The sequence below is a fragment of the Vipera berus genome (genome assembly GCF_964194415.1).
Source record: "Vipera berus genome assembly, chromosome: 1".
Classification (NCBI taxonomy): domain Eukaryota; kingdom Metazoa; phylum Chordata; class Lepidosauria; order Squamata; family Viperidae; genus Vipera; species Vipera berus.
In genome coordinates, this window is record NC_138202.1 from 48,497,405 (window position 1) to 48,785,762 (window position 288,358).

The 288,358-nt window shown below is 38.9% G+C and overlaps 2 protein-coding genes across 8 annotated transcripts in view; one reads left to right on the top strand and one right to left on the bottom strand.

Moving 5' to 3' along the window:
- Positions 1–11,993, bottom strand: part of TSHR (thyroid stimulating hormone receptor) — a 43,999-nt gene extending 32,006 nt beyond the window's left edge. For 2 of the 3 annotated variants that reach the window (XM_081320418.1, XM_081320417.1), the window contains exon 1: positions 9,337–9,986. In XM_081320418.1, coding sequence (XP_081176544.1) covers positions 9,337–9,515 — 179 coding nt within the window. In that variant the 5' untranslated portion in view covers positions 9,516–9,986. Of the gene's footprint in view, positions 1–9,336; positions 9,987–11,922 lie in introns of those variants that run through there. The other variant, XM_081320416.1, reaches the window with a different exon arrangement.
- A 4,084-nt stretch (positions 11,994–16,077) lies between these two features.
- CEP128 (centrosomal protein 128) lies at positions 16,078–239,253 on the top strand. Of its 5 annotated transcripts, none has more exons than XM_081316238.1 (24): positions 16,078–16,208; positions 21,891–22,034; positions 24,160–24,246; positions 24,376–24,499; positions 24,807–24,925; positions 29,002–29,093; positions 30,483–30,555; positions 37,481–37,597; positions 41,833–41,919; positions 44,301–44,375; positions 48,061–48,193; positions 51,251–51,411; positions 72,009–72,359; positions 84,959–85,609; positions 88,958–89,122; positions 106,421–106,597; positions 111,888–111,947; positions 115,904–116,096; positions 182,262–182,311; positions 192,554–192,577; positions 204,425–204,502; positions 208,453–208,566; positions 209,969–210,071; positions 228,975–229,502. In XM_081316238.1, the coding sequence occupies exons 2-24, from the start codon at positions 21,897–21,899 to the stop codon at positions 229,079–229,081; spliced, it is 3,279 nt and encodes a 1,092-aa protein (XP_081172364.1). In that variant the 5' UTR covers positions 16,078–16,208; positions 21,891–21,896; the 3' UTR covers positions 229,082–229,502. The 5 variants fall into 5 exon arrangements, with proteins under 5 accessions (XP_081172364.1, XP_081172366.1, XP_081172367.1 ...); XM_081316240.1 differs by having other exon boundaries at positions 30,486–30,555; XM_081316239.1 differs by having other exon boundaries at positions 16,122–16,194.
- The last annotated feature ends 49,105 nt before the right edge of the window (positions 239,254–288,358 follow it).

A 288,358-nucleotide genomic window follows, 5' to 3' on the forward strand; every position in this document is an offset into this window, starting at 1 on the left:
GGAAATCAATCAAATCACAAAGCATTAGAACTGAAGGGTCAGGGTTAGACTATATCCAGCCTGCAGTAATCAGTGGGTAATTTATTTTTTTTAAGTAGAAATGCCAGTGGACCTAAGTACCCAATTCAAGAAGTAGGTGGAGGATAGGAATCGTCATGCTTTGAAGAATAGCTAAAATTTAGTTTAACAGATTTGTGCACCAATATGACACAAAGTATCCATTATCCATTCCATCACAGAATCCTTTTTTCTGTTACATCTGACCCTGACATGTTATCCTTACATGAGCCACATGAGCATGTGGAAAGATAAAGGGAAAGTTCACAGCTCCCTAGATTTTATCACAGTATTAATCAGATGATCCATTAAAACAGAATGAAGGAGATAAAAAGAGAATCAAGTCTTCTATAATATCAACCCACTGAATATATACCGAATATAAGCATTAGAAAAATAAGAAACATTGCAGTTTGTTTCTTTCGCTTGATAACAACCAAATAGACTAATTAGTTCATACATCACTTCTTTTGATTCACTGAAGTATTTCATGGTTTCCAGAACCCCAAGATGGTTACAATGTATACTTCATTAAAAAGAGAACAAAAATCTATATGTTGATGTTTATGTCAAAATATAGAGTCAGATTCAGGACCTTATTATAATAAAGGCAGAACAGAAGCACATTTAACTTTAAATATATTTTTAACTTTAAATATATTTTTTCCAACAACCTGTATACTTCACTCTTCACATCATTTATAATTTGATTTGCTGTACAATTTAGTTTTAGTTTAGTTTTATTTAATTTATATACCGCCCTTCTCCCTAGGGACTCAGGGCGGTTCACAGGGCATATATAAATTACGATACAAAAGTTAAAATAAGATTAAACCAATGCCCAAATAAAAACAATAATACAATAATAAAAACAACAATTTTAAAAGCCCATATTCCCCCTTCAGGCCAGACCAGCTAATTCGAATAAGTGGGTCTTCAGGCCGCGACGGAAGGTTCGGAGGTCTAATGTCATCCGGAGCTCCACCGGCAGTTGATTCCATAGTGCCGGAGCGCCCACAGAGAAGGCTCTCCCCCTGGGGGCCACCAGTCGGCATTCCCTTACCGGAGGCACCCTGAGGAGGCCCTCTCTGTGGGAACGCACAGGGCGGAGGGGAGTTGACGCCGGCAGCAGGTGGTCCCTGAGGTAACCCGGACCCATGCCATGTAAGGACTTAAAGATCATAACCAAGACCTTGAACCTCACCCGGAAGACAACTGGTAACCAATGCAGCTCGCGGAGCAAAGGTGTAACATGGGAGTACCGGGAAACTCCCAAGACAACTCTCGCGGCCGCATTCTGTACCAGTTGGAGCCTCCGAGTGGTCTTCAAGGGAAGCCCCATGTAGAGAGCATTACAGTAGTCAAGACGAGAGGTCACGAGCGCATGAGTGACCGTGCACAGGGCATCCCGGTCCAGATAGGGCCGCAGCTGGCGCACCAGGCGAACCTGGGCGAAAGCCCCCCTAGTCACGGCCACTATATGGTCTTCCAGGGTAAGCCGTGAATCTAGGAGGACTCCCAAGTTGCGAGCCCTATCCACGGGGGGTAAGAGCTCACCCCCCATAGAAAGAGATGGAACATTTTGAATGTCCCGGGATGCCGGAATGCACAGCCACTCAGTCTTGTCAGGGTTGAGTTGAAGTCTGTTCCTCCCCATCCAGACCCGAACCGCCTCCAGGCAACGGGACATCACAGCGAGGGCATCACTGGGGTGGTTTGGGGTCGAAAAGAAAAGTTGGGTATCATCGGCATATTGATGATACCCAACTCCAAAACCACGAATGATCTCACCCAGCGGTTTCATGTAGATGTTGAACAGGAGAGGCGAGAGAACCGACCCCTGAGGAACTCCACAAACGAGAGACCTAGGGGCCGATCTCTGCCCCCCTGCCAACACCGACTGCGAGCGTCCCAGGAGATAGGAGGAGAACCACTGAAGAACTGTGCCTCCCACTCCCAATCCCCTGAGACGCCGCAGCAAGATACCATGGTCGATGGTATCGAAAGCCGCCGAGAGGTCTAATAGGACTAGGACAGAGGAATATCCCCTGTCCCGCGCCCTCCAGAGATCATTCACCAGAGCGACCAATGCCGTCTCCGTGCTGTACCCGGGCCTGAAACCCGATTGGTAGGGGTCCAGAAAATCCGCTTCATCCAGGACCAGAGGGAGCTGATGCGCCACCACACTCTCAACAACCTTCGCAAGAAAGCGAAGGTTGGAGACTGGACGAAAGTTGTTCAATACAGCTGGGTCCAAGGCAGGCTTCTTGAGGAGAGGTCTCACCACCGCCTCCTTCAAGACGGTGGGGAAATAACCCTCACTCAAGGAAGCAGATATAACCGCCTGGAGCCAGCCTCGTGTCCTCTCCCTGGCTGCATAAACCAGCCAGGAAGGGCACGGGTCCAACAAACATGTGGAGGAGCTCAGCCTCCCCATAATCCTGTCTACTTCATCAGGGGTCACAGAATCAAACTCTTCCCAGGTAACATTGACAAGACCGCCCGTGTCCTGATCGCCTGACTCTGCCCAGTTGGAGTCCAAACCGGTCCGAATCCGAGCGATTTTATCCGACAGATGTTGACCAAATTCCTCGGCACGACCCTGCAAGGGATCCTCCCTCACCTCCTGATTAAGAAGTGAGCGAGTCACCCTAAACAGGGCGGCCGGGCGATTATCTGCGGACGCGATGAGGGTGGAGAAGTAATTACACCTCGCCACCCTCATCGCTGCGAGATAAGACCTAATATAGGTTCTTAACCGCAACCGGTCGGGTTCGGATCGGCTAGACCTCCAACGACTCTCTAGGCCCCGTTTCCGACGCTTCATCTCCCGGAGCTCCGTGGAGAACCATGGAGCTCGCTGGGATCTGCACCGGGTCAGGGGCCGCAAGGGTACAACCCGGTCAAGTGCCTCAGTGGCTGCCCTTTCCCAGGCTTCCACTAAGGCATCCGCCGAGCTGTGAGCAATGGAGTCAGGTGGGGACCCCAGCGCCGCTTGGAATCTATCAGGATCCATTAGGCGTCTGGGGCGGTACCATCTAATCGGCTCCGTACCCCCACGGCGGGGGGTGGCAAAGCGGAAGACCAGCCGCAGGAGATGATGATCGGTCCATGACAGGGGCATAATAAATGGAGAGCCCCCACCAAGATCATCCAACCACCGTCTAGATAAAAAAATCAGGTCAAGGGTGTGGCCTCCCTCATGAGTTGGTTCAGAAATTACTTGCGTCAGGTCCATGGCCGTCATGGAAGCCATGAACTCCCGAGCTAGCTCAGATGAACCTCCCAGGGATGGTAGATTGAAGTCTCCCAAAACTATAAGTTTGGGAAACTCAACCACCAACCCCGAGAGGATATCGAGCAGCTCGGGCAGGGCTGCCGCTGCGCGACTAGGTGAAATGTACACCAGCAGCAAGCCCAACTGCACCCCAGAACCAAATCTCACAAAGAGAGACTCACACCCGACTATCTGAGAAACGGTGGTCTCCCGCGGACATAAGGTCTCCCTAATAGTGACCGCCACTCCCCCACCCCTACCATGAGCTCGTGGCCGGTGTAGCACCCGGAAGCCTGGTGGGCAGAGGTCAACCAAAGGGACCCCACCTTCTGGGCCCAACCAAGTCTCCGTGATGCAAGCCAGGTCCGCATGCTCACCCTCAACTAAATCCCTGACGAGGGGAGCTTTAGTTAACCACGGACCTGGCATTCAGGTACACCAGCCGGAGCTCAGGAGGCTGCACATCCTCGCTCCCAGGACCTCGGGGAAGAAGCAGAGGGTCGGAGCGCCTCACCGCTTGCAAGTAGCGGAGACGGCCCTCCCGGTAGCGATACGGCCCCCTGTCTATCCGCCTGCTGCCATTCCCCGTCGTGGGAATTGATAGATACAATGATGTATAATGTATAATGTATTATGTATAATGATACATAAAGAAGACTAGATATGAATATTCAGCAGTTCAATTTGTTTTGACTGTGGTATAATAGTTTTTTTGTCTTTCTGTTCAGATTTTAACCTTTATAATATTGGCATATTATTACACTATTTTTAGCACTGTCTATGGCTGGGCTTAACACTGTATCTGCAGTAGCACTTTCTATAAATCCAATTGAAAACAAAAAAAATTGCTTACAATGGCATATGACGACATGTAAATGTTAAGAGATTATATATATATATATATATATATATATATATATATATATATATATATATATATATGTATGTATGTATGTATGTATATATATATATATATATATATATATATATATGTATGTATGTATGTATGTGTATATATATATATATATATATATATATATATATATATATATATATATATATATATATATATATATATATATATATATATATATATATATATATATATATATATATATATATATATATATATATATATATATATATATATATATATATATATATATATATATATATATATATATATATATATATATATATACCTTTTAAAGATTCTGCTGAGTATAATAACATCCTTAGTTGCATCCAGTGCTTTTTTTGTAAAAGAAAAAGGTGCCGGAACTCACACATGTCATACAACCCGCCTTGCCTATCCTACAAGGTTCCATCCAAAAAAAGGTGCCAGAACTCCGTTCTGAGCGTTCTATGAGAAAAAAAGCCCTGGTTGCATCTATAATGTAGTTTTAATATTAGTCTTCTAGCACCAATGGACTGCAAGCTTCAAAAGAAAACCATTCCTACAACCTACATTTCTGTGATTCAGTCTCTGACAACAACCTGTCCCACAGAGATTCTTATTATCCAATTTATTTTTATAAATATAGATATACAGAGATAGAAAATGAAGGCATCTATTTTTAAAGCCATAGCACAGATCACTCCAGGGACCTGAGACATGATATGACTGGAGCAGTGGGAGCAGTGAAACTTCAGAAATCCTATTCTTGCACTGCACACACAGCAATAAAACTGAGAAAATTGGTAAGCGATAAAACAGAGCTTTCAGTTCTGTAGATTTTGGCAAATCACTCCAACGTCACCTCCCTATCTTGTGATCCTTGACTAATTTTGAAACTTGAAAAAAACAGTTGAAAGAGATTTATTCCACTTGCTCGATCCAACCAAGTATCAGTAGTTTACATCTGATTAATTTGCTCAGCCAGAGTCAAGTCTTGGATATTATCTTATTATTCATTTTGCAGATACTAGCCAGCAAAGCCTTCAAATTCAAGGAGTAATTACCAAGTAGTCAATTAATAACAATAGTAACTTACTAATTGACTTTTACTACTACTAATTGACTATCAGTCACTTACTAATTGACTACTAAGTCTGGCAACACAGATGACTAGAGTCTGCTACACTGTTGACATACAGAACAGGACGGTTAATTGCAGGCGGAATTAGTGATTCCAATCAATGGAGCCAATCAAAGTGAAGCCAATAGTCACAAGAGGGTAAAGCAAAGGTGTGTGATCTCTAATTGATACAGAAAAACAAAGCACACCTACAACCTGCATTTCTGTGATTAAGTCTCCTGCAACAACCTGTCCCCATAGGGATGGTAAACCAAATACTAATCCTCTACTTTCAACAGTTCATTTAGTGACTGTTCAAAGTTACAACGGCACTGAAAAAGTGATTTATGACTGTTTTTCACACTTATGACCATTGCAGCATCCCTATGGTCAAGTGACCAAAATCCAGATGCTTGGCAAATGACTCATATTTATGATGGTTACAGGGTCAGTCATGTGATCACTTTTTGCGACCTTCTGACAAGCAAAGTCAATGAAGGAAGTCAGGTTCACTTAACAACCATGTTACTAACTTGACAACTGCAATGATTCACTTAGCGACCATAGCAAGAAAGGTCATAAAATGGGACAAAATTCACTTAACAGTTGCCTCGCTTAGCAACAGAAATTTTGGGCTCAATTGTGGTCGTAAATCAAGGACTATCCGTAACTGTAAAAAGTGCTGTTCTTCCCCCAAGGTTGATATTTACAGTTATATCCCTTCTTAATTTAGTCTATAGAACAATGAAAGGACATCTTAAATCTTTACCTATGTTGAGACCACTATTATCAGAAATTACAAAAGATCAGCACTTTTTTTAAAAAAAAAATGTATGCTTAAACATACATAACCATAAAGGGTAAAAAAAATCAGTAGTATTGAAATGAAATCAAAATCCATAGGGAAAGAAGTAAACCATCCATATAAATCAATTGAAATAAAAAAATCCTAATTTCCAAGCTTCCATTTTTCAGTAAGTCTGAGTCTTGGCAGGCGGCTTCTCAGATCATTCACATTCCAGCCAGCATTTGAGCCTGAGCACATGGTCACATGGATAAAACCAAGGGGGTTGAGCACTGGTGGGATTCAGCCAGTTCAGACTGGTTTGCAAGAACCGGTACCTAATTTATTTTGAGTTTGGAGAACTGGCCCAGAACTGGCCAGAGTAGCATGCATTCATGTGCCTCCAATCCCTTCCTTGCTGCAATCTGGCTTTGCAGCAAGCAAGGCAGTTGGATGCACGTGAATGCATGCTAGTCTGGCGCCTCAAAATAAAAAATCGGATTTTTCCCCCTGCTCCTGACAGTGAAAATCCTCCACCTTACGTGAGACCGCCAAACTTTTTAAACTTCCTTTAACGTTTACTTGCTGCAGAATCCAAATCCTTCCCATTCTGCTACATCAAATAAAACAGTCTGGCAAGAAGCGATATGGAAATATCTTAAATAACAGTTTTATGGTTTTTTTTGTCAAGTATTATTTACCGGTAATATTTTTTCATTAATATTTTAAAACTTTCTTATAACAACCTAGTTCTGTGTACCTCTTTTTATTGTTCTTATTTAAGTATTAAAATGCATTAAATAATAAACTACCTTCTGGCATATCATTTTTTTATACTTAAAACGGTCATTAGGGCAGAGAACTGGTTGTTAAATTATTTGAATCCCACCACTGGTTTTGACCTATAAGCATAGATAGGTCCTCCTCCACCCTTCCTCCCTCCCTTGGAAGGAAAAAGACTGCTTTCTTTAAGTTAGAGACAGATGCTGCTGGATTGAGGCAGGAAAGGAGTGCCACAGCCTCAGCACTAACCGGTTGGAATTTCCAGGGAGAAAGGAAAATTTAGACAGAAATTAGTTTCCAAAAGCCTTGTTTATTTCTGTAGAAAGAGGTAAATGTGTTTAGTCAGGCATCTGTGCTAGACTTTTGATTTATTTTGCTGTGTACGTTAAAAGCCACCTTCTCTCAGGTTCCTGTTTCTCTGGATACTTAAGCTTGGAGGAAGGTTGCACCGAGTTCAAGTTTTACTTTTTCTCAATGAAGTTCTTGACAGCTGATGTATTTTGAAAGTGTGTATTTAACTGTACAGTGCAATTGGTGTTTTTAATAATAGAATGTTTCTTAAATTTTAGGCTTTTGTGAAGTGTTTTGTATTGTTATGCCACCCACAATCATGTTTTGTCAGACGGGCAGCTATATGGTAATTAAATAAAGCCAGATCCTGAATGAAGTTTCTAATTATAATGATCAGTCAGGAGATATTTTTTATAAATCTTTTTTTTAAAATTCACTTTTAAAAAAATAAAATTTGATTTTATTCATTCTTGCGAGACTGATTTATTTCCCAATAGGGAAAGAAAAGGTTAAAATCAGTAGTCACATGCTTTAATGTTATGCCAGGTGGTTTCGTTACAGGTCTTGAAACTTTATTTCCATTTTCCTTTTTTATTAGCCAGATTATGGTGGTCCACTCTCTCCCATACATCAGAGTGAAAAGGCATCTCCAGGAACATAACTGAGAGGAATAATTGTGAAGCAGCTGAAGCCAGGGAGGAAGTCAAGGCCGGTAAAAGTCTTCCAGGAGGGCTTCAGGAAGATAAGATTTCAGACTTCTAGAAGCCATGTTCTTCTAGGTAAAGGTAAAGGTTCCCCGGCACATGTGTGCTAGTCGTTTCCAACTCTAGGGTCCAATGCTCATCTCCGTTTCAAAGCCGAAGAGCCAGCGCTTGTCCGAGGACGTCTCCGTGGTCATGTGGCCGGCATGACTAGACGCCAAAGGCGCACAGAACGCTGTTACCTTCCCACCGTAGTGGTCCCTATTTTTCTACTTGCATTTTTACGTGCTTTTGAACTGCTAGGTTGGCAGAAGCTGGGACGAGTAACAGGCGCTCACTCTGTTACACGGCACTCGGGATTTGACCCGCCAAACTGCCGACCTTCAGATCGACAAGCTCAGCGTACTAACCCACTGAGCCACCGCGTCCCTGTGTTCTTCTACCAACACATAAAGAGCTCATATATTTCATGTTTTGTTTTGTTTTGCATATATGAACAATATTTATAGATTGACTGAGATTGATATTGGTCAATTTTATCTGAATTTGAATTCATAGTTTTGAGCTGTGAAATAATCTTCTTTTAGTGCAAATTTTTCAAGCTGGAACCTTAGTAAAAAAAAATCTCTTATCCCTATCGGGGGCGTATGTCTTCCTCAGTCTTGGGTTCTCTACCAGAGGCCTTGGAGTTGAAGGTTCTGTGTGATATCTCAGCTATTCCTGGTACTGCACTTTTATGAACAGAGAGCTTTGATGTTGTTCCTGGGATCTGTTGGGAGCCACTTTCTCAGTTTACAAGTCACAGCCCCAAGTTTTCCCACCACCACCACGAACACTTTGACCTTTACTTTCCATGTCCTCTCTTCTGCCCTGATGCTTCTCCAGCTTCTCATACTCCTTCCTGGGCTTCCAAAGTTAATTTGAAATTGCAATCAAAACTCTCAATAGATAGGGACCAGTGAGCCCAATGAGCATTCTCGTATTTTCATTAGGGCTAAGAGCTTAGACTCTCTTGGAAAATATGAAGCATTGTCTGTAACCCATGAAAGCAGCAGCATTTATGGAGGTGCATACAAGTTCTAGGTTCTTATTCCCACATTTCACTGTCTGCTTCAAGCTGGCAACTTGCACTGGCTTTAAAATTGAGATGGTGGAGAAGGGATCAATCAGAAAACAAAACAAAGAAGAAAAGATTAACTTCAATGGGATCAAGATCTGGATTGGGAACACTGACATAACTGTTGGTAGACAAAAAGCATGACCGGTTACATGCAACTGATTAAAATTATGCTAAAATTCATAGGTAGCTTAACTTGATGCCTGCTGAAAATTGCAGCAGCCTTAAAATATGGGTCAACAAATCTTGTTTAATACATTCATTAGGCTGGCTTCATACTATGCCGAGTATTGCAATCATGTACTCACAATGTCTGTGTGCTCTGTGGGAATGTAGGGATGAAACTGATCTCCATACAAGTTATTTTATAGTGTCCCCAGTCAGAACAATCACACAAGGATGAAGGGCACACTTCTGTGCCTTGACTTCTCTGGCCCATTTCCAGCAGAAGCAGCAGCAGCTGAAGGAACTTGAGTGGCCACAGCATTTTCTTCTTTCTACTGCTGCAGCAGCTTCATTATCTTATGTAATCTTTTGCAACTGAAAGAAGAGAGGGGCTAATTAAGTTCCTTTTCCTGAAAACAGAAGAAAGCTGGAATAGTAGAGAAATATCCCCTTCACCTAATTATTTCCCACTTTCCCTAAAAACAAAAATAGAAAAAAGCAAAAAAGCTATGTACAAAAATACAGTATGTTATACAATGAGCCGTCAAAACCATGCTGTTTCTTTATTAATTTCAATATGTCTTCATATCAAATGGATATAAAAATAATAAAAAAATATGCCCAAACATTCCAGAGTAAGGTCTGGGTCACCCAAAATAGCACAGTAAGTTTCAACTAGTGGCTTTTGGGAAGCATGTTCCACTTTAATCAATTAAGGACCAGAATGCTGAACAAATCTTCTGTATGTTGTATTAAAAATACTCATACTGCCCAACTATGACTTGAACATTTTCTTTTTTAAACAGTGTGTCTCTTTTGGCACATCTCCCACAAATCTGATCTGAAAGACTTGTTTTTTCAAGAATAAAAAGGGGACGTCAGAATTACAGTATTACATTGTCCATACCTGTATTGATTTGAGATATTATGACATCAGCCATTGAAAACTTATCATATACATAATCAAACAGTTAGAAACTATATAAAGAATACTTGGGATTGTGGATTAAATCCTTTGCTTTGGAAGAAGAAAGCTGATTGACAAATCAATCTGATTGCAAATTAAACAATGCAATAATTTATTTTCAAATATTTTGCAAAACTGAAGCAAGCATTATTTATTTTCAAATTCAAGGCTTTCAGTATTTGATAATCTAAGAAATTCTGAACATTTGAAAATGGCATGGATTGTACCATTTTGAGGAAAAGTGATATATGAAAGGATAATGAAATATAAAACAGAGATCTAAGCTGGTTTGAATATGTGCAGATAAAACATCTAACAACATTGTTAGCAGCATTAGAATAGAACAAAAAAACTATATTCAAAGATGCAGTTGTTTAGAATAAAGCATAAATTTCCAAAATATATAAATAACTATAAACAATTTAAAATTTTATTTGCAAGTTAAAGAAATAAATTATTGAGCGACCTAATTAGTTGTTTAAGCACTTCTGAAAACCAGAAATATTTCTGGAAAGAAAGTCAATTATCAATTTTCTGTATGAAAATTACTATATAGATATTGAATAAATAAATAATATAGGAATGAATACTAAGAGATGAGAGATGTGGGATTTCCAATGAAATAAAAACAATGAATATAAATTATCAATCTACTGAAGATATAAATCTCAGATGGACTTTCCAATTCACTTATAGTGGACATTTCCAAAAATAAAGAATATATTTTGTGATAAATATAAAATTGGATTTTATCATTTTTGAACTAATACTAGATCATGAAACTTCAACATATGGAAACAATTTCTTATATGCCTCTTGTATCTAGAATGACCTTAAAAAGGGAGAATATAACATTTTGAAAATTGCTCAGCTTTTTTAATTTATTCATTATTTGTAAAAACAATCACATTTGTTGGCAATAAAAAGAGAAAAAAAACTGAACATTTTTAATTAGAAACACTATCTTAAATTTTAAAAAAAGGATATGAGTGTAACTTTTTACATTTATAGAGCAGTCCCAAACAATTTCATTTAACTCGTATTACTGAACTGTAAGATTTAAACATAGGTTTGCCACCAAAAGTTATTATTGCATATATAATTTGCATTTCAATGTTAGCAATAATCGGGGGGGGGGAATTCTATATTTTTTCCAAACACAGTTGAGAATGTCAACATTCTTCCCCAATGTATAATACCATCTATCCTATTTTGGCTAGAAATTTTGAAAATGGCATCTTGTATTTGAACAGACCTCATCAAAAATTAAGTTCAATCAGACATATCGCAGCAAGAAATACTCAGAGGCACCTTTTTCTTTCTCCTTATTAAGACTTGCAAACAGCATTCATGCTTACATAACTGTTGGGACGGTCATTAGATGAAACTTCCTGCCCTTGGGGAGATGAAATTGTGAGGACACCTGCCAGGCTGAACTTCCTCTTGCTGCATCTGGGCCCTCTGAAACCACCCTGCTGAAACCACACACACACACACACACACACACAAACTTGCCAGCCTTCAGGAGCTCTACTTTTAAGGGGCAAGAACCTCCCCCAATTTCTCCATCCCTTTAGATCAATGTTTCTCAGTCTTGGTAACTATAAGATGTGTGGACTTCAACTCCCAAAATTCCCCAGTAAGTACAGTGGAGGAGGAATTCTGGGAGTTGAAGTCCACACAACTTAAAGTTGCCAAAGTTGAGAAACCCTGGGTGCACCATCCTGAACACAGCAATTACCAGAAGTTTATTGATTCTCACCGTGACTCGCAACTCAGTGAAGTTGGTCGCTGTCAAGGAGGATGAAGTCCTTTCTCGTCCTCTTCTCCCGCCCAGCGCCTTCTGAACACCCGGCGAGAAGCTGCGGAGAACCCTCCAAAGTCCCATCAGGAATGGACAGCAACGCGCAACTTGCCCGAGCGGCAGGTAGAGAAGGCTCTCCGCTCCGCACTCCGTAGCAACATCAGTGCCAGCAGCGTCTTCAAGGCTGGCGGTCGGTTGCCATCTAGTGGCGACCTGGCCAGATCGCACCGAGTCGAAAGCTTTCCGCCAAGAAATATGTGTTAAAATATAGGCTTACCGGTTTGCATTAGTTCAAAATTAATTATTGCTCAAACCCACTTGTTTATATTCCACTTTTAAACTTCTTCTTAGTGCTGAAGGTGGCCAATAATACTAGGGGGGAAAAAGCCTGTGTTAAACCCAAGACCTCCGCTAAATGTAATTAGTGATTCATTGGAAGCATTTGCATGATGTACTTACAGTGATTTATCCAACTAGTCCATTTTCGGGGCTGTCCCAACCCATTAACCATAATCTAACTATATAGGCTGAATCTGACAAGCTAGCTTGAAGTGAAGTTCAGTTCAATCTCCAGAGTTATAAACTAGCCAACCATATGAACTGTGCTGACCCAGTCCAGGTAATCAGTCTGTGTTTCTCAGGAGCCCAATAAATTGAATGAAGCTCAATTAGTGTAGTGAGTCCACAGCCATTGCCATGCTCTCTGAATCATATGTGATCCTTGTAAGCTGTCTGACAATGCCCCAGTAGCAGCCTCCTGTAAACAGCAAAGATTTTTCACCTATGTTCCCATGGTTCTCTCCTGATCCATCCAAGTTACAATTTAAGTTACAGCAATGATGCCTACAGGTGAAACTTGAAAAATTAGAATTTATTTTTATTTTATTTTATTTTAATTCCATTTATATCCCGCCCTTCTCCGAAGACTCAGGGCGGCTTACAAGCTTAGCAGTAGCCTTCATTCTATGTATATGCCTGCTTATTAGGGCTTTCTCACACACCCCAAGCGGCATTATTACAAAGTCAGCTTAATTGCCCCCAACAATCTGGGTCCTCATTTTACCTACCTCGGAAGGATGGAAGGCTGAGTCAACCTCGTGCAAAAGCTCATTTATTTCAGTAATGCAACTTAAAAGGGGAAACTAATATATGAGATAGACTCATTACATGCAAAGCAAGATAGTTCAATCCATGATTTGTCATAATTGTGATGATTATGGCGTACAGCTCATGAAAACCCCAAATCCACAATCTCAGAAAATTAGAATATTACATGCAATCAATAAAACAAGGAGTGTACATAGAACAATGTCAGACCTCTGAAAAGTATAAGCATGCATATGTACTCAGTACTTGGTTTGGGCCCCTTTTGCAGCAATTACTGCCTCAATGTGGCGTGGCATGGAAGCTATCAGCCTGTGGCACTGCTGAGGTGTTATGGAAGACCAGGATTTATTTATTTATTTATTTAATTCCATTTATATCCCGCCCTTCTCCGAAGACTCAGGGCGGCTTACAAGCTTAGCAGTAGCCTTCATTCTATGTATATGCCTCCTTATTAGGGCTTTCAATAGCTTTCAATATGCTTCAATAGCGGCCTTCAGCTCTTCTGCATTGTTCCGTCTCATGTCTCTCATCTTTCTCTTGGCAATGCTCCATAGATTCTCTATGGGGTTCAGGTCAGGCGAGTTTGCTGGCCAATCAAGCACAGTAATCCCAGAGTCATTAAACCAGGTTTTGGTGCTTTTGGCAGTGTGGGCAGGTGCCAAGTCCTGCTGGAAAATGAAGTCAGCATCCACATAAAGCTCGTCTGTGGAAGGAAGTATGAAGTGCTCCAAAATCTACTGGTAGACAGCTGCATTGACCCTGGACTTAATGAAGCACAGTGGACCAACACCAGCAGATGACATGGCTCCCCAAATCAACACAGACTGTGGAAACTTCACACTGGACTTCAAGCATCTTGCAGTGTGTGCCTCTCCATTCTTCCTCCAGACTCTGGGTCCTTGGTTTCCAAATGAGATGCAAAAGTTGCTTTCATCAGAAAAGAGGACTTTGGACCACTGAGCAACAGACCAGGTCTGTTTTTCTTTAGCCCAGGTAAGATGCTTCTGACGTTGTTTGTTGTTCAGGAGCGGCTTGACAAGAGGAATACGACATTTGAAGCCCATGTCCAGGATCCGTCTGTGTGTGGTGGCTCTTGATGTACTGACTCCAGCCTCAGTCCACTCCTTGTGAAAGTCCCCAACACTTTTGAATGGCCTTTTCCTGACAATCCTCTCCAGGCTGTGGTCATCCCTGCTGCTTGTGCACCTTTTTCTTCCACACTTTTCCCTTCCACATAACTTTCTATTAATGTGCTTTGATACAGCACTTTGGGAACATCCAACTTCTTTTGCAATTACCTTTTGAGGCTTTCCCTCCCTATGGAGGGTGTCAATGATGGTTTTCTGCACAACTGTCAGGTCAGCAGTTTTCCCCATGATTGTGATTCCTACTGAACCAGACTGAGAGACCATTTAAAGGCTCAGGAACCCTTTGCAGGTGTTATGGCTTAATTAGCTGATTAGAGTGGGACACTTTGAGCCTAGAATATTGCACCTTTTCACAATATTCTAATTTTCTGAGATTGTGGATTTGGGGTTTTTATGAGCTGTATGCCATAATCATCACAATTATGACAAATCATGGCTTGAACTATCTTGCTTTGCATGTAATGAGCATGTAATGAGCAGTGGGCTAATGCCTCCTGAAGTAACACCAGCTGCCTGCAATTAGTGCAGGTTCGCATCCCACCAGGCTCAAGGTTGACTCAGCCTTCCATCCTTCCGAGGTAGGTAAAATGAGGACCCAGATTGTTGGGGGCAATTAAGCTGACTTTGTAATAATGCCGCTTGGGGTGTGTGAGAAAGCCCTAATAAGCAGGCATATACATAGAATGAAGGCTACTGCTAAGCTTGTAAGCCGCCCTGAGTCTTCGGAGAAGGGCGGGATATAAATGTAATAAAAATAAAAATAAAATAAATAAATAAATATTAGTTTCCCCTTTTAAGTTGCATTACTGAAATGAACTTTTGCACGATATTCTAATTTTTTGAGTTTCACCTGTAATCTGGGTATCCATTTTTAGAAAAATTTAGAGAAATTAAACAGATTCGAAGAAATCAACAGAGGATTGAAAATTAAAAAATAACTGAAGGAGACTGAAGCAACTGTGCAGGCCTGGACCTAATGGATTCTAGTTACAGGATGGCACATTTCCTCTGAATATCAGGGGGGTGGGGAAAGGCCTTTGTTCCTTTTTTGGTCTCCAGTGGGAGTTTATGCCCATTTATTTCATCTGTTTTGGTCTCACAGCCAAATAAGGTTACGGTTAGTGGTTGATAAATAGAAATTTATGTGCCCGTGCTGTAGTTACAACAACATCACACCAATTGTGTCCACTTCAACAATTATGTAAGACAAGGTGTTCTGGTCTTCACTGAGTGCATTTAAGGAAGGCTGGCCAGCCAATTGTCTGGGATGCTTTAGGAATTTGGATTCCCAGACTTCATTACTCAAATTATCTGCTTGTAAGATTCTAAGTTTCCTTCTTTGTCTTATTGAAATGCTAGCAATTGCTGAAAAAGTCTAAGAGTTACAAACATTCCAGCATCATCCATCGCCCGTCCCACCCATTTTCCAGGTAAAGTTTTAAAACAAAAACATCATCTTTTATGATGCGGTTGTGTATTTCAGTCTTCTCCTACCCAGTGTGTTCCAAGCAGGCCGAGATAAAATCCCGGTCATCCCTTTTCAGCTTTTGGGACAGCTCATTGTAATCCAACATAAGCGGAAGGAATCTGACTGGGAAATACCGCGCAGAGCTGAAATTAAGCGCCTACGCCTTTAAGAAACAGGCGCAGCCTGTCTCTCCCTATTACCGCTTGATGTACTGGTTCTTCGGCAACGAGGAACGGCGCTTCTGACTGTTCCTTAGACTGCTGGTCGCGGGGCATTCTGGTAGCTGTAGTTTTCTTTCGATTCTAAACAATGGGTGCCTCGGGACATTCGAACTACGATTCCTAGGATCCTAGGCGCCCGAGGGGGCACTGGCGCCTTGCGAGGCCGCTCTCGCTCGGTGGCAGGGCGGCTAGTTCAAGTTGCCATAGCGGCAGTCGGGCGGGTGTTGGGACAGTTGAAGCCGGAGGCGTCTGGGAGTCATGCTTCTTTCCTGACAACGATTCTCACGTGAGAAGGCGCGGGTTAGTCCTGGGATCAGAGAAGTGTCTGGGGCCCAGTGTGGAAATAAGCGTGGGGATGTATGACAGCGAGTGTGAATGAGAGAATCAGAGAGGGTACATCCGCCCGTGTCTTCGTCGCAGGCGTGGGGTGGAGAGATCCATTGCCTTGGATCGTGCGACCGCGATTGATCGTGATCTTATATTGTTTCGGGTGATTGAGATTCGGCCAGGAAAGCGTCTTTATAATATCCGGCCAAAAGAAACTTTGCAACACTTTAAAAAGAGAACAATTATGCAGCCCGATTGCGTGCATCAGAAGTAAAGGTGATTCATGTTTTACCCAGCCTCTTCCTTCTGTCATCCTTTTTAATGTTATCTTAATTGTGGGCTGTATTAATTTAATTTAATTTTATTCTCTCTTTTGTATTGTTTTTAACTTGCCCTGTGAACCGCCCTGAGTCCTTCAGGAATAGGGCGGTATATAAATTCAACTAATAAATAAATAAATAAATAAATCCTTATCTGGTAGGGCTCAAGAGGTGATCCATAATTTGACCACGATGACTCGTAACAAATCCTGTTGATTTCAGCAACCTTACCCTGGGGAAGGCGGCAATGCTGTACAGTATCTGTCGAGTTAGGAGGAAGAGCCATTGAGCAAAATGGGGTGCCCAGATTGGGGTGCATTTAGAATAAACACACAGCTCTCTTGGTATTTACTTGAGCTTCAGGCAATGTAGGACCGATTCCAAGTGAAATGAAAATGAAAAGTGTCTCCAGATTATGTATGTGCACATGAACTTCATACAGGATGTATTTTTGGAATAACTGGCTTATAAACTAAAGCTTTTTTTAATTGCCTGATTTGGAAGAGGTTTGGCACTTGCTCTTATTCATTTTATTTAAGACTACGCATATGATGTGATTCTATATTAGCTCTTTGTGACAGTTCCTAAGCGTGTCTGCTTTCAGTTGTATATTCCATCCATGTGGTTATATGAGCCTGCAAACTGATTTATGTTAAAGAGGTGATACTGTTGAAACCTATGTGTTCTTGATTTTGAAAAGAGGTAATTTTTTGTATTATTTAACAGTATGCTGGGTGAGACGGGTTAATCCTGCTTTCTGGAAAAATTGTACTCTAGCACAGGGGTCCCCAACCCCCAGTCCGTGGACCAGTATCGGGCCGCGGCATGCCAGCAACCGGTCCGCACAAACAAGCAAAGCCTCATCCATGAGATGCAGGCAGCACATAAAACCACGCACTCTTCGGTCCTCAGAAAAACCTCTCTTCATGGAGCCGGTCCCTGGTGCCCAAAAGGTTGGGGACCTCTGCTCTAGCCGTACCTTAAAGTATATGTTCATATTTGTCTAAGGCATATCACCACTGAATTAAATATATTTTAAATTCCTTCCTTCCCTCCCTTCCTCCCCCTCCTCCCTCCCGAGGCAGATGAGACAGTTTGATAACCTTTATAGTACTTGGTGTTGTACTGGGATGGAAATGGGAACTATGCCTATAGGCTGATGATATTCTACATTTAATAGGTAAAAATGGGTGTGATCCATTCCTCCTGAATCACAATATAGTATGGTCCTAGTTACTGTAACAAAGCTTTCCCTTGCTCCCTTTCAACCTACTTTTTCAACAATTGTATTCTGTTTAATTTTATACTGACTGAAATAAAAGTGGTTCAGCACATATAAATATTCCCCTAAGTTCCTAGTTTGACTCAACTTCCTTTTTCCTGTTGACTGAAGTTTGAAGAAGTTGTACTTGAAGTTTCCTAAGTGTCTTTTTGCTAATAGTCTGCTAGGGTGTGGCTTTTTTCCTATGATTGTGTCTATATTTTATTTGTAATTGTGACATTCTGTGCTTAAGTAGGGGGGGTAAACTGTGTTCTGGAGGATTGTGAAGTTCATTAACAGCTTACTTGAGCTTCTTCACCCTGAAAATTTGTAATGGTGCATGTATTTTTTTTATACTATCCTTTTCGCTAATTTGTTTTACTAATTTATCAAAGGTAGGGGTTATTGTATTGAACAATAGATTTAAGAAACAGGAAAGGAAATTTCTGGCTGGATGTTAATGAAAATTTTATTAACAGAAGGAGCATTCTGGCTTTGACAGATTGGTGAGAGAGCTGCTAAACTCTCCTTTACTGGGTACTCAAATAGAGACTAGCAACCATCTTTCAGAGAGGCTTTAATTTGAATTTCTACATGGAGAAGGAATTGAGTGAGGGGCCAAAATGATCCCTTCTATCTCTGTGAATCTATAAACTAATGTAAACTGTAGAATAATGTTGTATTAAATGGAAGAATCAGTCCAATTCTGTTTCAGAAAAAAAAAGATACTGTAAACACTCTTAACCGGGTTGCCTTGTTTTTGGATGAATGAGATCGATTCAGGCAACTTTCCTTTTTTCTTTTAATACTGCTCCTGGCAGTGAAGTAATGAGACTTTATTTTGCTGTTTAGTAATGTGGGTTCTGAATGAAGCTTTTGTTTTTGGAGTTGTTGTACTAAAAATAGTAGTTTTTAGAAATTACCCTTCTTGGTTAGTGTCGTGATTATCAGGCATTTAGGACAAGTTGCTATTTGCTATACCATAATAATATGTGAATATAAGCTTTTCATGTATGTGCATAATGATATTAAATGTCTGGACAATTGCAGATGTTTACATATGTAAGATTCTTCAAAACTGCTGTAAGAGGAAGTATAGTATGTCTTTGAAAACTTGAGAGTCATAACGATAACAGTCTGGAAACAATCGGTTACTACGATATTTCTTTAAAACATTCCCACCCCCAACAAGATCAGGCAAAAAGAACACAGGTGACCACAACTGAGCCTAAACTTTCTGTTGTTAAATGAGACAGCTACAGTGAGTGAATTTTGCCCCATTTTACAATATTTCTTGCCACAGCTGTTTAAGTGAATCACTGTAGCTGTTAAGGTAGTAACACGGTTGTTAAGGGAAACTGGATTCCCTATTGACTTTGCTCGTCAGAAGGTCACAAAAGGTGATCACATGAATCCCTGCAGCCATCTTAAATATGAACCACTTGCTAAGCATCCAAATTTTGATCAAGTGACCATGGGGGATGCTGCAGTGGTTGGAAATGTGAAAAATGGCCATAAGTCACTTTTTTCTGTAACATTGTATATAAAATAAATCCCTTGTACTTCTTATTCATTTATTCTGTGTAACGTCTTTGCGTTACTTACAGGTATTGCTCAACTTAACAATGACAATTGGAATAGGAATTTTTGTTACTAAGGGATGTGGTCATAAAGCCCAGCCATATTGCTTAGTGATACCTGCAGTTCTGGTTGTTGTTGTTAATTGAATCCCAGGGTTTGTTGGCTTCCCACACCATGAATTGGAGAGGGTGCATGGGATTGGATAAGGGTGCAAGGGGGTATGTGAGAGGCACTTCCTAGGTTGGATGGGTGAGTGAGAATGCTCAAGAGGTGTTGCATGGGTTGGGGAAAGTGTGTGCTAAGGAGCAATGGGTTAGGGAGTGTGCAGAGTATACAAGAGGTTGAGGAGGGTCAAGGAGGTTGAGGGGTACCCAGGAGGTGCTGTGCAGGGAGGGTGTGGTTGCAAAGGGGTTGGGAGAGGGTACACATGTGGAGGAGAATTATTTCAGCAACGTGTGATCTTCCCTGCTAGCTTCTTCTTTGCATACTGGAGAAGTGGAATGGAAGTTGCAAATGGTGATCATGTGACTGCGAGAAGCTTGGCAACTGGTTGTAACTGTAAATGGATTGCCAAGCACCCAGATTGTGATCATATAACTGGGAAGGTTTGGGCCAGCCAGAACTCAAAGGACTGGTCCCCCATTCATTTAGTATCCTTGCATCTTTAAGTGGTTGCTGAATGAATGGTCGAACCTTCATTTATATACAGGGGCAATTTGGAAATAAACCTCCGTTTGGTTTATTTATCAATGACAGACACTCGCAGATAAATAACTTGTATTATACACATTAGAAAACCACAACATTACATTACTTTTCAACATAATCGCTATTCAGATTGAGGGACTTGTCATAACATCTTACAAGGTTTGAAATTCCTTCTGCAAAAAAATCTACCCGGGAATGAAGCCACCCTGTAACAGCACTGTGAAGCGCATTGTCATCATCGAAGCGGTGCGACACAAGCCACTGTTTCATTTAAAAAACTGGTTCATTTTCAGTTGATCTAGTGGACAACAGCAACACAACCTTCTTTCACTCCTCACTGCCTACTGAACTACTGCTCATGGCGCCCATAGGAAGGGCATCACTATCCCTGCCTATTTCTTGCACATGCTCTAACAGAGATTTATTTCTGAATTGCCCTCGTATAACTGAAGGCAATTCAGTTATACCTTGTCTTTGTATTTGACAACTTTCCCCCTTCATTTTTTTTACTTTCTGCTTTTTTCAGATATATTTTTTTTACTTAATTTGGGTGGGGGTTTTTTGTATATTGAGATATTTTTCTTGCTTCATCTTTAATGACGTCTGTTTCAGTACCATTCTGATGCCAGAGTACAAACTTAATGAATTCAAATTTTAAGAGTCCAATACTGAAGTGGCAAATTTGCAGGAAAGAAAAGCAATGCCAGGGCTGTGTTATTTTTTAAGGCAAAAGTTTGATTTGAGGAAGTCAGAAAAATACTAGTAACAGAATAGCTTGATAGGGATTTTAAAAAAAGAGAGAAACAAACTTACAAAAAATTCTTCTATAGTATCTTCTATAACCTTGCTACAGTATAGAGCTTTGAAGATGATTGTTCTAGAATCCTGTGAACATGAAGAATAATGGTCAAAATTCAGACATTTCAGTGTAAATATTCAGTCAGTTTGTTCAGCGGCGTAGTGGTCTAGTGGTGAAGATGCTTGCCTCCCACTCCAATGATTGAGAGTTCAATCCTAGGTAGCAGCAGATGTTTCTTACTTAGTGCACAAAGAAAAAAAAATCTACTGCGAACTCAACGCTGGTGTCAGGAAGGGCATCTGGTCAGTAAATGCTCAGCTTCATCCAGTCACCCTGACTTTATTCTGAATTAAGGGCCTATAGCAGGTGTGTCAAACTGCTGGCCCATGGGCCGGACGCGTCATCCGGAAGCCGCACCCACCCCATTGCCGGCAATGGCAAAACCATCCCGATATGTTGCACGACGTCACATGACGTTGCGAGTTTGACATGTCTGGCCTATTGGGTCATAAAAAGAAGAAAAATTCAGTTTGTTAGAAAACCTTGCACTTTCAAACACAAGACAAAACAAATACCGGTATAACTTTTCATTCTGAGTTATACAATGTACAGGCTTTATAGTGTTGAGCCTTGTGATTGATCACCATCTTTTCAACATTGAGGCATGCCTCAGATCTGTGCTTTTTAGTACTTTACAAATTTTGGGTAGGGTTTGTCATCATTATTAATGCAAGCCCAGATTAGTGAGATTGTGATATATTAAGGAAATGGCAAAGTCTAGGCTATGCATAAACAGTAGATCTGTACATATTGTTTGCTGAATCTACCTGTCCTTCAAAATCTTTTTCAAGTGTCCTCGTTGTCAAAGTGAGAAGGTTGCTAATTGGGAATGTGTGTAAGTATGTATGTTTGTTTCGTGGTGATATGATACTGCAATTGGTAAAATGTAATAAAATTTACTAATATGAGTCTTTTTCACCCTTAAGATTCCAATGGCAGATTCATCCAGCGACTCTGATAATATCCGTCGTAGAATTGGAAGAAGGGGTCCTATAAGAGCAACCAGAATCCGAAATCATGAAACCGAAGATGTTGCAGAGAAGATTCACACTTTAGCAAATACTTTGCAGGTTGCTATGAACTGTCTACTTTATAGAACAATTTTGTAGAATTACAAAGAAGTGCTCTAATTCTATATGGTCAGATAATTGTCTTGATTTGTAACATTGAGCCCGGGAAAAGTTTGTTTGTTTAGTCAGATTCTTAGTAATTTACTTAATAGTAGTTGAGCACTCCTTCCCAGACCTTAGCCTTTATCCATCCATAAAACAGTGGCTATAAATCCAGGAAGATCATCAGGTTTTGGCTCTGCTCTTTCAGAAGCAGTGGCATGCCATGAAAAGACTAGTCTGGAACAGAGTGACTTAATGAGTATTTAGAAACTCTATTTTGTTTGGCTTTAATCTAGCCTTTGTTTCAATGTTCTTCTCAGAAGGGCTAAGTTGGAGACAAAACACTAGTTATCAAGGATGGCTGAGTTTATGGAGGGCCTCTTAAGGAAGGGGTGCACTACCAATGGCAATCCCATGACTGAGGGACACTGCGATGGTTGAAATGCCTGCTGGTTGCAAAATGCCCATTTCACAATCGTGAGTGTGGGGAATGTTGTGATGGTCATAAGTGTGAGCACCAATTATAAAATTACGTTTTCAGTGCTGTCACAACTTTGAACAGTCATTAAACAGGGCAGTTGTTAAATGAGAATTATTTATTTAGTCAAACTATAAATAACTACATAGCTTGTCTATTAAAATGGCCAAGATGATTTATAATGTACTAAAACCCACATTTTGTTTTTTTAAAAAAAGACAGTTTGAATATAAAATGGAAAGTCTGACTGATTATATGCTTTATATCCCTCCATATTTAGATATAGTTCAATATCTGTTTGTAAGTAAAGAAAGAAAATAGGTCATAACACGGAACAAAGTGCTGAGAAGTCATCAGTTTTTATGCTTGGATTTAACATAGTCATAGTGCCTATACTTTACATGCAAAACATTCCAGGTGCAGTCATTGGTAAATCTGAGAAATTTTGAGACAGGATTTTATTTATTTATTTATTTATTTATTTATTTATTTATTTATGTATTTATTTATTTATTTATGTATTTATGTATTTATTTATTTATTTAATTTTTATACCGCCCTATTCCCGTAGGACTCAGGGCGGTTTACAGGGCAGTTAAAACCATAAAATACAAAAATTAAAATAAATTAAAACAATTAACTTGAAGAGCCAAGTTTTCAGGTCCTGCCGAAATGAGCAAAGGTCGGGGGCAGTCCTAAGTTCCGTACGTAGTTGGTTCCATAAGGCCAGCGCACCCACAGAGAATGCCCTTCCCCTCGGAATAACCCGTCGGCATTCATTAACTGGCGGTACCCTGAGGAGGCCCTCTCTGTGGGAGTGCACAGGACGATGGGAAGATGATGCCGGCAGCAGGTGTTCCCTTATAGTCCGGACCCAAACCATTTAGGGCTTTATAGGTCATTACCAGCACCTTGAATCTCACCCGGAGGGCAACCGGAAGCTCTAATAGTTTAGTTAATTGTCTTAATAGTTTCTGTTAAATAGTTTCTTCTAGATAGTTTCTACTGATACACAGGTAAGTGGTTTAACTCCATACAAGTTCACTCCCTATAGTCTTTTTGGTTCATTATGTTTTAATATTCCTAAATTACCTACGATCAAGGAAACAGTAAGATATGCAGGTTTCTGAATACTGCCACATTATTCAACACGATGATAGCTTTAGGCAGACTATGAGGTTAATTGATTGGAGCAGCATTTCTCAATAGTGACAAGTTTATGTGTGGACTTCAACTCCCAGAATTCTCTAGCCATTGCTGACTGAGGAATTCTGGGAACTACCCCACACATTATAAAGTTGCCAAGGTCAAGAAACATTAGAGCAAATACAAATTTAATACACTTTTGACAGCTGTATTGAAGTGGATCTCTTAGAATTCCAGGAGGAGGCATTGCATTAATAATTGTAAGAAAGTTTAATAAATAAGTACAACACAAATATCAGAGGGCACTAAACTGGTTGTGACTTAAGGATACACATTTGGTAAGAAAAGCACACAAACTACGTATTTTGAATATTGACCTCCCCCACTTAACTCTCATTTCATATTCAGTATTTATAGGTTGGATTATAGTTTAATTATGTTTTCCTCTCATATTTAAAGGATGCAAATTGGAATTTAAGACATGTGGATCAGATGTTGGGCCAATATCGAGAGTATAACAATGAGCAGGCAGAAACAATTGCAAATGTAAGCAGCTATTGATTGAATTTAATAATTAGAATCTGTAAAAGTATAAAATTCCTGTTTCTGTTCTATTCTTTAGTGCTTTTGGAAGGAAAATTGTTTTCTACCTAACAAGTTGCCATTTTCATATAGCTTAAAGAAACTCTGGAAGAGTCCCTGGGCCAATTAAAGAACCAACGACTATTGAGAAATTCTGGAGTAAGAAGCGCATCTCTTTCAAGCTTGTATGCAAGTGACCTGGATGGTGGAACTCCAGGTATTATTTAATGAACCTCATGCTGAAATCATACACTCATTTATCTGTGGGTGAATAGACATTTTAAATAGAATGTTTGAATAGACCTTTGTAGTTTCATGAATATAGCAAAATCTCTATTGATTAGTTTTGCTATGATGTAGCTATGTGTGAATAATGTATACCTGTAAGTATGGTGGAAAATATAATGTTTGAGCAGATTAATACTAGTATCTTGGCAGACTCATAGAAGAATAGACAGCCCTTCAGATATGAATTATATTTCAGGAGAAATTTGTGCTGATTTTCCTATCTTTTTTCTGTGAAGAAGGTCATCATTTCAAGCCTACCTCTCCTCTCAGAGATTACAGTGCAACACTAGGTACCAGGCAACGACGGTCTAGGTCTGCTGTTCGATTTGTTGATCAGCGAGGTAACTTGAACCAGGTGAGTAGGTATTCTTAAGAGCATATTTATTTATTTATTTATTATTTAAACTTATATACCGCCCTTCTCCCGTAGGACCCAGGGCAGTTCACAAGGCAATTAAAACAATATGACAATACAAAAGTTAATAACAAATTAAAATAAATTAAATTATCCTTAATTAAAATCAACTTCCGTCCTGTCTCCAACCTTCGCTTCCTTGCGAAGGTCGTTGAGAGCGTGGTGGCACGACAGCTCCCTTTGAACCTGGAGGAAGCTAAATATCTAGATCCGTACCAATCGGGTTTCAGACCCGGGCATAGCACGGAGACGGCATTGGTCGCACTGGTGAATGATCTCTGGCGGGCCTGAGATAGAGGTTATTCCTCTGTCCTGGTCCTATTAGATTTCTCAGCGGCTTTTGATACCATCGACCACGGTATCTTACTGCGTCGTCTTGAGGGGCTGGGAGTGGGAGGCACCGTTCTGCGGTGGTTCTCCTCCTACCTCTCGGACCGTTCGCAGACAGTGTTGGCAGGAGGGCAGAGGTCAAGCCCTAGGCTTCTTAGTTGTGGAGTGCCTCAGGGATCGGTGCTCTCGCCCCTCCTGTTCAACATCTATATGAAGCCGCTGGGAGAGATCACTCGTGGCTTCGGGGTGAAATATCAATATGCTGATGATACCCAGCTATTCATCTCCACCCCGAACCAACCCAGTGATGCCCTCGATGTGATGTCCCGTTGCCTGGAAGCGGTACGGATTTGGATGTGAGAAAACAGGCTTCGACTCAACCCGGCCAAGACTGAGTGGCTGTACATATCGTCATCTCGTTTAGTCCAAGAGGTTCCATCTTTGACTATAGGAGGAGAGATGTTACCTCCCATTGATAAAGCACGCAATCTGGGCGTCCTCCTAGATTCACGACTCAGTTTTGAAGATCATATTGGAGTCGTGGCTAGGGGGGCATTTGCCCAGATTCGCCTTATATACCAATTGCGCCCCTTTTTGGACCGAGATGCCCTACGTACAGTCACCCACGCACTCGTTACCTCCCGTATAGATTACTGTAATGCTCTCTACATGGGGCTGCCCTTGAAGACCACCCGGAGGCTTCAGCTGGTGCAGAATGCAGCTGCACGGGTTGTGATGGGAGCACCCCGATACTCCCATATTACACCCCTCCTGCCAGTTGCCCTCCGGGTGAGATTTAAGGTGCTGGTACTTGCCTTTAAAGCCCTACATGGCTTAGGCCCGGGATACTTGCAGGACCATCTGCTGCCGGGAACAAATTCCCATCGTCCAGTACGCTCACACAGGGAAGGCCTCCTCTGGGTACCGTCAGCTAGGCAATGTCGGCTGGCGACCCCCAGGGGGAGGGCCTTCTCTGTGGGAGCGCCAGCCCTATGGAATCAGCTCCCCCCTGAGCTTCGGACGGCCCAAAATCTCCAATCCTTTCGCCGCGGCCTCAAAACACTCCTGTTCCACCAGGCTGACCTGGACTGACAGGCATTTTAATTAATTATATTTAGAATTTTTAATTTATTTTTAATTTTAATTTATTGAACAGATGATTTTAATTTCATTTTTATCTTGATTTCTGTACTATTATATGTTTTGTTGTTAGCCGCCCTGAGTCCTTCGGGAGATAGGGCGGGATATAAATCCCATCAATAAATAAATAAATAAATAAATAAATAAATAAATAAATAAATAAAACCCTTAACTAATTAAAAACCCAATTGCAATAGGTTAAAAATTAAAAGTTCTCAGTCCTGGCCGGAAAGCTCAAAGAGCCAGGTCTTCAGGTCCCGGCGGAACGAACGAAAATCTGGGGCAGTCCTGAGCTCTACGGGTAACTGGTTCCAAAGGGCAGGCGCACCCACAGAGAAGGCCCTCCCCCTGAGTGTCGCCCTCCGGCAATCCTTTGCCGGCGGCACCCTGAGAAGGCCCTCCCTGTGGGAGCACACAGGACGAAGGGAACTTGATGCCGGCAGCAGGTGTTCCCTCAGATATAGGTTCATGTTTTTCTGTAACCACTTCTTCCAAATCCTTTTACTTAGTGAAGTTATAATTCAGCTATTAAGTTGTTGATGTAGACTTTGAGAATTATTGTATATCTGTGAAGTTCTTGGTTGTTTGCTTGCAGATGTTTCATTACCCAACTAGGTAACATCCGTGTGAGTTATGTAGCTTGCCTCAGCAGTTTTGGTGGGGAAGTGGTGTCCTCTTTGGTGGTTCTTTGATTGGATCATTGTTTTCTGCATGACGTTTATCTGATGTTAATCCTTGCTTATCTGAGTGTTGCTTGCTGAAGGGGATATGCTCTAGTTGATTTGTTTCATTCCTAATTTTATATTATCTCATTTCAATGGTATATAAAACTATTTATCTAAATTTGTCTGTTGATGGCTGACTTGTCTGAGTGCCAGGCTTCTAGGAATTCCCTAGCGTTTTGAATTTGGCTAGATTTAAGATGGTAATATTAACTCGGTTGACACTATGGCTGAGTCTATTCATGTGTTGAGAAATGAAGGTTTTTTTCTCTCTCATCTAACTGCTATTTGCTGTTTGTGTTGCACTCTGTTAATCTTTTGACTGTCTCTCCTATATGGTAACTGTTAGAAGGTTTCAATTGTATGTTGTAGATCAGGGCTCCTCAACCTTGTCAACTTTAAGACTTGTGGATTTCAACTCCCAGAATTCCTCAGCCAGCTTTGCTGCCTGAAGAATTCTGGGAGTTGAAGGCCACAAATCTTAAAGTTGACAAGGCTGAGGAGCCCTGTTGTAGATGACTCCTGTTTGCTTTTTTCTTCCTGGGCTAGTGGGACTTTGTATATGTTTTTCAGGACAATTGCTCCGTGTTACTAATCACAATCATATGAAGAAAAGAAAGCAAACTTAAACTGCACTAAAGCATCAACATTTTAAAATTTGTCCTTTTGCATTTCAAAATAAAACAGCTTATGCCAATTAGTACTTTTAAGCTTATGTGGAATTGATGCAGTATTTTCTAATATGTTGCTATTATTACTGTGTTTTAAAAATGTACCATCTTCCTTTGAGGAGAGAACACAAATTCTTCTCAGAGATGAACCATTAAAACAGTTTTTCTATGTTGTGTAATACTACACATACCCAATAACACATTTGTACCCAGTATGTTTTTAATTTTAGTGCTTTGTCCTAAGCTTATTAAAAATAATTGCTTAAGTGTAGTTTTTCAGAATGCAAGTGGTGAAATGTTTAGATAATAACTAAGCAAACCACAATTAATAGTAATTTTAAAGCTTTTAAATGTGACACTACATTTTATCAGTGCAATCCAATACATTTATTATGTAGTATATAGAAATAATTGTGTATAAAACTACTATAATCTAAGAATTACTTGTGCTACTATTTTGAGTAATGTTTACTGCTGTTACTATTTGCAAGTTCTTTTGTTAGAGAGTAAAACAGATTTTGGCTAATGGCTTTTCATTAATTGAGCTGTGGAATAGCTAGTGTATTTTAAAATGTTTAAAACAATGCTAATATGATAAGATTCTTTTGAGATTTATCAATCTAAGAATAAGATAACAAGACAGTTGGACAGAGATGAGAGAAATGTACAACAGTAAGCAACAAAAATATAATAAAATATGGTTTAAGAAGAGTGTTTTAAGACACTCTTGAGTGAATAATATTTACTACGTTAAATCTCAGCTAGCAGATATTCAAAAGGTAGTGCCAGTAATTGGAAAAAGAATAACATGTTTAAAAAAAATAATGCATTTTTTTAGAGTAAAGGAAAAACTTGAGTGTAAAAAATCTGTAGGATATTAAGTAATTCCAAAAGAAAACTAAATACTAAAATATTTCAATAAATTTTGCCCTGAAATAGTTACATAGGATTGACCCAGGTCCTTTGGTCTAATTTGAATGGATCTTAATTTATAAAGTTGCAAAAAATCTAATAATTATGTCCTTTCTATTGATTGTTATTATAGCTGTTTTGTAGCTTTCAGTATTTTGAAAGTGTACTGGAAAATATACTGAATATATCTATACCAAATGATGGAACAGCTAATTATGTACTGTATGTGTTCATACTGCAGCTGCATTCTTTACATCAGTCACTTAGAGATCTCAGCAGTGAACAAATTCGCTTAGGGGAAGACCTCACCAGAGAACTTTCAAGAAGAAATCGGTATGAAATGAAAGCTTGTCTCTGGTTGGTGGAGAATCTTGAATATTTAACACTGAGAACAAATATTTGATGTTTGAAGGTTCTGTTAAGTCACTGCATTGTATTACATTATGTGTTAATTTTATTGCATCTGTCTAATAACAGAGGTTCTCTGGCACATTACAAAAGTTATGGAAATATTTAAAAATCCAATAAAAGCAATAAAATGATATACATCAAAGCCATTTTCCCAATGTAATGTGGGCACTTTTTATTAAAATAAAGCATACAAAAGTTGTTGAAGAGGAATAATGTAGCAAGGTATGGAAAAATACTAAGTGGCTGCAAAGTTACCTTCCTTGGGAAGGCATTTTTTAAATTGGAACTATACAGCTTGAAAACCCTTTCCCTTGTCCTTTATAAAACTCCTCCATAACTTCACTTGACAGTTTGGGGAAGAGCCATTAATATAGTGCATGGATAGATGCATATGAGAGATATTCCTTGCTATACTCTGATCCCAAAATTTTGAGAGTTTTATTTATTTATTAGATTTCTATACCGCCCTATTCCCGAAGGCCTCAGGGCGGTTTACAGGGCAAAGTAAACAGTCATCACAGCTCTCTTGAATATAGAGTCTATAAACAAATTGTAGAAATCAATCACTAAAAAAACTAGTCTTGCTTCAGTACTGGTGCCATGACTATAAATACCATTTTCTGGCCTTAGTCACTTTAGTTCATGAAAATGGGACACTACTAGTAATTTCTCCCAGGTGGACTTTGCTTGGAAAAGGCAGTCTTGTGTGTATCCAAGCACCAAGCCATAAAATGGGTATCCAGGCGCCAAGCCATAAAGAACTTGGAAGTTAAAACTAAGACTTTGTACTGTACCCAAACCTATTAGCAATTAATACAGGGCACATATTACAAGTGTAATATACAAATGATGATTAGCACCTTCTAACACAGGGGTCCCCAACCCTCGGTCCGTGGACCAGTACTGGGCTGTGGCATGCCAGCAGCTGGTCTGCACAAACAAGCAAAGCCCCATCCGTGGCAGCACACAAAATCATGCACCCTCTGGTCCATGGAAAAACCTCTCTCCACGGAACTGGTCCCTGGTGCCCAACTGTTAGACCTCTGTTCTAACAGTTCTAGGTAGTTCAAAACAGAGTTAAGCCACCTATCTGCTTCTTCACCTAGTTTATACTATAAACTTCAATTGTTTGTTGTACTATTGTTTGTTGAACTCTACTAGAGTTCCTTCTCATTAGAGGAAAGAAAAAACAACCCTGTTCTAAAACAATAACATATTCTGAAAATAAGAAGTTACTACAATTTTGTAATAAAAATAGAAACTAGTTTGCTTAATGTAGTACATGGTATAATTTCTTTGTTTTATTCTAAGAAGTGATGCTGAAATGAAAAAAAGATTAGAAGACATATCTGGCAGACTTGATGAATCACAAAGACAGGAATTGGTGAGTATATTGAAAAACCAAAAATATTTGTTAAATAGGTTTTGGATTTGGATTTTTACAATCTATCTGCCTGCCTGCCTGCCTGCCTGCCTGCCTGCCTGCCTGCCTGCCTGCCTATCTATCTATCTATCTATCTATCTATCTATCTATCTATCTATCTATCTATCTATCTATCTATCTATCTATCTATCATCTATTATGGATTGCTAGGAAAAAAATTCAGGGACTACTGTATTTCTGAGCTGAAACCTCTTAGACTTTAGGAAGAATTTAATGTGGTTGTATATTTTCCTATATAAAAATACTACCTCCTTTTCTACTTGTTACTTTGAATTTCTTGAATTTTATCTAAATTAAATTTGGGAGCTATTTTCTAATGTTTGCATTAACTCTTTAAATATCTGAGGAGGAGTCAAGTCCCATATAAATATAGATGCTTAAATCTTTAGATGTCTTCTGTTTTCAGAAGGTTCGTATTATACAGTAGCTGTCCTTCAGATTCCTATCTGAAATTAAATTCCAAAGCAGATTAGAATATTTCAGAATAGAAATCTACCCTGTTTTGAATCTGGATTCCATCTGACAGTGGTGGCACTGTAACAGTCATAGCAAAAGACAAAGTTTTTTTTAAACTTTTATAAATCAATAGGGCAAGGGAATATGAGATTTAGGTTGAGAAGTTCCAGTGACACTGGAATCAGACAACTTTTATGATCCTGATACTTCAGTTACTTTGTTGTGGAAGTTGGTAGAGAGATATTGAAAGAAACATAATTACATTTACTGTATATTGCAATTGTCATTATCTATTTTCTTCTCTGGAGTTGTTGGATGCTAATGTACTAGATTTATTATTGAATAAACATTTATTATTTTAGGATATTATTAGAAGATAATACTGTTAATAATCATTTGTATATCATTTTGTATTAATCTATATGAAGTCCAAGAATCAATTCTACAGGAAAGGAGGTACACTTCTTATGACCATACCTTTCCTTGCACAATATTTTCTGAGCCTGAGTTTTTGATTGTGTTCTCATTATATGAGCTATTACCATTTCAACATTTATACTAGTCTGTCCCCATGTACAAATAATGTAGGCATTTAAAAATAACTAGACAACCCATGACTTTTTGGGTCATCCTTTCATATTTCCTTACTAGATTCTTCAGTGCTTTCAACAGGGATTGAACTTTTAATGTGCTGCCTTCAAAAGAAAAGCTGGGACAAATTCAGATGTATCTACCTTGAAAAGCCTATATTGAACTGTATAGCACAATCAGATGTATCTACCTTGAAAAGCCTATATTGAACTGTATAGCACAATCAAACATCAGTACAGGAAATGTTTTATGGCATCTTGTATTATGTCACAACATATTATGTTTTAATTTTTGTCTCATAAAAAGTTTGTAAAATTTGCCAAATTTCAATTCATGGGTCCCAGATTTTGAACACATTCTCTAAGTCCATTTAAAGTGCCTTGGTTCAAAAATTATTGCCCCATGATGCACATTGTTGCCCAGTGAAAGGTCACAGAAACAGGAGTTTTAGTAATAAACAGATTTTTTTAAAGCTCGACATTTATTGCACTATGTGAAGTTCAGCACATGTTGTCCCTTCATTACAATCAAATTTTCATCTGTTTCTGGTCAAATATAGCCATCTACACTTTTCCCTATTGTACTTATGGAGTTATATAAGTTTCTTTTTCTGAGTGGGGGATTTAGTCAGATGAGTAGATCAAGTAGATCAAGATATTGTAGTGCTACATCCAGCCCTTGGAGAAAGCAAACCCATTCTGTTAGTGGGCATCACTTGTGGCAAGGGAAGGCTGACTCTTATTGCTAGTTTTACTATGGCTGGAATCCTATCGACCCATTATTAGTTATCAGTAATTGTTTTTTGTTCTTATAGTAGTTGAAGAGCATTGTGAACACACAAGAACCAGCTTCATTTTTTCCCTGTTATTTGTAATTTAGGAAAGGGACTAGTTTCTTTTTCATCCATGCAAGACTAATTATGCAAGTGTCATTCAGCTAAAGCATACAAACTGATCCCTCTCCCTTTTTGCTGATTTCAGAAGAAAGTGGAATACAGTCCATTGATATACAGCCAGGTTGCTTTATTATTCAGTTACTATTACTGTTGACTCTTTTTCCTGCAGTATTAATATTTCTATTCTTCAACTATTCCTAAGAGTGTAGTTAAGGGACGCGGTGGCTCAGTGGCTTAGGACGCTGAGCTTGTCGATCAGAAGGTCGGCAGTTTGGCGGGTCGAATCCCGAGTGCCGCGTAACAGAGTGAGCGCCTGTTACTCATCCCAGCTTCTGCCAACCTAGCAGTTCGAAAGCATGTAAAAAAAATACAAGTAGAAAAATAGGGACCACTACGGTGGGAAGGTAACAGCGTTCCGTGCGCCTTTGGTGTCTAGTCATGCCAGCCACATGACCATGGAGACGTCCTCGGACAAGCGCTGGCTCTTCGGCTTTGAAACGGAGATGAGCACCGGCCCCTACAGTCAGAAAACGACTAGCACGCATGTGCGGGGGAACCTTTACCTTTACCTAAGAGTGTAGTTACTATTAAATTCCCCATAGGGTTAATCAAGAGCTTCAGTTAGAATGTGGCTGTCAGTCTTTGACAATTTTCATGGACCTTATGGTCCTCTTCTCTATCTTTGGGCACCTGTGCTTGGTGGATTGATCTCACTCTTTGATGATTTTAAATCACCAAGGAACTAATATTTTGTCAGGTGTCTGCAACCGTATAATTCCTCCTCCTGCCAGTCCGACAACTCTTTTCCTGCCAGCTTCTTAGTCCATTTCAATTTCCTTTCCTTTCTCATTAGAAATATTGCATACTGTATGTGGGGGGAAAAAAACCCACCTTCTGTTTCGTCTCACCTCTTTTCCATCCTCAGGTTGACAACTGCAAGTATACAGTATATATATATATATATGACAGAATGGCAGACAGAGTTTAACATCTTCTTCATGAGTATCTTAGTTTAATTTATTTTAACAATTTATTGGGCTGCTATCTTGCAAATGAGCATGTGAGAGACTAACAGCAAGTTAAAACCTTTCACAAGTAACAACCCGAAATAGTTTGAACAATGCTAGCAACACAATATGCCTAAGATTCAAGCAACCCGTTCCCTCTTGCAAATCAATAGCAGTCAGAACAACAAACCAACCAACTGACTTTGCCTCACGTCCAGGCTCCAATTTTTAAAGGAAAGGCCAAGTCTTTAAAGAGTTATAAAAGGTTATAACAGGGTTGGGATCGCTTGGATCTTTGGGGGAGGGGGAGAGAGATGCTTTTTCAGAAGGCAGGTGTTTCAAGCAGGTGTTTCGACCTGCTTTCTAGGTCCTGTTAAATAATATTACTTTATAGAAGGGACTCAGAGCATACCTACCTTGTTAGATCTCATACGGTGAGCAGAAAGAATTGGAACAAGCGGACCTGCAAATAATTGGCCTTGGGCCAAACAGGGCTTTGATTTGCCCCCAACTGGAAGCCTGTGGAATTCACAGGCCACTGATGCTATAGAAGCATATTATGGTATATCCTAAATTGCCTATGTCCCAGCATTCTAGATCAGTTGCAGCTTTTGAATGCTCTTCAAAGGCAGCCTCAATGCATTAATGTAATCAGGAGGTGACTACAGTGCGTTCATGAACAAGGCTTCTCAATTGAGAAATGAGTGCAATTGGCACACAAGATAGATTTGTGCAAAGGCCCTCTAGCGTTGGATCAGGAGCTTGAGACCAAGAGGGTACTCCAGCTTGAGTGCCAACTCTGCCAGGGAATGTGCAACTCTATTCAGAGTTATAAACAGAAAATTTCCAGCACCAGGAGGCCTCAAAAGTCACAGCTGTTTGGTTTTACCAAGGTTGAGCTATAATCTGTTTTTCCCCATTCAAATCCCCCAAGCCTATTTGGTTATCACAGGGTGGAGATATAAATTGGATATCGTCACTATACTGATGACGCATCACTCTTTGTCAATGAATGACCTCATTAACTTCATATAGATGTTGAATATTGAATAGAATAAAGCCCTGAAGCATCTTGAAAAGTAGGAATTGGAAGCTAGATTTTTCTTCCCATCACCAGCCCTGAAGAATAAATGTAATAAATAAATGTAAATTGTTCCTCCTTTCCTAATATGGTCTAGAAGTATCCATGTTGGGAGTCATGGAGGTCAAAATAACTGTGTTTCCCCCACATTTCAGATCTGAAAGCCATCATCTGTAAGTGTGACTAATGCAGTGCTATAACAAGTCCAAAACATGAGTGAAAAGGATCCAGATAATACATTAACTTGAAGGCCTTCTGGAGCTAGAAGTCAATCATCTATCTTCTCAATAACCTATTCTAAAATGAGAAGGTGAAGACTAGACAAAAATTGTTCAATTTCATGGGATCCAGTGATGATTTCTTAAGGGAAGAGCAGACCAACTTCCTTTTTCAGAACAGGTGAACTATCCCCTCCCTCAAAGTTTGAAAAGTAATACTTTTCAGTACATTGGAAATTAAGTTTTAGTAACCATGGATTAATTATCCACCCCTTGATATGATTTAAATGACTTTTCCCACAAAAAAGAAAAAAATACTTTCTTATTTGAATGAATTTATATGGGAAACAGGGTAGACTAGGCAGCAGAGTATCATTTTTAGACATGCTAAACATGTAAATGTTATTTGACACTAGAGGGTAGTGTCTGCAAATAAATAAAGGAAAGAATTCAGCTTTATCAAACATGAGTGCTCCCTCTATCTTGCAAAGTTAGAAAATTGAAGCAAGCAATTGCAATTAAAATAAAATTCCTGATTCATTCCATCACATTTTATTATTTAAAAATTAGAAGTTATTCTAATTCAGTTCTTCATTTGTTGTTCAGGAAAGTTTTAATAACAATTTAAAAAACCTGGCACCGATATATGGAAATATACTGGCATTGATATATGGAAATACAACCTTTTCACATTACTGGCCTGATCTAATTCTACATGTGCACAGCTAGCATCCCTGGGAGGAGATGTACGTTCCTGCCAATATCAAAAGGCTTTTCCTGCTAATTTAACAGGATCCAGATGTGAATGTTGGAATACAGATTCAGCCTTGTGTCTGAAGTAGCTACATAACCCAGCTTTAGCATGGGAATCTCCTTTGCTGGATTGGTTGCAGCAGTGTTTTGACTGATGAGTATTACTTTCCAAACTCCATGCTATATACTGATGCGATGCAGAGGAAAACAATAGCCAGTTTTTATGTCTCAGGATATAACGTGGAAGCCAATGGTTGTAATAAACTTGCTGAATTTAAGCTGATCAGGATCTCATCAATGCCTTAACAGTAGAGAACATCTGAAGTTTCAGAGGATATAGATGTAATTTTCCAAGGGGAGAATGAGTGGAGATTAAAAATAAATGAAGTGGACAACGAATACAAACTTACATATCTGGATTCATTTTATTTTACATAATTTGTTTTGATTTTATTATATGGGAAATGACAAAGTATTAGGCAGGATGTAAAGCTCCACCAGTGAACATAATTCTTATGCTTGATTTGTTTTCTAAGATTTCTTCTGGCTTAAAATAATTTTCACAGTCTTAGGTCATCAAATAAACAAATGCAGAACTTGGTATAAACAATTAGAATAGCCCAATCCATCTATTCTTAGCTTTCATATCCACTGTGTTATTAATGCAAATAGTGATAGGGAGGAAAGTTAATTGGTAGCAGTGGACAAGAGATATTTTCTCAGTAAAAACTTTTGCTTAAGCAGCTGCAGCTTAATTGTAAGATTGCAAGTTATTTCTAAATTGTGTTCTTCCACTGATGGACATCTAGTTAGCAGTATAAAAGCTGTCTCATATAAATATGACTTATTAGTGGTTTATGGATCTTTTTGATGACTTTAGATTTTAAAACAGGCTAAATCATGGTAGTATGGGATATTCATTGCTTGTAGAACATTGCAGATTCAAACTCCTGTGTTTCTAAATAGAGATGGAGAAGTCTTGTTTCATAATGTTAAGATCTTCTGCTGTCTGGTACCAAAACTAGCTGAACGAATGGTCTTATTCAAGGTAAGGAGGTTTCTATCGTCCAGTAGAGGATTCTATCAGCACGATGCAAAAGAATAATTCGCAGCAATTTCCTTATACCTGAAGCCTCTCCGTGCTAGTTCCCTTTTTGTGCTGAAAGATAGTAGACCAACTGTGGCAAAGGGAATAAACCAAGGCAAAGGGAATAAATGCTGATAGTCTCTTTCCCCATTCTGCTGGTGAAAAAAAATGCATCTGATAATAAACAGATTCCAATCAGATATAACTCTATTGGTTTCATTTTGCTCCGCTTATTATTTGGTTCATATTTCTACAATAAGCACATCTTATAATAGTATTAGGGACACGGTGGCTCAGTGGGTTAGGATGCTGAGCTTGTCGATCAGAAGGTCGGCAGTTTGGCGGGTCGAATCCCGAGTGCCGCGTAACAGAGTGAGCGCCTGTTACTTGTCCCAGCTTCTGCCAACCTAGCAGTTCGAAAGCACATAAAAATGCAAGTAGAAAAATAGGGACCACTACGGTGGGAAGGTAACAGCGTTCCATGCGCCTTTGGCGTCTAGTCATGCCGGCCACATGACCACGGAGACGTCCTCGGACAAGCGCTGGCTCTGGCTTTGAAACGGAGATGAGCACCGGCCCCCAGAGTCGGAAACGACTAGCACACATGTGCGGGGGAACCTTTACCTTTACCTTTTATAATAGTATTAATGTTTGGAATAAATTAAATAGGCCATTATGTTTTGGTACTTTCCTTCTGTTATAAATTTGGAACATTTCTGTTTGCTTTCTTAACATCTTAACAAAAGTTTCTTCTCTGAAATCTGCATGCTTATATAGGTATCAGAGCGGGTAGAGAGAAGACTTCAAGAGATCGAACGAGAAATCCGATCAGAAAGGCAGTTGGTAGAAAGACGCCAAGACCAACTGGGACACATGTCTGTGCACCTGCAGGAAGTATGCATAAAGGCCTTGGTATACGTTTAAAACTACAAAAGTGCTTCATGCTGGCAATCTAGCCTGTGTTAATTATTTAAAGGGATGAATTCCTCCCCCCCCTCCATGATAGAGGTCATGCACACTGACAAGATAGTGGTGAAGTGTGGCTCCCAGATTTCAGCTACAAAATCCAAATAATTGCCAGTTGACAGCACAGCAGTAGAGGAAATCTCACTGCTGCTATCTAGTGTAATTTCAAATCCAGATCTGGTAACTTTTCTTCTATAAAAAAAAAGACTTCTCATGCTGGAAGCAGGCAGTATTGGTTCCCATTATACAATAGTTGAAAGGATGCTGCCTTAAAACAATTTCAGGTACATTTAAGATTTAAACTATGGAAGGTATTATTAACAGCCACCAGCACATACTTTTCTTTTGAAGAGAAAATGTAATGTAATGGGTAGCCAGTTTCCTGGTGCCGTATAATCAGCTGTGTTTGAATGAAAATGCATCCAGGAGAACAAGAGTCTGTGCTGTGAAGGCAAACTGAGCTATTGTTTGCTTCAGAACAAATAAAGCCTTTCCCACCTTTTCTTTGAAAAGAATGCATAAAGTGCATATGGGAGAGGTAGTTAATTTCCTCCACCCCTGTACTTGAGAGGCCAGGGTTCTTAAATATATAGCTTATAATTTTGGAATTAATGTAAATGTCTGGGCAATTAGTGGCAGTCGTTTTTCAATTGACTTTACTCTGGTGTCTCGCCGAGTCTATGAAAAGTTTAATATCATATTTGGTTGCTTTAATAAATGTAGTGACCTGGGTGCATTTTTCTGAAAAGCAATTGTAGATTATATAGAGAAGTATAAATCACTAGGGATTAATTTAGATTGATGCTTTCAGTTTTGAAAAAAGTGGCTTTCTCTTTAGAGGGGGGGAAAAAAAGCTACCACACAAGTTTAGTAAAAGTAATAGCTTTTCAACTTCACGTGCTCTTATTAGGTCAGGGATTTTTTTTTCTGGTGTTCTCCTTCGTTTTTAAATTACCTTGAATGATTGTGAAAGATTGTGATTGATTAGAGCAAAGAGGAAATGAAAGCGGTTAAGTTCCACAGTGAAGATTCTCATGATGTCTAGCATTTTCTTTCCATTGCTTTTGGGCTTCTGCTTATTTTGGATTTAGGAAGTTGATGTATAATTTAATATCATACTATACCTTGCAAACCCAAATATGCACGTTTACAAGGGTTTTTTTAAAAAAACACATTTATTTATTATCAAATATATATGCTCGGTAGTGAATATTTTGTTAACGTTCTTCATGCAAATTTTACCTTTACCTTTTACTATAGTGGGAAGTGGTCTCACTTGACATGCTTCCCTAATTGATGGGATACCTTGCCTTCCAATCTTGGTGGGCCAGATGGGTGTAATGGGCAGCCTTCAAATAGCCTGGCCCTAGGCCATGTAGGACTTTAAAGATGTTAACTAGCACCTTAAATTGTATCCGTGAGCAAATTTTGCACAATTTATAAATTTTCTCAACATCAAGGAACCCAAGCAGCATATCGGAACAATGGAGTTACAGGGACTGCAGTACAATAGTATTGCTCTGACCAGAACATGATCATAAATGATGATAACCATAATCAATTCAAAAAATCTTCCGGTATAACCATATATTTATAAGCTTCCATAAAGTCATAAGAGTGAGGGGCTACAGTAGTACAAACTCAGCTGTTTGTTGAGTTCAACCTGTGTATATGAAAATTAAAGGTTTGGCAGGGCGGGGTTATACATGAAGACCTTATATTAGTATGTTGCAAGTCACCAAGATCTGAGCATTAAGGTTTAATACATTATTGTAAGAACTTGTGTAGCTCTTCCAGTTGGATATGGTTTTTCTTGTCTCCCAAAATTTTAAGATTTTTGACTAAACAACTGAAAAAGCTATGAAGTAGAACCATAAATTATGTGGCAATTTTGTAGTTCTTCTCTCCTGTGGCATATGTAGCAATGGTAAGTGGCTTAAACCTGAATGTCAGGGTTGGACACCTTTTGCACAATTGGCAAGATTATCTCTCTCTCTCTGCTATTTTCTTCAGGAATATCAGCTATATAGGGATCTATCACTTGTGTGTTTTGGAAAGAAGAACAATGGATTAAAAGGATGATTTTGAATGTACAAATAGCTGAGAAAGAAAGAGTTAGTGCCTTATCTTCTCTATCTGCCTTGGGTCTGAAATTGAAAAGGGTTTCTGTTGAAGTTAAAGCTTCTACCTGCAGAAAGGCTCATGAGAAAACTAGAGCCACGAGGGATCTCCTTATGATAGGCATTGAGTTACACTTCCTCATTGCCTGATTTAAGTTTACCTATTATCCTCTGATGGAAACAATATCTGTGCAATCCCTTGCAGTTCATACCCCTTTACAAAGAAGTGTAGTTCCGTGCATGAAGCATATATATATATATATATATATATATATATATATATATATATATATATATATATATATATATATATATATATATATATATATATATATATATATATATATATATATATATATATATATATATATATATATATATATATATATATATATATATATATATATATATTTGTTTACATTTATATACCGCCCTTTTCCCGAGGGACTCAGGGCGGTTTACAGGGCAAATTAAAACAGTGCAATGTACAAATTAAAATAAAATAAAATTAATAGCCCCCAAAGAGTTTAAAATTTAAAATTTAAAACCTTAAAATCCCTCAGTCCAGGCTAACTCAAATAGCCAGGTTTTTAGGTCCTGGCGAAACGAGCGAAGGTCAGGGGTGATCCGGAGTTCCACAGGCAGTTGATTCCATAGGGCAGGCGCGCCCACCGAGAACGCTCTCCCCCTGGGGATTGACCGCCGGTACTCCCTGACTGGCGGGACCCTGAGGAGGCCCTCCCTGTGGGAGCGCACAGGACGATGGGAAGTTGATGCTGGCAGCAGGTGCTCCCTAAGATAATCTAAGATATACTGTACTTCCAGCAAGCAATCTGGAAATCTTACTTTCTGACAAGACTTTTTGTGTCTGTCCATTAGAGTTGTGCAATGTGTGTGTGTGTGTGTGTGTGTGTGCATGTGTATATGTATATGTATGGGACGCGGTGGCTCAGTGGGTTAGGACGCTGAGCTTGTCGATCAGATGGTCGGCAGTTTGGCAGGTCAAATCCCGAGTGCCGTGTAACAGAGTGAGCGCCTGTTACTTGTCCCAGCTTCTGCCAACCTAGTGGTTTGAAAGCACGTAAAAATGCAAGTAGAAAAATAGGGACCACTATGGTGGGAAGGTAACAGCGTTCCGTGCCCCTTTGGCATCTAGTCATGCCAGCCACATGACCATGGAGATGTCCTCAGACAAGCGCTGGCTCTGGCTTTGAAACGGAGATGAGCACCGGCCCCTAGAGTTGGAAACGACTAGCACTCATGTGCGGGGGAACCTTTACCTTTTATGTATATGTATATGTGTGTATATGTGTGTGTGTATATATGTATGTGTGTATGTATACACACACACACACACACACACACACTACTGATAGTCCTCATTTAACAGTGCTAATAGAGACTGGAAGCTCCATCAATAAGTAACAGTTGTAAATTTGAAAACCATGTGACTGTGTTACTTAACAGTGGCAGTCCTGGTTGCCATTGTTAAATGAGGACCATGCCAGATGTTAAGCAGGGATGTCATATGACTACCACTTCTAACTATCTGCTGACTTCCCTATTGAGTTTTCTTGTGGGAAACTGGCAGGGAAGATCACAAATCATGATCAGGTGATTGCAATGGCCATAAATACAAAGTCCCATAGTAATTACAATTCATTCAATATTTTCATAAGCTTGAATGGTTGCTGAACGAGTGGTTGCTAAATGAGGACTTCCTGCATATGGAAAATCAGTGACTTCTGAATTCTTTTAATATACAACCTTTCTTGCTTTGTCTGTACCGTACAATATGGTGGGTGGTACTCTCTGATTAAAAAAAACAGGTCTTCAGTGAAATTTAGTTCAATGTTTGGACCAGAGATATTCACAGATTAGGATATGTCAGTGTCAGCTTTTATTTTTGAACAGTATGCACCTATAATATGTACATATAGTTTATATGGTATCATCAGACAAAAGACACCAAAGTCAATATTGTTTAGCATATTTATACATTAATTATTCCCTTGAACCCCACATCTCTCTTTTTCTTTCAAGGCTTTAAAGCAACAAGATTCTAAAGCCAATGGAGCAGAAATTATCTTGAAAAATAAAATTGCAAAAGTGGAAGATGAAAAAAGCAAAGTAAGATTTAAAAATTCTATTGTAGTGATGTGGTGTCTTGTACTGGCTTTTCCCTATGTGATTAAGGAAAAAGGTGCTTGAACTTTTTCCCAGCTATCAGATGGCATAGTTGTGGTTTATTTTTTCATGTTAAGATTGCAAAATATAGAAAAGAAAGGGGAGGGAAGCTGATCTGAACCATTCCTCATCATATGCTGGTTTTCTGTATGGAAGGCATTTTTGCACATGTTGGAATGTTAAGCCAAGTGTTCAGCCTGATGAGGATAGTATGCATGGAGCATCTGTTCTACTAATGTAAGCTCCCCATAGAACTCTGGACGATCATAATTTTAAATTACATGGGGAGATCTCTCCAAGTAGAATAATTATCCCCTGGCAAGCATTCACCAATCAGCTAATGAAGTGTAGTCAGAATTATGGCGGATCTTGCTGTTTGTTGCCCCATCTTCCTCATGTAATTCTGCTTCTAAAGGGGATTTGAACTGAGAAATTGGGCTTCAAACTGAAATTGTCTCTGAAGTCTAGTTCACAATATTTTCATGAAAAGCACCCTAAACAGGACAAAATATACTTCTTTTCTCATTAGTTTTCAATCCTAAATATTGGATTTTTTTTAAAGAAAATGCTCTGTTTATTGTCTATACCAGGGGTAGGCAACCTCGGCTCTTTTATGACTCATGGACTTCAACTCCCAGAATTCCTGAGCCAGCCAAGCTGGCTCAGGAATTCTGGGAGTTGAAGTCCATGAGTCATAAAAGAGCCGAGGTTGCCTACCCCTGGTCTATACTAATAGGCTCTGAATGTGGCACAAGGGAAACAACATTAATAATTATCTGTACCTTCAAATAAAGGAGGTTCCACAGTTTTTGGCCCCATACAAAGAAATTTAAGTTGTGGTGGGTAGGCTGTAAACGGGATATGACTTGAACATCAGTGGAACTTAAGTCTGGTTTAAACCAGTTACATCTCATTAAAACCAAGAGAACTTGAATAATTGAAATTTTTGTATAGACATGCAAGAATTAAAGTTGGTGGAAGAAAGTAGACCAAATATCCTTGTTGGAGAAAACTACAAAGTGCCGTCACCAAAAATACTATTCTTCATCTTTCTGCTATACTCTTTGGGCAATGGTATATAGCAGGGGTCCTCAACCCCCAGTCTGTGGACCAGTACCGGGCCGCGGCATGCCAGAAACCAGTCCGCACAAACAAGCAAAGCCCCATCCGCGGGATGCAGGCAGTACATGAAACGATGCCCCCTCCGGTCCGCAGAAAAACCTTTCTCCATGGAACTGGTTCCTGGTGGCCAAAAGGTTGGGGACCTCTGGTATATAGAATAGTGCCTCTGAAGATGAATGCAGTTGATGGTCAGGTTTATGTATGACGATATCCTGGTTGATAATATATAGTATTTTGCACTTGATCTGTAAATGAACTGCCAGGCAAAGCAGTTTAAATGTGAAGTGATATAATTAGAAAAAAATAAGTGGTATTATTTTGGCTGCCACATGTTTGCACCAATTATTATTTCCAGATACTCTTCAAAGGGAATATTGGAAGAGGACATTTTGTTCTTAGTGGTTACAATAAGATCCAAGCTATTCAAAGTTTTGGTTTAAGCATCTTGAATTGTACCTTGAAAATCATAGAAGACGAATCCTGAGGCACTGATACTTTTTTAAAAATATCAGTCATTTTATAAGAGCATTGCACTTTCTTTCTGTTTTGTATTGCTGGTAGATATATTTTTATTTATTTATTTATTAGTTGAATTTATATACCGCCCTATTCCCGAAGGACTGCAGTGTTCTTTTCTATTTTACGTTCTGGGTTGAAATTTAGGCTGTTCGTATCCTACACTCCTATCCGGCAGCCCAAGAGATTTCTAGGAACTAAATCACCTTTAAAAATGCATTGGACTCAGTAGCAGGGGAAGCTCTAAAGCACGGGTGTCAAACTTGCCACGTCACATGACGTGCTGCGACATACCGCAACTCTTTTTGCATTGCTGGCAATGGGGTGGGCGCGGCTTCAGTATGATGAAACCGGCCCGCGGGCCGGCAGTTTGACACCCCTGCTCTAAAGCTTAATTGTAACAGAATGTTAAAGAAAATTCAATGCTCCTCAGAATTTCCCATACCACAAGATAGGCAGCAAATAGATAGATAGATAGATACTTAGACATATAGATACTAGATAGATAGATAGATTTGTCTGTAAACAGATCATTTGCTTTAAGATACCACTGAGATGAAAAGCATTTTTGAATTTACATATAGCATTGCTTAATAAATAGCACTTTCAAAATACTTTGAATTATTTAGGTATGGTACTTAATATAACCCAAACCCAAAAGTGAAATTGTTTCTTATTCTAATAAGCTTGAACAGGTTTTGGAGGATTCCCAGAGGAAACTTGATCATTCAGAAAGTAGTAGAGAAATTCTTCTCCACCAGGTAATTTCTTTAACATTTAATATTTGGGTTTAACATTTAATATTTGGGTTTCATAAAGTTTGTACCGGCTATCTCAGCAGACAATTGGGAGAAGATGTGCTGAGGATGTTCTCAGAAGTCTGTGTCCTATGTTAGATTACAAAATTAAATATGCCAAAAAAGCCTAGAAATATATAACAGAAGACAGTAGTCTTGTTTTGCCTTATGAGATGGTACCAACCTACCAAAGATGTTCTCCAGGTTTTTTAAGAAAGGGATTGAGTTTATTGTTTTACATTTTGTATCTTTGTCCTTCAGCATGGGACACTTTAAAAGGAGATTTGATTTGAGATCAGTAAATTGGTTTCATGACTACATGGAGATTTGAACCAGCTCTCTGTATTCCATTTTCAATAGTTTTCTGTTGTTACATTTTTGGACTAGAATGGAGTGCAGAGGGAACCCTTTCCTACATAATGCAGAAAACTATCATACAGAATACCAATGCATGTTTCATTTACATATTTAATTTCTTATATTTTAGTTTGCTGCAATTCAAAGCATTTGTTTCCTGGCGTTATTGTACATTTCAATTCTTCTTTGCTGTAACCGATACTGTTAATACAAGCTGTGTTTTTAGGAAGGTGGGCTGTCTCTGGTCATATAAAAGCTTTCATAATCTTAATTGGTTTGAGTTTTCGATTTGGTTTTGTTTGTTCACTTGTTTTTTGCATTTTCTCAAACCAATTCACAGTATCTATTATATAAGTGGTAGATTAATGTGTTTGAAAATAAAGTAGCATAATAAATAGTACAGGTTGAAATGTTCTATTTATTGCTCAAGATGCATTAATGTGATGTGCTAATTCAAAACTTCAGGCTTCCTAATATAGACATTCTGATATGTTTTAAAAGAATGCAAAAGGTCATGATTAAATAAATTAACACATTGGACATTTTTGCCATGTGTGGTGAAGTTGTAATACTTTGCTGCATTTTTCATAAAGAAATGATAGTTTGAAAATGAATTCCTTATAATATCTAATTTCTTTCTGATATGTTTTTGTTTTTCCAGCAACACAATTAAACCTCTGCCTCCATTTTCCATTCAAAATCTTGTGTATTTTGCTTATAATAATTTGATATGTATTTTCCACCTTCAAGGAAAACAGTAGCTAGATGAGAATTATTTATCTAATGAGAATTAGGAAAATGGCTTAGGCAGGAAGAGTCAATCCCAATCAGCAACTCTGTGGCTGATTTATTTTAGTATAATATACAAACCCAAAAGATCCAGTCAAGATCTTCCATATGTATGGTTTTGAACATGCCTTTCTGTATCTGAGGTATGCCTGCATGACAAGTGTATATTCATATATACCCATCACACTATTCCCTTTTTAGGTCAAACAACATTTCAAAGCATCCATTCTTTCTTCACATGCTTGTTTTGCAATTTGATCTTCATCCATTTTGTCTGTATAACTGAGCCATCTCAATAGTCTTCTTTCATACAGGTAGTCCTCAACTTACATCAGTTCATTTAGAGACTGTTGAAAGTACACAACGGCACTGAAAAAAGTTACCATTTTTCATGGTTACAACCTTTGTACCATCCCCATGATCATGTGATCAAAATTCAGATGCTTGGCAAATGGTTCATATTTATGACCACTGCTGTGTTCCAGTGTCATGTGGTCCACCTTTGCTACCTTTTGACAAGCAAAGTCAATGGAGAAGACAAATTAACTTAACAACTAGGGTTACTAACTTATTAACTGCAGTGATTCACTTAACAACTGTAGTAAGATAGGCAAATGAGGCAAAAATCACTTAACAAATGTCTCACTTAACAATGGAAATGTTCGGCTCAATTGTGATTGTAAGGTGAGGACTACCTGTAGTGTATTTTTCCCACATTTTTTATTATTCACTCATCCATTCTTGATTCTGACTCTTCTTGGTTTACCATATATAGTGACCGATTTCCATTGTGTTCAGATGTTTAATTTTCTCCTGTGATATCCCACAGTTATTTCTGTATATATTTAAATTTTGTCATCTTAACATTTCATTTAAAATATTCCTTTCAACAAGAATCTGAATATTCTTCCATGTCCACATTTTCCCCAACTTCCATTCTTGCACTCTGAACCCTGGAACTTTTTCTTTACTCTTTCATCTTGTCCCCACCATGCATTCATGTAATGTGGAACAAATTTGTTCTCTGGATTGCATTCATTCAGACTGTGGTGTAATTTTTCCCCCAAACTCATCAATTTTTCCGTAATTACTGTTAATGGCAGCATAATATATACAAATATTACTAATGTATGCGTTTTTACTTTCATATGTACCAGAACAATCTGGATGATATGAAATCATACTTTCTGACATACATAGTATTTTAGTCCTTTCAATGATAATTAAACCTACACCTTCATGTCTATGGAGATTCTCAATCATTCAGGTCATGGTTGTCCCAAAGGTGCTTTTTCCAAAAGGAAGTTGGACATGGTTTTTTCTTTGAAAATGTTTTCAAGGGAAAAACCAAATCCAGTTGCCTTTTGGAAAAAGCAGCTTTAGGATACCTACACCTTCAGTTTCTCCACTCTGTAACATTATACCATTGTCTTTCAAATCTATTATATCCATCCCCTTTTTCTTAGGTGCACAAACATACAGAAATATTACTTTCATTTGAGTTCATTCATTAATTTAATTCAAAATCAGATGCTATAGCTACAGCAGAGTTCAATTTCTAATGAGATCGTGACGTATTATTATCGTATTGAAGTATTCTGATTGTGTTCTTTTTTATTGTTTATTTTATGGTTCTATTATTTTACTTCTGTTTACATTCCTTTCATTTTCTTCCTTTTTATTATTGTAAGCTGCCTACAGTACAGTGGCGTAGCGTGGGGGGTGCAGGGGGGGCCGGCCGCACTGGGCGCAACATCTGTGGGGGCGCGCTCGCACTGAGCTGCTCAGGGAGCCCCAAGGGCTGCACAGAGTCGGCTTGGCTCCGCTCTCGAGCTGCTCTTTCTTGCAAAGCGAAACGAGTCCGGCAGGTGAGATGGGCGGCCACATAAACTGAATAAAATAAATAGAAGCGCCCAACTCTCCGCCCAGGCTCAGGCCAACCGCAAGCGCCCCGCAGGCGCCCCGGCAGGCTTGGCCAAGCGAAGATGGACCCGCCGGCCGGCTGGCCTAGCTTCGTGCGCATGCGTGGCTTTATTTAGCGGGGCTCACGTGCGAGCTTGAATGCAGCGGCTCTTGCAGGTCGGAGCCCTACCCAGCCGCCCTCGAGAGGGACTCGGAAGCATCCCGCATGCGCGCGACTCTTCTTGGAAAGTCTACGCCGCTGCGGGGCGCGTCTTTTCGGCGGTGCCATGACGTCACCGGGTTAGGGGGCGCAAATTGCCCCGGGTGCTGACAACCCACGCTACGCCACTGCTACAGTAGCCCCACAGCAAGATAGGTGGCAAATAAATATAATGGCAGATATCAATATTTCATGTTATTTGATTTATTACTAATTATACTTCATGGATAATAGACAAGAATCTCATTTTGCTTGTGCTTTTGTGTTCTTTAAAGATTTAATAACATCCATGAAGATACAATTCCAGATTTGATTGACATCATTTTCTAGCTTGTTTAAAAAGCTGGCACTTGTCTGTGTATATGTATGTGTGTGTGTTAGATTGAAGATCTTCGTTCCCAACTTCTTAGAGCAGAAGAGGACCGTTTGACTATGCAACATCAAATAACTCAGGTTGCTAAGCATCACCAAAGCCATCTAGATGAGCAAAAGGATGACAGGAGGAAGCAAAGAGGTAGGACTTTTCCTTCTACTTTTGGTATCCATTACTGTGAAAAGAACTTAGTATTTGGATTGGTAAGCCATATTTTGCCAAGGGGCAGAGATAAATAAGGCTAAGGTCATATCACATAGACAAAAGCATTTTTTATAAACAAGCATGTAAATGCTCACCATCTCAACTTATTTTACATATTACTCCATAGGGGTGTTGTGGAATTATGACACTGATGTAAAAATAGTTACTGGGAGTTAAAGAAAACACAATTTTAAGTTATGGAAAATGTATTGCATAACGTTTTGAGATTAAAAAATGAGTGGAAAGTGCTAATTTCATATAGACTGTTGAAGGATTATGGGACCTGCTAGTGTCTCATAATCTATTCTCCACTCTGCATCTCCTGTTGTATGAATAGAATAAAAGCTGAGAGGCAAGCAAAAGTGTATGTGTGAGCTACGGAAGAGACTCTAGCAACTTTCTGTTTGCTATTCATGTCAGGAATTGTTGTATGGTTACATTCTAAGATCTCATACAGCAGTAGATGGAAGTAATAAATCATCTATGCTTGGTAGATTTTAGCCTTTGTTTCATTTGGCATTGAACAGATCAGTATGGTTAGATTTCCTAAATTTTCAGGGTTGCTGTGAGGATATATTCTAGGCCTCTGAAGTCACTTAGATCTGCTGAAACTGTGACTATCCAATTCAGGTGGGAGAGTTTAATTCCAGCTGCTAAGCTTAAAAACCATGCTTGGTTCTGGCACTTAGTTAACAGCTACAAGAGAGGCATGGAAATACTATTACCAGAATATTTTCACAGTGGAATCACTAGATGATCCTTTTATGGCTGACTCTTGAAGTGGTCTTCCTGATTAGCTTGCTGAGGTCAAGATCCTTATACAGCTAAAATCTGAAAGAGCTCTGGCAGAAAACTTTACCCCGAGAATTACTAAAGGGAAAACAAGGTTGGTGGCTCCTGTGCTGGCTGTCTTATTTACCCATCTTAGCAGTTTAGCACATTTTTATATTGATTAGAACCATTATAAAAACAAAGAAATAGGCCAGATCGTGCCAACCATAGACCCATTTGTTTGCTTAATACAATCAGCAAGTTATGTGTTGCGTGTACTTTTCTGAACTGCAGACGATCAGATTGACCAAGACTCATCACAAAAGGACTAGAAACTGGTACAGTTGGTTTGTTTTTGTATCTCCCTTCATGGCTAGGGTAGACTTTCTTTCTTTTCTTTTCTTTTTTTAAAAAAAAACAAGAATAGTGAACAAAAAGGGAATTGTAAATTACAAATGCCTTCAGCTAATACCTTACTACTAGTATTCTATCTACATTGATGCTTTATTTATATTCTTATCTTATATGAATTCCTTATTCGTACATCAGTATTCCTGGTGCTAAAGCTATGTTGTAATTCTACCATCTATTTTCTGTAGGCTGTCTCTCTGTCTCTATCTCTATCTCTATCTCTATCTCTATCTCTATCATCTCTATCTCTATCTCTATCTCTATCTCTATCTCTATCTCTATCTCTATCTCTATCTCTATCTACGTAGCTGTCTATGTCTATGTCTGTCTGTCTGTCTATCTATCTATATATCATCTATCTATCTCTGTCTCTGTCTCTGTCTGTCTCTATCTCTATCTATCTATCTATCTCTATCTACACACACACACACACACACACAGAGAGAGAGAGAGACAATATAAAGAGACTGGACAGCCATTTGTCTGAAATGGTCTAGGGTCTCCTGCTTGAGCAGGGGGTTGAACTAGAAGACCTTCAAGGTCCCTTCCAACTCCGTTATTCAGTTATTCCTGTATTGCTGATCTCTCTCCATATATAATTATATATGTACTGGCACTCCTTCTAGATCTATATTCCGTTTTTACAGAGTTCATTTGGTTCTTTATCTTTTGGTTCCTTTTTCTATTTCTGCTTCTTTGCCTTTTCTGCTGAGTTGTTCCTTTTCTCCTCCTTCAAGGGAGGGTTACAGCTGAGGGAAAAAGAGATCTCAGATCAGGTCTGAGGAAAGAAAGAAAGATGCCCCGCGCAGCCCAGTTTTTGCAGCTACTGTCTCCTTTCCTGCGGCCTTCTTTGCAGCAGGGCTTTGGAGCTTCTGTTTCTTCTGTTGGCTCCTCGTGAGGCCTCTGGCTGCAGGGCTCTCGCCTTCTGCCCGGCTTCCCCACTGTCCAACATTGTAGTTTTGGCAGCTATGCCTTCCTGGCATTGAGAAGGGAGGAGCGTGGAGATATTTTGATAAAAAAACTACTGGTTTATCAAAAAATTATCTGCGCTATATCTTAAAATCCTATTTCTTTATCTTACTCTGTTCTATATCTGTACTGTATATTTTTTATAAATGAAAATGAAAACATCCTCATTGAGAAATGGAGCAGCTTTAGAGGGGCTAATCAGCTCTGGACCCTTATTTGTCCTTTGCTATTGAGCTGAAAAGGATTCTCACAGCCCAAAAGCTCCCTTCTTGCATCCTTTGAAGATTTCAGTTCAGTTGTTGATTTAATCTCAAGCAGAAACTGTGGAAAAAACCTAAAATTATCCTTAATTAATAAAAGCTTGATCTTTCTCATCCAATCTTCGATGCCTCTTTCATATTTGATTTAAAAATATCCTTCCTTGGGAATATCTCTCTGGTGCTGTCTCCACCTAGGGAAAAATAAAGCAGAGACGTGTTTTAGCTCTCTGCTTTTGCTAATGTTTTACCTCTTTCTCTTTTTTTCTCACTTAGAAATAGGTGAATGTGAATATTTAAAAAGCTAATTGTTATCCTGGAGTTAGAGATGGTTTCTGAGGAAGGCAGCTCCCCCATCTGCAGTGTCCCAAATCAGTTTTTCCATTACTCTTCAACATGTCATTCAAAGGAGGCAATAGCATGGAACTAAAAGGAAATCAAGTTGATGGAGTATAGACATGCATATGTTGAAACATATGTTTGAATGTTCCATTAACTATATTGCTCCATAAAAAAATCCTGCTTAGAAGGAACCTTGATTTCCCTTTTGGTTTGGTCTTATCCTAAATTGTATCATGTGTTCCAGTTGTTGACAGGTCTGATCCAGAGAAGCAAGAGATGGAGAAACAGATCTGGGAATTAAGAGCACAATTAAACCACAGTGCTGTATTGTCAGAGAAAGAGGAGTTGCAGCGATGTGTTGAACGCAAAGAAAAAGAGAAATTGCAGCTTGTGATGCATATGGAGGTAAACTTTTTCTTACATTATAATTTTAGGGGCTTTTACTTTGCAAATGGGAGGTATGTGTGCTAAAGTTTGCCTCACAAACATTGTCAGGTGAGAGGTGCTGCTGAAGTTCAAATGTACCTTTGTTTCCCTTGTAAAGAAACAAACAGAAAAAAAAATTTTGTAGATGATACCAGTATATTGTCTTTTTTTCTTTTCCATGTTATTTATTTTAATATCTCTAGGGAATTTGGACGGTAGTACAAGAAGTAATATTGAGCAACATTCATTCATACAGGTCCTGGTTTGTAGTCTTGTCACAGTCTTGAGTTGCATAGTGCATTGTTCTTATGCAAAACTGTCTTTTCCACCTGTACTGAAAGCAGTGGTTCCCATCAGTACCAAATATGAAGGCTTTTATTTGTGAAAAATACAGCTGACATAGCATCAACCTGATCCTGAAAAAGAAGAGTAAGGTCAGATCTAGTTGGTACTTGAATGGGAGGCTACTTGGGGTTATAGACTAGGCTAGAAGATTAAAAAAGCAATCATGGAAAAAGACAGTGGGAAACCAGTTCTATATTATTGTTTTTTAAAAAAGCAATCATGGGAAAAAGATGGATGTGTCCAAGTAGTAACTATTTGAACATGACTTAATGGAAATTTTATTTTCAATTTAAGCATTTCCAGTAACTCCAAGTATAACCTATCTCTTGTTGGGTATAATTTCTGGAATTACAAAACTATTAACCATAAAGACATAATTCTTCCATTATCTGATCAATACAGTTTAAGACATATGTTTAGCCAGTTGATATCTATGACAGATATAGTTTTGACCCAGTATTGGTCAAGCCTCTGACTAGCAGTGACCTAAAGTCAAAATTAAAAAAATGTCCAATGCAATTCTGTAGAAAATACATAGTGACAGAACAGTTTTCTGTTTGTCAAGCCACATGTGCAGAAAATTAACTTTCTTTTCCTGGCAACTGTGAGCAATTTCTTTTGAATCTGAGCAAGATTAACTAAAACTAACTGGAGAATCAGCTGAAAGTGACAACATCATCTGTTACAATGGAATTGACCAACAAAAATAAATTATAAGATTTTCTCATCAACTCCCTCTTTTTTGCCCAGACTGTGTCCCTTTCTTGAGATTTGAAAGGGAAGGTTGCCTAATTTAAATACTTGGTATAACATGATGATCAGTGAGATAATGTTGGCTAACATCATTTGGGTAAACCAGAGGTTAGTGCCACAATATTTTATAAAAATAAAAAATTTTATAAATAAAAATTGGGAGAGGAGCAGTGGACTGTGGACATTATAATTTCAGGCAAATGGATACGGTCAGATTGGAAAAGTTGTTTTAAAATTATTTTATGACCATAAGGCCAATTGGAATATTTATAAGCTGCTTTGCCAGAATATAGAAAAATAGGGAATTGTTACTTCATAAGGTAACTCTTGTTGCTCACTGAGAGAGGCCAGTATGGTTTCAGAAAAGATTTCAGGGTCTGCAGATGGCTTTGAATTCCCAGCCACAGAATGGATGTTAACCTAAGTGCAGAATATGACAATAGACTGGTAGATAGTTGAGTCAATATTAAATGATAAGTGCATATTATTGTTTGGCACTAAATTTGCATTAAGCAATAACATGTTATAGCAGTCTGCCACCATTGAATGGGTTATTCTTTTTGCATTGTATGTAGTCCTCTTGTCAGTTTTGTTCTAGAAAACAAAACTATTTAAATGGTCTTAGTTTTTTTGTAAAGCATTACTTCTAGCAATTATCGAGTGGGTAACTCTTTGGCCACTCATGTATTTTAAAAGAATGCTTCAAATTCCAAAATAGATTTATATTTTTATTCAGTTGACATAGAGCATATATGGGCTTTACATGGCCCATGGACCACATCTGGTTCTTTGACTGTCCCTGTTTGGCCTATGGTGGGAGGGGCAGCAGGGGGAATGGCAGCCCTCTACAACAGTCCTAGTTTCTCATGGGGCCCCTTGGGAAAATTAATTGCCCAGCCCTGACATAGAGAATACATTATTTTAGAATACATGCCTGAAATAATAGATAAATTGAAATGATTGCTGTTTTGATTTCTTACTATGATTGTCAATTAGTATAAATCTCATATAATATTCATGTCATACTTATAAAATTATTAAATTTGATTATAATTTTAAGCACATATTTGGTCATAGCTATTATTTCATGAGGGATTTAAGTTGAACACATTTGAAGAGGATATAGAAATAGAATATGAAGATAATATCTCATTTCCTTGATACCAGTTTGGTCTAATGGTTAAGGCAACAGACTAGCAACCAGGAGACTGGGAGTTCTACTCCCATCTTAGGCACAAACACTTGGTGGATGACTGTAGGCCAGTCACTCTCTCTCAACCCAACTCACCTTGCATAGTTGCTGTTGTGGGCAATAACAGCAGGAGGAAGGAATATTAGGTATTTTGCTACCTTAAGTTATATATAAAAACAATAAAGGCAGAATTAAAATAAAATAAAATACTCTTATAATCACAATTGTATCAGTAGCTATGAATACTTCAGAAGACAAATTTAATAGTAATTTTTATTGAATACAATTGTAATAAAGACAACTGTGAAATAAGTATGTAGGAAAGCAGTTAAGATATAACATATCAGGTGCTTAAAATCTTACTTCCCATTAAAGGAATAAAATTGAATATGATGAAATGTTTATTTTCTCTCAAACATTTGAAGATTTAACAAGAAATTTGAAGATACAACAACTATCTGAAACAACTTGTCTCATTTTCTATTGCATCCTATTTAACAAGAGTGTCAAGCTATAGTGGTATCTAGGTATCATTGTTAATTGGTCCAGATTTTTCCCATAAGGAATAATGTAGTGACCCACAATGCGGCCAACATGACAAGTTCTAGCTTGTGTGTTGAGTACCAAGCAAACAATGAGTATTGGGGCAAAATGTTTGTGTCAAAATGTGTTGAGTACCAAATTCCATGAGTTTCAAAGCAGTTGAATATCAAGATACCACTGTATTTTATGAGAGGAAAACAAATTTTATTTTTAGGAATATAATTTGGGCACTGATCATTTTTTACATTTGCAACCCTAAAGAATTTCTGGGAATTTGACTTTACGATTTGATGATAAAAATATTCATAGCAGGTAGCCTTTTGTAAATTTTAATTCATAGGCCTAGTTCCTTGTACCCATTATGCAATTCACATTTTGCTTCCTGCTGTTATCCTTTGAGGATAATTTCATTCTTGATGCAACATTAAGCCATAAAAGACTGCAAATTTGAAAACTACAACAGTAAAACAGCATCCCATCAAATCTGTTTCCCTATGCAAATGTAATATGTTCTTTGCTTTTTCCAGATGGAGTTGATGAGCAAGATGAGCAAACATGCTCTATGGATGATTGGGAAAGTTTAGGATTTGCCTCAGAATGGCTTGATCAGTTTATTTTATATGATACTCAAAGTAATCAAGCTGATCAGATTCTGTAGACTGGATCTCTCAGCTTGCTCCAGGCAAAAGCAGCCATCATTGATTGTGTATTTGCAGTTTGTACAAAACCTCCAATGGGAATTGGGCTGATCTTGTTAGAGACTTTTTAATTAGATAGGATTGTTCAGCCCATTTCATTTGTAGTTTTGTAGTTTATGCAATTCTGAATTATAATAGGAATGGGCAGACTTAATTCATCTTAGCCATCTATACTCTAAAATATAAATGGGGCAAATTCCTGGAGGAAAAGATGTAATAACAGTAGTAAAATCAGAATGCATGCACAGGCTAGATTGGATGCAAACTTTCTTAAAGCCCTGTAGAAAAATTGTATATTTTGGTTAAAGTCTTTATTTTTCTTTATAAAAAGCAAAGACTGATATTTCTGATGAGGTAGTCACTTTTGTCTACTTTATTGAGTGAACTTTTCTTGAATGGAACTAAGGATATGTGATAGTTAATTGGGGAAGAAAGAGAAATTTTATAATTGACAATAAAAAAAGTCAATTTAGCTTACACTAATGTACCTTTGAAAAGTTATCTGAACAAATTGGAGAATGTTCTGTACATACCAAATATATTCATTCTATTCTTTTAAACTCATGTTGAAACTCATTAACCTTCGTGAGTCATTTGTATTCATCTGGATTCCAAGTATTCCCTCATCAATGGTTGTTACTGATTTAATCTGTTTCTTTTTCATCATCTGAAAGTGTTCAGAGCTGACTTTTACATAATTCAAGGCAACATTAAGAGTGAATTAACAACATTTCTATTTTTAAATAAAATAGAGATTGTAACCTCTCTTAATTGTGCTTCATCAAAAAATCCTTGACTGTCTTGCTGAGCTACCATGTACAGTATATGGGCCCTATCAACAGTTAGTTTATAGTATGAGTGAATAAATTAGCTGTTAGTAATTACACTGTATAGTAACATATGATGGGAGCTTAACATTAGTTTTAATAAGTGATATATATCATCAAAGTAAATAATTGAAACCCACATAGCGCAGATGTCATCTGATTACAAACTCAACTGTATATGATATAGTGCCTAACCCCATCAGAAAAGACCATGCTGAAAAACTGTATTTTGAAGCAAAGCCTAGTTTTGAACATGTTTCAGTTTAAAAATGCTATAATAATTATATTAAATACATTAAACAGATAATAAAAGCTGGTACAAAACTGTTAAATGCCTAAGTGCACAGTCTACAACTGCATAGAGATGTTACCCTCACAATGATTGCAGCTTTGTGCAAAGAAAGGTTATTATGTGTCTTTGTACGTTTCTATGCAATGATAGGATTCTGCACATCTGCAAAGCATATCCAGAAGTATTTCTCTGGACATGTGCTAAGCATGCCTTGCAAGAAGAAATTGGTTATATATCCCGACACATTTTGATTAATTTGCCTATGCAGAAGCAAGCATGTACAAGGATTCACTTAATAAAAGGGGTGCTGGATATGTGTCCAGGCATGTCTGAACAGAAGCCAAATTTCAGTTTGACTTTTTTTTTTAGAAATGCTCTGTATGCTTTTAAAAAAATAAAGCCCTATGGTTTGAAAATGGTAACTTCTGACATCAAAGAGAAGCTTAAATATTCTGCAAATAGTTTTATATCATTGGAGTTACTCTTCAGCAACCAATAACTAAGGGTTATGTTTTTCAGGGCTTCTCAAGGAGTACAGAATGGTTGAGCCTCCTGGGAGAGGGTGGTTTAATAAGTTTCATTTTATCTGGTCAGGAACCTCTGCAGCATATATTGTAGACTTCAATCTTGTTTTCATATGTGCTCAAAGAATGGTATTCATCTCATTGTCCATTTGATTGGTGGCCATAGTCTCAGTAGTAAGCGTCCTGTTTCACAGAACTATCTGATAAAATACGGATGCAGAAATGCTTTAAATTTGACATTATTTATTTCTGTGAATTTGATTAACTTTATAGACTTTCAGACATTGTGAGTCTGATGCTTCATTCTGCTAAAGGAAAGAATAGAGAGTTCATAAATATTATTTTGCCTCTAAAGTCATAAAATCCATTTACATTAAATCTATTCTCGAAAAGGTCTTAGCTGGGGAAACAGTACAAACAGTTGGATAATTTATAAAAGTTATAAAACCTCATACTGAAACAGTCACATATGCTTCTGACTTTATGCCTATCACCTCATTTTGATATCAAAAACTAATGGCATTAGTTCTAAATTCTTAACACTCTTAACACAAACCGGTCAGACTCAGGACAACTGATTTGGATAATACTTTTGTTATATATATATAGAGAGAGATCATAAGTAAACTAAACTTACAGCCCTGTGACCTACTTGTGAGCTTCGATGTCATATCCCTCTTCACCCAAGTGCCAATCAAAGAAGCCTTGACAGCTATCCTAAAGAAATACAACCCCCCCAAAACACATCCTAGATCTGACCAACCACTGCCTATCAAACACATACTTCATCTACAATGGACAAATATACAAACAAATGGAAGGAGCACCCATGGGATCACCCCTTTCACCTGTCATCACAAACCTCTACATGGAACACTTTGAAACCCTCGCTCTAGAAAAATCCAACCACAAACCCAAACTCTGGCTCAGATACGTAGATGACACCTTCGTAATCTGGCCACATGGCAAAGAAAAACTGGATGACTTCCTCACACACCTCAATAGCCTACACCCCAAAATACAATTCACCATGGAAACAGAAGCTAACAATCAACTTCCCTTCCTTGATGTCTTAGTCTACAAGAAATCCAACGGCTCCCTAGGACACACTATCTACCATAAAAAAACACACACAAACCGCTATCTGAACGCACTCTCACACCACCACCCAGCACAGATCAACTCCGTAGCCAAGACACTCATCTCCAGAACAAAACACCTAGCCGACGAACAACACCTAAAAACCGAACTACACACTCTCACTAATATACTAACAGCCAATGGATTCCAAAGAAACATGATTACCAATTTAATCCGAAGAGAGACACCCACAAAAACCCAAGACAGAGAACAAGAAAATGGCAAAGCCCTCCTCCCATACTTAAAAGGGACCACAGACAGAATCAGCAAGAGCCTCCAAAAACACAACATCAAAACAGCATTCTACACAGAAAGAAAAATATCCACCATCCTAAGAAACCCCAAGGACATAATTGGGTTAGAAAACCAAGGAGTATACGAAATCCCATGCACCACCTGCCCCACCACATACATCGGACAGACCAACAGAAGAATAAGTGCACGCATTGAAGAGCACAGGAACTCACTCAGAAAGGGAGAACAAACTTCATCCCTGTTCCAACACTTTAAAGCAGGGGTGTCAAACTCAATTTCATTGAGGGCCGCATCAGCATTGCGGTTGCCCTCAGGGGGCAGGGGTGGGTGTGGCCGGGGTGGGTGTGGCCTACTGGGTGGGCATGGCTAAAGTGTGTATGGCCTACTGGGTGGGCATGGCCAGCTCTACATCGTTCGCATCAAGGGTGCCTATGGGGGCCCGGGCAGGAGTGGGACAGATCTGGGGGTTTCTGGCAGAAGGAGGGTCTCTGGGCCAGGGCCAAGGCAGCGGGGGCCGTGCACTCACTGTTTCCAGGATGGCTTCGCGGGCCACATGAAACCACTTTGCAGGCCGGATCCGGCCCCCGGGCCTTGTGTTTGACATGTCTGCTTTAAAGCCACGGGACATGAAATTGATTTTAAAAAAACCAAAACTATCGCCAAAATTGAACATTTTAACAACAGAATAATCAGAGAAGCCATTGAGATAGAAAAACGCCCCCACAGCATGAACAAATGAGATGATACCTCTCGCCTACCAGCCATTTGGAAACCCGCCTTGATTGACAGACGAGTCCCAACCACCAAGAATGATACCAGACCCAAACTCATGATAACATCACATGACATCACCACCACACAACCATTCAAAAAGCAAATCTGAACCCACAACGATAACGACACACAACCACAAAACAGAAACCTAACCACAGCTGCAACATCAGCCACTTTAAACCCCTCCAAACCACACAATAAGCAAACTGACACCCACTATAAAAACATGGCACCACCACAAACATGGAGCCGAACAAAAGCAGCACAACTCACCAGTTCAGGCTGGCAGCTGAGACCAGCCCATCCACTCAAAACACACCCCCACCCAATCAGAACACATCCCCCATTCAAAACACACCCCCACCCAATCAGAACACAGCTAAACCCCCACCCAATCAGAGCACACCTCCACCCACAGAACACACCCCCTCTGGCAGTTTAAAAAAGAGGAACAAACAGCCACTACCACACACTTCTCCCAGAAGAACGAAGCTGAAGCCACCAGCCTGAGGATGACGGATGAGATTTCGTCGAAACGTTGCTCTTATACCTTCAATTCTACATGGGGAAAAACCCGAATGACCAAAGATCTACATACAAACACCCGTGAAAACCTCAGAAAACATATATATGATGGAGCTATCACAACTCCTGGAAACAAGCTGTTCCATTGATTAATTGTTTGTAGTGTTAGGAAATTTATCCTTAGTTCCAGATTGGACATTTCTTAAATGCACTTCCACCCATTGCTTTTTGTTCTGCCCTCAGGTGCTTTGGACCCCCTCTTCTTTGCGACAGTCCCTCAACTACTGGAAGATAGCTATCATGTCATCCTTATTATTTCTTTTCATTAGGCTACACTTGAGGTAGTTCACTACATACTTCCCTCCATATAATGTACTTCCATTGAAGACTACATGCTGAGTGTGGTTGGTCAGCCAACTGTGAATCCATCTGATGGTGATACTGTCTATCCTACGTTGTTCTATCTTGCCAAGAAATAGGCTGTGGTCTACTTTCTCAAATGCCTAAAGTCCAAGTAGACTATATCTACAGTATTTCTCTAATTCACTAATTTAGTCACTTTATCAAAGAAGATATTAGAGTTTGTGATTTTTTTAATCCATTACTTAAGAGTGAGTTTACCATCTGTTCTTGGTTTTTGACATAACAATTATTATGTTGAAGTAAGGACACATCCATGCATCATTTTATTTTGTAAATTTTTTGACATATTCTGTCATGTTCTTAAGTTTGTCCTGAATTTCTTTCTCTTTGTAATTGCAATGATATGGAAAATAGTGGCTGTGCAAAACAATTAGGGATGGTTGCAATTAGTTGATTTGTTTCAGATTTAACTTTCATTTTATAAATTGGATACATTGGATATTGCTTAACAAAATGCTTTGATTTTCCTTAGATTCCTGGGAATTCTGTGTGTGGTCCTATATTATGTAATTCTGTGTTTGCACACTATGTTTAATGTTCTGCATGTTAAAAATAGAGTCTTAATGTCTGTAGGTTTGCGTCAAAACAAGATTTTTATGTTTAGTTTTAGATTGCTGCATTTTCGGTATATAGTTACTGAGCAATACTGAAATTTGTTTATAATTTTTAACATTTGAAAGTACAATATTTTATGTTGTTGTTGCAAAAGCTGAAGGTTTTTCTAGATTTCTTTATTGTGAAAGAAATTACAAGAAACAAACTGGTGGTAGTGAGGCAGCTTATCTGCGCAGACAGTTCTAAAATAAGCCAACTAGGTTCTGTCTGATTTTATGAAAGATTCATATTGTAGCAATGACTTCTTTGAGGATTGCTAGGCAATCTTAGCCTCATCCTAAAACCATCAAACTGTTCAAATAGATGGTAGTCTGAACATCTTCAGTCTAAGCAATTTGAACATCTTCAGTCCATATAGCATTAGCTGCTTTTCATTTCTCTTGCTTTGCCATTGTCCTGCTTTTTTTTTATTTAAAAAGTTTTACAGTACATTTTAACTTTAATCCCCCCTCCCCCACCCCTATCTAACCCTCCCTATCCCTCTCCCCCATTCCCTCCTCCCCCCCCCGACTTCCCAGAGCTAAATACAGGGTATAAAAAAGAAAAACAAACATAAGCATCCATATGCTATCACGATAAACTATTAATTCTATCACCCTCTAGCTCATGTAAAATGATTACAAACAATATTACTATTACAGATAAGAAAAAAAAGGAAAAAAAAACAGAAAAGGAACTTTACTCAAATACTAAATAAAATTTCTTAATCCCAATCCTTATTCATATTAATTTCAAAAAAGAAAAAAAAAATTCCATCTACGATTTACATTCTCCCACATTTCTCTAAATTCTAAACAAATTCTCAATTACGCGCCAAAAGCGCCTATCTCTATTAACCTTGTTAATCTCCAACCAAACTGAACTATGATCAAAAATAGTTCTTGCATATATCACACCAAATGTCTCACAGTTCCAGATCATCCATCTATACGTCTAGGACATCATTCCAATCTCCAATGAAAATAAAATAAAAAATTTAAAAAATTAATGTCTCACAGTTCCAGATCATCCATCTATACGTCTAGGACATCATTTCAATCTCCAATGAAAATAAAATAAAAAATTTAAAAAATTTATAATCCAATTAAGTAACCTTTATATATAGTAAGTTAAGAAAAATCAACTTGTTATTGATTAGGAGCTTGCATACCCAATCTTAAATTCAATAAATACTTTTAGTCCATAACCCTAATATACGTTTCTTGCAAACAAATAGCATCAGTCTTAAATTATTTTAAATATTGAAAAACTTTCTTTCTCCTCTATGATGAATTTAATCCATTGAGATTCTAAATTAGAGATTTAGTCACCAATCTTGACGCTCCAAAGCTTTTGGAGCATGTCTGAAATGACCCCTGTATCTTCTTTGGACCGCGCCCTTCCCACAGCTTCACTATAAGTACGCTTTGGAGGTTCCATAGCTTTCTGCTTGTCTTGCTCTTGCTCTCGTCTCGCTCGTCTTAGGGCGGCACGCGTCATCCTCTGCTCTCCAGCAGCAACCGATGAGGCTGTAACTTGATCCCCTCCAGCACCGTTCTCCTCTGTCTGTCTATCTGCAACATCTTGAGGCTTTCCCTCGCCATGTCCCTTTGCAGCTTCCAGAAGTAATAGGGGGGTTGCTTTTAACACATTACTATAAAAATCACGTGCCTGGGCCACAGTAACCAAACGATGTCTTTTACCTTCGTGCATCACCACCAGTCCAACTGGAATCTCCCATCTAAACTTGACATCACATTTCTTAAGTTCCTGTACAAGAAATGCAAAATCTTTCCTTCTCCTTAAAATCTTTGGAGGAATCTCTTTTAAAACCAAAACTTCTTGCTCAGCAACTACCAATTTAGTATCATAAGCAGCTTGAATGACTTCATCTCTAATTACTCTCTTTGTAAAATAGACCACCACATCTCTGGGTAACTTCCTCTGTCTTGCAATCCATGAATTTACACGAAAAATTTTATCCATACTTCCCTCAATTTCAGATGCTGGCTGGCCCAATACCGGTTCCAAAGCCTCAGAGATCAGCTGCTTTAAATCTTCTTTAGAATTCTCCTTTAAACCCCTAATTCTAATAGCATACTGCATCTGTTGGTACTGAACAAGGCTCAATTCTCCGTCCATTTTGTCCCTTATATTTTCATTCTCTAATACCTTTGCTTCTAATATAGAGTTCTTTTGACTGAGATCCTCCACTTTTTCACCCAGCTGTTGCACACATTCAGCTACACTTTCAATCATAGACAACATGTCTACCCTCATTGCTCTAAACTTCTCTTCCATCTTCTTCTCCAATTTCTCCTCCAGCTTTTTCAACTTTTCATCCATCATATCAGACATTAACTGTGAATGCTTTTCAAGGGCATCTTGTAAATCCTTAAGCGTCAGTGCCGGAGGAAATGCAGGAGGAAGCAGAGCTTGCAACGAGGTCTGTTGCACCGGGGAAGACCCCGCACTCCGAAGAGCTTTAGAAGTCTTGGCCGCCATCTTTCCCCACTTTCACTTATTGCGCACTTTCACTTTAAAGCTATAAAATCCATTGAGCTAGAGAGTAAAGCTAAAAGTCCACATCACCTTGACCTCCTGTACCGCTCTGCCTGCATCTTGATACTCAAAAGTATTTCCTTTTGGCAGGGGTGGTTGCTAACGCCTGGCTCTGCTCCAAAAATCACGGAGCAGAGACGCTGCGCAGCTCGGAGCAACCCAGGCTTCGGGGGGGCTCAATCCTTCAGCCGCCCAAACTCTCAGCTCAGGCGACCACGGAGAGCTCAACCCCTACCTGGGGCCTCACCCCCTCCTCTTCTCCCGAGGAGGGGGCTTCAAATCCATCTAAACAGCTGATCGGCGCTGTTTACGATGGAAAAAACACAGCTGCGGAGCGGGCAGCCCGGAGGCGACTGTCTTCGGCGTCGCGTCGCCACTGGAAGTCCCGTCCTGCTTTTTGTACTGATGCATAACTGAGCAATCACAGCTATTTATTTATTTGATTTATATAACTACCTCACATAAGTTGTTTGAGGAGTCTTACAAGACTAAAATATACAAATCCACCAAACATAATTGCTGAGCACCCAAAGATAAACAACAATCTCATTCCCCATCAGCAGTAACAGAGTTTATCTACCTGTCTGATCCAAAGGCCTAGCAAAACAGCCAAGTCTTTAATGCCTCGCAAAAGACTAAAAGAGATGCGACATCAAAATCTTTTTCAAAATCCATCAGAATCTAACGCCTTGCCATAACTTCTACCCAGCCAAGCCACAGCTGAGAATAAGATCTGACAATCATAACTTTAGTAGTTTGTGCATGTCTGCAAGATGGATGTAACACTCTTGCCTAAGTGATTGCTGGAAAGGAAACATTCATCTGGTTGGAGAGAAAAAAAAGAAAAAAATTCCCTTCAAAAAAATATGGATCAGCTGATAGAACAGCTGAAGTATAGCAGTTGTACTCTAATGTCACAGAATTTATAGCATCTGCTTAGGACTGAGAACATTGAAAAGGTATCTGCAAGGTATTAGCCGTGGTGTGACATCTTACAGTTTACAAGGCCATCCACACAAATTAAGCTTTTAATAATAGAAATATAAAGCTATCTGATGATATTAAAAAGTCACGTAGTTTACCTCTTTTTAAAATTAGTCTATGCCATGGTTGTTTCTAGTTGGACCCACAGAGTGATCTTTGATGCCTTTCATTGCTTTGATTAATGGCATAACTCTTTTACTAATATTGAAAAGAAGAAAACTGGTTGCCACCCTTTGTCATATCTGTGGTACAGATAATATCAGTATTCCCTGATAATATTAAAGATAGTTCCAGTTACTTTGGCAGATTTGGGTCATTACGTCACTTGTGCAGGCAAAGCTCACAATATTTTATGCACCCAAAGTTGTCTAATCTAAACCTTCCTTCCAATCCAACATACTGTTTCTTATATGACATCAGCTAGTGAACTATGTAATATACAGGATGCTATATTAAAGATGTCTATAAAGAATAAAAGACAATGTGTTGGGTATGGACATAGTAGAATAAGTATAGAAATGTATGAGTTCTTGATGTAAATGTTTAGTAAATATAAATTAGTGTGATAAAGATATTGTTCTAATATGGATTGTGGAATATTTCATAACTAATACAGATACCATTCCATAATAGCTTCAAAGTCAGCAAAAAATACTTTTTAAAAATTGCATTGAAACAGGTATCCATCTCAAAAAGGAGGAGGCAGGTAGAGCTCCTCATCCTCATGTTCATTTTTCATATCTTTCTTTTCAAAATAGTCACTGCATTACAGCTGCATTACAGATAATGAGAAAAAAGTTGTAGGTTTCTCAGGGAAAACTTTCTGTTGAATAGGGTTGTTCCCAATCCTGAGGTATAACTTTTTCTGGGCAGTCAGTGGCTTGTACAGAAAGAAAGTTATAGGAAAATTTGTTTTTGTTTCTTTTCTTCTTTAGTATGCCATCTACACTCAGCCTCTCAAAACAATACGGAATAGAACAAGACTATAGTATTAAAACATGTAGTTGTTAAGCTGTTGGAATAGGAGAGATAAGATCCATATTCTAGTTTACTCTTGTTGTTTGAAGCACACTGGGTATCTTTGGACCTGTCAGTTTCTCTCAGTCCAACCTATTTCACACAATGGTTGTTACAGGGGAAAAAAATGGAGGGCAGAGCACTATTTGCTGAATGAAAGACAGAATATCCCTCAATATACATGCATGCATACAAACATACATACATACATTGAGTCAGTCAATCAATTAAATCATTAGTTAGTCATAGACCAGCAAATAAAACACAAAAGTCATAATTAATTAAGATAAAAGGAAAAATATAATTTTAAAATATCTAAAAAGGGTTTGTGTTAATAGGGGTGACATGATAGCAGTATTCCAGTATTTGAGGAGCTGCCACAAAGAAGAGGGGGCCAAATTATTCTCCAAAGCACCAGAGGGCAGGACAAAAAACAATGGTTGGAAACTGACCAAAGAGAGAAGCAACCTGGAATTAAGGAGAAACTTCCTAACAGTGAGGACAATTAACTAGTGAAACAGCTTGCCTTCAGAAATTGTGGACGCTCCATCACTGGAGTTTTTTTTAAAGAAGACTAGACAGAAATGGCATAGGTTCTCCTGCTTGAGCAGGGGGTTGGACTAGAAGATCTCCAAGCTCCCTTCCAACTCTATTCTAATACTGTGGCATACTGTGCAGATTATAGAAGAGTACTTGGCTGTGGTCAAGGAAATAAAATCAGATTGATGTGATAGATTGTTGGGGGCAATTAAGCTGACTTTGTAATAATGCCGCTTGGGGGTGTGTGTGAAAGCCCTAATAAGCAGGCATATACATAGAATGAAGGCTACTGCTAAGCTTGTAAGCCGCCCTGAGTCTTTGGAGAAGGGCGGGATATAAATGGAATTAAAATAAATAAAAATAAATAAATAATCATCTCTTGGGTTAAAACAGATTGGAATGACCAGGATATTTAGTAAACAATAATTCCTGTAATCCCCTTCATGGATTACTGCCTTGTCGTGGCGAAGGGGCTTGCGTAATTCAATGAAGCTATGAGCTATGCCGTGCAGGGCCACCCAAGACGGAAAGGTCATAGCAGAGAGTTCTGACAAAACGTGATCCACTGGAGAAGGAAATGGCAACCCACTCCAGTATCTTTGCCATGAAAACCCTATGGACAGTACCAAAAGGCAAAACGATATGACGCTGGAAGATGAGCCCCTCAGGTCGGAAGGCGTCCAATATGCTACTGGGGAAGAGCAGAGGGCTAGTACTAGTAGCGCCAGAAAGAATGAAGCGACTGGGCCAAAGCCGAAAGGACGCTCAGCTGTGGATGTGTCTGGTGGTGAAAGGAAAGTCCGATGCTGTAAAGATTTTTTCTCCATAGGAACCTGGAATGTAAGATCCATGAATCAAGGAAAGCTGGACGTGGTCAAACAAGAGATGACAAGACTGAACATCGACATCTTAGGTATCAGCGAACTAAAATGGACAGGAATGGGTGAATTTAATTCAGATGACCATCAGGTATACTACTGCGGGCAAGAATCCCTCAGAAGAAATGGAGTAGCCTTCATAGTCAATAAAAGAGTAGGAAAAGCAATACTGGGATACAATCCTCAAAATGACAGAATGATCTCAGTTCGAATCCAAGGCAAACCATTCAATATCACAGTAGTCCAAGTCTATGCCCCAACCACCAGTGCTGAAGAGGATGAAATTGACCGGTTCTATGAAGCCCTACAGCACCTTATAGAACTAACACCAAAAAACGATGTCCTTATCATCATGGGGGATTGGAATGCTAAAGTAGGAAGCCAAAAGATAACTGGAATAACAGGCAAGTTTGGCCTTGGAGTACAAAATGAAGCAGGGCACAGGCTGATAGAATTTTGTCAAGAGAATACGATGGTCATAGCAAACACTCTTTTCCAACAACCCAAGAGACGGCTCTACACATGGACATCACCAGACGGTCAACACAGAAATCAGATTGACTATATGCTCTGCAGCCAAAGATGGAGAAGCTCTATACAGTCAGTAAAAACAAGACCAGGAGCTGACTGTGGCTCAGACCATGAGCTTCTCCTTGCAAAGTTTAGGCTTAAACTGAAGAAAGTAGGGAAAAGCACTAGGCCACTCAGGTATGAATTAAATCATATCCCTGTCGAATATACAGTAGAGGTGACAAATAGATTTAAGGAATTAGATCTGATAGAGTGCCTGAAGAACTATGGACAGAGGTTCGCGACATTGTACAACAGGTAGCAACCAAAACCATCCCAAAGAAAAAGAAATGCAAGAAAGCAAAATGGCTGTCTGAGGAAGCTTTGCAAATAGCTGAGAAAAGGAGGGAAGCGAAAGGCAAGGGAGAAAAAGAAAGATACGCCCAATTGAATGCAGAATTCCAGAGAATAGCTAGAAGAGATAAGAATGCCTTCTTAAATGAACAGTGCAAAGAAATAGAAGAAAACAATAGAATAGGGAGGACCAGAGATCTTTTCAAGAAAATTGGAGAGATGAAGGGAACGTTTAATGCAAAAATGGGCATGATAAAGGACCAAAATGGCAGGGACCTAACAGAGGCAGAAGAGATTAAGAAGAGGTGGCAAAATTACACAGAAGAACTATACAAGAATGAGCTTAACGTCCCTGATAATCACAATGAGGTGGTCACTGACCTCGAGCCAGACATCCTAGAATGTGAAGTGAAGTGGGCCTTAGAAAAGCTGAGCAACAACAAAGCTAGTGGAGGTGACAGTATTCCAGCTGAGCTATTCAAAATCTTAAAAGACAATGCAGTAAAAGTGCTACACTCAATTTGCCAGCAAATTTGGAAAACTCAACAGTGGCCACAGGATTGGAAAAGATCAGTTTACATTCCAATTCCAAAAAAAGGCAATGCCAAAGAATGTTCAAACTATCGCACCATTGCACTCATTTCTCATGCTAACAAAGTCATGCTTAAAATCCTACAAGCTAGACTTCAGCAGTATGTGGATCGAGAACTACCAGAAGTACAGGCAGGATTTCGAAGAGGCAGAGGAACTAGAGATCAAATTGCCAACATACGCTGGATCATGGAGAAAGCTAGAGAGTTCCAGAAAAACATCTACTTCTGCTTCATTGACTATGCTAAAGCCTTTGATTGTGTGGATCATAACAAACTGTGGCAAGTTCTTAAAGAGATGGGAGTACCAGACCATCTTATTTGTCTCTTGAGAAACCTATATGCGGGTCAAGAAGCAACAGTGAGAACTGGACACGGAACCACTGATTGGTTCAAAATTGGGAAAGGAGTCCGGCAAGGCTGTATACTGTCGCCCTGCCTATTTAACTTATATGCAGAGCACATCATGAGAAAGGCAGGGCTAGATGAATCAAAAGTTGGAATTAAGATTGCCGGAAGAAATATCAACAACCTAAGATACGCAGATGATACCACTCTAATGGCAGAAAGTGAAGAAGAACTAAAGAGCCTCTTGTTGCAGGTGAAGAAGGAGAGTGCAAAACTTGGGTTGAAACTTAACATTAAGAAAACCAAGATCATGGCATCTGGCCCTCTCAATTCCTGGCAAATAGATGGGGAAGAAATGGAGGTAGTGACAGATTTTATTTTCCTGGGCTCCAAGATCACTGCAGATGGGGACTGTAGCCAAGAAATTAAAAGACGCTTGCTCCTTGGGAGGAAAGCCATGGCAAATCTAGACAGCACACTAAAAAGCAGAGACATCACCCTGTCAACAAAAGTGCGTATAGTCAAGGCTATGGTCTTCCCAGTTGCAATGTATGGCTGTGAAAGCTGGACCATAAGAAAGGCTGAGCGCCAAAGAATTGAGGCCTTTGAACTATGGTGCTGGAGAAGACTCCTGCGAGTCCCTTGGACTGCAAGGCGATCAAACCGGTCAGTCCTAGAGGAGATCAATCCTGACTGCTCTTTAGAAGGCCAGATCCTGAAGCTAAAACTCAAATACTTTGGCCACCTAATGAGAAGGAAGGACTCACTGGAGAAGAGCCTAATGCTGGGAAAGATCGAGGGCAATAGAAGAAGGGGACGACAGAGAATGAGGTGGCTGGATGGAGTCACTGAAGCAGTAGGCGTGAGCTTAAATGGACTCCAGAAGATGGTAGAGGACAGGAGGGCCTGGAGGAATGTTGTCCATAGGGTCGCGATGGGTCGGACACGACTTCGCAGCTAACAACAACAACAACAATTCCTGTTGAGCACCTGCATGGAAAGGGCAATAGAGAATAACATGTTCCATGAATTCAGTAATTTCTCCATGGCATGGACACAATTTCTGTTCAAAGGGGATTTTTTGGTATCTCCCTTCAATAACAGCTGTTAGGAGGGCATTGAATCTGACAAAGGAAAAGACCCTTCTGATTCTGGGGATCATTATGTCTCTGAGATATCTAGCTGATTGGGAAAGATGTAAAAAGAGGTTCAAGAAGGTGCTTCTGGGTAGAGCTAGAAAGTCTAATTGCAGCTCTAAATCAATGAGCTGCTGTTTGAGATCAGCTACTGAGCATTCATAGCGCATCACGGTAATGGCTGATCATGAATAGCCATAAAATTGCAATTTGGCATGTATTGTCTGTTGTGTACCTTGTTGACCAGGGAGATGGCTGATTTGGTATAGGTTTCCTTTTGTTTTGTTTTCTTACCAGATAGGTTGGTGGATAATGGTAAAATGTATGACTTGTACATTTTGCATAAATATAACAAGAAGAAGGAGGAGGAGGAGGACGATGATGATGATGTTGGAAGGGACCTTGGAGGTCTTCCAGTCCAACCCTTTGCTCAGGCAGGAAACCCTTATACCATTTCAGACAAATGGCTGTCCAGTCTCTTCTTTAAACTTCCAGTGTTGGAACATTCATAGCTTCTGGAGGCAGGTTGTTTCACTGATTAATTGTTTTAACTGTCAGGAAATTTCTCCTTAGTTTTAGGTTGCTTCTCTCCTTGATTAGTTTCCATCCGTTGCTTCTTGTATCATTGGAAGATAACAGAATCATGTATCCTTGTGCTTTAAAGAAAATAATCTCAGTTAAAAAAAAGTTTGCCTTGTTTATGAAAAATGTGAATTGCTAATAAAATACAGTAGAAGTCACTTTTTCAGATAAGATAAAGGTTTCCAATTAATTTAACAATATTTTCTGTACATTGCTTAAAGGTTGAATCTTGTTTTATTAAATACTGCATAGAAACTATAGTTGTATATACAAAATCTTTTCCCTAAGGCTTTGTGCAGAAATAATTATTTTTAATGACTCAGAAAAGTTGAAGATGCCATTATTTAGGACTGTGTCTTTTAATACTATCACCAGATGGGAAGCAATTACAACTGTTGAAAGGGAAAAAATTAGCACAAAGGTGAGAGACTTTATAACATTATTGAAGTTTAAATGTAACCATTTCAGTGTTTTTAAGTATCTCTTCACATCTGTCAGTGAATTTGAATCCATGGATCTCACAGGTTATGTTTAACTAATACAAACCTTCCTTTGTTACTGAATTCAGCTGAGCATATAAAACACCACTTTAAAGGTATATGAATAAGGTTTTCTAGTGTGCTTGATGGTCTAAAAACATCCACATGTATTAGAGTATGAAAGTCTTTTGCATTGTAGAGAAATGCTCAATTACAAAGTCTACTTTAATTTCAGTTATAATGATCACAGTGTCCAAAATCATTTATTTAGAATAATGATATTTAATGGTTGACATTAAATCTTTCTAGGTCTCTTGTTTGATGACAAGCTTTGAGATGTCTTCTTATCGTATTGTCTCTCTCTCTGTATGTGTGTGTGTGTGTGTGTGTGTGTGTGTGTGTGTATATATATATGTATATATGTGTATATATATATATATATATATATATATATATATATATATATATATATATATATACATATACATATACATATACATATACATATACATATACATATACATATACATATATATATATATATATATTTTCTTTGAGGTTTTCGCGGGTGTTTGTATGTGGATCTTTGGTCATTCGGGTTTTTTCCCGAGAGAGAGAGAGAGAGAGAGAGAGAGAGAGAGAGAGAGAGAGAGAGAGAGAGAGAGAGAGGTTTTCGCGGGTGTTTGTATGTAGATCTTTGGTCATTCGGGTTTTTTCCCACGTAGAATTGAAGGTATAAGAGCAACGTTTCGACGAAATCTCATCCGTCATCCTCAGGCTGGTGGCTTCAGCTTCGTTCTTCTGGGAGAAGTGTGTGGTAGTGGCTGTTTGTTCCTCTTTTTTAAACTGCCAGAGGGGGTGTGTTCTGTGGGTGGAGGTGTGCTCTGATTGGGTGGGGGTTTAGCTGTGTTCTGATTGGGTGAGGGTGTGTTTTGAGTGGATGGGCTGGTCTCAGCTGCCAGCCTTAGACCTGAGCTGGTGAGTTGTGCTGCTTTTGTTCGGCTTCGTGTTTGTGGTGGTGCCATGTATATATATATATACACACTTCTGTTTTATTCCTAGTCTGTAGTGATCCAGCTAATTTTTGTAAATAAATTGTCTAGTATAGGTAGAACTTTGTATATTTGAACATGGTCCAGCTACAAATTGCCCTTTTTGGGAATAGGATTTTTATTTTTACATTCTTAGAGGATAGCCAAGTTATAAGAATTTGTTGGCAGATGTCATTTTAAGTTGGATGTATGTATAGTGTAAGATTCTTTTTGTTTGCCATTTCCTGGTAGCAAATAGATGCATTCTAGAGATACATTCCAGGTATGTCAATGTATGTGAGTGGAAAGTATTTTGTTCATTGCAAACAATAAAGAATAAACAATATTTATTCTTTTGGCCTTTAATTAGTGCAGCTTAATGGGACCTAAGAGACACATATTAGGCTTTTGGTTGCTTATAAATAATTGTAATGGATTTAACTGCTTTGTGTTTTTGACCTTGCTGTACCTTGCCAAGAATCTTTTTGGTTTGGAACGGGCTGTAAATATTGTAAATGAACAAATAATAGTGTCATGAATAGGCATAATTGCAGAAAACTGAATAATTGCTATGATGCTTTTCATGTATTGAAAGAAATTTGCTTTCTTTATATGTAAAAGTTATGTTTATATGTGCCTGTCTGTAAGCATAGTCCTTAATATGTTGTGCTGGCTTTTAGGCGTTAACAGCTGACTTGGAAAAGAGGGACAACCAGCAGCAAAGGATGATGAGCCAACTGAAAGAGATACAGAACAACTACAAAATCTGTGAAAATGAGTGCAGAGCTGCTGAATTACAGGTTACAGAGCTTGGTCAGCAATTAGAAGAATCGATCAAGGAAGCAGAGAAATACCTAGCTGAATTCAAACAATCTGAAGTACTAAGGCTAGAGACTGAGAAGAAAAAGGAAGAATTAAAACTCAAAGCTCAGGAATCAATTCGATACTGGAAGCTAAGGTGTAAAAAACTAGAACATGAAAAAGAAAAACAAACTGAACTTCATAGCCAGTTGATGGAGAAGAACAATTTGGTATGGTATATACATATATATATATTTCATTTCCTTCAAACAATAATTTTGCATCATGTAAATATTTGTAGTTCTTCCAATACAGTTTACAACAGTGCTTTCTAAACCTGGATAAATTACCAAAATTGAGTAAAACTGCTTTTTCGTTGGGTAATGTCACACAAACCCATTACCCAATCAAACAGTGTCACTTAAATAGGACTTTTGGATAAGCTGTAAAAACGATTTTCTGATAAGCGGTTTTGGGTAATGACGGAAAAAGTTTGAAAAGGACTGGTTTAAAACTGTTGAAATTAATTTGTGTGACAGTTATGAACTGTTACTAAAACACATTACACTAGTAGTGAGGAGGAGTGATGAGATAGGACTTTCAGTAGAAAATACTGAAATAAAAAAGTATAATTTAATCAAAACAAGGTAATTTTTTAACATTTAAAACTGATCACAGATGGAAACTGGGTGAAGTCCAAATCTAGTCCATCTTAGATTATACTTACTTAAATCACTAAAATCAATTAGTCATGACTAATTTATCTTGAGTTAATATCAGTGGGCTTATGCTCATTAGACTCACATTTTTCAGTCTTTGATTAGCACAGCTATTCTCACATTTCTCTTATAAGAAATGTTATAAATTAAGAAGGTAATGATATAGAATTGTTGTCTCTCCCCCCTCCCCCCCGCCTTGCCTCACCAAATTTGGAATCTTTGTAATGTACTTTAAAACCTTTACGGAAGAATTTTAAAAAAAATAATTTCTAGGATTGAAGTCTTAAAACATGATGATTGTCAAGTATATTTTTTAGAAATCTGGTTTTGATCATCCAATTAAATAAAACACATTCTGAGCACTTTGTTTTAGGGATAACTGTATTCTGTCTGTGATACTGTCTTCTGTCAAAGCTCGTCCTGCAGCAAGCAGGGCAGAATGCCGAAAACAGGAACGAGAGACTTCCGATGCGATCTGCAAGCACTTTAATTTTCAAGGCAACAGCCGCAACAAGAAACAAAGCCAGCGTTGGCCGCTATCTGCAGCCAACGCTATTATATACACACTCAAAACCCCCACCCATACTCCACCCAAACACGCCCACGCCCTCCCATTCCCTATAACTGCCCCACCCCACCCCTATAAGTCCCTTTGCTCGCCGCCCAACCAGGTAAGCCTCCTCCCGTGCGTTGCCCTCACCGTGCTCCACCCCCTCACCAACTCCCTGCCGCGCCCAACCCCGCAACCCCCTGTGGTCGTTCACACCCGAAGCTCCTAGCCACCCAGGCACCGCGGCGGGAAGGAGCTTGTCTCCAAACGAATCCCCCGTAGGTCCCGCACCCCCCCCGGCCGCCGTGAGTGGACCCGAACCTCCGCCGATCAGCCGGGCGGAGGCAGATGACCGGGGCGGCGGCGCGGCCTCCCGGGCCCTCCGAGCCGCCGACGCGCCGCCAGTCAAAGTCAGCTGTTGCGCGGCGGAGAAGGAGGACAGCTGGAGCGACGGCGCAGCCTCCCGAACCTTCCGAGCTGCCGCCGCGCCGCCAAGCCCAGTCAGCTGTCGTGCGGCGGGGGAGGAGGACGGCTGAAGCGGCGGCGCGGCCTCCCGAGCCTCCCGGGCCGCCGACGCGCCGCCAGGCGTTGTCAGCTGGTGCGCGGCGTCGGGCGAGGGCGGCGGAAACGGCGACGCGGCCCCTAGAGTCTCCCAGGCCGCTACGGAGCCGCGGTTCCCGGAGGAGGCAGGCTGGTCCAGCGGGCGGTAGGCGGAGGTCGCCGGGGAGGCGGAGGGACCCCCCCTCGAGTGTCGGGCTCCCGAGGCCCGACATGCTGCCCCCTCTACCAGGGGCCCACCTGGAATGCAAGAGGAGAGAGGTGAGTGCTCCGTTATGTGGCCTGCTGTCCCCCCCTGGATCCCTCTCGGCTTCCCTGGATGTTTTTGGTGGAATGCGCGGAGTAGGCGTGGTGCGCACACATCCCCATCCCGCACCCAGGTGGCCTCCTCCATGGGGTATCCCTTCCAGAGCACTAAATACTGCACCCGTCCCCTCCGTTTCCGGGAGTCCAGGATCTCCTGTACCTCGTAGTGGTCGCCGTATACAGGCCCAGGGCCGCCCTCCCCCACTGCCACAGAGGCGGTTGTAGCAGGTTTCAGCAGGCTACTGTGGAAGACGGGGTGTATCTTCCCAAGGAGGGGGGGTAGCCGCAACCTGACGGTGACAGGGTTCACCACTTGTATAACTCGGAATGGGCCGAGATATTTGGGGCCTAACTTTTTGCTGGGCACCTGTAGCCGCAGGTACTTCGTGGAGAGGTACACAAGATCACCTACTTTAGGGAGTGCAAATGGCCGTCTCTTTTTGTCTGCCTGCTCTTTATACGTTTCTGTAACCCGCTCTAACGCCTTCTTTGTCACCCCCCACACTTCTCCCAACTGGTGCATCCATTCCCCAGGTGTGCAGGATGCCGGGGCACCCTGTTCACAACCGGCAATGGGGACGAATTCATAACCTGAGACTACTTTAAAGGGGGAGAAGCCAGTGCTGCTATGCACTGCGTTGTTGTAGGCTACTTCCGCAAAGGCCAGCAGATTCGCCCATTCAGACTGCTGATATGAGACGTAGCAACGCAGGTATCGCTCCACCGCCGCGTTTGCACGTTCTGCAGCTCCATTTGTGCTTGGGTGATACGCCGAGCTCAGGCCCTGTGTTGCTCCAATATAACGCACGAAGTCCCTCCAGAACCGGGCCGTGAACTGTACTCCACGGTCGGAGATGATACGTCGTGGCACCCCGTGGAGACGATATATATGTTGGACAAACAGCCAGGCCAGTCGACGGGCTGAAGGCAACCCCTTGCAGGGGATAAAGTGGGCTTGCTTCGAGAACAAGTCTATTACCGTCCACAAAACGTTATATCCCCTGCTTTCCGGCAGCTCGACCACAAAGTCCATGGCAATGTCCTGCCAGGGTCGTATGGGGTCTGCCACCTGTTGCAGAAGCCCCGCCGGTTTGCTAGTAGAGGACTTCGTGGTTGCACAAATGCGGCACCTTCGCACGTAACTTTCAATATCTCGTCTCATGGTCGGCCACCAAAACTGGCGGCGGGCCAGATGCAGGGTCTTCACGAACCCGTAATGACCTGCCTGCCTGGCGTCATGGCATTGATAGAGCGCTTGGTCCCGTGCCGCTGCAGGCACATACAGCCTGGCCCCGTGCCAAGCTAAGCCATCCCGCAACGAGAGGGTGTCGGGGTGCGCCTGTGCCCATTCATCAGTCGCCAAAGCCCCCTTGCAGGTCCGCAGGAAACCGTCTGTCACAACATTGGCCTTGTGCTCCGTCTCCTCTACCCGGCGGGGCGGTGGTACCAGTGCCTGTACTACCTCCTCTTTCCGACATTCGTACTGTGGTAGCCGAGATAAGGCATCCGCCAGGAAATTTCTACCCCCGGGCACATACTTGAGGCGAAACCGGAAGCGTTGGAAATATTGGGCCCACCGTACGTGTTTCGGAGACAGACGGCGGGGTGTCTGCAGGGCTTCCAAGTTTTTATGGTCCGTCCAAACCTCGAACTCCTGGCTAGCCCCTTCCAGAAGATGTCTCCAAGTCCCCAAGGCCCAGCGGACCGCGAAGGCCTCTTTCTCCCAGATAGCCCAAGCCCTCTCCGCGGTTGTTAGCTTCTTGGAGGCGTAAGCGCAGGGCCGTAACCCTCCCATTGCATGCCGTTGCAGAAGGACAGCTCCAACAGCCACATCGCTTGCGTCAGCCTGTACTACGTAGGGCAGGTCAGGGTTCGGGTGTTGTAGGACGGGCTCCTTAGCAAATTGCGCCTTGAGCGCCTCAAAAGCCCGCTGGCATGTGGTGGTCCACGCAAGCTTCTGCCCTGGCCGCGGCAATGTTGCCAACTGTTTAGTCCGCAGTAGATCCGTGAGCGGCAGGGCGATGGAAGCGAAGTGTGGAATAAATTGTCGATAAAAGTTAGCAAAGCCTAGAAAGCTCTGCAATTGTTTCCGGGTCCGTGGGGCCTGCCACTGTTGGATAGCCTCCACCTTCCCCGGGTCCATCTCCACCCCGTTGGAGGACACCCGATATCCCAAATAGTCCAGCCGGGGCTTGTGAAACTCACATTTAGAGAGCTTCACATATAACTGGGCGTCCCTCAGCTTGGTCAGCACACTCCGGACTAAGGCGACATGCTCCTCCAACGTTGACGAATATATGAGGATGTCATCAAGATAGACTAAGACCCCCCGGTACAAATGGTCATGCAGGACTTGGTTGATCAACTGCATGAAGACCGCGGGGGCTCCTTGCAGTCCAAACGGCATTACCCTAAACTGAAAGCTCCCCAACGGGCAGTTGAAAGCTGTCTTCCATTCATCACCGGCTTTAATCCGGACACGGTAGTACGCCTCTCTGAGATCTAACTTGGTGAACACCCGGCCCGTAGCCAAATGAGCCAAAAGGTCCTTCACCAAAGGGAGGGGGTACAAGTGCTCTACGCATACCGCGTTGACCCCCCGATAATCAACGCACAGTCTTAGGGTGCCGTCTTTCTTCTCCCTGAACAAGACAGGAGCCGCCATCTTAGACCGGGCGGGTTGGATGAACCCCCTCCGCAGGTTCTTGTCTATGTATTGACGAAGCTCCTGCATCTCCCGGGGTGCCATTGCGTACATGCGGGGTTTCGGCAGTTTCGCCCCCGGCTCCAGTTCAATAGCGCAGTCCGTCGGGCGGTGGGGTGGCAAGACATCACACTCCTTCTCATCGAAGACATCTGCGAGATCGCTGTACTCCCGTGGCACCTGCGACTCGAACTCAGTTCCCACCCCAGCGGCCCCCTCTGGCCCACCAATCCCCTCCGGACCCATGAAGGAATGCTTTGCAGGAGGCTGGGGCCCTGTCCCGAGACGGAGGTGTCGGCATCCCCCCTCCCACCAAACCGTGGGGCCCCACCTGTCCAACCACGTAAGCCCCAGGATAACCGCCTCCGTCATAGACGGCACCACGACAAACCGGAGAGTCTCCCAGTGTGTACCCAATTCCATTCTCACCGGTGCCGTTACATGCGTAATAGGTGCTCCACCCAAAAGGGACCCGTCTACCTGCTGAAACCGGATAGGTTTGGGGAGCCGTTGAAGGGGGATACCGGCCTCCCTTGCCATCACCAGGCTAATGAGGCAGCGCGTGCTGCCTGTATCAACCAAAGCCTTACACTCCCTCCTCTCACCCGTTCGTGGGCTTATCAACACCACAGGCAGCACAAAAGGGCACACCGGAGCGCTTACCATCGGGTCCTCTTCGTACTCGTGATCCTCAGACCCATCGGATGTGTCAGTCCGTCCATCCGCCGGGCCCACTGGACGCACCGGTGTTGATGTTCGGGGTGTCTTGTCGGCCACCTGGTACGCTGTTCTGGAGCGTTCCGCAGCTCTCCTGGGGGTCGGGACCCGCGCCACCGGAGGGTTGGACCCTGGTCGTAGCGGAGGTAACGGGCAGTCCGCTGCCCGATGGCCCGGTTGGTCGCAGCGGAAACAGCGGATCGTTGGACGGGGTGCGGGTAGGGGGCCGGGTTGTGTCGCCGCCGGCTCGGGCTTCCGGCTCCCGGTCTTCGGCCCCTCCGGGGCCCTCCAGGCTCCAGGACCCACTACTGGCCTGCCCCGGGTGTCCTGCAACCCAATATCTAGCTCCACCGCCACCCGGAACCAATCCTGAAGCCGTGCAGGAACCCCCCGCACCACACATGCCCGTCGGAGAGCCCCATCCAGACCGGCCCGGAAGTGGTGCACCAACAAGCGCTCGGGCCACGAGCGTAACCTGCCCGCAACCCTTCGGAACTCGAGCACATACTCCTCTGCCGGTCGTCCTCGCTGCCTGATGGCTAACACTTCAGCCTCCGCGCGATGTAAGCGGGACACATCTTCGAAGCGGACACGCAGGGCTTCCAAGAACAGTCCCACGTCCCCGAGTTCGCGGGCGTGGTCAGTGTAAAGGTCCGCTGCCCAGGTTGCAGCCTCTCCCTGAAGGCACGCGGTGACCGCCACCACCATCGCCCACTGTGATGGATAGGCATGGGCATACCCATCCAGATGGTTAATCACCTGCCCTAGGAACATGGCCAGGCGGTCGGGATGCCCATCATATGTCGTGGTAAGCGGTGGGGGTCCCCACACCACACCCGGACCCCAATGTCCAACAGGTGGACGGGTCTGAGCCTGGGACACCCCCACCGATCTGGGTGCCGGACGGCCAGGGCCTCGATCAGGCGTTGGCCAGGCATCACGCCCTCCTTGTGCTCGTGTGGGTGGGGCCCGGACGCCACCCTCCCCAGGCACCTTGAACTTTGGGCTGGCCAGTCGGAAACGGGACGTTGCTGGCTGACTGGGAGCCCCCCCAAGAGACCACTGTCCCGTGTCTTCGTCAGGGCCCATGGCCACCCAGGAACCGCCGTCACGTGCCCCGACTTCTCCGAACCTATCGCGCAGCACGTCCATAGTCTGGCTCCCGGGTGCGGTTGAATAACTGTATTCCTCGCCGTCATCATCAGTCAGCCGACGCTCCCTCCAACTCAGTGGAGCCCCACTGGGCCGGCCCGTTCGTCCTTGCTCGACCCCAGTGCGCCCCAGGATCGAGCTCAGCCACCACTCCCCCCCCTGGGTCTGGCTACTAGCACCCTGGGACTCCACCGCAGGGTCTGCTGGTGGTACTTCCCGCACTTTTGGCCTCACAGCAGGCTGGACGTCCTCCACGTCCCTCTCCGCAGGGGCTGTCGCCTCCGCCCCGACCACGCCAGCCTCCTCCGATGCAGTCTCCAAAGCAGCCCCTTGCGAGCCCTCTGCCATGGCGCACAAACGGAACACAGCAGAAAGGCAGTCAGGCCGCAATGCTAAGGGGAAAACGCTGGCTTTCTGTCAAAGCTCGTCCTGCAGCAAGCAGGGCAGAATGCCGAAAACAGGAACGAGAGACTTCCGATGCGATCTGCAAGCACTTTAATTTTCAAGGCAACAGCCGCAACAAGAAACAAAGCCAGCGTTGGCCGCTATCTGCAGCCAACGCTATTATATACACACTCAAAACCCCCACCCATACTCCACCCAAACACGCCCACGCCCTCCCATTCCCTATAACTGCCCCACCCCACCCCTATAAGTCCCTTTGCTCGCCGCCCAACCAGGTAAGCCTCCTCCCGTGCGTTGCCCTCACCGTGCTCCACCCCCTCACCAACTCCCTGCCGCGCCCAACCCCGCAACCCCCTGTGGTCGTTCACACCCGAAGCTCCTAGCCACCCAGGCACCGCGGCGGGAAGGAGCTTGTCTCCAAACGAATCCCCCGTAGGTCCCGCACCCCCCCCGGCCGCCGTGAGTGGACCCGAACCTCCGCCGATCAGCCGGGCGGAGGCAGATGACCGGGGCGGCGGCGCGGCCTCCCGGGCCCTCCGAGCCGCCGACGCGCCGCCAGTCAAAGTCAGCTGTTGCGCGGCGGAGAAGGAGGACAGCTGGAGCGACGGCGCAGCCTCCCGAACCTTCCGAGCTGCCGCCGCGCCGCCAAGCCCAGTCAGCTGTCGTGCGGCGGGGGAGGAGGACGGCTGAAGCGGCGGCGCGGCCTCCCGAGCCTCCCGGGCCGCCGACGCGCCGCCAGGCGTTGTCAGCTGGTGCGCGGCGTCGGGCGAGGGCGGCGGAAACGGCGACGCGGCCCCTAGAGTCTCCCAGGCCGCTACGGAGCCGCGGTTCCCGGAGGAGGCAGGCTGGTCCAGCGGGCGGTAGGCGGAGGTCGCCGGGGAGGCGGAGGGACCCCCCCTCGAGTGTCGGGCTCCCGAGGCCCGACATCTTCGTTCTCCTGCTGTTTTATGCGGCAAAGATAGAAGGCATCTTTTCCTGTTAGGTTGTCTTTTGTCTCTGCTGGGAATACAACTTTGAGACTTTTCAGTCAACATTAATGGCTGAGATTTTATTTATTTGAAGAAATGTGCCTGCCTTTCTTACACAGTGATCCTAGGCAGATAATAGCAACCAATAAAAACTACAACATAAAAACACATTGTACCCTTCTCACCAAGACATCAGAACTATACATACTGTTGATTCCTTGACCTTTCCAACACAAATACTTAGGGTCTTCATGGTCTTTTAAAGGCTAAAAGTGTAGTCCCCCCCTCCCTCAAAATCTCAGTTGGAAGCTATTTTAAAGGGCCTGGCTTTCAAGAACTGTAGGGACAATACATCTGTGAAGGCAGTATATTGAAGGTACAGAGTATGTTATACCTTTGGAATTTGGAGTGGCACATAAGCCCTACTTAATAAATAAATAAAGGATGCAAAACAAATGTAAACTATTTGTTTTTCTCTACTCTATAGCTGATTAAAGATAGGGATTGTACATGTCTACTTGGATTTCTTTTAAATCTTTTCCAGCAGGCTTCTTCCTGAGCTTTATAAAGCTAAGCCTCTTGTTTCCAATAATGGAAAAACCAGACACCTCCAAGAAGCACACAATCCTCTTTATGGATTTGCTTTTGGAGGTGCAAAATATGTTTTGTCAGATTGGGAGTCAGACTGTCCTGATGGCCAGAATGACTCTGCATTGGTAGATAAAGGTTTATTTGCAGGTTTGACTAGTTCAGGGGTCGGCAACCTAAAAAAGCAAAAGAGCCACCGGGAACCGGTTCCATCACAAATTAAAAAAACTGGGAGCCGCGTGCGCGTGTCCATGCACGCGCATGCGCAGACGCACGCGGTTGCCATTTTTTTAAAAAGTGAGATGGAACCGGTTCCCGGTTGCCCGACGGCGACGGCCCGTCTGCAAAGCTGCCGCTTTCGGCAGCTTTGCAGACGGGCCGCGGCAGCTTCCTCAAAGAGCGACGCCGCGGCCCGTTCGCACGGAGGTACACGCGCACCTCCGCCCATTTGGGGAGGTGCGCGCGCACCTCTCGGAACGGGCCGCGTCGTCGCTCTTTCAGGAAGCTGCCTTGGCCCATCTCGGCAGCTTTGCAGACGGGCCGCGGCAGCGTCCTCAAAGAACGACGCCGCGGCCTGTTCGCTCGGAGGTACGCGCGCACCTCTCCAAAGGTTTGGGGAGGTGCGCGCGCAGCTCCGCCCATTCGGGGAGGTGCGTGCGCACCTCTCGGAACGGGCCGCGGCGTCGCTCTTTCAGGAAGCTGCCTTGGCCCATCTGCAAAGCTGCCGCTTTCGGCAGCTTTGCAGATGGGCCGCGGCAGCGTCCTCAAAGAACGACGCCGCGGCCCGTTCGCTCGGAGGTACGCGCGCACCTCTCCAAAGGTTTGGGGAGGTGCGCGCGCAGCTCCGCCCATTCGGGGAGGTGCGTGCGCACCTCTCGGAATGGGCCGCGGCGTCGCTCTTTCAGGAAGCTGCCTTGGCCCATCTGCAAAGCTGCCGCTTTCGGCAGCTTTGCAGACGGGCCGCGGCAGCTTCCTCAAAGAACGACGCCGCGGCCCGTTCGCGCGGAGGTACGCGCGCACCTCTCCAAAGGTTTGGGGAGGTGCACGCGCACCTCCGCCCATTCGGGGAGGTGCGCGCGCACCTCTCCAAACGGGCGGTGCCACTCTCCATTTGGAGAGGTGCGCGCGCACCACTGCCCGTTCGAAGAGGTGCGCGCGCACCGGGCGGCTGGGAGCCGCAGGAGACGGCTCAAAGAGCCGCATGCGGCTCCGGAGCCGCGGGTTGCCGACCTGTGGACTAGTTGATAGGCTCAATGGACTTTCATTTGCATTCTTTCTAGAAATAGCAATTCAGTTAGGAAAATAGGTCGCCATGGATTCTACAAGGATACTCCAGTGAGAAGTTTGGGACTCTTTGGGAAGCCTTTGTCTTGTTTCATTCTCTATTTGCCCAGAAGGAAGGAACTAACAGTTATGAGTTTAGAGCTCAGTGATGCAGTTTAATTTTTAATTTTGGTAATCAGCTGAAAAATTAACATTTAAAATACCAATTGATATTGAAATTAAATGTTCCTGAATAATATCTAGAAACAGAAGAAAATCCTTTAAATACTTAAAGGAGAAGTATATTTGATGTGATAATAAATATGGGAGAAAAATGACTTGTGTGAAAATAGTAAATTAGCCCTTCTACCCTAGAGGTAAAAACATGTAAAGAGGACAGTTTTGGCAGATTGCCATCAGCAACCTGAAAGCAATAATTAAGCTTATGATCACAGTTTCAAAATAATCAACCAACATAGGAAGCAGATTTAATACTGAAAAGCTTTTTTTTAGGTCCTCAGAAGGATTCAGTACGATATACGCCACATTGACAAGTTGGTGGATTTTCTTCCTTGCTTTATAATTAATCATTCATTTACTTTACATTCTGTCAATGCAGATTATACTTCGCAGAATTTAAAAGTTTGCCATCTAAGATAAAAAAACCAGATCAACCCTTTAATTCACAATAGGTCAGGAATTCTTAAAATCTTTGAAAGGGCAGAATAAAAAGGAATATCGGTAAGACGTTTTGGAGGAGGAAGAGAATGTTAATAGAAATGTTCTAAGCATCCAAGATTTTGCTGCATGGCCCAATAGTAGACAACTGCTTAGCAAGAAAAGAGGATAATTTGAATTTAGTCTAAATTTAAATAGGAATGTTTAATGCAGATTGTTTGGAGTAGTTTGACAACTTAGGATAGGAGATGTATTTAAATATTGTTACTTTTTAATATATATCAGTTTACATGTATATTTTGTCCTTTGTCTTTGATGATTTTATATTATTACTTAATATAGTGGGGAGGGCTCAGTAATTCCATTTTCTTTAAGATTAATGCTGGTGGTAGAATTATATTTCTTGGCAAAGATAAAAGAGAATGGATAAATAAGAATAATTCAGAAAGGGGATATAAGCAGTTAGGGCTGGGCAGGTGAAAAGGCTTTGATTGGGTGGATAATGCCAGAATGTGGAACATATTAAGACTCATGAACATGCCGGAACATCTAATTACTCTTTTGAATAGCCTGTACAATGAGCAAGAAACTATTATAAGAACTAACTTTGAAGAGACTTGTTCAGGAAAAAGAAGAGAGACAACAATGGATCTGTTTAACTCATATTGTTAAATCTATTATGTAATTAAGTTAAATATTAGAAGAATAGGCTATTGGAAGAAAAAAATAACAGGTATCTAATCACTTGAAATAATGCAGATAATGCCAACTTGTTAAATGAAGATAAATAGTTAATTAGGAAGAGAATGTTAGGTACTTAAGAGAACCCCTGAGCTGCTTTTATGCTATGATTTTTTTTAAAAAAAAATTATAAACTGCCTAGAGTCACTAAAATGAGATGGATGGTATGTGATAGATAAATAAGTAACAGAAAGTAAAAAAAAAATCTGGATTCATGTTAAATATTAAAATGACAAAGTTAAACTCAACCAGCATATTTGGTAAACTCACAGTTAACATTGAAGAAAGAAGTGAAGACTATAAATAGTTTATAGTTTACAGTTTATAAGTTTTTTCGTATCAAGCATAAAGATAGATAGTTTGTTGGGAAAGTAAATTTATTCTAGGGAGGAAGGTAGTGATAAACAATATCTGGAAGTATGGGCTATTTCTATGGCAACAGAGATCAGCATAGTTAAATCAATCATTTTCTTCAGTAAAGTTGTGAAAGCTGGGTATTGAGTAAGAACAAAGGAAAAAAAGATGTCATTAGATTATGGATTTGGAGACAGCTGCTCAGAAAACTGGACTGCAAGAAGAACTAATCAGTCCATCATGAAAAAAATAAACGCAACCTATTGTTTAGAGTTAAAGAGCAGCAAGCATAAATTCATATATTTGAACTATGTGATACTAGAGAGAAACTTGAAAAACTTTCTGTCCTTGGCAGAGTTGAGGCAAGTTAAAAAAGTGGGAAGGCAACGAAGGATCCAGAATCAGGGATATTACTTGAATGAACAGTTGCAAATTATTGCTAGGGAGACATTGAAGTTGAAAGGCTTTTATCTGTACAGTTGCCAGGATTTGAGTTTAACTCACTGGCCTGTATGTTTGGTTAGTTTCAACAGCAAGCCAAATGATTGTAAGGAGTGATGGAATTCAACCAGTTCTCTTATTCGATGCAGACCTGGGCCTCCGAGACCTAGAATGGATTTCCGGAAGTGGCATCCATGCACTTCTGGTGGGCCGTTCTAGGCCTGGGAGGCCTCCTCCAGGCCTCTGGGGCCTAGACTGAATTTCTGGAAGCCAGCTGGTTCTCTGAATGCAGCAAAAGTTTGCTACCGGTTCTACCAAAACAGTGCGAACCGGCTGAATCCCACCACTTATTGTAAGGGAGATATATATTTACTTTGAAAAAAGAAGTATTGGGAAGAATCTAATTAACCTTTCTATTAACAGAACAGAATGGGGCAGGGGGGGAGTTGGCTTTCCTATCAGCTTATCACCTTCTGTATACCTTCAAACTCTATTCTGAAACAAATACATATATACTGTAGGCAATTCAGAAGTTAGCAAAGTTAGCAAAGTTTATGCAGTAATGCATTGACGCTCTTCTTTTTGATCAGTTGCCTTTCATTTTGAACAGTGGTATTTTGTGCCGTTTCTTCCTATAGCAGATTCTTAGACCACTCACCTCTGCTCTATTTCATTCGAACTGTAGGTTCATAAAGAAAAGGATGAATTGAAGAGCCAGCTCCTTTCAACTATGCACCAGATGGAAAATCTTCAAAAGGAACTGACAGATGTTCTTGAGAAAAGGGCCAGACAAGAAGAGGAGCTACACTGTAAAGAAATGAAACTCAGTGAAGCTAGATCCTTGCAGATGGCTCTTGAACAAGAAACCAGAGATGTTGGAAAAACTGTGGATAACCTTGAGAAGAAACTGCAAAAGGAGAGCCTAATACAGACTCAAATAAGAACTGAAAAACAGCAGTTGGAGGAAGAACTTGCAAATATCAATACGATCCATGAAAAGGATCAAGCAAGATTGTCAGAGATGCAAGAAGTTATAAAAAACCTGAGTGCTGTTCGGGCTGACTTAGCCAATCAACTAGCAGAAGAGAAGAAATCCAAAAAAGAAATGGCGAAATCAGTGATGGAACTTCAGAAACAAATAGAGTCTGTTCAGGAGGAGATGACTACAATCAATAAGCAACTGAAACTGGAAAGAGATGTCCACAAACAGGAGCTGGGAGAACTTCAGTCAGAATTGCAGAAGATGAAAACCAAACATGATCAACGTGTCCAAGAGATGATGAAGCTATTTAACCAAGAAAAAGAGGAGGCAACTAATCACATTGGAATGTTGAAGGTATCTCTGAGATGATCAACATATAGTCATGATTATTGCATAGTATGGTATAGATGGGATTTAATGAAATCAGATTCTGGTGAATTGCTATCTAAATACTGTGATACTTTGCGTAATATTTTATGTGGCTGTTATTTTACTCTGACCTTTACCAAAATTACTATTTTTTACATAAGATAAGATAAAGTAACCTTTATTGTCATTTTTTTTCATTGTGGGCACAACGGCACAGATCAAAAATGAAATTTAGTTGCCCGCTCTCAAAGTGAACACATACATGACACATAGGTAACATACTATATACAACATATGTATAGACTCACACCCCTACATATACATAACAAATAAATATTAAACACTGTCCATCTTGAAAACATTAACAGAAGGAGGAAGCTTATTGTCTAACTTGTTTTTTGTTTTAAAGAAAGAGCTGTATAGGCTAGACTGGATGAATGGTTATCATAATCTGAAAATTTTATGCAAGGCAGATGCAGTATTGGGAACAGAGAAGAGTTTTGTAGGATCAGGCCATAAGCCCATCTAATTCAATATTCTGTATCACACAGTAACCAGTTGAATACATTAGGAAACACATAGATTGGGACTCTAAAAGATAACCTCGAGTAATCAACATTTAAGGCAAGAAAATAGTAAACAACCATCAATATTAGTAGCCACAGTATATTAATTCTCCATGAATCTTTTTATATCTTTTTAAAAATATCCAAATTAGTTACCATTATTATAGTTGCTAGCAGCAAATTCTAATTTAACTATGTACTGTTTGGAAAAAAACCAGTCCTCTGTCAGTTCTGAATCTCCTTACATTTAGTTCCAACTAGACAATCCATGCCCCATTGGGTTGTCATTTCAGAGATATGTCTTACCTAAACCTAGAAGCAGAATGACCATGCGTGGGTAAAAAAGCAGTAGGAATGGGAGCAACTTCAGACTTCTTGCTGACTTCCTCATTGAGTTTCCTTCTGGGAAGCTGGCAGGAAGCATGAGAAGCATCCCTCCCCTTCCTTCCTTCCCTCTCTTTTCTCTCTATCAGTCATTATCTCCTTCCCTCAAACAGCTGCTGGCTTCCCCATTTACTTTGTTTGTGGAAAGCTTCCAGGGAGAAAGTCAGTGGGGAATCCAGTAGAAAACTGCTGGATGGGGGATGAAGGAAGGAGATGCGCAGAGGTGTAAGTCAGGAATGGTATGGTGTGTGTGCAAGAGGTTCCATGTGGTTTGGGGAGAGCATGTGCATAGATGGTGTGCATCAAAAAGGGTGTGAGGGGTCACATGAATATGTAAGAGATGCTGTGCGGGTCAGGTAAGGATGTGGGGGAATGCAGGTCAAAAATAATGCACGGAGGTCTCAGTGTTATATGACAGCTGCTGTGCCAGCTGGGGATTGTGTGAGATGTGTGTGTGCCTGTGTGTGTTCATATGCTGAGAAGGGTGCCTGGGATTGCTTGTGAGTACACAAGAGATACCATGCAGGTCAGCTACATATGTCGGGAGACACCTGAGGGGGTGGCATAGTTCATGGGAAAGAGCAAGGGGTTGGCTTGAGCTTCAAACAGTTCACAAGCATTCCTTCCACCTTGTTCCCTCTCCCTTGCCTTTCTACGAGGCACAAAAGTGGTTACTGGTGGGTGGGCAAGGGAACAAGGGATTGTGAGACTCGCTGGAAAACTGTCATGGAATATTAAAAATGAAGATCACGTGACCATAGCACCAATAGCAGAGTAGCAGCCAGTAACACTGAAATAGTAACAACTTTCATATCCTATGGAGCCATGACTCCTATATTTTGAGCACATTTTGTAAGTTAGCCCATTTGAGGTACCCTAGCTCAAAAATTGTTTTCCTATAATGCAGTGAAAAGTCATGACAAGAGTTTTAGTTGTATGTAGATGTCTACCTTTGGCTTAAAATATGTGATAAAGGGAGGAAAAAAATGTTTCCATGTTAGATGCACCATGGAGCTGTGGTGGCACCGTGGTTAAATCTGACTCTGCTCACCTCCAGGAGTTTGATCCTGACCGGTTCAAGGTTGATTCAGCCCATTCATCCTTCTGAGGGCAGTAAAATGGAGACCCAGATTATTGGGAGCAGTAGGCTCACTCTATAAAGCACTTAGAGAGGGCTGTAAAGCACTATGAAGCAGTATATAACATTAAGTGCTATTGCTATTATGTGTCCCTTTCCCCTCCTTTATGCCAAGTAATATGTTAATAATAAACTTTTATTGTCAAAGTACAACATGTGTACATTGAGATTAGCTGAGCCTATAATTTCTGCATAGAGGAGGTGCTTCAGCTACTGTATATCATCAATACTCTAAGTATAATCTCTCCATAGGCTTTACTGCATAAAATGTTGGTAGTTGTATTGGTATTTCTGTTGGAATTCTCCTTCTAATAATCCTAAGCACAGAATTTGCCCTTTTTCTTCACATTGGCTTTCATTGTGCTGTCTGTTGTGGTTCCAAGCTGTCTTTCCTGACCCATCATTGTCTCTTCTGGTCCCATTCAAATATGGGAAATGTTGGGGAAAAGCATCTGGTCAGATTAATACTAACTGTATAAACTGTTCATTATCACATAACATCTCAAATTGAAGTTATTCCTATAAATAGGTAAAGGTTCCCCCGCACACGCATGCTAGTCGTTTCCGACTCTAGGGGCCGGTGCTCATCTCCATTTCAAAGCCGAAGAGCCAGTGCTTGTCCGAGGACGTCTCTGTGGTCATGTGGCCGGCATGACTAGACGCCAGAGGCGCACGGAACGCTGTTACCTTCCCACCGTAGTGGTCCCTATTTTTCTACTTGCATTTTTACGTGCTTTCGAACTGCTAGGTTGGCAGAAGCTGGGACGAGTAACAGGCACTCACTCTGCTACACGGCACTCGGGATTCGACCCGCCAAACTGCCGACCATCTGATCGACAAGCTCAGCTTCCTAACCCACTGAGCCACCACGTCCCTTATTCCTATAAATACTTGATGTTTAATAAATCAGAATGAATGGAGTTACAATACATTTTTACCACATAAATATTGTATTGACAATCAATAAACCAGCTGGGGATTTAGTTTGCAAAAAATAAGCTATAGGTTGATTTCGGATTTGCTTTTCTTTTTATATTATATTTTCTCTTTATCACAGTTGCATTTTCCTCTTATTTGTCTGTGTAAACCTGTTTCTTCCCTTAATAAAATTGGATATCTATTGGGTATTAAGAAACATGAAATTACTACAAAAGAAATTTTTGAACAAATATTTTCCTCTAAATTTCTGTGCTATTAATATGAAATACTGAATACTTCATTTCTTGTCTGGCTTCCTTCCAATAGTCAGAACTTGTAGAAGAAAGAAATTTTGTAAAAGCTCATCGTCGGCAGGTAGAAAAAATGAAAATCGAATGTGATAAGCTAACATCGGAGCTGACCCACAAGGAAGAAGAAAATGTAAAAATTAAGCGAAAATGCAACATAATAAAACAGGAATTAGACGAAAAGGTAAAAGAAAAATATGAACCTGTGTAATAGAACAGTATCTGTTCAAAGGGAAAACCACATTTATGACTTAAGAAACATTTATTTTTTTAATGATGTAAATTTCGATCTTTGTACTCTTTTCAGTTTTGTATTTTACTCTTCCATTTTCTCCAGGTGCAAAAAGAAAACATGGCACAAAGAAAGTTTTCTTATATTTGATATTTATTTATCTAGTTGTATACCGCTGCATAATAAAGTTGGTGATAACAGACTATTAAATGAAACACTCTGATAGTGTAGTTCTGAGTATTGAGGTCCTACAGTTGAGAAAACTGCTTATGAAAGTCTGCCCGACAAGCTTCAAGTCTGCCTCACACTAAATTCCAAACTTGTGCTCTGCCAAATCAAATACACACTGATAAGAACAAAATATTTTTTTCTAAAAATAAAATATTATTAGGAATGATTTGAGTTTATAAATAGACATTCCCTGAATTGCTGGCAGCATTTAAATGTCCAAAAATTATCTGATATGCTATTGTTTATTATTATATTTATATCCCAATCCTATTTTTTATAACTTAAGGCCGCAAACACAATGCTCCTACCACTATTTTCCCCACAACAACATTCCTTTGGGATAGGTTGGGCTAATACAGAGGGAAGACTGGAATTTGTGGTCTCCTGGGTTCTATCCTAGATCTTAGCCACTGCACCAAACTAGCTATCAAACTACAGCCACCCAAATGTGGGACTTGAACCCACAACCTTGCGATTGTGTGCCATGCTCTATCGGGTGAGCTAAGCAGGTTTTTTTTAAAAAATCAGATTATTTATTCTTAACTGATATTGTTAAATTACATTTTGTCATCACTGCACATAGCATGCTGTCATGGGAGTTGAAAGGATAGAAATGTAAAGTGTCTTGAGTTGCAAGAGGTAGATTAGTATAAACATGTAATTTATGAATTAAAAAAAATCAAAACTGATTCCATCAGACCTATAGAAAAAGAAATAAATGCCATCAATTACTGATTAATAATTTAGTCTAGAAAATAAATGATCTGCTTTAGATCAGTGCATTTGAATTTTCATAGCTACAAAGGATTTAACATCTGCCAATGTTCCTAACTTGTTTTGAAAGTATTAATTTCTCCTGCTAAATAAACTGAAATGTTTTTTAATAGTAACAATAACATAGTTCTAATGGTTTTATGTGTGCTGCTTGGTTTAAAACAATTCAATAATTCCAAATCAGTTTTTTTAAGTTGTACTTTTAAAGTTCTTGTTAATAATTGAGATTAATAATTCAGTACATCTTTTCTCATCTTTTCACTATTTGTTTAGAACATTTTCGATTCAACAATTTAATATATATATATTTTGAGAGAGAGAGGTGTTTCCTGCCAGTGCGCATAGTTAATATATTTGAATGATAATTGCACTGATGTAAATTTAGGTAGGGTATGGGTAGGTAAGGCAGAGAAAGGCTATATACTGATATTTTTATTAAGAGGCAATGTTTTACGTTTGTGTGTGAGAATATGTATGTATGTTGACAAATGTGTCAACATTTTCTTTAGACTGAAGAAGCTACTTGGATAAGTAGCAAAACATTTGGAACTGACAAGGAAAGTTCAGTTGTCCTGTGTCCATAGTCAGATACAAACATGGCCTAATTACATTATGAAAAATATTGATCTACTCCAACGCCCTTAACTTCACTGCTAAACAAATAATAATAAAAAGTTTATCTGGTTTGCTTTTGTCTAGCTCCACCGCATAGCAACATTTTCCTTTCCAGGATTTTGTTTCTCATTAGAGCTTCCTTTGTAAACTACAAGTTTGGATAGTTTCTCTGTTGTTCATTAGCATATTCTTAAGGTTTTTTTTAACCTTCTGAGTCGTTTTCTTTTAGTATGTTTTTAATGTGTTCCAAGAGGGCTCAACTTACAAGACTGAACATCTTTGTTCTACACTAGCCTTTTATAGTTTTAATACTTCTGGTGACACCATGAAATTCTTTATTTTTACTAAGTATCCTGTAGAAAGTGATAGAACTAGGCAATGGGATTTAACAAGCTTCAAGAATATTACCAGGACGTGACAAATTTATAATGTGATGTTCCAATGAAACCTTTGAACAAAAACATTCTGCTTTTTTTAAAAAAATAAAAATAAAAATGTAGGTTCATCCTGTAATTTGAAGAACTCACGAGATAGCATCCCATAGGAAATTGCTAATGGTTTTCCATGTTCTGGGCGGTTACACAACTACAACGTTGCTTAAACATTTGGCTCATAAACAAAAGTACTAGTGCATTCCAGCAATTTCCAAAGGCTGTTCAGGCCAAGCTGTGTTTGGATTTGCACTTTCTGCTGACAGGTTTTCTAATGACTCTTCTTCCTGCATGGATATAATTAAAGAGAGAATAAGAGAGCACAGAGTCCACTTTTACCAAATCAGAATATTCCCAGAATATTCTTACTATTGTGTTCTTTGGATCAGAGCAGAGCAGCTGCTCAAAGCTAACTCTTTATAATGTCAAAAGAAAAAAATGATCAAATGAGAAAATGTCAAACAAGGATTCATTTTTGAAAACATGATCAGAGGACTGCATTCTGGTTTTCATTTCCTTGGGAGCTTGTTTGTGAGTTATTTATTAAATATGTTTTCTTTGTATCCTTAGGAGGTGGTGAGAAAGTGGGGAGGGGGAGGGAAATGAATCTTTGACGTAATCTAAAGCTATGTAAATGAACATCTTTGGAGTTTATCCTCCTACTTCCCATCCCATCATGACCTTCTTTTATAAAATAAAGGCAATGCACAAGCAAAATCATTGCATACTGTTATATGATGAACATTAAATAGTTAACAGTGATCTTTTTTCTTTTGTAATTCTAGAGGACAGTTATCCTTAATATGGGCAGATTTCAGTGTTACAGAATGAACTCATGATCTCCAATGTACAGTATGTGGGGGATCTCAATAGGAGCAATGATCTACCTTTTCTTGGATTTCATGGTATTCTCTGAGTTTCATTGTTTGCAAATTACCATGTGTGAGTTGGGCAACTATATAAATTTATTTCATAAATAAATTTTATTGCTTAACTAGGTAGCATTAACCAATTAGGATGTTACCTTGATGGGTAATGAAATGTCTGCAAGCAAACAAACTCAAAAGGCATCAAGAACTTCACAGTTCAATCCTGAATTGTGTATATTCTCTGTTATTTATTGTCTTTTTCTGCATTTGTTGTGAAATGTGTTGAGATAATCAACAATTGCTTATTACATATAACTTCAACTTATTTATACTCTATCCATCAGAAAATTGTTAAACCAGCCACAGATGGATATGCCATCATCAAAATTGCATTTCCTTCTAGAACATATTTCACATGTTGTATGTATGTATGTACCTTTATTTTAATCCCACAATTTGCAACATTTTGTGAGAAGTTTGATCTAAGCAATGGTGCAAGCTGATAAAATTTAAAATTTAGGAACAAGGTCGTCTTGACACTCAAATAACTGAAAATATATTTGGAATGGACAAAAAAAAATATTTCCCAGAAAGTGTGGGCATTCATATTGTATGTCTAATTGCATAGATAATTCTTTTATTAAGATTTCTGATTATAATAGTGAAATATAATACAAATTAAACTATAAAAAGAGGATAAAAAGTGCAAGGAAAAAGAAAGAAAAAGGGAGAAAAGTAAGAATATAATAAAGAAATAAAGAAAAAGTAATATATAAAGAAGGGACTTGCAGCCTTTATGACAAACACAAACTCTTTACAACAGGACAAATGGTTTTCCTACTGTAAAGACCCATTAGCTGTTAAAGCTACTAAGTCTCGAAAATCTCACTTTTCGTTATTTTTATAACAGTATTGGTGAATCTCATTTTTTTAAAATTAGTACTTGAAAATATAGTAATTTTTCAGCAGATAGAATTGAATTCTTTATTGGCCAAGTGTGATTGGACACAAGGAATTTGTCTCCAATGCATAGCTCTCAGTGTATATACAAGCAATAAGTGATAAATCATGACCATAGTCATCGTAAATATACAGGTGAAACTTGAAAAATTAGAATATCATGCAAAAGTTCATTTATTTCAGTAATGCAACTTAAAAGGGGAAACTAATATATGAGATAGACTTATTACATGCAAATCAAGATAGTTCAAGCCATGATTTGTCATAATTGTGATGATTATGGCTTACAGCTCATGAAAACCCCAAATCCACAATCTCAGTAAATTAGAATATTGTGAAAAGGTGCAATATTCTAGGCTCAAAGTGTCCCACTCTAATCAGCTAATTAAGCCATAACACCTGCAAAGGGTTCCTGAGCCTTTAAATGGTCTCTCAGTCTGGTTCAGTAGGAATCACAATCATGGGGAAGACTGCTGACCTGACAGTTGTGCAGAAAACCATCATTGACACCCTCCATAAGGAGGGAAAGCCTCAAAAGGTAATTGCAAAAGAAGTTGGATGTTCCCAAAGTGCTGTATCAAAGCACATTAATAGAAAGTTATATGGAAGGGAAAAGTGTGGAAGAAAAAGGTGCACAAGCAGCAGAGATGACCACAGCCTGGAGAGGATTGTCAGGAAAAGGCCATTCAAAAGTGTTGGGGACTTTCACAAGGAGTGGAGTGAGGCTGGAGTCAGTGCATGAAGAGCCACCACACACAGACGGATCCTGGACATGGGCTTCAAATGTCGTATTCCTCTTGTCAAGCCGCTCCTGAACAACAAACAACGTTAGAAGCGTCTTACCTGGGCTAAAGAAAAACAGACCTGGTCTGTTGGTCAGTGGTCCAAAGTCCTCTTGTCTGATGAGAGCAACTTTTGCATCTCATTTGGAAACCAAGGACCCAGAGTCTGGAACAAGAATGGAGAGGCACACATTGCAAGATGCTTGAAGTCCAGTGTGAAGTTTCCACAGTCTGTGTTGATTTGGGGAGCCATGTCATCTGCTGGTGTTGGTCCACTGTGCTTCATTAAGTCCAGGGTCAATGCAGCCGTCTACCAGGAGATTTTGGAGCACTTCATGCTTCCTTCTGCAGACGAGCTTTATGGGGATGCTGACTTCATTTTCCAGCAGGACTTGGCACCTGCCCACACTGCCAAAAGCATCAAAACCTGGTTCAATGACCATGGGATTACTGTGCTTGATTGGCCAGCAAACTCGCCTGACCTGAACCCCATAGAGAATCTATGGGGCATTGCCAATAGAAAGATGAGAGACATGAGACCGAACAATGCAGAAGAGCTGAAGGCCGCTATTGAAGCATCCTGGTCTTCCATAACACCTCAGCAGTGCCACAGGCTGATAGCTTCCATGCCACGCCGCATTGAGGCAGTAATTGCTGCAAAAGGGGCCCAAACCAAGTACTGAGTACATATGCATGCTTATACTTTTCAGAGGTCCGATATTGTTCTATGTACACTCCTTGTTTTATCGATTGCATGTAATATTCTAATTTTCTGAGATTGTGGATTTGGGGTTTTCATGAGCTGTACGCTATGATCATCACAATTATGACAAATCATGGCTTGAACTATCTTGCTTTGCATGTAAGGAGTCTATCTCATATATTAGTTTCCCCTTTAAAGTTGCATTACTGAAATAAATGAACTTTTGCACGATATTCTAATTTTTAGAGTTTCACCTGTACATTAATCATAAATCATAAGATACAACACTTAATGATAGTCATAGGATACTAAAATAAGCAATCAACATAAATCATACTAGGATACTAAATAAAACAATATAAATTGTAAGATACAAACAACAAAGTTATAGTCATAAGTATATTAAGAGATAGGTTATAGGAAAGATGAGAAGAAGAATAGTAATACAGCCTTACTAGATAGTTTGACAGTGTTGTGGGAGTTAGTTGTTTAGCAGAGTGAAGGCATGGGGAAAAACTTCTTGTGTCTAGCTGTTTTGGTGTACAATGCCCTATAGTGTTGTTTTGAAGCTGAAGTTGAAAACGTTTATGTCAAGGATGTGAGAATTCTAGATATTTTCACAGCCTTCTTTCTGGCTCGTGCAGTATACAGGTCCTCAATGGAAGGCAGGTTGATAGCAAGTGTTTTTTCTGCATTTCTAATTATCTGCTGGTTGCAGTGCCAAACCAGACAGTTACAGAGGTGCAGATGACAGACTCAATAATTCCTCTGTAGAACTGTATCAGCAATGAGTTTTCTGCGTTGGTGCAGGAAGAACATTCTTTGTTGTGCTTTTTTTGATGTTTTTGATGTTAGGTGTCCATTTGAAATCTTGAGATATTATAGAAACCAGAAACTTAAAGATCTCTACTGTTGATACTGTGTTGTCTAGTATTGTAAGAGGTGGTAGTATAGGAGGGTTTTTCCTAAAATCTGCTATCATTTCTAGAGTTTTAACTTTGCTTAGTTCCGGCTATACCATAAGGCTAGTGTCATGGTTCCGACAGATGAAACCCTTCAAAAGAGGCATTGTTTACCTTAAAGAATCTTTTATTCAGGAAACAAAGTATCGGCACTACACACTTGAACCCAAAAACTAAATTCACCTCCCCTGGATACAAAGTAACAAAGTATAATTTCCACCTCCAATAAACAGTCATAAATCACATTCCCCAATTAGCTTGAAGTGTGGGCTTCCTCCCTAGCTCTCCAGCCCACCTGGAGAGGCCAGAGATCCCTCTGTGCTAATTGTATAGGTATCTGATGTGATTTTGCCTAGCTTCACCTACTGCTTCCTATCTGTTAGAAAGCTTATCATCCATTTACAAAGGTGGTCAGGCACAGCTAGCTGATTTAGTTTAGTTAGAAGAATACCTGGACTGATGGTAGTGAATGCTGAGCTGAAGTCTACAAAAATGACCCTTTCATAGGTCTTTGGAGATTCAAGATGTTGTAGGAGGTAGTGCAGAGCCATATTAACAGCATCATCTGCCTATCATTTGCTCTGTAGGCAAATTGCAAGGGGTCTAACAGTGGATCCATGATGCTTTTCAGGTGGGCCAGCACTAATCTTTCAAAGGTTTTCATAAGTACAGATATCAGAACAACTGGTCTGTAGTCATTCAGTTCCTTGATGGAGGGTTTCTTCAGCACTGGCATGGTAATAGAGTGTTTGAAGCAAGAAGGAACATAGCACATCTCTAGTGATTTATTAAAGATGTGGGTGAAGATGGGGGCCAGTTGGTCAGCACAAGCTTTCAAACAAGAGGCTATCTTGTCTGCACCTGATACTTTTCCAGGCTTTTGTCTGTGAAATAGACCTTGCATATTGTTTTCACCAGAGTTGGGGGCCCCCAAAGGGATGGGGTCAGTTGTAGGAGGCTTGGGTGTTGGTGTATCTAAGATGGGGATGGGGGAGATAGGTGACAGTGGTTTCCTCTCAAACCTACAGTAAAACACATTCAGGTCATCTGCCAGTTGTCGATTTCCTTCAGCATGGAAAGGAGGTTTGCTGTAACGGTGATATTTTTAAGAGTTTCCCACATATTTTCTGGTTCATTTGTTGAGAACTGATTCCTTAACTTTTTAGAGTAGTTTCTTTTTGCTGCGCTGATCTCCCTTGTTAATACATTTCTGGCCTGGCTGTACAGCATTCTTTTTAATTTTTATTGGGTTTTAGTTTAAATTTTGGGGACTTGATTTAATTAATTTTTAATCTGATTTTAATTTTTGTATGTTTGTTTTTAACCCTCCCTGTAAACCGCCCTGAGTCCTACGGGAATAGGGCGGTATATAAATTTAATGAAATAAAAATAAAATAAATTCTGTCTCTTTTCCTGTAGGCTTTCTCTTTAGCATGATGTAGCTGCTTGAGTTTAGCTGTGAACCAAGGCTTCTTGTTACTGTATACTCACAGGTTTCTGATTCGCACACATAGATCTTCACAAAAACTAACATATGATGTTACAGTATCTGTAAATTCATCTAAGTCTGCAGAGGTATCTTTGAGAACTTTCCAATCAGTGCAGTCAAGGCAAGCCTATAGCCTTAGCTTTGCCTCCTCAGTCCAAGACATAATTGCTGTAACTGATTTAAGAGTTGGTTTTATTGTTTTAAGCTTTTTTCTATAAACAGGTACAAGGTGAATCATACAATGATCAGAGTGTCCCACAGCTGCTCATAGTAAAGACCGATAAGCATCCTTTAATGTTGTGTAGCAGTGGTCTAAAGTATTCTTGCCTCTAATAATATTAATAGTAGTAGTAGTAAAGTTGGAAGGGACCTTGGAGGTCATCTAGTCCAACCCCCTGCTCAGACAGGAAACCTTATACCATTTCAGACAAATGGCTGTCCAGTCTCTTCTTAAAAACTTCCAGGGTTGGAGCTTTCACAGCTTCTGGAGGCAGGTTGTTCCACTGGTTAATTGTTCTAACTGTCAGGAAGTTTCTTCTTAGTTCTAGGTTGCTTCTCTCCTTGATTAGTTTCCATCCGTAGCTTCCTGTCCTGCCTTCAGGTGCTTTGGAGAATAGCTTGCCTCCCTCTTCTTTGTGGCGGCCCCTGAGATATTGGAACACTGCTATCATGTCACCCCTCACCCTTCTCTTCGTTAAACTACACATACCCAATTCCAGCAACCGTTCCCTATATGTTTTAGCCTCCAGCCCCCTAATTCATCTTGGTTGCTCTTTTCTGTACTCTTTCCAGAGTCTCAACATCTTTTTTACATTGTGGTGACCATACAGTATTCCAAGTGTGGCCTTACCAAGGCATTGTAAAGTGGTATTAGTACTTCACATGATCTTGATTCTATTCCTCTGTTAATGCAGCCTAGCACTGTGTTGGCTTTTTTGGCAGCTGCAGTACACTGCTGGCTCATATTTAAGTGATTGTCCACTAGGACTCCGAGATTTCTCTCACAGTTACTACTATTGAGCAAGGTACCCCCTATACTATACCTGTGCATTTGGTTTTTCTTGCCTAAATGTAGAACCTTACTTTTTTCACCATTTAATTTCATTTTGTTATCTAGCGCCCAGTGTTCAGGTCTGTCCAGATGCTCCTGTATCTTAAGCCTATCTTCTGGAGTGTTGGGTATTCCTGCCAGCTTGGTGTCATCTGCAAATTTGATGAGTTCCCCATCTATCCCTTCGTCCAAATCGTTGATGAAGATGTTGAAGAGCACTGGGCCCAGAACAGAGCCCTGGGGCACCCCACTACACACTTCCTTCCATATAGATGCATTTCCATTGAGGACCACACACTGACAAGGGCCGGTCAGCCAGCTACGAATCCATCTGGTGGTGATGCTGTCTAACCCACATTTTTCTATCTTATCAAGTAGTAGTTTGTGATCTAGTTTATCAAATGCCTTACTGAAGTCCAAGTAAATTATATGCACAGCATTCCTCTGATCCACTAATTTTGTCACTTGGTCAAAGAATGCAATAAGATTTGTCTGGCTTGATCTGTTTTTGACAAACCCATGTTGATTTTTAGTAATGACTTTGTTTGCTTATAGGTGCTTGCTGATTCGTTGTTTGATTATCTTTTCCAGAATCTTCCCAGGTATTGAGGTCAGGCTGATAGGTCTGTAATTTCCTGGATCCATTTCTTTTCCTTTTTTGAAGATGGGAACTACATCAGCTCTTTTCCAGTCCTGGTAGTTCCCCAGTGCTCCAGGATATTTTAAAAATATAGTTGAGTGGTTCTGAGATCACATCTGCCATTTCCTTCAGAACCTTGGGGTGTAATCCATCTGGTCCTGGTGATTTGAACTCGTCTAGGCTGGACAAGGTGCTCACTTACCATTTTCTTGCCTATCTTAACTTGTGTTTCTATTCTGTTTTTATGGCACTATTTTTGATAGGTTGGTCTGTTTTTTCCCTTTGTGTAAAGACAGATGCAAAAAATGAGAAATAGTTCTGCTTTCTCCCAAGTATTTTGCTAGCTCTTCGCTTAAGTTAGCACTGTTGAAATCTCTTAACACAGTGAGGAGTGAATCTGGGTATTTTGCTTTGTAATGCAGTTGTAATGTATTGTTTATGCAAGCTTATGGAGGAATATACACTGCAAAGAGAAGAAATGAGGAAATGTGGAGAATAAAATGGTTTGCAATTGATAATTATTATCTCTAGGTCCACATCACAGAGTTTCTTTAGTGTAGTTACATTTTTGTACCATTGGTTTTTGATATAAAAGCAGAGACCCCTTCACTTCATGTTCCCAGATGTTTTTGCAGTTCTGTCATCCCTCTCTCTGTATCTGAAGCCCTGGGATATGCAAGCTGCTATCATCAATTGATTCATTTAGCCAGGTTTCAGTGAAGCAGAGAGCTGCTGAGTTGTAAAAATCAGAGTTGCATCTGTTTAAAAGAAGTATTTCATCCATCTTATTAGTGAGTGAACATAAATTAGTCAGAAAGAGTGAAGGAAGAGGAATTTTTCCTTAGTCTATTCAAAATCCCTTCTCCGCTTCCATCATCTCCTCCCTTTGTTTTTATTTTTCCATTGTTCAGAGAGAGCTGCTTTTTCCTGGATGAGAATCTTTTTTGCATTTGTAAAGATGGCGGGGTGGGGGTGGGGGTGGAAGGTTAGTCACAGAAAGCTGCCCATTTAAAAAAATGCTTGATGCTTAACAGTTGGTCTCTTGAGTATGAAATCTGAAGTGAATCACAGAGAATAATAAAAAACAACAACATTATCAGAGAGCATTTCACTGAGGCTGCCATTGTCAGTGCCATCTTGAGGTGATAGATTGTGATCCTGTGTCTTACAGGGCTAGATACAGTTTAGAACAATAAGGAAGTTAGCATGTGGATGCTACAAAGAAGAGATACATTTAAAATAAAACCCTCTGCCATTTCTGTGGATGTAAGTCACGTAACGTGTTTTCTACTAGCTGAGGGATGTCTTTAGAGATTCATATAATTATAGAAATTCATTTCTGTTTGAATACAAAAGAAAACTCTCTGGCTATTTGTTATGATCATAACAAATATTGTTATGGTCATAACAAATGAAATGTCAAGACATATGAAATATCAAGACTCCAAGATAGTATGGTTTTAGATATCGGTACTGAGAGGTATGGTGGAAGAATGCAGTCTTGTTTTAGCTTGCTGGGAACAACTGACTATTATGGGAAACAAGGTGTAGGCCAACTGGAGCTTGAGAATGATTCAGCAGGAGATACTGGGTTTGTTCTTATCCTTGGAACTGATCCATTCTGAAATGATTCTATTTCTTATCTCTGCTTGGGTTTTAACATGCTCTCCCCATAGATATGAGGCCAAAGGTATTATATGAGAGGCTCTGAGTTGGAACTTGATGCGCCTCATGGTGTACTGTGATAAGCTGCTGAGTTACCTGGATTGATAACAATTGTAGTTATTTGAACCTCTCTCTGCACAGCTTTATTAGTGGCAGCAACAAGTTGCAGAATTTTCTAGGAGGTGATTTTTCTTAGTGCCGCAATCCCAGTTAACTTCCCTAGTGCAATATCTAAGTGATGTATTAAGCAGTATATTATGAGACTTTAAAATGGTGGCAACTTGCTGTCAAAGTTTAAACTTCAGCAGATATTTTGCTCTGAAATACTCTGAAACTCAGGTAGATTGCCATTGGAAAGATGTGCTTGTTTCAATACCTTTGTAATCTCTTAATTAGGATCTTACTGAGTCTTGAGCTAATACTAGCCCCTTACGAGCCAAGGATTTTGGCTAAATGTAGATCTTTCTTTCCAGTTTATCCTCATTATTCTCCTTATATTGATTGGCTGCAGAAATTCTGTTTTCCTGATGGACAAAATTCAGGGATAGGAATGCTCTGCATATAATTCTTCAATCTCTTCTGCACAACATATATATTGATGCTTTAAACTAAGCTGTCATGAGTGAGATGTTTGTGTCAGGCAAAAGCTGTCAGCTGAGAAAGAACTGTAGCACTGAAGTGTAAAATTAAACAATTTTTCTTTGGAATAAATATTGGATATGAGCTGTTCTCTAGGTTCTGCTTATTTGCTGGATGGAAGAATTTACAGAGAGCTTCAGTGACTGTATATTTTTTTTTGCCAGTTCTGAAAGCTAGAAGTGCAAACTACAGTAAATGGCAATAAAAATTATTTCCACCTTGTCTTCTGTGGAATAGCTGCTACTTTTGCTGACTAAAGACTGTCTAGATCAGGGGTATTAAACTGCTAGCCCACAGGCCAGACGCGTCATCAGGAAACCATGCCCACCCCATTGCCGGCAATGGCAAAAAAGCTCTGATACGTTGCGTGATGTCATGTGACGTCGCGAGTTTGACATGTCTTGTCCAGATTATGTTGGCTTTTTGCTAACTTAGTTATTCTATGATGTCAACTATGTCCACTCTGGCTCAAGTTTCTTTTCTACTGAAATGCCAGCTTAACTCTGAACCACTAGTACACTAAATGCTGTATATAATAGTAGCTGAAATGAAAGAGAGCCTAGTGGGAATTTATTTATTTATCAATCAAATTTTAATACCAGCCACGTCACCGAAATGACTCTCTCTCTTTGTACCTCTGTCTTTTCTTATTACCTAATTTAATTTCATTTGAAATTAGTATCTTCTAGAAATCTTCAAGATTATGGCCTGTAGCAGAATGTCTCAATTTTAGCCTTCTCACCATGTTTTCATTCATTTTTGGAATTCAGCTTTGATTCTGTTCACATCTGTATGCCCTTCATGCTACTCATATTTAATTTATGTATTAACTTTAAGTTTTTGGTTATGATGGAAGAAAATCTTTGAGTTTGAGAAGAAAATCCCTAAGTTTGAAATATTTACTAAGCTATTCAAAAAATAACTTGATTGAATCCAAGCCAATCAGGGTTAAGGATGATTTAGAGTTCATTATAAGTACAATGCTGCTGCATCCTATATGTTTCTATTTACTTCCTGGAATATTGCTGCTTCAGAAAGGGAAATCTGTCCCAAACAGTATTGCATAAGAAATAATTAATATAAGCTATGGAAAAATTGTAGATATCTTGATAACAGTCATAACCTGCCATTGTTTCTCAGCTGGGAAAAGCACAGTGGAAGCTAGTGGCTTCTAGATCTGCATCGGCATTGTGTCTTCTTGCCATAGATAGCTAAGTAAATGCTTTATTGCAACCCTGGCTTACTTAGATGCACAAGCATGCTCTACTAGCTGTTTGTTCGATTTGCCAAATTCATGAAGGCTGATCAACTCTATATGATATAGAGATATATTTTGTAGCATCAATTTTTCCCTTGATTTCTTAACCATGGGAAATCAATTTATTTGAAAAGTGATTTTTGAAAATGATTTAGATATAAACATGTGGAAATTGTAACTGCAGTGCCGGGGTTATAAGGAGTTTCTGTAATTAGTATTGTAGAGTTTTTGCAGACTTGTAAAGCGGTTTTCAACAACCTATGCTAATAATGTTTCTAGCACTTATAAAATAACAGCTTGCTACTATTGAAACTTGAAGGCATTTTAGTTCAGGAATTGCTATCAGTCATGTGGAAAACAATGAAGCTAAATGTATAATCTGATTGTATTGTGCTTAAAATGTTGTGCACTATCTTTCATGTATTATATATCTGTTAGGTTACACTTTGGCTTTCCAAAATGTATGGAAAAATAGCAATTGCATTCACGCACACATTCACATAAACATATACGCATTTGGACTTAGACCATAAAATAAAATGTTATCTTAGCAGGCCTTTGATAATTTCCATGTGATAAATATGGAAGGAAAAATCCTTCTTTAGTCTGTGGCAGCCATTCTCCACCACAGACTTCATAGTGCAGAGCTAGTTGACATAGGAATAAGAAGTGATAGTATGTCCAAACCGCAAAGAAAGCATCAACCATTATCCTGCTATTGTTTCTTTTATACTGCTCTTCTCTCCCTCCTGCTTCTCCCTTTTTTTCATCATCCCTGGAGACCTGATCCATAAAACCAAATCTGAAATCCAGGATTTTAGTGTTTCTGTACCAAGAGATTTAATTTAATTTAATTTAATTTATTAATATTTCTATACCGCCCTTCTCCCGAAGGACTCAGGGCGGTGGAATTTGCTGGAACTATATTGAAACTATATATTATAGTTTATGCTTCTTATTCCATTTCTCCTTGCTTTAAAAAGGGGAAATGAGATAAGAGTTCCACTGTATACTTAAAAAAGACAAGGTGTATTTAATTTTCTTATCTTTGTTTGCCATGTTCCAAATGTCAGGAACTCTCTAACTGCTATCAGATGAGCAGCTACTACTGCTGCTTAATTTCCATGATGAGAGTAACAAGAGTTACAAGTCCTGTATGGCACTGCCTGAAGCTCTTAAAAACCTGGGCACATGCCCCCTATAATTGAGTAGACAGACATATTGCCGTAAGTAGATTAGGATATTTCTTTTGCTCTACTAATCTGATGTTTGCTTTTTTGCATTCATATTTATTTTTTATTTTATTTTTTTAATTTTAATTCCATTTATATCCCGCCCTTCTCCGAAGACTCAAGGCGGCTTATTAAAATCTCAGAGGCATTTAAACAGTGTCTGTCGTCGCAGCAGCAATCCTGTGAGATAGTTTTGGCTTAGATAAAATGATTAACTCAAAATTAGACAGTTCCAGGCTGAGTGGGTAACTGTCAGGCGCAGTCCAGAACTGAAAATACTATATTAAATTTTGTGTGAAACATGTAACAACATTTTTCATAATGTCTCCACCTCCATAAAGTTTATCTTACACACACACACACACACACACACACACACACACACACACACACACAATCAAGTGCTGTTTGAAAGAGGTTGGATTATTATTGTTATTGTTATAGAAAAATGTGAAATCACAGCTGTCAGCCTTCATATATACTACATTAAGTTCTTCCTAAGAGACTAGGATATTGTAATGTATGTATCAATGTATGGCCAATGTGTGGCTTTTTGCAACTGATAGATGGAAACTTTGTCAATGTACAGATTTTCTAAGTGTTGCCCAAGATTTTTTGGTATATGGCATTCAGTTTGCCAGTAATCACTGGGATCAGCACAGCTTGTTTATGCCATAATGTTTCATTTTTTTAATTTTTTAGATTGTCATACTTTGATTTTTTCCAATTCCTGATATTGTCTATTTTCTGATGGAATTGTCACATCAATTATCCATAGTTTTTTTTTCATTTCAACCAGTTAAATCTGATCTGTTATGAACCATATCTTTTATCAGTTTGTATTTGGAAATCCCACAATATTTTAACCCGCTCATGTTCATCTACTTCTTCAACTCTCTTTTCCTATGAATTTTTCATTAATGGCACATGATATTTTTTACAAATGTTCCAGTAAATCATATAATAACAAAATATAATTGATAATGAAAAATCCTACAAAAGGGGAAGCACCAAATAACTAAAGACCAATTACCTGCACCATTGCCTGGAAGTGGCCAGCACATGGCCCTGCCTACTTTGGGCAGGCTAGGGCTGGGCAGCGTTGCGCTTCTCTTCAGATTCGTGCCACCCGGCTCAGCCTCTCGGCACTGTGAGGAGAGCACCCCACTGCTTGCCAAAACCTGGCAGGCTGGGGTCTGGGCAGCATTGCGCAGGTAACATCTGTTCTGTACCAGCCTGCTACCGGCCCTGCAGAAAAGGCAGGGACAACCCCTTTAGCAAGAAGGCAAGAGGCTGGAATTACGGCTGCCAAATTTATTGCTACAAAAACAAATAGAACAAGACACGAACCAAGAAACAGGAGCTTTTCAAGCGGTTGCCTTCAGCAAACCAGCCCTCCCACGCATTCCCCATTAAATACAGTTCAGGGCGTGGCTTCTCTCTGCCTCCTTCCGAGGAGCCCCATTGCCTTCCTCTGTTTACTCCTGATTGACTGCCTCCTGCGTCGAGCGTCCTTGAACAGGGCCAGCTGTGGGTCATCTTCATCCACGCTGTCAGGCTCACACAGCTGGGTCTGTGTCGTGACCAGATGAGAGGGGCCTGGCTGAGGGCTCTCATCAAGCTGTCCAACCCCCTCAGCAAGCTCTTCAACACCCCCCTCCTCCTCCTCTTCTGAGTCCAACCCAACAGCCGAACCCACAGGCTGACCCTGAATCACAACAACATTGACTGTCCCACTCTTGCCCAGGCCCCCATAGGCACCCTTGACGCAAATGATGTAGAGCTGGCCATGCCCACCCAGTAGGACATATGCACTGCAGCCACGCCCACCCAGTAGACTGCCCCCCCGGCCACACACACACCCGAGGGTAACCGCAATGCTGATGTGGCCCTCAATGAAATTGAGGGGTTTTTTTTAATCCTATTTATAGCCCGCCCTTCTCCGAAGACTCAGGGCGGCTTACAATCTAAAGCACAAATCAATGTGCTTAGCAATAGCCTTCATTCTATGTATATGCCTGCTTATTAGGGCTTTTGGGCCCCCCCAAGCGGCAATTTTACAAAGTCAGCTTATTGCCCCCAACAATCTGGGTCCTCATTTTACCTACCTCGGAAGGATGGAAGGCTGACACCTGTGCTCTATGGAAATTACATCAAGAGTCTGGATGAAGAAAATAACTACAAATTCCTGGGCATCCATCAAGCTGACAATATCAAGCATACTAAAGTCAGGAAGAAGTTAGAACTGAATATGCATTAGAGTGAAGCAGAACTTAAAATCCCAATTCAGTGGAGAACATACCATCAAAGCAATGAACACCTGTGCAATTCCAGTCATGAGATACACAGCTAGAATAGTGAACTTGACCCAAAGAGGGTTTTTTGATTTTTTTTTTATTAAAACAATTTTCAGTGAAGTCAAATAGTAGTATTCGGACGTTTTTAACTGTCCACTCGTTCTTCATCAAACAATATAATTTAAAGAAAAAGTACTAGCTCTGGAAGAGGTTTGGTTGATGTGAGGATCATGTTGTTAAAAGTTATATTTGAAATACGAAAGAGTCTCCGGACATATAATTAATATTATCAGAGTCACAGAATGACTAAAAAGCATCTACATATTTCTGGAGGTTTTTCCCCCAATATTGAATATATAGAGAAGATAATGTTTTCAGCGCACAAATCAATAATAAATCAATAAATAAATTATATGTCATGGGCCCTTTAGATAAAATGTTTCTTATTTTATTTTGTGGTTTTCCAATTATTTTTATTTTGTAATGGTATTGGTGTTTTTACTTATTATTTATTTATTTATTTGTTAAATTTATTTGCCGTCTATCTAGCCATGGGCCTACTCTAGTATTTTTTCCTGTGACTGTGCTGCACTTAGTTATAAATACATAATAAATAAAGTTATTGTTTCTACTTTGTTATTGTTTGCTTTAGAATAAAATAATAAATAGTGAAGATGATAATCTAAGGAGGTTGGATGAAGAAAGGCTTCAACTTCATGATCAACTGCAAAGTGTGAAAACTGAACAGGAATCCATCTACTCTATGATAGGAAGTGAAGTTGATGCAGCTTGTCAAGTCTTTTCAAGAGATTCTATGGAGAAAATCACAGTAATTATCTCTCAATTGTTGTTTTAATTTATTTATGCATGGAATTTTATTATTATTTCTGTATTCCCAAGTTCTACAGGTGGGTCACAAAACAAAAATGAGGGCATAAAATGTGAGAACAGTAAAGTATGACATGAAACACACCACAACTTAAAACAGAAGCAAAGTAAATTCAATAGAGAGGACAGCAGCTATTGAAGAAGCATTAAATGTATATTTATAATTGAGTAAGTAACGAAGTCAGAAAAGAAAAATATCTTCAGCTTTCATTGACAAGGTTAAACTCTCTGGGGACCATATTTTGTAATTGTAGTGCCAGCATTACAAATACCCTCTTCACTACAGTAATTACCAGTCTTATTTCTTTGGCAAGAAGAGCCAATCTCCATAGTTACATATGGAAGTCCTTTTAAACATAATTGGTTCCTTCTCATTACTAATGTAGATTTTTCTTCAAAGTGAATACTACACTTGATATTCTTCCATGTTTCTAAGAAATAGTGTATTATTCTTAGCTATAATTCACTGTTAATGCTATCTGCTTATGGCATAATCTAACACCAAGTCTGTGAAGCCCACACATAGTAGGTAATTTGATTTTAAGAGAACATCTTAGCTGTTGCATGATGGTTTCACTCTGCAAATATTTTCTCCAGTTACCAATTAGAATTTCAAGAAGCAGTCAATAAGATCATTTTTCCAATCACCTATTTTTCTGTATTTATCTCCAGTAAACAGGATAAATTTTATCTTCATATGTGCAGTTTGCTATTTATATGCTATTTTCTAAGATTGCCAGAAGTTGTTTTAATAATTGTGTGACTTTGGAACAAATGACATTCTATTAGTCCTGGATAGTTATGTGACCTCTCCAGTTGCAAGCGGTATCATTTTGGCCTGGGAGAAAAACATAATTCTTTACCACGCATGAATCCATTATGGTTTTTTGTAATATAGTATTAGAATCATATATTTATAATTTGGAATAGAATCTTACGTGCTGTGTTTGTAATGCACATGCTGTGTCTGTAGTCTTCATGTGACAAGTTCTTAGTAAACTTGTGCCAGGGTTTCTAATCTGGGACACGTACTAAATCATGAAGATTACATTTTAATTTCTTTTTTATATTTTGTTCTAATGGTTTTATCTAAATGTGTATTTACATTGCAAGCCTCTCAAAATGGTAGTTCTTAATACATAGAAAACTTGGAAAAATAATTTGAACAATTTTTCAGTTGCTATTAGCCTCTTTCTCTAATAATTCAGAAATAATTTAAAAACATCTCTTTATATTTTGAATAATCTAAGTTTGAAATGGTTAAAAAGAAAATAATTTTTGTTTTTATGTTTTTTGTTTACTGTTTTATATAACTATTTTAATTTCATGAATTACTGGACCGAGCAGTTGCCAAACATTTTAATTTAATTTAATTTAATTTATTGAGATTTCTATACCGCCCTTCTCCCTAAGGGACTCAGGGCGGTTTTGCTAAGAGGATTGGCTTCAAATCTTTTCTGAAAACCTGAGTATATTGAACCTGGGTATCCAGAATTACCCCTTCATGGATTACTGCCTTGTCGTGGCGAAGGGGCTTGTGTAATTCAATAAAGCTATGAGCTATGCCGTGCAGGGCCACCCAAGACGGAAAGGTCATAGCAGAGAGTTCTGACAACGTGATCCACTGGAGAAGGAAATGGCAACCCACCCCAGTATCTTTGCCATGAAAACCCTATGGACAGTACTAAAAGGTAAAACGATATGACGCTGGAAGATGAGCCCCTCAGGTCGGAAGGTATCCAATATGCTACTGAGGAAGAGCAGAGGGCTAGTACTAGTAGCGCCAGAAAGAATGAAGCGTCTGGGCCAAAGCTGAAAGGACGCTCAGCTGTGGATGTGTCTGGTGGTGAAAGGAAAGTCCGATGCTGTAAAGATTTTTTCTCCATAGGAACCTGGAATGTAAGATCCATGAATCAAGGAAAGCTGGACGTGGTCAAACAAGAGATGACAAGACTGAACATTGACATCTTAGGTATCAGTGAATTAAAATGGACAGGAATGGGTGAATTTAATTCAGATGACTGCAGGCAAGAATCCCTCAGAAGAAATGGAGTAGCCTTCATAGTCAATAAAAGAGTAGGAAAAGCAATACTGGGATACAATCCTCAAAATGACAGAATGATCTCAGTTCGAATCCAAGGAAAACCATTCAATATTATAGTAGTCCAAGTCTATGCCCCAACCTCCGGTGCTGAAGAGGATGAAATTGACTGGTTCTATGAAGCCCTACAGCACCTTATAGAACTAACACCAAAAATGATGTCCTTATCATCATGGGGGATTGGAATGCTAAAGTAGGAAGCCAAAAGATAACTGGAATAACAGGCAAGTTTGGCCTTGGAGTACAAAATTAAGCAGGGCACAGGCTGATAGAATTTTGTCAAGAGAATACGATGGTCATAGCAAACACTCTTTTCCAACAACCCAAGAGACGGCTCTACACATGGACATCACCAGACGGTCAACACAGAAATCAGATTGACTATATTATCTGCAGCCAAAGATGGAGAAGCTCTATACAGTCAGTAAAAACAAGACCAGGAGCTGACTGTGGCTCAGACCATGAGCTTCTTGTTGCAAAGTTTAGGCTTAAACTGAAGAAAGTAGGGAAAAGCACTAGGCCACTCAGGTATGAATTAAATCATATCCATGTTGAATATACAGTAGAGATGACAAATAGATTTAAGGAATTAGATCTGATAGACAGAGTGCCTGAAGAACTATGAACAGAGGTTCGCAACATTGTACAAGATGTAGCAACTAAAACCATCCCAAAGAAAAAGAAATACAAGAAAGCAAAATGGCTGTCTGAGGAAGCTTTGCAAATAACTGAGGAAAGGAGGGAAGCGAAAGGCAAGGGAGAAAAAGAAAGATACGCCCAATTGAATGCAGAATCCCAGAGAATAGCTAGAAGAGATAAGATTGCCTTCTTAAATGAACAGTGCAAAGAAATAGAAGAAAACAATAGAATAGGGAGGACCAGAGATCTTTTCAAAAAAATTGGAGAGATGAAGGGAACGTTTAATTCAAAAATGGGCATGATAAAGGACCATAATGGCAGGGACCTAACAGAGGCAGAAGAGATTAAGAAGAGGTGGCAAAATTATACAGAAGAACTATACAAGAATGAGCTTAACGTCCCTGATAATCACAATGAGGTGGTCACTGACCTCGAGCCAGACATCCTAGAATGTGAAGTGAAGTGGTCCTTAGAAAAGTTGAGCAACAACAAAGCTAGTGGAGGTGACAGTATTCCAGCTGAGCTATTCAAAATCTTAAAAGACGATGCAGTAAAAGTGCTACACTCAATTTGCCAGCAAATTTGGAAAACTCAACAGTGGCCACAGGATTGGAAAAGATCAGTTTACATTCCAATTCCAAAGAAAGACAACACCATTGCACTCATTTCACATGCTAGTAAAGTTATGCTTTAAATCCTACAAGCTAGACTCCAGCAGTATGTGGATCGAGAACTACCAGAAGTACAGGCAGGATTTTGAAGAGGCAGAGGAACTAGAGATCAAATTGCCAACATACGCTGGATCATGGAGAAAGCTATAGAGTTCCAGAAAAACATCTACTTTTGCTTCATTAACTATGCTAAAGCCTTTGATTGTGTGGATCATAACAAACTGTGGCAAGTTCTTAAAGAGATGGGCGTATCAGACCATCTTATTTGTCTCTTGAGAAACCTATATGTGGGCCAAGAAGCAACAGTGAGAACTGGACACGGAACCACTGATTGGTTCAAAATTGGGAAAGGAGTCCGGCAAGGCTGTATACTGTCGCCCTGCCTATTTAACTTATATGCAGAGCATATCATGAGAAAGGCAGGGCTAGATGAATCAAAAGTTGCAATTAAGATTGCCGGAAGAAATATCAACAGCCTAAGATATGCAGATGATACCACTCTAATGGCAGAAAGTGAAGAAGAATTAAAGAGCCTCGTGTTGCAGGTGAAGAAGGAGAGTGCAAAACCTGGGTTGAAACTTAACATTAAGAAAACCAAGATCATGGCATCCGGCCCTCTCAGTTCCTGGCAAATAGATGGGGAAGAAATGGAGGTAGTGACAGATTTTATTTTCCTGGGCTCCAAAATCACTGCAGATGGGGACTGTAGCCAAGAAATTAAAAGACGCTTGCTCCTTGGGAGGAAAGCCATGGGAAATCTAGACAGCACACTAAAAAGCAGAGACATCACCCTGTCAACAAAAGTGCGTATAGTCAAGGTTATGGTCTTCCCATTTGCAATGTATGTCAGTGAAAGTTGGCCCATAAGAAAGGCTGAGCGCAAAAGAATTGAGGCCTTTGAACTATGGTGCTGGAGAAGACTCCTGCGAGTCCCTTGGACTGCAAGGCGATCAAACCAGTCAGTCCTAGAGGAGATCAACCCTGACTGCTCTTTAGAAGACCAGATCCTGAAGCTAAAACTCAAATACTTTGGCCACCTAATGAGAAGGAAGGACTCACTGGAGAAGAGCCTAATGCTGGGAAAGATTGAGGGCAATAGAAGAAGGGGATGACAGAGAATGAGGTGGCTGGATGGAGTCTCTGAAGCAGTAGGCGTGAGCTTAAATGGACTCCAGAAGATGGTAGAGGACAGGAAGGCCTGGAGGAACGTTATCCATAGGGTCGCGATGGGTCGGACACGACTTCGCAGCTAACAACAACAACATCCAATATTAATTACAGGAAAAAGGAACTGCACAATTTCTCATTATCGATGACTTGTTTCAGGGTGGACTTCTGAGTAGTAGCATCTTCACCATACATCCCATAATATCCATCCTTTTATATTCACTGTAAATTGCTGATCTGTTTTACTTACTGTTTTTTGATACCATAGCTGACTGAAGATTTAGCATAATTTCCATGTTCAAATTATTCTTCATCCTCACAGTACTGAGATTATTGTATAACTGATGTCACTTAGGATAAATGAGACTTGTTCATTCCTCATTGCTATCTCAATATGCACAGTTCTCATTCTGGAGTGGTATTGTCTGTCCTTAGAGATAGAATTAAAACTGGATATTGTTACATTAGAAAGTTTCAGTGTTTCAAATATTCCTCCCAAATATACCTACTCTTGTGTTAAAAATATATAGAATATATTGTGCAGTTATAAATATAAATGAACGAATCTTTTATATTAAAATGTTTATGCCTAAGTAATACAACTGGCTCGTATATAATATGTGTCCATATTTTCATTTTTATTTTTAATTTAGGCAACATCACTTATATCTGGTATACCGAATGATCCTCATCGCTGGTTAGCAGAGACAAAAGTAAGTGCAGATCTTTTAAAACGTAAATTAAAATTTAGCTACAGTAGTTAATCTGAATTAATTCCTTAGTAATTCAGAGGAAATGTACAGTTCTTGTGTCTCATATTGGGTTCTACTATAACCCAGTTATACTTTCATATATTTAAATATTTGGCCCTTCCATATACATATTTAATATTTACAGTATATAAATCTGCCACATCCCTAACTTTGTAGAAAGCTAGAAGCACACTAGAGGTTTCTCCAGTAAAGTACTAGTTTTCTCTTTCATTTTTGAAGCTGACTAATGCATAGTATTATATCTCCATCTGTATTTTTAAACAGTGCATATCCACTACATTCTGTGGATGCAGTTTGTAACATTGTTGTAGAGTGTCTGTCTGTCTGTCTGTCTGTCTGTCTGTCTGTCTGTCTGTCTGTCTGTCTGTCTATCTATCTATCTATCTATCTATCTATCTATCTATCTATCTATCTATCTATCTATCTATCTATCTATCTATCTATCTTATCTATCTATCTATCTATTTTTCATATTTCTGAACCACCCATCTCCCTCAAAGAGGAATTCTGGTCAGTGTGCAATAAAATGTTAAAATATAAAACAGTATGTATAATAGTTAAAAATTTTAAGAGGAGGCAAGGAATTAAATGAGTAAAAAGGTGAAAAGAGGTCTTTCAGGAGATTAACCAACTCCACAGTTGTGTGCTCCTTTGGGGTGCCTACCTGAAGCTGTAGAGCCATCTTTTAACTTCTTTTTCAGAAAGCCAGGAGAGTGGAAGTCTGCCTCGCTTCTGGGGGGGGGGAAAGAATATTTTATAGAGGGGTCAACAGCAGAGAAGGCTCTCTTTCCAGACCCCACCAGTCAGAGTTCTTTAAATGACCGAGTTTGTAAACATACCTTTCCTGCCTGACCTGAGAGGATGAACCAATGTAATGGGACAGACTGCTCCATAGGTAGCCTAGCCCCATGCCATGTAGGGCTTTATAGTCACAACCAACACCTTCAATTGGACCCAGAAGCAAACTCCTAACCAATGCAGCAGAAGCAGAGATGTTAAATGTACCCTCATTTGGGCATCTAAAATTGGCTGCATTTTGTAACAGCTGGCTTCTGATTGCTTTTCAAGGGTAGTCCTATGTAGAGTGCATTGCAATAGTCTGAAACGGAGATGACCAAGGGATGAATGACCAAGCGGACAGCCTCCTTATCCTAGAAATGGTGTAACTGGTGCACAACACAAAGCTGAGCAAAGGTCCTCTTAGCCATGGAACATGAATCTAGCAGGATGCCCAGATTACCCACCGAGTCTCTCTGGGATAGTGCAACCCTATCCAAGACTAGAGATGATAAATTCCTGGATATAGGAATTTGGGGCTCACCTACAGCCACTCCATCTTACCAGGGTTCAGCTGAACTCTGTCCCTCTAGGCCCCCACAGCCTTCAGGCATGGCGAAAGGACATCCACTGTGGTCTCCTCAAGTCCAGCAGAATGAAACTGTTCCCAGATAACTAACTGGGTAGCTCCAAATAACTAGGCAGGTAATTGTAATGCTGTAATGCAGCTAGCTATTCATTCCAAAAGAAAATTATTGAGGATAAATTGTATTTGCTGATAGCATATTTCAGTTATATTCTACATGTGTATGAAAGGGCACAGTCCCTTTCATTTCTCATTTTCAAATGCTAGTCTTAATTGTCTTGAATTCACATATTTTTCAAAAGCTTTTTTGAGACATTGAAATCTGATTCCTTTTTCCTATAATCTTTGGTTCCTTTTTTAGCTTATTAGATCAAGATGTTGCCCGTTAAGATCTAACCATTATTTTTTTAGTCCAGTGACGTTGTAAGCAACTTCATCTTGTATCTTTTAATAATGTTAAACTCCTCACAATTAGAAATGCTTTTTCTACTTCATGAGACAAGGCTTGTCTTCATAGTATATTAGGGTCACAATGAAAGGAGAACTGTTGACCAACTGACTTGGATGAAATTGCATTTGTTTGCTAGCAAGATTGCCTGAAGTTATTGATGGGTTTGTTTGTAATGCCTATGGACCAAGAATGAATATCACCATAAATAGTGGAGATAAGAGTTTGAACTGGAGGACAAGGGCAGTAGAGGAAACAGACTCACTATTCAGATTGTTCATGCTGAAACTCCAGGCACTAAGTATCAAGAAGGGTATGTGGTAATTGATTCATAAATCTGCCAGTTGAGTCCTCTTTAGTTATTAGTATGTTAGTCATGAAATAAAAGGGCCTTTGAAAAATGGTATATTTTGCACCTGAAAAACAAATTGACTTAATAATTGTTTTGTTAAGAAATACTGCTTTATCCATCAACTCTTTCACTGTCTGGGTTCCTGCCTTTGCAATTGAACACTCTGGAGATTAAATACAATGCCTACTTTTAGAGGGACAAACCAATGAACTTTGTATATACAATAATTTTTTTAAGAATGACCTTTTCTAAAGCAACCCTCTTTATCCTCTTGGAATTTCAAGGAGATTTGGAAGGGAGCCTTTAATTCAGAATATGGAATTGCAGCTGATTTGGAGGAAGGGCAAGGAAAGAAAGAAGTTGGCATTGTTTATACTGCTTATAATTTTATGTGAGGAACATAGTAATGGTAAATAGAAAAAATGTCAGAAGTATCATGGCGTGAAGAATCATAAGATGTGTTGCACTGTTTATGCAGTGTTCGTTTTACAGTGTTTATTATTTAACTGAAGAAATTAAAAATGCATGTGTTCTGTCCCATTTATCTGGTTTCCTTTTCCAATTTGTTAATGGATTCATAGAAGTGAGTTGTACATTTTATACTGTTGATAAAAAAAAGTGGACAAGAAAATCAAGCAAGCTGGATGTTTTGGACACAAGAGACTGGGCAAAGATGTCATTTTTCAGTTAAATGTGGAAGTGATATGATTCTGCCCCGTTATTAAGGGTACTATATAAATTGGCCCTATTTTCTGGGTTCCCAATGAAGAACTGAAGAAATGTATGGGATTTACATTCCCACAGGAAGTACAGGGCAGATGCCCTATTTCTGAAACTAATGACTGTAGGATATGATTTGAACAGCTGAGATTACTTAAACACATTGAAATATTTGTGGATCCTTTATTATTAGAAACATTTGGAACTGCTGTGATGAGGACCATATGTCAATTTTATTCCTTGGAAAAGTAAACACTTTTTCTTAGCTACTTATAAGTAACTTAGAAAAAGAATTATTGTGTCCTCATTTTACTGTTGTCATAGTCATTCGTAACTTACACTATTATAAGCTCAATATTTTGGTTGTAATGGAATCTGTGGATGACACTGGGAAGAGGTGTTGCTTAGGAAACGATCAGACGAGAGAGGCAGGAGGATCAGTGACTTAATGGTCAGAGAAAGAAACTTAGGAAGGAACTGCCATAATGGATCAAGCACTTAAAAATACTGGCAAGAGGTTTGTACTTTCAGACTTGCAAAGTTGTTACCAGCTTTCCCAGGTAAACCAGACAGGAAACAGAACAAAATGAACTAGTTCTGCTTCATTGTAAGACTATATTAACAATCTTACATATCTGAAAGGTTTTTTTTTGGTCTGATTGTTTCCCAGTCTTATTTGTAAACTGGTCACAGTAGCCCTTTGACAATTCTACTGTTGTATACTTGAGCTATGCCAAGACCCTTAATCACACAAGAAACTACCACTGTTGGAGCGGCTTGAGTAATTACTGAAAACTACTATAACACCCAACTGTGAGGCATGCTATATTTATGGTTATTGATGTTGTCTACCTTCCATCTAAAATCTTCACAAATAAAGACTTTGAAAAAGTCCTTGTTTTGGGTTACAGGACCTTATTTTATTTTGAATTTGGTAGACGTATTTGATAGAACTGTATCTGACGAATGATAAAGTTTTCCATCCAATTTAATAGGAATACATTTTCTTCTAGGCTAAACTTAGATGGCTTTGTGAAGAAGTGAAGGAGAGACAGACCAAGGAAAAGAAGCTTCGTCATCAATTGCTACAGAGCCGGGAGCAATTAAAGCAGCTGACCTTGAGCAAGGAAACTGAGCACCAAAACCTCATAGCTCAAATAGAAAAGCAGGAACAACTACTGGAAGAAGTTTATCAAGATAAAAAATGTGAGTTTATAAGATCATGTTAATGAAGAACAAATCTTTTTGAATTTCCCATGTCAGCCATATCTCTGATTGGTCTAGTAATCTCCCTCCCTCCCTCCCTCCCTCTCTCTCTCTCTCTCTCTCTCCTTTCTCTCTATAATAAAATAGTAGAAATCTTGAATTAGTTTAAAATTGAGGTTTCTGTTAGAAATGGTAGTTCTCTGTCATCTTCTTTGCCTTATGTAACAGTTATATGACCTGAAAAGAAACTAGTATTGCCAGTGAATCTGACAGGTAATCTGCTTCACCATGACATAGTTAACCAAACTTGAAGTAACCTAGTCACTGGAGAGCCTGGCATGATGTCATGCCCTCCCCTTGGCTGCACTTGAAGGCTGGAGAGGCAATGTCCTGGAGAGGCAATTTCCCCGCACATACAGAAACAACAGAACATGTGCTCCTCTAGTGTCTGTATGACAGAGATATCTGTACTAACCTCATCTCATCAATACTCCATATAAATACCCAGATCGCACAGGACAATTTTATATCTCCCTGCTTGCAGACACTAATCCTGCTATAAGATATAATATTCCCAGGTTCTCTGCAGCAGCTATTAAGATTTCTCAGATGATGACCTATGCCTCAAACTTGCCTGAATAAGTATTTAACTTGTCAGTTAAGAGTGCTTAGTACTGTGATAGATTTAGTTAGTCATATTAGCCACTCTTTAAGTTTCCCTATATTTAATTAACATGTTTACCCCTTTTTATATATTTCTTTTTATATATAGATGTTTTTACATATACATACAAGTTAGCTTTTTAAAACATTGTTTTACCCTTGTGTATTTTATATTTTGTATCTTTTAAAGTATCCCACCCTTCTTATGCTGGTCTACGATTATAATAACGATTTGATTGGATTAACTTAAGAAAATTGTCACCAGAAATGCGACATTTTCCCAGTGCTAGTCAATGTGTTGAAAGTGAGGTGGAAAAAGATGAATTATTTGCTTTGAAAGAATTGGAAAGTGCTGTTTTCAGGATCATCCCTACTGTTGTGATAGGAGTAATTCTGCTTCTCTGCTTTGAGCTGTGCTTCCTTATATTAAAGTATCTGCAAAAATAAGATATTTAAGAAAGGTAAAATGTAGTAACTTATTTTCCTATTGAAAGAATAGAAGCATGCTGTGAGTTGTAAGAAACAGGATTTAAGACAACATTTTGAAGCTGTGTTCTTTTTGAATTCATTCTGTCTACCTAAGAAAAACTGTAGTATTGCTCCAGGTTTTACTAACAACTTTCTTCCTCTTGCATCACCTAAAGTAATGTTGGGTTATCTTATTTGTGTCTCAGAAATCTTGCAGAATGAAAGCAGTAAAAATAGTTAATATTGTAAAACAGCCCCAAATATTTTATCTATTGATATCTATTTTATCTATCTATTCTCCAGCATGATAGATGGAGAATCCACGAATGGGTTAACTCTGTCTTCCTGCCCAATTAGACTATGTCTGTCAAACTTGCCACACCTCTCCTGGGCCAGGATACCTCCCAGTCACGACTTAGTCTCTGCCCAGAATAGACGTGATAATTTTGGCTCCCAGTTTGCAGACTGATTGCATTGAGCAGGTTGTATGGTTCTTTACTTTCCATTTGTGAATTCTCCATTTCCCTCTCTGCGCTGGGATCAGCGCAGCTCCTAACCGCTCAGCAGATTTTCCTCTCCCTTTGGAGCTTCAAACTCCAGGAAGCATTTGGCTTCCCAGCCACTGCAGAAGGCCCTCTCCACAGGCCTCGGCCTACATTCCTTCTTCATCTCTCTAGCTGCGCTGGGATCAGTGCAGCGCCGTACTGGGTAAAGGTGCCCTTCTTACTCTGCAGTCTCCAGGAAGCCCCAGGCCTCCGTCCCTTATTGCGGCACGCTCATTGCAGGTGCCATTTTGGAAGCCGCATGGGGAGGTTTTCTTTGGAAATCCTCTGCTGCCTTTCAAGCGTGCCTGTAACAGCTTTCCTTACCAGCTCTCTCTATCGTCAGCCTAACCCTCCTGAGAGTTTTCCTCAGTAGTGGCTGCCATTTTAGATGTCGCTATCACTTCTATCACGGGGTGGTGGTGGAGTGCACGCTTCTTTGACCTAGAGGAATTCGAGCATATTGCCACCCACTGCTTGATTTCATAGGTAAAGCAGGTGCAGGGGTTCTTTTATACTTCTTTTCTTCCAGCCACTGCAGAAGGCTCTGGGACCAGAGCTCTTCTTTTGAACATGGCATCAAGGCCATAGAGCGATAATATCGCAGGCCACACATTTGAGATTACAGTGGCCATCAGTTCCAGCTGTTCCTACAACATCAGGTCCAATCATCTTTACCTCGCCTCCCTACTTACATTCTCTGGACAAGCCTCTCAGAAGTGGATGGTCAATTACAGGAGGCAACAGTTATAGCCCTAGGACCCAGGCTAGGTGTTTCCTCGTCCACTCCAACAGACGATGTGTGCTGGCCGTGCCATTCTTGGCCTTGCCGCCACCAACTAGAACTAGTGAGCTGGCCGTTATCACTGAAGTGATCTTGCCGCCACTAAGTGAGCTATGTGTGAGCTGGCTGTTATCACTGAGGTGATCCTGCCGCCACAGTAGACCTGTCCACTGCACCAAAGGTGCTTTCAACTGGTATTACGGCCATCAGGAGCATTGCAGGTATGCCAGTGTCCATTAAGTTGGTTCTGCAGCCACCATTTCCCTAGAGTACTTGTTGATCCCTGTGAGGTGGCATACAGCCACAGGTCAGTACTCTTCTCCTCTACTTGAGATCCTTCTCAGCATACCACTGAGATATCTCCCATTGTGATGGCAGACAACATGGCACCTCAGTCTTCGCACAGTGCCCTCATCACTTCTGGGCAGACAAAGCACAAGTCCTCCAAGCTGGAGGCCGCTGGGAAACTCAAGGCCAAGGCCAAGGCCATTTCTGGCAAAAGGCCCTCCAAAGAGGCAGAGAAAGAGGCCAGCAGGAGACACCAGGCCTTAGAGAAACAGTTTTCTAAAGCCCAGAAACAAGGCACGATCTCTCCTCTCGCAGAGGACTCAGTATTTGGCCCACAACTCGCTCCTCCCACCTTGTCTACCCAAAGGGCCTGGTCTCCAGAAGGGGACGCTGGCCAATCCTACTTTCCCAGGGCTGAACAGGAGGAGATGATTCCCTTCACCCAGAGACCCAACCTTCAACTGGCTCCTCCTATCCCCAGAGTGACACAGTCAAGACCTGAGGCCACCTTTATGCCCACAGCTGCCGGTCTTCAACCCTCAGAAGCGCAGAGAGCATGGTCACCAGAGCAATTGCAGGCCCTGATCTCCCAGGCGGTCGCCCAGTGGTTGGCCTCGACACGCCAACAAAGGTCTGGACCCGATTTGGTGGCCTCAATGACCCCATCTTATCTCTCCCAGTCGGGAGCTCCAGACCTTTCCAATCTTATTTCTCCTGTCCGGTCTCCTTGCAGCAGAGTATCATTCTCTGAGGAGTACGACCCAATGGACCTGCTGCTCTCGGAGGATGAGGATCTTGCTCCAGACCATCCTTCCTTTGTGGGCCTATTCAATCCAGCGCTCTTCAAATCATTGCTTCATAAGGCCAGCGCTACTGCTAAGATTGGTCCTGACCAAGTTCCCCAACCTGATCCATCCACCAGCCAAGACACAAGTCCAATATTTTCTGAGCCTATTGTCACTGAACACCGCTGTCCCCCTCTCTTTTTCAACACAGTGCAGAAACAATGGGGAATGCCTGGCAAATTTCCCTCACTGGAGGGGGGGGAAGAACAAGAACTGTTTAACGTAGCCCCGGCCTTGTCGGAGGTGCTAGAGGTTCCTACTGTGGATGAAACTCTAACCCCACTTTCTCTTCGTCCACGGTGTCGGGATATGGCTGAAACCTTGAAGGTGGAGGACAGAAAATCTGAACCCTCCTTCCGCAGGACACACCAACCCTCAGCATGGGCGGTAAGGACAGCCACAACCACTTTCTTCTTTGCCAGAACCTCCCTTCTCTGGCTCCGCCAACGTCAGGCCAGAGTACCCCTGGAGGAAGTCCGAATGCACCAAGACTTAGGCAAGTTAGTGGCTGCTTCGGCTCCTGTGGCTCAAACATTGGTGAGCGGATGTTAAATCCAAGTGGTACTTGGCTGCCCCGTACTGTGCTGCTCAGCTATTTGGAGAGGACTTGACACATTTGGTGGAAAACAAGGACAAACATAAGGTGATGTCTCACCTCCTTAGACGGGAAGATAGACGGCCTACCACGTACGCCTGTAGACACTTTCTGATCAGGGTCAGGATCAGAGTTTGCTCTGCCCTCCCACTCCTTCCCTCCCAGGTCAGACCGTCAGGTTGACCGATCTGGGACCAGAGAGACCCAGGCCACAATTTGAGGCCAAACGGCCCTTTTGAGGCACGGGGGGCCATCCCTTCAGAAGATCCAAATGACTTCAGGGAGCCCCCCCAATTGGTGGCAGATTGACTCTCTTTGCTCAGAAATGGGAGACCACCACCACAGACTCCTGGGTCCTCAACACAATCAGGTGCAGCCTGTCTCTAGAATTTATATCCAACCCCCCCAGAGCACTTCATTTCTTGTCCACTGTCAAAAAATCCGGTTAGGAGGGCTCTCATGACAGGCTATTCGGCACCTCTTGGAAATAAGGGCCATAAAACCAGTACTGGCTGGACAGCTAGGAAGGGGGTTCTATTCCATCCTCTTCGTTGTTCCGCTCGCCTTGGGAGGATGGAGAGCTGAACTCTTATCTTGCATACAAGAAATTCAAGATGCAAATGCTACAGTCCATCTTGGCCAGCATCAGGAGGGGAGAGTTCCTGACGTCTGTCAACCTCACGGAAGCATACCTCCACATCCCCATCCTTCCCGACCACCGGAAGTTCCTCAGGTTCTGTTACACAAACCACCATTATCAATATAGAGCCTTACATTTGGCCTCTCGTCTGCTCCAAGAGTATTTACAAAAATATTGGCGGCACTGGCCGTGCATTTGAGGTCAGTTCCAGTACGCATTCAGTGCTACCTAGACAACAACCTCATCCAGTCTCTTTCTGTTCAGATGGCTCAATTGGACCTGGCCTTGTCTATCAAGACCCTCCAAGACCACGGGTTCTCGGTGAACTTTCAAAAGAGCCAGACAGTTCCCTCAACCCGCCTTCTTCACCTGGGCGCAGTCATGGACACAAAACTATGCAGAGTCTATCTCAGGAACGTCAGGACAGCAGCCAAGCCCTGGTCCTCCAGGTCAAAAGGGAGCGTGTAGTTACACTGGCCATTCTCTACCAATTGTTAGGGAAGATGGTTTCCTGCATGGCGATAGTGCCATGGGCCAGACTACACTCCAGGAAAGGTGCAATGGTTTTTGCTCCCATTTCAGAGACTAGGCACCAGCTCATCCAACCAAAGGGTAAGGGTTCCGTCTCAGACCCTAAGATCCCTCCAGTGGTGGACCTCCCCAGCGGTAGCCAGAGGCTCATTATTCAAGGAGCCCGTTCGGCTCACCCTAACTACGGACACCAGTTTGTTCAGCTGGGGGGTGCACCTAAGGTCACAGTTGGCTCAGGGCCGGTGGTCCCAGTCAGACCTGAAGCATAACATAAACTGGTTGGAGCTCAGAGCCATACATTTGGCCCTACGCCACTTCCGCAACAGGGTGGCGAGACAACATGTCCTGGTCCTCATGGACAATGTGGCGGCGAAAGCCCATGTGAACTGGCATGGGGGTACCCGTTCCAGGTCCCTTATGGCCAAGGCCCAGTTGTTGGGATCCTGGGCAGAGACCAACCTCTCCTCCCACAGGGCTGAGCACATCTCGGGAGAGGCAAATCAGCAGGTGGATTTTCTGAGCAGGTCAACAGTAGATCACTCCAAATGGTGCCTGCATCCTGATCTCTTCGGGGAGATATTGGAGAGGTTTGGTCATCCAGTACTGGATTTGTTCACTTCTCTGGCGAACTCCCAGCTTCCAAGATTTTTCTCCCGGTTCCCCTATCCAGGGGCAGAGAGAACGGATGCCCTCCGCAGTCCATAGCCTGGGGGCTTGCTATATGCATTCCTGCCTCTCCCTCTGATCCCGGCGGTCATCCGCAAGATACTGCACGAACGGGCAGAGGTGATATTTGTTGCATCACACTGGCCAAGATGGCCGTGGTTTGCTGACCTCGTGAACTTTTCCATCTCTGCCCCATGGGGGATTCCTCCAGGTCGCATTACACTTAGCCAGGGAGCTCTGCAAGATCCAGAACCCCAGTGGCTCCAGTTAACCGCCTGGCACTTGAACGGTGGCTCCTGATGCATGAGTCCTATTTGCCAGGTGTAATTGCGATGATTCAGGCCTCCAGATGGCCTACAACAAACACAATCTATGATTCCACTTGGAGAAGTTTCTGTCACTGGTGTGCAAAGAACCAGTTAGATCTTTTGGCTATTACCATTCCAAGGATTTTGGACTATTTATTGGAGGGGCTCAAGAAGGGTTTGGCACCCAATACTATCCGCAGACAAGTGGTGGCTCTATCCATAGTACTTACATGGGGCAATTCAGAGCCATTGGCTCAACATCCTATGGTACGCTCATTTCTCAAGAGAGCAACCAACACCAAACCGCCCGTGCTTCACTAGTATCCCTCTTGGGATTTTTTTAAAAAAATCCCATTTATAGCCCACCCTTCTCCGAAGACTCAGCGTGGCTTACAATCTAAAGCACAAATCAATGTGCTTAGCAATAGTCTTCATTCTATGTATATGCCTGCTTATTAGGGCTTTTGGGCCCCGCCAGTGACATTATTACAAAGTCAGCTTATTGCCCCCAACAATCTGGGTCCTCATTTTACCTACCTCGGAAGGATGGAAGGCTGAGTCAACCTTGAGTCTGGTGGGACTCGAACCTGCACTAAATGCAGGCAGCTGGTGTAACTTAAGGAGGCATTAGCCCACTGTTCCACCAAGGGATTTGCCGCGGGTCTTGCAGGCCCTTACCTCACCTCCATTTGAACCCATGAGAACCTGTACACTGCGGTTCTTGACAATCAAGGTAGCCTTCTTGATAGCCGTCATGTCGGCTAGATGCATTTCTGAACTGGCAGCTCTCTCTATCAGAGAGGACTTACGGGACTTTAATGATGACAGGGTGGTCCTTCGATTGGATCCCTCCTTTATTCCAAAGGTCAGTACCTTGTTTCACAGGATGCAGGAGGTAATTCTGCCAGATTTTTGTCCTCATCCATCTCATGACTTGGAGCATCAATAGCATGCCCTGGGTGTCCGCAGGGCCTTATGCCACTACTTTAAGTGGACAGCGTCCTTTCGCAAATCGGAAGCCCTCTTCATTTCCTTTCAACCTTCTACTATGGGGCAGAAGGTTTCTGCCTCCACTATAGGCAAGTGGATCAGGGCTTGTATTGCAGGGGCATACCAATCACATTCACTGTCAGTTCCAAGTCATATCACTGCTCAGTCCACTCACAGCGCTGCAACTTCCGTGGTGTGGGCGACACAGGCATCCATTGGGGACATTTGTAGGGCGGTGACATGGTCTTCGCCTTCCCCCTTCGTGAGGCATTATAAACTGGATAGGTTTGCCTCCGCGGACGCCTCATTAGGTCGGAGAGTGCTACAACAAGTAGTACCACAGGGTGGGACACAGGCCCAGACTGATTCCCTCCCATAGGGACAGAGCGGCTTTGGTATGTCCCATTCGTGGATTCTCCATCTATCATGCTGGAGAAGGGGTGTTGTCTTACCTGAATGCCTTTTCTTAGCATGATGGTGGAGAATCCACACCCACCCCTTAGTGTCTGTCAGGTGCTGTGTCAGGGGTATGAGAGCCAACACGTCAGACTGTCACTAGCTTCGCCTTTGTCGTGACTGGGAGGTGTCCTGGTCCAGGAGAGGCGTGGCAAGTTTGACAGACTTAGTCTAATTGGGCAGGAAGACAGAGTTAACCCATTCATGGATTCTCCATCATCATGCTGAGAAAAGGCATTCAGGTAAGACAACACCCCTTCTATTGGGGAATGATATCTCTTTCCCAAAGCAAATAAAAATCTGAATTTGTGCTATTATAATGAACTGTGATAATTTGCCCAGTTATATAAGGTAGAAACATCATAATCTATTTTAAGCTATTTTGTTGTCATTAGTTCTAAAATACAAATTTTAGAGCTAAGATAGAGCTAAGTATCTTGTAAATAACTTGATTATATAACAGTATATAATCCAAGATACATTCTACTTTTTTCTATAGACTTAAAAAGAAAAATTTTAATTTATATGCTCAGTATTGTAATTTTCTGTATTTGGATACAGTGATGCAGAAATGCCAAAAGCTTTTTATTATTTCTTTCATCTCTAACCCCTTTCTGCATATTTCTAGTTTTTGTTTTGTACTCCATAACCATATCTTTCATAAACATACAAATTTCTCCTTGTTTTGAAAGAAAATAATTTATTGTGTAAAGGAGTTATATATTTTTGATACATTGGAAAGGTGCTTTATTTACTGAATGCAGTTATTATAAACCAGCAATTGATTGAGTGAAAAGAAATTGTACCATAACATTAGATTTTTAAGTCTACAATCCAGTCAATTATACATTTCTTCATATTAAGCAGCTAGTATTATGGTAAAAGCAGAACTTGCTACCTCAAAGAACTGCAGTCATCATGCATTTCATTTTGACTTGTAAGCCTGAATTTGCAGTTGTGTTTGTGGTTAGTCAAAGAAATGTTGATTGAAATAAAAATGTATCCTTCCTCAAAAACAAAGCAATTGCTTTGAGACTGAGAAATGTGCCTTGTGTGTAATAGCATCTGCCTCTGGAATGAGGTTTCCCCCTAAGATTTGAATGGCCACCATCCTACTGGTGTTTTGAAGGGCCCTGAACAGATGTGTTTCCCACTTATATCCAGTTCACACAGTAAAACATAACCAATATCGGCCAATTCTGAATTTTGCTGTATCTAATCACTAAATTTTATATTTTCCTTTGCTTTTAAAAGTGTAAAAGAGGAATGCAGCACTGAAAATACATCAATACATGCCTAACCTGTGCAAGGCAATAAAACCAGAATGTTCATTCTGCTAAAGTGAATAATAGTTGAGATAATTAATCCAGAATATTAAATTAATTTTGGGGAAAAATGGTGAGCTCTGTAATCAAATTGATATTTCAGGAGAATTGTAATTTATTCTGCAATCATGCATTTTAAACCAGCAGAGAGAAATTTAGGAAAAGAAATATACTGGAGAAGAACATGGAGATTTAGGTTCAAGCATTATTCAGTGTTTTATTTTTATCCTTTTCTTTTTGCAGTTACCAACATCGTTGAACTGTTTCATTTTAAAGCTGTTAATAAGATGCTTGGGTATTCTTTTTCTGCTTCTTAAATCTTGTGCTATTAGAATAAAAAGGTAATCCAGTTACCAGTATTCAGAGCACATCTCTGTAAATCTTTTAAGACTTAGTGAAATCCTGATGTCACTGATTTTTTTAGACTGGCTATAGTTTATATTCTAAGGCAGATAGTAATGTGTTTTATTTGCTTTGATGGGTGTGCATTATATTTGTTCAACTGTCGGTTCGATCAGACAAACATTGTAGATTAGAATACAAGATTTTAGAAGACAGTGGAATGAGCGTCCACACTGCAAACATCAGTAGCTCTCTAAAGGTTATGATTATTCCTGATTTTCCATCTCTGCCAGTCTTCAGTGTTTTCACTTAAGTAATTATGACCCCAAACAATCAAGCAAAAATGTTATACACTTGTGTTTACTACTGTTGTCACCCATAGTCTTTTCTGTAATTACTGTTTTTAGAATCTTTGTCTTACTGAAGTAATTAGCAAAATATATTTAACACTTTAATAAACAAAGATCCGATTCTGGAACCAAATCTGAGTTCAGATTTTTGTTTTATATTAAACTGATTTGAAGTCATGGATAGTCCACTGAGAAGATCAATGATACATTTTATGTATTGTGAAAAACTGAAGCCATTATATATGGCCTATCATAAAACAAAGTTTTTAAGAATTGACAGCCCAGGTTCAAGATCCAAACATTGCGTGATGGGGTGACCGCCCATCTTTGCCTAGCTCCTGCCCATCTAGCAGTTCAAAAGCATGCATATGTGAGTACATATATAGGTACCACTTCAGTGGGCAGAAAACAGCACTCCGCGATGTCATGCTGGCCACATGACTGCATCTTTGGACAACACTGGCTCATGGCCTCGAAACAGAAATGAGCTCCACCCCATATAGTTGACAATGACTGGCGGAGTAAAATCCACCTTTTCTTTCCTTCCTTATTTAATAATATATAAGCTTAGTAACATATAGATAAATACTTCCAGATATACAAATAAATGTGATAGTTTAGAAGTTCCAGTTTTCATTTCCAGATTCTCATCAATAAGATCTTTCTTGATGCAATATTATTACATTTTAGTCAAAATGTAGGGTATGCAGTGCCATTTTTGTTCACTTACAAAATTAACTGTGTCATTCATAATTTATGCAACTGTCTAGTTTAAAAATTACATTTATGAAAAGATTCAAAATTATATTTTATTTACAGCAGAACCTTGTGTGCAATAAATACAAATATTTTTGCAAATTTCATGGTTTTTCTGAGTTTTACATAGTTTTTCTGAGTTTTATAAGGAGCAGCATATTAATGTAATATATGTATCTGTAAATTAATATATGGCTCTGCAAAACATATTCTTTAAATGTTAAATCTTCCATAACAATACTAAATATCTTTGAAGTATAATAGTAATTTTTTTATTAAATTAATTTAAAAAAATTTAAAGCAACTTAATTTCTCAAGTTAAGCAACATTTTATAACAAGTGTAAAATGCATAACTTTAAGGAAATGAAATAAAAATAGAAAATATTCCCTTGATAATGGCAATAAAATCCTTCTGGCTTTTGATTTGCATTAATTCACTAACTGGATTATTGTATGGAGTCATTCCTATAAATGTCCTTATATATTTATGGTACTGTATAAATTTACTGTAATCCATATGTATTAAAGCATGAAATCATTTGCAATCATTGTTATATCTGTCATGAAGATATTTGTTTTCTTGTATATATAAAAATTTGATGCCAACATCAACAGAGAATTCATAGAAGTATTATTAGTAATTTTTCCCCTGCTTTGCTCTCTGCAACTTTTTAAAAACCTATTAAGAGTGCATTGGGTTGTAATTGGTCTTTGAAGGGGTTTTAATCAATATGAACATTGGCTTAACATTCTGATGATAACTTCAAATCTTTATAGGTCTAATTGTTGATACTGATGTAACAGTAGATTATAGTGCATGGTGCAGTAAACTATGGACAAGGTTCTTAAATGTTATTTAGATCAGAAATGTGGTTTTATACTAGTCTAGACCCCATGCATATGCCTTTCCTTCTCTATTTAGTAATGCTGATAAAAAATTCTTGCATTATTAAAAAATAGGCAAGATTTTTTTTTTAAAAAAGTAACCATTAGTTTTTTGTGCAAACAGTCACATATGCCTGCTGTTGATCTTCTTGCAATGTCAGCTAAATTATTACCATGGAGGGGAGGATACTGCAAAATACTTATAAAGAAGAAGCAGGTTTTTTTATTCTATGGTTTGTATTTTTTGACTATAGTTACAAGTTTCCTTAGGCTATAATACTGCTGTTTAAATTTTCAGTCAAAGTATAAAAAGGTAGCAGTCCAGAATATAGCTTATATGTGGTTGGCAATATTAAGGAATTCAGGATTAAATCCAAAGTATATCTGAAAAACAATTGCATGCATTATTCTTCACCTCTAGTTACCTAAAGGCAGAATTCTGAACAGTGATGAATGATGTTCAATTAAACATCAAATAGAGGAACAACACATTTCCTAATTATAGATCATATTATAATCAATAATATATGCACTGGAATTTTGAGGGAAATTTCTCAGAAAGCAAACAAAAAAATGGTATATTAAAGAATGAAAGTATAAAAACTTTATGGATACTAATTCATGATAACTTATCTAAAATGATAGGATAACTGTGGAAAATGTATTTGTGTGCTTGTATTCTTTCTAAAAGTTCCATCTTGGTTTCTATATTTGTGGGGTTCCTTCTTGAACTTACAGATCCTGCTCAAGAAATTGGCAAATACGCCCTTTACAAAAGTTCTTGTGTTCCTATTGTACTCTTATCTGGACCAAGGGTTCTTCAGTCATTTATACTTTGGACATCCCATGCATAGACTATTCCAATATGCTGTCTATTGTCTGCTCTTGAAAATTAGTCAGAAGCTACAACTGATCCAGAATGCGGCAGCACAGGTGATAATGGGCATGTAACACCTTTGTTCCATGAGTTTTATAACTTACCAGTAAGCTTCCATGTGCAAGTCAAAGTACTGGTTATTACCTATGAAGATATTCATGGCATAGAGCTGACTATCTAATGTTGTGTATGTGTTCTATAGCTTCTAATCACAATGTATAATTGGTTCCAGATCCCCTCAATTAAGCTATATCATATGATGGGGTTTAGGAAGTGTACCTTATGTGTCCTAGCACCTGTCCTCTGGAACAACAACCTCCTGAGATCTCTCTGGGCCCAACTCTGTCACGTTTAAAAGAGCCCTGAAAACTTGCTCTTCCTCTACCCTTGAATTATAGTGAGTTGTGGATCCTGTGCACCGGACGGTTTGTGTCTCCCCGGCCCTCCCCCCCACATTACTCCTTGAATTTCTCTCTTAATAATAATTTTTATTGTATGCCCCTATAGAATTAAACGGCCTTATGATAGTAATAGTAATATCTACAGGTGGTATTGTAGGAAATAATCTTTAGCACAGCAGGATGAATTTACTGTGAGATAAAATATGATCTTAAGTGTTGCTCTTTATGCAAAGCCAAAAATTCTGGTGGTGCCTCTCAAAGAAAAGGTTGAAAAAGATATTTAAAAATGTTCAACCAGTATGATGGAAAGCTAGAACAGTTCCTCTGCAAGAAAAGACCACATGTGTTTTCTTTGGAACAAAAGCATGAAAATCAGATAAGATGGAAATGTACCGGTATATACTTATGTGTCATATGGAAAATGTAGATAAAACTTTAAAAGGCTCTTTCATACCATTAGAAACAATAATAATAGTTCCCTGGCAAGATTCTTTATTCTTAACTGATTTGTACTGTTTAACATATCCATGCAGTTCCTGTGTTTAATAGGCATACAGATTTTTGGTTTATAAGTTTGGATGCTTTCAGCTAGTTACTGCCACAGCCTCTCTACTTTTTCTCCCAGTTTTTCAAGAACATGAGATATTGTTTCTTCCCTTCATCTTCAAAGACATGCAAAGGGGAAAATGTTTTATGTCAATTATTTGTGCTATTGTTCCAAATATATATTTTTTCATCTTATCTTACTGAAAATATTCTAAAATGTTTTTGTATTGTATTTTATAGCTGAGGAATAGTTATCTCCAAACAAACATGAAATATTTGCATTATGTTGATCATATTCAATGTGCTGAATTTTTCTATTTATTCATTTCTTCCGTCTCCATTGTTTCAGATGATATCATGTTTTCAAATGTAGTTTTCTCTCACAGAAAAGTTCTATATACAGAGAATAACCTGTTATGCTCCACTTTGATTTTTAATATATATTTTAAAAACCTTTGGAATTTATCTTTGACCCACAGGGTCTGAACTAAGTATCTTTGCATATTTTAGAGATGTTCACAGAAGCATATTTTTCTATTGTTTGAATTGACAGTAGTTAAATCGTGCATTCCATCAGCCATCACTGTTTGTTTTTAAAGTATTAGTTATCATTGCTTTGCACAAATATGTGTGTATTTGCCTTTGATGTCTGATATAAATGAAACTGGAAAGCTATACTTTGTCCTCAGGCTAAAGCAGCTGCATATACATCTTTCTTTAAAAAGCCTTTATATAAATTGACCTTTCTTACTTTTTCTTGAATGCAATAGTGTTTTGCTTTCAAAAATATCTGCTGGGGATTTTGAGATAAATCAGAAATCCTTCTCCTAAAGTCAGCTTTGGAAAAAAAAACTGTCACAAGCAAATGCTAAACAGGCCATAAATACTGATTGGCAGAACATGCCTATTTCTTTATAAAACTGGTCCTGAATCTGTCACTGGACCTTCATTGCCCATCCCTTATTAACAACATCCAACTGATGTAGCATTTTATTTCCCGCTTTATCACCTTTTCAGTGAAATAAGTCTGGTTAGAGTATCTTGTGGATTTCATGCTAATTTTAAACATATTTTATGAGTTTAAACAACCACTTTATCATCCTCCACTGAGCATATGCAGGAAAAGGACAAGGATAGAGTAGGTGCTTTGTACTGCCCCAGGAACTTTTAGTAGTGGCTTAAATTCCCAACATCTTTTAGTAGTGGCTATGTGAACCATTTAATTTAAATTCCCAGCATCTTTTAGTAGTGGCTGTATGAACCATTTAATGAAACCCTCTGAGAAGTGAATAAATTGCCATCTGAACCCACTACTTGAAGTTTGAAAATGCCACATCTTTCTGCTTTAAAAGGATACGTGCATATCCTGGGGCTGAATATGCCTATGTAAGCCAGAAGATTTTTCTATCAAGATTTTTGGTAACAAACCAGACAGTGCTGATAATACTGACCACAGGGGAGCCAAAGTCTGATTTATGATAGGGCAAGTTATTAAATATTTTGAAATCCTCATATGGCATAGTTTTCAATTTCACAATTTTAATTCTTAAAAAATTGAATGAAGAGACACGTTTATTTTTTGAAATCACCATTGCAGCATTCACCAGTATACTGAAATAAATGGGTAATTTCTTGATTCTTGATACAGATGGCCCCAGGGCCTACAGATGGCAGCAGACTAGGTGCTGCAGACGCCAGTCGACCAGGGCCTATAGACAGCAGCAGAACAGGTGCTACAGACGCTGGTAGACTAGGGCCTACAGACGACAGCAGACCAGGTGCTACCGGGACTTGACCGGGAGGCCTGTGGGCAGCAAAGAGGTAGCACAACAGAGGCAGCGGAGCAGCAGAGGATCCAACCATCAGCTCAAGAAAACCTGGCTGAACATTGGAAATAGAACAATGGCCGGAGATGAAGCAGCGAAGCGGCAGATGGAGGCAGTTGGTAGGAAGACCTAGCAGAGAAAACCCAGCTACTAAACCTGCTCAGCAGAGAAAAACCAACTAGCAAACCTGTCCAGCTCAGAAAGACTGGCTATTAGACCAGCTCAGCACAGAAAAACTAGCTGAACATAGAAGAGACCTCAGGGGAGCTGTAGGCAACTGGGGGCAATTAGAAAGACCGGCTGAGCACTGGAAGGCAGTCAAAAAAGCAAGGCAGAGAGGACAGAAATAAATAAGGAGCAAATCAAGAAAAGGAAGGATAGGGATGAATTTTTAGGCAGAGAGCAGAAAGCAAAAAGCAAATCCCTTGTTGAAGAGAAAGCAGCCCTTCCCTTCGTTAAATAGCCTATTCCTAACATTAACTTTTTTCAATATAAACTGCATTTTTTCCATTAAAAGCAAAGGGCATACTGCCACATATTTTTATCTATTCCTAAATAACAAGGGGGGAAAAACAAGCACAAGCAGGCAGAAAAAAGGATAGGAAGAAATAATTACCTAGAACAGAGAAGCTAGAAACAAGGCTAACAAAGCATATGCACCAACCAAACAGAGGGATTTTCAAACAACAAACTCATGGAACAGGTGACTGATATTATTGTGGCATGCAATATATGTTCCATGTATGTGCTTATGCCCAAAGAACATCCAAGCTATACATGCATTACGTGTAAACTATGTAAACTACTGGAGGAAAAAGTAAGGAACTTAGAGGCAACTCTAGCCAAACACCAACGTACAAAAGAAAGCTCTACCCAAACTGAAACAATTAATGAACAAATAACTCCCAGAGGATTTGACCCTAGTGATAAACCCTTGGAGGAAGAAAAATGGAGGTATGTCACACATAGAAGGAAACACAATACTCAAAGATCATGGGGAAGCTGAGCTCCACCACGTGTTTGTTGGACCCGTGTCCCTCCTGGCTGACTTATGCGGCTCGGGATGGGACACGAGGCTGGCTCCAGGCAGTAATAACTGCTTCCTTGAAGGAGGGTATCTTCCCCACCGCCTTGAAGGAGGCGGTAGTGAGACCCCTCCTCAAGAAGCCTGCCCTGGACCCAGCTGTTTTAAATAACTATTGTCCGGTCTCCAACCTTCGCTTTTTGGTGAAGGTTGTTGAGAGTGTGGTGGTGCATCAGCTTCCTCTGTTCCTGGAGGAAACTGATTATCTGGACCCGTACCAATCGGGTTTCAGGGATGGGCACAGCACAGAGACTGCATTGGTCGCACTGGTGAATGATCTCTGGCGGGCTCGGGACAGGGGTTGTTCCTCTGTCCTAGTCCTATTAGATCTCTCAGCGGCTTTTAATACCATCGACCATGGTATCCTACTGTGGCGTCTCAGGGGGTTGGGAGTGGGAGGCACCGTTCTACGGTGTTTCTCCTATCTCCTGGGCCTCTCGCAGTCGGTGTTGACGGGAGGGCAGAGATCCGCCCCGAGGCCTCTTGTTTGTGGAGTTCCTCAGGGGTCGGTTCTCTCTCCTTTCCTGTTCAACATCTATATGAAGCCACTGGGCGAGATCATTCGTGGTTTCGGGGTGGGGTATCATCAGTATGCTGATGATACCCAACTTTTTTTCTCCACCCCGAACCACCCCAGTGACGCCCTCTCCGTGATGTCCCATTGCCTGGAGGTGGTCCGGGTCTGGATGGGGAGAAACAGGCTTCATCTCAATCCCGCCAAGACTGAGTGGCTGTGCATACCGGCATCTCGGGTCAACCAGACTATTCCATCTTTAACGATGGGGGGTGAGGTGTTACCCCCCGTTGATAGGGCTCGCAACTTGGGCATCCTCCTGGATTCACGGCTCAATTTTGAAGACCACATAGGAGCCGTGACCGGGGGGCATTTGCCCAGGTTCGCCTGGTGCACCAGTTGCAACCCTACCTGGACCGAGATGCCCTACGCACAGTCACTTATGCGCTCGTGACCTCCTGTTTAGACTACTGCAACGCTCTCTACATGGGGCTGCCCTTGAGGACCACTCGGAGGCTTCAGCTGGTGCAGAATGCGGCTGCACGAGTTGTGATGGGGGTTTCCCGATACTCCCATGTAACACCTCTACTCCACGAGCTGCATTGGCTTCCGGTTGCCCTTTGGGTGAGATTCAAGGTGCTGGTGATGACCTATAAAGCCCTAAATGGCTTGGGTCCAGGATATCTGAGGGAACACCTCAGGACTCACCACCCTGAGTCCTTCGGGAGAAGGGCGGTATACAAATATAATAAACTTAAACTTAAACACCTGCTGCCGGCATCAAGCTCCCTTCATCCTGTGCGCTCCCACAGGGAGGGCCTTCTCAGGATACCGCCGGTTAAGGAATGCCGGTGGGTTATTCCCAGGGGAAGAGCATTCTCTGTGGGCACGCCGGCCCTATGGAACCAACTTCCCACGGAACTTAGGACTGCCCCCGACCTTCGCTCATTTCGCCGGGACCTGAAAACTTGGCTCTTCGAGCTGTCTGGCCCAGGCTGAGGGGTTTTAATTTTTATTGGGTTTTAGTTTTAAATTTTGGGGACTTGAATTACTTAATTGTTTTAACTGATTTTAATTTTTGTATGTTATGCTTTTAATTTTCCCTGTAAACCGCCCTGAGTCCTACGGGAATAGGGTGGTATCTAAATTTAATAATAAAATAAATAAAAACCTAAGACGATCGAAGGCCTGGAGACTAAAACATGCGAAGAATAGCTGCAGGACTTGGGTCTGGCTAGTCTAAAGAAAAGGAAGAAATAAGGGAGACATGATAGCAGTATTCCAGTATTTGAGGGGCTGCCACCAAGAAGAGGGCGTCACGTTATTCACCAAAGCACCAGAGGGCAGGACAAGAAATAATGGTTGGAAACTGATCAAAGATAGAAGCAACCTGGAATTAAGGAGAAACCTCCTGACAGTGAGGACAATTAACCAGTGGAATAGCTTGTCCCCAGAAATCGTGGGCGCTCCATCAATGGAGATTTTTAAGAAGAGGCTAGCCGCTAGACAGTCACTTGTCTGAGATGGTATAGGTTCTCCTGCTTGAGCAGGGGGCTGTACTAGAAGTACTCCAAGGTCCCTTCCAGCTCTATTCTATTCTAAATATTTTATTTGAATACAGTTTTTCTCTGCTCAGAATGTTCAAAGTAAATTAAATTTTATTTTATTTATTTATTAGATTTATAGCCCACCTTTATTACTTTATATGTAACTTAAGGCAGCAAATATAATAATACTCCTTCCTCCTGTGAGGTGGATTGGGCTGAGAGAGTGACTGCCCCAAAGTAAGCCTGCTGGTTTTCGTGCCTAAGGAAGGATTAGAAATCAGTCTCCTGGTTTCTAGCTCAGCACCTTAACCACTACATTTAAAATTAAAATGATTCTGTGAAATTAAAGAGAAGTTCAAGTATCCCTTAACAATAACCCTCTTAACGTCATTTGTTCCTTTTCCTTTTCAAGTATTCAGTTACCACCTCGCTGTGCTCCTAGAAAAGGCCTAAACCAGGGGTCAGCAACCTGAAACAGTGAAAGAGCCACTCGGAACCGGTTCCCTCACAAAAGGAAAAACTGGGAGCTGCAAAAAATGTGTGCGCATGCGCGTACATGCGCGCATGTGCAGAACAGGGTTTGACTGAAGAGTGGAGACAAGGCGAGATATGCACCTACCCTGCATATTTGAATTGATTGGTTGAACTTTTTTAGTCCCACTTTTTTTTGGGACTGCACATGGCAGAGGACTGGGAGCCGCAGGAGACAGCTGAAAGAGCCGCATGCGGCTCCAGAGCCGCGGGTTGCAGACCTGTGACCTAAACCCTTGTGCCTGTCATTCAGAATTGAATCTCTGCTGTAGCTACAATGCATATTTCCTTTCTGAGTTTTGTTGGTGGCCAAGATCAATTTTTTTCGTCATTTCTGATCTGTTTGTAAGGAGGCTTCTTGTAGGCTCCAAATTATATGTGAATTAAGAGAGTAATCAGTGTGGTTCTATAAGGAGTTGTGTAGACGAGTATATGAGTGAAGGGAAAGGAACCCGAAGAAGAATAGACACACAGAGAATTAAGTTTTCTATTTTTTCTATATCTGTTTGAAAAAAGAAGTGGCATCATTTATAAGTTTGATTTTTTTCATTCCATAGGATTAGATTAGATTTATATCTCTCCCTTGTTTTGTACATTTCAAGACAGTGTACCTAATGCTTCCTTTCCACTTTTTCCCCCACAATAACAACCCTGGGAGGTGAGCTGAGCTGAGAGAGAATGGCTCAGAATCACCCAGCTGGCTTTCATACTTGATGGAAAACTAGAACTCATGGTCTCTGAATATCCTTATGCAGTACTTATGCAAGATGGGTTGTCTCCCTAAATTAGTGATTAGTGGTTCTGCAGTATAGGTAGGAGATTCAATAATAAAAATCCTTAGTTAGAAATCTGTAAATGGGAATGTCATTTTTCATAGATATTCCATGGTTTGAACAGAACACAAATTAAGATAAGATAATTTTTACTGTCATTTTTTTTTACTGTGGGCACAAATTAATGAAAATTTGTTTTGGCAAGACTTGGATTGAGGCAAGAAGGAAGGAATTCATGAATAATTTCTAAAAGACTATTTTTTTGTACTGCACTAAACAGTCTTGTGTCTCATTGGTATGTTTTACTATAGCATAGCAGCTACATGAATGTTTAATAAAGAAACTTGCAGATTTCTAGCAGAGCAGAAATGTTAATGCTGAATGAAGAGAAAGAAACTAAAACAATTTAGCAACTGCTGTTATGTCACAGGCTCTTGTTTCATGGCATCTATTACCAATATAATTAGATTGCATTATACCCAGTAGCCTTATAAAATGCACTCAGAGAGCAATAAACCTCACAACTCAAGGTGACACTGCATAATTTGTATGAGGACTAGAAAATGAAGCTACTATCCTATTGAATCCCATACATGTTTTTTCCCCCTCTTTTGCTCTTGTAGAAATGTGAATTAAAATATACACATTCCAGAGCATATTCAAAAGCCTGAAGATGCAGATTCCCAGTGTTGTTAAGTGTAATCAATTCATCCATATATACTTAAATAACATATAAATATGTATGCATTTTTCAGTGAAGGACCTCTTTACAAAGGTTACACACATTAGTAGATTTACTATAAGTTGATGTATTTGGAAAATAGCTATATTCACACTGGTGACAGTGTAATTTTCTGAAGTAATAGAACATTTATTTATTTTTTTGCTTGTTTTATCACATTTCTATAAGACCCATCTCACTCCAATGAATAATATGGTTACACAAACACAAAAGTCCAGAAGGTGGATTTATTGAATAAAAACTATGCACGCATACAGAGAACCTGTTTACATTAAAATAATAATAATGTAGTTTATATATAATTCTATAAAGGTATCCGGATGATGATTAAGAAAACACAAGTGATATCTGGTGCATGATCTCTAGTGTTATAGAAATTGTACATATATTGATGAATGATATATTTTTTCCACAATGCCATCAAATTGGTGTTGACTGATAGTGACTACATAAATTCTTTCCAGGATGATAAGATAAGAGCCTTGGTGGAGCAGTGGGCTAATGCCTCCTTAAGTAACACCAGCTGCCTGCAATTAGTGCAGGTTCGAGTCCCACCAGGCTCAAGGTTGACTCAGCCTTCCATCCTTCCGAGGTAGGTAAAATGAGGACCCAGATTGTTGGGGGCAATTAAGCTGACTTTGTAATAATGCCGCTTGGGGTGTGTGTGTGTGTGAAAGCCCTAATAAGCAGGCATATACATAGAATGAAAGCAACTGCTAAGCTTGTAAGCCGCCCTGAGTCTTCGGAGAAGGGCGGGATATAAATGGAATTTAAAAAAAATGATGTGTCTCCAGTGTTGGCTGCTCAGGTCTTCCAAAAGTACATCCCTCACACTGTAATCAAGTTCATCCACTCTGCTGCTGATTATCCTCTTCCTTTTGCCTTCTACCTTTCCTAACATTATAGACTTCTCCAGAGAGCTAAGTCTTCTGTTTGTGTCCAAAATGATTGGATGATTTGAGCTTCATTATTTGTGCATCAAGTAAGAATTTGTGGTTGATTTGTTCAATGATCCTATTGTTTGTTTTCTTGACTGATCATGGTATTCTCAAGAATCTTCTCCAACTCTATAAAGTTCAAAAACACTGTCTTTCCATCTTGCTTCTTAAGAGTCCAGTTTCAGTGTTGTGTGGGAAAAACATTGTCTAAAGGTTTGGATCTTTGTACAAATAAAAATATCAGAGCAGCTGAATATTGTTTCAAAATATTGTTTACTACCCTACCAACCGCTAGTATGCATTGTATTTCTTTAGTGTTGGTTCTTTAATAGTTGATAGTCAATCCTAAAAAGCAGAAACTATCCACCATTTTAATATCTTATTGCTACTTCTAAGGCTGTCTGCTGTATCTGATGTCATTAGTTCAGTTATTACTATTTTTAATGTTAGTCTCATTTTTCACTGTTCTCCTTGAGTTTCATTACTAGAGCTTTGCAATTTCAACTATCTATGCGGTTTCAGTGTTATAGGCATGGGACAGATTATTGATATTTACACATCTAGTTTTAAAACCATGCTCATCTTCCACTCTAATTTCCATATTTATATGCTCATATTAAAGAAAGAAATGCATCTTGTCCTACACCTTTGTTCAGTTGTAGCCAATTTCTTTTGCATATTCTATTGGACTGTGGCTTCATAACTTGTACGTAGGTTTTGCATAAGAATAATGAGATGTTCTGGGATTCCTATTTTACTAAGGACATATTGGCATACTCAAGATAACCAAGCAGCTTTTTAAAAGCTCTTTAAAAAAAACATTGACTTATTTTTAATATTAGACATACATATTTCATTGTTTTTATTCCACCCGATCCCATTTCAGGTTATAGATATACTTCAAATTACACTAGTTTACAGGGCCAGCAAAAATGTTTGAGAGTAATAACTCATATAAGTTTATTTGCAAAACTACAAGGTTATAATTTTAACTTTATATGTACTTTAAAGCTGATTGTGATATCTATCTTCTGCTCAGAGTCATGTATGTGAGATGGACAGCTATATAAATTTATAAAATAATAAGTTCTAATACAAGGAAAGATGAAGCATTATTTTCTTCTTGGTCTAATAATATTTTCCTGAACTAGAAACAAAGTTCTTTGAATAGTATATTTTCTTTTAATGTGTATATAAACCTTCATCTGTAATCAGTGAGATCTTGTTTTTAATGCTTGATGTTAAAAGCTTTATTTGGTTATTTTGCATACGGTAGGTGAGATAGGTACCCACCTATCATGACAATTCTGGATTTTTTTTAAATAAATACTAAAACAACATTTTAAACCATATTCACTGTAACTGGATAGAAATTCAAGAATAAAGAAAAGAAGAAGTGAAGGAACAAATGGAAGAATATGGAAACCTGGGATAAGGAAAAAGACAGCCAGTAGTCCAATTTCTCATGTGTTGGTCTCATGAATATAACTAGTCACCATGATTGAAAGCTCAGAATAAAGACCTGTCAGGAATTTCAAACTCTGATCTATGATGTTGATAAGAAAAGCAAAAGAAATATGTAGCGTAAAGCAAAGGATATTCTTTCATAAGATAAGATATTCTTTCAATTTCATAAGAGCTCAGTTTACATGATGATAATATGCTGGTCTATGACCATAATAAAGATTTGATCCATGATAATAAATCAAACAGGATCAGATGCTTGCAAAAATGCCAACTTATTTCATTCATGTACTAAATCAGCTTTCCTCAACCTACTGCCCTCCAAATGTCACATCTTCAGCCGCATATAAGGAGTGCATTCATTTGGAGAAGATAATGAAACATGCAAGCACTTACCTGCAAGAGGAATGATTTTGACCTACAGAACTGAACAACAGAATACATTTAATTGTATCCTCACATTTTTTACTTTGTTTAGATTCTCTCCTACTCCATTTATTTTATTTAAGTATTTTCTTACATAAGGCCCAATAATAGCTTTTTGCTTGAGTTCTCTACCGTCAGTCAAAACATATTATAAACAAGCAAAACCATATAGAAGCAATATTAAAAGCAACATTCAAATTTAACACCATACCCACAACAGAATAAAAATTGAGCTGGAATGATAATGGCAATCAGTATAGCTTATAATATATATACATATACATATACATACATCATACATACACACACACACACACACACACACACACACACACACACACATATATATATATATATATATATGTAAATTACTAACAAAGAATTAAGGGAGACTGAAATGCATTTCAAACTTATTAGTTTTCATCAGTCAGCCATACCCTTCTGAGATTTGAACCTGGGCTGATTGCATATTAGGCAGTTGTTTTTACCTCTTGAGCCACAGGATCTCTCTCGCTTTGTTGCAATCAGCCCAGGTTCGAATCTCAGAAGGGTATGGCTGACTGATGAAAACTAATAAGTTTGAAATGCATTTCAGTCTCCCTTAATTCTTTGTTAGTAATTTACATAAATATATATGAGCTGTCCAGTGTGACTACTGCCTGTTCGATGGCCTTCAAGATAGGCTGAAACAGGAAATAAAGATTTGCCCCATGTTTGGGGCCTAGCAAGGTAATTTAAATAGTTAACAAGTATTTGACACATATCTTCCCTTGCAGAAGCTAACAAAGCGAGAGAGATCCTGTGGGCAGAAGCTGGGACGAGTAACAGGCGCTCACTCTGTTACGTGGCACTCGGGATTTGATCCACCAAACTGCCGACCTTCTGATCGACAAGCTCAGTGTCCTAACCCACTGAGCCACCGCGTCCCTTTAATATATATATATATATATATATATATATATATATATATATATATATATATATATATATATATATATATATATATATATATATATATATATATATATATATATATATATATATATATATATATATATATATATATATATATATATATATATATATATATATATATATATATATATATATATATATATATATATATATATTAACAAACAAATGAACACTGGGATAGAATTAAAAACTAAAACAGTTTTTATTGCTGAAAAATCAAGCTTTCGTTGGCCAACTGCCAACGTCATCAGGATGGAGATGCTGGGGTGGGGAGATTCCGTTTGTACTGTTGGTGTCTGCACTCTGCTCATGGAGCATGCTCAGATCTGTTTGTTGAGGTCTGCCGTATTTCTTTGAGTTGTCGCGCATCCGTTTTTGGGATGTATTTGTCTCTGGGTATCTGTTGTTAAAAGTGAATTGTTTATAGCTCCATGTGTTGTAGCCATAACCCTGGTCATTGTCCGTGTTCTCATGCCAGGGATCTTAAATGGTTGTTGCTCTTCTTCCTTGTGTTCGACATTGCAGAGTGGTTGTGTGCTGGTGCAACCTTGGATTTGATGCAATGAGATAATTTGTGAATTCTTGCGCTGTTTGTCTTCATGTCGCGCACGTCGTTGCTCTTCCCAATTTTTTAGTGCCTGGTATGCAGGGGGGAGGTCTATATGCCGGTTGATGGAGGAATGGTTTGAAAACCAGGCTTCCTTAAACAGGCGGCCGCCTTTAGTGTTGTCACTGGCAATAGCCTCAGTCCCTGCTAGATTAAAGGCATGGTTATGTGTAGCCATGTGCGTCCACACCTGTGAACGTTGTTCTTGTCTTCTAATAGCAAGCTTGTGTTCATGCACCCTAGTCCTCAGTCGTTTTGCTGTCTCCCCAATGTAATTGCAATTGCAATTCTGGCATGATATCTTGTATACGACCGAGGCTTTTTCTTCATTGGGGAGTGGATCTTTAGGGCGCATGACGCAAGCTCGTAAGGTCCGATCAGGTCTGTGGGCAACACCGACTTTGTGAGGGGTTAGTATGCGCGCTGTGGCCTCGGATACACCGTGGATATAAGGCAGTGTTATCCGTGATGTTAAGGCGTTGTTACATTCATGGCGGGTAGGTTCACTTGGCCTGCTGTATTGTCTGATGAAGTTAGACGGGTACCCGTTGTTTTTGCAGACACGATAAAGGTGGCGTCTTTCTTCCCTTTTTGCCTTATTCGTGCTGCAATGCGTATCTATACGTCTAAAGAGGGTTCTGATACAGCTGGCCAGCTGTATCAGAACCCTCTTTAGACGTATAGATACGCATTGCAGCACGAATAAGGCAAAAAGGGAAGAAAGACGCCACCTTTATCGTGTCTGCAAAAACAACGGGTACCCGTCTAACTTCATCAGACAATACAGCAGGCCAAGTGAACCTACCCGCCATGAATGTAACAACGCCTTAACATCACGGATAACACTGCCTTATATCCACGGTGTATCCGAGGCCACAGCGCGCATACTAACCCCTCACAAAGTCGGTGTTGCCCACAGACCTGATCGGACCTTACGAGCTTGCGTCATGCGCCCTAAAGATCCACTCCCCAATGAAGAAAAAGCCTCGGTCGTATACAAGATATCATGCCAGAATTGCAATTGCAATTACATTGGGGAGACAGCAAAACGACTGAGGACTAGGGTGCATGAACACAAGCTTGCTATTAGAAGACAAGAACAACGTTCACAGGTGTGGACGCACATGGCTACACATAACCATGCCTTTAATCTAGCAGGGACTGAGGCTATTGCCAGTGACAACACTAAAGGCGGCCGCCTGTTTAAGGAAGCCTGGTTTTCAAACCATTCCTCCATCAACCGGCATATAGACCTCCCCCCTGCATACCAGGCACTAAAAAATTGGGAAGAGCAACGACGTGCGCGACATGAAGACAAACAGCGCAAGAATTCACAAATTATCTCATTGCATCAAATCCAAGGTTGCACCAGCACACAACCACTCTGCAATGTCGAACACAAGGAAGAAGAGCAACAACCATTTAAGATCCCTGGCATGAGAACACGGACAATGACCAGGGTTATGGCTACAACACATGGAGCTATAAACAATTCACTTTTAACAACAGATACCCAGAGACAAATACATCCCAAAAACGGATGCGCGACAACTCAAAGAAATACGGCAGACCTCAACAAACAGATCTGAGCATGCTCCATGAGCAGAGTGCAGACACCAACAGTACAAACGGAATCTCCCCACCCCAGCATCTCCATCCTGATGACGTTGGCAGTTGGCCAACGAAAGCTTGATTTTTCAGCAATAAAAACTGTTTTAGTTTTTAATTCTATCCCAGTGTTCATTTGTTTGTTAATTTTAACATGCCTGGGATTCGTATTTTTAATCTTATCAAGGAATATATATATATATATATATATATATATATATATATATATATATATATATATATATATATATATATATATATATATATATATATATATATATATATATATATATATATATATATATATATATATATATATATATATATATATATATATATATATATATATATAAAGGACGCGGTGGCTCAGTGGGTTAGGACGCTGAGCTTGTCGATCGGAAGGTCGGCAGTTTGGCGGGTCGAATCCCGAGTGCCGCATAGCAGAGTGAGCGCCTGTTACTCGTCCCAGCTTCTGCCAACCTAGCAGTTCGAAAGCACGTAAAAATGCAAGTAGAAAAATAGGGACCACTGCGGTGGGAAGGTAACAGCGTTCCGTGTGCCTTTGGCGTCTAGTCATGCCGACCACATGACCACGGAGACGTCCTCGGACAAGCGCTGGCTCTTCGGCTTTGAAACGGAGATGAGCACCGGCCCCTAGAGTCAGAAACGACTAGCACGCATGTGCGGGGGAACCTTTATCTATATCTATATCTATATATCTATATATCTATATCTATATCTATATCTATATCTATATCTATATCTATCTATCTATCTATCTATCTATCTATCTATCTATCTATCTATCTATCTATCTATATATCAGTAACCACAAAAACAAAATAGCTATACAACTTTAAAATACCAAAATGATCATTAAAAAATCTTGGAAATTAAAAAAGAATTCACCTGGCACCAGAAAATTGGCAACGTGGGTAGCATGTGAGGTCCTCTGAATCATCCCTGCCATAAGTGAGGTGCTATCAACGTCAACAACAACAACAAAACTTTTAACAGATGCTGTGAGTTCACAGTAAACACTTCCATGGGGGGTTATATGGGAAAGTTTCTGAACATACTTGATTAGTGAATTCTGCCTTAAAGAATGTAAAGGCACCTAACTGCCTAATGATCGGACTGAAGGAGAAATTACAGTTGAAATGGCAGAACCAGAATTTCTGTCAGTAGAATGTCCATCAGAGCTCTATTATGTATAGCCATTAGCAAAAAGTTTAACATCACTATAGCTTTTTGTGTCTTGGAAATCGTTCAGCTGTCTGCTTATCCTGATGCCATTATCAGACATTGTTCAAATACATCTTTTTCTTAGAATGCCAGTATTGCAAATATTTTTGTTCCTGAAATAATCATGGAGGTAACAGATAAAAACCTTTAGTCCTGGAATACCAGCTTTAGTTACATTTCCATTTTGCCTTTTATTTGAAATGGTACAAAATTCTATATGAGACAGGAAGATAATCCTTGATATATTATGTTGGTAAGCTAATGGCATTTCTTTGTATGGACATCATCACTAAAATAGTGTCTAGTCCCTACTGTGTAACAACAAAGTAAACTGATTTCTTGAACTTTAAAGGTCAATATTTTCTGTTAATTTTCTTCATCTTGTTTCAGATGGATAAATTATTCATTTTCTCTTCCTTCTATATCCCTTTACTCATACTAAGAAGTAGGGTAGGGCTATGTATCTATGATAGCTGTATATCTTGGGTAAAAGTGTTATAATCTTATAAGGCTCAGTCTCTGGTATCTAGTAGGCTGATAACCCTGGCTATAAATCTGTCTGAAATGTGTTACAAGGGTTTATTTGTTTGTTTGAGGGTTTTTCCCCATTTGTAACATTTACTTTTAATGAACTCCATTTGTTCATATTTATGTGCTCAAAAAAAATTAATGTACCACCAAATATATGTATATTATAATAAATTTAACATTAAATTTGTACAAGACAGATAATTGATTCCACATATTTTTACATAATATATATTATACAATATTACATAAAAACTATTTCTCCCCTTTTATCAGCAATTGGTGATCAGTTAGATATTTTATATGTTGATTTCTTACTTGCTGATAAGATTTTTCAAACAACATATCATGTTGCAAACTTTTGTTATTTAGCATCAAGATTCCAATGGTGATCCATAATGGACCGAGGGATTGCTGTATGTGGCTTGTTTGTGATCTTTTTACTTTTTGTTTCTTTGTTTCTTTTATTTTGTTTCATTTGCTGCCTATGGGCCATAACAAAATTAATTCATACAAGATTAGATTGATTTGTTGTTGTTTTTGTTGTTGTTGTTGTTAGCTGCGAAGTCGTGTCTGACCCATCGCGACCCTATGGACAACGTTCCTCCAGGCCTTCCTGTCCTCTACCATCTTCTGGAGTCCATTTAAGCTCACGCCTACTGCTTCAGTGACTCCATCCAGCCACCTCATTCTCTGTCATCCCCTTCTTCTATTGCCCTCAATCTTTCCCAGCATTAGGCTCTTCTCCAGTGAGTCCTTCCTTCTCATTAGGTGGCCAAAGTATTTGAGTTTTAGCTTCAGGATCTGGCCTTCTAAAGAGCAGTCAGGGTTGGTCTCCTCTAGGACTGACCGGTTTGATCGCCTTGCAGTCCAAGGGACTCGCAGGAGTCTTCTCCAGCACCATAGTTCAAAGGCCTCAATTCTTTGGCGCTCAGCCTTTTTTATGGTCCAGCTTTCACTGCCATACATTGCAACTGGGAAGACCATAGCTTTGACTATACACACTTTTGTTGACAGGGTGATGTCTCTGCTTTTTAGTGTGCTGTCTAGATTTGCCATGGCTTTCCTCCCCAGGAGCAAGCGTCTTTTAATTTCTTGTTAGATTGATTATAAGTGGTTTATTATTAAGAGTTTTTTTAAAAAAAATCCATTTCAGTTTATTTATTTATTTATTTATTTATTAGTTTTTATAAACCGCCCTTCTCCCGAGGGACTCGGGGCGGTGTACAGAGGAAGGAAGGTCTACAGATGAACAATAAAAAGTAATAAAAACAATATTGAAAACAAACTGGGACCCCAATTAACGCTATCATGCCAGGCCGGACTGCTGGAACAGGAAGGTTTTTAAGTCGCGTCGGAAGGTACGGAGGTCGGGGGCCATCCGGATTTTGGTTGGTAAGCTGTATGTCTATTATCAGCTGCTAGGAAAGTTCACGATATTTGAAATATTTCTATTTCTAATATTTCTATTTCTATTTCCAATTTCCAAGATCTGGTGCGGTCATAAAACATTGCACCGGTTTCATTCTGAAACTGGAATAATGACTTTCAAAATGTTCTAAGTTGAGCATTTGTGGATATAACATTAAGTATTTCTTTTAGTCTGTTATACATTTTTGGCAAGTGTAAATTTTCCCTTAATTATTACGAGAATGTGTATTTCATCTTTCTTGACCTTTTTAAACAGATGAGAGAATTGGACTAATATCTGAATTGGATCTCTAAAGTTGCATCACAAATGTGCAAACTGTGTTTTCTTCCTTTTTTTGTCCTATCTTAATTTGTTCAGCGGTATCCAATTACAAAGAACTAACAAACAGAAACAAACAGGACATTCCAAATATGTGTGTTTTATGTTCAGCCCACGTACTCCTGAGGAAAATTTTGCATCTGTTTGTGGCCTCCCAAGTGAATTTCAGAGGGAAAATATGCACACACATACACTTATGAACACACAGATACACCATTCCTATTCTCATACTCAGTGTGCCTAATCCCTTGCCTTTTATGACAGAGTCTTGCCTCACATAAATTGTTTCTTCTTTACACAGTTAACTATTGCTTTCCCCCTATACTTTCCAATGCACATAACTGAGTTCTTTTTAATCCTCTTTCCCAGTTGAATACCCTTTTGCTTTTATAGTAATCTTCTTGTGGAAGTCAGAGAATTTTGGACTGCTCTAATATCACTTTATTCCTCTTGTCCCTTTTTAACAAGTTGTGATTGGCTAAATTGTTTCAAACTTGAAATGCAGAATTATAACTTGAATTTTTAATATGCTGCTTGATTAGCCTGTTGCAGTTATTTTTGAACATTGTGACACTATAGTTCTATATCTTGGCCTGTTTGTTTTCAAGTTTTATTTTCAACTGCTTCTGGAAACTAGATAATGTTGGAGTCAATCAAGTCTTCCAAAGGAAACCATTCTATAGAGCTGGCCCCTTTATGAAGATGCAATACCTCTATGTTTCAGCCCTCTGACTTCCATAAACTAGCAGACAACCAGCTGCTTGACTGAAGTGAAATGCTTTAAGATTAAAACCACTAACATACACTCGCTGGCAAGCGTCCATGCCAATGAATTTCCAGCAGGAGCCTTAAATCCAAGAAGACTCCCAAGATACAAATCTCCTCTTTCAGAGGCAGTCCAACTGTGTCCAGAAACAGTGCAAGGGGCATAGAGCAACTCTGATGTACAAAGAGTAGCTCCAACTTACTAAGATTCAGTGTAAGTCTGTTCCCTCCCATCCAGATCTTAACAGCTTCCAGGAATCAGAAGACAGAATCTCCAATGTTGCCTCGGATTGCAGTAGGTTTCTGGATATCAGTGCTGATTTCTTCTCTCAGATCACTGTTGACTAGAACTGGCCAATATGGAAAGAACAGAACCACTGTAAAAAAAAAGTGCCTCCAGTTCCCAGCTTCTGCAGCCAGTGCAGAACAATACCATACTCAAAGGTATCAGAGGCCACCAAGACATCAAAAAGGACCAGGGAAGGTGTATGATTCTCATCCAAGTCCTGACATAGGTCATCAGGTCTTTAAAAAAAGATTTGCCTTGTAGTCTTTTGTGTCTTGAGTTCAATTGGTAACAATCTAAAATTAGTTTGACTTAATTAGTTAATTATATCATTGCCTTTATACTTAAATCAAGAAGTTTTGTTATATTAAGGTGAGTGTAGGTTAGCCATTATTTCCTTTTAGCTGTGGGGACATGAATTTTATCTTTTTTTAAGTAAGAAATTTTAAGTCTATGAAAAGGGCTTTTACTCAATTTAAGGCCATGATATTATATGTCTCTGTCCTCACTTGATCCTTTTACTCAGTTTACATTAGTGAGGCAGTACTGATTAGCTGGTCACATGCTTGTTACAAGAAAGAACAGTCTGTAAGTTCAAACTTTGTATTTGAGACAATTTGATTCTGCACATGGTGAAATGAACTTTGGTGATGATAGGCTCAAAAAAAAACCAACAACCCAAGGACATCGGCAGCAGTAGAAGATGATTTGAGAGGATTATTCGGTAGTTCAAAAATAGTTCTATGTTTTTAAACAATAAAGAGAAGTGATTACACTGATACTAAGGACAATTGACATGAAGGCTTGAATGTTTCAAGTATTAAGGAAGCAGCTGTCATACGGTTACTGTGAACTGCCAGTTTTCTGTTTCTATTGCACATTAGCACTTCTAAAAATCATTTTCCAATTGCCTAGAGTAAGTTACAGAAGTAAATTAAAGATATTGTCAGTTGTGCATGTCTCTTTAGAATTGTGTAATGGAACACAAGCTTTCATTACCAACAGTTAATCTAGAAATAGTACACTAGAGAGCAATTTGACATGAAAAAAAATTTGGAGAAAAAGTTTAGGTGATGGTGATTATGATGATGATAATGATGATGATGATGATGATACCTAATTTAATTATTCCATTGATCCTTACTTCTGGTTATTATGTGTGTGTGATCTTAATATAAAAGGGTGGAAAAGTGCTTACGTCAGAATGCTATGGATAGGCATTTTCATTATCTTCCCCTTTTTTTTAAAAAAAAGAAACTAGATCCCTACTCATTTATGTAAATTCCAGAGAAGAACAGTTTAAGTTTAACTTTTTTGACTAATATGTTGATATTAGAAATAGAAAAACTTTTGGAGAAAAATATACTGGAAGTTGCCATAATAGATGAAAAGTAGTTCCCACAATTTCACAAAAATACATTTGAGGTTTATTGACTTAGACCTAACTGCATTTTTAGCCTCTCCGGTATTATTCCTGTATATTTGTGAACATTATCAATATAAAATAAAAAGATGTGGTAATTTTATATTTTGTATGGAGTTTGTTTTGAATCAATTCAATTTATTCAATCAGAATAGAGCTGGAAGAAACTTGGAGGTTTTCTGGTCCAACTCCCTGCTCAAACAGGAGACCCTGAAACAGTGAAAGAGCCACTCGGAACCAGTTCCCTCACAAAAGGAAAAACTGGGAGCCACAAAAAATGTGTGCGCATGCACGTACATGAGTGCATGCGCAGAACAGGGTTTGAATGAAGAGTGGAGCCAAGGCGAGATATGCGCCTACCCTGCATATTTGAATTGATTGGTTGAACTTTTTTAGTCCCACTTTTTTTTGGGGACTGCACATGGCAGAGGACTGGGAGCTGCATGCGGCTCCGGAGCCGCGGGTTGCAGACCTGTGCCCTATACCATTTCAGAGAAGTGGCTGTCCTGTCTCTTTAAAAACCTCCAGTGATGGAGCGCCCATGATTTCTGGGGACAAGCTATTCCACTGGTTAAATGTCCTCACTGTCAGGAAGTTTCTCCTTGATTCCAGGTTGCTTCTCTCTTTGATAAGTTTCCAACCATTATTTCTTGTCCTGCCTTCTGGTGCTTTGGTGAATAATGTGACCCCCTCTTCTTGGTGGCAGCCCCTCAAATACTGGAATACTGCTATCATGTCTCCCCTATTTCTTCTTTTCTCTAGACTAGCCAGACCCAAGTCCCTGCAGCCATTCTTCGTATGTTTTAGTCTCCAGGCCTTCGATCATCTTAGATGCTCTTCTCTGAATTTTTCCCAAACTCTCAACATCTTTTTTGTAGTGTGGGGACCAAAACTGTTGGTCTTTCTAATACTTCACATGATTGCATATTAGAACTGAAAAAAATGATTTTAACAGCTGGAAGTATTTTGAAATATTACTTTATGTTGTCTATTGCAGATTGATTTTTCTAAACCTCATAACCATTATTGTGCATTTGAGAATCCATATATTCTTTTCATAATCTCATAAAAACTTTATTTGGCCATTCTTCAAAGTTATAGTTATCTAATGTGAAATCTATTTCTTGATTAATGCTAACCATTATTAGCATTAATTAAAATTCGCAAATAATTTCAGAATCTTGTTTCAAATCATGAAAGAATTAAACAGCCATGTCAATGACTTGGGTGAGCTAGTACATAAAATATAATTCATTTAAATATAATTTACTGCATAAAGCAGAAGTGACTTGTGTTCATACAACATATGTATTGTGAATGGAGTTCCTTTGGCAACCAGCAGAAAGTAGACATTGCCAACATACTGTAATTCTGAGGTAGCTTCAAATTTCCTCAATATATATAGTATCTTCATGAAAGAGAAATGATTTCATAATAATACAAATTTCCTCCTCTGATAAAAGATTAGAGTCTTTAACAAACTGGGAAAAATCCAAGAAATCAATCAATAGGCTTTGGCTTCAGTCATCAACTCAGCCTAAAAAATATGTAACAAGTTGTAATGATATGGGAGAATAACCTTAGCAAATGGAATAAGGGAAGTTACTGTACAGCTCGCAGATGCATAAAGGGGAGAGAGAGAGAGAGAGAGAGAGAGAGAGAGAGAGAGAGAGAGAGAGAGAGAGAGACAGAAAGTAACCTTCCTAACTTCTCAGGCATAAAATATATAGGAGATTTGTGTCAACAGGCTTATAGGATTATGTTAATGTAGCCTTACAATAAGGTAATTAGCAAATTTGGTTGTGTTTTCTTTTTGGCCTACCCAGGAAGGCCAACATAAATTTAGCTAGGATATTGATATAGAATATTGGGTAACATTAATTATAACTTTGTCTGTGTGTTTTTGTGTCTAATATTTATTTCTGGTATTTATAACCTCTGCATGAGCTGAGAAATTGTGTGTTTTTGTAACTTGGAACCACTTCATAGCAGAGCTGCTTCATAAATAGAACAGCAGCATCTTGTGGTCTGTCAGAACTTTATATTTTCCTATTGGTTTATATCTATATTTGCCTATTAAGATAATCAATGTAATTCAAATAGCTCTTTATTTATTTATGTGGCTATTAAAAGCTAAAAAGGGATTTTTACATTCTCTCTTTCCCATTCCCATTCCCTTTCCCTTTAAATTTGATTTTATTTATCCTGTGTGAGATTGATCTGATCCTCAGGGAAAAAAATGGATTCTACAAGCCATAGTGCTCAGTGCTATTTGGCCAGGAAGCAACACTGTGGAAATTATTTATTTTCATTTTAATTAGCCAGGAAGAAACAAGAATGTAAGGGCCATTTGGTACCTCTTTTTTATATCAGGGTTCGACATGGACACCAGGTAAAGCACTGTTAAAAGATATGTGGCGGCAGTAACAAGTGTTAAAATGCATATGCAGGCAGATGTTAAAGCTAGTAATTGTAAGATTCTTGAAATAGGACTTTAGAATTTCCAGTCTTTAATTCATGGGCTTAGCCCTGTCACTGAAACATGATAAGCCATAAATAATGCTTTGCAAACTTCAAATAATGTCCTGAAATGTCAGTTGCCATTTATATGTTAACATAGATATTTTTTAAAGGGAGAAATGATACAAATAATATATTATATGACGTTATTTTAGAATCATTTTCATTTAAGGATTTAATTGATTAGTATTAGTCTTTAGACCTTTGCCTGATACTTTAGCATATATTTTATAATATACTATATACTAGTAAGGCCACATTTGAAATACTGCATCCAGGTCTGGTCACCACAATACAAAAAAGATGTTTAGGCCCTAGAAAGAGTGCAAAGAAGAGCAACCAATATAATTAAGGGCCTGGAGGCTAAATCATATGATGAACAACTAAAAAAAACTAAGTATGTTTAGCCTAACAAAGAGAAGGCTTAGGAGATACCTAACAGCAGTCTTCAATACTTAAAGGACTGTCACATGGAGGAGGTCATTGATTTATTCTCCATAGATCTGAGGGCATGTCAAGAAACAATGTGTGGAAGCTCATCAGAGAAAGATTCCACCTGGAAATAAGTAAGAATTTCCTGATAGTGAGATTAGTTAATCAATGCAAGAGCTTGCCTCACAGAACTAAAGGTGCTCCATCACTGGTGGTTTTCAAGAAAAGATTGGACAACATTTATCTGGGATTTCATAAGGACTCCTGCCTTGGGCAGGGGGTTGGGCTAGAAGATTTCCAAGGTCTCTTCCAGCCCTATGATTCTGTGATCAGAATGATACAGGCAATAGATTTCACTGTGAAACTTTTCAGAAGCAAAAGTTGGACTTTGAAATATATAAAGCATATAAAGAGATTGATGGTTTCAAACCTTAGTGTTGGAGAAGACTCATGCATAGCTAAGAAAAATAACAAATGGGTCATTGAACAAATCAAGTCAGTGTTCTCACTTCAGGCACAAATGATCAAGCTCAAATTATAATATTGTGATCACATTTTCCAACTCTGGGCAAATCATAAAGTCAGGAAAGGTGTAATAAAGGCGAAAAAGAGGAGGACCAACAGTAAGATTGATAGATTCATCACATGGTGATGGAAGACCTGAAGGACTTGGTCAGATCATCATGAGAAAATCTGTCTATTTGGTTTCTAAGAGTTGATATCAATTTTATGACACATACATTATTTGAAGTTATTTGAAGATTGCTATGGTAGGTCTCCTCAGTCATCTTTTCTATAGGTCAGATATAATCAGTACAGGAAGTCCTTGACTTGCAATCACAATTGAGTGCAAGATTTATGTTACTAAGCAGGGCAGTTGTTAAGTGGGTTTTGCCCCACTTTATGGCCTTTTTACCACAGTTGTTAAGGGAATCACTGCAGTTGTTAAGTGAATCATGCTGTCATTAAATGAATCTAGCTTTCCCATTGATTTTGCTTGTTGGAAGTTGGCTGGAAAGGTTACAAATAATGATTGCATGACCCCAGGACAGCGTAACTTTCATAAATACATGCCAGTTGCCAAGCACTTGAATTTTGATCACATGACCATGGGGATAAAACAGTTGTAAGGATGAAAACCGGTAATAAGTGACTTTTTTTCAGTGCTATTGTAACATCAAACAAACACTAAATGAATGTTTGTAAATTGAGGACTACCTGTATAAGGAATTCTAAACATGGTTGACGAAGACCAGATAAACCTTCCAGCTTTAGCTCATAGGTGAGGCATTAGTCCATCTACCGGTAGTAAGTCTGTGTAAAAGAAGACACACATTAATATATTGACTAATAAATGAGAAATAAGATATAATTATTTAGTTTAATAGATTCTGTAACCTAACTGTTTTTCCCTAGCTTTACATTAGATTAATGACACTCCATGTGAATCTAGCTTCCTTGATCAGGCTTAACACTCAGATTCTTTATTTTTTTATAGGTCTTGATTTCCAGATCTTCACTATTTTGGTAATCCTTTTCTAAATTTGCTTCAATTTGTTATTCTCATTTTAAATTGTGCACAGGACTGAACACAGTACTCCAAGTGGATGTCAGGCCGGTCCAAGAACAGCACAGTACAATCCAGCCAATTTTGTTCTTTATTTCCACACACCATGTAGACAGAATCTTGCCAGACTGAACCCTAATCGTAATGGATATACCCTGAGAGATTCTAGGGAGTGGCTATCCTAAATCTCTTTCTCTGATCCATTTCCAGTCTGTGTTATCTCATATTTTGTGCCCCTGTTCCCTTCCTGGGAAACTGCACTGTAATCCATCATACCACCTCCCCCTTCATAGACACAATCCATCACAGTGGAGGTTTGTACAAGATCCATTCCTATTAATGCATCCAAGGCAACAGTTACCTTTTTAGCAACTGCATCACACAGCTGATTCATGTTTGTCATATGTTTGACAAGGATATATAGATCCTTTTCATACACTCTTACTGCCAAGCCAGGTATTTCTTCTTTACTCATACTTCTCTATCCAGATGCAAAACTTTAGATTTTAGAGGTTTTTTAAAATTTCATTTTATTTATTTCATCCCACTCTTCATGCTTATCTAGATATTTGTGAACCTTCCATTAAAGTATCAGCCCTTCCTTCCATTTCTGTGCCATCGGCAAACTTTATGAGCATCCCTTCAATTCCCTCAGACAAGTCATTGATAAAAATATTGAAAGATGCAGGTTAAAGCCCTTTGGGATGCCACTGAATACTTTCATTCAGGTTGAAGTGGAGCCATTAATGAGCATATCTTTAGTGCAGTCATTCAGCCAAATATAGCTCCATCCAACAGTAGTATCATGTACCTTATATTTTGTTTAGAATGATATCATGAGCACTTTGTTGAAAGTACCGAAGTCCAGATACATTATGTCTATGTCATTCATTTCCCTTATCTTCTAAGCTAGTAATGCTATAAGAGAAGGGGATAAGGTTAGTCTGGCATGATTTATTTATGACAATTCCATGCTGGCTCCTGTTAAAAGAATATGAAAGGGGACACACATTGAGCTCTTTATACTTTGTTCATGTCATGTTGATTTAAAACAGATGAAACCACAGCATATTTTTTTCTGCTAACTAGATTTCTATCATGCCTGTTTGAAATAATCCATTGCAATCATCTTGTTATGACTACAATTTAACTATTTTATCAAAAATATATTTTTCTGTAAAAAGCTTTAAGTTGTTTGATCCAATTAAAGCATCATTAAACATGTAGCATGTTCTGATACTTTTGCTGGTATTTTTTCCCTTTGTTGTCAGGATCAATCCCAAGAAAGTCATTCTAACTGTGTTTTTTATGTTTTGGGAGCATACGCCTTATTCTTAGGAAAGAAAAGTTGAGAGAGCATTTATTTTTCTTTAACAAGATTATTTTTAACACAAATGGTTTCCATTAATTTGTCTTGTTTTCTTTCCATCACTAGAAGTATTTTGGTTCAGACTTGGCAAATTGTATAGAAAGTTAATTAACATATTCTGATTTAAATAAAAATATGTTAAGCTTCTTCATAATTGGGAAGTTGCTATTGCTCAAGGTCAAATTTTTATGTCTGTCTGTGTGGATTAATTGCCTGCTGCCTTTAATTTGGTCAAGTGGGAATTGTGAAAACTGCATTTAAATCTCAAATGCCCATCTATCTTGATATGCAAAAAGAACTTAAAGCTTATTTAAAATCAATTATGGCTCTCTTGCAAATTGTGAACTTATTTCTTGTAAAATTAATTAAATAATCAAATAATTTATTCAGAAAATAGGAAAAAAGTTTCACTTTTTTCTTTTATCCCTCTTTCCCAGATCATTTTTCTATAAACTAATAACTCAGCCTCTGTTGTTTCCATTGAATGCTGTATTTTATGCCTGCATATCTTAATGAGCAGTATTTCTATTTTCAGTTAATGGCATATATTGCTGTGATGATTTATTTGTTTGTATATTAAATTTGTTTTAATAAGTGAAGTTTTTGTCTACCGTGTCAATTCCCATCACCTTCTATCAAATATTCTTCATTGCAGAAATAAGGTATCAATGTTCCTTTTCATAAGAAGACAAGGTTTTAAATCGTATCAGTTTCCCACAAGAGCCAGGCATGCACTTAATTAAAAGTGTTTTCTTCAAGGTTGGCTGCATATACATGATTTAATCAGGAACTTTCATCATTTTTTCCTCTTGGCGGGTATGCCAAGGGCCAAGATGAGCTGAAGACTAGTGGTGGTGACTTGCTCTTTGCTTCTTCCTCCATTCTTCTGTTTGCATTTCAAAGCAGAATAAACCCAAGATGTCTGCAAGGCAAGGATCAGCACATCCTCTTATTCTTATTGCACTGATCTTCCTTGTTTAGCTTCAAAACAGCACATGAAGAAGCTTGCTGGGAGTTTTGGATTGTGATTTCCATTTGTGTATGTGTTTCTTTTTAGGTGAACCTGTATATTTTCATTGAAAAATGTTACAGGTATGCTGAGAGATGGCATCTGCATGTTCCCAAATTAAATGATAAATATTCTTTTAAAAAATATCCCAGGGCTTTTGGTTAGAGGCGTTATCATATCCTCTCCTTCAGTGGGGCTGGTACATAGGAATGCAGGGTTTTGCATAAATTGTTTACATGTAAGTCTGCAACCCTTCTAGCCAGACTTTCAGGTCAGATTATATCAGTTTTTCTTACCTTCTGGGAGATGAAGTATAAATACAATCCTATTCATCTTCAAAAGGATGAACACCTTTGGGGAAGAATAAGGTGAAGGCGACTCCATTTATCTTGTAGAGGAGAGACATGACTGCCTGGTTTCATTGTACGTTTTCTTGTCTGTGTTGTGCATTTTTATCAGTTGGTAGTGTGTGAGATATGTTTTTAAAAGGACAAGGATATGGAAGGGATCAAAAACCAACCTTTGTAACCATAGAATGGATAGGGAATATGGCAGGAAGAGGCAACAGTATTGTACAGTAACAGGTCAAAGAGTTCCAAGATAGTTGGTTCTTCCTGGACTTCATCTAAGTTCAATGAACTTCAGTGGCTATTGAATAGTTGAAGATTCTACTGCTGAAGGTTAGGTTAATAAATAAGAAATCAACAGGCATGTAGAATTTGATAAGCATGTTCATCTGGCTTATAAAATAGCAGTTGAGTTGGATTTGGCACACAGTGTATTAGTGGAGAGCCATTATTCAAAGAAATCTTGATTAATAGGTAAACATTGGCAACTGCACTTACGAAAAGGAAAAAAAATCTATTTGCCAAATCAAATCCCTGCATGATATTGTATTTCTCAAGCAACTGCAGTATACTGCATGTGGACATTTTGTTATGTAAATGGTGACACTGAAATTAAAGTTTACAATTCAGCAATATTTAATGTATATCACATCTAACAAAATAGAATATGTGTTTTCTACTGGAAAAATCTTGCATTAACAAGCTTCTGAATTCTTGAGGATCAAAATAACTTGGATCTATTTCTAAATAAGCATTGTGTAAAGAATGCAGCCGCTGAAGCAGGAACCATTACTTTTCAAGCTAGAGGGAATCGTTGTGTTGATATAAATCAGAGGCTTCCCAAAGATGCTTAGAGAACGATCAATTCTCGACATAGAAATATGGGAGGAAAAATGTCAAATTTAAATACTTCATAGATTCATATAAATGTTTTGACGTCTCAGTGTTATACTGGGCAAATATTTCATGTTTGTATGGCTTCATTATTGTCTGAAATAGATTAACTTAGTTATTATGTCAGAAAGTATTCAGCCAATTAAGTCAAATTTTAAATAATGGGATTTGACCAGACTCTTGTGCGAAGCCTGATAATTTGCATTTAAAATGTCATGTTCTTAAAGTGGTAAAGATGCTTTACATGTAACAAACCGATAAAGACAGTTCTATGTTAGCACTAGATTTGATACATTTATGAAGAAATAAATGGGAGGGAATCATTTATTATCTCAAGTTAACAATATTTTCTTTCAATGGCTTCAACAGTACCACAAATTGTAATCTTTTATTGGGAATGAAGATAATTATAGAGCTATTAAAAGGACAAATGATCTCCATGGTCAGTTGGCAACACTGTATTTTAAAATGAAAATTCAATAAAATAACATTTCAGAAGGAGAAAAATTTTAGTATGCTATTTTCTTGTGCTTCTTTCTATTTTCTAATGCTATTATAGTTATCCCCTCCAGTTTCAGAATTGTAATGTCTTCTTCATATGCTGCTTTTAGGCAGATAATATGGTTTCCAAGATAGTACAACTTTTATACTACTTGAAAAGTTCTAGCATTCAAATTCATTGTAAAATCAGCATTCTCATGAGAGAAGTAATAGTATAAAGTGCATAAATAGTGTACAATATATATTTAGAATAAAATGTGTAAGTTATGTTTTCGGTTATGAAGCAGCATCAACAGTAATGCATAATATCTTTGAAACAACAAGAATTTTAAAATCAGATTTATTGTTTATCAGTTAGAGGAAGGGAGATTTTGATTGAACTCTGGAGAAATTTTAATAATATAAGGAATGTGCCAATTATACTTCAGTGAGGGTGAGCTAATTCTCAGTTCTCTGTTCGGCATTCTCTAGCTCTGGGTTTCCTGTATTAATCTCAGATTCTACATAGCCAATAGGCTTCCTGTGGTAAGAAGCAATACCAGAGAATCTCATAATTATCAGGGCATGATCTGACCATGACAGAGGAGCCATGAAAAGCTTCACATTACTTGTAAAACTGCAGAGATTAATAGTAGTTTGATTGTTTGTATATGTATTTACTGGGAGAGTTCTTTGTACCACTCGAATTGTATAACTTTATATATGACATATAGGAATGTTGTCCAAGCCAAATCAATAAAACCACACATCACAATTAATAATAATTGTCAAATGTCCTCTGGCATACTTATTTATTTGGTTGTTTTTTGTTTACCATATCTACAGACTACCCATTTGTGAGACAATCCTGGGAAGGGTATAATAGTAGTTTAAAACAAAACACATAATTCAAGATGGGCTGAAAGTACAGTTAAGGCTGAGTTTGGACCATCTGTTGGAAGTGTTTTATTTTGGATTCCTGCATTGAGCAGGAAATTGGATTTCTTGGCATAAATGGTTCCTCGGAGTAATAAGAGTCTTTGACTCTGTTTCTCTTTTAGCAGTCTGATGTGACTATCCTTTTGGAAGTTTAAAAGGAACATTTGTATTTATTAAATTAAGCAGGCTGGGATTGTTATATAAGATTCTGACTTCCAAAATCTCTGTTCCCTGTTGAGGTTTGTCTCTAATGAACACCATATTCTACTTGTTAGACTTTAAGGATTGCCCAAGGCAGGCTAATCTCTGCCAGACCCTATGGAATTTGCTGAAAATGATGTTACCTAAATGAAGAACTCCTGGCTCTAAGACTACAACATATAATTTATTTCTTCCAGTCCATTATCATGAGCCGTGGTGGCTCAGCAGTTAGAATGCAGTACTGCAGGCTATTTCTGCTGACAGCTAGCTGCCAGCAGTTTGGCAGTTCGAATCTCACTGGCTCAAGGTTGACTCAGCCTTCCATCCTTCTGAGGTCGGTAAAAGGAAGACACAGATTGTTGGGGCATTGTGCTGACTCTGTGAACTGCTTATAGACGGCTGTAAAGCACGAAGAAGCAGTATATAAGTCTAAGTGCTATTGCTGTCTTCTAATACTGCCTGACTACCAAGGAGATGATAGAATTTTGGTTCCCATCTGCCTTTAATGGAATAATTAGAAGATTTAATAGCTTGTGGAACTGTTTTTAGTAATGGAAACAAACTTGATTACTGTATCAAATTAAAATACATTATTATAGTAACAGCACTTAGACTTATATACTGCTTCACAGTGCTTTACAGCCCTCTCTAAGCATTTTACAGAGTCAGCACATTGCCCCCAACAATCTGGGTCCTTATTTTACCGACCTCAGAAGAATGGAAGGCTGAGTCAATCTTGAGCCAGTCAGGATCCAACTTCTGGCAGTGAGCAGAGTCATTCTGCAATATTGCATTCTAACCATTTCATCACCACGGCTCTAATGGTGGTAAATATATTTGTTGCAGATTGGAAGAAAAAATAATTATTCAATACTCACATAATATGATTTCCAAAAGTAAAACAAAATAAAACAAAAACAATGGATGTAAGAACTGGATTTACAATGATTGTGGAAAGGAAGTATGGGTGCTATTTCTCTTTGGAATTCTCAATGGAAGAATTGAAGAAATTCTTGATTCTTTCATCAAGGTCTATTGAAGATCTGATTCCCTTTTTTCTTACTACCGGTATTTTTCTTATTAGAAATTCTAAAGACAGAGAAAAGACATAAAATAGTTGTTCCATATTTTATTCCAAATATGGAATGCAGGGCTATCAAGTGTAGGAGGTGGCACATGAAATGGCTTTTCTCTGCTTCAATTGCTCTATTCAAGAGGCAAGAGCCATGATAATACTGGCAAGTGTGGCTTTTTGAGGTCAGCAGCCATTTCTATTGTTTGAAACAAAGGAAGTGCTTGTTTGCCTTCTGCTCTCCTAATGAATTGTTATATCCCGGCTGTTTCTTCTATTTAACTGGAAATTTGGTCTTCTTCATAAGACCATGGGAACACTTCTGTGATCAAATCATATTCAGCAATACTTCCTTTTGTATCTTTTTTTGGGGAAGAAATGTTGAGTCAGCAATGGGCTAAATGAGACAAAGGAGTTTAGAATAGAATAGAATAGAATAGAATAGAATAGAATAGAATAGAATAGAATAGAATAGAATAGAATAGAATAGAATAGAATAGAATAGAATAGAATAGAATAGAATATCTTTACTGTCATTGTGTAACTCACAATGAAATTAAGTAATTAAGAAATTAAGTTCAAAGTAAACCCAGGAAAGAAAAAAGATGTCATTGGTTAGGCCTGCTAACAGGGCATTAATCTGTTTTAGTTTGGGTAATTAGATAATCAGGCATTTATTGCATTTGGAGGTAGTTTCACAAATTTGCAATTGGTGAATAAAAAACTTTTTCTACCTCCAACAGAAGTCTCTCTTATCCATGGAATCCTTGCTAGGGATAAAAATAATGTTTGTTACTAAACTATTACAATAACCCGTGTAAAGTTGCAAAACATACTTAGGAAATAATAGCCTAAGAGGCCCTAATTAGCAAAGAAAAACATTTTGAAAAATGAAAGAGGATCAACAATAAAAATGTGAATGCTTTTCTAAATGTGTGATTGAATATGTTGATATTTGTTGCTGACATTTGCTGATACAGCCAACAGGTAACAGAGAAAAAGAGCTCTTCTAACTGGCCACATTGACAAAGAAATCAATATATTTGAATTAAGGAAAATATGAAATTTGGCCATAGTCTTTTAGCATACTTAGATTATTCTAATGCTAAATTTTCAGTTTAAAACCATATTTTTAGATTTCTTTATGCTGTCTTTATTATTTTAAATACATCAAGATGGAGAATATACATAATACTGTTTCTTCCTCCTATTTTTCTCACAACAACAACAACAACTCTTTGAGCTGGTTTGGGCTGAGAGAGGATGATTGGCCCAAAGTCAACGAACCATTAACAAAGCAGGACTAGAACTCACAGCCTTGGGGTTTCTAGACCAGCATTTTAATTGCTATACCAAACTGGATTTTATTAAAATTATATGTAATACATATTACAAATAATATGTAATTATTCCAACCTAATTACAGGAATCACATATTAGTTTAACTGAAAGACTTCTCTGCTGAATAGATGGTTAATTATCTCAGTATTAAAAATGTTTTTCACACATTCTTGTGTGAGAGTAAGATAAATAATATGGTATGGTCAAAACTGAGAAATCTAGGGTTTGTAGTGCTAAAATAACTTGTGAGTGCCAGGTTGGGAAAATGGCACTGGATATGTCTGGGTATCCTATTGAAAATAGTGTTTGAATCTAGAAGAGTGACTTCTAGAGACTATTGTCTCTCCCCTTGTTTTATCTAGCCATATTATGTATTCCGAAAACATGTTCTGAGGCTTTTTAATAATAGCAATCTTTGAGACCAGTATATAGCCAACAATTATGTAAGATTAGACTAGACAACCCAAGAATGATATTTAAAGTCCAGCCAAAGTAATATTGTCTTTAGGGGAACAATCCTGAAACAATTGTACAAAGCAAATATCCTTTTTTTTTCTTGGTTTAATTCCTTACTTGCTGAAAGAGACTGTGAAGATTTAGAGCTCAATTCTTAGGGTGTCCATATATCTGTCTTGTAAATTTTCATTGCAAGATTTAAAAGAAAATCCCAATTACACCAGTATGGAAGGGTAAAAGTGGTTCTAAAATTGGTTGATAAAGCACGTCACTGCTTATAACTCTTTCCTGCTGAAATAGTATATAACCCTCAGCTGTTTTTTACACAGTTAAATGCTGTAATACTGGAGAATGTTTAGCCTTTATCCCCTTATTCCTTAACTATCAATTTGTTAGAGCTTTTACATCAATGGAAAGAGTTTCTTAAGAACCTGGGGATTATGGAGCTGAATGTGACTGCCTCTCAAGAAATCTTTGGCAAAGCTTGGCAGGATTTAGAGATGTAAAAGGTTTGAGAAATTTTGAAAACCAAAAAATGAAATGAAATGAAAAATAAATGTGTTGGGAAAAATGTATACTTACTTTCTTGCTGGTTGGTGTGTGTGTGCACATGCACACGCGCGCACACACACACACACACACACACAGACACACACATATGCTCGTGCATGTGCACATAGGCATGCATAGACAAACAGACAGAATTTAAAATTTTAGAAGCCCAATGCTGCTTTATGGGGATGTGCAAGCCAGACTTCTGCTCTTCAGCAGGTCATTATAAAATATATCAATTTAACAAAGTACATGCATTGAAGATTGTTGGTAAATTGATTAATAGAAAAAAGATGACAACATGAATAGGCTTGAATTGTGAAATAATTTACATAAATATGGAACTGAACATTATTTAATGCAATAGGGTAAAAATGAAGCAAACATAAGAATTAATGGAATGCTATACAACTGGTGCAATACTGAGCAAAGAATAAAATAAGGATTTCATGGCATCCGGCCCTCTCAATTCCTGGCAAATAGATGGGGAAGAAATGGAGGTAGTGACAGAGTTTATTTTCCTGAGCTCCAAGATCACCGCAGACAGGGACTGCAATCAAGAAATTAAAAGACGCTTGCTCTTGGGGAGGAAAGCCATGGCAAATCTAGACAGCACACTAAAAAGCAGAGACATCACCCTGCCAACAAAAGTGTGTATAGTCAAGGCTATGGTCTTCCCAGTTGCAATGTATGTCTGTGAAAGTTGGACCATAAGAAAGGCTGAGCGCCAAAGAATTGAAGCCTTTGAACTATGGTGCTGGAGAAGACTCCTGCGAGTTCCTTGGACTGCAAGGTGATCAAACCGGTCAGTCCTAGAGGAGATCAACCCTGACTGCTCTTTGGAAGGCCAGATCCTGAAGCTAAAACTCAGATACTTTGGCCACCTAATGAGAAGGAAGGACTCACTGGAGAAGAGCCTAATGCTGGGAAAGATTGAGGGCAATAGAAGAAGGGGACGACAGAGAATGAGGTGGCTGGATGGAGTCACTGAAGCAGTAGGCATGAGTTTAAATGGACTCCAGAAGATGGTAGAGGACAGGAAAGCCTGGAGGAACGTTGTCCATAGGGTCGCGATGGGTCGGACACGACTTCACAACTAACAACAATGTCCCTTTGGCCATTTAATAAATTTATCAATAAATGTATAAGGAATGTTTCTGGTGGTGTGTGATAGAATGTGTGTAACAGAGCTGGGAACATGGAAGAGGTAACACAATCTACAGGAAGTACAGAAAAAGATTTACATTTTACCCATCTTGGAAGGATGGAAACCTGAGTCAACCTTGAACCAGATAGGATTGAACGCTAGACTGCGTGCAGAGTTAGTTTGCAATACTGAATTCTAACCACTGTGCCACCAGGGCTCTTAAAAGGAGGAAAGAGAAGAATGGATCTGTTAAATCTAATATGTAATTAAGTTAAATATTAGAATAGGCTATTGAATGCATACATACATTCATACATCATCCTGTACAAGAACCTTGTTTATTTAGCAAAGATAGCTGATAAAATTCTAAGAAACCTTTGTATATCCTTAACTCATAGTTATGTGAACAAATTTGAACTGAGATAAGTGGGCAATGAAAAAAAGTAAGATTACTGAGGTTTGAGTCATGGTCTTTATATCTCCTGTTTCTATTAGATATAATCCAGCTGTTTCCTAATGTACACTATGTGACTGAATTTGTGATCACATATATTTGCTTGATAAATAATTGGCTAGGCTGGAGAACATTATAGTGAAATATATGCTATTCCTGGAAAGTTGAGTAGAATGTTTTCCATGAAAGAACTCTGGCTTAACCTAAAGTACAAAATTGTAGAACAAACAGAGTGCAAAATTAGTGTGTGAGAGAGATAGAAAGAGAAAGGGGGGAGGAGAAAGAGCATGGATGCAGGATGGAATAAGTTATCTTGTGTAGTTTCATGGCAGCTTTAGGAACAGCTATTACTCAGAAATATAGGCTTACAGTAAATCAAGAGCAACAAAAACTATATTCTTGTATCTCATAATCATTTTCTATCTATCTATCTGTCTATCTATCTATCTATATCTATCTATCTATCTATCATCTATCTATCTATCTATCTATCTATCTATCTATCTATCTATCTATCTATCTATCTATCTATCTATCTATCTATCTATCTATCTATCCATCCATCCAGAACTTCTGGAGGTAGGTTGTTCCACTGATTAATTGTTCCTGACAGTTAGAACAATTAATCAGTGGAACAATCTGCCTTCAGAAGCTGTGAATGTTTTTAAGAAGAGACTGGACAGCAATTTGTCTGAAATGGTATAGGGTTTCCTGCCTGAGCAGGGAGTTGGACTAGATGACCTCCAAGGTTCCTTCCAACTTCATGATGATGATGATGATTATCCAGTATGCTTATATACACACTTGCATACACACAACTATATTCTTCTGCTTGTAAACCTCTTGAAAGATTGAATATCTGAAACCAGCTCTTATTTAATACATTATGAGCATTAAGCAACAACAGATTTGATATTTTCCCTTTTTTTGGTAATTGAAAAGGGATGTAATCTGTTATAAATCAGCACCAAGTAAATTTAATCAACTGCTTCCTTTGCAGAAAGTTTTATCTGGAGAAGAAGAATCACCTTACTTTAAATTGCTGCTATTAGAGCAGGGGTGTCAAACTCACAACGTCACGTGATGTGTTGTGATGTATTGCGACTTTTTTCCATTGCTGCAATGGGGTGGGCACGGTTTCTTCATGACGCATCCGGCCCACGGGCTGGCAATTTGACACCCCTGTATTAGAGTATTATTTTAAAGATAGCAGAAGATTACTATTTGAATAATAGATTAGACCACCTCTACATATATAAAGCAACATGCTTAATGTTATGTGATATTTGATCTTCCCCCTACCAAACATTTTTTTCTAAAGCATCTAGTATAGTTCATTGTTGTAATTGATGTTTGTGGTCTATAGGAAGGTGGGCAGGCCTTTTTTTCTTGGCAATCACAAAATCATTTTCAACCATGTTGCCACTTAAAGATGGAAACAGATGGATAATGTAATAAAGACCTAAAATACTACTGCTAAGCTTGTAAGCCGCCCTGAGTCTTCGGAGAAGGGCGGGATATAAATGGAATTAAAATAAAATAAAAAATAAATAAATAGGCTTAACTCAATTAAGAAAAAGAAACTCCCCTCCGCCCTGTGCGTGCCCACAGAGAGGGCCTCCTCAGGGTGCCTCCGGTCAGGGAATGTCGACTGGTGGCCCCCAGGGGGAGGGCCTTCTCTGTGGGTGCTCCGGCATTATGGAACCAACTGCCGGTTGAGCTCCGGATGGCATCGGACCTTCGATCCTTCCGTCGCGGGCTGAAGACCCACTTATTTGAATTAGCTGGTCTGGCCTGATGGGGGAATATGGGTTTTTTAATTGGTTTTTATTATTCTATCATTGTTGTATTTTAATTGGGCATTGGTTTAATTTTCTTTTAATTTTTGTATTGCTATTTATATATGCCCTGTGAACCGCCCTGAGTCCCTTGGGAGAAGGGCGGTATAGAAATCAAATAAACAAACAAACAAACAAACAAAAAGAAAAATGTTCGCTTTGCTTCACTAATCCACCCATTGGCCTTCCTTTTAAGTTTATATATAGAGATTTTTTACTATCACAGGGCACTCAAAATTGCTAACTAGTTATATAGGAGATTTAGGTGTAAGACTATACTAACCCCAATTTTATATAATCGTTGGCTGGATACTTGTATATTGTAATTAGTATGGATGGAACTGATACACGAAATTTCTTGAAACTTTGTAGAAGCAATATAATCTCCACTTTTAATTCAATGTCATTAGGAATTCCGTAGAACATTTTTTTACTATTTAATACCAATAATAGCAATACTAATAATAATTGGGAAAACTAATATCTGTCTGTCATAACAGCCAGTTTGGTGTAGTGCTTATGGTGCTGGCCTGGAAACCAGGAAACTGTGAGCTCTGGTTCAAGTCCTACCTTAGGCCTGAAAGCCTGCTGGATGAATTTGGGCCAATTACTCTCTCAACCTAACACACCTCACAGAGTTGTTGTGGAGAAAATAGGAGGAAGAAAGAATATTAGGTATGTTGCCTTGTATTACTTATGAAGTAATAAAGGTGGGATTAAAAAATCTAATAAATAAAAATGAATTAATAATGGCAAATATAATTTATTGTTTCTTTTTAGAGTCTTCAGTTATATTGATCAGGCTGGTAAGACCATTTTTATTGGGATTTAATATGATTTTATATTTAGAAATGCTACAAATAAATGATTTTGCACTCATAAATTATAACATTTGGTTCCTATCAGAAGTACCCTTTCTCAGTCTGGCTTGCCAAAGGAACCTATGTATTACAGGATTCTGTTTCCTGTTAGCCTGTTATAAGTTGAACTTTGTGTCCTGTCTTTTGACAGGGATTGCAAAATGTTCTGTTTCCATTTCTTTCTAGTACATCCTGGAAAAGGAATGTACCATGTTTAGTGTTCTGGATAGTCTGAAAAATGTACATTACATGTTTGTGGAGAAATATACAACTATCTATGCTGACCTTTATAATAACTGGAACGCCTTGTGATAGGTATATTTCAATATTTGCTCTTTGGTGGATCAGAAATTCCCTAACTAGTTTCAGATACATTTTAGGAGAACAAAAAATACATGTTGTTTTGTACTTTTTGTAACAGTGAGTTATCTAGGACATTTGCAAGTCCTTTTAATTCTATTTTAGCCTTCTGTGACATTTATATAAGTATAAAAACAACAGGAAAAAATATTCCTATGAACCACCACACACTGGTGCCATCTCATTTCTTTAAAATTGCTATGCTGAATACCAGATGGACTGGATTCCGTCCTTTTTGTAAGCCATAACCATAAGAAAATAACCTTCCAAATCAGAAGTTCATATACCTTTTAGAAAGAGTAATAAATTAATAGACTTAATAATTATATTTGAGAAAAAAACTATTAATATAGGTTGATGAACTTAACAACCCTATGTTTTGCATAGTTCGAAAGTCTCTTCCTCTCCATACTGACCAAACAGCTTCTAGATACTGGGTCAGTATTTCACCACATACTTGCACAGCACAGACTGATGTAAAGCTGGATGCCATCAACATGCTGATGATACAAAACCCCTAATTTACAGATCACCTCAGCCTGTGATTTCATGTAGATATTAAACAGGATGGGGAAGAATGTTGAGCCCTGAGGTACTTCACAAGTGAGGGGTTACCAACATAATCTCTTTCCTTCCATCAGTGCCAACTACAACCAGTCTCTCCCACTCCTAACCCCCACAGCCAGTCTAGAAAGATACCATGATCAACAGTATCAAAAGATACTGCTGAGAGCTCAAGGGGCACAACTATGGATGCACCACCTCATTTCCCAGCTCTGCCACAGGTCATCAACATGTGCTTTCTATTTTGTCTCTGTATTATGCCCCAGACTGAAACAAGACTGAAATGGGTACAGATAATTTGTTAATAGCTGCAATATAACAGTTGAATATGAGTGACCTCGGAGCATAATACTGTAAAGTACTAGTATTGCTTGCTCTCTGAAGTTATTCCTGCCTGATTTTCTATTAATTTCTTGAGTCACTTGTGCTGAGACCTTTTTACAAGTCATGATAAAATTAAAGGTTGATTTTTTTATAAAAGAAATATATCCTGTTAAACTGGATTTTTCAAAAACTGATGTTTTTCAGCTTTTGAAAGCCATAGCTACCAGTTTGGAGCACCTTGCAAGTGTGATGTGTTATAAAAGAGACCTGTCTCAGATATGAACATCAGATTTTTTTTAAAAAAAAAATATTTATCACTCGTCCTCCATTCCACTTTTTCCCAAGCTGCCAACCTGCTGAAGCATTCATTTCCAAGTTATAGTGCTTATTAAAATGTCTCTGGTCACTGGTTTTTAATTTGGCAACTGCTTTCAAATAGTTTTAGCCAATGGCTAGCCTCTCAGACAACAGTTTTGCTTCTCAGAAAATGATTATTTTCCCCATAATATATAGGGGTGGTTTTTTCTTTTTTTCTTTTTTTTTTTGAAAAAAAGAGAAGATAAACTTGATTCTCTGATATAGCCATGAGGAAAATTTCTGTCATACAAAGATATGGAAAAGTAACAAAATACGCAGACAGAAACCTCCTAGAATGTTAAAAAATAAACGTACTAAAGAATGTGGCATTCAATTTCCTGTCTTGTCATTTTATATAAGCTATACCATTATTACACAACATCCATGCCCATAAGCAATATTGTATCATTTTCTGAAACAAGAAATGACAAATTACCTTTTAAATCTTGTACTAGGTAAATTAAAATAAATTAACTTTTTATTTCTCTGGGTTTGCTTATGGAGAGATCAAATCATGTTTTTGAAATGATACTGTTTTTTTCTGAGATTCAACTTTTCAAAACTTAAACCATAGACAATTTATAAAGAGCATAATATTCAACCTAAAACAACTTAAAAGAGGCTACATGAGGGCCTAACATTCAAAGCCTTCCTTAGAACTGCTCCTATTGATCTACTTTGCCAAGTTAAGGAGTCACAGTTCTTAGTGTGAATACTGTTTGGCTTATTCCAATTGGATGTGGACATTGGCAGCAGACAGGACCTTTTCCATTGGAAGAAAATAAAAGTCCAAGAACCAGTGGCATAGAACGAAAATTACTGCTCAAATTTCTGAGCAAGCTATACACTTTTAAGGTCACTTGCTTTGCACATCTGCAAATACAAATTAAGTTGATGTATACACACACACCTAGAAAGGATGCCTTTTGTGTAATATTTATTTATTTATTTATTTATTTATTTATTTATTTATTTATTTATTTATTTATTTATTTATTTATTTATTAAATTTCTATACCGCCCTTCTCCCAAAGGACTCAGGGCGGTGTACAGGGCAATAAAACACAACATACAAAAATTAAAAATAAATTACATTAATTTAGCCCCAACACTAAATGGTTAAAAATAAACCCAAATAAATAAAATAAACCCAAACCCTTAGTCCAGGCCGGCCTGTTCAAACAACCAAGTCTTCAGGTCACGGCGGAAAGAGCAGTTTTTCCCCTGGGATCTAGGGAGGTCCCCAACCATTTTAGATTCCTTAGAAGGCTATAAAGAACAACCTCTTTTCTCAAGCATTGGGACAAAGTGATGCTGGAACTTGGAGATGGATGGCATCATGTTTGGGGTTTATTGTTTTTGTTCCTTTTTCGGGAAGCAGAGTAATTGTTGTTAACCACCCATAATTGTGTTTTTAAGATGGGCAGACACATAAATCTTATAAATAGACACAGACATGTATGTGTGTGTGTGTGTGTGTGTGTGTGTGTGTGTGTGTGTATACACACACACACACACAATCTAAAACCTAAATCTAAAAATTACAATTACATGTACGTCTCTCATCTGATTGTTGTGCTAAATGAAGACATTAAAAAATCCAGTACAAATCTATTTAGCTTTGTCTATGATTTTGTGCCAATCCACTATCTCTTAGTGTAGCCTATTCTTGTGGGAGGAAAACAATATAGGAAGGGGTTCCACACATGCTGCTTTGAGTTTGTTAAAGAAAAGCAGCATAAATATGCAATAAATTATGCATTAATTAAAATGCTTTGTCATTGGATACTGCATCACCAACCTGAAAATGTAAAAGGAGTTCATAAGATTAAATGTATACTATAATGTGAAGTTCATTGCATCTTTATTAGTACTGCTTACTTTTCAAGAGACACTTGTTCTGTGCATGCTCATTGTGGAGGCACGAATGGCTCAAGGTGTTTTCTTTCTTGACTATAATATTTACTAAAGAAAAATAGAAGCAGCACAGAGTACCTTGACATCTGGGCTGCCATATTTTAAATAATTCAATTATGTAGATATAGGTTTATACTTCTTCCTAAGAATTACCAATACAGTTCCAGAAACTGAAGTGATCCTTAGACAATGTTACATATAATGCAGGGGTGGATATTCAAGACATTCTGAAATCAGGAATCAATAGAATCGTTTATACTCTGTATCAAAAGCCTTTAAAAGGAACTTATTAAAGCTTGCTCTGTCATTGAGAATGGGACAGATATTAAATAGCTGTTCCATTTTTATCTCTGTCCTTTTTAGTTAGTGCGCAGTGATTTGCTAAGCACAGAAAACAAAAGTTGCTATTTTTTCTGACTGTCACATCTACATATGCAAATGCATCATAGGCCTTATGCTGTAGTTGCACAAAAATTTGCTGCTTTGATCACATGAAAAGCAACTGCTGCATAGAAGTGCCAATTCATAAAAATGATCCTTCTCAATAAGTACAGCCTAGCCTCGAACTTACCAGTAGCCTGGCATGTTCCCAAATCCTTTGAACTTTGTTTTATTAGCCATACAATAGCAGGATCCTGAATTGGAGGAAAAGGATTTAATGACACCTGAAGCTGGAATAATATTCTCTGAGGATGTACTTCCCCTCCAGATACTAGGTAACGCTATCCCATTTGGTTTATTAGTTGTATATATCAATTCTTTTTTTTTACTGGAGAATGGTATCCAACTTTGATGTTCAAATAAAAATTGCTTAGACTCTCTCTATTTCTCCATTTACCAAAGACTGGATATGGGGTTTTTTATGTGAAAGGTGTTAATGATTGTGGCCTAGAGACTCACTTATGGCCTATCACTCTTTTCATGTGCAGCTTATATGCTACTTACTATACTATGCAAAATATTTTAAGTATCTTCTCCACAGACTGGACATTTCTTCAAGTGCATCCATCCATCATCCATCCATCCATGTATTCCTCCATGCCCAGCTAACTCATTGCAGTTGCATTTAAATATGATACACTTAAAAATTTCAAAGTGTAAAGAGAAGTTTACCAGTCACATTAGTTGTTTGCTAACTTTTTCATATTTATCTATTTTAAAAGTAAGCCATCACATAACTTTGAGCAGATTGCAACTAAATTCAAACTCTATGCTTTGCACATCAGTCTTTTTAATAGGTATGGTTATTACTAGAAGTTTGATTTTATTTGGTTCATTTCAAAAGTGCAAGTTAACTCCTAGAGCAGACTAACAGAGTCTGCTGTAGAAGACTCCAAACAATATCTGTGGAAAAATTGGCAAATTTACAAAGTTATATTGATCGGAATAATAACATCTTACAAGTGTCACCAAACTTCCTATCTATACCAGTACTGTAGATAATAATTAATTTTTGTGAATAGACTTATATTGCCTATAATATATTATGGCTTATGCTATTCTTTATGTTATGATTCTGGGGGAAAATGAGCTAGTTAAAAAGTTTTGTTAGCAACAGAGAGAAACAAATTTTCTTTCTATTTATCTGACTACAAAGCTGCCAAAACGTCTTTGCAAAGATTGTAAGGTGGGCAGATCCTGAAGAAGAGAGGAGAAGAGATGGTCTTGAGTGAGAGGGAAACGTCAGCATGGAAAGTATATAACTTTTTGAAAAACTGTTCATATCTTTCTCCACAGCTTACAGCATTCAACTGGATTCCTCACCTTTAGCAGAATATTTCCTAAGGGTTCTAAGGGTTGGTAGATATTAGAGGAGTCAGTTTACACATAATGCTTTCTTCATTCTGATCATGGTCTACAGCCACATTTGCACACATCTGTTGTATCCTTTGTGCCTGGCTTTCAAAGGCTATTTGAAGATTTTTCCATGTAGCCTTTTAAAATTAACTTATGCTCCAGTGAATTTATACAAGAAAGATTTCTTATACACAGAACAATATTTCACTTTTGTCAACTGAGATAGCATATTCATTCCCTTTTTTCTTTCAGAATTTAGGGTGACTTGTTTTCCTTCCATATTCACTGATTTTATGCTGTGTATCTTTTCCATGTTCTGAAAAACAGATTATGACTTGGAAAAACTATCATTTGAAAACATCTGGTTTGATAATATTAATCTAAAAATCTAGAGTCATTGGATCAGGTGGCAAGCAAGTTTAATAAAGTATTACTAGCAGTTTTGCTACCAAAATTATCCTAGCAATTTTTTATGAGTTCCAGAATTATCTTTTTAACTGTCAGACAATGAGATTATATGGAAGCATTTTTATCTTGGACTTTTCATTGGTTCTTAGAAGTAGTAAACAATAGATTTCATTATTTAGAACTAATTTCATTTTTAGAATGTCATGATTCTTGGATTAGGCTTTAGATTATCTTCTTCCATCTGCTGCCTTTTGCTCATCACTTAGAAGAATAAACATAATGAAGGATGTATCAAACAACCTAGTGTTTATATAGTTTGCTTAATCTCTATTTTGCATTTTTTATCTATATACACTATACTATTTAGAAATACATAGATCTTTATAATATGAGCAACAAAAAAGCAATGCAGAATTTTGGGCATGCAATAGGAACATTCTAAAACCTTGCTAGAGATTAAAGAACAAATCTGTTACTTTCTGTTTCATAAGTTGTCAAGTTGTTTCCGTAGGTAATCTATACAGTGAATGTAATATGATTTAGCAAATACGTGTGAGTGTCCCATCCATTCCCACCCATCTCATCCATTCTTACCTCTATTTGTAATATTTGTGTTCGTAGTTTTTCTGCACTAATGCACAAATAAAATGTTTATTGGTTGACAAACTCCTTCAATACCACAACAACTAAAGACACTCTCAATATCAAAGCATGCTATGGGATCTACTACTTGAGGTTTGTATATGAGGAAAGTTCTGCAAGGCAGAAATTAAACTCATCACTTATGGTGAATAATTATAATATTCTTACCATTCTGATTATTTTTCGGGTAGGTTGGAGAAATCCAAAAGGCCCAGTTGTCCAGGTACATGATAATAGTTCTGTGCAATGTTTGGAAGCGCTGTTGGCACAAGTGTAAAATAAGTTAACTATTTTATTCCTTGTACCATCAATGCTTACAATGATGAGCACGAAGGGGACAAAGTTAATTAAGGTCTATAAAAAAATGCCAAAGAAACATTTAAAGATAGACAGTGCAAGGTAGAGAGTGTTAATACAACAATTTGTTAAAGGAGTAGGCAGCCGCAGTCAATGTTAAAAATTACTTGAGGCTTTTTATGTTAGCAAAAGCTACTAATTAAAGAGAGCAATGACCTGTGAGATTGGCCATGAAAACCATTAGCCATCTGAATATAACTTTAACTTTCAGGGTTTCTTCCAGCTGAATCTTCCTGACGCACACTGAAAATTGTTTCATTTAGTTATTTTTACCCCTTCAGTAACAGCCGATCTTAATCCTTCAAGTTAAAATTAAAAGTGCATTTTTAATTCTCATTAATAAAAGATTAACACAAAAGAAACAGCAAATACTGTATTCATTAGCCTTATAATAATATTATGACAGTTGTTTGAAGTCATGGCCTGCTTCTGAGATTCTTAATTAACCCCAAGCAGCTTTTGTGTGCAGGAGAGAGTTGTTTGTTGTTGTCATTGCTCAGTGATGGAACTGTTCTAAAAGAAAATTCACATCTCACTTCCCTCTGTGAAGATTTTGGTCTTCTGATGAGAGAAATGTTTACATACTGTGATGAAGACAGAGGTGGTAATACTATTCTGAAATGAATTGCAAGTAAAATAATCCAAACCGATTAATTTTACGCAGTAACTTGCTTTGGGGCAAAGCTAAAGAATATGGCATATATTTATTTCAAGGAATTCAGTACTAAAGAGCTTTTAAAAAGACATGTATTTTTAAAACACTTTTATTTTGAATTTAAATCAGCCTAATACTTCTGTGGCTCAGTTCATAAGAATCTGATCAGTTGGATGTTCTAGTTGCATATCTTTCTTCTGGAAGTCTTGGTCTTTTCAAACAGAGAAGGATGTAATTTTAATATGCTTGTCCAATTAGCTTGTAAAATAGAGCTTTATATATGCCCTAAAATTATTTAAATATACACAAAGTTTAGTTTAGATTTCTTTGAAATAAATTAGTCAGTCACACATAGGAAGTAATGGAGTGATACCTGATAGTGCTGCACTAAGTTTATCCTGAGCAGGAAGGACCATTCTTAGTTGCTTACTTTTTTGCTCACTTTGATGCAAATAAAAATCCACGTAGTCAGCAACTGCTTTCCCCTGGATCTTGATTGAGCAAATGCTATACATCATCCACTTGTCGGTATAGGTACGGTCATATTTTTCAGAATTCACTTGTATTCTACAAGTATTCCTTGACTTATAAACAGTGATGGGATTCAGCTGGTTTGCACCGGTTCAGCAGAACCAGTAGCTAAATTTTGTTGAGTTTGGAGAACTGGCTGAATGCACATTGCTTCTGGAACTCTATTCTAGGCCTGGAAGAGGCCTCCCAGGCCTAGAACAGCCCGCTGGAAGTGCGGGGATGCCACAGTGGGAATGCCAGAGGCCCAGGCCTGCATCCACGCAGAGAACCAGTTGTTCAGGTATTTGAATCCCACCACTGCTCACAACCATTTGTTTAGTAACCATTCAAAGTAACAGCAGTATTGAAAACAGTAATTTATAGCCTGTCCTTGCACTTAATGACCATTGCAGCATCCCCACAGTCACGTGATCAGAATTTGGTTGCTTGGTAACTGGCATATATTTATGACACTTGCAGCATCCTGTGGTCATGTGAATACCATTTGCAAACTTCCCAGTTGGGATTTGATAAGCAAAGTTAACGGGGGAAACCAGATTCACTAAATGACTGCATGAATCACTTAACTTTTAAGTGATTCGCTTAAAAAATTTGTAAATTCAGGCATGACTCACCCAACAACCTCCTTACTCAGCAGCAGAAATTATGGTCCCAGCTATTGATTGCATATTGATTGTGAACCACCCAGAGTTACACTGGGTAAAATGGGAAGCCATTAAATTTTACACATAAAATAAAATAAATAAATATGCTAGAAACAATTTGAAGCTTAAATTATATTTATTCAGTAGGAAGGTTGGCAAAGAAATACAGAAATGTATGTATTTCAAGTCCAATTAATAATAGGAAGTTATCAAGCAGAAACTATGGGAATTCTTAATTAGAAAAAAAAATCCTCTATTGGAAATCAATATTGAAGATGCCACCACAACATTAACTATGTTATGCTTGCTCAGCTGCAAAGACTGCTGTATCAGTAAGTGTTGAGATAAATAACATGTCTCCATTGTAAGTTTTGTAGATCAACAGCCGGCATTTTTTTTTTCTCACAAATGAAGGTGAATATGCATGTCCCAGATAATGTTGCAGGATCCAATCTGGGTCTGAGAAGTTCCCTGAGGATGGGGGCTCCAGCATGAGTCTGAAAGCTCGGAAGACTAAACCCCTGGTCCCGGTGACTGACCCACATTGGATCCTGCAAAAAATATGTAAAATAATAATAATAATAATAATAATAATAATAATAATAATAATAATAATAATAATAATAATAATAATAATAATAAAAGTTGGAAGGGACCTTGGAGGTCATCTAGTCCAACCCCCTGCCCAGGAAGGAAACCCTATACCATTTCAGGCAAATGTCTGTCTACTCTCTTCTTAAAAACTTCCAGTGTTGGAGCATTCATGGCTTCTAGAGGTAGGATGTTCCACTGATTAATTGTTCTAACTGTCAGGAGATTTCTCCTTAGTTCTAGGTTGCTTCTCTCTTTGGTTAGTTTTCATCTGTTGCTTCTTGTCATGTCTTCAGGTGCTTTGCAGAATAGCTTGACTCCCTCTTCTTTGTGACAACCCCTGAGATATTGGAACAATGCTATCATTGCACCCCCCTCGTCCTTCTCTTAATTAAACTAGACATACCCAATTCCAGCAACCGTTCCTTATATGTTTTAGTGTCCAGTCCCCTAATCATCTTTGTTGCTCTTCTCTGTACTCATTCTAGATTCTCAACATCTTTTTTTATATCGTGGTGATCAAAAATGGATGCAGTATTCCAAGTGTGGCCTTAGCAAGGCATTGTAAAGTGGTATTAACATTTCATGTGATCTTGATCCATCCAGTACATCCAGTAACAGGGAAGCACAAGAAATATATCTAGTAATGAATGTTAGCATAAATGATTTAAATTTAAAATGAGTCCCTGATAACTATTTTATTGTCAGCAGTGGCTTACAAGAGCCATGCAGCAGGCTAAGTCATTATAAACTTTGCTTATAAAAGTATCCTATAATTGTGGCAGCATACCAAGAAGAAACCTTTGTAATGGATGCTCTTAATAAAGTCTGTTGCAGTTTTATGAAGTTTAGGTAATTGCTGCCACACAAGGTGCTTAAGAGCTTTTTAGTTCTTCCCAGAATTCACACATTCTGATGAAATTCCATGCAGGGAGAAAAAAGGTTAGGTCATAACAACTTGCTTAGTAGACCGAAACATAAAACTGCAGCTGTGTAAAATGGTGGCTCAGAGAATCCAATTTTTCAAATGCACAGTAATTATCCTTTCTATTTGATCCTCCTGTCTCTCACTGGCCTATCATTCAGTATATTTTCTAAAGAGATTGTCCATGTTTGTTATGGATAGAATATCTTTGCAGGGATTATCCGGATGGCTGTTTCTAGGAGATAGGACTGAGATATTTCTGTTCAACCACTTGGCATTTATGCTTGAGATAGCTTAAAGTTAAGGTTCTTCAAACATGTGGATGAAAGGAATAAGTGATTGGGTAAGGTCAGAACAGGATGAGAACGTGAGGGATTACATCAAGAATATGTGGCTGCGGCACCAGACTTTTTCAGTTTTTCCTGGTTTGGATTTGTGTGTGTGTGTGATTTTAGCTTTATATAGTGTTTTTAATGTTGGGATATAAGCCATCCAGAGTTTGGTATACAAATGCAATAAACAAACAAATAAACAAATAAATCTAGTTCTATAAAAGAATGCATTCTCCCTAAAGGATCAACTTCATAGTTTTGGAGTGTTTGTAGAGCAAAGTCTGCCTTTAGTATCCTCTGTATCACAAAATTCCTTTTCCAACCTTAAACCAGAACGGGAGTTGAGGTCCATGCCTCTTAAAGTTGCCAAGTTGAGGAACACTGCCTTAGATCATGTATATCCTTCAATTTTACCTTAAGAGAGATAACTCTGCCATAAAAATTTATACCAAAGACAGCTTGGAAAGTTTAGCAAATACAAAATATCGAAGTAAGTGTGAGGAACTGGTTGATGTCTGCAAATACTGTACCAGTTTTAGATGATGCTCACTGGTCCCATCTTTTTTTCCAAACTACTTTGACTCACTGGTCCCATCTTTTTTTTCAAACTACTATAAAATCATTCATAAATTGGAATTACAGTATCTGAAAGGACCTTCTTCCAGTTCAGAATGGGACAACTTGCCATAGCCAGCTCGCTGTGGCCAACTCACCGTGAGACAACTTGCTGTGGGACAATTTAATAATTCTATTTAATTATTTAAAACAAATTAAAAAATATTTTAATTTTTGGAATTCACATTTTATTCTGTCCTCCCCTTTTGCATCTTTTAAAAAATGATTCTATTCCACTATTTCCTTGATATTAGTGTAACTTGTCCCACAACGAGTTGTCCTGCAGTGAGTTGGCTATGGCAAGTTGTCCCACAGTGAATTGGCCGTGGCAAGTCGGCCATGGTGAGTCAGCTGTGGCAAATTGTCATAGAACCCTTCCAATTTGTCATCCTCAGGGGCTCCGATCCCGTTTGCCGATTTGCTGTCCTGGCAATTCAAACAATTATTAATGTCCATGTTGGCTCATAGTTACTCCACAGTAATGAAAATGATGTCTGCTACGAGGCTTACAGTAAGACAACATGACCCAGAATAAGAAGTAAGAAGAAGGAAGGGATATGAAAGGACCAGATCTTAAAGATCAGAGCAAATTTGAAGCCAAGTTATATTTGTAGACGGTTTGGATCTTCCCTACCTAGTAGTCTGGCTCAGGTATTAGTCAGCTGTTTCTTATCTCCTGCCAAACTTCTGTACAACAAAAGCACTGCTACTCAGTTCCCCAGGCTTAGAGAAAGTGTCACTAGATTTGAATATTCTAGGAAGTAGGGATGAAGTGGTTTCCCTGCTCTTTCTCCAGATGACATAAGAATAAATACAGGATATTGGGTGGTATGGAGCATCAAACCTCTTGATAATAAACAGCTAAATCTGCAACAAAACATTATTTAAAAACAAGAAAGTAGATATAAATGCAACCTATGGCTTTCCAGGAAGTATAGCCTTTAAAGCCCTTTATGACATGAGTCCAGGTTACTTGAGGGACTGTCTCATCCCACTGGGATTGGCCTGTACCACTCGTGCCGGCAGAGAAGGCATGCTGTGAGTCCTGTCAGCCCAATTATTCTGGCTGGCGGGGTCTAGGAGGAGGGCCTTTTCTGCTGTTGCTCCTGCCTTCTGGAACATCTTACCCCCTGATGTGAGGTTGGCCCCAACCCTCCTATATTTTTGTGAGGGCCTAAAGACGTAGCTCTGCCAGTCAACTTGGGGTGCCAGTGGGAGAACAGCACAATGGAGGTGGTTGATCAAGTAATAACAGATCCTTCTTTCCCCCACTCCACCCCCACCCTCCCCAAGTGTCCTTTGTTTTAAAGTCTGATTTTAACTTTTTATGTTTTAACTGTTTATAAAACTGTAAGCCGCCCAGAGTTACCCTATGGTAAAATTGGCGGCCAATAAATTTTATAAATAAATAAATAAATGATTGCAAATCTGGATCATGTGACCATGGCTAGATGCTGTGATGCTGCAATGGCCACAATTTTGCAGGTGTAACTGGTGCAAAGATCCATAAAATTTCAATTACATGAGAGCTTGAGCAGATTCTTTATATTAGCTCATTTGAGGTACCTTGATTCAAACAATGTTGTCCTGTGATGCACCCGTTTGTCCAGTTGATGATGGACTGGTCCAATGCATCACTTGAAGTTGAATGGAAGCTGCCTGGCCAAAGTTACCTTCTACCATTTAGTTGTGAGTCCAGTAGAACTTCTAACTCATGAACCTACTCTTTCTGGGGTAGTGTGACTTTGTCCAGAATAATTCCCAGAACAGATGTTACAATTTGTCACAATGTTTATTGATAATAAATGTCTTGGTAGTATTTAATCCAGTGTTGTTCTGCACCATCCAGTCACTGGCTCATTTAACTGCTTAATTCTCCTTGACACATGGAGATGATTAAATTCATATGTCACATTAATCTATAATGTGGTTGTTTTACTGTGTTTTAGTAATCCAACCTTGTTCTTATTTGACAAAACATGGCAAAACTAATTTTGGTTTGCTGCAGTATGAAAACCCAACCAGTAATTGAGGCATTTCTATAGATGTTATAGTTCTGTGTATAACTGTGCATAATAACATTTCATTCTAGACCCTTTGATGTGGCATACATATATGTGTAATATATAAATAGCATTCTATTTGGGAAATAGAATATCATTGGTATAAATATGTCTCGTAGCGATGTAAATTATGTGAGGATTAAGTTGTGATAATAACAAGAATTTGATTTATCTTTATTAAAATATTTATAGATGGCCTTAAGTCATTAGACTCTCAAGATGATATAATGAACAATTTTAAACATTTTTACTTTAAAAACAGAACTAAAATCTCTAATGAAATTAAAACATATAACAGTTTTAAAAGACCAAAGGAGCAGAACAGAAATGATTTTTCCTTCTAGCAGAAGATGAGCAGTGGAGAGGCTAATCTAACATCTCAAGATTCATTAAAAAGTTGGATTTGCACATGGCTTTTCTATCTTGATAAAGTTATGAAATAAAGACCTTAAAAGGCTGTTTCCCAAGCATACAAATCACTGTTGGTAGCATATGAAGAATTTAGCTGTGCAGTGTAATGAGAAGAATTTCTAAGTCATTTGGTACAAAGAGGTGTGATCAAAATGAGTGTATCCAACTTAACTCCTGCAGGAGAACGAGAGCTTATCTTTGGAGCTTTGAAAGGTTTCAAATACTTCCCAAGTTGTTACCAATTAATGCTTGCTCAGCGCCTCTTCTGTAATGTGCAGCTATTCAGGACTGCGTGAGTAAGTACTGTATTCTGAATTACAAAGTACGTTATTGTAATTAGTACTTTTTTGACAGTCTCAGCAGAGTTTTACAGATATAAATTATATTACATCATCAGATCAAAGTTATACTATATTAATGAACAATCCATTTTCAGCCTACGCTGCTCCAGTTTGTACAATACCAGCATATATAGGATGAAGGAATCTTTTTTCTAAAATTTGTTGATTTGATTCTATTTGTACATATTTAGTAGATTTACAGAAAACCTTTGTGAGGCAAATAGCTATTATTTGTGACATGTGCTACAGATTCCCACATCATCAAAACTTATGATGGTCTGTGAAAACCTCATTGCTTTGGCATTTGGGAATTTGTCTGCTGACTGTCATGTTGTTTCAGTGTCTGACATAAACCACAAAGAGTAATAAAATGTTGTTTTTACGTTTGCCCCATAAGTTTCTCATGTAATCTCTGATCAGGAGATTGAAGCCACGGGTGGCCTAATCACTTCAGTTATCCTGTTACATACCAATTAGTGGCAATGGCCAAGGTGTCTAAATTATGCACAGAAATTAAGATATTGAAGGCAAATTAATAGAAAGGGTCCTTTTTTGTGGATTGTAGGATTGTTTAACATTTGATTCTTTAATTTCTGCACAGACTTCTGAATTTGCAGTTGATCTAGGGTGGATATAAATTTTTTAAAAAGGAACATATGTGCCCATTTATCAATGACTCCGAGTATGCAGGCGCATGCACACACACACACACACAGAGAGAGAGAGAGAGAGAGAGAAAGAGAGAGAGAGAGAGAGAGAGAATGAGAGAGAGAGAGAATATGTTGTATGCACACATTTATTATAGGTTTTATTTGCAAAGGGAATAAGCAAAAATTTTCCTCTGTGTTCAGAATTTGTTTTCTGTTTATTTTTTCATGCATATGTTATGTTGAATTCAGGTTATACTTCCTTTCAAGTAAGTAGAGTAATAAGTCTGTCTCTAATTTATTATTTTCGCCAATCATAAAGATATACCAAACCTAAAATTGTTTCTTGGTTCTTTAAATTCAGTAGGGCTTAGCTATTCACGCAACATCCTTCCATCTCGTAAATTCAAACAATCCAGCTTTACAACCTAACAAGCATAATTTTTAATAATGTCCTCATCTTTTTCTTCCATTTCATATACAATAACCTTGCTAACAAGGAAAGCTCATTTTTGGTTCACAGGAATAGGCTTAACATACTATCTCAATGCAAGTCATTACTACTTGTGCAAAATCAAGGTTTTCCCAAATATAATCACAGTACTTTAACAAAATTCATTAGCAGATGAGCGGTTGTTTTCACTTCTGATTAAACCAAAATATATACTTGTTCTTTAGACTGAAAATCCATCTATTTACGGTATATGATGTCAGGACAAACGGGGACCGAAGAAAGACATGGGGGAATGGAGTATGTTAGTACCTTGAGCATTGAGTTCTGGATGCTAGATGCTGCTTTTTGTGACAGTTGCAAGTCAGATAGAAAAAAGTGCTAATTAATTGGTTGACTTCAGTTAAAGCACAATTGCTTAAAGGCTATTCAGCATGTTAGAAACCAATAGTCTTTCAGGATTTAGTTCTGCAAAAAGCAGGACAAAGAAATTAAAATCTCTAAATGCCTGATTCATTTTCATCTATTTAACTGTTTGAATAATTCAGATCCATGACTAAAAGTGACACTGTTTTAATTTGCGGGCATGACAGTATGAGTAAATCAAAATTACAACTCAGGAAGCAAATCAGTATGATTGTGTCACATATGAAACAAGATTTGCAATGGAAAAATTGCTGATTTGATAACTGCTTATAGAAAAAGATTGAAAACTCCCAACTAAAACAGGGTGTTAGCCTACATTGGCTTTTAAATAAATGACTGAATTGTTAGGACATCACAATGGTATAAAAGGAAGAACAAGATATGTCACTTTTTACTATGGTCTAATGCTCAGCAAATATTTTTATTTATTTATTTTATTCGATTTATATACCGCCCTTTCCCAAAGGACTCAGGGCGGTTTACAGGGTAATTAAAACAAGGGATACAAAAGTTAAAAGCAATTAAAAAAGAATTACATCGATCCGTGAAAAAATAAAACCCCCAATTAAAATTAAATTAAAATTCTCAGCCTGGGCCAGAGAGCTCGAAGAGCCAGGTCTTCAGGTCCCGGCGAAATGAATGTTGGTTGGGGGCAGTCCTAAGCTCCAAGGGCAGCTGTTTCCAGAGGGCAGGCGCACCCACTGAGAAGGCCCTCCCCCTAGGTGTTATCCGCCGGCAATCTTTTACCGGCGGCACTCTGAGAAGACCCTCCCTGTGGGAGTGCACTGGACGAAGGGAACTTGATGCTGGCAGTATTATACATATAATTTATCAATAGGAATACATCTACAGTATTTATAAATGGCACAAGGGTTATTGAATTTATATTATTCTATTAGTATTTTTGAGTTATTCTCTTGAGATTGTGTGGTTACATTTCAAAGTGCTTTTAGTCTGTGAGTCAGTAAATCAGTAACATTATCAGGTTGTAAGGCACATTCTTAGTTTCATCCTAAAATGTTTTATATTTTTATACAGATCTACTGGAAAAGACTATCAAGAAGGAAGAAGAAATATGTACACTTCAGGTATTTTTTGTTAATTGGACTGTATTGTGATGCCTATTGATGGGAGGAAGGCTCTAAGGCTTAGTGATATAATATAAGCCCCAAAGGTCATATCTTAATATATGCTACTTGGAACCCCAAACCTATTACGTTACATTAGTTATCCAAATGTTTCTGAGCCCAAGTTTAATTCTCTGTCCTAAAAACCTAATGAGACCTTTTAAAAGGACAGGTCTGAAGTAGATGGTACTTCCCCACATCTTACCTATTAACTTTTACAGACTAAATTATGTTTTCCTAATTATGACTATCCCAAGCTACTTGTTTCACAAAGTGTTTCATTGTGGTTTGACAGTGATGGCTCAGCACTTGGACTGGGTGGGTATTGGTTTCTGGTTGGAAAATAAAGCCAATTTAAGCAGCTTGTAGCATTTCCCATGTGTTTTCAGAGTTTGCTGCTGTCTGATCTATTTCTGAGACCACAACTGACATTTAGGTTCGGTTTTCCCAGGTAATGGATCCAGCAAAAAGAGTCGTTTCCCCCCCAAACACACACACATAACCAAAGCTGCATTTAATTTGTTTATTTTGGAAATTCACACACATTTACACACACAAACACACAAGTTATATTGATAAGGCTGTTTTATGTGGAAGTGTTAAGAAGATAACAGACAACATTCTTCTGGGGGAAAAAATAAAAATAATTTGTTTAAAATATGCTAGTATAAAATTAATATACTTAACCTGGAAGTAATAAAAAATAGGTATACATTTCCATAGCGTTGAAAAAAGCTAGAGAAGATTGTTTTGCTTTCAAAATCACTCATTCCATCTCTAACGATGGGGGGTGAGGTGTTACCCCCCGTTGATAGGGCTCGCAACTTGGGCGTCCTCCTGGATTCACGACTCAATTTTGAAGACCATATAGGAGCCATGACCAGGGGGGCTTTTGCCCAGGTTCGCCTGGTGTGCCAGTTGTGACCCTATCTGGACCGAGATGCCCTACGCACAGTCACTCATGCGCTCGTGACCTCCCGTTTAGACTACTGCAACGCTCTCTACATGGGGCTGCCCTTGAGGACCACTCGGAGGCTTCAGCTGGTGCAGAATGCGGCCGCGCGAGTTGTGATGGGGGTTTCCCGATACTCCCATGTAACACCTCTACTCCGCGAGCTGCATTGGCTTCCGGTTGCCCTCCGGGTGAGATTCAAGGTGCTGGTGATGACCTATAAAGCCCTAAATGGCTTGGGTCCGGACTATCTAAGGGAACACCTGCTGCCGGCATCATCTTCCCATCGTCCTGTGCGCCCCCACAGGGAGGGCCTTCTCAGGGTGCCGCCGGTTAATGAATGCCGGCGGGTTATTCCCAGGGATAGGGCCTTCTCAGTGGGGGCGCCTGCCCTTTGGAACCAGCTGCCAGTGGAGCTGAGGACTGCCCCCGACCTCCGTTCATTCCACTGGGGCCTGAAGACCTGGCTCTTCGAGCTCTCTGGCCCAGGCTGAGGATTAATCTTATTTTAACTGGGGTTTATTTAGGCAGGGACACATATAATTTCTTTTTTAAATTTGTTTTTAACTTTTGTATTTTGCTTTTTAATAACCCTGTAAACCGCCCTGAGTCCTTCGGGAAAGGGCGGTATATAAATGTAATAAAATAAAATAAATAAATAAATAAATAAATTTTAGCAAGTTTCCATATTTATTTCTCTCATAGCGGTTGCAAGTCAGATAGAGAAACGTGCTAATTAATTGATTGACTTCAATTAAAGCACAATTGCTTAAAGGCTATTCAACATGTTAGAAACCAATAGTCTTTCAGGATTTAGTTCAGCAAAAAGCAGGACAAAGAAATTAAAATCTCCAAATGCCTGATTCATTTTCATCTATTTAACTGTTTGAATAATTCAGATCCATGACTAAAAGTGACACTGTTTTTATTCATGGGCATGACAGTATGAGTAAATAAAAATTACAACTCAGGAAGCAAATCAGTATGATTGTGTCACACATGAAACAAGATTTTCAATGGAAAAATTGGTGCTCTGTGAGCTTGGTTGTTTGCTTGCAGATGTTTTATTACCCAGCTAGGTAACATGATCAGTATTAGTGAATTTGGGGTTTACTCCCTATTTATCTACAGTAGCTTGCTGGTCCAGGGTTATTGGCAGTGTGGTTTTCTCCTTGGTAATTCAACCAAACAACCAACTTTATGTAGTCCAAGCAAACAACCAAGCTTAGAGAGCACCAAGGACTCCACAGGGATTGTTACACTGTAGTATTTGTTATGTTGGTATTTTTATTATTTAAGGATGGATGGACTTCAGTCTTGCAGGAATTTTTGTTTTTGTTGTTAGAAGATCGAGGTCTGGTATTAATGTTCAGATGCAAAATAATAGTAGAAGGAAATAAATCTACTCCATTCCCCTTTAATAGTCGTCCAGCAGATACGAGAAAAGAGACTAATATCTTTATTCAATAACTTCAAGAATTGGTATCTAAATGTTTTTGTTTTTTCTTTTCCTGTTATATCCCCTTTTCCTTTTATAACATGCTTTTTTAGAAGAACATTCCAATGGCAAAGGCTGTTTCCTTCACTGTTTTGTAAGTAATTGTCAGTCCTATGAGATAGACCAAGTCAGGAAACAGACACCGCAGGGACTAGAATAGAATAGAGCTGGAAGGGACCTTGGAGGTCTTCTAGTCCAGCCCCCTGCTTAAGCAGGAGAACCTATACCCGTGGTGGTGAACCTATGGCACACATGCCACAGGTGGCACGCAGAGCCCTCTCTGCGGGCATGCGCGCCGTCGCCCCAGTCCTAGGCTTTCAGAGGGGTTTTATAAAGCCTTTTTGCTTTAGGCCTCCGCCACTGCCTGTGGGGGAAAAAAGGTTCAATCAATCAATCAATTTTAACTTCTCGCGGGGGAAAAAAAGATCTCACAAAGTTGGAATTGATTGATTGAACTTTATAGTCCCACCCAATCTGCTGTTACCACCGCAGCCATGCCTGCCCAATGGGCCACACCCCCAATGGGCCATGCCCACCCCGGCACCCGACGATACATAAGTGGGTTTGGGGTTGCAGTTTGGGCACTCGGTCTCTAAAAGGTTCGCCATCACTGATCTATACCATCTCAGACCAGTGACTGTCTAGCCTCTTCTTAAAAATCTCCAGTGATGGAGTGCCCATGATTTCTGTAGGCAAGCTGTTACACTGGTCAATTGTCCTCACTGTCAGGAAGTTTCTCCTTAATTCCTGGTTGCTTCTCTCTTTGTTCAGTTTCCAACCATTTTATCTTGTCCTGCCCTCTGGTGCTTTGGTGAATAATGTGACTCCCGTCTCCTTTGTGGCAGCCCCTCAAATACTGGACTATTGTAACTCTATTTTATTGCTAATGGATATAATAACAGAAGCTTAAAAAATCGACAGAGTACTTATACCAAAGAGAATCAAGGTGGAGCATTCTATAATTTCTTTCTGCTTCTTCCCATTTGGAGCTAAGACAGCATTTACAACTCTTAAGTTCCCTCTTTAAGGCTACCACCATGCTTTTCCACAGAAATTCTGCCGAGTTTAAAACCCACACTTTCCTGCTGAAGTGTGGGACACAAATAAGTTAAATAAATAAATAAATAAATAAAATATAGCCATAATTGTGAGTGATAACTAATGGGAAGACAAATCCCATCTCCTTGTCAATGCAGCATTAAATAAAGTGCATCTCTGACACATTAACAGTATTTAGTATAGGTACAGCCAAATGTTGTCAGTGCCCTTTGTGCAATTCTACTGTTTATTGAGGAGGATTCACTGCAGCAGAGTCTAGTTGGAACATTTTGTCCTCGCTGCCAAGAAAAAAAAAAGTAAATTTGAACCAAGTGCCAAGGAGAAGCCTAGCGATTTTTGAAGATAAATATCCATTAATTATAATTTGAAACCCACAAACTGTATAAGTTGGGGAAAGGTACTCTGAAAAGAACACTCTTACATTGTCTAAGTTGAGTGAATAATGAGTCTTTTAATCTCTACTTTCACTGATTGTAGGCAAGATAAAATGAGTTTGCCCTATAATGCTAGTGTTCGCCATGCCACCAAAGGGTAAGTAGAGTTATTCAGTCAATAAGGAGAATGTTCTCAATTTACTATACTGTAAGATTTCAGGAGAATAAAAGAACTTGAACTTATTAAAGCACACAGTTTTTATTTAAGTTTCAGTGATCATTAAGTTTTATTACTTTGCTTTATCAGAACTGAGCAACTGAATTTTAAGCTCAAATTTACAGCAAAATAAAACTTGCAAATAGGATGTTCAGAGAATAATTTATATACCTGTGAAAATACAACCACTTACTTGTTTTCTGATCACCATATAGAACAAAAACAGATTTTCAATGGCACTGCAATTCATTGAGATAAGTGTAGTTGCCATGAATAAAAGTAGAACATTGTGCCCAAGAATTAAAATATTTTTGGTGCTCTTCAGTGTCATTCCCTAGTGCAAGACAGGAGGCAAATGATTCACAAAGCCAAAAGGGCAGCTCAGTCATATAAGATTTATAACCGTGCTCAGAGAGGGACAATATGAAGGTGGTTTTTTTTGCTGAAAACCCATATTTTGTATAAATTGCTTAAAAGTCAGTTTTGAACATCTGCAATTAAGCAGTCAAAGAACTAGTGTTGGGATGGAAGACTTCTCAGAAACAGGCTGATGATACTATAACTACATTTGTTGCTGTTAAAAACCTCCTTTTTCAAGCAGTTGTGAAAGGTCATATTACATTTTCACCGATTGCGTTTTTTGGCCAGATGCTGAAAATTTAGAGTACCCTTACTCAGTTAAGTGACCTCAAGATGTTATATCGGGCTCGACACTGTCCAGGATTTTCAGCTAAAGTCTGTGCTGTCTGGGAAATGTAGTTCCCACACTAATGAATGGCACCACACTGGGGAAATATGACTCCAGTGATGTCTTATAGTGAATACTGTGCTCTTTGTTGCTAGTATTGTGAAAGAAAAACGCAGAAAAAAATATTATATGATTGTTTTAAACTGTTTTTATATATTCTTACTCTCTATGATTTTCTAATTATGATGATTGAAGTTGCATATAAGCAAGAGTAAACAAATAAATGTACAGGAAAAATGATTTCTTTAAGTTCCTTTTTAAAGTTTCTTTTTCTCCTGAAAATGTTAAAAACAGATTACAAAATATTTCTATGTTTTTTTGAAAGGATAAGATGAAAAAGCAGTTAATCAATTTTTGGAAATGTTTACACCAAGAAATTAATTAAACAGGTGATTGGGTAGAAACAAGCAGAGAACAAGCTATTCAATCAATAAATTTGTAATCATTAACTGAAAAAAGTACTTTTCATTTTTATACTGTATACCGAAACATATTCATATAAGGAAATCAAGGTATACATAATACATTTTATAAATTAGTTTTTACTTTACCTACAATGTTATTTTTAACTACAAAGGGTAATTAAGAAAAGAAATACTGTATGTATTTCCATTTTTCTATTACTTCAAATTCTCAAGAAATTTTACTTGTCCCCCTAAAGTTTTAACAATTCCCTTATGGATGTCTTTTAACAGCTCTGTCTGAAAAAACATTAATGTTATAGATGTGGATTAAACCCAGATAGTTATGATTTTTACATAGATAGATAGATAGATAGATAGATAGATAGATAGATAGATAGATAGATAGATAGATAGATAGATAGATAGATAGATAGATAGATAGACAGATAGAGATAGAGATAGATAGAGATAGAGATAGAGATAGATAGATATAGATAGATATAGATATATAGATATATAGATATTTGAAAAGCAACATATTCCTGTCAAATGGCATTGAAGTTATGTGTGATAGCACAGAAAGAGGCCAGTAGAGGGTGCTTGAATTCTCTTCTGGATCCCACAATTTTTGCCTGCTTATATTTTTCAGGAAAAGGGTGAGATGGATTAATTGGGATGACCAACTGATTGTTTAAAACAGCCACTTTTCTTTTGGATATATCACTGTCAACCAAGGTGAAATTTTGAAGGAGAGGAGAAAAAAAATCATATTTTCCTTCATTTAGAAATATAGTTGGTGTGGCATAATTAGTATAAGAACAAATGTTCTGCCTCAGCATTACAGTTAAGCCCAAGCAAAATTTAGCTTGAACTTCAATCAAATTCAAGTCAGACTTTCTGTTATTTTTTTAGCCTGTTGATTCGGCTTATGACATTGCAAGAAAATCTTCCAAGAAGGCATTGCTCTGCATCATTTAAAATGACCACATACAGTAAATATTTTGCAATATTTTCATGTTTCTTCTTGCCAATGATGTATTTCCCATTTGGAAATTGGTGTAAGCCTAGATTAATCTATAGATATTGTCAGGGGATTGGAAATTAAATCCTTCTAAGGAACAGTTGAAGAAACTAGATTTGCTTCACTTTGAAAAAAACAAAAAAAAACAAGGAGAGATGATAATAACTTTGTAGCAAAGTAATTTAGAATGTCACAGAGAAAAAGGTCATTTTTTGTATAGTAGATTGTAGCATACAGAATAATTGTCCTAGATTACTTTCTTAAATTTTGTGGCTTTAAGGAATGGTAAAGCTAGCTTGACAGAAAAACTAGTTACCAAGGAAGTTGGTGGGCTCTCATTTGCTGGATGTGTTCAAGCAGAGGCTGGACAGGGTTTAGTTGGGATGTTTAATTCTGATTTCTGTACTGTGGAAGCCTAAAAGATCCTTTCCAGTTCTGGAATTCTACAAATAGAATGTTTTGTTGTTGTCCAGTTAGAATGCTTGACGTTTGCTTAAAGTTTCATTCAGGAATGAGTGGGGTTGGTGGTGGTGGTGGGGAGGGAATTGGTTATGGCCAATTAGTTTCTCCCACTTCTCATGAAAAACTTTTAAAATAAAACATTTTCTCCAACTTCTGCAACAGTGGTGTGTGTGTGTGTGTGTGTGTGTGTGTGTGTGTGTGTGTGTGTGAAATGAAAATTATTTTCTTGCACATATATTGAAAACATGAACACAGACACATATGTACACACATATAAATTATCTTCTGGAAAATATTTTTTCAGAGTCCAGACAATAACTTGACAGAATATAATCCAGCATTGTCTTTGATATGCCAATCTATTGTCTTTGAGACATTAGATATATGGAAGAACGTAGATGTTTTACCTCAAATTAATACTGATTGATGCAGACCTAACAGCATTATATCATTAATCATTCTGAATGTATACAAAAATGTTAATGCTAACACTCTTCTTATTGGGAACCTCACAACTGGATAATTATGATAGGAGGTAAAGTCAGTAGACATATTAAACAAAGTAGCTAATATTGTTATGGCTTCATAACTGAGGAAACTTTTAGAACATACACTACATCTTTGTACTAATGTAGTGAATCTCCTTAGTATATTTAATGTAGGACAGTTTTATAGGTTTTTTTAATGTTATTGTAAGGAAATCCTGTTGAGCTCTTCCATGGATTTGTGTAGGTGGGTAAGACCCATGTGGGTCATAAAATGTCTGAAGTTTACATTTGAATCGTACTGGCACCCATGTTCATTTATACACTCTGAAGTTGTACAGTTTTTCCTAAGCATTGTCCAAACCTTGTTCATTAAGCAATTCTTATTATGTCCTGCTTTTATTTACTAATCAAAATCATATACCACTGCAAGGAGGAAGTGTTAAGTGTGTGTGTGTGGGGGGGGGAAGACTGAAATAGTCCAAAAATGCTTGAGCATGCTTTTTAATATAAAATTTTTATTGAAAGTTTTAGAAAAAACATGAAAACTAGCACAAATTAATAAAAAGTTAAGGTAGAAAGAAAAGCAGAAGAAAAAAAAGAAAAAGTGCAGAAGGAATAAAAATAAATAGGAAGAAGCTTCCAAAGTCCTTCGCAGAAAATATAAGTACAATTACACGTTAATCCTATATTATGATTACAAAATAAGGCTCACTTTTCTATTATCCAGTTTTTTTCTAATCATCAAAATCACAAATCATAACCACATTTTTTTCTGTTTTATGCAAAAGGACTATAATGGGTTTCCAATCTACCATAAATGTAGATAATGTTTTTTCTCTAACCAAAAAAGTTAATTCAGCCATCTCCACATGTTCCATCATCTTCACCAACTATTCCTTTTTGTGAGTAGTAACAAAGCATACCACTTTTGAACATATAACAGTTTCACTGCATAATGTTTGAGCATACTTAACACCCATGTCAGTTAAAAATAAAAATGGGAATGAATGAATGAATGAATGCCATGAATTTCCATTTAAAGATTTAACATATCAAGAATGGTTAAGGTTTGCAATGTTGTGCACTTATAATGGAATCTCTTGAATAGACAAAAGTCCACAGATTACTCCAACATTGTTGATAGGGAATATTGATTATTTTTAAAAAAAATACTTTTAGGGAATTATAAGGGTTTGTGAATGGCTATATTTCACCAGCTAAAGGTTTTGTACTTCCATGTCCACTGTTATTTTTATATGAAACAAAATGGCTGGTTTAACTAGAAGCAGAAAGGTGCTGTGTCTTACCTTATTATAGATTGCAAGTCACTTATGCATATTAATTCCATTAGTTTCTGAACAGCATTTATATCAATTGAGTTGCATGTCATATTTATAAAATGAATATGATCAAATATTTGGTTTGACATGATGTTGTGAACCATTAAATATTAAAAGAATTTAAATAGGGCACAACATGGTGGCAACTGACATTTTTACCTTCCCAATCTGCTAATAATTGGTTCCATTTTGCATTTGTTAAAAACAATCTGTCTTACTAGGTTTTATTATGCAGTAATTGGAACTTTTAGAATGGTGCCTTCAACGGCAGAGTTGCATGAAAAAATACAGTATTAAACAACTTATTCATGGCTTGCTGGCTTTACCTTTTTCTGACCAAAGAAATGTGGGTATTTCCCTAAAGAAAAATTTTGGGTGCTGAATAAGAAATTAGCTTTTTCTCAAAACCAAATGCACAAACAACTTCCCCCCTCCCCAAGAATATTTAGTAACTCTGTGTCTTTCATGCCTACCTTACATACCTTCAACATCAACAGGACCTGGAATCAGATCAATGCAGCCTAGTCCCCCAATCTATGCATACTTGACTGAGCTCAATATAAATGCACTGATTTTTCCCCAGCTATTTAAATAATATACAGGCTTGGGGAAATAACTTAGCAATCTCTCCTATCCCATGATAAAAGTTAAAATGTAAAATACATAGTTGGTAAATATCAACTGTTCTGGCTAAAGAAATTATCAGTCCAAAATTAAGACCTATACTTTGCATATAGCCATTAACTATAGATCTTTTCTTTGATTCCAATATCCACCATGTCATCCTAAAGGCCCTCAAATTGGCTTATCTTTGGCTTATATAGATGGTAATGCCAAGCATTCCAACAATTCACACAAAATTCTCTGGCAGCAATACTGCTTTTTTATCTTTGGACATATTTACTATCATGATCATTTAAATAATTATACAGTATTAGGCTTTCATGAATAAAAATGATTGGGCTGGTGTTGCCAGCTTCTCCTTTTGCTTGCTTGAGTAGAATAACCTAAGCCACGGGTGTCAAACTCGCAACGTCACGTGACATGTCACAACATATCGTGACTTTTTGCCATTGCCGGCAATGGGGTGGGTACGGTTTCGCTATGATGCATCTGGCCTGCAGGCCGGCAGTTTGACACCCCTGACCTAAGCCAATTCTCTAAATAAGTGTATTATAGACTTGTAGCACAAGGTTGTATGGCAACAAAAAAAACAGGATTCTGAACAGAAAATAAGTTTAAAATGTCTGTTTCACATTCATAGAAGATAGTGAATTGGTAAGTGGTAATTAACTTTAAAATGATGAGTAGAAATAGTTTAATATACAGTGCATTAAACCAATAATTTTCACTAAGTAAACATTTTTTGATTTTTATCCCATTGCTGTTGTCAAAAAAGGACTGGATTATTCTCATTGTATAGGACTGTATTCAAATACTATAGTTAATATTTAATATTATAATTAATACTATGATTAATAAAATAAAACAAATACAAATGCAGTAACATTGTTTAATCATAAAACATAAAATCTTATGTGGGCATATCCTGTACTAAGATTTGATTGAAGTACTACATTTATGTCTTTAATCTTGATCATGATCTTACTATACTTTCTTATTGCTTTCTTTCAATACAGGAGCGAATAACAGCATTTGAAACAGTAAGTTGTATTTTATTGGTCTACTTCTCATGAATTACTTTCAAGTAAGATTTTTCTTCTTTTTGTTAAAAGATAATATAAGTGGAATATTAAAAAGTTTTAGAAACTGTGAGTCAATTTCAAAAAGGTGGAGTTATTGCCAGTTGTGGGTGTGCTTGAGTGCGCGCATGCATGCCTTCAGATTACTGTTGATCCTTGGTCACTGCCTGGAGTAGTCCCTGAAACTTTCTTGACAAGATTTTGGATATAGTTTGCCATTGCCTGCTTTCCAGGGCTGACAGAGAGGCACTGCCCAAGGTCACCCAATTATGTCTAAGTTGAGACTAGAATTCACGGTCTTCTGATTTCTAGCCTTGTGCCTTAAACATTACATAAAATTGTCTCTTGCCAGTTTAGCTGTGATAAACCAAATAATATGTACAAAAGCACAGGACATCCACATGAGATCACTTAATATGGAAGTATGTTGGTAAAGTCATCCATACTTTAAAGGTCAATTAAAAATATAAACTGTTTATACTTGAAAATGATGAGTGTGCTTAGGTTTTAATATTCTTTGCAATTATGTATATTGCCTTTAGGAAACTGAAGTTGTTGACCTAAGTAATTATATAGATTGGGGTATGAAAAGCTTTATTTGGACATCCATTTTGGAGTGTGGCAATAGCAAATTACATTTTCCCTTCAGGACAGAGGTGCTTGAATTCTTGCAGAAACAAGTGTGTGTCAACAATCTTGTTGTTACTTGATATTCAGACTCTTGTATGAGGCAAATTAAGTATTGCTCATCTTTTTGTCTTCCCGAACAATGAATAAAGTACATGTGTGCACATGTTTAATTTATAATGATACACTTATATTAGGCATTTTTTTAAAAAAAAATAGAATTATTGGCAGGTTTATTACTACAGTGCAGAGAAGACAGATTGAAATGTATCCAAATAATAAATTTAATTCATAAAATCTTGAAACTAAGATGCAACCATATCTTGCATATTAAAGTTATTTAGAATAATAATAGTAGTAAATAGTAAAATTAGTAAATATAGGTAGTCCTCAACTTACAACAGTTCACTTAGGGACCATTCAAAGTTACAATGTCATCTGAAAAAAGTGATGTATAACTGTTTTTCACACTTACAATCATTACAACATCCCCATGGTCACCTGACCAAAATTCAGATGCTTGGCAATTGATTTGTATGTATGACAATTGCAGTGTCATAAATACAAATAGCCTTTTGCAGTATTCTGACAAGCAGAGTCAATGAGGATTCACTTAACAACTGTGTTATTAACTTAACAACTGCAGTGATTCACTTAACTGTGGCAAGAAAAGTCATAAAATGAGGCAAAACTCATTTAACAAATGTTTCACTTGACAACAGAAAATTTGGGCCCAATTGGGGTCATAAATCAAGGAAAACCAAACACACAGGTATAGAGCCACAAATATAAGTAAACCGCCCTGAGTCCTTTGGGAGTAGGGCGGTATATAAACCGAATTAATAATAATAATAATAATAATAATAATAATAATAATAATAATAATAATAACAACAACAACAACAACAACAACAACAACAACAACAACTGCAAGAGGAATCTAGGAGTCCTAGTGGACAACCACTTAAATATGAGCCAGCAATGAGAGCCAGTGCAATCCTAAGCTGCATTAACAGAGGGATGTAATCATGATTGTGTGAAGTTTTAGTACCGCTTTAAAATGTCTTGGTAAGAACACACTTGGAATATTGCATTCAATTTTGGTTGCCACAATATAAAAAATATGTTGAGACTCTAGAAAGAACAACAAAGATGATTAGGAAACTGAGGCTGAAACATATGAAGAACGGTTACATGAATTGGATGTATCTAGTCTAATGAAAAGGCTGTGACATGATAGCAGTGTTCTAGTATTTAATGGGTGGCCACGAAGAAGAGGGGGGCAATTTATTCTATAAGGCACTGAAGGCAGGACAGGAAGCAATAGATGGAAACTAATCAAGGAGAGAAGCAACCTCAAAATAAGGAGAAATTTCCTGACAGTTAGAACAATTAATTAGTGGAATGGCTTACCTTCAGAAGTTGTGAATGCTCCGTCACTGGAGGTGTTTAAGAAGAGTTTGGAAAACCGTTTGTCTGAAATGGTACAGGGACTCCTGCTTGAGCAGGGGGTTAGACTTGAAGACCTCCAATTAATAACTTTGTGAAGGAAATTTTGCTATGTTCTCTTTTTTATTATACTTCATATTAACAGAAACTTTTAAAGAATTGTATACTGAACTCGGGTATAGGCATACTTTGGCTCTCTGATGTTATATTTGATGTATAGCCACAGTTACTTTAAAAGACATCTTTCTTGGATCATCTTTAACATTACACCTCCTAGCTAAGTTATAAGTAACAGTCTGTTGCTGTCACTGTAAATTATGGGCATGCTTCTTTATCTTTTGGTTTACACTTAAAGGATTACTTAGCTACACCCCAAGACTTTTCCATTTTTAAAAAAATGCCCATGGACTACATAAGTCAGTTTTTATTCATCATCATTTCTGCATACTGTATTATACTTATGGACTGTACACCTCTGTTGGCAGCTTTATAGGTGAGGTTTGGGGTAACAAATACACCTCAACTGTGTATGTTCCCAGCTGATATACCCATTCTATCCTCAGTTTCTTGTTAGTTACTATGGAAAATTTTCCAAGTTTTCTGTAAAAGATAACAGAATATTAATATTTCATTTTATTTTCACTTGTCTCTGTAATAGGAAAATAAAAAACAAGCTACAGGAAAAGGGTGGAGGAATTATTGGTGCGACAAGATCTAGGGATTGAACATGAAATTTTCCCACCTTATCTAAGTGCTATTTTGTAAATGTGTTTGTCATTTCGAATTACTACGTGTTGATGTCATTTCAAATTACTATGTTGATGGTCACTTGCTCTACTTGCTGTTTGGACAAGAAGAGCAAAATTGATTCTCAAAGCTATTGGCAGACAAGCACGAATTGATTTTCCTATGTGTAGGTGCTTCTTTGGAAATAAGCACTGAAGGGAACTGGACCCCCTAATTTCTTAGCAAATGCCTTCAGTCTCAGTATGCTGTAGATGTTCTCCATTTTGATCTATTGTAGCTCTCTCTGTTTCAGCAGTGATGCAACTTCTTGTAGTGGCTTTGCCAAACTAATCCTACTGTCCTTTCCTTCAAAAATATTAGTTTGCCTGCCCTAAGATGTACTGTATAGTTTCTTCCTTCTTGGGCCAAGAAAGCTCCAAAACAGGAAGAAACCTTCCTCTCAGCTGATCTTCAAATGAAAGAAGAGAACTTCTAATTGAAACTATCAGGACCAATAACTCTCAGGTAGTCTCTGTGATCTGTACAGCAGAAGCCACAGTATTTTGATACTGCCACTCCTGCCACTACTGGCATTGCCATTTCTAAGGATGATAGACTGACACGGTTGCATCATTCATGTGAAATACGCACCTTCAGGTTCAGCATAATATATGGGAAGTGACAACCCAAACTGGATTAAAAGCTACCCAGTGATCAATCCAGGGACTCCCAGAGTTGAGATCAGAAATGCATCCTCAAGGTTTGTGGTTCAAATTTTATGGTTCAAATTTTATGGTTCAAATTTTATGGCTCAAATTTTCAGTAATGGTGTTCAGTGTTGAGCATCAGTATCATTTCTCTGGGCTTTCATTATGAACTAGGGAGTGGTTTCCTACCAGTTAAAGGGAAGTAGAGAGTCTGATTCCAAATTAATGAATGTTGCATATGTTTTGTTGTATACCACAGATGTAAATTCTGGGATGCTTATTATTAACATCTCTCTCTCTTTTTGCCTCAATGTATCCTTATGGTTTGGTGAACTGTTTTTATACCATCTTCAAGATCAGTTCATATCATACTATTCCTATAAAGCCTGTTATAAATTTTATGGCTCCTTCTGGCTTCTTTTATCTGCCTCTGAAGTTCCAATTTGATACATAGTACTGGCATCACATATAACCCCACAGGCTGATACCAAAACGGTTATTAACATAGACATGCAATCAGTCCATAAGGATTAGTTATTGGAATCAGAAGAACCTGCTTCTGCGAATCCTTTGATGTTTTTTTTTTCTTTTTCTTTGGAGGTCAAGTAGGATTACTTCCCACAAAGCTCATGTAAAGCAGCTCTCTCATATGCCTGCTTCATATGCATGATCTATTCTTGGTCTATAGTCTCCTTTTCTCATTGATAAATCTTACAGTTTCTTCACTCAGAAACCTGAACTCCAGTGTTACTTCCTACCTGGCAATGGATTCATGGGAAATTAGCAAGGAATTCATTGAAGAAGCCAGACTGTGCTTCCCACTTCAAAGTAGACAAGATGTTGCACAAATTTCAAGAAAACAATTGTTTCAGAATTCAGCAATAAATTAGCAAAGTAAAAGAAATTCTAATGCATAGTTCCATATAATTCCATACAGATAAAGTGGAGTGCAAATGGGGTGCAATGAGATAGCATTCCTATTCAGCATCTGTTTCTCTGTTTCCTGCCAAGCATGTCACACTTCTTCCATTTCTTTTAACTTCTGTGGCAGGAGTTCCATATTGTCAGCACTTAAGTGCTATCCTCCAGGATAGGTATTCTGGTAATTTGTTTTGTTTTTTTCTTGGCATGGACTGGTACAACATGCAAGTACTGTATATCTCTCGATAGGGGTCTTCAAGTCCCTTACTGGACCGATTGTGTTCATAACTTGAATTGGAATTGCACTCTAGCTTTACCATTTCCTTAATGCATTGTCATTGTCATTGAGACATACTGGAATAAATTGGGAAACATTATAGATAGCTCCTATCTTTGCATGATCAAAATCAGCCCTCTTTCCCATCCTCAGTTTCCTCCTTGGCTTGTTATCCTAGTTCCTGAACCGTTTCTTTAGTTGAAAAGAAACTGAGGAAAGAGTAGGAGTGTTATCAAAGTGTGCAAAGTTAGTCATATTTGTCAACCTGAACTATAGAACTCTAGAAAAACTCCTAATAGGACTTCAGCAGACTGTAGATATAGAACAAGGGTGTCAAACTGCTGGCCTGCAGGCCGGATGCATCATGGTGAAACCATGCCCACCCTATTGCCGGCAATAGGAAAAAAAAGTCATGATATGTCACGTGACATTGCTAGTTTGACACCCTTGATATAGAATCTATATTTCTTGATACACATGCATCACTCAGAGCATCATTATTACCAGTAAACAACTTTTTATTACCCAGCATTGGAAGTAAGAATCCCTTGTTGGGGAATGTGCAATCTTTTTGTTACTGGAGTGTGGTTTTGAGTTTGTGGCTTCAAGACTAAAAATAAAAAGTAATGTCTTCTTTTGATTTAGATCTGTCCTGTGGGACAATCTAGAGCTGTCTATCATTGCATATGCATCAATATAAGAAGGATTAACTGCTTACATGCCCTTTAAATACCCAAGGGGTTATATAAAGTCATGGAAAATAAGCACCATGTTTTATCATTCTCTCTAAGAAGATAGAACATACCTTGCTGTGTAAATAAACTTTTTATATTAGGAAAATGAGATTAATAGCAGTCACTGTATAATGGAAGAGTGCACTTTTAAGTAAATGCTGCTTCTATTGGTCCAATTGGAATTGGTTGACCCTTATCAGCTTTATCACTGTCCTTTGCTCCCTGTTAAATAACAAGCAGACACATATGTTTGTTCTCTTCTGGATTAGTTGTACTGCATGCATTATGGCACATCATTTTCAGTTTCTGGGCAATAATTAGCAGTACTTAATCACTCACTCTGTCAGGTGTTCTCACCAACCTTTTTAACATTTTGTTCTACACGATTAAACCTCTCCCTTTTAATAGAGAAAAATGCCATCATTAATATGGTACTCAAATCTAATTTTGGAGTTTATTGAATGTGTCAGTAAATTATTGTTGTTGTTTTCTAAAGGTCAGCTGAAATAAGTTTTCTTTTCTTGTTTTTGGCTTTTATGCTTTTATTTGCCTGTCCTTTCACCCCCACTCTTACCCATCTTCATAACCAGCAAAACTATTGTAGTGTAGCTGATGTGTTCTTGCCTGCCATAATGAGAGCACAAAATCTATTCCTGCAACCGTACTCATGAATCATACTAGTTTTTCACATGCTTTTTAAGTGAAGTGAATATTAACCTGGCAGCTATTTTCCACACAGATTATAATGCTGGTACTTAGCTGTTGGCACTGTTGTAACAAGCCTGAAACAAGCCTTCAGTTGTTTGGACTGCAATGAAACAAACAGACTTTGTCCTTTGGAAGCACATTTAAAATTTCAGACACATGAAAAGGGAAATTCTAAGTTGTACGCTATACTCGATGCTTTTCACATCGATTTTGGAAAATTGTGAATTGTGTAGATAAGCTCATGTATATCCTTTGCTCCTTTAGTGTAGAATAAACATAAGTCTTAACATCAGACGCAGTAATATTAAATGACTGCTTTTGGAGAAAATAAAATATTAGTGAAACTCAAATGTTAATGCATTTCATTACTTATCATCTCTGTCTGTCTGTGATGAAGGTAAAAGAAACACATTGAATTTTAAAGAGAGTGTTGTTTGAAAATCATATGCTCTGCAGTTTCTGGAGCATATTGTTTCTTTAAGGTAACTGCTGAACAGTTAAGCCCCTTGTTCTGTTTTACACTGTTAACTTTTCTGTGGCTCAAGGCTGCAGGAAGACCTGCTGAGAATCTGCTGTCTCTTTCAAATATCTCTCAACCTTTTCCAGCCCTTACAAAGACCAGGGCCAGAAATGACTTTGGGAAGAAGTAGCAAACTATACATCTCATCACAAATTAATGGGGTGGAAAATCAAGACTTTGATGAACATAAGGCCACTATAAATGAAGCATACAATGTAAATGAGTGCAGCTTCTTTGTGGGAAAGAAGTGAGCAATTTAACGAGGAACAGACATTGATAGACACCTCCAAGCAATTTTCTTTCTTTTTTTTGGGGGGGGGGGGTTGTGGAAAAAAAAACCAAGGTATAGAAGTATCCTCTCAGAGAGCTTTTCTTGAATATTTTTAAATACACAGCTAAGCATATTTTGCAAGGTGTAGCTTTAATAAGTATATGATGAAATGCCTGGAATTTTATAGAGAATATATATTTAGTTTTCTTGATTAATTCTTCTTATGCTAATTGTGTAAAGATCCAAGTGTGAAGCTTAAATATTTTAATATAAACTTTAGCTGTAGTTTTGCTAGAAGCACATTATGCTACCTACAGCGAAACAAAGAATTCTGTAGTGATCCCTTTTTAAAGATTGCTTTTGATGTTCACACACTAAAAATGCACTGAAAACAAGCAAAAGCCTTTTTGAAAGTAGTAAAGAATATAGCAAGATATAGCAATTTTCCTCTGAGCATTCAGATTTTTTTAAAGCTAATGTTGTTTTCCATCATTTTATATGCATGGAAGTTAATTTGATAGTGGCATAAGGATTTTTATTTGGAGAGTTATCTAGAATGGAGTGAAATGACCTGCTAATACTTAGACCAATTTCAATGAATAATTGTAAGTACTTCAAAGAAATTCACTTCTATTTACTGCCAGACATATAATTGCAATCACTGACTCCACTTTAGAGAGTGGTGAATCTAAAGAATCTTTAGTATAATGGGTTTCTTATTTTTTGTAAAAAATGATCACAGTATTTTAAATCAAATATATAGAATATGTCAATTGCAGCAATAGTACTTAGACTTAAATACTGCTTCACAGAGCTTTACAGCCCGCTCTGTGGTTTACAAAGCCAGCATAGTGCCCCCAACAATCTGGGTCCTCATTTTACCGACCTTGGAAGGATGGAAGGCTAAATCAACCTTGATCCGGTGAGAACTGAACTGGTGAACTTCTGGCAGTCGGCAGTTAGCAGAATTAGCTTGCAATACTGTGCTTCAACCACTGCGCCACCACAGCTGGAGTATTTATTTCCACTCAGTTTGAGATGCCCAAACCTTGAACTTTTTTGTGTTTCAGAACACATGTCAATTTTTCCCTCTGCACTTAGCTCTTTACTACAAAGATAACACTCAGAAAGCTTCTATAAATCCTGGCAAAACATAAGGTAAATATGAATTCAAAATCAATAGACATTAAGCAATTGGTGTCCCTTGATGTGAATGAAGTTATTGACTATTGAAAGCCTTTTGTTGTACTTGAACATTTGTCTACTCAAACCTTTGGATACTATTTGGTTTTTCAAATTCAATTATCTATTTTGAATAATTTAATTAGAAGGCTTATAAAGAATCCCAATTTACTTATCAGGATTTTCTCCAGGGATTTCTACTCAATGAAACAAAGCTGGTAGCAATCCAAGGGCACCTGTAAAGCCATTTTCGTTATTCCTGAATAAGGTAAAGGTAAAGGTTCCCCCGCACATGCGTGCTAGTCGTTTCCGACTCTAGGGGCTGGTGCTCATCTCCGTTTCAAAGCCGAAGAGCCAGCGCTTGTCCGAAGACATCTCCGTGGTCATGTGGCCGGCATGACTGGACACCAAAGGCGCACAGAACGCTGTTTCCTTCCCACCATAGTGGTCCCTATTTTTCTACTTGCATTTTTACATGCTTTCGAACTGCTAGGTTGGCAGAAGCTGGGACGAGTAACAGGCGCTCACTCTGTTATGCGGCACTCGGGATTCGACCCGCCAAACTGCCGACCTTCTGATCGACAAACTCAGCGTCCTAACCTACATCCTTTAAAATATATCTCTTTTTCCATATCATTGTCTGTTTGGCCACTTGGCTGATTAATGTTTGGCTTAATTATAGTAGAAACAGGATAACTTGCAAATGCAGTTTAATATCACAAAATCAGAAAAAGTAAAGCTTGGAAGATGCCTTGATGTTTATTTTGTCCAGTCTTGTGCAAATGCAAAAATTCATTTCGACAATATCCTTGACAGATGATCATGCCACACCTATTAAATACCTTCAGCAAAGAGAATCCATCTCCTACCAAGACAGACTGTTTTATTATTGAAAGCTCATACCAGTAGGATATTTCTTCCTGATATTCAATCTCCTTCCTTGTAATTTAAGTCCATTGTTTCTTGTCATTCTTAATGAAACAGAACAATTCAGACTCCACATGCAGATATAGGAAGATAGCTATCATGTCTTCTCACACTTTTACTTTCTCCAGGCTGAATACATCCAGTGCTTCTTCTCAAGCCCCTTAACCATCTAGGTTGCTGTGCTCTGGACATGTGCCCAGAACTGGAGGCAACAGTCCAGGTGTGATCTCACCAATAAAAATAGAATGATTAACTTGAATTTGACATTGTATGTATTTGATGCAACCTAGGAATTGTTGTTATTGTTTTGTAAAGGTATCACACTGTTGCTCATATTCAGTGTCATATGATGCTGAAGATTCGTTGGTTCTTGTTCAAGTCTGGATTATGGCCATTGTGGCACTTTTCCATTAAGAATTTTCTTATCCCCCACTCCATTTTTCTCTCATCAAATTTGATCATTTTATTTTCTAACTCTTATGTGGGGCATTTATAAATTTATCAAACATGCCTAGGTTTGCCACTTAACATTTCCATCCACCTTGATCTGAAGATATATACATATACATATATACATATACATATATATATATATATATATATATATATATATATATATATATATATATATATATATATATATACGTACGTACATACATCATACATACATACATACATACATACATACATATATATATATATATATATATATATATATATATATATATATATATATATATATATATATATATTCATTAGGAATTAATTGTTTATACATTCATTTGACTTACAGTCCTTTCATCCGGAAACTTAAATAACCCTGTATATTAGCTTTAACTGAGAGAAAATGACTGGTCTAAAGTCAGCCAGTGACCTACCATGGCTCAATCTAGACTTGAACTTGGGTTACTCTACTTTTAATTTAATACCTTCACCACATCATATGGGCTTTCGGTCTCTTGATTGTTCAACCAGCTCACATTTTTCTGCCTTAGTATTTCATGGGAGAAATTCATATTGGAAACATTGTTCCAGATCTCTTCTCTTAAATATTGCCATCTTGTGGGACCTGGGAAGTGTGCTTTTTCTGTTGCAGTCCCTGCCTTATAGAACACCTTCCCCCTTTAAATCTGGCAGGTCCCTCTCTTTTTAACCTACAGAAAGCTGGAATGTGTGGAGAATTTTGTGGGCTGCATTGCGGAGGTTCTTTTGTGGTACTAGGCATTTCTGGTTTTGGATGTATTGTATTGCATTATTGTATAATATAAATACAATATTGTATGTATTTATTGTATTTATTATATTCTCTGATTTTATTCCTTGTATATATTGTTTTATTTATTTATTTACTTGTGAGTCATTTGGTTCTAAAATGGGTGATTATACAAATATTTCAAAGAAATAAATGAATCTGCCCATCCAACCAAATCAAATATGATCCCATCTCTACAGGATTGTCACCTGACAGAGCCTTGAAAGAGACATTTTCAGGAGCTACCCCCCACATATGGGAACTCACTGCCAACAAAGATTTCACCCTCTTGTTCTTTAGGAAAATTAAAAAAAATGTATCTATTTCCTTTTTCATTGGTGCATGGTAATGAAGGTAGGGTTCAGAGGTGGATGGTGTTTGCATTTTTTAATCTTTTATATGTATCAGGAGTTGGGGGGCATTGCTTTATATTCTGGCATTATGAGTTTCACAGAGATGTTGGAAATAGCCAAAAAGCAAGCTAGACAGACAGACAGACATGCCTTCAAACAAATTACTAGATTCTAGAGTTTTGTCTGGCAAGTTGAGTGTTCTGTCTTTTATCTTGGTCATCTTTCTGCCTATTTGGGAATCCAGGAACATCAGATATGAATTTATGGACTAAAGCAAAATCTAATATAAGGTCAAATTGTCGATAGAATAAAAAGTGCCAGAGCTACATTAAAGACCTTGCTTCCAGCATGGCTGCTCTGAACTGAGATCTTATAAATCAGAGATTTGGGGATTATGTGAATATTCAGAAGGAATTTCTCCTTGGGAAAAAGATTGTTTGGGTGTAACCCTTGACCCACAAAGATCTGATTCTTTAATAGTATATAGCATCTTTAAGCTTGAATATACATTTGCCTATGTTTTCTGGATTTGGTGGAACTTTCATCTCTCCTGTGTCCTCAAATGAAGGGCTCTCTGCCTTGTAAATGAACTGAGCCTGGGTATGTCCCAGTCTCCAGTGGTTTAAAATTGGGCAGCACATTTAGTAGTTCAGGGAAGTCATGTTATACTGCAAGTGGTCTCTTCAGCTGAGTTACATTGCAGGATGTGTCAAGGAAAATAAATGTACTAAACATGAAAGGCAGAGAAAAAAAGCTTTTGTGTTCTGGTCTGTGTTGTATTTGTGTTAGTTTGTATTTTTTTATGAATAAATAAAAGTAATTGATTCCTATTTATAATGAGTGAAGGGTTCTTATGAATTTTTCTAGATATCAATATCATTTTAATCATTAAGTATATCAAAGTGTTCAAATATTGTGCCTCCAGATTAGTGTGAAGTGTGCAGTTTCCACCCTGAGGAAAGATGTCCAAAGCTTTAGTGTAATTTTGCAATTACTTCATTCATTCATTTATTACATTTATATGCTGCCCATCTTGCTGTCCAACTCTCAACTTTTGTGAAACTATTTATTGTTCCATCATCTTGTTAATGGCAATATCACATGTGCAGGCTCATCATGCATACAGCCCTTTTGAATACTTCAATGTTTTTCAGAGTACTCAGTTGGCCTTAGAACATCTGGAATCTGCTCCTGAGAAACTGAATGTTACAGAAGATAGTGGAGATTTTGGGGTAAGAATATTTGAGATCTCTTTCATTTTTAAATATTTACTAGCATTCTATACAATAGGGGAAAGTATTATACTTATCTCTGTGTTTTGCTCCTTTTTTCTTTTTTCTTTTATTAATAACAATAACTATAAAAATAGGGGAATATACTTAAGGCATGACATCTAAAACACATGTTATAAACCTCTATTTGAGGTACACATATTAGCATGAAGCTGAATAGATTTGTTTGGCAGCAAATTCCTTCTTTACCATTCCTTTACCTGCTCAAAAAGATATTTCTCAAGGAGAGTCCTTCCATCTTGATTTGAATACCACATTGTAATACCACGTAACTGTGATGTTTTTAAGGTTTAATGAATTTAAAATCTGAAAATATTTCTCTATCCCAGTTTTTGATATATTCACAATGTTTTGGCAACCTTTTAAAACTTGATATCATTTAGCTATGTGAAAGACTATTTGAAAAGTGATAATTTTTGTTTGATTTATTAAGATATAATGCAAGAGGACCCAGATTGTTGGGGGCAATTAAGCTGACTTTGTAATAATGCCGCTTGGGGGTGTGTGTGAAAGCCCTAATAAGCAGGCATATACATAGAATGAAGGCTACTGCTAAGCTTGTAAGCTGCCCTGAGTCTTCGGAGAAGGGCGGGATATAAATGGAATTAAAAAAAAAGATATGATAAAGATACAGTATATTTACTGAGATAAATTCTTCAAACCTTACTTTCCATATGATGACATCCTGGAAGTCTGTAGTCTCATAACTGGTATTCTTTATCACACAACTACCAGCAAATTCAATAGGAAAGCAGTTGGAATATTATCATTTGTTCATTAGCCTGAGTAAAACTGGCATTACATGAAGGAGTATATTCGTGTCAGATGTTTAAAATGTAGACTAAGTACTATATATATGAATGTACATATTTGTTTATTTACTAAGGCTTATTCTCATCTAAAACAACGTTATGGGTTATACTCTGCCTGTTATATAATCTAGATTGAAACATAATATGAATAAGAATACTCCCCATCCAAAAACCCCCACCCATAACATCATACTTCATAAGTATACTTCATAAGCCTTCAAAGGCTCTTCAGAAGAGCCAGATCTTAACTGCTTTCCAAAATTGTAAGAATGATACTGCCCTTAACTCCAGGCTCTGTGCTGTTCCAGAGAAGATAAATGTAAAGGCCAATTGGTAAAATGAGGACCCAGATTGTTGGGGGCAATTAAGCTGACTTTGTAATAATGCCGCTTGGGGGGGGAAGCCCTAATAAGCAGGCATATACATAGAATGAAGGCTACTGCTAAGCTTGTAAAGCCGCCCTGAGTCTTCGGAGAAGGGCGGGATATAAATGGAATTAAAATAAAATAAATAAATAAATAAATAAAATTGCACCTGGAGGTTTAGTAGCAACAACTGTTGCTCCTTAAATAGTGATGTAACAATAGTGAGTTGAGCCTATTATCCCTCAAGGTCACCACATTTTGGATTAGATTCAGCTTTCAAGCAGTCTTCAAGTTTATTCCCATATAGGATTAATTGCAACAGTCCAAATATGAGCTAACACAGACATGAATGACAGGCAGCATTCTCCCTATCCAGAAAGGTTTTAATACAAGATAGAACTGTGGAAAAGACTGTCTTGGTCACATTCTTTAACTGCTCTTCCAGCAGAACTGTGAGCCCAAGAGGATTCTAAGGTTGTGAATTTACTGTGCACAAATAAGTGCAAATCTGTCTAGGAGCCCAAGCTCTGAAATAAGCCCCAATATCCTGTTATCTGTGAAACAGTGTTCATGGTGACCTGCAAACCCTCCTGGATGGCAATTACCATTCCCCTTTCTAGGCACATACATCCATGAAATATGGATGGGCATATTTTGAGATGAAGGCACTCACCATCTTACCTATCTAGGTCTTGCTAAGCCAAGTCCACTGTGTCATGATCAAGTCATGGATGAAAATAATTGTACAGTATCTGATATTCAAAAGTAATAGCTACGGCCCAAAATTCCCAAAAGCCCAGCCACATGGCTCCTAAAACAAAGCCAGGAGGCTGGAAGTGGGGCTCATATCTACAATGCCCATTTCCCTAGAGGTTCTGTCCCCCACCATACTGTATATTTGTTGTTTTCACTGCTACTTTTGCTCTTCAGCCCTATTTTTTACATATACCCCAAAGTATTACATCTATCTATCTATCTATCTATCTGTCTGTCTGTCTGTCTGTCTGTCTGTCTGTCTGTCTGTCTGTCTATCTATCTATCTCCTTCACTAAGCCTATATATGCTACTTACATTCAGGTTGTTTTTGACTTAGCCATTCAGCAGCCATCATACATCTCAAACACCCCACTGAAGCACCAACAACCATAGTTAATCTTTCAATCTTTCCATCCAAGCCCAATATGGCAACTGCAAGAACTGGGACTCCCACTGAACTCAATCAAGTATTCAGCACTGCTTCTACTACCACTACTGATCAGAACATCCCCAAATCCCACTTCCAGTTGACTCTCAGGGCATTCTCCTCTCTTCAGACCACCACTTTCTCCTTTCCTATTAGCATTTCACCCCAAAAAGAAAAAGTAAAAAAAAGTTTTGTCTGACAGGATGCAAAATATATCCTTTTTAGTATGCCATAGAGCAGGCACGCTGGCTGAGGAATTCTGGGAGTTGAAGTCCACAAGTCATAAAAGGGCCAAGTTTGAAGACCCCTGCCATAGAGATTTGGACTGATCTTCAGTAGCAAAACTGACATTCATACAAACCAGGGAAAAGAACTGCAGATAAAAACTTTCTATTCCTGCTAAGACCAGATTACCCCTCCATAATTCAACTGTCAATGAAAAACAAGAACTGGCAATGTATCTTGGGACTTTTAATCTGTCCACTGCAGAAATGGTTATTTGGTCTCCCAAATCCATCCTAGTTTGTTCTACTCAATCTTGACATTGTTCTTTGGTACTGTACACAGGGTAAGCAATTTTGGGGGATTGAACACAAAGAAGGAATTTTGGGAAACCGGGCTGGACATGCTCAAAAGATCGCTGTATGTGCACTCTGGTAGTCATAAGGCATACATTTAGCAGATTTACACTAACTTGATAAGATGCTTTCTACCACTCTGCTAAAACCTTTGTGGATATCATAGCATTATTGCAAATATAACAGAGACTCTCAGCAAACCAATTTTGTATGGATTTTTAATTTTAATTTTGCTTTAAATAGATAGGGCAGCGAGCCTAGCTAAAACTTTTGTGAGTATCATAGCCATTATTTGCAAATAAATATACCAGCGGCTGAAGCAATCTAGCTATATATGGATTTTTAATTTTAATTTGTTTTAATAGATAGGGCAGGGAGCCTAGCTTAGCACCAAGAGAGGTTTCGGATGAAAATTATACCAATCAGAGAGGCTTTTCAAGTAGTTCTTCCTAAAATTACAAACCATGCTGGCTCAGGAATTCTGGGAGTTGAAGTCCACAAGTCATAAAAGAGCCAAGGTTGCCTACCCTGGGTCTAGCGGTTAAGGCACCAGGCTAGAAACCAGAAGTATGTAAGTGCCAGTCTGCCTTAGGCATGAATGTCAGTTGGGTGACTATGAGTCACACTCTCTCAACCTAACTCACCTCACAGGGTTGTTCTTGTGAGGAAAAGAGTAAGAAGTATTAGGTATGTTCTCTGCCTTCAGTTATTTATAAAAACAATAAAGGCAAAAATTTTTAAAAAAAGAAATGTTTAAATTATAATACTTCAGTATTCTCACATGAATTCTTTCAAAATTTCATATTAAACTGCCAAATCTCGTAACAACTTTAATTATTTTGAGGTCCAATGGGTCCAGGATAAATACAGCTTATTCTGCTTTATCTCAGAATGATCCTTTGACCTTTTTTTTACATTTATGAGATAATTATTGGTAATGTTCTGATTTCAGAATTCTCACAGTCAGAAAGAAATTATCGAAAAACGATACATTAAATACAAGGAACTTGTGGGCTCATTACAGCAGCATCTGGAAGATTTAAAACACAAACTTGAAAGCTTCCAAGTAAGTTTGTTTTCTCTTCAAAGTTTGTCTTCTCTGTCTTTCTATGCAGTTATTCAAAAAAAAAATTACCTCTAATTGCTGGGACTCTGGATAGTGCATAATCACAGAAGCAACATGCCAATTTTAATAATTGGCTAAAAAGATGTCAATTTGCATTACAAGCTCAGACCGAAGATTTCCAAAGGTCAATGTTCTGTCTCCATTGGTAACCTGGTAAGTTAATAGATGGGGCATAGTGGAACTATTAGTCTTTGGAAGAATAGAAGGGCACCAGAAGACTAGAGCAAAGTCTTTTAAAAGTTAGGGCCCAACAGGAATTTGGCAAATTCACAGCCACATTTGTAGCCATTGTCACATTAGTTTTCAACTTCTGTACTGGAAGTTTCTTTCCCCTTTCCCTTCTCTTTCTCTCTCACAGTCAATATAGACTGATGGAAAATAAGGGCTATGACTTATGTCAGCTCCTAAAGTGGGAAAGTATTGTTTCAGGCAGCACGAAGATATATAGAGGTAAATCTATGGTCTATCAGCTTCGTATTTATACATAATAAGTTCTCTATTTGTTATGCTCTACTTGTAAAAGTCTTATTTTCTTCTCAATTAAAGTCCAATTACGTTTGAGGAATTAAGCAGGGGGATTTTATTCGCGTTTGAACAGTAAAGGAACTAAGAGAGCTCAGAAAGTCTGGCTCCATACTAGGTCAGGGTCAGGGCTTGCCCATCGTTAGAGACAACACCACTACCTCATTTAGACACACATACAATACACATATTTTTTTTCCATGTTTGTCAAGTCCTTCTCTGCTAGTGGAAAAAAGTCAAAAGCCTATTATCTATTTTTAGGATAATGCACTGGGAGCTTTTAAATTATCAAAGGTGGAAGATCAGATTAAGCTGTTAGCATGGAGACGGTATTAATAGAGTGTCAAGCATTTAGCTCTTAAACGCCTTTGTTTTCTTTCTAGTCTGAAATAAATCCATTGAATTTATTTATTTATTTATTTATTTGCAAATGCTTATTTCATGCTGCAACAAAGCAGATAATTCACGGGATGCCACTTTACAAGTTTAAGGACTTTGCGTGGGAACAACAGAGAGGCCAATTCCTGTTTATGTGCATTTTAGCAAGGAGGGACAAGAGCTCCCAGCAGTAAATAAAGAAGATGACCTTTCCCAGAATTCTAAATGTTGTTGACAAAGACACGCAATCTGGACGGAAATTATATGTAATGGTAACTACTAGATTTACATTCTGAACACTGAAACCGGATTTTACCAGTTTAAAATAGTACTGTCATAGTCATATAACCTGGCTTGTGGTTATTTTGAATAACAAAAAATAAAAGGAAACATAATCAACATCAATCTTTTTCACATGAAAAAATTTTCTTCTCTCTCACAGGATAAGAAGTCCAATACTGATTTTTCTGCTATTCAGAGTATACCTTCCAAATGGCAAAGCAGCAGTAGTTTTATGACCAGCTCCTTGCTTTCTAAGTCTGAATGTAAGAATTGAGATTTCATTGAGAATCCTTGTAAACCTTTCAGTGAAGTTAAGCAATTTGTTTGGGAAACCAAAAACTTTCTTTTTGGTGCACTGAATTCCTTACTTTATTTGGTTACTGTAATGAGAAAATAATTCAAGGTTCCACAAATGCATGTAGTTTTTTCAGCAATTAAAGTATATAGACATGACTCAATCCTCATTGAAAGTAAAGAATCATTTGAACTATCTGGTATCCTTTTTTAGTTCATGAATTGGAAACAAATCATGTTTTTTTTCTTGGATGTATTGTCTAAAACATTTGTCTGGAAAATAAATGTACATTTTATGTTTGTACATCCAGGGCTACCATCTTGGGTTATTTTCAATTGAACAGAATAGATAGTATACTTCTATAAGAAAATTTAAAACTGTAGGACTCTTGTCAACTGTTATTATCAAAGTTTTCCAAAGACCATCAATATCAAAAATCTTTATTCAAATTCTAGGGGGAAAATAAAAGATAAACACATTGATAAAAGGCCTGTGCAAAATGTGGTTTGCTCTTGGTAAATAAATACTGAATGTAAGACTTTTGTTTTAGGTAGTTCATAATAAAATAAGCAACATTGCAAAATAAATAATTTATTTTTAATCACATGAGATTTTGCTGAATTTCTGTGGCAGTCCATGTGTATCATGCATGTGTAATGAATGTAATTCAAGAAGAATTCATGCAATAGTTGTGTTTAAATCTCTGCCATTTAATCTTTGCCTACCATGTCATACAATTAATTAAATCCATATTTTCTATCAGGAGTATTCTTTGGTATAAAAATCTAGCTTCTGTCTGATGTTGGTTATTTTTAAATAAAATAACATCAAATTTTTATTAAGTTATAGGCACCCCCTCAAAACTGCTTCAGGAAATAACATGGTCTTATTTCTGAAAGTGAGTCAAGCGATTATCAGACTTTGCTTCGCTTTGGAGCACTTCACTACAGGAGAACTCTGAGAGAGGTTTCTTCACATTTTGTAGAAGACTGAGCATTTCAGATTGGGCAGCGGTGGCATTGTGTGTCCAAGATGGCCTGGCTGGGCAGCTACAGTGAATGCTGTAGAGTATGTACTAAAGCTGCCCAGCCTGGATCCTCATTCTGATCACTTGCAAAAGTTGGATGAGCAGTGTAAGAGGATCCCAGTTTTGGCAAGCGCTTGGTAAAATGTTGCTGAGTGGCACATTCTTTATGCTTCCAAAAATCTTCCAGACTGAGTGTTTCCTTTGCATAATGCAGGCATTTTCACAGCACACTTTGAAGCTAACCAACTTAAAGCCTCTCGGCATATGGCAAAGTATTCCATGTTTGATGGTTCAAACTTGCAGGGTGAATTGCAAGTAATCCAAAACTGCCCTGTCTTGAAGATTTGGGAAATGCTAGAGGAGGATTGAGGCAAGCTTTGTCCTGCAGCATAGTTTCAAAATGATTCAAAGTCACCGAAGGTCCTTTGCTGAGGCAAACCAGGTAATCTTTTTTGCTTTAGCAAAGCAAATCAGATGATCTCCAAAGTCTGACTCTGTTAATCAAAGCATATCTAGACCATTTCATACAACATGAGTAACACAATGACTGAATTGTTTAACATCAGTACCTTCCCATCATCCTATGGTAACAGCATCACACCCTTCTGGAAGAAATATAGAGCAAAAGGCATGGAATCCAGCAGTAAAGGACAATGCAAAAGAAACTGGCATGGATCCCCTTTTCTCCACCAAATTAGTGTACAGAGAAACTGGAGAAATGAATACTTGCTATTTTTTTTCCTGAAGAAAGAGAAAAACAACAATTTCTTAAGGACAAGCAATCCTTTAGGGCAGGGATAGGCAACCTTGGCTCTTTTATGACTCGTGGACTTCAACTTCAACCGTCCAGGTGGTTCCGCCCCAGGCGCCTAATGGACCCTGATCAGTTCCAGATGGCACTTGGGTCTGTTCCTATCTCTCTCACTGACAGCTCGGCCAACGCCTTAGTGGATGCCTGGGAAAGGGCTGCCACTGAGGCGCTCGACCGTGTTGTCCCCTTGCGACCCCTAACCCGACGCAGATCCCGGTGGGCTCCATGGTTTTCTTTGGAGCTCCGGGAGATGAAACGTCGGAGACAGGGTCTAGAGTGCTGTTGGAATCCAGCCGATCTGAGCCTGACCAATTGCGACTAAGAGCCTTTACAAGGTCTTGCTGCAATGAGGACGGCGAAGTCTAATTACTTCGCTACCCTCATCGCGTCCGCAGATAATCGCCCAGCCGCCCTGTTTCGGGTTACTCGCTCCCTCCTTCATCGGGAGGAGAGGTAGGATCCCTTGCAGTGACAGGCCGAGGAGTTCAGTCATCATCTTGCGGATAAAATTGCTCAGATTCGGGCCGGCTTGGACTCTGACTGGACAGAATCTGACAGGGAGGATTCGAGTGGTCTTGAAAGTGTTATCTGGACTGAGTTTGATCCTATGACCCCCAATGAGGTGGACAGGATCATGAGGAGGCTGAGCTCTACCACCTGTTTATTGGACCCGTGCCCCTCCTGGCTGGTTTATGCAGCCCGGGAGAAGACACGAGGCTGGTTCCAGGCAGTAATAACTGCTTCTTTGAGCAAGGGTGTTTTCCCTTCTGCCTTGAAAGAGGCAGTGGTGAGGCCCCTCCTCAAGAAGCCCACCCTGGACTCAGCGATTTTGAATAACTATCGTCCTGTCTCCAACCTTCGCTTTTTGGCGAAGGTTGTTGAGAGTGTGGTAGCGCATCAGCTCCCTCTGTTCCTGGAGGAAACTGATTATCTCGACCCGTACCAATCGGGTTTCAGACCTGGGCATAGCACAGAGACGGCATTGGTCGCACTGGTGAATGATCTCTGGCGGGCTCGGGACAGGGGTTGTTCCTCTGTCCTAGTCCTATTAGACCTTTCAGCAGCTTTTGATACCATCGACCATGGTATCCTACTGCAGCGTCTCAGGGGGCTGGGAGTGGGAGGCACTGTTTTACAGTGGTTCTCCTCCTACCTCCTGGGCCGCTCGCAGTCGGTGTTGACGGGAGGACAGAGGTCCACCCCGAGATCTCTCGTTTGTGGAGTCCCTCAGGGGTCGGTCCTCTCTCCCTTCCTGTTCAACATCTACATGAAGCCGCTGGGTGAGCTCATTCGTGGTTTCGGGATGGGGTATCACCAGTACGCTGATGATACCCAACTTTTTCTTTCCACCCCGACCCAACCCAGTGATGCCCTCACCGTGATGTCCCGTTGCCTGGAGGCGGTCCGGGTCTGGATGGGGAGAAACAGGCTTTGTCTCAATTGTGACAAGACTGAGTGGCTGTTCATACCGGCATCGGGCTGACCAGCCTTCTCCATCATTAACAATAGGGGATGAGTTATTACCCCCTGTTGATAGGGCTCGCAACTTGGGCGTCCTCCTGGATTCATGGCTCAGTTTGGAAGATCATATAGGAGCCGTGACCAAGGGGGCTTTTGCCCAGATTCGCCTGGTGCGCCAGTTGCATCCCTATCTGGACCGAGATGCTCTACGTACAGTCACTCATGCGCTCGTGACCTCCCGGTTAGACTACTGCAATGCCCTCTACATGGGGCTGCCCTTGAGGACCACCCGAAGGCTTCAACTGGTGCAGAATTCAGCCGCGTGAGTTTTGATGGGAGCTTCCCGATACTCCCGTGTAACACCTCTGTGAGCTACACTGGCTTCCGGTTGCCCTCCGGGTGAGATTCAAGGTGCTGGTAATGACCTATAAAGCCCTAAATGGCTTGGGTCCGGACTATCTAAGGGAACACCTGCTGCCGGCATCATCTTCCCATCGTCCTGTGCACCCCCACAGGGAGGACCTTCTCAGGGTGCCGCCGGTTAATGAATGCTGGCGGATTATTCCCAGGGGAAGGGCGTTCTCTGTGGGTGCGCCTGCCCTATGGAACCAACTACCCACAGAACTTAAGACTGCCCCCAACCTTCACTCATTTCGCCGGGACCTGAAAACTTGGCTCTTCGATCTGTTTGGTCCAAGCTGTGGGGTTGTTAATTTAACTGGGTTTTAGATTTACTCTTGGGGCTTGAATTTAATTTAATTGTTTTAATTGTTTTTAATTTTTGTATTCATGGTTTTAACTGCCCTGTAAACCGCCCTGAGTCCTATGGGAATAGGGCGGTATACAAATCCAATAAAATAAATAAATAAATAAATAAACTCCCAGAATTCCTGAGGCAGCGTGGCTCAGCTTGGAAATCTCTCCCTTTCCCCTCAGCATGGTTGGCTCAGGAATTCTGGGAGTTGAAGTTCACGAGTCATAAAAGAGCCGAGGTTGCCTACCACTACTTTAGGAAGTGACTGTAGCACTGAGAAAACCACATGGGAGGAATATTCTCATGAGGTTACCCTTGGGATTTAATGTAAGCATAAGAAGTCAGAGAGACTATGAAAGGCAAAATTTTGACACATATCCTTTGCCTAACTATGTTACAAGAAAACAGAGAGTGTATTGCTTATACAGGATTGTATTTGTTTTCATATTAAGGGGGAGAGGATGCTTGTGTAGAGATAATGAGCCAAACAGACATCTGCAGTTTGCATGCACATGATTTTATTTTGGTTTATTAAGTCCCCTCCCTTCCAATTCCCAAAAATAAATGAGATTATTACAGTAATCATCTTCTGTTATTAATTAATATTTCACCAATAAAATCAGTAGTAATTCTTTGAGTGAGAAATCATGTTGAAGTGATACATCTAATTAATACAAAATTAAATGACAGTCTCCAGATTTTCTGGTCCACAGCTCAGGGTTAAATTTCTCTGCTCCACTGCTAACAGTAAAGCCATAGCTCTGTAATAGTCATAAGTTCAGCAACAAATCATATGCTTTACATGCAGGGCCAGATGCAATCCCCAGATTCTCACAGAAACCCCAGAAAGCTGATGCCAGGTATAAAGCTGGTGCCATACGTTGAATTAGATGGCATAAGGTAGTTTCCTACATTTCCTATTCTATTCTATTCTATTCTATTCTATTCTATTCTATTCTATTCTATTCTATTCTATTCTATTCTATTCTATTCTATTCTATTCTATTCTATTCTATTCTATTCTATTCTATTCTATTCTATTCTATTCTTATTTGGCCATCGCACAATTCTTGCTAGAACAGATGAAAAAGGACTCACTCCTTGGCAATCCAAGTAGTTAATGACATCTATTCTTCTTCTGTTATCTACACAGATTTTATCTGAAAGCAGGTCTCTAAAGGCCAAATATGGTTTATAACTTTCAGCTTTTACTATAATCAGAAAACCTGTTAAAAATAATTTAGAAGTGTTGATTGATTGCCAGCAGTACTTTCTATTAATTTGCAGTTGTTGTTGTTAGCTGCGAAGTCGTGTCCAACCCATCACGACCCTATGGACAATGTTCCTCCAGGCCTTCCTGTCCTCTACTATCTTCTGGAGTCCATTTAAGCTCATGCCTACTGCTTCAGTGACTCCATCCAGCCACCTCATTCTCTGTCGTCCCCTTCTTCTCTTGCCCTCAATCTTTCCCAGCATTAGGCTCTTCTCCAGTGAGTCCTTCCTTCTCATTAGGTGGCCAAGGTATTTGAGTTTTAGCTTCAGGATCTGGCCTTCTAAAGAGCAGTCAGGATTGATCTCCTCTAGGACTGACCAGTTTGATCATCTTGCAGTCCAAGGGACTCGCAGGAGTCTTCTCCAGCACCATAGCTCAAAGGCCTCAATTCTTTGGCGCTCGGCCTTTCTTATGGTCCAACTTTCACTGCCATACATTGCAACTGGGAAGACCATAGCCTTGACTATACGCACTTTTGTTGACAGGGTGATGTCTCTGCTTTTTAGTGTGCTGTCTAGATTTGTCATGGCTTTCCTCCCGAGGAGCAAGCGTCTTTTAATTTCTTGGCTACAGTCCCCAACTGCAGTGATCTTGGAGACCATGAAAATAAAATCTGTCACTACCTCCATTTCTTCCCTATTTGCCAGGAATTGAGAGGGCCGGATGCCATAATCTTGGTTTTCTTAATGTTAAGTTTAAACTCAACTTTTGCACTCTCCTTCTTCCCCCGCAACAAGAGGCTCTTTAGTTCTTCTTCACTTTTTGCCATTAGAGTGGTATCATCTGATATTTGCAGTATCCTACTATATAATGAACCACTTTTATACTTTTATAAATGAATAAAATAAAATAAAATAATACTTAGTACTACACTTAAAAGGGCAACACCATTCCATTGCAAGATCTCTATGCACTGGACTGGACTGCACCATTAATACTCAATGGGAGTGAATGCAAAGAATGAAACTTGTTTTGAATGGCTCAGTGAGAATTAATCTCCAAATTGAACATGGCACTTATTTGATGGTCTCTATTTTAACATAGGATTTTTTTTCAACAAGCAATCATTCTGCATAATTTTTCTTTGTTGCACGACAAATAGATACAAGAATCTAATGTTAGATGTATTTCATGACATAGAAACTTCCATCTACTTTAATTATTAATGTCGAATAGGATTTCACATCTTTTTCTTAACATCTGGAAACCCAAAGGTGCTTTTTCAAAAGGCAACTGGACTTTCTTTGTTTTTCCTTAAAGACATTTCACTTCTCATCCAAAATGTTTCTTTAGTTTTGACTGAATGGTGGAAAATGTCCACTCCATTGAATGTTCTCCACCATTCGGTCAGAACTGAAGAAGCTTCTTGGATGAGAAGTGAAATATCTTCAAGGAAAAACAAAGAAAGTCCAGTTATCTTTTGAAAAAGTACCTTTGGGACAACCATGATCCGAATGACTGAGAATCTCCATAGACCTCTGGAAACATTTATAAAATTCTGCATCTTGCTTATATGGTATTATTTTTAATGCTAAACTATTGTTGACATTATAATAATGAAGGTTAATGAATGTAAGGATCTTGCTTTCACTATCTTAACTGTGATCATAGACTTTCAGTCCTGTGCTGGCCACTACTTACATCCTTCATATCGGGGAATATGCTACCACTGGAGGATTTGAAGATGCCTTAAATTCTTTTATTTAGGGAGACTTCCTTTTTCAATTATGTTTAAATGACTGGTGCATTCCAGACATGTATACACACACACACACACACACACACATTCAAGAAGAGTCAGAAAAAATACTGCTAAGATCTCATTCACAAACTGCAACATGCAGAAAGAGAGAGAGATGTTAACTTGAGAGTCTTTGCTCAGATTCATAGTTATGACAGGACAATGAAAACTAAATACATCCCCTGGTCCACGGTATTGTGTCTTTGCTTCATGTGTATCTTTGTATGCCAGAATTTAATCTTTATACTCACTACAGGGTATATTTTATATTCATACCCGTCTATTTAAAACATTATTATGGGAGCTAGCCTGACTAAATCATTTTGTGGAAAAGTAGTTTATCTGACAGCATAATTTAGACAAGAAGGTGCTCATCAGAGATTTAATTTACAGAGGCAGATTTATTTTCAGCTGACACTTAACAAAGTCTGCCAAAAGGAAAAAGAATGAGCCACTGCCTCTTATCTAGGCGTTGATCTTAAGGAACTATTTATAATAACCACTGGACTTTCCGTTAGTTTTAGATTACAAACCGATTAGCATCTGCAGATGCTTTGCATTAGTGTTATAAATGTATCTCTTTCCTGTTTGTACAGTTTTTATCTTTTCAGTGACTTGACAAGCCTTTTGCCAGAAGCCATTTTATTCCAAGACTTATCTATTGTGTACACGTAAATCCTCAACATACAACCACAATTGAGCCCCAGATTTGTGTTGCTAAGCAAGACATTTGTTAAGTGAGTTTTGCCCCATTTCACGACCTTTTTTGCCATGTTTGTTGAGTGAAACATTGCAGTTGTTAAGTTACTAACATGGCTGTTAAGTGAATCTGGCTTCCCCATTGACTTTATTTGTCAGAAGGTCGCAATAGAGGATCACTTGACCCCCTGGGACACTGTAACCGTCATAAATATGAATCAGTTGCTAAGTGTCTGAATTTTCATCATACGATATGATACAATACGATAATCTTTATTGTCATTGTCCCATACAGAACAACGAAATTGAAAAATCCACATCAACCCCACAAAACCCAACAAAAACAACAAAATACATATCAACATACCACCCACCCCACATATACACATTTAACCCCTAGAAACACTTTAACACTCTAAAAACTAAATACAGAAGTTCTCTCAGAAACTGCATTCTGCTGCATTCAAAGCCAAAACCGCTTTTGGATAAAAACTATTTCTCAAGCGGCTAGTCCTGTTCTTTATGACCCTATACCTCCTTCTAGAAGGCAGAAGCTGAAAGAGATCATTTCCGGGGTGCGTGCAATCCTGCACAATCTCCACAGCTTTCTTATAACACCTGGAGGCATAGATTTGATCTAAAGTAGGAAGAGTACACCCAATTATTCTCTCCGCAGTCTTTACGACCCTGGACAGCATTGTTTTGTGGATGCTGCAGTGGTCATAAGTGTGAAAAATGGTCATAAGTCACTTTTTCCAGTACTGTTGTTAACGTTGAATGGTCACTAAGTCAACTGTTGTAAGCCGAGGACTACCTGTATACATGTAGTTAAACCTGAGACCTTTGCAACCTGCGTCTTAAGACCTTCAAAATCTTTGTAAAGCAAAGTAGCAGCAATTGGGCTCACAGCATTCAAGTTATGCTGCTTATTCACAGCACATTTTACTTATTTATTTTATTTTGAATTCTGCCTTTGTTATTTTTACAAATAACTCAATATGGCCAACATAGCCAACATACGGAGAAGGAGCCTAGAGAGCATTTGGAGAACCAGTCGGTCCGAGTCTGACCGAACACAGTTAAGATCCTTTTCTAGATCTTATCTTGTGGCAATGGAGGTGGCAAAGCGCACTTACTTCACCACCCTCATTGCGTCCACAGACAACCGCCCGGCTGCCCTGTTCAGAGTGGTCCACTCCCTTTTAAATCAAGGGACAGGAGAGGACCCCTTACGAGGACGGGCCGAGGAATTTAGTAAATATCTGGTGGACAAAATTGCTCAGATTCGGGCTGGTCTGGACTCTGACTGGGCAGTATCTGACGAGAGGAAAACGATGAGTTTGGCCAAGAACATTTGGGAAGAGTTTGATCCTGTGACTCCAGATGAAGTGGACAGGATCATGGGGAAATTAAGTGCTGCCACGTGTTTATTGGACCCGTGTCCCTCGTGGCTGGTGTATGCATCTCGAGAGGTTACACGAGGCTGGATCCTAGCAGTTATCAATGCCTCACTGAGTGAAGGGTACTTCCCTGCCGCCCTGAAAGAGGCGGTAGTACGACCCCTCCTTAAGAAACCTGCATTGGATCCAGCTATTTTAAACAACTTTCGTCCTGTCTCCAACCTTCGCTTTCTTGCGAAAGTCGTTGAGAGCGTGGTGGCATGGCAACTCCCTTTGGTCCTGGAGGAAACTGAGTATCTGGATCCGTACCAATCGGGTTTCAGGCCCAGATATAGCACGGAGACAGCATTGGTCGCGCTGGTGAATGATCTCTGGCGGGCCTGAGATAGGGGTTACTCCTCTATCCTGGTCTTATTAGATCTCTCAGCGGCTTTTGATACCATCGACCATGGTATCTTGCTGCGTCTTCTTGAGGGGTTGGGAGTGGGAGGCACCATTCTACGATGGTTCTCCTCCTACCTCTCGGGCCGTTCGCAGACGGTGTTGGCAGGAGGGCAGAGGTCAACCCCAAGGCCCCTTAGTTGTGGAGTGCCTCAGGGATCGGTGCTCTTGCCCCTCCTGTTCAACATCTATATGAAGCCGCTGGGTGAAATCATTTGTGGTTTTGGGGTGAGGTATCACCAATATGCGGATGATACCCAGTTGTTCATCTCCACCCCAAACCAACCCAGTGATGCCCTCGATGTGATGTCCCATTGCCTGGAAGCGGTACAGATTTGGATGGGAAAGAACAGGCTCCGGCTCAACCCGGCCAAAACTGAGTGGCTTTACGTACCGACATCTCGTTTAGTTCAAGAGGTTCCATCTTTGATTATAGGAGGAGAGATATTACCTCCCGTTGATAGAGCACGCAACCTGGGCGTCCTCCTGGATTCACGACTCAGTTTTGAAGATCATATTGGAGTCGTGGCTAGGGGGGCATTTGCCCAGATTCGCCTGGTATACCAGTTGCGCCCCTTTCTAGACCGAGATGCCCTACGTACAGTCACCCACGCACTCGTTACCTCCCGTATAGACTACTGTAATGCTCTCTACATGGGGCTGCCCTTGAAGACCACCCAGAGGCTTCAACTGGTACAGAGTGCAGCTGCACGGGTAGTGATGGGAGCACCCCGATACTCACATATTACACCCCTCCTGCGTGAGCTGCATTGGCTACCGGTTGCCCTCTGGGTGAGATTTAAGGTGCTGGTTCTTACCTTTAAAGCCCTACATGGCTTAGGCCCAGGATACTTGCAGGACCATCTGCTGCCGGGAACGAATTCCCATCGCCCAGTACGCTCACACAGAGAAGGCCTCCTCAGGGTACCGTCGGCTAGACAATGTCGGCTTGCGACCCCCAGGGGAAGAGCCTTCTCTGTGGGAGCGCCAGCCCTGTGGAACCAGCTCCCCCCTGAGCTTCAGATGGCCCAAGATCTCCAGTCCTTTTGCTGCGGCCTCAAAACACTCCTTTTCCACCTGGCTGACCTAGACTGATAGGGATTTTAATTATATTTACAATTCTAACTTTATTCTTTAATTTATTTTAATTTATTTCAAATTTTATTTTTTAATTTACTGTACAGAGACCTTTAAGTTTTGATGTTGTTAGCCGCCCTGAGTCCCTCGGGAGATAGGGCGGGATATAAATCCCATAAATAAATAAATAAATAAATAAATAAATAAATAAATAAATAAATAAATAAATAAATAAATAAATAAATACCACTATTTCCCCCACAACAACCCTGTGAGGTGAGTTGACCTGAGAGAGAGAGTGACTGGCCCAAAGTCAGCTAGCTGTCTTTCAGGGCTGAGGTGGAACTAGAACTCATGATCTCCCACTTTCTAGCCTAATGCCTTAACCACTAGACCAGGGGTCTGCAACCTTGACAACTTTAAGACTTGTGGACCTCAGCTCCCAGAATTCCTCAACCATGCTGGCTGAGGAATTCTGGGAGCTGAAATCCACAAGTCTTAAAGTTGTCAAGGTTGCAGACCCCTGCACTAAACCAAACTGGCTCTCTAATAGAAATTACTACTAATTGTACAGAATGTTCAGAGCCTTTTGCATACGTTATCTCAGGAATCATTTCCCGCTGTGTTGCAGCAGATTTGGAGTGTGTTCTAGAGGAAGTGGATCCATACAGAACATGGGCTGCATTTGTTGTTCTTGATTGCTTGCGTGAATGAACTGAAGTCTTTCCTGTTGCTCACAGTTACAGTATATTCCATAGGACCTTGTCCATCATTTCACCTAATCTATTCAGAAAATCCTAGAAAGTTTCCAAAAACCCAAATTAAAATTATATTTAATAAATTGAAAAGCTAATATTTATGTCCTTATGCTGATGATACTGCAGCAGTTGTGTGCCAAATCTACTCTATTGTGGGAAGCTGGGAGTGAGGGATGAAAGATGGTCAATTTTACCTTTTTTAAAAAGGCATGTTGTCCCTTGCTAGTAAAAAAAACCCCTCCATGGTATTATTTTATGAATAAACAAGGTAATAGATAATACAATCATTCTAAAGGTCCCAAGTACAGGAAGAGTAAGAAAAAATACTGTTTAAACCTCTGGCGACATAGTCAGAGTACCTCATAAGATGCTTGATCCAGGTAGTACTGTATAAGGCAGCTTCCTAAACAGGACAGAAGTACTCCAATAGAGTTTGTAAGCCAGTGAATTAGCTGCTTGAGCAACCCCATTTTTTCTCAGTCAACCCAACCATGAAACTCACAGCTGGAACATGCTATGATTATTATGAATAGCTATAGAGTGGGAAATGCTTTTTGTACCTCATTATTATTATTATTATTATTTTAATCCCATTTATATCCCGCCCTTCTCCGAAGACTCAGGGCGGCTTACAATCTAAGCACAATCAATGTGCTTAGCAGTAGCCTTCATTCTATGTATATGCCTGCTTATTAGGGCTTTCACACACGCCCCAAGCGGCATTATTACAAAGTCAGCTTATTGCCCCCAACAATCTGGGTCCTCATTTTACCTACCTCGGAAGGATGGAAGGCTGAGTCAACCTTGAGCCCGGTGGGATGCGAACCTGCACTAATTGCAGGTAGCTGGTGTTACTTAAGGAGGCATTAGCCCACTGCTCCACCATTATATGATATTTGTGCACCAATCTCCAATGGCCATGCTATAGACTCCAATGGCCATGCTATAGCATTCACCTGAATAAGGAACCTAGCTGGGAAAAATCCCTGTAGAATATGAGCAGTTGACTTTGCCCTTTTTTCAAAGAGTGCCTACTAATTACTTGAAAAAAAAGTTCTAAAACAGGGGTCTTCAAACTTGGCCCTTTTATGACTTGTGGACTTCAACTCCCAGAATTCTGGCTGAGGAATTCTGGGATTTGAAGTCCACAAGTCATAAAAGGGCCAAGTTTGAAGACCCCTGTTCTAAGAGCTCAGGCAAAGGAACCATTATTCTCAATTGTTACCAGAAGCATCATTTGATAGCTTTAGATGTCCTGTTTTATGCTTATCAAAGGTAGCATTTAGTCACAGGTAACCCTTCTTTCCCCTAGTTTTTTTTTGGTATACACATTCATTAGCTAAAACAACGGGTTCCAAAGGTTAATACTGTACTACATTAAGAGGATTTCCTTTTAATATGTTGTAAGTATATTTCTTTTTGATTTTATCATTCTCTTTCGGCTTCTTGTATTAGTGGAAACATAAACAGGATTTGGTATTCCATCTGGATGTTACTATTCATAAATCAGACTTTATTTCCTGTCTGCTGATAATGTGCAATGTTTAGTGGCCTTTCTTCACAATGCTGTTGAACTATTGACTTTCCATTACAATAATAGGCAATTTTCAAATTATTTATGGTAAATAGAGAATGGAAAGGAGTGGAGGGTAATTAGGACATTCATTTTGGTAGGGAAGCTGGCTTAACTTCTGCTATTTAACATAATATTCCCCAATTCCTCAGTATGAATTTAGCACCCATCTGCAATGCCTTAAGCAGGGGTCCCCAACCTGTGGGCCGCACCCCGGTACCGATCCATGGCCTGTTGGCCACCGGGCCATGGGAATGGCTGGCGAGTGCGTGCATGTGTGCATGCACCCTCCTCACTCATGATAGTGCCACTGTGCACATGCTAGCGGCCCCATTTGTGCATGTGCATGGCTGCTAGTGCCACCACTGTGCGCGCACCCATTTTGCACATGCGTGCATGTACATTTCCCTGCTCCTCCCTTTTCCTCTGGGCTGCCAACCCCGAAAGGATGGGGAGCACTCTTTACAGCACTTACCAGCTTCCTAATCAAATGTAGAGACTAACCATTTGGGACTTGCAATCATGTATTAGCCATATTTGATCCTGGTTAGCCTTTCAAGATTGCTGAGATTCAATTATGAATTGCCATCTGGCTGGGCTACTATTGCTAAACATTGACAGCTTACCCACAAGTCCAGGGGGAAAAGAAAATCCTGATCCCCACATGTGCCTTGCCCTTCCTTACACTTTGCTTTATTCTCTCCCCATAATGCCAAGCTTGAGTAATTCCCAACATACATAAATAAACAGCTTCTCTCCAATACAATTCCCTTACTGAATTTTACATATTATCATAGCAAGGTGGACTAGCAGGTGGGACTTTCAAACTTCACTGTTGCATACTTTTTTTTAAGCAGGCTTATCAGTTGCTTTAACAACTGATCATGTATGATGTCTATTCAACATATATGTACACTAACAAGCACAGATAATATAAGTAGATATACAATTGACTTAGGAACAGATTTCTTTCTTGGTGGTGGAGTAATGTCTCAGTTACAGTCAGCCTCCAGATAATGTATAAAATAGCTAATTACTGGCAGTAGTAGTATGATTGAAAACCAGGAGGTGCTTTAAGACAATCCACTTGTGTACTCTTGCTTAGAATTATAAGGATGGACTGGGGCTGCTATGGTTATTGGCTACCTGCTCCATGATAGAATGAAGAAGACGAGGTGGTGCATAGAATAAAACATTGAAAGCTTTTAATATTATCAGTCAAAATATATAGAGCAACAATCCTCCATTTCTTCTTTAACAAATAGGCTTTCCTTTTTTAAAAAAAGAAGGAAATTTAGTATCATGTATCATGCATGTATCACTAATAGAAGACTATGGGTTTTTAATTTATTAAATTTAATTTATATGAGTTCAGAAACAATTAGGGTTAATGAATATTGGTAAAAGCCTAAGCTTTTTTAGATGTAATACATCTCTAAGTAGTGGGCACACTACCTTTTGAATGTTGAATTAGAGAGAATCTTGGTTGATATAGTTCTTTTTATAGGGGGAAAAAAGGTGAGGTTTCTCTTTCTGTAAGTGAGTGAGTATTCTCAGATTATTAAATTGTTGAAATACCAGTAATGTACCAAACCATTCCATTTTTCTAGTTTGATTTGTTTTCTTTTGATTTGAACACAATTCCTTTTCACTACTCAGTATTGTATTGTCCATGTACTTGCAGGAGCTGGGCATTATCTCCTTAATGGACAATTCTATTATTATCAAGCGGCTAAGTCTTCATAGATTACCAAGCAATAGTCATAAAAATCCATGGCTGTTTCAAATACATAATTCAATCCATGTTTTATTACATGGGAGATAAAATTGCAATATTTTACAGCCAGTGTAAACAGATTATGAAAAACATTCTTTACATAGACTGTTTTATAGAAGATAATTCCTTTCAGTATACACACAGTATTTTTTTCCTTCAGAGTTATTTCTTCCAGATTTATAATCCTATGCTCAGTCAATGAATTTAGTGGATTTACACTTGAATAGTGACATATCTGGTTACCCAATTAGTTCTAGAGTTCAAATATCTAACCAAGTATTAATTTTGTAGGAAAGTCATTGCAAGGACATCTTGGCTTTTTCATACTTTATTTCTGCTTGGCAAAATGAGAGCATCATATAAGTGCATGACAATGCCTTGAAGCTCTATCAATCATTATGCTGATCATTGCATCTTTATTACAAATTCTGTTGTTATTATGAGCTGACCATTGTGCTAACTCCTATTGAACTGAATAAATATCTTCAAATGTTTTTCCCTTATTGAGAAGAAACAATATTGTGAGAACTTGTGGAAGTTTTAGCTGTATTTTTGAAACTAAAATTCCTTTCCACTTTTTCAAACTTATTTTTGATTCAGCTTTTAGGAAAGAAAAATGGATTTCTCTAAGAATAGGGAAATTCATTGAACCTATGTTTGGAAATTGTTTTGTTCATTACACATCCACATTTCTAAGTCCTGTAGCAGATTTAAGTCTTAGTTGGGTTTAAAAACTGATTTAACCTTTACACAGCAAATATGGTTAATTACTCTATTTACTACATGTTTTCCAAAGGACATAGTAAAACCAAATGGTTATATCTATACATATATAACAGAATAGCACTCGGAAGCCAGAATTGGTTAGTGCTCCATTGACTGTGTTCATTATGCGTTTATGGATGATCGCTATAAAAAACTGCAGAAATGCAAAGTAGATAGATAATTTATTTTTTGCCATGTGTAATTCAGTTGGCTTTTATTCTACAATTGACCCAAGTACATATAATTTCTTTCTATATCTGCTTCTATGTACAAAAAAGCATGAGGTTGTCATTACTCAATTACAGCTGAGGTAGGATTCCTGCTCTTCAGAGTTACTATCTTTTCATCTGTAGTAATTTACACCTCATTAAGAAAGCCTAAATTAAGTTAGTTACTTTGTAGGCAACCTTAGTTTTATAGGGAGGTGAAGCCCATATTCTATAGCTGTTTGTACTTGGCCCAGGGATCAAGGAAATGGAAATTGATTTGCTAATTTGTCTAATATGATGTAAAATTTGGTAAATTTGAAGAGTTAAGGGAAAGCCTTTAAGGAATGCGAAGACCCATAATAATACCTTTCCTCTGAACAGATTTTCAAAGCTGTGTATGAACAGGTAACAGATGCAGCTTTTTTTCCTATAGGACATTTTGTTTTATTATGGTAACTCTTTGAAATAGGATCCAAGTAACCCTATCAGCCAGCCAACCTGGAGTAATCATGTTGTGCCTAGGTATTCTCATGCCCACTCTTTGGAAAACTTGATGTGAAAGTTACTATCAACAGATTCTCTTTAATTTGAAAAGCTGTCACCCTTTTATAGGGTACAAGCAAGAATTCTTTTTACTAAAACTAAAACATAAATCCATCAAGCCTATCAATATAAAAGGATCTCACCTGGGGATATATATATAATTTGCACAAATAATGAGCTGTCATAGTTGACTATATCCTGTGGATAAGCCTTGAGACAGGCCAAAGCAGGAATGAAAGAGTTAATTAGCAAGGTGCTTTCAAAAAGCCTTGACAAATACTTAACATATATTTGCCTTGCCTTTTAGCTAATAAAAAGAGAGAAAGAACCTGTGGCTCAGCAAGTTAAAACAACTGCCTAATATACAATCAGCCCAGGTTCGAATCTCAGATAAAGGGTATGACTGACTGATGAGAACATAAAGAGTTCGAAATGGCCATCTCAGCCTCCCAAAATTCTTTATTAGCAATTTGAATAATTTGCACAAATAATGAGCTGTCATAGTTGACTATATCCTGTGGATAAGCCTTGAGACAGGCCAAAGCAGGAATGAAAGAGTTAATTAGCAAGGTGCTTTCAAAAAGCCTTGACAAATACTTAACATATATTTGCCTTGCCTTCTAGCTAATAAAAAGAGAGAAAGAACCTGTGGCTCAGCAAGTTAAAACAACTGCCTAATATACAATCAGCCCAGGTTCGAATCTCAGATAAAGGGTATGACTGACTGATGAGAACATAAAGAGTTCGAAATGGCCATCTCAGCCTCCCAAAATTCTTTATTAGCAATTTGAATAATTTGCATATATATATATATATATATATATATATATATATATATATATACACACACACACACACACATATATATACACATATATATATATGTGTGTGTGTGTGTGTGTGTGTGTGTGTGTGTGTGTGTGTGTGTGTGTTTCTGAGGTTTTCGCGGGTGTTTGTATGTAGATCTTTGGTCCTTCGGGTTTCTTCCCACGTAGAATTGGAGGTATCAGGGCAACGTTTCGACGAAATCTCATCCGTCATCCTCAGGCTGGTGGCTTCAGCTTCGTTCTTCTGGAGATACCTCCAATTCTACGTGGGGAAAAACCCGAATGACTATGTATGTATGTGTGTATGTATGTAGATAGATAGATAGATAGATAGATAGATAGATAGATAGATAGATAGATAGATAGATATAGATATAGATATAGATATAGATATAGATATAGATATATATAATTTTAATCCCATTTATATCCCACCCTTCTCCGAAGACTCAGGGCGGCTTACAATTTAAGCACAAACCAATGTGCTTAGCAATAGCCTTCATTCTATGTATATGCCTGCTTATTAGAGCTTTCGGCCCCTGCCAAGCGGCATTATTACAAAGTCAGCTTATTGCCCCCAACAATCTGGGTCCTCATTTTACCTACCTCGGAAGGATGGAATTGAATTAATTGAATTAATTAATTAATTAATTGAATGGAAACTACTGTGCTAAACCTTAAGCAGATTAATTGTCTTTAATTGGGCAAATATTGGATTGATATTTCAGTTGATTGTAAACTACCAGGAATCCTTGGTTGATAATGCTTTATACAAAAAGAATAAATAATTACTTGTTAACTTACTAAATAAGGTAAAATCCCCTTTTCTGATTTTTGCAATAATTAAGGATTTCAAATACCATAAACAGAAATGTGATTAAGCAACGGTGTATTTAGTAGTGCATCAATAAAACTCTAACCATTAACAAAAATCAAATCAAAAGTGAGTATTTTAAAAATGTTTAGCATTAGTCTAGATCAGGGGTCCTCAAACTTGGCCCTTTTATGACTTGTGGACTTCAACTCCCAGAATTCTGTGAGTTGAAGTCCACAAGTCATAAAAGGGCCAAGTTTGAAGACCCCTGGTCTAGATGTTAAGAGTTGGATACCATAATAATATCAAGGCCCACTCAAATCAATGATAATTTGATAGCAGTTTTAGATTAACTGTAGTTAATAAGACCTTATCCTTTTTAATATATTAATCTGAAAAGATGCTACCATAGGCTAAAATCACTCTTCTGCTGTGATGTCTCAGGTTATCATTTCTGTCACCTTTGAGAACAGAAATCTTACACAAAATGGCCTCTAGATATAATCTCTTGCAGAAAGTTCATGGCTGAGCTATAAGTTGGTTTAGGGATTTCAAGATTGTAAATAGCAAGAACTATGCTCTGAAACAAATCAAGATTTGGTATAGTTGCATTCATTTAAAAAAGATTCTATAGTGCAGGGGTGTCAAACTGCCGGCCCGCTGGCTGGTTGCATCATATGGAGGCCACGCTCACCCCAGCTCTGGCAATGCAAAAAAGTCACGATACGTTGCAACACGTCACGTGACGTGGCGAGTTTGACACCTGTGCTATAGTGTAACTCCAGGGATAATGTAACTCAAATAGGATACTTAACATTGCCTGGATGACATTGTTTGGGTTTGTTTCATTTAAAGATGTTGCATTTTTTTTCTTTTGTTATTTTTTAGTAAATGATGGCTTTCTTTTGCTTTTTTTTGTAGCATTTACCAAAAGTAGTGTTCCTTCGGATTTAAATTCGGCTAAAAGAGATACCAAGAGCAGGGCTGTGAACAGGATGAAGCTATTGACAGAAAAGGAGAAGTTTTAAAGCAAGAAGATGGTAGACAAATTCACTGCAGAAAATTCAGCTCTGCATCTTTAGTTTTTGGCTGCAGCTCCAAGCAAGTGTAGCTATATTTCGGAAAGCATTTGGGGAGCCCTGGTTCAAGAATTGCCAAATATTGTTACCATTCCAATTATTATTTAAAACAAGGCAAGTTAAATTTGAAGATGCACCATATGTTGTAAAATGCCAGATTGCCTGGTATTCTCTTTGGTTTCCTTCTACCAGTTCTCTAGCAGTCTTTTCTGAATATATTTTATTGAAAAAAAGAGAAATAGTGTATGTGTCCATAGACACACCTGCACACATGCTGACACAGAAACTGTTTATGCTTTAACTTCAAAGACTTAACAGTATTTTGACTGAATAGTATCCATACAATAAAATATAAATACATTTTGTGATAATCGGGAAATGCTGAATAAAAATGGTTTTGTCTATGTGTACATGTTCTATAATATTAAGAACTGTCCATACATAATAGTATTTTACAACAAAAGGTGCCTCAAACATATTATGCAATGATTACATTATCATGATTAATTATAGACATAGTTTATTTCTGTAACAATGAACTGAATTTCCTCCACCTGATCCAAGCTAACAGAAAAATATCACCTAATCCAAAATTGGAGGAACTCTTTGTAATAAACTGTTTTTGTCAGTAAGCCCAAGAATAATTTTGTTTCTAAAAATTAATACATCTTAATAATTAATGAAGTATTTTTGGTTCTATTTGTTAGAAGAGTTCAGAGTTACACTATTTAATTTTACATTATAGATCTCATTGAGGCTACTTATATGTTAATAAACAAATTGGGAAGGTTTGACAGGAGAGATATTTTTATATGGTTATTTAGCCTTTCAAACAAGTACTTCCCATAATCATAGCATTTTTACTCTTGTTTTATCCAGTTATTGAAAAGTTAATGGAAATATACATTATTTTGGCTATATATTATGAAGTAGTTTAATTCAGCTCTTTCCTTTTTTGACATTTTAATAAAGTCCAAAAATACTCTTTCTCTTTCCCTTCATCAGCCACAATTATTATACTAGGAGATTAGACATATTGGCCCTAATTCTCACTAACAGATGAAATGATAGAAGGTGTTAAAGCCACAGGAACCTTGGGCAGGAGTGATCATGCAATATTGGAATTCAACATTATGCAAGTACAAGCAATAGAACACAGTCAAACTAGAGACTTGAACTTTAAGAGAGCTAATTTCCATAAACTTAGAGAGAGCTTGGGAAGGATTCCATGGATGAGAATCCTCAAGGGGAAAACAACTCAAGAAGCTTGGGAAATTTTGAAAAGTGAGATTATAAAAGCCCAGTCTAGCACAATACCAACAAAGAAGAAAAATAACAGCTCTCAAAAGAAACCAGCATGGCTGCATAAAGAACTCTGATAAATTGAAAGACAAAAAGGACAAGTATAAAAAGTGGAAAGAGGGGCACATAACTAAGGCAGAATATCAGCAAATAGCCAGAGCCTGCAAAGATGAAGTGAGGAAAGCTAAGGCTCAAAATGAACTAAAACTTGCAACAAAAATAAAAAATAACAAAAAAGCTCCTTTCAACATGTAAAAAACAAGAAAAAAGTGAAGGAAATAATTGGTCCATTAGTGGGAGAAAGTGGCAAGAAGGTGACAAGCAATGGAGAAAGCAGAACTATTTAACTCATTTTTCCATCCATCCACACAAAGGGAAAAAACAGTTCAACCTATCAAAAACAGTATTGTAAAAAACAAATTAGAAAGTTAAGATAGGTAAGAAAATGGTAAGTGAGCCCCTGTCCACCCTAGACAAGTTCAAAGCACCAGGACCGGATGGATTACTGTCCCCCACCCCCAAGGTTCTGAAGGAACTGACAGATGTGATCTCAGAACCACTGAACTATATCTTTCAAATATCCTTGAGCACTGGGGAACTACCAGAGGACTGGAAAAGAGCTGATGTAGTTCCCATCTTCAAAAAAGGGGGAAAAATGGATCTGGGAAACTACAGACCTATCAGCCTGACCTCAATACCTGGGAAGATTCTGGAAAAAATAATCAAACAACAAATCAGTGAACACCTTGAGGCAAACAAAGTCATTACTAAAAGCCAAGATGAGTTTGTCAAAAACAGATCATGCCAGACAAATCTCATTTCATTCTTTGTCCAAGTGACAAAATTAGTGGACCAGAAGAATGCTGCGGATATAATTTACTTGAACTTCAGTAAGGCATCTGATAAAGTAGATCACAACCTATTATTTGATAAGATAGAAACCTGTGGGTTAGACAGCATCACCACCAGATGGATTCGTAGCTGACTGATCAGCCGTACTCAGAGTGTGGTCCTTAATGGAACTGCATCTACATGGACAGAAGTGTGTAGTGGGGTTCCCCAGGGCTCTGTTTTAGGCCCAGTGCTCTTCAACATCTTCATCACGATTTGGATGAGGGGATAGATGGGGAACTCATCAAATTTGCAGACGACACCAAGCTGGCAGGAATAGCCAACACTCCAGAAGATAGGTTTAAGATACAAAAGGATCTTGACAGACTTGAACATTGGGCGCTATCTAACAAAATGAAATTCAATGGTGAAAAAAGTAAGGTTCTACATTTAGGCAAGAAAAACCAAATGCACAGGTATAGTATAGGTGGTACCTTGCCCAATAGTAGCAACTGTGAGAGGGATCTTGGAGTCCTAGTGGACAATCATTTAAATATGAAGTGTGCTGCAGCTGCCAAAACTGCCAACACAGTGCTAGGCTGCATTAACAGAGGGATAGAATCAAGATCCTGTGAATTGTTAATACCACTTTACAATGCCTTGGTAAGGCCACATTTGGAATACTGCATCCAGTTTTGATCACCATGATGTAAAAAAGATGTTGAAACTTTAGAAAGAGTACAGGGAAGAGCAACAAAGATGATTAGGGGACTGGAGGCTAAAACATATAAGGAACGGTTGCTGGAACTGGGTATATCTAGTTTAATGAAGAGAAGGACGAGGGGTGACATGACAGCAGTGTTCCAATATTTCGGGTTGCCACAAAGAAGAGGGAGTCAAGCTATTCTCCAAAGCACCTGAACACAGGACAAGAAGCAATGGATGGAAACTAACCAAAGAGAGAAGCAACCTAGAACTAAGGAGAAACTTCCTGACAGTTAGAACAATTAATCAGTGGAACAACCTACCTCCAGAAGCTGTGAATGCTCCAACACTGGAAGTTTTTAAGAAGAGACTGGACAGCCATTTGTCTGAAACAGTATAGGGTTTCCTGCCTGAGCAGGGGGCTGGACTAGATGATCTTCAAGGTATTATTATTATTATTATTATTATTATTATTATTATTATTATTATTATTATTATTATTATTATTATTATTATTATTATTATTATTATTTTGAAAGTTTCTTGCTTCTGATCTGCCAATTGCAAGCCAAGTCCTCAAAAAGAGCCAACACAGTAGTCAAACTAGAAATTGTACTAGTGATATGGATTGTTTCCTAACAACTTTTCTCTAGATAGTGGCATGCTCTTCCAAGACTGGTTATTTCATGTTAACAGTAGTTTATGTTAATAATGATGTCAGCTTTAATTGGTATTTCATAAGCCATGCATGAACTGAGGGTTCTTTGGAACTGCGTGATCTGCCTGAGGAAGATATGGAAGAGGTACGAACTTCTGCAGCCCTGTTGTAATAAAAAAGATATTTCCTTTTACTTTTTTTCTAGTATAATTGAATATTCAGAGAGCAAACTGTTCATGCAAGTACTATGACCTGGTGGTATGGTTGCTCGTTTAGAAAGACTTGCTTTCTCATAAATGTCTTGCCTATACTGGTTCAGTAGTCTTGTCTATATAGAGAGAACCTGTGACTCTCCAATGAATAGAAATAGAAATGACAATGGAGGTCTTGTAGTCCAGCCTCCTGGACCATTTCAGACAAGTGACTGTCTAGCCTCTTCATAAAAAGTTCCAGTGATGGAGTGCCCACGATATCTGAAGGCAAATTGTTCCACTGGTAAATTGTCCTCACTGTTAGGAAGTTTCTCCTTAATTCCAGGTTGCTTTTCTCTTTGGTCAGTTTCCAAGCATTGTTTCTTGTCCTGCCTTCTGGCGCTTTGGAGAATAATTTGACCTCCTCTTCTTTCTGGCAGCCCCTCAAATACTGGAATATTGCTATCATGTCACCCTATTTCTTCTTTTCTTTAGACTAACCAAACCCAATTCCTGCAGCCATTCATATGTTTTAGTCTCCAGACTTTTGATCATCTTGGTTGCTCTTTGAATTTTTTCCAAAGTCTCAATATCTTTTTTGTAGTATGGTGACCAAAATTGGTTGCAGTATTCCAGGTGTGATCTTACTAGGATTTTATAAAGTGGTCCTAATAGTTTACTTGATCTTGATTCTATGCCTCTGTTTATACAACCCAGGCCTGTATTAGCTTTTTGGGCTGCTGTTGCACTCTGCTGGCTCATAGTCAAGTGATAATCTGCTAGGAATCCAAGGTCCCTCTCACAGTTACAGGTCTCACCTAATCTGTACTTATACCTTTGATTTTTCCTGCCTAAATGTAAAACCTTGCTTTTCTCCACATTAAAGTTCATTTTGTTGCATAGGGCCCATATTGTTGGACTCCAATTTCCAATATTCTCAGCTAGAACAGTTATACTAGTTAGACATATTCTGGGGGGTCAAGAGAATTTAATCCTATTTTAAAAGGTCTCATTTTTTTCTGGGTCAGGTTGAGGTAAACAGTATTCACAGAAAATGTTTCCACTCAACTTTTAACAATCAGCCCTTTCCCTAACATCACAAACCACCACCTACCTTTCAAAAAAGTTCCCTAATCTTTTCGGTCATGTTGCAAAAGAGCATGGAAGTCTGCTCTAAAATAAAGTCTGCTCATAACAGCCCGGTGGCACCAGCCTATGTCCGAATGTTACATAATAAAAATGGCTTACAAAGAAAGACAGAATTTACTGGATATATGAAAAGTTCCTGAGAAATAAAAACAACTGCTTCTCTCTTAAGGATCCTTATGGAAGATCCATGTACAGTAATATGCAAATGCTTCATTTGCAATTAGCCTATTTTTTCCTATGGTTGTACTGATGAGCCTGTGTGTGATCTTCCAATCATATACAAAAAATACTCTAGAATAAGAAAATCATGGAATACATTGTAATTCCACTGGCAATAGGCATTTTAGACAAAGTAAGAGGAATTATCCCAGGTAAGATGGTGCATTAGTGGAGATATTTCTTTATAATTTCCCACTGCAAAATATTTTTTCATGGTCTACAGAGTAAGGCTTTTTTCCCCTAAAAGGTGGGGAGGGGGAAAGCACTATTTACTTATCTTATTTTGATCCAATGTCTTGCAATAACCCTGCAGTCCTTTTATATATTTTAGACTATTTCTAAAACAAATTAATATTTACATGTTGTAATATAAACATGAAATTTCTAAACATTTCTATTTTTAATTTTAAAAATAATTTATACAAGAAACAATAGTCTATAATGTCAGAAAAAAATCCACAATAATGAGAACTAACCAGGGTGTTCTGTACCAGCCTGCTACCGGCCCTGCAGAAAAGGCAGGGACAACCCCTTTTACAAGAAGGCAAGAGGCTGGAACTAAGCCTGCCAAATTTATGGATACAAAAGCAAACAGAACAAGACACGAACCATGAAACAGGAGCTATTCAAGCAGTTGCCTTCAGCAAACCAGCCCTCCCACGCATTCCCCTTTTATACAGTTCAGGGTGTGGCTTCTCTCTGCCTCCTTCGGAGGTGCCCCATTGCCTTCCTCTGTTTACTCCTGATTGACTGCCTCCTGCGTTGGGCGTCCTTGAACAGGGCCAGCTGTGGGTCATCTTCATCCACGCTGTCAGGCTCACACAGCTGGGTCTGCGTCGTGACCAGGTGGGAGGGGCCTGGCTGAGGGCTCTGTGGAGCCTCAATATTATTCTCAGCAAGTTCTTCAACACCCCCCTCCTCCTCTGAGTCGTCCGACCCAACTGCCGAACCCACAGGCTGACCCTGAATCACAACACAGAGTTAACTTTGATCTGTACTTGACTGAGCGATTATTTAGGAAATCTGATGCAATAGGTTAGACTGGAAACATGAAAAAAAATCCCAGAAGATCACTTGTATACCATGCAAGAAAACTGCAAATGTGTGCCTATGTATGTTGTGAGCCTTGGTGGTACAATGGGTAGAATATAGCAGTGCAGACAAACTCTGCCCACAGCCAGCAGTTCAATCCTGACAGTCTCAAGGTTGACTCAGCCTTCCACATCCTTCCGAGGTCAGTAAAATGAGGGCTTAGATTGTTGGGGACAAGATGCTGACACTATAAACCGCTTAGAGAGGGCTGTAAAGCACTATGGAGTGGTGTATAAGTCTAACTGCTATTGCTATTGCAATTAAGTCACTAGGAATCGCATTCAAAAGTAATTACCTTTTTCACAGCAAATTTCACAGTTTACAGCAACGGTACAGTTTTCTACTATAAAAATGGTCCTTGTTCTTTATGCTAGACACCTCAAAGAATTTTAAAAGCTGGGCTCACATACATCAAGTAAGTAAGTAAATAGGTATATATTTATTTGACTTTTTTGCCACTCATTTCTCCTCAAGGCAACTGTTATAGGTACTTATAAAAGCTGTTTAGGGGTTTATATATTAATAAAATTTTAGTTGGGCCTGGAAGCAAATAGGTAACCAGCGTAGTTCACTACAAATATATATTACAAATGTGTCTCCAGAATTTCATAACATTCAGGAAATAAGTGGCATACTGCACCTATTGTAACATGTAGACAATCTTCATTATATTAGACAATTTTTCTGTTTATCTTGCAGAATTTTATCTGTGCTAGAATAAAACTTTGTCTGTTTCTTCCAAGTGGACTTCTGAAATTAATGACACATTTCATAGAATGTCTGACTTGAAACATAGTCAAATGACAACAAACATCCTCTCTATTAATACATTAGAAAAATATTGTTTTGAAAAGCATGACTGCAAGATACAGCCCTCTCATTATAATATTTTCTACTATGTCTCTCATCCAGCTAAGCAGTTATCTGTGTTAATGTGGGCTTATAAATTGATCATTCTCAAAATTTAAATTTTGGAACAATTTTTTTTGTGTGTGATTTTTCCCCCTAAGTAGCTACATCCAGAAATTTTGGAAGGTGGAATGATTACCAAACACAGGGAGACAAGTTTAACATTTTTCTTCCATGTCACACCTAACCAACCTTTGCCTCCAGAATTTCAGTTTTGTGCCAGTTGAAACTTCCTTCCACGTTTAATAGCAATTTTAGATAAGGATCTTCTGTGGAAAATGAATCTGGGAACAAACTTGCAATTGCTGACTTATGATTAGCAGAAGGCAGTCATAGCAGGGAGAATCAGCCTGTGGAGTTTTAAAACCAAAATAGGGTTAACTATTTGTTCCTCCATAATATTGACATGCCAAAAGTAACCAGATAATTATCTTACTTCGGTTTGGAAGGGGGACAGAGGTGATCAAGAAGGAAAATATTGAAACAATGCTCGTAAAAGGATGCAGTGATGATGGGAGCAGGGAATAATTTGTACTGTGATTTTGGAGTAAAGGGTTTTTAACAACTATTTTTTTTTTTTTAAAAAATGGAGAGATTTAAACACCAAAACTGAATTGTTGCCAATGAAAGGCACTTCTTGCTCCCTCAGGTTTGGACATTGTCTTTTTGCCCAGAAGCTATGCACTTTTGGTTCCTGATGCTCCCTCATTCATCTGGAATAATTTGGGGGATGTAGTGGGGGCAGGAAGCAACAGCAGGGGAGGGAAAAAAGCCTCCTTCCATGAATGGAGCTCTCTTCTATTCATAAAACAGGAGTTAGGCTCCAGGCCAATGTGCAGATGGATTTGAATAGTAAGTGACCATCTATTTGAAGTATATAACAAATATTTTTGTAGGAAAACTATCAGAACAACCGAAAGGCTTCTTGAAAGCTTTGTATTATGACAGTTGTAAATATTAGGGAACCTTCCATTTTGCTGCCTACATAAAAAGGTCAAAACTCCAGTTTTTGTCTCTAAAACAATCTTATTTAGAGAATTACTTGCATACTGTATTTGAACTCTGGAACTGCTTCATTGTGTTGCTAGTAATAGGGTGGCCATTCATAAAGATCTCTTCCTTTCTCATAGTTACATCCTATCTAAAAAATGTTTCTCATTGCTCTTTTTCCTATTAACACTGGATTTTCTGGAGTACATTAGAGCACGTGATTTAATCCTATTCCTTTCTGTTATTGCTCTCGTGTATTGTCACTAAAAAAAAAATCCTCATGCTGTTCCTGCTCAGGGTGGCTGAGGTTTAAAACAAGCTGAAAATACCCCAATGACTCTCATTCAATTCATGGTGAGATCCATGATTTCTCAGGAATTTTTCTCTTTTAACTAACCTTTTTAATACTGCCTTTGAAAAGTAGGTTTATGTGAAAAAATAGAAAATACTTGTAGCTTGGGGGGTTTAGATTTTGGCAGTGATTTGCTCTCCAAGCTTGTTTCCATTTAGTTCCTGAACATTTCATTATCAGACTAGGTAACAACATCAATCGGTTTATGTATTAAAAGTGACACCATCAGAGGGCCAGCACTAGATCACGTGGGCTTAATTTCAGCCTGTGGGTGGAAAGAAGCATATTGTTTGTTTTAATCTACTGTACTAAATGTGATAGTTATTCGGCAGCCCTAAGCAAAGGAAAATTGAGGGTGAAGGGGATAATATGTTGAATACTAAGCTGTTCAAAATGGACAGTGATTTGTGTGTGTGCGTGTGTGTGTGTGTTTGTGTGTACGTATGGGTGAAGGTATATATATGTATGTATGTAGCATGTGTGTGTATGTGTTATGTATGTATATAGATAGATAGATATTTTCTTTTGAGAGCAGGCAACAGAATTTCATTTTTAATGTGTGCCAGTGTGCTCACAGTAAAAATGACAATAAAAGTTATCTTATCTTATGCATAGGAACAGTAAATCCAAAAATCCAAAATAAAGAATGATCAATGTATTTGCTTATTTTGAATTTTACACTATAACCTAGTGTGCGGGAATGAACAGTAAGTCAAGGCAAACGTGGCTTAAATTAAAGTGTACCTCTGCTATAGAGGCTCTAGCTGGCATATGTTATTATTTATCTGTAAGATTCCTATTTAGATCTTAAAATATGTGGAAATGTAGCATTCCAACCAAAGGAGGACACTGTCTCCTTTTAACGCTTCATGCATCAGAAATTTCCTGAAAAATGGGGAATACATTAAGAAACTGGCCTTAATGTTAATGATTATTTACCTAGGAAAACATGCAGATGAAAACTTAATTTGACTCTCAAATGAAGAGTAAGAAGAAGTAAGAAGTCACACTATTACTATTGACACTCTCAACCACACATTAAAGGAGTATTTTATTGTAGTTCATAGACTCAGTGGCAAAGTGAGCATTATAAGACCTGTAAAACATTTTGCAAATCAGGGGCCTATTCATTCTGAACAATTGGCTAAATGATATGGATATAGGCTTGAAAGAATGGAATAGAATAGAATAGAATAGAATAGAATAGAATAGAATAGAATAGAATAGAATAGAATAGAATAGAATAGAATAGAATAGAATAGAATAGAATAGAATAGAAACTTCAACTCAAAATAGATTATGTATAGGTCTTATTTATAAATAGTTTATAAATGAAACCTATACAATAACTGTAGAAACAACCCAATCATTTACAGTAAAATATTTCCCCATACTTTCATGTGAGATACTTTTCTTCAAGATCCAATATACCTTATAAATATTTTATTTTTTTATTAAATTTATTTACTGCCCATTTCGTCTTGAAGCAATTCAGTTCTGCAGTGTAAACAGTTCTGTCCACATTTATCAAACAATGATTATATCGAGATGCAAAATGACAGCATTTTTAAAATCTTTGTTTCATTCATCTTCTTTTCAGGATATATTTTCAAGAACACAGCATGACCTCCTTCCAGAAAAAGATGGATCACTTCATTCATCTGACCACTGAAATATTGATGATGATTTGAAGTGTGTTAGATCTGGCAGAGATCGATGACTCTATCAAAACTTGTATTATCATTTCATTGTGATTCATTCCAAATTCTAACTCTGTAAAGATGTATTTGTAGAATCCATATGGCAATGCATATGGGCAATAGCATGGTATAAAGGGCAGAAAAAATATCCAAGACAATGGTCAGAAAAGATAAATTTGAGTCTAGACTAGATCTATAACCAGAATTACCAGCTCAGGCAAGATCCCCTCTAGTTCTTATGAAGATAAAGATAGGATGGAGGAAATGCATTCACACTTACAAGATTCTGTTACTTTAACCTGATAATAAACGTACTATTAGCTGGTATGACTGGTTTCCTAGTTTGGTCAATCTTGGAGGGCTGACACATAGCAATAGCACTTATATACCACTTCAGAGTGCTTTACAGCTCTCTCTAAGTGGTTTACAGAGCTGGCATATTGCCCCCAACAATCTGGATCCTCATTTTACCAACCTCGGAAGGATGGAAGGCTGATTCAACATTGAGAATCAAACTGCTGGCAGTTGGCAGTCAGCAGAATTAGCCTGCAATACTGCATCCTAACCTCTGTGCCACCATGGCTCTACCACTGTGCCACCATGGCACCACCATGGCTCTGTTAGAAAAGCAACACATATTCTTTCCCCCTAGATACAAAGGCTGTAGAATTAAGACTTCCCTGTTCTTTTTACAGATTTAGAACATTACCTGTTCATGAACTGGCTTCATTGCCAACTAACTCATAATGAAGAACAGATTTTTCTACCAGGAATCATCCTTCGGCAGACCATAAAATTTAGAGTACAAGGTTCAAACCACTATAGCAAATATGTCAACCATAAACAGTAGGTGAGTTAAAACCTACAAGTTAAGAGCCTTCCTTAATTAGTATGCTCCCTTATGTCCTGATCACCACTCAATAAAGTTACTGCAGCATGGTCTAGGTGGAACAATCTTTTGGGCCAACTGTAATTTCTGTGTCATCTCCAAAGGTCATTTCCAATGTGGTTGGGATATTGGCAGATACGTAGTCCTGCTATTACAGTGTAACACCACAACTGTAATTGCAGCACTGATTAGTAGCAGTCTTTGGGCCCAATTTATCAACTGACCGTACAAAACTTATTTATTGAATCAGTCTACTCAATCATAGAGGACTTTAACCACAATACATTTCCCATTAACTTAAAATATTGGAAAAAGTTAAAACAAGATACTGTTTTACTTCTTATAAATTAACCCAGTGCAAACAGGTGTTTTCTCTAAAATAAAGAGAATGTTGATAGCATATTAAGCAGGTTCTCCCCAAAAGGGTGTGATGATGCATTAACAGGGTTAGTAATGAAGAATCTAGAAATACATTTGTGGGTCTCTACATTCCATTACATCCCTTAACATGTGTGGGCTTTCAAATATAGAAACTCACAAAGTCCAAGCACCATATGTAGTGTGTATTCTTAATTGTTTTGGAACTCAGACGGTCAGATAATATCTGAGTTGAGTATATAATATGTGACAGTGAGAATTTTAGTTGGGAAGTGAATAACAAAATATGTAGTTGAATTTGTTACAATTGATTTGTTTCTATTTATTCTCTAAATAAATAAAACAACAAATAATAGTAGAAACATTATACAGATCTTTCTGATTGTGAGAGATGATTTTTTTTCATAATATATTTTTTGCTTGAGAAATTCAAAAATATTAATAGATAGTTCTGTAGGTCAGAAAGTGAATATAGTTTGCTAGCAGAATTTTTTCCTTAGTTCTTAGTCTTGTTTACAGTGTTGATCTAGTGTTAGGTTTGTTAGGAGCCTGTCCAAGTATAACTAGAGAAACATAGCATTATTGGTTCATCTGGATTTATCAAATTCATATGATTTTAAACAGATGCTAATAGAAATGTCAGGATGGCTGATGGCTTGCTTTATAAACAGTTCTATAAAAACTATCTGATTAACTCTTGATTTATACCTAGATAGGCAAATGCTTTAGTGTGATATTTTGTACATTATGGGATAGCAACAGCCTTGGACAATTGGAAAATCATACATATTATAAATAGATAAGAAAGTTTATTCTTCCGGATTTTTCAATGCCATTCATTATAGCATCCTTAGAGCTTGCTCTGATGATTTGGTTGGGGCATGGTGATATTGATAGCTCTGCTTCCACAAACCTGCAATTGTACTTTGGACTGAATTCCTAAAAGTTATACTTTTGCAGAGCACTAGGGTGTGAACATAACACCTGCCTATAAATTATTCCATCAACTGTATTCTTTTCCCAGGAGTGCGCAAGCTCAGGAAAAGTGCAACTACTTTAAGAAGTGCAGGTAGATGCTAAATTTATACATCTGCAATCTCCAAAGCACCTTTTTGGAAACTTTTGGAACAAAATCTGAAGCATGACACAGTCTCAGCAGCATTTCAGCATTATTAAATCATGTTTTATTTGTCAGTCATTTAATAAGTCACTATATAGCTTGGGTTTGTACAACAAGGAAAATAAAAAAATCTAATGAAGAGAAGAACTAGGACCAACTTGACAGCAGTCTACTAATATTTTAGGGGCTGCCACAGAGACGAGGGGGTCGATCTATTCTCCAAAGCACCTTTGGGCCGAACAAGAAGTAATGGTTGGAAACTTATCAAAGACAGATCCAACCTAAAAGTAAGGAGGAATTTTCTGACAGTGAGAACAATTAATCAGTGGAAGAGCTTGCCTTGAGAAACTGTGGGTGCTCCAACACTGGAGGTTTTCAAGAAAAGATCGGACAGCCATTTCTCCAGAATGGTATATTACTGCTAAGCTTGTAAGCCGCCCTGAGTCTTCGGAGAAGGGCGAGATATAAATGGAATTAAAATAAAAATAAATAAAAATAAATATATAGTTTCATGCTCAAGAGGTTGAACTAGAAGAACTCCAAGGTCCCTTCCAATTCTGTTATTCTGTTACTGTTATTATTTAGAACAATATATGAAACCAGGCACTCATTCTTTTCTAGATATCACTAAGTATGAAACAATGACTGTTGATATGTTGAATGGACTGGAAAATATGGAACCCCTTCATACACTGTCAAGGTGTAACAACATACATGCAGCAGAAGCAATGTGAGAAGAAAATGAGAACCACTTTGACATACAGTTTGGGTAACTATGCTTTTGAAAGCCCATCTTCCATAAACAAATTACCTTGAAAGCACAAAAGTAACTAATCAGGGAAACCATTGTGAAGTAACCATTTCCAACAGTCTGGATATGTATTTTTTTCCCCTTTCTTGATTGTGTGTTTATTTTGCTTGTTAATATTTTAGTTAGAGGCCTTTAAAAATGTTACCTTCCCATCCCACCCCAGTAAATAAATGACATGACAAACTCTTAGCATCTCCTTCTGCTGCAAACCAGGCCTAGATGTCTCTTCAATTGTGTGTGTGCTTTGCCAAGGGGCATCCTGTTCATTCAATCTCAGTGTTCATAAGAATAAAAATAGTACCTTCAAATAAAACACACGGTACATTTAAAAAGAAAGTAAACAAGTCAGGCAAGTCTGGGAAATTCTGCCTTAATTCATGTGGCCATTATGTGTTCCTAAAATAGATTCTATCTTTGGAGGTGCCCTTAAGGAATTGTGAAGAAACCTAGCATTATTTACAGTGAATGCCACACTTTCTATTCTGTTGGTTTAGTCTACTTTAACCCCCTCCATCCTGTGTTCTCTGGCACAGCTCTTTCAAACATTTGCCTGCACGTAGGCCCATTCAAGGCTGAGACTTGGTGGATGAAGATTTTCCAAACGAAGTCCTGTTATTTATGCACAACTCTTTCAGTCGGCAGTTCTAATTACACTGTAACACACATTACTGATACAATTACTTTCTGAAGAGGATATTTGCTAATTAAAATCACTTCATAATGAGATTCTCTCACGACTTATCTTTGAAATACCATCTAGCCCCTGAGAGACAAATCTTGTCTCGTTTGTCAGTCAATGCCTTGGAAGAAGTAGCCTAGTTGTGAGATATTTTCTTACCGATTACTGGCTTACGATAACATTCTCTGGGGTTGAAGTGATGCAAGTCTGAAAACTTGCTAATTAAGTGAGCCACACAAATGTTCCCATTGCTGATAGGCCTGGCAGTTGCAATGTAAGAAATCTGGTGTGAAAAAGCTTACACTACTGGGCAAGGGCTTATCCAGCAGAAGTGAGTTTAAATCCCTTTGACTGGAATGGATGAGAGCTAATGGATGCTTAACATATCTAATGAAAATGATGTAGCCCTAATTAAGTTTACTCAAAAGTAAATTTCATTACATGTGGCGTGATTTGATTCCTCATTATTTCCCTTCCTTTTCCTTATTTGCACTGTATCCAAGTAGCCACCATGCTGTAATACATGTGCAGTATGAAGCGAATTCTGCTCTAAAGAGTTGCCAGTTTCTCAGAGACAATATTTTTAACCGATATTTGCAGTCCTATTTTCTTCAGTAATTTTTAGTTTTTACTGATCTTTCAAGGAGCATTTAAGGTGTTCTTTTAGACAAACTAGGACACCGAGTATCTTGGCCACCTGCATCACCAGAAGCTCCTGACTCTCTTGTAACAAAAATTGGCTGAAAATTTCTTAGCCTGGAGGTCTTGGCCATCCTTCAGTTACTGTTATTATACACATCCTGCCTCCACTCAGCAATTCCTGTAAGATATGAGGGTTTTTCCCCCCTCTGAATTTCCTGCTTCAACTCTAATAGAATATCTTCAGACTTTTAAATGGCATGTGTATTTAGAGACAGTTGGATTTCTTTGGCAAAACCTCCAAGCAAAGGAGTCATGAGGATGGGAAAGCTATACAACATGTTGCTATTTGAACAACACTAGACAGGAAGCAGATGCAAGCAGGCATTCAGGGACACACTGCTTTTGTACAGTACATGCTTCTTTGCAGGAAAGATAATATAATAAAGGTGTTAAGAAAGCATTGCAATGATTCCCTAGTGCAGGTAGGCCTCGACCTATGTCCACAATTGAACCTGAAATTTCTGTTGTTAAGTGAGACATTTATTAAGTGAGTTTTGCCTCATTTTACTGCTTTTCATGCCAAAGTCGTTAAGTGAATCACCACCGATGATAACTTAGTAACACGGTGGTTAGGTGAATCCAGCTCACTAAATGAACTGTTGTAAATCGAGGACTACCTATATTAAATGCAAGCCTGATTTATAGATTTAAATAAGGTTTTACAGTATTGCACCTTTTTCTTCCACCTGCATGGTATAATGTTCTTGAGGTCACTTTCTCTTAGACAGAAAGACCAGTTTTCTCCTGCCTCTTGTTTTGATAATGGATTAATCGGGTTTCAGGCAGTTTGCTTCTTACTTTGTGAGAATTAACTCTCATGACATGGAAAATGATTGGCGTAGCAGGGGAAAAGGCAATGCTATCAGATCAGCTTTCTGTGTAGATATATCTAATACCTATAGAAGAGCAGGTAACCTATGAGCCTCGTAATCCTACTTTCAGGAGCTCCATCCAGCATGTTGAAGGATGCAGACACATATTGCACAGTGTCTAGGAGGTCACAAGTTCTAAACCCTTATAGTAATGCTGTGCATTTTGAGAATATGATTGTTACCTGGCCTTAATTTAACAAGTAGTGAACACCGTAATTAATATAGGTTGGCAACACTAGTATTTCCTGATGAAACTGTAAAGTACTAGACCATTTGTAATGCTACAAAAGTTCTAGTTGTTGGACTTGTTAATAAGACCTCCAAATAACAACAACAACAACAACAACAACAACAACAACAACAACAACAATAACAATAACAATAACAATAACAACAACAACAACAACAACAACAACAACAACAACAACAACAACAATAATAATAATAATAATAATAATAATAATAATAATAATAATAATAATAATGTTGGAAGGGACCTTGGAGGTCATCCAGTCCAACCCCCTGCTCAGGCAGGAAACTATATACCATTTCAGACAAATGGCTGTCCAGTCTAATAGGGTCCTAATAATAGGGTCCTGTAGAAAGAAATGGAAACACATGCTGATATGAAGAGCCATGTGTTAAGGTTGTTTGCCTACCTTCCTAGGATGACTTGGTTTCTCTTATAGAGTCTTTCAACATGACTGCAAGCTACTTTCTATCTTTTTGAACTATCTGCCCTTCTAGCACAGGCTAACTACTGTGATTCACCCAGCTATTTTGGTGTCTCAGATGGAGATACTTACCCAATCAACAATCGGATTTTATGGTCCACTGGCAGCCAAATTACAAGGAAAGAGAGTGAAAGCTACACATTTATTTTAAATAACAAAAGGCAAATAGTTTTGTGTTTGAAGATAGTCAACTATATTCTAAAAATACAAGAGAATAGTCATGATGGGCAAACAACCATGTTAGTTCAACATTTCAAGCTAGGGCAAATGTTGCAGGTCTAGAAATTATGTTGTTGAGCACAAAATCCCATCAGTGAGTGAAAATATGGAGTGGGAGATGGGAATGAGTAGAAGATGCATAACTGTGACAGAACACTCTAGTTTGTTCTAGTAATTATGGCAGGGGTCTTCAAACTTGGCCCTTTTATGACTTGTGGACTTCAACTCCCAGAATTCCTCAGCCAGACACATTGGCTGAGGAATTCTGGGAGTTGACGTCTGCAAGTCATAAAAGGGCCAAGTTTGAAGACCCCCTGAATTAAGGCATCGGACTAAAAATCAGCAGGCAATGAGTTCATGCCACCTTAAGGCATGAAAACTGGCAGGGTAACTTTGGGCACTGTCAGCTCACCATCCAACCTCACAGAGTTGTTGTGGGAAAAATTAGAAGAAGGAAGATAGAAAAATAGGAGGAGGAAAGAGAAAGGTAGTTCATTGCCTTGAGTTATGTATAAAAATAATTAAGGTGGAATAAAAAAATGCATTCATACTGCATATGGATTTTAAAAGAAGGGGGAAAGCTGTGTAAGCTTATTAATAAAGTATCTCACATGAAAATATGGGGAAATATTTTACTGTAAATGATTGGGTTGTTTCTACAGTTATTGCATAGGTTTCATTTATAAACTATTTATAAATAAGACCTATACATAATCTATTTTGAGTTGAAGTTTCTGGGCAAATTTAAGAATATAATTAATCTTCAAGGCAAGCCCTAATTGAATGATAGAAGCATTATATGCAACAGTATGCTGAATTTGTGTGTGTCTCTGTGTGTGTATTTGTGTGTGTGTGACTGTATACACATGTTGCTTTAGATAAGAACCATTCTGTGACCTTGGATTTATTGTAACAATCTCCTCTAAAATAGATATTCTAGTGTTCTATGTGAGCAGGAACATAGTTTTTATTAAAAACTTTTTAAATAGTTTTTTTTTAAAAGAAGCTAAAGAGAAAAGGGGAAAAAAAAGTAAAGCAAGCTATCATTTTCCAAATCTTCCCACTGCCTCTGAAGGTCAGATTTCAAGTACAAATCCATTTTTGTTTTTTTGTGTTTTTGTTTTTGTTTTATATAATTTATGTTGGCTGGCATTTTAAAATTGCAGTGGAGCGATAAAAAGCCTGAGCTCAAAGTTACTATCTGCCTTTGCCAGATTTTTAAGGAGACAGGAAGATAAATGTCAAAGACTCTTGGGGAAGGTTTTGAGGTACTGTTAAGAGCTATATTCATTTGTCAGTCCCAATAATTGGTATTTATGTATATCTTACTCCTGTATTTCAGTATCATCAGCTAAAATGTTTTCTGATTTCTCTCTAGAACTTCATTTAAAATCCTAAACTATTTTTTTAACTGAACTGCAAGAAGAAGACAAATTAACTGGGGTTTATGGCCAGCATCAAACTCATTTAGGATATCTTGTGATTTTTGTTGATACATGGACCTAATTTATCAGGAACTGGGAAGAAATAATCCAGTGACTAGTCCTCAAAATGCTGCATAACTATCATTTTAAGAACATACAGTAGAATCCCTGATGGTCTCTAGGCTTAGCTGTAGACATTTCATTACCAAACTAGGTAACATTATCAGTGCTAGGACTGATAATGTTATCTAATTTGGTAATGAAATATCTACAAGAAAATAACTACACTCAGAGACCACCAAGGACCCCACAGATCACCCCCAAGCTACAAATATTCTCTTCTATCAGTATATGCAGTAGAAATAAATAAAAGATATTAGACTAGATCCAGAGAAATTTAGTTATACTCATAAATACATCAAAATCACATATTAATGTAGAATAGTTTAAAATAAAATTGGACAATAGGTAGTTTCTCAGTGTTTTAAAAATCTTGCTATTGTCTTACCATGTTGTGTGACCCATTATATGTATGGCTCATTATATTAAATCATATTACAGTTTAGTTGTTTGGTTTTAGCGATTTAAATAAACATAACAATTGTGTTCTATTGACCTGGGTATAGACCTTTAAAAATCTTTGTTACTTTGAATATACTTTAAATAGACTACACTGAGATTAAGCCTATATTTTTAGCCACTACCTCTAGTAACTTTTAAACATTCATTGCTAATCTTAGATGCTGACACATTTTCAGATATGATTAATGGTTTTAATGAAGGCAAGTTCAAAGTCAGGCCTTGTATTTTTCTAATTGGAAAACTAGTTTTTGGCACAGTATCAGTAATTTATGCATGAAAAGAATACATGTTCAGTTTGATATGGAGCTCTTAAGAATCTTAAAGGTAAAGGTTCCCCCGCACATGCGTGCTAGTCGTTTCCGACTCTAGGGGCCGGTGCTCATCTCCATTTCAAAGCCGAAGAGCCAGCGTTTGTCCGAGGACGTCTCCATGGTCATGTGGCCGGCATGATTAGATGCCAAAGGCGCACAGAACGCTGTTACCTTCCCACCATAGTGGTCCCTATTTTTCTACTTGCGTTTTTACATGCTTTTGAACTGCTAGGTTGGCAGAAGCTGGGACGAGTAACAGGCGCTCACTCTGCTACGCGGCACTCGGGATTCGACCCGCCAAACTGCCGACCTTCTGATTGACAAGCTCAGCGTCCTAACCCACTGAGCCACCGTGTCCCTCTTTAAGAATCTTAATGTCTTATTTATTTATTGTAGAGGATGATATCGCACTATTTGAGATCAAACCATTTACAAACAATACAGGGATTAGCCAAAACAAATAGAGATACAAAATTAAATCCCATTTCCAAAATATCTTTCTTAGTATATCCACTTAATGAAGATGATAAATGTAACATCTTCAGTACAATTACACAGTGTAGTTGTAGCCTTCCCTAACATTATGAAACAAGCTTGACCCTTGTGTGGATGTTACTGGGAAAACTAACACAAGGCCATTACTAACAGTATGGCTTGTAGGTGGAACACAGCATGTCTCTCTTGCCCTTTTAAAGTATCTAGATGATTGTTCCTAACATCTCATTGGCCAAGACAATAAAATTACATGCAGGGTAGAACATTTTATAGTTTGATACAGGGTAATATTCTATTAGAAGTTAAAAAAAATTATCACTCTAACCAGTTGAAAACAGTTATGCTAACTTCCTTAGGAAGCAGCAAGTTTGTAACCCACTAGGGCTATTATAAATCTTTTTGTTTGTTTGTTTGCTTGTCAAAGTTTCCATAAGCCATATGTCCTGGCAAAAGCAGCTGTAAGATCTATTTCCTTTTAAGAGAAAATAACACCAAGTGTTTGAAAGTAACTTTTGAAGCCATTTCCCTATGTGATCTTGAGCCAATGTGCTTTTGATCACAACCATAAAATCCTCTTCCTCTTCTTCCATTCACAGTGGCCTTGTAGCCTTATCTGACTACCTAACAATGAAAGTCTTTTAACGCCTTGATCAAGCAACAACTAATGGTGGAAATGTATCTTGAAATACTGAGTCCAGATTTTCCCCGATCATCATTTATAAATAACAAGAGATTGAATTTAATTATATATTGTTTGATTATGTAAATTCTATTAAAGCTGCTAGCTGAAAATTCCTTTAACAGGCACATACCAGTTAGTAGCCCGAAAAGCACAGTGCAAAATAGGCACCCCACCCCACCTTAGTTTTCCACCCACCCACCCGCCCATCCATCCATCCATCCATCCATCCATCCATCCATCCATATCTCCCCCCTTTTTTTGGTGTATCAACAAAGAAGCTAAATTTAGAAGTAGTGACATGCCCAGAGACAATTGGTGAGCTTTTAGAACTGAGATGTATCTCTGGTCTTAGTCCAGCCAACTATTAAATGAGACTCCTATCTGAGCTAGGGAAATTGTTATTCTTCCAACTGATGAAAAAATACATATACTGCATCTACATGTAGGGAACTGTGTAGTGGGGTACCCCAAGGCTCTGTTCTGGGCCCAGTGCTCTTCAACATCTTCATCAATGATTTGGATGAGGGGATAGATGGAGAACTCATCAAATTTGCAGACAACACCAAGCTGGCAAGAATAGCCAACACTCCAGAAGGTAGGCTTAAGTACAGAAGGATCTTGACAGACTTGAACATTGTTGTTATTGTTAGTTGCAAAGTCATATCTGACCCATGGACAATGTTCCTCCAGGCCTTCCTGTCATCTACCATCTTCTGGAGTCCATTTAAACTCATGCCTACTGCTTCAGTGACTCCATCCAGCCACCTCATTCTCTGTCGTCCCTTTCTTCTCTTGCCCTCAATCTTTCCCAGCATTAGGCTCTTCTCCAGTGAGTCCTTCCTTCTCATTAGGTGGCCAAAGTATTTGAGTTTCAACTTCAGGATCTGGCATTCTAAAGAGCAGTCAGAGTTGATCTCCTCTAGGACTGACCAGTTTGATCACCTTGCAGTCCAAGGGACTTGCAGGAGTCTTCTCCAGCACCATAGTTCAAAGGCCTCAATTATTTGGCGCTCAGCCTTTCTTATGGTTCAACTTTCACTGCCATACATTGCAACTAGGAAGACCACAGCCTTGACTACACACACTTTTGTTGGCAGGACGATGTCTGTTTTTTAGTGTGCTGTCTAGATTTGCCATGGCTTTCCTCCCGAGGAGCAAGCGTCTTTTAATTTCTTGGCTGCAGTCCCCATCTGCGGTAATCTTGGAGCCCAGGAAAATAAAATAAAAGACAAATATATTTACATTTTACAAGTTATTGTGAACTTATGTTATCCATAAAATGAGATACGATTAGTCTGGCAAGCTTTGTGCTTGATAAGTCACAACTGATTTGTCCAACTAATACAATGTTTTAAAGGTGCTTACTAACAGAATTCTGTAAGGTCTGCTTAAAAAATCTTCTCAGGTATTGCTTTCCAATTAATTGCTATATCCTCCTTTCCCCCCCTTTTTGAAGATGGGGAATCCTCCCCCCCATAACTCCTAGATGAATCTAACTCGGATCAAAACTAGTGTTCACAAATGTAGTCAGTTTACAAATATAAACTTGACACTTTCTGAGCTGTAAGCCACATGGCTATAACAATTTTTTTTTCCGTTTCGCTTCTTCCCTGTGTCTCCTACTTCTCACATTGTGCCTGATAAAGAATCCTAGAAAACGTGAAAGCTAATAATGTATGGCATTATTTATTTATTCATTCAGTTATTTATATCCCATTTTCTTCTAGAAATTCAAGACAGCTTACACAAGGATCATGCTGCCCAGAACCACTACTACGAGATGCAGTAGATGATGATATAAATTGTTTAAAATAAATACATAAAAATTAATAGATCTATCTTTATTTGATCTTCTTAACAACTCATGTCTGGGCTGGGAAGAACCCAAAACTCAACTTGTAAATTATTGTGGCTGAAGATAGAATTGAACTTGGCCTCCTTTGTCAGGCTAATGCCATACTCAACTATAAACAGATTTGGTTTTTTGATGGAGCATCAGGGCTTCAATTGCCTTTTCTGTGTTTTGAGATTAGGTTATTTAGCATTTCCTTGGTATTAGTAGGAAGAAAGAAAGGGAGGCTATAGACTCTATCGTGACCAGCTAAGACCAGTACCAAAAGCATGGGACAAGCTTTGCCAGTATCCAAGTGGAATTCTGGTGACCACTGGTTTCTGTGTTGCTTCTAGTGAATGGCAATTGTTCATGTCTGATAGTGCATCATCAGCATCAAACATGAGTTTATAACCAGTTATAATAGCTACTGGATAAAATAAATTGGGAAGGATATCATTTTCCACAACATTTGTAACATTTCTGAACTCTTTGGTTTGGGAGAAGTGGAACATCAAGGTAGGTGGGCTGACAGAAGCAGCATCACAATGTCACAACTCACGCCCTGTCCCTTTTTATGTACATTGTGATGTTGCAGGCATGCATGAAAGGAGCAAGGCTTGTGACATTATGTCACAGTGCTGGGTGCTTGTGTCATTCTAAGTAAGGTTACAAGTTCCTGTGGCTAACAGTGAGCAATCTATCTTTATAATGGCAATATATGGTTGAAGAATTAGTGTAAGCTCTAGCTTAGCCTTTTTCGAAGAGTAGATTTTCCCTACATATTTCATATAAGACCTCACTGAGAAACCTGTGCTAATACTAAAAATGAATAAGTATCCTTCCCAGAAAAGAAAACAGACATTCAGTTATAAGGGAACTGCAAATGTATCTTTTACATATTCAGAGTAATACCTCCCGAGGTGAACATGGAGACAGTCCTTTTGTGAAATTTGTTCTTATACTTGGTTTACAGATTTCTCAATCTTGCCTTATTCTGTGATCCAATAATATTTCTGGAGAACCTAGAATCCAACATCCAACACATCCACAATAGTTCTATTGGGCACTGTTTTATCTTTTGATAAAAGCCCCAGGGAATTCAGAAGATTAGAAGCACAGGCTTAAAGCACATACAGTCTAAGCCATTTTCTGTGATCAGCTGAAAATATTGGAAAGAGAAACCTAGCAGACATTGTCACCTTGTTATTCCCCTTTGTTTCAGATACTGCACAAGCTGAACTATTTATTATGAGAGACAGGCTTGATGTTCCTTTTCACTCAGCCATATCTTCAGCCTCAGGCATTGATCAAAACCAAGGCAGCTGTCCTTGGAACAGTATAACTATACAATTTAAAGCCGGCATTGCAGAAAGCAATTAAAAGAAATAAATAAAATGACATTCCAGTCTAGATTGGGTACACTAAAGGACATTTGGACATTATTTCTTGAAAGCAGGTGTAAACAGAAGTCTGCAGCTGGAAGAGTGAGTGGCAACTTTTTCCTCCTTTGCACTGTTTTCAAGGGTGACAATTAAGGAAGTCCCTTTCCTTCTATATATTCTGTGCAAATTTCAGAAAATTTTGCTTATTAGCATCTGCTCTTGCTGATGTAGGGATTTAAGAGGGAGATCTTAGTTCCTATTGCTTCTAAATGTGCAATCCCAAGTGCTGTAGACAGAATTATGCTGATGCCCCATTGCCATTCTACAGTATACATGCTGCTTACTGTGCCCTGTCAAAGGCTGAATGTCCCATCTCAGAAAAAATTCTCATGAACTGGATCAAACTGACTAGATCACATAGTTACCTATAGTCAATGCAGTGTTTGAGGTTTGTAGTCATGGAGAAAGGTGGTAAAAAAATTTAATTTCAAAGAAAAGAATCCTTTTAATCAGATTGTGCATCCCTGATAGATTCATCTCCTCAGTCGTAGAAACTAGCTCTTCATGAATGTATTGTTTCACTCAAATAACATTAAATGGTACTATAGGACAGGGGTCCTCAAAGCCTAATCCATGGACCAGTACCGGACTGTGCATGCCAGCAACCGGGCCACACAAACAAGCAAAGCCCCATCAATGGGATGCAGGCAGCACACAAAATCACACACCATCCAGTCCACGGAAAACCCTCTCTCCATGGAACCGGTCCCTGGTGCCCAAAAGGTTGGGGACCTCTGCTATAGGACAATATTTTGGATAGATGTGTGGCCATAGAAATTTGATTAATAAATGCATATTTTGCATTTTGTTGTGCTCTGAAGGATGAATCTGTGCACTTAGCAATGACAGGTCTGGTTACCATTGCTAATCGAATCACCACAGATCATTAAGTAAGAACCTCACATCATTGTGACTCCTGACTTCCTGCTGGCTTCCCCATTTTCTTCCTTGTAGGAAGCTGGCAGGGAAGGTTGTAAATTGTGATCACAAGACCATGGGACCTTGTGACAGTTGGAAATCTAGGCCAGTTGCTAAGCATCCAGATAATGATCACTTGACTGGGGGGGGCACTCTAATAATCAGAACTTTGAAGACTAATTGTAAGTACCACTCATTCAGCACTGTCAAAAGTTTGAATGGTCTTTGAACAAGTTAAACAAGGCTCACCTGTACACTCCCTCTTGGTATTCCATCAACAGATGAAGGCAATTCTGTTTTGCTATGCTTTTAACCTGAAACAAATGTTTATGGGTGTCCATTTGGAGAAGGGGAAAGTCAATTAGAGGTTATATTGTGTTATATTTACTTTTCTGTTTTATTATATGCAGCCCAGTTTACACAAATTGTCAAGCAAACAAGTGAAACCACTGTACTTCTACACATTGCTTTTCTATGTATAGATACGGTAGCCTAGATACTAGCGACCTAGTTAAGATCAACTGTGCTGTAATTGTGCTGTGGATTTCTTACAAGATGCTGTCTATGACAGTTTTAAATTAAGTATTCACAGCTCAGAGTGTTGTATGAAATTTGTTAGGATGATCCACTCTTTTTCCCCCCTAATACATTGGGTACAGATGTCAGTTGGGGTAAAATTGGTAAGGAATGCATTTGAAGACCACACTTCATGTTGGTAGTCTCCAATGCACACACCACTTTTGTTAACACTGATGTTGTCCCTGACAGTTGAAAGAATGACTGACAAGAAAGATCTCAGTATTAGGGAGCTTGGTTTCTTCATTTGACCTATGAGCAACGCACATTTGCCTTACCATCCTCAAAGCCAAAAATACATGGTACACATGATTAGGCTCCCCCACAGTTTTTATTTTGCTTTTCACAGCTTTATGGAGTTCTACTGTAAGTAGCAAAACTAAAAGAAATCCTGCTCTAATCCTTTCCTCTAATACCTTTTCTCCAGCTTATAGCCTGCAGGAGGGAAGAAGGCTATTCCATTCAGTCTATCCAACATTCCAAAATATTAACTTAGTCTTGTTGGGAAATTACTGTAATTTCCAGTTTAGTTTGTGTTCAGCATGGTCCCAGTCAATCCCTTTATCCAGATGAGAGCAAGCACACCACTAACTCACCTAGCAGAAAATACAATTTGATGAATATTTATTAAATATTAGCAAACATAAAAGGGACAACTAGAAACATGGGGCCAAAAAAACAAACAAACCAACAAACAAAAACCAGGCACATGTAAGGAGAAATACATGAACAGAAAGCAAGAAATTAAAGGGTATATAACTTAATACCATAATTTACCTTATCTGCATATTTCCACATTATCTGGGTACTAGATTATGTGGATGCCGCATCATTGAAGGTTTTTTTTTAAAGATTGGACATTCATTTGTTTAAGATGACTCCTGCCTTGGGCAGGGGTTGGACTAGAAGACCCACAAGGTCCCTTCTAGCCCTATGACTCTATGTTTTTATGATCTGCATATCTCCAACTATATATCAAAAGGCATAGAAATTTCCAGAGCCAACGGCAACAACATTGCAGATAACTAGCACAGAAAATCCGAAAGGCAATGTTTTATGGATAGTCCTCAACTGATTAAAAAAATCAGTTTTTAAATAAACATTCAAAGTTATGATGGCCTTAGAAATGATGTCTTATGGCCTGTAAAGCAATTCTGGCTGTTGAAAAACATTATGTTACCCTTATGCACCATAGTCACAATTGTGATCTGGGTACTTTGCAACATGATCTCACAACTGGTTACCAACTGGTTACCTGCGATCACATAGATACAATTTGCAATCTTCTCTGACAGTTGCTCCAGAAAGTCAGTGAGAAAACTGGTAAGGAAAGTTGGGAACTGCTCTCATTTGCTGAGACGACCCCCTCTCACGTCTGGAGGCTGACTGAAAGAGTTACCTGCTGAGGGCAACTGACTTCCCTTGGCTGGATGGAGAAATGAAATTCAGATCCTGACAAATAAGTTCTCTTTCACATGGGACTAGAGTAGGAAGTGCCAAGATTTCAGCAAAGAAGCTTCTTCCCAACCTCTTCAGGCACAGCAAACATCTCCTGGCATCCTTGTCAATTTTGCTGCTCTGGAAAAAAACCAAAACAAAAAACCACCAGTTGGATTGCAACATGCATCTAACTGCCTTTTTGTTTTGTTTGCTACAGTATAACCATTATGAAATCAAATGGACACTAAGAAGAATTTATAAGAAGCCATGATGTTTTTCAAATTATATCATCATGCAAATGATAAAATTAAGTCCTTGTGTCATGTCTAATGGTGAGTTGTATCATTTGGGCAGTGATATTATGATTCCTGTGTTGTCATTCCTCTTGTTACTGTCCCCTCAGTGTTTACCTGGGAAACACAGACACTGACATTTGTAAACCATGGTCTATAGCTTAATATGTTGTGTAAACTGTGTCCATTGTGATTTATTCACTAAAACATGGACAAACAAAGCATGGTTTTATACAATGCATTAACCCTGTCAGTTCCTTCAATCTTTCCAGATAAAATTTATTTAATGAGGTCATCATTATATTTGTCTCTTTTTTGGGTCACATACCAGTTGACAGGATCCTTTTAACAAGATCTAGAACTTTTTTTCATAAATAGCTGATTAGATTGCAACATTAGGGCCTTTAGTGTATCTCTTAGACTGTAGGTAGAGGTTCATATGATGGAATCTTCCTACGTAAGGCAAGAGTCTTACACATACAGTATAAAATTAGAATGACAAAAAAGAAGATTATGCTATACTCTTTCTTTTCTGGCTTCCTGTTCTCTGTCTAAAGGAATTTTTACTTTTGATATGGAGCACACAACCTCTTAAAGTAAAATCCAGATGTAGATTCCTGCCTCATCAGCTTTAACTTCACCATTAAGGAGTCCCAGCAGTTTGGTTATTTGGGAGGCTGCAAGAAGCAGGATATCATAGTTACTTTCAGAGAATGTTAAACTTCATCGTTATTTTTCCAAATGCTTTCAGTACTGCTGACCACAAGGTGGCATTGAGTCATCTTCACAGCCCACAGAAAAGTAAAAGCAACTACTTACACAACCAGCTCTTCAATTTTGTGAATAGCACCAAAGGTTTCAACAGTGCTAAATTCTCACCTAACTGGGATAAGAGACCTGGTTGCTTCTTATAAATCAAACTGAGCATCTTCATAACATTTCTTTTAGAAGGATGGTACTGAATGAAAATCTTCCTATGGATATGTAACTCAGATTCCTCCCTACCATCACACTGTATTTTTGGTTACAGGTAAGTCTCCACTTGCCTATCTGGTGGCAACACATAATTAATTGGATTGTTCTTGGGGAAAAAAATGGAATAAAGTCAAATGTTGCTAGCATTTGGATAGGAACCATCATGAACACCTGGGCAGTACGGGAAAAAAAACCCACTGTAGGCGAAGGCAGAATAAACCCCTCCCCCACACACATACCCATATCAGGAGTTTATTTCAACTTGAGAGTCTTTAAGACCCAGTTCATAAGCAGAAATCTTATGCGTAGCATTAAACTTTGACTATGCAGAGTTATATACATAAATCTTTGCTCCAAATTAATAAGACCCAGTTCATAAACCAAAAGCAAACACATCATGGCTTCAAAACTGGGTGACACTGTCAAACAAATTTTTCATATAGTAATATATGATTTGGGGTAGATGATTTAAAAGTACATTCACATTGCGGCCCACATTATGATCCCAAAGCTCTATGAACAACTGGATGGATATTCAAGCTAAACAGGGCAATAGTGAGGAAATCCATATCATATGTTTCCTCCACCATTTTGTGCTTCCTAAGCAGTGAAATTGACTGTCGAGCCTTTTTCAAGGGTCTTGATGATCAATAAAACTGAAAGAAAATCTTTGTTAAATGCAATTCAACCAAATTAATCTTCCCTTAAGATCCTGAAACATTAGGAGAAAAAAAACCCACAGATAAAGCTAAAGTAATGAGATTTCAGAAGCAGAAACCACAATTTATCAAATATGGTTAAAGGTTACTTTAATACTAATAAATTATAATTTGGTGCATTTTTTTTGATAAATTTTCAGATATATAATATCCATCTCTTTATTCATATTATAGTAGATTGTTTGTGTATGTTCTATGTATTTCTTCTTTCTTTATACCTATCTTGGATTTATGTTAATGTACTTATCCTATATTGCTTGAAATAAGAAAAGCCCCCTGCAAAGATCCTGAAAAAAAATATCTGAATTTTGCCTTAACATTCCAAGAAACATAGAACCTTTTTTCCACACCCCACTTTTTTCCTGGTTTTTTGTTTCTGTGTGTGTGTGTGTGTGTGTGTGTGTGTGTGTGTCCCTTCCTCCAAGCAATACTGTACATCACAGTATGGTCTGAGACTCAAATGTCAGAACTCTTTTCTCTTTAAAGATTTCTCCTTCCACATTAGTGCTTGCCGTCTTATTTGAACAAGGAAACTGCCCTGGCAAAGATTTCATGCACATTATATTACAAATTGCTTCTGTAATGGGGTACTTAATTGGCCATTAATAAGCACTTTAATTTCAGTGGTTGTAGATTGTGCATATCAATGCATTGGGAAATTATTATTATTATACACACAAAAATGTGAAATTACAGCTGTTATTTCTTTGGTTGACATTGGCCTTCATATGCAGCAAATTCTTCCCAAGAAATTAGGATGTCATAATATATCAGAAAAGATCCAAGCAGTGTGGCCTTTTGTAACTGACAGATTGAAATGTTGCCAACCCAGTGTGCTGATAACTACCACAACCACCATGGCTGATTTATGCCATAATCTTTCAATTTTAGTTTTCAGATATTGATACTTTGTGATCTCCAATTCTTTGTCTTCATTTCTACTATCCTCTGGTATTGCCACATCAATTATCCACACTTTGTTCTTTTCAATCATGGTTATCTCAGGTGTGTTTTGAGCCAAGACTTTATCAGCGTGTATTTGGAAACCTCACAATATTTTAATCTCACTTTTGACTATTTTTTCAACTTTAGGTTCTCATTTTTTTTGTTACTGATACATGATAATTTTTACAGGTGTTCCAGTGAAATGTGAAATCACAACTGACAGTTCTTTAACTTGTGTTGGCCTTCATATGCATTAAGTTCTTCCTAAGAACTCAGGATATCCTAATTTATATTATTATTATTATTATTATTATTATTATTATTATTATTATTATTATTATTATTATTATTATTATTATTATTCACACAGCTAGATGTTTAATACTGGATTTACCATTTTTATTGAGTTGTCATCATCATCATCATTGTCGCTGTAGTTGTTTCTGAACTGGAAAAAACAAGGATTAGATAATTTGCAAGTGTTTTTCAAGTATAAACAAATATTCATTCAGCCCATGGGGGAAACATCTGAAAAAGGTTGAATTTACACTAAAAACAATCTCTTTCTGCATACAGGAGCCAACTGGACTGAACATTTAATCTTCAGTACTGTTCATGGAAGAGGAATTTTTGCCACAACTGAGGACAACAAATTAGTGTAGGAATACAGGACAGATTGCGTAGCATCCAAACTTCCAAAATAAAAGAATTGGGACAGACTCCCATTCCTCTTCCTAAGCACTGGAGACAGATTCTGTCTCTCTCTCAATACAGCAATATTAGAAGGAAAATAAAACAGTTCAGCTGAAAAACATTGAGTGGAACACAAGAGGGGAAACTCAGAAGACAGATGCAGCATTCTAGGCTTTCCTAAAAATGCTTGAAAGGCATATGCTTAGAAAACACATATGCTGGCTCTGCAAATTGACATGGGTCTGGGTTCTGTTGATAGGTCAGTCCTATAATTTAGCCATTACTCTCCAGAATTTGTCTATATGTATTTTCTTAATGTTCTCAATTTAGGAGCTGGAGAGTGGGAAAGCAGGAATTTGCATGCAGATATGCTGCTTCAGGAAGGTAAAAAAAAATTGAGAGGAACTGATTGATGAGCAAGTGATCCTACACTTCAACAAGTATTACATCAGCTCCGTAAAGGTTCATTGCCTTTTAAAACCAAGAAAAGAAAAAAAAGAAACCAGTCTCTTGAAAGCCCCAAGCAAACCTCAGAAATAGCAACCTAGCACTGTTATTCATTCTGTGAACTAACGATATGTGAAGGGAGCCTTTTGGCTTTTTTGTTAGAATTCAAAAGACTTGACATAATAAAGTGATGCCTCCCCCTGCACAACATCTTGACAGCTTTCATAAAAGTGATAGGTGTGGCTGAGGTTTTAGAAAGCCCAGTCTTGTTTTCCTCAGAACAAAAACAAGTGTGCAGCAGTGTGCGGATTGGAGACTGCATGTAGTCTTCCATTTCCTTAATATATCAGAAATTTCCATTACCGAGAAACTGGTGCAAGCTTTAGAAGAAAGACTGAGATAAGGAGAAGCCATTTCCATTCTGTGAGACTTTTCTTATGCAGTGAAAGGTTGATGCAGATGGTGGTTGTCTGTCATTAGTGTTATGTACTGTGTGAGGTAGGTTTGTTCTTCATTTTCATTTCACGGAGCACCAAATGTACTCTGGTTGTTGGGAATCCCAGCACAGCTTGTGAATGAGACAGGCTCAGGTTCAGGAAGCAATCAATATATACATAATAGGCAAAACAAAGCACAAACACGCATCTCTCAAACTTTGTGCAAAAGAGAAAGCTTGGCAGTTGCTGCTCTTCTTACTTCTGCCTTCCAGGCTAACGTGTCAAACTGCACCTGCCAAAATCCTCTCTTCTGTCTAACTGGTAAAGGGACAGAAGCCTTTTAGTCTTCTGCATCCGATCACATTTTGTCCCACTTACATTGGCAGCCTTATCCTTTGCTTGTGTACTTGTAATTCAGGCCTGGTCCAAACCTGCAGCAGAATGAGGGCAGTAGGAAAAGACGGAGGTGATGGAGAGGATTGGTGGTGAAGTGCTAATTTTGAATATTGCTCCGTTAACAATAGAAACAACCTCCTGTAAACAAAGCTGGAGAAGTGGGGAAAGTTTTAATAAGATGGCTTCCTAAAAGGTCAGTCTTGCAAGAGAGTTCCAGATGCATGTAAGGGTGTAGGTCTATACATATGTTGTATATAGTACATATGTTTAAATGTGTGTTATGTATGTGTACACTTTGAGAGCAAGCAACTACATTTCATTTTTAATGTGTGCCATTGTGCCCACAGTAAAAAAATGACAATAAAGGTTATCTATCTGTCTGTGTCTGTCTATCTATCTATCTTTAACTACTGAATGTTGTTATTATCCTCATTGTTTGTTAGTTCTTTTGTATTCTTTTGAGCATCATTGTGATATCTTTTCAAGTATTTGAATGAATATCCTCACTCAGTTATGTTCTTCCCAAGGTTCATCTTTCCCCCCCATTTCCTCCCATCTTTCTTCATTGATATACATCCCTAGTCTCTAACTGTGCTCATTACTCTTTTCTGAACCTTTTCTACTCTGTATGAATCCTTAGAGTAGGTGTGTCCAGGGTGCAAGATTTGAGTTTGGTCTGAGTAAAAGGCAATAATAGAATTATTGTACACCCTGATTTGGAAACTGCATTTCTTTTGACACAGCTGGAAGCATGACTAGAATAGAATAGCCCCCACTAAAGAAAAATATAGGTCTCATATACTGGACAATTCCAGTTAGGACATGGTGAGCTAGCTGAATGAGTGGAGATGGCATTACAACCAAGATTGCAGGCAGAGAGTGGATTCTGGCTGGCAAAATCACTCTGGAGAAAGATTATTAGATTCCCCAGATGTACTCCAGACACTTGCTCATTAGCAGTAGACTGTAGGAACCAAGATTTTTGTGGTTGGTTGGGGAGTCAAGTATCTGGGAGTTGAGGGGTTCCAAGTAAACTCACAGTTATAATGTAGCTTATATGGATAAAAACTCTTCTGAGCCTCATTTCTTAATCACTTTGGAATTACTTTTTTAAACTTCTTTTCAAATACTTTGAACCTTCAGAATGGCAAGTTTTATGGCATTCACTGGATAGGTTTCCTTCAGTCCTTAACAAAAGAAGTACAATTTTAAGGACTTAAGCATGGGAGAGGGGGAGGGATAAAAGGCAAAAGTGATTAGATTGTTGTTTTTAGAAAGTTATAAACAGAATGGTAGTCCAGATGGATTTGCAATAAGATTTTGAAATTAATTATAAGAATCCTTTGTGTGGGAAATAGCTGTTGTTTTGAATTCTGTGGAGAAAAATCATGATAGGATGGGCCTCTAAAGGTTGGACAGTAGAGAGAACCAGAAGGAGCTAAAGATTGCAATTAAAGGAGAAGCACACTTAAACTTGAGTTGCTAACACAGAATGGAGCAAAATACTTTAAATTACAGTAAATATATTGAAAAATATTTCTGAATAATGAACTCAGAAGTTAATTTTAAGAATGTCTCTGTGTAAATGATGCCATGGACAAGAATGAAATTGATTTAAATCTGGATTTAGAAATGGCAGGCTACCAGAATGATTTGAAAAATATGGTACAGAGTATATGCAAATGAAACTGGCTGATGTCTTAGTAATAAAAGAGACATACACATAACAAGCTAGTAGAGTGATTGGGTAACTTTCCTATATTGATTTACAAAAGAGACCTCTTAAAGTTTTGAAGGATTTTGTGAGAAGAAACAAAGAAAAAAAAGGAACAGAGATCAAGTTCTAGGACAGGGGTGTCAAACTTGCAACGTCACGTGACGTGTCGTAACATATCACAGCTTTTTTTCTCATTGCCGGCAATGGGGTGGGCATGGTTTTGCTATGATGCATCCAGCCCATGGACCGGCAGTTTGACATCCCTGTTGTACGACATTATTTGAAGGGATTAAAGGTTAAGATTATATATTATATATTTACACCCCTGGTGAACTATATGATTTCATGTCTTAGTCTTAATTTGGTATCTGGAGGCTGTGAGGCTGTGGCGGGGAACATCATGCTTCAGCTGAACCCTGACAAGGCTGAGTGGCTCTGGAGTTAGGGCCCACCAAAGATTAAGGAAGCAAACTGGCAGCCAGTACAGCTCACGGAACAGCAATGTAACATGGGGCACTCTAAGGGTCCCAAGAACTGCACAGGGACTCTTGATCAGGAAAGGGTGCAACTGGCGCACAACACAAAGTTGTGCAAAGGCTTTCTTAGCCATGTCAGCCACCTGTTCATTGAGCAGGGGGTGCGAGTACAGGAGAACCCCCAGATTGCATACCACATCTGACTGGTGTAGTGCAACCCCATCCAGAACTAAAATCCCACAGCCAGAAATTCCAGGCAATCAAAGCCACTTGGTCTTACCAGTATTCAACTGAAATTTAAGATATTCTGGAAGGCCCTCAGGACCTGGTAATGTTATCAGGCCTTGGAGTCCAAGGAAAAAGAGACATGCTTAGATAGCTCCATTTGGTGAGCTGGCTATTTTTATTCTCTTTTTATCTAGAGTTTATATTACTGTTTTTATAATATTTGCTGTTAATATGACTTTTATATTGTTAATAGTTCTGTGTTTTTTATATATGATTTTACCTGTCAGGACCCACCCCAATCCACGTCTTAGGAAAACAAAAACTCTTGGAGTCAGTTCTAGTCCAAAAGGAATTTTTACTAGGACATGCTTGGTTGTGGAAATACAAGACAGGACTTAGTATTGTTTTACAAATTGAAACTCTATAAAGGGATCCCGGTTCAACCCCCCTTCCCTCAACCCCATTTGGTCAGCCCCCATCATTTTACTTCGTGTCATCCCTTTCGTGGGAAAAAAGGAACTTTGAATCTTTATGGTTATTGCCTTCTTCCTCTACAGAATAAACGAAGACACAATCCAGATGCCTTCTTCTCTAACCCTCTCTTTTGTTCCCTCAGTTCAAAAGGTTCCCTTGGTCTTTGAAATAACCTAAGGCAGGCTGAATCCACATGTGCTCCTCCTTCCTTCTTCCTCCTTCCTCCTTCCTCGGGAGATGGCAGAATCCATGGGGGGTGGATAATGTTTTAAACATACATTTATGAATGTGATATAAATGGATTCTGACAGTCCGCTCTCCTTAAAAGAAAGATATGTCCATCTGTAGGGAAAGAAAAGAAAAAGAAGAAAAAAAACATATAAATGTTAACTCGGTTTGTTCTGATATTCTGTATGAAATCTCTTAAGCAGCTTTGGTGCTTTAACGTGGTGTTTGCTGACCCATTCATTTTCTGAGGAGGGGAGGTGTTTCCAAGCCACTAAATATTGGGTCGTTCCATGATGTTAACTGGAATCCAAAATTTCTTTCACCTCAAAATGTTGTTCCCCTTCCACCATGATGGGAGGTGGTGGTGGTGGGATTTTTGTTCGTAGGGGAGATTGTTGTTCTCTCTTTATTAGGCTGCAGTGAAAAATTGGATGTATTTGTCTAAGATTTTTAGGTAGTCCTAATTCAACTGTTACTGGGTTTATGATTCTTTTAACTGGAAAAGGTCCAATATATTTTGGTCCTAGTCTTTTACAGGGTTGGAGTGATTTAAGGTATTTTGTGGACTGATATACCATCTCTCCCACTTTGATTGGTGTGGGATCGGCTCTTTTTCTGTCTGCCTGTGTTTTGTATGCTAGTCTAGCATCTGTTAACGCTCTTCTGACAATAGGCCAGGTGTATTGTAATTGAGCAATCCATTCCTTTAGTTCTGGAATTACCAGTTCTTTTGGGGTTAGTTCAGGTATGGGTTTGAAGCTTTGGCCTGTAGCTACTTGAAAAGGAGTGTAACCTGTGCTGGAGTGAACTGCATTATTATATGCCACTTCACCGAAAGGCAGTAGGTCTGTTCAATTTTCCTGCTGAAAATTTATATAACATCTTAAATATTGCTCAAGTACTGCGTTAGATCTCTCATATTGCCCGCTAGCTTGAGGATGATGACTAGATGTCAATCCTTGGGTAGTTCCTAACAGGGATAAGAATTCCTTCCAAAATGCCGAGGTAAATTGCACCCCTCTGTCAGATATGATGTGTAGTGGTGCCCCGTGCAATCTGTAAATATGCTGTACAAAAGGTTTTGCTAATGCTTTTGCAGTTGGAATTTTTTGGCAATGTATGAAATGAACTTGCTTAGAGAACAGATCTGTGACAGTCCAGACAACGGTGTTTCTGTTGCTTTCTGGTAGTTCTACGATAAAGTCCATGGCTATTTCTTTCCATGGGGCTGAGGGATTCACCACCAGTTGTAACAGTCCTGGCGATTTCCCTTGCAACCTCTTAGCCATTGCACAAATTTGACAACTGCTCACATAGCTTTCTATGTCTTTTTTCATAGCTGGCAACTTGTCGATCAGAAGGTCGGCAGTTTGGCGGGTCGAATCCCGAGTGCCGCATAGCAGAGTGAGCGCCTGTTACTCGTCCCAGCTTCTGCCAACCTAGCAGTTCGAAAGCACGTAAAAATGCAAGTAGAAAAATAGGGACCACTGCGGTGGGAAGGTAACAGCGTTCCGTGCGCCTTTGGCGTATAGTCATGCCGGCCACATGACCACGGAGACGTCCTCGGACAAGCGCTGGCTCTTCGGCTTTGAAACGGAGATGAGCACCGGCCCCTAGAGTCGGAAACGACTAGCACGCGTGTGCGGGGGAACCTTTACCTTTACCTTTACCTAATGTTTTTACAAACCCGAAATGTCCTGCTGATTTTGTATCATGGCACAGTTGCATGAAATTGATCTTCTGGGTGGTAGGTATGTATAACTTCTCACCCACCCAAGGTAACCCATCTTTAATTGTGCACACATACCTATTTTTCTGGTAACCCCTTCTCTTTCCCCACTGCTGCTGTCTCCACCCTTCAGGTTGGGGAGGTGCTTTGGGGGATTACGTTTTCCTGCTCCCCTTTTGGGAAGTTGAGTTCTGCTGTCCTCCAGTTTATCCCAGGGTTCCATTTCTTCAGCCATTCCAGTCCTAAAATCATTGGGCATTCCATGCCTGGGGCCACTATAAACGTTATGTCTTCCTCATGAGACCCCAGGGACAGGTGAATTGGTAAGGTGGCTAGGGTAGCTGGTCTCCCCCCCCCTGCTATTGATCCATCTAATTGACTAAAGGAGATTGGTTGTTTTAGTCTCCTCACTGGGATGCTCAATCTCTCCACCAGCGTTGGGCTGATGAGGCAGCGGATGCAGCCAGAGTCTATCAGAGCTTTTATTTCGAAGGCTTTAGGCATAGAGGAAGCTAATATAGTCACTGTCTTAAGTATAGGTGGAAGGGGTCCACTTACCAATGGTTCTCCCTCTGAGCTGTCTTCCGAGGTGTCCACAGCCCCTGCAGTGTAGGCTGGAGTCCAATCCCAGTTCCTGGCAGGAATTGTGGACTCTACAGCCCCTGTCCCCTTCATGGAAGATTCTTTTGGGTTGCCTTGGGGTTTCCCTAGTTTCTTGGAGGGTGATGACTCTGTTTTATGCTGGGGGGGTTTGAGCGGCATTCTGCGGCACGGTGACCCTCTCTCCCGCATTTGAAACAGCCTGTTGATTTTTTAGCTGTGAGCGGTGGGTTCTCCCTCTCACATGTTTGCTCGGTTGGCGGGCGGCCCCATGGTTTCCCCTGACGGTGTCTCTTCAGTAGGTCTATCTCCCCCTCCTCTGCCAGGACATACCAGTTGTCGAGATGGTGTGGGTCTCCCCGAGGCAGGCAAGCATCATAAAGGTCATAGTTTAGCCCATCTTTGAAATGGCTAAGGAGGATGTCTTCTGGCCAGTTCAGCTTGCTGGCGATGGCTCGGAATTCTTGGGTGTATTCAGCCACTGGCCGTCTGCCCTGCCTGACTGTTTTGATTCTCTCCCAGGCTTTACGATCAGCCAAGGGATCTTTGAAATGCCGCCTCAAGGATGCCATGAACCGGTTGAAATTGTTGAGTTCTGGGGCGTTGGAGTCATGTAGGTTCACCACCCAGTCTGCAGCGGGTCCGTCCAGGGCAGATTGCACAATTCGGATGCGGGTTTTGTCACTAGGGATGTCCCGTCCATAATCTTCCATATAGCTAAGGACTTGGGTTAAGAAAAAACCCAATCATGATGGCTCCCCCTTGAATTTTGTTTCCAGGGGTGGGAGTCTTTGACTGGAGCGTTGTCTGTGCTGCGGATGGTCTCTCTCCTCATCCTGCTCCCCGTCTGTGGTTCTGGGGGGGTACTGCTGAGGCAGCAACCCCCGTTCTGTTGGACGGCCCCAGGGTTTCAGATGCTGGATCCCCTCCATTACCTCTCCAGTTGCGGCCCCAGGCGCTGCCTCAGTTGCGTTTTTCAGCTCTCTCCTCCCTTAGTGAGCTCAGGGTTGCTTTCATCAGATCAATAGCTTTTTCCAGGATCTGCTCCTCCTCACTAGTGTGCAGGGAGCTGTCCATCTCTTGCCTCCATTCCGGTTGGTGGTCGCTCCGCCTCAGGGTTACTTCACCCGATGCCTTTTCCCACTCATTTTTCCTTCCAATGCCCATCAACCACCGTGGGTTTCGGTCGTGCTGCTCCACCGCTTCTTCCCTGGGGAAATATGCCGCTTCAGCTTCCCATCGTCTCTGGGATTCCATTCGGGGGGAAGACTCCCTCTCCATGGGGCTTCCCTCCTCTCGTGCTTCGTTGCCAGACATAGTATTTATTGCAAAGTCCCCTGGAAAGGTTTCTCCCTTCCAGGTTGACTTTCAGTGCAAGTCCTGTCTACTGTCAGGACCCACCCCAATCCATGTCTTAGGAAAACAAAAACTCTTGGAGTCAGTTCTAGTCCAAAAGGAATTTTTACTAGGACATGCTTGGTTGTGGAAATACAAGACAGGACTTAGTATTGTTTTACAAATTGAAACTCTATAAAGGGATCCCGGTTCAACCCCCCTTCCCTCAACCCCATTTGGTCAGCCCCCATCATTTTACTTCGTGTCATCCCTTTCGTGGGAAAAAGGGAACTTTGAATCTTTATGGTTATTGCCTTCTTCCTTTACAGATTCAAATGGAGACACAGGCCAGATGCCTTCTTCCCTAACCCTCCCTTTTGATCCCCCCAGTTCAAAAGGTTTCCCTTGGTCTTTGAAATAACCTAAGGCAGGCTGAATCCACATGCGCTCCTCCTTCCTTGGGAGATGGCAGAATCCATGGGGGGAATAATGTTTTAAACATACATTTATGAATGTGATATAAATGGATTCTGACATTACCTGTTTGTTGTGCATTGCCCAGAGCTGCCTTTGGTAATAAATAAGTAAATAAATAAATAAATAATAAATAAATAAATAAATAAATAAAATGATTAAAGTAAAGGGAAGGAATATAAAGCTGGTTTATCTGAACAAAGTTAAAATATATATGTTGCTATCTCTGATAACAATGGATCTGACTAGGATGGAATGATCAGGTTGTTTACAGATAAGAGTTGAAATATTGGAACAAGAGATCATTTGATTTATTTCAGGAGACAGTGATAACTTCCTAAAATTGTTTATAGTTGTGATGAAGTGGGAAATTACTTCTTTATACATTTCTTTTTTCCCCATATTATATTCTTATTTCTTTTTCTTTTCTGCCTTTCTATTTTTTCATTCTTTTTTCTGCACTATTTTTTACTCTTTTTATATTTATGTTAGCATTTACCTTTTGAACTGTAGCAGCAAGGTTTTCTATCATAAGATGTTCTGCCGATTCCTTTATTAATGATTTTTTTCTTTTTACAAAATCATATTTCAGTAAAAATTGTAATGAGACCAACTTTCTGGAAGGTGCTGTTGAATTTCTTAAGTAGAAAGTTCTTCAAGTGCATACAGTTTCTGATGTCACAGTTGATGACTGTAGGACATGAAATGCAAAAAGTGTGATTCAAGTCTGCAGATCTATATTTTATCTGAAGGACTGCTGTGTCCCATATTGGAAAGAATACACTTATTTTAAATTAGACCTCTGCAGATGTTGGTGTTACATCCTGTAACTTCTTCACTTGGGGCATAAGTCACTGTTGTAATTCTTAGATAACTTTTGACATCTTGAAAATTATTGAGAGCAGTCTGGAGAAAACCCTGCAAATTTGCTTTGATCATTTGTTATAACAACTTTAACAATTCTGAAATGCTAGTAGATTCTAAAAAAATTGTAACAGCACAGTCAAAGGAAAAAAAGAACTTTAGCTTCTGTTATCTCATCCCTCCTTCCAGTTGAATGATCTCAGTCAGGATACTGTAGACATCTTTGAAATGGAGATGAAGATCAAAGAACTTCATAACTCTTGCTTCACACAATGCCTTCAGCACAGTTTTACACTGAGATGTCATACATAGAGTAAATTCTGTATACAATGCAATTGTAAAAATTTCAGCAAAGTTTCTTACTTCTGGAAAGGCTTGCATAGTGTCATCCAGGACTAAATTAAAGCTGGGGAAGTGTTCTCTCTCTCTCTCTCTCCCTCCCTCTCTCTCTCTCTCTCTCTCTTGCTATTTGTTACTGAGTTATAATTCAAGCTTGGACATTAGAATATAATTCATTTAAAAATGCAGCTCTAGCATAGCCTCTGCTTTTTAATTTTGACATGTCCAGTCTTTTACTGTCAGTGGTGGATAAATGTACTGTATGTAAATCTAGCTATTAATCTTCAACTTTCCTCAACTTCCTCAAAGGTTCTTGGATCTTTAGGCTCAGGCATTCACCTTGCAATCCTTAAATATACAGCAAACTACAGTTGTCTGCTGAACTGATTTTCTGACCAGTATTGGATTGGATTGAATCCATAATCACGGGGAAAAATGCAAATTATTTGGCTGAGTTGATTTTTCTTACCACGACTTAGGTCACATCTGTGATCACAGAGGAAAAACCTATATCTTTCATTCCCTTCCTGATAAAGTTAGAAAGAATGCTAATCCCTTTATTCCTTTTTTTCAGGATTTGGGTATTTTATTGCACCATTCTTCATATGGAACAACAGAAGAGGATCATGTTTTGCCAGAAGGTTAATAACTGAGGCAAAATTTCCACAGCATCCAACCAACCATATATTACGTATCTGCAATCTCCAGCCAAGGTCGGCGTGACATTGATGATTTTACCAAGTATTTACCTTCCAAAGCTGGCCTCTTTCTGGACAGCCCTTTCTAGTTTCTCTGCCAAAATAAAGAATCATGTAACACTGCAGAAGCCATCTGAGATTTCGTGAGTCACTGTTTGGATCTATAAATGAAGCTAGCCTCAGCTACCAGATACCTGGCTGGAAAAAAAACCAACATGCTTAAAGAAATACATTTGCTCTAAAGTTGACAAATATAGTTGTGAAGACTGATACATATCAGTTTTGGTTTTTTTTAAACAGCTTCTCTTATTGTCCGGTTGTAAATGGGCCAAATGGCTCACACGGTCCATTTAACATAATCAACCTCTTCTTAATAATCATACAAGGATTCACTAAAATGAGTGCTGACTATAAGATATATCTGAGAAGCCAAAATGCATGAGAAGTTTCTCTGTTGATTGCAACATGCACCTTGCTTTTCTCAACAAATCTATCCATTCAAGGATTCGCTATGACTCAAGTGATCCCTTTATTCTATAACATTCAGGAAAAGTTTAGCTTCATTGTGTTCCTAATAAACATGGTTATTATTTTTTTCTTCTTGGACCATCTGTATTGTCTATGATATGCCTTTGAAAATTGAGCCATCTTTGAGACCTTTCCTTTATGTATGCCTCTGTAATATCTTAGCAGCTTATTCTCACAACTACTACTTGAGCTGTCACTTTATAGTTCTTTATTGGCATATGTTGGGCATCCAGATTTTTGCAGTCCAGTTGTGGTAGTCCATCTGTTGGTGGCCGTACCATCTGTTGGGTGGATCTTGATATAATGCCAGGCTTGCTCAATGGCTGGGCTACTGAATGGAACCTAAAACTGCTGGTGACTCAAAATCAGCTGTTGCTCCAAGATCTTTTTCTCAAGTATTATTGCCAAAATGGGTATCCTTAATTCTATCCTTCTGCATTTGTTTGTTGGTTAATTGCACAACATTGAATTTGTTTATGCCAAATTCCATTCTTTTATTTTCAACCCATTTCTCTAATCTATCTGAGTTATTTGATTTTTGTTTTGTTTAGTTTAGTTTTAGCTATCCCTACTCAGTTTTGTGTCTGATAAACATTCCTTCTATAGTCTCTTCCTCAAGACCATATTCAGCACATTAATGCATTTCCCAGAATCAGGAAAATATATCCCCCATAATTTATACTGTTCCCACAAATGAATCTGGGACAGTGTTTCTGCCTTCAAACCATTTAATGCAGTGTTTAATGCAATGTAATTTCAGGGTAGGTAATCAGTGGGTTCTCTGGCATTCTTTCCTCTCTTACCTAGCATCTTCTTAACTGGGAGGAAAGCCAACCACCAACTGCTTTTTTGAACATATGTGGCCCATATATTATTATATATAGTATATTTAACATTAATATTTATTACTTACTCCATGCTTCTCTTGACACTATGATCAATCTCCCAGAAGTCATGCAGGTGAGATGGGCAGGGTAGATATTTGATTAAATAAACAAGTATGAATAATTCATATTTAGAGTATGAAAGAATTTCATAGAAGCTGCCAGATCAAACAGAAGTTCAATATGCCGATGTCAAAGAATCCCCATCCTCCCAAATCTGTCTGAGTGATTGGAACTGTTGCTTTGGAATACAAAGCAAAGAAGACTGAACCACAGAGCATTTAATGCTATTTGTGCCTTTAGATCTTTCTTTTCTCTTTCTTATGAATGGGCTTGTGAATTGTTTATTTATTTATTTATTTATTTTATTTTAATCCCATTTATATCCCGCCCTTCTCTGAAGACTCAGGGAGGCTTACAATTTAAGCACAAACCAATGTGCTTAGCAATAGCCTTCATTCTATGTATATGCCTGCTTACTAGGGCTTATTAGCCCCCCCCCCCCAAGCGGCATTATTACAAAGTCAGCTTATTGCCCCCAACAATCTGGGTCCTCATTTTACCTACCTCGGAAGGATAGAAGGCTGAGTCAACCTTGAGCCTGGTGGGATGCGAACCTGCAATAATTGCAGGCAGCTGGTGTTACTTAAGGAGGCATTAGCCCACTGCTCCACCAAGGCTCCACCAAGGCTTTAGTTATGTAAAGAGCCTCTTCAGTCTCCCACCAAAATTCCACAATATGTGCACATACACATGTGTGTCTCATACTTTCTATGTTTTGCAATCTACTCATCATGATTATGTATGGACATTGTTGTTGTTGTTAGTTGCAAAGTCGTGTCCGACCCATCGCAACCCCATGGACAACGTTTCTCCAGGCCTTCCTGTCCTCTACCATCTTCTGGAGTCCATTTAAGCTCATGCCTTCAGTGACTCCATCCAGCCACCTCATTCTCTGTCGTCCCCTTCTTCTCAATCTTTCTGGGAAAGATTGAGGGCAATAGAAGAAATGTATGGACATAGACATCGCAAATAATAGCGTTTCTGGCTGAGATATCTATTGATGTTCTAGAAGTTTGACACTATACTGGAAAGAGAAAAAAAGTTCAGGTATACAGCCTGTCTTACAGTCAAGGACAAAATGGCCATGCAGGCATTGGAGGATAAGGGGATCCAAGCCAGTTGAAACTAAACAGATTATTGCCTTTAACTGTGGGTCATCCCCAAGTTTATCCCTGAAACACTTTGGATTTTCTGCATGGAGGTTTTTCTGCTGGGACAGATAAGGATGACTTTATGCTGCTTTAGCAATGGGCTGGGCATGAGTTGGAAATGTCATTATGAAGATGTGTCCCAAAAATAGTTAGTCATGGGTTTTCATGCCACAGCAAGAAAGATATAAATCTTATCTTTTTATGCAAGTCATCCAACTCAGTCTTACTTCCCAGTTTGATCCAGAGACACTGATGAATATTTTTTGCTCACAAGCTCACAAGCTACACCATCATTTAATTATTATGCCTCCAACCCACATTTAGCTGCTTGCTGAATACATCAATTGCATCTACAGCCTTCTCACTGTCAACTCAGGAAGTGATCCATTTGCAGCTGAGCAATTTTTTCAACTTCCAACTATAAGGTTTTTTTTTTCTGTGTTACAGTCCTATTTATTATGTGTTTGAGTATGTATGTATACAATTTACTTTTAAAAAGTCATAACTTGAGTTTCAGTTTTCCTTAAAATATTGGCATCAAATTGATTGCATCATTGTTAGGAGAAAAAACAGGCAGGATGTCAGAGGCTTCTCCACTGGTGAAGACTTTGAAACTAAGTTTGACCTATTTTTCTCTGGCACTTCTGTGAACTGGAAACGTTTAAGGGATGCTGTCCATTAATCTGCACTGAAGATACTAGAGCCCTCTATTCACAAGCAGCATAATTCAATGAGAAAGATGAGGAGATATAGCTTCATTTGTTGAAAAACACTGCCTTCATCATTTCCATCAGGATGAATAATCACCAGTTGCCAAGAAAAATGCCTTTACCAATGCATGTAGTATAGTCCAAAATTAGCTGTGTAAAATGCAAGCTATTTGGCTGAGCACCAAGGCAGACAAAATGCAGGGATATGCTGATAGAAATGACTTGAAACAGTTCTGTGAAGTCCTTATCACTCACTAGAGACCTTAGTCTTTCAGGAATTCTCCCTTCCTTCTTGTCTGAAATGGTATAGGGTCTCCTGCTTGAGTAGAGGAGTTGGACATGAAGATATTCATGGTCTCTTCCAACTCTGTTATTCTATTATTCCTGTTATTACTGGGTATAGATGGCACAACTCCCATTACAGAAAATCCTGCAGAGATTGTCTAAACATTTTGAAGCTATCCTTAACCAACCTGTCAATGCTGCAAACATTGACATGTTTTTGCATTGACAATATAAGAGGCAGCCTTTTGCTTTAACTGTTTGGCTTTGAATCACTAAAGCGCGGGAGGAATTCAACCCGGATGTTTTGAGAAGATAAGGGATAGTGCTTCAGAAGGGAAGTGAAACTTCGTGTGTTAAACTAATTGGTGAATGTGATTTATGATGTGTAATTAAGGGAGGGAATTCTGTAGAATATGATGTGTAAAGGGGAGGAGAATTCAGATTCTGGCATCCATCCATGAGTGCCGATGCTTCGTTCTCATTATTATAGACTTTTTTAGAATAAACAATCATGCAGTGTTCTTTGATCTATCTCATTAATAGGAACCATGACACAATCATCATGTAGGAATGAAGGCTGGATTCCCCAGGTTGACATCAACATGCCACAGATGCCCTATTGGTAGTAGATGAAGACATGGAAGCTGTCAGCAGCCATCCAATGGCAAAGCCCCAGGGCAGACACTATTTCCACAGAGATATAAAAAGTTGGTGGTCCAGTATTCACTGAATTATTTTAGTCTTTCTGGGAGCAATAGTCCATTACTCAGGAACTTAAAGATGCAATCATTGTATGCCTCTGAAAGAGAAAGGCAAAAGTCAACCACTGAGGAATCTTTGCTGCTACCTGTAGCAAGAAAAACCCTTGCAACAGTTCCACTGAATCATCTGGGCATTTATCTGGAATTGAGCTTAGTGCCAGAATCACAATTTGGTTTCTGCAGAGGTCATGTGACTATTGACATCCTATGAAGAATCATGTCAACATTTGGCTGCCCTGCCAAATTTATTCCGATGGTACACCAGTTCCATAATGGCCAAGTGCTGAATCAGCGAGAATTTGGGAGAATCCCTAAGGCATTCCCAGTCAGCAGTGGTGTTAAACAGAGCTGTGTCTTACACCGCACTATGCCAAATAATGCTTTGCAGGACAATGATGCTAGAATTAGCCTCAAGTACACCACATGGATGAGAAACTATTCACCTGAGGAGCCTTTAAACCATTGCCAAAGTAAAGAAAATTGTCCTGAGAGACTTTCTCTGTGCTCATGACTGTTCCCTGAATGCTGGCTCAGAGCCAGAGATACAAGCCAGTATGGACAAATTCTCTAGAGCTTGTGGCAACTTTGGACTCACCATCAATATCCAGAAGACTGAAGTCATGCGCCAGCTTGCTCCTCATGCACCATACACAGAATTCAAAATCACAATCGAAAGACAGAAACTACAGACAGTGGACCAGTTCAATTACCTTGGCTAACCCTCTCCTGAATAGTGACCATTGATACAAAAGTCTACTGCAGATTAGCTAGTACAAATTCTGTTTTTGGTAGACTATCTTTCCACTGAATGGGAACATCAAAGAATTAGTGCAGCAAAAAATTGAAGGGCTACTAAATTATGGTACTCACTATCCTTTTGTATGCCTATGAAGTGTGAACTTAAAGACATACAAGATAGTCTAACTACTTACACATGACTTGTGTTCACAAAATATTAGGCATCAGATGGCTAGATAAAATACTAGCCACTAAAATTCTCTTTAGAGCAAACTTACCATCAACTTACCACACTGATAATGAAAGCACAGACCTCCTGGGCAGGTCATGATGTCCATATGTCAGATGAGTGCATACCCAAGTAGCAACTTTTTGGAGAACTCTGTGCTGGAAAACATTCTCATGAAGGGGAGAAGAAATGTTATAAAGATACATTAAAGGCCTCTCTGGAATCACTTTATCTAGACATGACTACCTGTGGAGAACCAGCACAAAATCATTCTACCAAATATGGCCCCATCCATAAGGCCATCAGGCTTATGAAGTAAGGCAAAGTGCAAAAGAACAACATAAACAGAAGCTGTGCAAGTCTAGAGCCATCGGTGTAACAATTGCAATATCTATATGTTTGCCCAATATGAACCAGGACATTCCCTGCCTGAACTGACCTGACCAGTCATCTTTGGATGGGCCACATTTAGTTTTAATGTGACTATTTGTGTTGAGGTCTTCATCAATGACAATGGATGTACAATTTGCTTTTTAAGTCATACATACATATACATACTGACACCCACACCGACACACCTGCACAATTATGTTGAATTTTGGTTTTCCTTAAAAGCATTATTTGATCAATTCCTGCTGTTTCCCACTATCTTAACTTGGTCTTCCTGACTGATTAATAAGTCAAGTATAAATGATCGTTTGTTTGCCTTTGTTCACCCTCTGAAGGAAAATGTTGTCATCAAGACAAATCAAACATTTCCTGGAATGACATAATTTGTAGAGTGTCCAAACAGATGTCACAATAATTAAAGTCTTTCTTCACTGCACACTTTTTTGTTGTAATGCAGTTTGCTTTTGGAAGGCATCATCCTCATCCTCATCTTGGTTGGCTGGGTGATAGTAGATACCAAAACCAGAATTGCTGTTTCTGTTCCTCTGCTTATTTTCACATTGCTTTTTCTCTAGAAAGGGCTCTGAGTGGTATATCAAAGCAAATACAGTTTTTGACTCATGATTCTGTACCTGCTTATTTCCCATCTTTATTTTGCTATTAGGAGTTCTATTTCCTCTTGCATCATATTCCTCTAGTAAAAACGTGCCACAGTGCTGTCTTCCCCACACATCCATTATGATTCTCCAGTTAAATGAAGTACTAGAATTCCCAAATATCTACAAATAATTTACCATAAAACCTCCAAAGACTTGTCCAGACAGGATTTTGTAATTTGAGTGATAGTAGCTAGTTTTGTACACTCATTACCAGCTATTAATATTCCTTGGGCATGATCCCACCACTTCTAATTGTTTCATTATTTCCCCCCATAACTGATTTAATATATGCAGGTTTTATTTAAAATATTTCCCACCATGGGAAAAATTGGAGAACTACAAATAACAGGCATTGTCATCTGAATGAAACACAGAAAGTTACAAAAAGACATGCATTTACACAATGTGTTCTAGTGAGACAAGTCTGCAACAGGGGATTATGAAATCCAGTCATAACAATCAAATCTAAAAATACAATGCAGCAAATGATACAGAATTCCCTCAATCAGGTTGTAGTCCAGCCTTGGATCAAATAAGCTAAGAACTTGGTTTTGTTCATCACTGAGCTGATGAGGAGAAGAGAAGGAATAAGGGGACTGCTGATAACCTTCTATGGCTGTCTTTGGCTAATAACTAGATGAGAATGATTCACAAGCATTGTCTCTCTCCTGCAAGACAGAGTACCAGCCCTACTGAACATACTCTTATTCCAAGAGTTACTAAAGGGTCATCCCTTCCCCATGAAAAACTTCCTCTAGGCAAAATATAAACCAATTTCTCCTCAATAAAACTACCAAGTCACTTAAAATCAACCAACAACAACCACTAAATCAGAATCAGAATAGACCTGAAGGGAACCTTAGAAGTCTTCTAGTCCAACTCCCAGCTCAAGCAGTAGACCTTATACCATTTCAAATAGGTGGTTGTCCAGTCTTTTCTTAAAATCCTACAATGAAGCACCTACAACTTCTGAAGGCAAACTGTTCCACTGGTTATTTGTTCTCACTCTTAATAAAATCAAATCAAAGACACTTCTCAATTTCTATTCCAAAGCAGTCACCAAAATCCCTTGCCCAAAGTCTATCTAAGAGTAAAAAAAAAGCAAAAGCAAACAAAATAAAAAATACTACAATAATATGAGCAACTGGATATTTATCAGGTTTACCTCCAGTAATAATCTTGGCCCATGTTATGGGATTCTTAGAAAGGATTACAGTGGTACCTTTGTACTCAACTGCTTTGAAACACATCAAATTTGGTACTCAATGCATTTTTACATGAATATATTGTCCTGGAATTCATTGTTTGTTTGGTACTCAATGTACAAGCTAGAACATATCAGTGTTGACTGCCTTGAGACTCGTTGCATTATTCCTTATGGGAAAAAAGTGTTTGATATTCATCATTTTTGGTAATCATCATGCCTCCCAAAACCAATTAACATTGAGTACTGAGGCACCACTTTAATGAGATTATATATGCAAATGTCTCATTATAAATTGGAAGAATTTACTAATTAAATTTCTTATAAATCTTCCACTAGAAAGAAAAAAGACCAGTGATTTTTAAATCTAAAACTAAACTTAAGATTTAAATAGGACAAAAGTGTTCTCAAAAATTTTAAGAGACATGAATCAGAAAAGCGACAGCAAAGATCAATTTAAAATACTTTTAATATGAAATTGTCAGGCCGTTCCTTAATCATTTAACAATATTTGTTGGGGAAAGAGGGAGGGAGTTTTGCATACATTGAGGACATGTTGTGAGCATGCTCTGCTTTAGTATTCTTAGTTCATGAGATCAAATAGTTTCCAGGGAGATCCCAGGCTCCACTTAATTCGCTCCTCATTCTGCAGTAAATTGTCAAATGTCTCATAAATTGGAAGAATTTACTAATTTAATTTCTTATAAATCTTCCACTAGAAAGAAAAAAGACTAGTGATTAATCATGGCTATGGAAGTTTGTCAAGAAAATGAGTTACATCACCTTGCTTGCTAGTTCCAGATGCTTAAAAAAGCCTTTGCCCTCAAAGCTGATTGCTGTCCAAGAGTTAAAATAAGATTAGTGATGTGGTGAACTCTAGGGGTCAGGACCTGCAGGGCAAGGACTAAATAAGTCTCCCTCTGCCCTATATAATGACAAAGAGTTGGCCAGGATCCCGGCCAAAGATTACAGTGGAGCTGGCATTCCACGGCAAGCTAGATATTAGATCATGTGCCGAAGAGGAGTCAGGAGCTCAGAGGATGTGGATGGTGTGAATTCAAAAAAAGAAAAGCTCTGCTAGATTATGCCCGTAACTTCAGTTCATGTGACTAAAAATATGTTGCTTGATAATGTGGATAATAAAAGATAATTTTTTGTATCTTATATTAATTCTATTTACAATGAGAGAAGGTTCAGTTCAGTGCTTTTTTTGTAAAAGAAAAAGGTGCCGGAACTCACACATGTCATACCTCACACATGCCTTGCCTACCCTATAAGGTTCCATCCAAAAAAGGTGCCGGAACTCCGTTCTGAGCGTTCTATGACAAAAAAAGCCCTGGTTCAGTTAAAAGGATTGGGGATGAAGGCTTGGGAATATCCATTTTGACCAATTTATCTGAATCAGCACCATGTAGCCTCAAAAGAGGAGTACCTGCACAATGTTGTTCCTACTTTGTGTCCCAAGATGAGACTAATCCAAACCAAAGGAAGCATTTTTATATTCCATTTATTAAAAATGAAATATTTGTTTCTTAAAATGAAAATAATTTAAGCACAGAAGCACAAAATGGTTCAATCTGATCATTGCTATCTCTTCACACTCTTCACACTGTTTTTAGCCTTATCTGATCATTTGTTTTCAGCCTTGACATACTTTTCTTGTACTTCTTTTCTCTTTCTCTTTTTTCTTCTCTTTTTTTCTTTTCTTTTTGCAAAGGAGACAAATGTGCCTATTACGTGCAAAGACTTCTTGGCCTAGACAAGAGTGTAAGAAAAACAGAGAAATGTATCCTTCCAAAAATGAACGGAAGGCCACAGCTTATCCCATTTGAGTCAGGTAAAGCCCTTTCTCCACTAGCAGTGATTAATACAGAAAGAAAAATATCATTTTGTCTGATTCATTTAGTCTATTACAGTGTAGCCTCCTAAACTACGAATAACACTTTTTTAAATGTAGGGCTTTTTAATGGCAACTTCTGTAATCATATTCCTTTCTTGCCCCATTGCAAGCAGAATCCATAGTTTGTAGGAAATGTGTATTGCTGCTTTTTTCTAATTCAGAAGTGCCAGCAGGGAGAACAAATGACAACATGGGCGATGTTGCATCATTCTGCAAATATCATGACTCATATGCTTGTATCAGACTCTAGGGTGCCAATACATAATAATGGCATTTGCATGATTTCCTTGAAATACATATCATTTTGCTGTCATCAGTCAATACTGCTAGCCAGTCCTATTTGCTGTGATTAACACAGTTGCACAGAACAAATAAATTGCTAATAAAAAATCTCACAATAAATATGTGAGGCATAACTATAACCTTATACATGATCACAATGAATTAAGCTCAGTTAATTCCATAGCTATTTTTTTTCTCCTGGCATAGGAGGCATTATTTAGGAAGATGTTGGAGGGAGCTATTTTGTAGGGGACTTACTTATTCATTTATTTTAATTTTCCAACAAAGGCAGCCTGCAACAATTCAGGATTTATCTGACTTGATGTCCTTTAGTATTGTTTTAAGATAATATTGTAAACTACTAGGAGTCTATTGAGGGCAGCATTCTAAGGCATTGGTAGATTAAGTTAATAAGATCAGCCACTAAACCAGATTGAGTTTCAGAAACATTAATTTTGAATTTAAAAAGGTGTCATATAACCAACTAGCATAAAGTAGGAAATCATTAATTAGAAAAAAAGAGGGGAGAAGAATTTTCCAGTTATCTGATCATTTCTTTATTCTCCAGTGTCTGTTGAGAGTAGCCACAAAGAGCTGTAAAGCCTAGAAATCTTGCTGTCCCTCAATTTAGTTGTCAGTACACAAAACTTCTTGTTATGCCAGCAGATGTCATCATCACTTTTGCTCCCTGGAATTATAATTCCATTATAACTTTGGCAACCACTATAAACAAGGCCAAAGCCTAACTGTAGAAGCATTTGTAGAACACCAGTTGTTTTAGATGTTTGGACGCATTGTAGATTGGGCCACCTCCAAAAGTGGAGGCTAAAACATATAAGGAATGGTTGCTGGAATTGGGTATGTCTAATTTAATGAAGAGAAAGATGAGGGGTGACATGATAGCAGTGTTCTAATATCTCAGGGGCTGCCACAAAGAAGAGGGAGTCAAGCTATTCTCCAAAGCACCTGAAGGCAGGAAAAGAAGCAATGGATGGAAACTAACCAAAGAGAGAAGCAACTTAGAACTAAGAAGAAATTTCCTGACAGTTAGAACAATTAACCAGTGGAACAACCTGCCTTCAGAAGCTGTGAATACTCCAACACTGGAAGTTTTTAAGAAGAGATTGGACTGCCATTTGTCTGAAATGGTATAGGGTTTCCTGCATGAGCAGGGTTTGGACTAGATGATCTTCCATCATCATCATCATCATCATCATCATCATCATCATCATCATCACCACCACCACCACCACTACTATAATTACTACTACTACTACTATTGTTAAAACCTTATCTGGAGACTGAGTATTTTACATACAGCAAGACAATCTAGTGTTTCCATTCTTGCTTGGAACTATTGTTTTAACAACATATTGGAACTTACTTGTGGAAACTGCTGCTCTCTATCTAGTTGTATGCTCTCTAAACATCTTGGAGTAAGGAGGTTATTATTTCCATTTTGTAGATAAAGTTAGAATAAATCTAGTTGTCTAGCAAATTCATAGCCATGCTGGAACCATTTATAAGATGTTGAGCCAAATATATCTTCAATTAAAAACAATAGCAAAAAAATACTCAGTTACATTTGTGCTTGCTTCATATAAAGTGAAGTTGTGGTAAAGGCTTACAGTTTTTGTTTTGTTTTGTTTTGCATACAAAAAACTATCCACCCTTCCCTGTAAGCCACCCTATCCAGAACTGGTTGTTAAATCAGGTTTAGGAGGTAGGAAGCAGAATGCCTCTTTTGGCTGCTCCTATTCACATTGGGTGTCCTTCAATGTTAAGTTGCTTTTCTCTCCTGCAGTTTAGCTGAACCTAAGGTTTATGATGCTGTATTGCTTCCAAGAGGGAATGAGAGTGGGAATTCATGAGTGTTCGACAAATGATCACAGTTCTGGGATTTCAGTTGCTATGGGAGGGAAATATTATTCTGGTCTCAAGTGGCAATTTATAGGTTCATCTGGAATTCAGATACTGTCTTTTGCAAACAAAAGAACTTTGACAGACTGTCAGGGAAGCATCTTTGGCCAAGAACAGGGGGGAGAGCTTAGTTAATCCCCAGGGCACTCTCCAAAGAACCAAAGAGGATAAATACTTGTGTCCCCAGGCTATCATATATTTTTTTTCTTTGTCTCTTTAAAGCACCTTTCGGTGTCCAAGATTGTGAGCCACTGATTAGAGGTTGTTGGGCATTATTAACTCATTTTATAAAATGTTTTCAGGTTGCATGAAAGGAAAGAAGCCCATTAAACAAATCAACTATATTCTGCATTAGGCAATAAAACAATAAAAGCAAGAGCTCTGGGGGAAAGAAAGCTTCAGCTACAGTTCCTCTGTACAAACACATTTGAAGAAATGGCATTTTCCATAGATATTATATTGACTTGTGTTGAGGTGGAAGTGGAAACTCAGAGGAACAAAAACCAAAAGCTACCTAATTTGAAAGAAGCTGCATGAGAATGCCTAACATCAAACAGAAGACAAAAAGCAAAGCATTATTCAAGTATAACAAAGAAAGCTGCAAAGCTGCAATTTCTTGTTACATTTCCCCCCCCCCGTCAACAAATAGTGACAAATTTGTGGGCTTGCATTTGTATTTCTTGGGTGTAAAAGTGCCCTGCCTTCTTGACTAGGCTCCAGAAAAAATAACTGACATATCTGTGGATTAGAATTTAATTGTGCAAACCTATCCTTGTAAGTAAAAGTAGAGTAGTAGCCTTAGCTATTATTGTTCTGGGTCTTATCTTCAAAACATCTGAACAGTATCTTTCCCTGACTATCTGGGGAAAGGAGATTGACAGTAATAAAAATGACCAGTTTACTACAGACTCCAAAATAGAATTATGCAACTGGACTTTCAGGAGCACGCTGGGATTCACAGTCTTGAATTCGATACAAATAAATAGTGGGCCCAGAGCAGAAACTAAATGTGATTTATATTACATTTAAATTTAATAACATTAAATGGAGTTAACATGATTACTCTTCAGTGATTAATATTTCCCCTTTATGCCACAACAAGTCTTACAGTACAGTAACAACTTTCAGAGCTCTCTGGAGTTGGGGCACACCTAAGATTTTTGTAAGCTACATGCAATCCTGGAGCCTCAGTTCATGCCCTTGGGTCTTGTGGCATACAGCATGATTTCACACACAGTTGAAAAGAGTCCACTAATTTGGAAGTTTCCTAAGGTTGGCACAAAATATGTAGAGAACTTTCTTAGATATCTGAGCAACATGCTAGGACTTGTATCATCAAATGGTAATGTCAGCCATTGCTGTCTCTGAGCACTTTGCAGGCACTGGTGACAGCAGGTGGTATAAACTTACAGTATATTAATAAGTTTATACCACCAGTGCCTTTTTTGTCTGTGTTATTGTGACAAAATGTCAGATTGAAACTAAGACACTCTACACACACACACACACACACACACACACACACACACACACACAGAGAGAGAGAGAGAGAGAGAGAGAGAGAGAGAGAGAGAGAGAGAGAGAGAGAGAGAGAGAGAGAGAGAGAGAGAGAGAGAGAGAGAGGGAGTTCTTACTTCTGTTTCTAATCCTAATTAATGATGGTTCCATGTTTCAGAATAGTGATCACTTTGCAACTTTAGCATTATTAGTATGAATTTGAAGAGTGCAGGATATTCATATTCAAGGCTAAACTAGTAGCCACAAAGTATTTGGTTAAAGAGGAGCATCACATAAACATGTGGCATGAAGCAACTTGTCAAAGCAAAACCAAATATTTAATATAGGTCTAATAGATGGCTAAAAGGGACGCGGTGGCTCAGTGGGTTAGGACGCTGAGCTTGTCGATCGGAAGGTCGGCAGTTTGGCGGGTTGAATCCCGAGTTCCGCGTAACAGAGTGAGCGCCTGTTACTCGTCCCAGCTTCTGCCAACCTAGCAGTTCGAAAGCACGTAAAAATGCAAGTAGAAAAATAGGGACCACTACGGTGGGAAGGTAACAGCGTTCCGTGCACCTTTGGCGTCTAGTCATGCTGGCCACATGACCACGGAGATGTCCTCGGACAAGCGCTGGCTCTTCGGCTTTGAAACAGAGATGAGCACCGGCCCCTAGAGTCGGAAACGACTAGCACGCATGTGCGGGGGAAACTTTACCTTTTAATAGATGGCTTCTTTCCCTTCACTATATTACTGCAAGTAGTCCTCGACATATTACTGTAATGAAGACTACTCCTTACATTTGGATGTTGTAATGGGTCAGTCCCCAATTTTAATGACCTTATATTTTCAGTGCTTGTTAAGTGAATCCACGGACATTAAACAAATGTTACAGTTGTTAAGCAAACGAATGGGTCACTATAGGTGCAGTTTTGCCAAAAAAGGGAATAAGTCCCATTTTCTGACAAAACCATAGTAAAAGATGGTCATGTAACTACAGGATGATCAAACAACTGTAAATGTGACCATGTTGTCTAGGGGTCAAAGTTCAGCCATATGACTTGCAGAGGGAGTTTTACTGTCAAAACTTGGAATCTGGATCGTAAGTGCCTCTTTTTTTGTATTTTTTTTGTAACATTGAGCAATCACTAAGTTAATTCTTGACTAACCAATTGTAAATCAAGAATTACCAGTCTAGCATTTTTATAAGCACCTGGTTGACTCTTTTTGTTAAATTGGGGGAAGCAACCTGAATTAATATGACCATGTTCACTTCCTTTGGTACCTACTTGTACCACCTGACTTTCGAAATTAAAAATTTACTTCTTTTTTTTATGGAGCAAAAGATCATCTTTTTTACTGATCACCTGTTGTTAGTGTCTTCTAAATGTGCATGTGTATGTGTATTTCTGTGCATTTTTACACTCTCTTAAGTTCTTTTTCATGTCCTTGCATGTTGTTTTCCAGCGTCTACTTTATGAATTCATAACTTGAATGGTCTCTGCTCAAGCAATATCAGTTGTGGATCTGGTTCAAATGGATTACAGTTGTTGTTGCCCGAACATTTATTCTAGCCAATTTTGGCTGATCTTGAAAGCTCATAAGTGTTGTTCTTGGCTACTGCTTGGCTGAGATAGCAACTGAGAATTCCAAAGTTGGCAAATGTAACTTGTACAGACACATGCACATAGAGATAGCAGGAGGTGCTTACGAAGGAGCCACACCTGCCTTGCAAAATATGCAGCTATTTTGATGCTTCAAAGAGTGGTACTTTGCAAACCACATCAGAGCAAAGCACATTGTATGCATGCAAACATGTAGCAAAAGATGGCTTATGTTTCCAATAGGAGGTCCCTTTATATCTTTGAAAGATTATACTGTAGGTACTAAAGCAGGGGTGTCCAAGTTTGGCAACTTTAAGACCTGTGGATTTCAACTCCCAGAATTTGTCAGCCAGCATGGAGAAGTTGAAGTCCACAGGTCTTAAAGTTTGCAGAATAGAACAGAATAGCAGAGTTGGAAGGGACCTTGGAGGTCTTCTAATCCAATCCCCTGCTCCAGCAAGAAACCCTATACCATTTCAACAAATGATTGTCCAATCTCTTCTTAAAAACCTCCAGTGTTGGAGTACCCACAACTTCTGGAGGTGAGTGATTCCACTGATTAGTCTAACTATCAGAATTTTTTCCTTAGTTCTAGATTGGTTCTCTCCTTGATCAGTTTCCATCCATTGTTTCTTGTCCTGCCTTCGGGTGCTTTGGAGAATAAGTTCACCCCAAGTTGACCAAGATTGGACACTTTTGAACTAAAGGGAAATTAGGACTCCCCAACCTTTGAATATCATAATGATTTTCAGAAGCAATCAGAATGTTGAAAAAAGTAGATGAAGATGACAATTTGCAGTTGCAACTATTACAACTCTCAGCCAAATTGATTTTGTTTATCTTGTTAAGTGATAAGCAAGAGCTTCTAATTACAGGTGAAACTCGAAAAATTAGAATATCGTGCAAAAGTTCATTTATTTCAGTAATGCAACTTAAAAGGGGAAACTAATATATGAGATAGACTCATTACATGCAAAGCAAGATAGTTCAAGCCGTGATTTGTCATAATTGTGATGATTATGGCATACAGCTCATGAAAACCCCAAATCCACAATCTCAGAAAATTAGAATATTACATGCAATCAATAAAACAAGGAGTGTACATAGAACAATATCAGACCTCTGAAAAGTATAAGCATGCATATGTACTCAGTACTTGGTTTGGGCCCCTTTTGCAGCAATTACTGCCTCAATGCGGCGTGGCATGGAAGCTATCAGCCTGTGGCACTGCTGAGGTTTTATGGAAGACCAGGATGCTTCAATAGCGGCCTTCAGCTCTTCTGCATTGTTCAATCTCATGTCTCTCATCTTTCTCTTGGCAATGCCCCATAGATTCTCTATGGGGTTCAAGTCAGGCAAGTTTGCTGGCCAATCAAGCACAGTAATCCCATGGTCATTGAACCAGATTGAACTAGATGAAGATGACAATTTACAGTTGCAACTATTACAACTCTCAGCCAAATTGATTTTGTTTATCTTGTTAAGTGATAAGCAAGAGCTTCTAATTACAGGTGAAACTCGAAAAATTAGAATATCATGCAAAAGTTCATTTATTTCAGTAATGCAACTTAAAAGGGGAAACTAATATATGAGATAGGTGCCAAGTCCTGCTGGAAAATGAAGTCAGCATCCCCATAAAGCTCGTCTGCAGAAGGAAGCATGAAGTGCTCCAAAATCTCCTGGTAGATGGCTGTGTTGACCCTGGACTTAATGAAGCACAGTGGACCAACACCAGCAGATGACATGGCTCCCCAAATCAACACAGTCTGTGGAAACTTCACACTGGATTTCAAGCATCTTGCAGTGTGTGCCTCTCCATTCTTCCTCCAGACTCTGGGTCCTTGGTTTCCAAATGAGATGCAAAAGTTGTTCTCATCAGAAAAGAGGACTTTGGACCACTGAGCAACAGACCAGGTGTGTTTTTCTTTAGCCCAGGTAAGACGCTTCTGATGTTGTTTGTTGATCAGGAGCGGCTTGACAAGAGGAATATGACATTTGAAGCCCATGTCCAGGATCCGTCTGTGTGTGGTGGCTCTTGATGCACTGACTCCAGCCTCAGTCCACTCCTTGTGAAAGTCTCCAACACTTTTGAATGGCCTTTTCCTGACAATCCTCTCCAGGCTGCGGTCATCCCTGCTGCTTGTGCACCTTTTTCTTCCACACTTTTCCCTTCCACATAACTTTCTATTAATGTGCTTTGATACAGCACTTTGGGAACATCCAACTTCTTTTGCAATTACCTTTTGAGGCTTTTGAGGCTTTCCCTCCTTATGGAGGAGGGAAATGATGGTTTTCTGCACAACTGTCAGGTCAGCAGTCTTCCCCATGATTGTGATTCCTACTGAACCAGACTGAGAGACCATTTAAAGGTTCAGGAACCCTTTGCAGGTGTTATGGCTTAATTAGCTGATAAGAGTGGGACACTTTGAGCCTAGAATATTGCACCTTTTCACAATATTCTAATTTACTGAGATTGTGGATTTGGGGTTTTTATGAGCTGTATGCCATAATCATCACAATTACGACAAATCACGGCTTGAACTATCTTGCTTTTCATGTAATGAGTCTATCTCATATATTAGTTTCCCCTTTTAAGTTGCATTACTGAAATAAATGAACTTTTGCACGATATTCTAATTTTTCGAGTTTCACCTGTATTTTTCTTTTTCAGTAATATAAATAATTTATACTGTATCTGATACAAATTATATTCCATTGAGGATAGCCAATCCTGAAAGTAGCTAGTGGCAATCCCTTTTGGGAAAAAGGTTATGGGGGGGAGGGAAGGAGGGGGGGGGAAATACCTTGTTGATGAATGTAATTCTTTCCAAACCTTTTGTGGTTTAGTTGGTTGGGCCTGCCTTTCATCTGCAGTTTTATATTGCTTGTACATTTCTGCTTCTCTCTGCTGAGTGTGGGATGCGCCTTGTTTCTAAATTGCCGAAATGTTCTTTTCAGGGCTTGGTTGAAATATTTTGGCAGCTGAACGGGCAAGGGAAAATTTGCACGGCAATTTCCTGTGTTGTACCTGTTCTCTGGATCAAATAAAAGATTTGATTCCCTGAGGGGTGTTGTTGAGCAGACAGCTTTTACCAGCGCTAGATTTATGACAAGCCACGCCCAGCCCCCATCATTTTTTGTAGTGTGCCTTTTTAAAGACTGTGCTGTGAAAAGTTAGGAAATAAGCTCTGGAAAAGTCTTGTAGGAATTGGCCTCCACCCTATGTCTCCTAACTTCAGCTTTCCTAGAACGTTGAAGGTGTAGCTTTGTACACATAATCACACCCTCCAGCACTATAGTCAAGTCTTGTAGTCTTCACAAGGTGCTTTACCTACTGATAATTTCTCTCCCCCCTCAGAAAAATTACGCAAGTAGCATCTTGCACTGCAATCCATCCCTCACCAATAGTTAGAAGCAATATTGGCAGTGTGAAAACTCTAATTATCCTATTGCAACAGAGCTTCATCATGGGAAATACATGAAGCATTCAGAGGAAATAGTATTTCAACCTTCCCACAATAATGTGCCACTGCCCTGTTTTTATCTACAATAAGAGCTAAATTTTCACAACCACCTTTTCTTCCATTTACAAGCAGTGCATGTAAATGGGCAGCCAACAAGTAACTCAGGGCTGGAGCAACTGTAGTCTACATCTTGCTAAACAGAATTTCACAAGCAATGAGTGGCAGGAAGCTGGACCAATCAGATGTAAGGCCCATCACCATTGCAATGCCTTCCTTAGCAGCACATTCCCAAAGGTGGCATATCATTCTTTCAGTTGCCTGCTATTATTCCTTTTGGAAAATGGCAGATGGTGCAGCTGTTTCAGCTTACACTGGTTAACTAAACATCATCTTTAGAGGATGTACTTCTGTTTTATAAGAATTGTTTGGAGACCCCTTTGATGGCAGGCCCTGGATGGGCATCCTCTAATCTGGCCCTGGAGCAACTCTGTATTGACTATAAATAACAATTACACCAAAAATTAATTTAGTGAATTAATTTGAAGCACACTAGAAGGGAAAGATTGTTATACTTTAATGGTAAAATGTCTTTGCTAGAAATTTAAATGAGTGGAAATCTGCCCTAGTTTTATCCAAACTCGATACAAGGCTATTAGTCCAGCATTGGGAATTTGAGGAGGTACATAAAT

Bases quoted from the DNA above. Each gene is read 5' to 3' on its own strand.
- CEP128 (XM_081316238.1), top strand. From the start codon at position 21,897: ATGGCAGATTCATCCAGCGACTCTGATAATATCCGTCGTAGAATTGGA. The intron at 29,094-30,482 runs GTATGAAATGAA...TTTTATTCTAAG, and splicing joins GAACTTTCAAGAAGAAATCG to AAGTGATGCTGAAATGAAAA. The intron at 208,567-209,968 runs GTAAGTTTGTTT...TCTCTCTCACAG, and splicing joins ACAAACTTGAAAGCTTCCAA to GATAAGAAGTCCAATACTGA.